Below are 288,358 nucleotides of genomic sequence, written 5' to 3' on the forward strand. Positions count from 1 at the left end.
AAGCAGCAGACCCGCGAAAATGCACATGTGGCACGTCTTTTAAGAATGCAGCATGTGCTTACATTGCAGAAAAAACACAAGGACAGCGCAGGTGACCTGCCAGTGACCTCAGGTGCAGATTTGTTCAGGATTTTACCTGCATAAATTCCTGACCAAATCCTGATGCAATCCTGAAGGTGGACACATACCCTTAGGCTTTCCCTCAGCATCGCATCCTTTGGTGCCGTTTTTCTCATGTATTCCTGGATACTCCTTGTTTCATCCGTGATGGTGGCTTGGATGCTTGGCAAGCCTCAACCACCCTTTCTGTTGGTATACAATCCTTGGGTGCTTGACTTAGGGTGGAGACTTCCATGAATTGTGAGCTTTCGTGTCTTCACATCTGCAGATTCCATCTCTTCTATTGGCCAGCACACTATGTCAGGAGGGTATCTGATAACTGGCAGGGCATATGTATTGATGGCGCAGATTTTATTTTTCCCGTTGAGCTGGCTTTTCAGAACCTGTGTTACCTTTTGATGGTATTTGATGGTATTTGGATGTTGCAGCTTTCCTTGCCTCCTCATCATGGTTACTGTATTCCTGGGGATGTGAAGGTACTAGTAGCTAGGGTTGAGCGACCTTTACTTTTATAGGATCGGGTCGGGTTTCACGAAACCCGACTTTTTCAAAAGTCGGGTCGAGTAAAATCGGCCGATCCTATAAAAAAGTCGGGGTCAGCCGAAACTCGAAACCCAATGCAGTGCATTGGGTTTCCAATGGTTCCCAGGGTCTGAAGGAGCGGAAACTCTCCTTCAGGCCCTGGGATCCATATTTAAGTGTAAAATAAAGAATTAAAATAAAAAATATCGCTATACTTACCCTCTGACGCGCCCTGGTACTAACCGGGAACCTTCCTTCCTTCGAATCAGCGCTTCCAGGACCTTGCGGTGACGTCGCGGCTTGTGATTGGTTGCGCGGCCGCCCAATCACATATACCTATTAGGTATATACTCACCCTCGGACACGCCCTGCTTCTTTCCGGCAGCCTTCCTTCCTAAGAATCAGCGCTTGCAGGACCTTGAGTGACGTCGCGGTGACGTCGTGGCTTGTGATTGGTCGCGCGAGCGGTCACATGGGCGGCCGCGCGACCAATCACAAGCCGCGACGTCACCGCAAGGTCCTGGAAGCGCTGATTCGAAGCAAGGAAGGTTCCCGGTTAGTACCAGGGCGCGTCAGAGGGTAAGTATAGCAATATCTTTTATTTTAATTCTTTATTTTACATTAAATATGGATTCCGATATTGATTTCCGATATTGCAAACATATCAGAAATCGGGATCGGAATTCCGATACCACATTCAGAAGATCGCCGACTTCATGGCCGACCCCACACAGGGGTCGGGTTGGGTTTCATGAAACCCGACTTTGCCAAAAGTCGGCGACTTCTGAAAGTGGCCGACCCGTTTCGCTCAACCCTACTAGTAGCATGTCTGTACATCTGCTATGTGCCCTGCTGGTAATTCCTCTCCATCAGTCTTGACTATCTGGATCTGGACTCTCTTTGTTACCAACCAGCTGCACTTTTCCAGTCCGACATTTTGATGTCTTCGTTGTAGATCCTTGTCAGATGCATTAGTGAATTCAGGTCTCATTTGTTTTTCACATACAGCTTGATATCATCCATGTAGGAGGCGGCTGATGGTGCTTCCACTCTTGAACTTGTATCCATAGCCAGACTCTGTAATTATCTGACTGAGGGGGTTCACGTCTATGCAGTACAGCAAAGAGGACAGTGCAACAACTTGGTATATGCCTCATTTGATAGTCACTTCTGCTAGTTTTCTTCAGTTGACTTCCAATGTTGTTCTCCATAGCCCCACTGAGTTTCTGAGTTGACATTGTAGAGAGCCAAGCATTCACAGATCCATGTGTGTGGCATTGAGTCATAGGCTTTCCTTTATATATGCACGGTGTGGGAACCTACTTTGGTACCAAATTCAAAAGTGCTTATGGTGTTTTCTGTATAGGCTTTAGTGTAGTCAATCCAGGCTGTGCTGAGATTGGTCTGTCTGGATCTTGAGTCTTGGGCAATTGCTCTATCTACTATGAGCTGGTGCTTAGAGCCTCTGGTATTGGTCCCAATGCTTTTCTGAGCTTAATTCATATACTGGTTCATATGGTTCTGTGGCTTGGTGGCTATGATACCTGACAGGAGTTTCCATGTTGTTGTAAGGCAGGTTATTGGGCGGTAGTTGGATGAAACTGTTCCTTTTGTGAGAATCCTTCATGATCAGCACTGTTCTTCCTTGTGTTAGCCAAGCTGGGTGGTGGCCTGCTTCTGGCAGTTGGTTCATCTGCTTTGCCATGCGTTCATGTACCGCTGTTAATTTCTTTAGCCACTAGGTGTGGATTATGTCTGGACAAGGTGCTGTCGAGCTCTTCATGTTCTTGACCCGATCTTGAATGTCTGCTTCTGTAATGGTGACTGGTTCTGCTCTAGGTGGTTGCTGTGTTTCCTTTTCAGATCTTGCAGCCACATTGCACTGGTGATGTGTTTTTTCCTTCTCCCTTATGTTCCTCCAGTATTGTTCAGTCTGCTATTGGAGTTGCTGCCTTTCTGCTGTTACTCTGTAGTTGGCAGTATACCTTGCATGGTTTTTTGGAGAACAAGGGGCATTTATTTTCTTGGCCTCAGCTTCTCTAGCTTATCTCCCTAGTCCTGCAGCGAGTGCTGTGAGTTTTTGTTTAGGAGTCTCAAGGGCTTCAGTTGGGGTCAGGCCTTTGTACTTGTCCAGCTTGGTCTTATTCTTGATCTTTACACCCTTCTGTATTTCTGTTATTTGGCTGACTTCCCTTTGTGTTGCCTTGATCTTTGTCTCCAGTCTTCTTTTCCAAAGAAGGCACAGACTTCTGTTGTTCTTGCTGGTTGTTTAGCCAAGCATACCCATGATTGCTGAGGCAGTAGCATAGACAGTTTATTAGCTTGAGGTATGGTGGTGGTAGGTATTAATGCAAGTGTTCTATTGGCATCTTCTAGTATACTGTCTGGTGGTGTTTCTTTGCCTTGGCAGTAGATCTCTGGTATTGATGGTATTTATCTAATATCATCTCTTTCATATCAGCTGCAGTGCTTTCTAGTTGCAGGATTGTATCAGGATTTTCAGGGGGTTTCACATGTTGTTCTTCCAGGCCTTCAATATTATTATACATTTTTATACCGCTTTACATGTGAAAAGGGGGCAAATATAGACAAATACATTAAACATGAGCAAAAAACAAGGCACACAGGTACATAGGGAGGGAGGACACTGCCCGCAAGGGCTCACAGTCTGCAGGGGATGGGTGAGGATACACTAGGAGAGGGTAGAGCTGGTTGTGCATCGGTTCAGTAGGTTGAGGATCGCTGCAGGCTGTAGGCTTGTCGGAAGAGGTGAGTCTTCAGGTTCTTTTTTAAAGTTTCTATGGTAGGCGAGAGTCTGATGTGCTGGAGTAGAGAGTTCCAGAGTATGCGGGAAGCACGTGAGAAGTCTTGGATGCGGTTACGGGAAGAAGAGATGAGAGGGGAGTAGAGATCTTTAGAGGATCGGAGGTTGCGTGTAGGTAAGTAGCGGGCGACCATGTCACAGATGTATGGAGGAGACAGGTTGTGGATGGCTTTGTATGTAATTGGAAGGGTTTTGAACTGGAGCCTCTGGGCGATAGGGAGTCAGTGAAGGGCTTGGCATAGGGGAGAGGCTGGGGAATAGCGGTGAGGCAGATAGATTAGTCGGGCAGCAGAGTGTAGGATGGATTGGAGTGGTACCAGAGTGCTAGAGGAGAGGCCGGAGAGTAGGAAATTGCAGTGGTCAAGGCAGGAGATAAGGGCATGCACTAGTGTTTTTGTGGTGTCGCGGTCAAGGAATGCGTGGATCTGGGAAATATTTTTGCGTTTGAGATGGCAGGAGGCAAGGGCTTGGATATGTGGCTTGAAAGAGAGGGTCACTCCGAGGCATCGGGCATGTGGGATTGGGGAAAGTGAGCAGCCACTGGTGGCTGGTGGAGGGGTAGAGTGAGATGGGGGAAAGACAGACAGTGTGGGATTCTTGGTAAGGAGGTGAGGTCAGGTCTGGATAGGTAGATCTGTGTATCATCGGCGTAGAGATGGTACTGCATACCGTGGGATTCTATAAGATGTCCCAGGCCGAAGGTGTAGATGGAGAAGAGTACGGGTCCTAAAACAGAGCCTTGAGGAACACCGACAGACAAGGGGCGAAGTGAGGGTAGTGTGTGTGTATATATATATATATATATATATATATATATATATATATATATAAGCTGAGTGTGCGTGTGTGTGTATGTGTGTATGTATGTATGTATGTATGTCCGGGATTGGCATCCGCACCGTCGCAGCTACAGCCACAAAATTTTGCACAGTCACACGTCTGGACCCCGAGAACGTCATAGGCTATGTTGTGAGGCGAAATTTTAACCCCGCGCGTTCCAATTCACCAAAAAATTTTGCCCCTATCTACATAATGGGGAAAAAAGTGAAGGGAAAAGTGTTGGAGGCGTCGCAGCTACAGCCACAAAATTTTGCACAGTCACACGTCTGGACCCTGAGAGCGTCATAGGCCATGTTATGAGGTGAAAGTTAAACCCCGCGCTTTCCAAGTCACCAAACAATTTTGCCCCTATCTACATAATGGGGAAAAAGTGAAAGGAAAAGTGTTGGAGGCGTCGCAGCTACAGCCACAAAATTTTGCACAGTCACACGTCTGGACCCTGAGAGCATCATAGGTTATGTTGTGAGGTGAAATTTTAACCCCGCGCTTTCCAATTCACCAAACAATTATGCCCCTATCTACATAATGGGGAAAAGTGAAAGGAAAAGTGTAGGAGGCAAATTGACAGCTGCCAGATGTAAACAAGGGGGACTTAAAGAATGAGAGCGGTGGCGCAAAAGAATATATACCGTACAGTTGCTAAGGTGGGGCCCCGACAAGGGATACTCACCACACATGGGGATATGAACACACACACTATCACGTGCTTGAACACATATTACCCTCAGCACACATTTCACCACACATAAACCAACCTCGCCACATAAAAGTCGAAACACAAAAGTCGCCGCTCAAAACTCGCCACGCGCAAAACTCGCCACATGCAAATACTAGGCTCACGCAAAACTCGCCACAAGTGCAAAACTCACCACACGCAAAACTTGCACACGCGGAAAAATTGCCACATGCACAAAAGTTGCAACACATGCAAAAGTTGCCTCACACAAAACTTGCACATACTCAAAAGGCACCACACATAAAACTCGCCACGCGCAAAACTCACCATGCGCAAAACTTGCTGCACACAACTTGCTACACTAACCTGTCACATGCAACTCGACACACAAAAAGTTGCTACACGCATGTTGCCACACAAAACTCATCTCACAAAAGTCGCTACATGCATGTCGCCACACTCAACTCAACACAGACAACTTGACAAACGAAACTCGCCCTAAAACGCACACAAGTCTGGTATTATCCTTCAAAAATAAAAATCTGATTAATAAGCAAACTACAAGAGCAACAAATGTACCATATAGGAAATACGGCAGCTGTCTATTATGTGTATGTGTGAGCTAATATATACTGCCAGGGGGAGTGCTTCCTGTTGGCTGGGGATTTATCAGGCTGCCAATTTAGCTTACAAATACTGAGGTAAAAATACTGAGCAAATAACACAAAAGGTTGATACATAAAATGAGAATAATGGGGATAGGGGAAAATATGTGCAAGTGGGTTGAGAGCTGGCTCAGGGATAGGAAACAAAGGGTGTTTATTAATGGAGCACACTCGGACTGGGTAGCGGTTAGCAGTGGGGTACCACAGGGGTCAGTATTGGGCCCTCTTCTTTTTAACATATTTATTAATGACCTTGTAGGGGGCATTCAGAGTAGAATTTCAATATTTGCAGATGACACTAAACTCTGCAGGGTAATCAATACAGAGGACAATTTTATACTACAGGATGATTTAGGTAAACTAGAAGCTTGGGCTGATAAATGGCAAATGAGCTTTAATGGGGATAAATGTAAGGTCATGCACTTGGGTAGAAGTAACAAGATGTATAATTATGTGCTTAATTCTAAAACTCTGGGCAAAACCGTCAATGAAAAAGACCTGGGTGTATGGGTGGATGACAAACTCATATTCAGTGGCCAGTGTCAGGCAGCTGCTACAAAGGCAAATAAAATAATGGGATGCATTAAAAGAGGCATAGAGGCATAGATGCTCATGAGGAGAACATAATTTTACCTCTATACAAGTCACTAGTTCGACCACACTTAGAATAGTGTGCACAGTTCTGGTCTCCGGTGTATAAGAAAGACATAGCTGAGAAGAGCGACCAAGGTTATTAGAGGACTGGGGAGTCTGCAATACCAAGATAGGTTATTACACTTGGGGCTATTTAGTTTGGAAAAATGAAGACTAAGGGGTGATCTTATGTTAATGTATAAATATATGAGGGGACAGTACAAAAACCTTTCTGATGATCTTTTTAATTATAGACCTGAAACCGGGACAAGGGGGCATCCTCTGCGTTTGGAGCAAAAAAGGTTTAAGCATAATAACAGACGCGGATTCTTTACTGTAAGATTAGTGAGACTATGGAACTCTCTGCCGTATGATGTTGTAATGAGTGATTCATTACTTAAATTTAAGAGGGACTGGATACCTTTCTGGAAAACTATAATGTTACAGGGTATATACACTAGATTCCTTGATAGGGCGTTGATCCAGGGAACTAGTCTGATTGCCGTATGTGGAGTCGGGAAGGAATTTTTTTCCCCAATGTGGAGCTTACTATTTGCCACATGGGTTTTTTTTGCCTTCCTCTGGATCAACATGTTAGGGCATGTTAGGTTAGGCTATGGGTTGAACTAGATGGACTTATAGTCTTCCTTCAACCTTAATAACTATGTAACTATATAACGTGTGAACGAGGTCTAATACAGGAGGAGATGACACACAGGTATATACTATATACAGGGGAGATGACACACAGATATATACTATATACAGGAGAGATGACACACAGGTATATACTATATAGAGGAGATGACATACAGGTACATACTATATAGAGGAGATGACATACAGGTACATACTATATACAGGAGGAGATGGCATACAGGTACATACTATATACAGGAGCAGATGACCTACAGGTATATACTATATACAGGAGGAGATGACATACAGGTATATGCTATATATAGAAGATGACATACAGGTATATACTATATACAGGAGATGACACACAGATATATACTATATACAGGGGAGATGACACACAGGTATATACTAATACAGGAGATGACATACAGGTATATACTATATATAGGAGATGACATACAGGTATATACTATATATAGGAGGAGATGACATACAGGTATATACTATATACAGGGGAGATGACACACAGCAGGTATATACTATATACAGGGGAGATGACATACAGGTATATACTATATACAGGAGATGACATACAGGTGTATACTATATATAAGGGAGATAAACATGTGTATATACTGAGGTGAAAATGAGAGGTGTGAGGTGAAAATGAAAAGGTGTGAGTGCAAAATGAGAGGAGTGAGGGAAAATAGTGGAGTGATCGGAAAATGACAGATGTGAGGTCGAAATGACAAGTGTTAGGGGGGAATGAGAGGAGTGAGGGAGAAAATGAGAGGTGCGAGGGAGAAAATGAGAGATGTGAGGGGGAAAATGAAAGATGTGATTGGGAAAATGAGAGGCGTGATGGGAAAATAAGAGAAGTGAGGTGCTATAACTAACCACAGATATTTACTATGCCCAGGCAACGCCGGGCTCTTCAGCTAGTATATATATATATAATGTTATACGCACACACTGCTTTTCAAAAGTTTAGGGTCACTTAGAAATGTCCTTATTTTTGAAAGAAAAGCACATTTTTTTTCCAATTAAGCTAACATTAAATGATTAAGAAATACACTCTATACATTGTTAATGTGGTAAGTGACTATTCTAGCTGCAAAAGTCTGGTTGGTAAATGCAATATCTTCATAGGTGTAGAGAGGCCCATTTCCAACAACCATCACTCCAGTGTTCTTATGGTACTTTGTGTTTGCTAACTGTGTAAGAAGGCTAATGGATGGTTAGAATACCCTTGTGCAAGTATGATAGCACAGCTGAAAACAGTTTGGCTGATTAGAGAACCTATAAACCTGACCTTCCTCTCAAAATGGCCAGAAAAAAAAAAACTTTCATGTGAAACTCGACAGTCTATTCTTGTTTTTAGAAATGAAGGCTATTCTATGCGAGAAATTGCCAAGAACCTGGAGATTTCCTACAATGGTGTGTACTACTCCCTTCAAAGAGTACAAACAGGCTTTAAGCAGAGTAGAAAGAGAAGTGGGAGGCCCTGCTGCACAACTGAACAACAAGACAAGTACATTAGAATCTGTAGTTTGAGAAATCGATGCCTCACAGGTCCTCAACTGGCAACTTCATTAAATAGTACACACAAAACGCCAGTGTCAACATCTACAGTGAATAGGCGACTCCGGGATGTTGGCCTTCAGGGCAGAGTGGCAAAGAAAAAGTCATATCTGAGACTGGCTAATAATAATAATCTTTATTTTTATATAGCGCTAACATATTCCGCAGCGCTTTACAGTTTTGCACACATTATCATAACTGTCCCCGATGGGGCTCACAATCTAAATTCCCTATCAGTATGTCTTTGGAAAGTGGGAGGAAACCGGAGTGCACGGAGGAAACCCACGCAAACACAGGGAGAACAGACAAACTCCTTGCAGATGGTGTCCAAGGTGGGATTAGAACCCAGGACTCCAGCGCTGCAAGGCTGCAGTGCTATCCACTGAGCCAACGTGCTGGCTAATAAAAGGAAAAGATTAATATGGGCAGAAGAACCCAGACATTGGACAGAGGAAGATTTGAAAAAAGTGTTATGGACAGAAAAATCCAAGTTTGAGGTGTTTGGATCACACAGAACATTTGTGAGATGCAGAACAACTGAAAGGATGCTGGAAGAGTGCCTGACGCCATATGTCAAGCATGTTGGAGGTAATGTGATGGTCTAGGGTTGAATTGGTGCTGGTAAAGTGGGAGATATGTACAAGGCATATTTCATCCTACAACAAGACAATGATCCAAAGCACACCAGCAAATTATGCAAGAACTATTTAGGGAAGAAGCAGGCAGCTGGTATTATATCTGTAATGGAGTGGCCAGCACAGTCACCAGATTTCAACCCCATTAAGCTGTTGTAGGAGTAGCTTGACCATATGGTAGGCAAAAAGTGCCCATCAACTTGTGGGAGGGGCTTCTAGAAGCATGGGGTGAAATTTCTCTAGATTACCTCAGCAAATTAAGTGTTAGAATGCCAAAGGTCTGCAATGCTGTAATTGCTGCAAAGGGAGCATTCTTTGACGAAAGCAAAGTTTGAAAGAGAAAATTATTATTTCAAATAAAAATCTTTCTTTCGAACCTTGTCAATGTCTGGACTAGATTTTCAATTCATTTGGCAACTCATTTGATTAATAAAAGTATGGGTTTTCATGAAAAACACAAAATTGCCTGGGTGACCCTAAACTTTTGAACGGTAGTGTATATCTCTAACAGCATGGAGTGGAGTGTTTTCCTCCTTTCTTTGGATAAACTAGGTTAAAATAACCATTCATACAAATAACTGTGACATACACACTATTATACACGTATAATAACCAAATAGTTTTGTTTACTATTTTCTTTATTTTCCTATAATTTTTGGGTTTACATCAACATAAATAGAATAAAATGCTCATATAATTACCAAGAAGGATTGTTTTATTTTAAAGATGGCTTCACTGTGCAGTAGGAAACTTTAAAGGGAACCTGTCAGCAGTTTTGGCTGATATAAAATGGTCCGACCAGAAAGATAAGAGAAATACGTTTTATGGGGGGCAGTCCGGTCCAATGCGTGTCTCAGGTCCGGCGCCTCCCATCTTATGATCGCCGCCCTCCTGTTGCTTCATCGCTTCCTGGCATCACACTCCTCCCTGCAAGTGTACTTATCTGCCCTGTTGAGGGTGGAGTAAAGTACTGCAGTGTGCAGGCGCTGGGAAAGGTCAGAGGCCCAGCGCCTGTGCACTACAGTACTTTACTCTGCCTTCAACAGGGCAGATAAGTACGCCTGCAAAGGAGCGTGATGCCGGGTAGCGATGTAGCAAAAGGAGGGCGGCAATCATAAGAAGATGGGAGGCGACGGACCCGGACCTGCGACACCCATCGGACTGGGCTGCCCCCCCCTCCGGGTGAGTATAATAAAACTTATTTTTCTTATCTTTCAGGTCGGACCAGGGGCTCAGGGGCTTATTTAGAGCATTATAGAATGCTGTAGATAAGCCCTGAAAGGCAATGGCTGTATCTTATATCGGCCAGAACTGCTGACAGGTTCGCTTTAAAGGGAATTTGTCAGTAGGATGAATGCTCCTAAGCTGTCTATATGGGCATAAGTTGAATAAGATGTTATCTTATATTTCTTAATCTGTAAATGAGCTGTTCTGAGCTATGTGCCAGACATGGATCTACATGAGAATCTGGATTCAGAGCTTACTTTAACCCTGCTGTTCTGTTGGTCAAAAATGACCGACTTTGAACTTCAATATTCTTTAAAATATTCAAGATGCGGCTCTGAAACCCGTGGCCGACCGACCCATCCTCATTTAAGTCAATCAACCACAAGTTTCAGAACCGCATCTTGAACACCCCAAAAAATACCAAAGTTCAAAATAGGTCTCCCCAGACCGAACAGAACAGCAGGGTTAAATGAAAGAAAACGTTACCATTGTGAGAAAAGTGAAGACTGACACTTTGCTCTCATAACCACACACAGCTTTGCAATGAGATCAGAACAGTACAGCAGAAGTGAACACTTCCTCATTATACACATTTGGAACAGCAATTGTCCTCTCGTAGTGCTGGTACCTCTGCTGAAGAGCTGTACCTGAATATAACCAAAACTTTAGAGTTGGATCTTGTTTCAAACACAGTTGTAGTGAGATCAGCTATGCTATACTGTGTCTCTCTTCTACAATGGGTGCCTGCCTGCATTGTATCATTACAAACACATCTGCTGTTGTCCTCCTCTTATAGTGCTTCAGCTTTCATCTCAAGGGTAGTCAGTGTGTGGTGGAAAGGCAGTATAGCAGAGCTGTCTGCACTGTGATAGGACAACTTGAAGTGTTTGTAATTAGACAGTTAACCTCTGCTGTAATGTGTTAGGCTCTGATCTAACTAAAGAGCTATGTAATTATGAGAAAAAAGGGTCAGTCATTATATGTCTCACACTAGTAATGCCCCCCTTACATTTGAAATAAGCTCTGGAGGCAGATTCTCTAGATCATTGTCTGGCCCATAAATCTCAGCAGCTCACTTTCATATTTAGAAAACAGATTTCTCAGGAATAAGACACCTTGATATCTGCTATTTTATTTCAACTTTCCATGACCTATATACAGCTTTCGAGAGTTGATCATACTGACAGATTCCTTTTACATAAGCAAAAAAACCCCAGAAACAAACCATTATTTCTTTACATCTATCTAGAACATGAACTCAGATTTTTGGTGCTGTAGTCATACCTAAAGACCCGATTACATACTTCATTTGAGTCTGGATTCCTGGATTTAGCCATATGTACACCTTACTTTGACCAACATTTTTGTACCAGTATGTCAACCAAAAGTAGGTCAAAAATACCAAAGACGTCCAAACCTTTAGATTTTCCCCATTTATAGTATCCCGACTTTGGATTCACATATAATATTGCAAATCCTGACCACATAGTAAATAAGTATGAAGACTAAGGTAACATTTGTAGACTCAAAATTCTTTGCTTTTCAGTAAAACTGCAGGTTAGAACATGAATGGCTTCAGGACAACTGTCAATTTCAAAACTTCAGTGCAATATTTTGGTAGTCTGTAAAAGTAGCATACGTATATTTATCAATCTAGACATTTTTGGGTTTAATGTCATTCCACCAGCTTACATATGTAATGGTACAACTGATGTGAAAATGCATCAGAAGAAAACTTTTCCATAACTCTTGCATGTCCAGACTTTCCCACTGTCATTCTAAGGGTAGGATCTTTAATAAACTTTTTCATTGCATCAGAAAAAGCTTCATGTGAAGGCGCACATAAAAACCCTGTGACATTATCGACAACAGACTCCAGGGGACCACCAGAGTTCACAGCTATTACTGGACAGTACATGTACATAGCTTCTACTGGGACAATCCCGAAATGTTCATTGCTCGGAGTATATAATATACATGTGCAATTTTGAAGAAGACAAAGCTTTTGTTTATGAGAAAAAGATCTTAAGAAAGAAACATGGTTGCTAATGTCATATTTAACTGCAAGTTGGCCAAGTTCTTGATAATGTTCAACATTCTCTGTCACTCTATCATCGTATCCTCCTGCCACGATGAGGTGAACCTTCTCCCAGTCCTGCAAGCTTACTTTATCACGAAGAGTACACAGAGATTCCAGTGCTAGGTTATGGTTTTTCTTTCTCTCATATCTGTTGATGGAAAGAAATACAATCTTTCTCTTTGCAGGTACAAATTCTGTAAGGCCATCAGAATCACAAGGCTGGAAGTTCTCAACATTCAATGATGGATACAAAACATTGGGCTCTAGATGAGATAATGATGTAAATGTTTCTTTAAAGACTTTAGCAGTGAACTGACTATTGACTAGAATGCAGTCTGCCATGCCAGTAGTCTTTTCTTCCAACCAGTCAATTGGAGTTCTATAGATCTTCTTAGCCACAGATATCCTCTGAGTAAGTAGCTGGTCTGGAAAATGGCAATAAAATAAGAGACGTTTCGGATTTCTGGCCAGTTTGAAAATTGGAATGCAGGCAGATACCTGGGGTAAAAAAAAAAGCAACATAAAAAAACCAGACATAGCTCTGTAACGTGTACCAAGCAACATATTCAGATGCATCTTTTGTCTTGTGGTAAATATTTGCTAATATATCGATAAACGGTATTAAGGAATGTTCACACGTGACATAAGGGCAGCAGATTTTTTTGCATATAAAACCAGAGTGTTGCGCATATTTCACCCAGCATTAATTATGCCATTTTGATGTATTTTTCCCACTCACTTGAAACAATCTACATACTGCAGCTTTGAAAAACACTCACATCCACAAGGAAAATTATGCAGCGTGTGCAAGACATTTCAGAAATCTCATTCAGTTTGCTGCTACTGAACGTGTGAACAAGCCATTCTAAGTGATACAATGTAACTCTCTAAGGACTGACATTCATTTTGGAGATTTGTTTTTCCCGCAATATTTGTATTTTTTGTTGCCATTTGTGGAAGGAGTTGTACCATAAAATGCTGTCACTGACAAATACATTTAAATTATAACATTTTATTATTTGTATGGGGGGAAAAAGAATAGTTACTTACCGATAACGGTATTTCTCAGAGCCCATGACAGCACCACAGAGAGAGGGGATCCGACTTCAGGGACAGGAAATCTATAGGATAAAAGGGCGGTACCTTTCCCCTGCATCAGTTTGGTTTACAGAGCATCGGAGGTCCTCCAGGTTAGTGACAATAAAAAACATACACTTGCTTAACAGGTGTACACCGTGTCTATATAAAAAAACACACTTCGTACAATATAAGTGCTCACCGCACACGTGATGGGGGGGGGGAATAAGCGGATGCTGTCATGGGCTCTGAGAAATACCATTATCGGTAAGTAACTATGCTTTTCTCAGTCCCCCATGACAGCACCACAGAGAGAATTGCAGAGATTGTTGCTTAGGGAGGGACCACAGCCTGCAGAACCCTTCTTCCGAAGGTTAAGTCAGATGAAGAGGCTAGGTCTAAACGGTAGTGTCTAAAAAAGGTTGAAGGTGATGACCAGGTGGCCGCCTTGCAGATTTGGTCTATTGATACCTCCGACCTTTCAGCCCAGGAGGTCGCCATAGCCCTTGTAGAGTGTGCTTTTAGTCCCTCGGGAACTACGTTTCCAGTAGACGAGTACACCCATCGCATCTGTTATCCAGCGTGCTATAGTGCCTCTGGAAGCTTTCAGTCCTTTCCTGGGTCCCTGGAAGCAGATAAAGAGAGACCCTTCCTTCCTATGCCGCTGGGTGGATTCTAGGTATTGAACTAGACACCTTCTCACATCTAATGTATGCAATCTTTCTTCTTTCTTATTTTTAGGGTCTAGGCAGAAGGAAGGAAGGATTATCTCCTGGGACCTGTGAAATTTGGACACTACTTTGGGTAGATAGGCAGGGTCAGTTTTTAGGATAACCCTATCATGAAGGATTTTTGTAAAGGGAGGGCTACCGACAGGGCCTGGAGATCACTTATTCTACGGGGCTGATGTTAGGGCTATCAGAAACGCCGTTTTAAGTGATAAGGTTTAAGAGGTATCGGCTCTATAAGCTCAAATGGGGAGTCTGTTAGAGCTGACAAGACTAGGTTCAAGTCCCAAGGTGGTAGTCGTTTTATGGTTATGGGTCTAGACCTAATAGCAGCTTTAATGAATCGTGTCACCCAAGGGTTAGAAGCTATATTTTCACTGTACAATGCACCTAGAGCCGCTATCTGTACTTTTAAGGTGCTTACTGAGAGGCTCAAATCTAGACCTTTCTGTAGAAATTCTAACACCTCAGCAATTGGGACCCTATCCTGTAATTTTACCCCGGAGGTGGACAGAAACTTTTTCCAGGTTTTGCCATAGATTTTAGTAGTCACGGTTTTTCTACTTTTCAATAGTGTGGAGACTAGTTTATCCAGAAAAACCCCTTCCCTTTAGTAGTGACCTTTCAAATTCCACGCTGTTAAGTGGAGATTCTCTGACTGAGGGTGGAACACCGGTCCCTGTGATAGGAGGTTTGGAAGATCCGGCAGAACCCAGGGATCGGTGACCGATAGCATCCTCAGCCAGGAGAACCAGGTCCTTTTGGGCCAGAAGGGGCTAGTAGGAGGAGTCTCGCCCTAACCTGTCTGACTTTCTGCAGAACTGCCAGGATGAGTATAGGTGGGGGAAAGGCATATGCGAGACCCTGAGTTTAGGGAATCATGAACACATCCAGCGCCCGAGGGCTCCCTCTGGGGTCTAGGGAACAAAATTATTTTACTTTTCTGCTGTCTATATTAGTGAAAAGGTCTATTACAGGGACCCCCCAAGGCTCTGTGATCTAATCGAAAATACATTGATTTAGTGTCCATTCCCCCTGTTTTAATTGGGTGCGGCTTAAGAGGTCTGCCTTCTGATTCTTTACCCCTTTTATATGCAGCGCGGAGAGGGATAGGAAGTTGTTCTCTACTAAGCAGATTTCGGAAGCGGCCTTCATTAGGGCTCAAGACCTGGTCACTCCCTGGTGGTTCAGGTAGGCTACCACTACCTGATTGTCTGAAAATACTTGGACATGATGCCCCCGTAGGCTGTGAAGGAAGGATAACAGAGCACGGCCCACTGCCCAGAGTTCTTTTTGGTTTGAGGAAGCCTTGTGTTCCTGACCTGTCCAAATCCCCTGAGTGACTCTTTTGTCTAGGTGAGCTCCCCACTCCATGGGACTTGCATCTGTGGTGACTAATCGAGACACTTCTATTACCGAAGGAATCCCTTTTGACAGGTTGTTGGGATCCAACCACCAAACTAGGGAATGAATAGTGGCTGAACTTAAGAGTCATATGACTTTCTAAACGCCCCCTTAGTGTAACCTGATTCCTCAGAATGTCCCACTGGAGGTCTCTCGTGTGGAGTTGTGCCCACTGGACTGCTGGAAGGCAAGCAGAAAGGGACCCTAGTAATGACATCGCCCTTCTTAAGGTCATGCAAGGGTTTGAGCAAGCTTTCAACACAAGATTTAATTATCTTTTGTTTTTTTTCTGGGCTGGAAGATGACATTCTTGTGTTGTGGAGTCCAAGGTTAGGCCCCAAAACTCCTGAACTCTGGTTGGTTCTAGTTTTGATTTTTGTAGATTTATAAGCCAGCCTAACTTTGTTAGAGTATTTACCATTTTGTCGCACTGCTGTCGGCACTGTTGGGCTGAATTGCTCACAATCAAAAAGTTGTCCAAGTATGGGACTATCAAAATGTCCTTTTCTCTTAGATGGGCCATCATTTTCGCTATCAGTTTGGTAAATTTGCGGGGTGCCACTGGTATTCCAAAGGGAAGGGCTCTGTATTGGTATTCCCTTATTTCCCTTTTCATGACCACTGCTAGTCTGAGGAATTTGAGAGTTTTTGTGGATGAGGACTTGATAATACGAGTCGCTGAGATTCAACACTATCATGAAACAGTTTGGAAACAGATTTTTTATCGCTGATTTTATTGATTCCATTTTGAATCTCTGGTTCTACACATAATTGTTTAGCTTCCGTAAGTTTATTATTGTCCAAAAGGATCTGTCCGGCTTTGGAACTAAGAATAATGGGGAATAGAACCCCTTCCCTCTTTCAAGTGGGGGGACTTCCTGGATGACGGCTTTGTCTATGAGCTTTATAATTTCTTGTTCTAAGGCATCTTGTTGTTGAGGGGAGGATCTCAGCAGAGCGACCACGTAGTTTTGGGGAGGAAGGGGAGTAAGGTCTATGCGAAGCCCCGATTTTATCAAGTTCAATATCCAGGGGCTGGTTGAGATTTTTTCCTAGGCCGGCAGTAACTGAGATAATCTCCCTCCCACCCTGGGGGAGCTGTCATTTGGGGGTTTGTTTTGTGAGGAATTACAGAAAAGGAACCTTCTATCTCTCCTTTTCCCGTCATCCCATCTGCTCTGCTCCCTTGGGGCCTTCTTCGAAAAAACTTCCTATTCCGAAATGGCCGCTTAACAAATGGTGAGTCCAGATTAGGGAACCCTTTTTTGTCTCCTGCTTTTTGCAAGATATCATACAGGGTTTCCCCGAACAAAAATTTACCTTCGCATGGGATTGAGCAAAGTTTCTGTTTCGTTTGTAGGTCACCCGGCCAACTCTTTAGCCATAATGTTCTACGGGCTGCGTTTGAAAGGGCTGCTGATTTAGATGCGAGTTTAATCGAGTAAGCAGATGAATCTGCCAAAAAGGCCACCGCCCCTCTTATCATGGGGATAGATTCTATCACCTTATTTCTGGATACGCCATCCCCCAGTTGTTTTTCTAAATTATCAACCCAAATCATTAGGGACCTAGAAGTGCATGCAGCTGCTATCGCTGGCCTCAAGCATCCTCCTGCCGATTTCCAGGCCCCTTTAAGGAAGGTATCCGCTCTTTTATCAAGAGGATCCTTTAGGGTTCCCATGTCTTCAAAGGGTAGCGCAAATTTTCTCTAGTCACCTAGACAGCGGTACCGGAGGATGTCTCCCACCCTAATGGGGGACAGGAACACAAAGAGGTTAAATACCCTCCCCTTCCTGCCACCTCCAGTGTTTTTTCTGTCCCCTATGAGGCATATGGTCTCCGAACATCAGAGCCTGCTCATCAAACTTCAGGAAACTAAAGGCAGTGGAGGAGGCCTTAAAGGCCGCTTCGACTCTTCTCCAGGGTCAGAATATACTCCGACAATGTGACTACGGTAGCTTACCTCCGTCATCAAGGGGGTACGAGGTTCAAGAAATTAAAAAATCTGGCTGCGAGAATTTTTTCCTGGTCAGAACGGCACCTCTTATCTATCACAGCAGTCCATCTAAAGGGGTCTGCCAACACCCAGGCAGACTTTCTCAGTAGAAGAGATATACATCCGGGAGAATGGTGCCTGGATCAGGAAGTCTTCCTCTCTTTAGTTTCCCGATGGGGGGTTCCCAGACCTAGACTTATTCGCCAACAGCCAGAATGCCAAACTACAAGCATATTTTCCCTAAACATGACAGACAAAGCACTGGGCATGGACGCTTTCTCACACCCCTGGGAGTTCGACCTTGCTTATGTTTTCCCGCCTATCCAGGTTCAGTCAAAAACTCTCCAGAAAATCCGATCCAAATGGGTCACTACAATTCTGATTGCCCCTATGTGGCCGGGAAGGGGTTGGTACAGGGCACTGTTGGAGATGGCCCACGAGGGTCCAATACAATTACCCCAGAAGAGCAATCTTCTTCATCAGGGTCCTTTATTACACCCGAACCTAAACAGATTGAACGTCGCAGCATGGCTACTGAAGCCAAAATTCTGAGAGCAAGAGGTCTTTCTTATGAAGTAATTCAGGCTCTTCAGAAAAGTAGGAAGCCGGTAACCAACGACATTTACGGCAAAGTCTGGACATTAAAAGTTCAGGTCTCTGCACTTAGTTCATTTTTATATCAGGATTTGGCCAACCATCGTTGGATAAAACGCTTCATGACTTCAGCCAGTAGACTCTGTCCCACAGTGCGTAATCATGTCCCCCCCTGGGACCTGAATTTGGTACTAAATAGTCTGACACAATCTCCATTTGAACCTTTATTAGAATCTTCTTCCTTAAAGGTTCTCACCCTCAAAACTGTCTTTCTAGTCGCCATTACCTCCACTAGACAGGTAGGAGAGATACAGGCTCTTTACATACAAGAACCTTATTTCAGGGTAACAACTGACAGTATAATCCTTCGTCTAGATCCATCATTTTTAGCTAAGGTAACGTTAGACTTTCATAGAGGTCACAACATAGTGCTGCCCTCATTCTGCCCAGACCCTTCCAACAGGAAGGAAGAGTCCTTCCACACCTTGGACATCCGAAGGATGGTTCTTTTCTACCTCCAACAGACAGAGCTGGAGGATTGATCGAAGTTTATTTAGCCTATACTCAGGAAGGAACAAGGGCAAAAAGGCGGCAAAGAACACAATTGCAAATAGGATTAAACAAGCCATAACCCTTGCATATTCATCTCAGAACTTATCCCCTCCTTTATCACTAAAGGCCCACTCTACACGGTCAGTGTCGACATCATGGGCAGAGAGAGGAGACCCATTTACAGAGCAGATCTGCAGAGCCGCCACCTGGTTGTCGGTTCACACGTTCACCAGGCACTACAGATTAGACCTTAACAGGGATTTAACATTCGGCAAACGAGTTCTGCAGGCTGTCGTCCCTCCCTAAGAAATTATTTGTTGGTAATACTCCGGTACTCCTGTCATGGAAGGTGACTAGAGAAAATAGAAATAGTCTTACCGGTAATTCGGTTTCTAGGAACCTTCCACAACAGCACTAATTTCCCTCCCTATTGATGATATTTATTGAGGGGTTACTACACCGAGTTGGTAATCATACATGCTACTGTGTCCAGAAAAAACACTGGAGGTGGCAGGAAGGGGAGGGTATTTAATCTCTTTGTGTTCCTGTCCCCCATTAGGGCGGAGAGACATCCTCCGGTACCGCTGTCGTGGAAGGTTCCTATAAACCAAATTACCAGTGAGACTAATTCTATTTTTTGAGGCCTTAGTTACCGCAACGTCAAGTTTAGGGGCTTTATCCCATGAAGTAGAAGCCTCCTCGTCAAAGGGATATTTCCTTTTAAGGGAGGGTACCGACAAGTTTTTTCTCTCTGGCTTTTCCCACTCCCTTTTAATTAAAGCTTGGATGCTTTCATTAAGAGGGAAGACATTGCGCTTTTTTTGGCCTAATCCCCCAAACATTATGTCCTGAACTGTTTTGTCAGGACGAGGATCCAGCACCCCCATAGTCGATCTTACTGCCTTCACAAGTGCATCGACTTCATCTAGGGGAAAGCAATGATGACCTCCACTCTCGTTATCCGAGGAAGAGAAGGAGGAGTTACGTATGTCTGAGTCCCCACTGACGGAACTAGATGAATCAGAGTGGGAATAGGCTATAGGTGTTTTTCCCTTAATTTTTTCCCCGTCTTTAAGGGATTTAAATACTGTTTCTGCCTCTGACTTTATTACAGATCGTAAATCAGAGGCAAAGTTTGGGGTTTCCTCACAGAGGACTCGTTCTATACAGGAGTCACATAGCTTCTTATCCCAGGATTGAGGTAGGGCCACAGGGGGCAGGTTTTGTTTTCCCCGTTTTTTTCCTTGCATAAGATAAATGGAGAAGAGGGGGACCCCAATTATACTAGTCAACTTTCACGAAGATCACTCACCAATCTGAGGCAGCCATAGGTACCGGTTCTGGAGGAGGGGTAGGATCCTGTATGAGATCCGTAGGTGGTGGTGTTGGCTAGTTTACCACACTGGAGCTCTTGCTATGCTGTGTGGAATGGCTGCTGGACCGAGTATTGCGGGTGTCAGATCTCTTCCTCTGCACATCAGGTTTGTCCGTTGATGATGGTGCTGCTGCGGTGGCTGTGGCGGCTGGAGCTGCTGGTCGCTGTCTTCCTTGGCTTCTCTTCCTTGGGATGGCATGCAGCAAGGAGCTCCATTGTTCACAGGTTTAAAAACTGGCGCCTATTACCAGCCCCCTCCCCAATGGCTGCATTGCTGGGGAAGCACTGGTTTCCATTTTTTCCCTTTCTTCAGCGCATGTGCGCGCTGCCAGGGACCCAGAAATGAACAGGACTGGATCCGGGGTGGCGGTGCACCTCATGTACAGTCTGCGCATGCGCTCGCCCCGAACCGAAAGTGATCGTCATTTCCAGAGCGGCATCCATCTTGGACGGACGCTTCTCGTGCGTGCCGGATCCCAGAAGCCCCTACCTCCTATCCGGAGTGGCGGCAATGCTTCCCCCACACACGCTTCTAACCCATCGGTCCCAGCAGTGGCGGCATTGGACACTGCACCAGCCATGGCAGGGGCCTCCCTGCTGCCAGAACCCGACTGGCCGGCCGGCTCCGGATTCTTGCATCGGATGTCTTCAGGTACCGACACCTATTAGGTTCCCTGTCAGGGACAGGAAACCAAACTGATGCAGGGGAGAGGTACTGCCCTTATATCCTATAGGTTTCCTGTCCCTGAAGGGCGGATCCCCTCTCTCTGTGGTGCTGTCATGGGGGACTGAGAAAATTGAACAACAATGCTTCTGCTTTTGGATGTTTCAAGTTTTACACTATTCACGTGCTATACAAATAAAGTGTTTACTTTATTCTATGTTCAACTTGATTATTGCAGTAATAAAATTATGAAGTTTTGCTCTGTATTACTTTTGTACAATGTACTGTATGAGAGAAATCATTTTACTTATTCAACTCTGCAAAAACTCTTACTGTTTCACTTATTCACTCTCGTCTGGACTATTGTAACTCTCTACTAATCGGCCTCACTCTTACCAAACTCTCCACGCTCCAATCTGTCCTGAATGCTGCTGCCAGGATCATATTCCTCACCAACCGTTACACCGATGCCTCTACCTTGTGCCAGTCATTACACTGGCTACCCATCCACTCCAGAATCCAGTACAAAACTATTACCCTCATTAACCCCTTCATGACCCAGCCTATTTTGACCTTAAAGACCTTGCCGTTTTTTGCAATTCTGACCAGTGTCCCTTTATGAGGTAATAACTCAGGAACGCTTCAACGGATCCTAGCGGTTCTGAGATTGTTTTTTCGTGACATATTGGGCTTCATGTTAGTGGTAAATTTAGGTCAATAAATTCTGCGTTTATTTGTGATAAAAACGGAAATTTGGCGAAAATTTTGAAAATTTCGCAATTTTCACATTTTGAATTTTTATTCTGTTAAACCAGAGAGATATGTGACACAAAATAGTTAATAAATAACATTTCCCACATGTTTACTTTACATCAGCACAATTTTGGAAACAAAATTTTATTTTGTTAGGAAGTTATAAGGGTTAAAATTTGACCAGCGATTTGTCATTTTTACAACGAAATTTACAAAACCATTTTTTTTAGGGACCACCTCACATTTGAAGTCAGTTTGAGGGGTCTATATGGCTGAAAATACCCAAAAGTGACACCATTCTAAAAACTGCACCCCTCAAGGTACTCAAAACCACATTCAAGAAGTTTATTAACCCTTCAGGTGCTTCACAGCAGCAGAAGCAACATGGAAGGAAAAAATGAACATTTAACTTTTTAGTCACAAAAATTATCTTTTAGCAACAATTTTTTTATTTTCCCAATGGTAAAAGGAGAAACTGAACCACGAAAGTTGTTGTCCAATTTGTCCTGAGTACGCTGATACCTCATATGTGGGGGTAAACCACTGTTTGGGCGCACGGCAGGGCTTGGAAGGGAAGGAGCGCCATTTGACTTTTTGAATCAAAAATTGGCTCCACTCTTTAGCGGACACCATGTCACGTTTGGAGAGCCCCCGTGTGCCTAAAAATTGGAGCTCCCCCACAAGTGACCCCATTTTGGAAACTAGACGCCCCAAGGAACTTATCTAGATGCATAGTGAGCACTTTGAACCCCCAGGTGCTTCACAAATTAATCCGTAAAAATGAAAAAGTACTTTTTTTTCACAAAAAAATTCTTTTAGCCTCAATTTTTTCATTTTCACATGGGCAACAGGATAAAATGGATCCTAAAATGTGTTGGGCAATTTCTCCTGAGTACACCAATACCTCACATGTGGGGGTAAACCACTGTTTGGGCACATGGTAAGGCTCGGAAGGGAAGGAGCGCCATTTGACTTTTTGAATGGAAAATTAGCTCCAATTGTTAGCGGACACCATGTCGCGTTTGGAGAGCCCCTGTGTGCCTAAACATTGGAGCTCCCCCACAAGTGACCCCATTTTGGAAACTAGACCCCCCAAGGAACTTATCTAGATGCATATTGAGCACTTTAAACCCCCAGGTGCTTCACAGAAGTTTATAACGCAGAGCCATGAAAATAAAAAATAATTTTTCTTTCCTCAAAAATGATTTTTTAGCCTGGAATTTCCTATTTTGCCAAGGATAATAGGAGAAATTGGACCCCAAATATTGTTGTCCTGTTTGTCCTGAGTACGCAGATACCCTATATGTGGGGGTAAACCACTGTTTGGGCGCACGGCAGGGCTCGGAAGGAATGGCACGCCATTTGGCTTTTTAAATGGAAAATTAGCTCCAATCATTAGCGGACACCATGTCACGTTTGGAGAGCCCCTGTGTGCCTAAACATTGGAGATCCCCCAGAAATGACACCATTTTGGAAACTAGACCCCCAAAGGAACTAATCTAGATGTGTGGTGAGGACTTTGAACCCCCAAGTGCTTCACAGAAGTTTATAACGCAGAGCCATGAAAAAAAAAAAAAATTATTTTCTCAAAAATGATCTTTTAGCCTGCAATTTTTTATTTTCCCAAGGGTAACAGGAGAAATTTGACCCCAAAAGTTGTTGTCCAGTTTCTCCTGAGTACGATGATACCCCATATGTGGGGGTAAATCACTGTTTGGGCACATGCCGGGGCTCGGAAGTGAAGTAGTGACGTTTTGAAATGCAGACTTTGATGGAATGCTCTGTGGGCGTCACGTTGCGTTTGCAGAGCCCCTGATGTGGCTTAACAGTAGAAACCCCCCACAAGTGACCCCATTTTGGAAACTAGACCCCCAAAAGGAACTTATCTAGATGTGTGGTGAGCACTTTGAACCCCCAAGTGCTTCATAGAAGTTTATAATGCAGAGCCGTGAAAATAATAAATACGTTTTCTTTCCTCAAAAATAATTATTTAGCCCAGAATTTTTTATTTTCCCAAGGGTTACAGGAGAAATTGGACCCCAAAAGTTGTTGTCCAGTTTCTCCTGAGTACGCTGATACCCCATGAGTGGGGGTAAACCACTGTTTGGGCACACGTCGGGGCTCAGAAGGGAAGTAGTGACTTTTGAAATGCAGACTTTGATGGAATGGTCTGTGGGTGTCACGTTGCGTTTGCAGAGCCCCTGGTGTGCCTAAACAGTAGAAACCCCCACAAGTGACCCCATTTTAGAAATTAGACCCCCCAAGGAACTTATCTAGATATGTGGTGAGCACTTTGAACCCCCAAGTGCTTCACAGACGTTTACAACGCAGAGCCGTGAAAAAAAAAAATCATTTTTCTTTCCTCAAAAATTATGTTTTAGCAAGCATTTTTTTTGATTCACAAGGGTAACAGGAGAAATTGGACCCCAGTAATTGTTGCGCAGTTTGTCCTGAGTATGCTGGTACCCCATATGTGGGGGTAAACCACTGTTTGGGCACACGTCAGGGCTCGGAAGTGAGGGAGCACCATTTGACTTTTTGAATACGAGATTGGCTGGAATCAATGGTGGCGCCATGTTGCGTTTGGAGACCCCTGATGTGCCTAAACAGTGGTAACCCCTCAATTCTACCTCCAACACTAACCCCAACACACCCCTAACCCTAATCCCAACTGTAGCCATAACCCTAAACACAACCCTAACCGCAACACACCCCTAACCACAACCCTAACCCCAACACACCCCTAACCATAACCACAACCCTAATTCCAACCCTAACCCTAAGGCTATGTGCCCACGTTGCGGATTCGTGTGAGATATTTTCGCACCATTTTTGAAAAATCCGCGGGTAAAAGGCACTGCGTTTTACCTGCGGATTTTCCGCGGATTTCCAGTGTTTTTTGTGCGGATTTCACCTGCGGATTCCTATTGAGGAACAGGTGTAATTCGCTGCGGAATCCGCACAAAGAATTGACATGCTGCGGAAAATACAACGCAGCGTTTCCGCGCGGTATTTTCCGCACCATGGGCACAGCGGATTTGGTTTTTCATATGTTTACATGGTACTGTAAACCTGATTGAACACTGCTGCGGATCCGCAGCCAAATCCGCACCGTGTGCACATAGCCTAATTCTAAAGGTATGTGCACACGCTGCGGAAAACGCTGCGGATCCGCAGCAGTTTCCCATGAGTTTACAGTTCAATGTAAACCTACGGGAAACAAAAATCGCTGTGCCCATGCTGCGGAAAAACTGCACGGAAACGCAGCGGTTTACATTCTGCAGCATGTCACTTCTTTGTGTGGATTCCGCAGCGGTTTTACAACTGCTCAAATAGAAAATCGCAGTTGTAAAACCGCAGTGAAATGCGCAGAAAAACCGCGGTAAATCCGCCATAAATCCGCAGCGGTTTAGCACTGCGGATTTATCAAATCCGCAGCGGAAAAATCCGCAGAGGACCAGAATACGTGTGCACATACCGAAACCCTAACCCTAGCCCTAACCCTACCCCTACCCCTAACCCTACCCCTAACCCTATTCTAACATTAGTGGAAAAAAAAAATTTCTTTATTTTTTTATTGTCCCTACCTATGGGGGTGACAAAGGGGGGGGGTCATTTATTATTTTTTTTATTTTGATCACTGAGATATAATCTATCTCAGTGATCAAAATGCACTTTGGAACGAATCTGCCGGCCGGAAGATGGCGGCGCCCAGGGAGAAGACGGACGGGACCCCAGCTGGATCGGTAAGTATGATGGGGTGGGGGGAGACCACGGGGGGGGGGATCGGAGCACGGGGGGGGAATCGGAGTGCGGGAGGTGTGGAACGGAGCACGGGGGGCGTGGAACGGAGCACGGGGGGGCTGGAATGGAGCACGGGGGGGTGGAACGGAGCACCGGGGGGGGTGGATCGGAGTGCAGGGGGGGTGATTGGAGCACGGGGGGGTGATTGGAGCACAGGGGGAGCGGACAAGAGCACGGGGGGGAGCGGAGCACTGGACGGAGGGGAGCCGGAGCAGTGTACCGGCCAGATCGGAGGGCTGGGGGGGCGATCGGTGGGGTGGGGGCACATTAGTATTTCCAGCCATGGCCGATGATATTTCAGCATCGGCCATGGCTGGATTGTAATATTTCACCCGTTATAATAGGTGAAATATTACAAATCGCTGATTGGCAGTTTCACTTTCAACAGCCAATCAGAGCGATCGTAGCCACGAGGGGGTGAAGCCACCCCCCCTGGGCTAAACTACCACTCCCCCTGTCCCTGCAGATCGGGTGAATTGGGAGTTAACCCTTTCACCCGATCTGCAGGGACGCGATCTTTCCATGACGCAACATAGGCGTCATGGGTCGGATTGGCACCGACTTTCATGACGCCTACGTGGCGTCATGGGTCGGGAAGGGGTTAACAAAGCTCTCCATGGCTCAGCACCACCCTAAATCTCCTCTCTGGTCTCAGTCTACCACTCTACCTGTGCCCTCCGCTCCGCTAATGACCTCAGGTTAGCATCCTCAATAATCAGAACCTCCCACTCCAATCTCCAAGACTTTACACGTTCTGCACCGATTCTTTGGAATGCACTACCCAGGTTAATACAATTAATCCATAATCCCCACAGTTTTAAGCCTTCCCTAAAAACTCATTTGTTCAGATTGGCCTACCGCCTCAACGCATTAACCTAACTATCTCTGTGTGGCCCATTCAGAAAAAAACAAAAAAAATTAAACCATAATCAGGTTCCTTGCATCATGTTCTCATACACTTTATGCAGTTAATAGCCCTTTGTGTCTGTACTGCTACATACTTAGGCAGTGAACTGGTTCATGCAGCTTTATATGAACACCCGAGCCTTACACTATGGCTGGTCCGAATAACCAAAGCAATTGTTACCATCCACCTCTCGTGTCTCCCCTTTTCCTCATAGTTTGTAAGCTTGCGAGCAGGGCCCTCATTCCTCTTGGTATCTATTTTGAACTGTGATTTCTGTTTTGCTGTAATGTCTATTGTCTGTACACTCTATAATTTGTAAAGCGCTGCGGATTATGTTGGCGCTATATAAATAAAATTATTATTATTACTGAGAGCCATAGGTCTTGCAATTTTCAGTGGAGATGTATGAGAGCTTATTTGCATGACAAGATATAGTTTTCAGTGAAACCATTTTCTAGTTCATACAAATTTTGATCACTTTTTTTTTTAAGGTAGAATGAACAAAAGAAAAAGCAATTCTGCAGGTCAATAAATAACGACAATACCCATTTTATGTGTTTTTGTTTTGTCCTTCACAAAAAAATTGGTACTGTATGTCTTTTTGATCACTTATTACATCTGTGATGTTGGGTGAGCAAACACAATCATTTCTAGTAAAGTTTTTCACATTTTAGGCTGTGTGCACACGTTCTGGATTTTTTGTTTCTTCGCTATAAAAACGGGATAAAACCACGAAAAAAACGTTCACATAAAGCATCCTATTAAAAGAATGCAATCCGCATTGCATGGACATGCTGCGCTTTTTTCCTGAGTGGAAAAGCATTCCGGAAAAAAAACGCAGCATGTTCATTAATTTGCGGAATCGCGGGGATTCCGCACAATAGGAATGCATTGATCCGCTTACTTCCCGCGGATCACGTGCGGATGGTACCCAGGGTGGAGGAGAGGAGACTCTCCTCCACAGACTGGGCACCATATCACTGTTAAAAAAAAATAATTAAAATTAAAAATAGTGATATACTTACCTTCTGATGGCCCCCGGAGTCCTCCCGCCTCTCAGCGGTGAACGCGGCGCCCTCCGTTCCCAGGAATGCTGTGCGAAGGACCTGGGACCAGGTTTGAAAAAAAACATTTTTCAAGAGCTGTTTTGGTTATTCCACGTAATCTTTATGTTTTTAAGTGCGCTGAATCGGAAAATGACCTCCGTTTTGTCATAGGACATCACGTTTTCTGACAATTTAAGTAACTATGTTAAATAAGACAATACCTCAAAATAAATGAAAATAATTTTTTATTACAAATGTTTCATGAAAATCATTTTTTAACTGCAGTGAGCTCACCAACACACACTAAGGCTACTTTCACACATCAGGTTTTTCGCCGCATGCCAATTACGGCGTTGCGCCGCAGCACCGGATCCGGCTTATTTTGTGAAAACCGGATGGGACGGATCCGGTTTTCAGCCGGATCAGATGTCCGGATCCGGCAAGAAACCGGATCCGTCCCATCCGGTTGGCATCCGTTTCGTCAGGTTTTTTATCCGGTTTTGACGGATCCGGTTTTTAATAACGCCCCTGGGAGGCTCCAAAATGTGATTGGCCCCCTCAAAACTATATATACAGACTTCCTACAGCCCACCAGTGACAGGTTGGAGAGGAGCAAGCAAGTGTTTGGAGAGAAGATGGATGTCATTATTGCGAAGATTCTGCAGAACAACGTGGATTTCATTGTGGAAGCAAATAGATTGAAAGCTACTGCTCTTGAGAAGGAGCAAGAGAGACAATGCATCATGCGTCTGCGCCGACGACGTTTGTGGATCCACTCCATCACGGCACAGAAAATGACATGGGGAGTCTTTTCTACTTTATACATGGAGCTACGTGGAGAACAGAGAAGTTTTTCAGCTATGTGCGGATGAAAGCGAAGAATTTTGATGTATTGGTGGATCGAATTGAACATCTAATAAGAAGGAGTGATGCATATTACAGATTCTCTATTACACCGGCTAAGCGTCTGATGGTCACTCTTCGGTATGCATTCTTTTTTGATGTACTGTTGTAGCGCACTGTCGTCGATTGATATTTTGAATTTGTAGTAATTTCTGCCTTGCTTTTGATCACAGATTCCTTGCTACTGGAGAATCCCTTTCGTCCCTACATTTCCAGTTCAGAATGGGAATTTCAACCATCTCTGGAATTGTTAAGCACACTTGCCGCGCACTGTGGGACTCTTTGCACGATGATTTTAGTCCACATCCCACAATGCAGACTTGGTTGGAAGTAGCAAACAAATTCCAGGAAGTATGTCAGTTTCCCAATTGCTTGGGCGCGGTGGATGGGAAACATATCCGTATCGTGAAACCGGCTGGTTCTGGATCCGAATATTTTAACTATAAAATGTATTTTTCCATCGTGCTGATGGCCATCGCCGATGCGGACTACAAATTTGTAGCGGTGGATATTGGGGCGTATGGCCGCTCAAATGATTCACAAGTTTTCAAACTGTCTGCAATGGGGCGGCATTTGTATGGAAAAACCTTTCAATTCCCCCCCTCCAAGACCACGGCCTCAAACCTCTGAGCCACCAATGCCTTTTGTTTGTGTTGGGGATGAAGCCTTCCAGCTTTCAGAACATCTTTGGAAACCCTACTCCAGTCGTGGATTAACCCAAACTAAAAGAATCTTTAACTACCGACTCACACGTGCACAGAGAATGGTGGAGTGTGCGTTTGGGATCTTAACCGCCAAATGGAGAGTTCTACTGACATCTATTAACTTGAAGACAGACACTGAGGATGAGGTAGTGAAAGCGTGTGTTGTCCTGCCCAATTATGTGACATCCAAGGAACAGGTTTCCATTGAGGACCACTCAGAAGAAACCACCTTAGCGGATTATAACAACATAACGTATAGAAGTTCCGCAACTTTTTCCCGAATTCGTGATCAATTCGCAGAATATTTTATTTCACCCGAAGGAAGAATAGACTGGCAGGATGAGAGAGTTTGAACAATGTGTCTTGAACCTAGTATCAAGTTTTTAACCTTTTAACCAAGTTGTGTACCTGTTTGATTTTACCTTTTACCCAAGTTGTGTACCTGTTTGATTTTACCTTTTACCCAAGTTTGATATTACCTTTTACCCAAGTTTGATATTGTGTACCTGTTTGGCTTGTACCCAAATTAACTTATCTCTAAACCAATAAACCTTGTTGTACCCAAGTCTTATCTATACCTTATAAAGAAAATACAAATTAGCTGTAAACAACACAATTTTATAAAAAAAAATTTTTAACACAACAAAAACACCCCCCAAAAACTAAAAGGTTGGAATAAGTCGGGGTGGAGATAGTGCTGGAGGGGCTGTCAGATAGGGACACTTTGACAGTGGGAGTGTGGAGAGAGGAATGTGTTGGTGGTGGGGAGGATCAAAAGGTAGTGGTGAAGGGGCGGAGAAGGCAATTGAGCGGGTGGACAGGAAAATGGGATTGGGGTTAGGAATTTGGTAGGATGGACAGGTGTAGGTGATGTTTTGGGAGGCAAAAGAATGATGGGTGGAGAAGAGGGTTGGGAAGAAGGTGAGAGAGGCTGTTGGTAGCGGGCAGGGAGAGGAGGCGCGGATGAGGTAGATGGGAAGTGGTATGGGTCGGAATCATCATATTGCTCAGAATGGTGGGATGGGGCACGTGCAGGACGCTGGTAGTCTGGCTGCTTGGACTGGCTGGTGGGACGGGGCACGGGAACGCTGGTAGTGTTGTGGCTGGTGGGACGGGGCACGGGCAAGATGTGGGTGATGGTGAGGTTGGTGGGATGGGGCACGGGCAGGTTGGTGGTACAGGTCAGGAGGATGGTAGTGGCTGTAGTGATGGACAGTGGAGGAAGGGGGGGCATGTGCAGCATGGGTGGCAAGAGTCTCGGCTTTTGAGGCGATGAGTGCTAGAGTTGACTGGCAGGATTCCATTACTTGCATCTGCTGAGAAGCAGATAGCGTCTCCATTTGCTCGAGTATCGACTGGAAAAAAGTGTTGTTTGGTGACTGTCTTGCCTCTGAACGCATCGATAACAGAAGTGTATGCAACTCGAGTATACTTTTATTAATTAAATTGAAACCTGCAGCCATTTGCACAGACAAAACTTTGAGACAGTTCTCAAAGGATGCGTTCAGGTGTAAGAACTCGGGCGCATAGCTCTGTACCTGACCCCTCTGCCGCAGTCGCCCTGAAGCTACAGGTGTACTAGAGGTGGCAGCAGCAGAGGGGTGGGGTACAGGAAACGCTATATCCTCACCAGCAGATACATGCAATGGAACCGGCCAGGATGCTCCAGTGCTCGCGGATGGGACAGAGGGATCCAATGTGTGGGAAAGCTGGGAAGATGCAGAGTGGGAAGGAAGGTGCAGAGTGGGAAGGTGCAGAGGGGCCGGGACTGTCGAACTGTCCCTCGGTGGCGGCCTCCTGAGGGATCGCCCCAGAAGGGTTCAACTCTGCTGCAGGCTCCCGACGATGCTGTGGAACAAAAGAGAAAAACAAACAATTAATATACTGATATTGCATGGCCCTGGCTGAAAAAGCAAAAGAGGTTTACACATGTTAAACATTGGTTATTACATATGGTGGGTAATATTTACCTTCGAGTCACCATCGTTGTCCTGAGGAACGACAGGGCTTCGGCATACTTGTATCTGCTCCTGTGTCCTCCAGAACCACTCGGGGCCCACATCTCTTTGTTGAACTCCTTCTTGAAGCGATTCCTGATCGACCGCCACGGTTTCACAATCCTCTCACCTGTTAAAAAAGGAGAAACACAAATTGGTTAGAAACAATACTTAGAATGCATCAAGAAAACTGAACTGAGTATACTTACATTCTTGATTCTGGGCCCGAACATCGAGGTCCTCCCACTTCTCTATAAGATGTTGGCAGACTTGCTCCCAGAGTCGACGGGTCACGATGATATCAGCATGGCGGCGGTCACCCATGTTCCACAGCGGCTCCCTGTCTCGGATCAGATCGATGAGGAGGTCAATATTGAGGCCGACCTCCTCACCGTCCGAATCAGGAGCATGCTGTGAAGCCTGTTATAAAAAAGGGCAAAAAAATAACATTAGATTCAAAACAAATAAAATACAAAAAAAATAAAATAAAAAATACACACACACATACTAACACACATACACACACATACATACACACACACGCATACATACGCACATACATACACACATACATACAAAGAGAGAGGGAGAGAGAGCGAGAGCAAAATTAAAAGCATATATATTTACCTCAGTGCACTGCCGACGGGAGGGCTCCCAGAAGAAGACATGGTTTGGCTCCGCTCTGGCAGGTTTGGCTCTGCTCTCTGGCAGGTTTGGCTCCGCTCTCTGGCAGGCTTGGCTCCGCTCTCTGGCAGGCTCTTTTGGCAGGGTCTTCTGGAAGATTCTTGGTAGGGTGTGTGCTCTCTGGCTGGCAGTATGGCTGGAAATGAGTGAGAGCCTCAATGGCATTGGTTATTGTCAGGCCAATAGGTTCTGAGCATGCTCAGTTTAAAAAGCCGGATCAGGCCGCCGGATCCACCTTTTTCCGGATCCGGCGCTATCCAGCGTTCATAGACATGCACTGTAGCGAAAAGCCGGAAGAGCCGGATCCGGCCCTTCCGGCTTTATCGCCGCAGACAAAAAACGTTACAGTAGATGTTTTTTCCAGACACCGGAACAGGAAACATTAGGAAGAAACGCAGGGCCATCCGGCGCAATTAGAAGTCAATGGAGAATAAGCGTTTTTTTTTGGTTTTTTTTTACCGGTTCCGGTTTTTCATTAAAGAGCCGCAAACAGCCGGAATTAAAAAACCTGATGTGTGAAAGTAGCCTAAAATCGATTCTTCTTCCCTGTGAGACTTCAATTGGTACATTTACGCTTGTGAGTAGCATCTGGAATGTCTCTCTGATGCGTCCAACAGTAGTCTGCCATCATTGTAATGCTCCATCTTCCCTGGTATCTTCTTTTCATCTCTTTAATGTCCTGGTGGAATCCTTCACCTTGCTCTTCACTCACAGCTACCAAATTTTCAGGAAAGCTGTCAAGGTGGGAATGGAGAAAATGCACTTTCAAACTCATCAGGCATCCTAAAGCTTGAAATGCTTTCAGCATTCGTCCGACAATTTTTTTGTAGTCAGGGTCTTTGTTATTGCCTAAAAATTTCTCTACGACCTCTTTAAATGCAAACCACCTTTCTTTTTGAGGATATTCACCACAAATGTAACAGAAACTGTCAGGCGAATTAACCCCTTCATGACCCAGCCTATTTTGACCTTAAAGACCTTGCCGTTTTTTGCAATTCTGACCAGTGTCCCTTTATGAGGTAATAACTCAGGAACGCTTCAACGGATCCTAGCGGTTCTGAGAAGTTTATAATGCAGAGCCATGAAAATAAAAAAAAAATTATATTCTCAAAAATGATTTTTTAGCCTGCAATTTTTTATTTTCCCAAGGGTAACAGGAGAAATTTGACACCAAAAGTTGTTGTCCAGTTTCTCCTGAGTACGCTGATACCCCATATGTGGGGGTAAACCACTGTTTGGGCACATGCCGGGGCTCGGAAGTGAAGTAGTGACGTTTTGAAATGCAGACTTTGATGGAATGCTCTGTGGGCGTCACGTTGCGTTTGCAGAGCCCCTGATGTGGCTAAACAGTAGAAACTCCCCACAAGTGACCCCATTTTGGAAACTAGACCCCGAAAGGAACTTATCTAGATGTGTGGTGAGCACTTTGAACCCCCAAGTGCTTCATAGAAGTTTATAATGCAGAGCCGTGAAAATAATAAATACGTTTTCTTTCCTCAAAAATAATTATTTAGCCCAGAATTTTTTAGTTTCCCAAGGGTTACAGGAGAAATTGGACCCCAAAAGTTGTTGTCCAGTTTCTCCTGAGTACGCTGATACCCCATGTGTGGGGGTAAACCACTGTTTGGGCACACGTCGGGGCTCAGAAGGGAAGTAGTGACTTTTGAAATGCAGACTTTGATGGAATGGTCTGCGGGCGTCACGTTGCGTTTGCAGAGCCCCTGGTGTGCCTAAACAGTAGAAACCCCCCACAAGTGACCCCATTTTAGAAACTAGACCCCCCAAGGAACTTATCTAGATATGTGGTGAGCACTTTGAACCCCCAAGTGCTTCACAGACGTTTACAACGCAGAGCCGTGAAAATAAAAAATCATTTCTCTTTCCTCAAAAATGATGTTTTAGCAAGCATTTTTTTTATTTTCACAAGGGTAACAGGAGAATTTGGACCCCAGTAATTGTTGCGCAGTTTATCTTGAGTATGCTGGTACCCCATATGTGGGGGTAAACCACTGTTTGGGCACATGTCGGGGCTCGAAAGTGAGGGAGCACCATTTGACTTTTTGAATACAAGATTGGCTGGAATCAATGGTGGCGCCATGTTGCGTTTGGAGACCCCTGATGTGCCTAAACAGTGGAAACCCCTCAATTCTACCTCCAACACTAACCCCCCCACACCTCTAACCCTAATCCCAACTGTAGCCATAACCCTAATCACAACCCTAACCCCAACACACCCCTCACCCTAATCCCAACTGTAGCCATAACCCTAATCACAACCCTAACCCCAACCCTAATTCCAACCCTAACCCTAAGGCTATGTGCCCACGTTGCGGATTCGTGTGAGATTTTTCAGCATCATTTTTGAAAAATCCGCGGGTAAAAGGCACTGCGTTTTACCTGCGGATTTTCCGCGGATTTCCAGTGTTTTTTGTGCGGATTTCACCTGCGGATTCCTATTGAGGAACAGGTGTAAAACGCTGCGGAATCCGCACAAAGAATTGACATGCTGCGGAAAATACAATATTTTCCGCACCATGGGCACAGCGGATTTGGTTTTCCATAGGTTTACATGGAACTGTAAAACCTGATGGAACACTGCTGCGAACCCGCAGCGGCCAATCCGCTGCGGATCCGCAGCCAAATCCGCACCGTGTGCACATAGACTAATTCTAAAGGTATGTGCACACGCTGCGGTAAACGCTGCGGATCCGCAGTAGTTTCCCATGAGTTTACAGTTCAATGTAAACCAATGGGAAACAAAAATTGCTGTACACATGCTGCAGAAAAACTGCACGGAAACGCAGCGGTTTACATTCCGCAGCATGTCACTTCTTTCTGCGGATTCCGCAGCGGTTTTACAACTGCTCCAATAGAAAATCGCAGTTGTAAACCGCAGTGAAATGCGCAGAAAAAACGCGGTAAATCCGCCATAAATCCGCAGCGGTTTAGCACAGCGGATTTATCAAATCCGCAGCGAAAAAATCCGCAGAGGACCAGAATACGTGTGCACATACCGAAACCCTAGCCCTAACCCTAACCCTAGCCCTAACCCTACCCCTAACCCTATTCTAACATTAGTGGGAAAACAAAATCTTTATTTTTTTCTTGTCCCTACCTATGGGGGTGACAAAGGGGGGGGGGGGTCATTTATTATTTTTTTTTATTTTGATCACTGTGATATAATCTATCTCAGTGATCAAAATGCACTTTGGAACGAATCTGCCGGCCGGCAGATTCGGCGGGCGCACTGCGCATGTGCCCGCCATTTTGGAAGATGGCAGCGCCCAGGGAGAAGACGGATGGACCCCGGCAGGATCGGTTAGTATAAGGTGGGGGGTGGGAGCACGGGGGGGGGGGGGGGGATCGGAGCATGGGGTGGTGGATCGGAGCACGGGGGGGGGGGGTGGAACGGAGCACGGGGGGGTGGAACGGAGCACGAGGGGGTTGAACGGGGCACGGGGGTGGAACGGAGCACGGGGGGTGGATCGGAGTGCAGGGGGGGTGATTGGAGCACGGTGGGGGGTGATTGGAGCACGGGGGAGCGGACAAGAGCACGGGGGGAGCGGAGCACAGGACAGAGGGGAGCCGGAGCAGTGTACCGGACAGATCGGAGGGCTGGGGGGGGGGGCGATCGGTGGGGTGGGGGCACATTAGTGTTTCCAGCCATGGCCGATGATATTGCAGCATCGGCCATGGCTGGATTGTAATATTTCATCAGTTTTAATAGGTGAAATATTACAAATCGCTCTGATTGGCAGTTTCACTTTCAACAGCCAATCAGAGCGATCGTAGCCACGGGGGGGTGAAGCCACCCCCCCTGGGCTAAACTACCACTCCCCCTGTCCCTGCAGAGCGGGTGAAATGGGAGTTAACCCTTTCACCCGATCTGCAGGGACGCAATCTTTCCATGACGCCACATAGGCGTCATGGGTTGGATTGGCACCGACTTTCATGACGCCTACGTGGCGTCATGGGTCGGGAAGGGGTTAATACACTTCCGCTGAGCCATAATGCTAATTTTGGGAAACACTGTTGAATATGACGAGCTTACACGAATGGAGATGAAAAAGTGTGAGCAGGCGAGAACCAAGATAAAACAATTGAATCAAGCCCGAGCATGTCAGAGCCTGCTCGTTCAGCTTGCAACATGTTGATGCTGGTTTCATTAGCACACTCTGAAAGTTCTTTTCTTTGAAAGTTATATTTTTGGCATTGTATATCTTCAATGCATTGATGTGAATTAATTGTAATTTTGACTTTCAAAACTCTAAGATAAAAAATAAATACCAAAAATTGAGAAAAATATACTAAATTTGAAGAGAATTTTGCATTTTGTGGCAAATCCTGACATCCAGGATTTATTTCAATATTTTTAGTTTTCAGCACACCAAAATACATGGAAATTAGATGAAAATAATCAAACAGCTTTTTAGTCGCAGACCTGTGTAAGGCTAGGTTCCCATTGCGTTAATAGGACCGCGCTAACGGACAGCGTTGCACGGCGAAATTAACGCCGTGCAACGCGTCCGTTAGCGCGCCCATTAACAGCAATGGGGACACGCATCACTAGCGCGTGCCAATTTCGGCACGCGCTAGCGATGTGCCGGTGTTTTGTGGCGCGCCGCAGACGCTGCTTGCAGCGTCCGAGGCGCGCCCGCGGTCCGTTCCCCGCTCTCGCAGATCAGAGATCTGCGAGAGCGGGGACGTTTAACGCGACCCCTTTAAAACACATTGCGTTAGCGCAATCCGCTAGAGCTAGGCGCTAAACGGATTGCACTAACGCAATCTGAACCTAGCCTAATGGTTTTATTTTACAGCATAGGTCAATATGTGTTGCTGCTTTTTAAAGGGTGTGCCCACTTTCAGGAAATGAGCCCAAGCTGTGTAAACCAGCTAAAATAAACTCTGCAGATACTCACAATCCCAGGGTCTAGAATAGCCCTTCACTATTGCTCCAGTTCTGGTGTATTAGCTGGAGGGGCGATGTATGTGAACTGCATGCATCACCACTCAGTGACTGGCTAGGGCTTTGATTTGCTCTGTTGATGTGAAACACCAGCAGCAGAAGGAAGCAGGTGCTGGACACAGGGAGGGCAAGAACCTTCTGAGTTTTTCATTTTAGTTATTTTACATCGTTCAGGAGCCCACTTTCATGAAAGTAGGCAACCTTGTAAAAAAAAACAAAAAAAAAAACAAAAAAAAATCTTTTTTTGCGTTGTAGTATGAGAGCCATAACTTTTTCTTTTTTAGTTATTTTCATTTACAGAGAGCTCAACGAGGGCTTCTTTTCTGTATAGCGTGCTGAAGTTATTTCATTTTATTATACTAGATGGCAGCCCGATTCTAAAGAATCGGGAGTCTAGAATCCATATATACTTTATTTATTCAAATGTAAGAATAATACAATTAATAAATAATAGTAAGAAAGAACAAAAAATGGCTGCACTCACCAGCTCTTGACAATTCTTGTTATTTAAGGTACAGTTACACAGGATCCATGAACATGCTTATGAGGGGAGGGATGAAAGACATCAGACGACAACTTTGCGCTTACGTGCGGCATCGGCGGCTTTTCGCTCTGCATCATTACCATACTTTATATCAGACCTGATCTTACGTGCGCCATCATAAGCTTTGGACTCTGTGTCATTAGTATACTTAACAGTGTCCATGCGCTTGCATCTATCCTCTGTACTCTTGTTAGCACGCTGTTTGCGCTTACGTGCGGCATCGGCGTCTTTTTGCTCTGCATTATTAGTATACTTTCTATCAGACCTAATCTTACGTGCGCCATCAGCAGCTTTGGGCTCTGTGTCATTAGTATCCTTACTATTAGAGCTCATGTTGGCTAAGCTAAACAGCTTTAAGCGTGGTGGTGGCAAACAACAGGTTAATAAGAGGCAGTGTCAGGTAGTAGGAAAATAGCCAGTTAATAATAGGCAATAGTTCTTTGCAGGAATGCAGATATTAATAAATAGGCAGTTTATATTGCAGAGAAATTGCTGGGCAATAATGGACAATGTCCTTATGTGGCAAATAATAGAGCAATATACCCAATGTGGCAAAGGAGAGGTTAATAAACGGCAGTCTCTCAGTATAACAGTCAGTGAATAATAGGCAGTATATGGAGAAAACACCAAACAAAAGTTCAAAATTGGTGTGAAAATGTCACTGAACCACTTCACAACTAAATATATATAGTTTTGGTAAATGGTATTATCATTTTTTTGACGAAATTCGGCAGGAGCTTGAAGAGCAATGTCACTGGGCCCGCCTCCACGCAGTAGAAACTTGCTGTGAGGTAAAAATTCAAAAATCACACCAAAATGGCGGGCGCAGTGTGTCACAGTACGGCACGTTTCTGATTGGTCGCTCGCAGCAGGCGGCAACCAATCAGACACTGGACACTGTTGACGTCACTTATCTCCGGACATTAGCTCCGGACATTATCTCCGGACATTAGCTCCGGACAGGAAGTTGGCACAAATTGCAGGAAGTAGTATTCTAGGCAATTATATATTAGATGGAAATATAAACAAAACAAGCACTTCTGGCATTCATAATTCCAATCTATTTTGTGGAGCACACTGAGTGAGATATATAGTGATATAGTACATATTGTTATCAGATGCAGCAATATCATATATGTGACGTTTATAAAGGGCATATTTTGCCTAGATTGAAAAATGTAGTATTGGGAAAACTGATTTTTCCTTATTAATCAATACAAAGTGTTTATCCTCTTACTATATTGCAGTCATCATATCAAATAACATTGTGTACTTACAATTGCTCATTTTGCCTTTTCACCCAGTTCATCCTTCTCTTTTCTCTGCTCTATATAGAAACAGGAAGTCTAATTCCACACATGGATCATTCTTCTCAACTCTTCACTGAGCTGCTCAGCCCCTCCCCTGTCAGGGACTTTTGCAGTGACTCATGACTTACCATATTTTTCAGACTATAAGACGCACCACACTATAATACGTTATTATGTAGGAAGCTACGGGTACAAGATGGTACTGCGGGACCAGTGTGGTGTTTGTTAAGTACTATATGAAGACAAATGGGAGCCACAGGGCTTATATTTAAAGCACCACTCCAGCACTGAAAAATAACACTGGAGTGCTGTTTTAAGATCCCATGTGAGAACTATAACTCCCAGCATGCCCTGCAGATGCTGTGGCATGCCCGGAGTTATAGTTCACCACAGGAGTGTAGGAGTGCTTTTTTTGTGTGTTGTAAAGACTAAAGGTACCTTCACACATAACGATTTTGTTAACGATATCATTGCAACGTCACGCTTTTTGTGACGTAGCAACGATATCGTTAACGATATCGTTATGTGTGACAGCGACCAACGATCAGGCCCCTGCTGGGAGATCGTTGGTCGTGGGGAATGATCAGGACCTTTTTTTGGTCGCTGATCATCCGCTGTCATCGCTGGATCGGCGTGTGTGACGCCGATCCAGCGATGTGTTCACTTGTAACCAGGGTAAATATCGTGTTACTAATTGCAGGGCCGCGCTTAGTAACCCGATATTTACCCTGGTTACCATTGTAAAAGTAAAAAAAAAAAAAAACACTACATACTTACATTCCGATGTCTGTCACGTCCCCCGCCGTCAGCTTCCCTGCACTGTCAGCGCCGGCCGTAAAGCACGCAGAGCACAGCGGTGGCGTCACCGCTGTGCTCTGCTTTACGGTCGGCGCTGAGACACAGTCAGTGCGGGAAGCTGACGGCGGGGGACGTGACAGACATCAGAATGTGAGTATGTAGTGTTTTTTTTTTTTTTAACTTTTACAATAGTAACCAGGGTAAATATCGCGTTACTAACCGCGGCCCGGGTTACTAAGCGCAGGGCCGCGCTTAGTAACCAGATATTTACCCTGGTTACCCGGGTGCTGCAGGGGGACTTCGGCATCGTTGAAGACAGTTTCAACGATGCCGAAGTCGTTCCCCTGATCGTTGGTCGTTGGAGAGCTGTCTGTGTGACAGCTCCCCAGCGACCACACAACGACTTACCAACGACCCCGGCCAGGTCGTATCGCTGGTCGTGATCGTTGGTAAGTCGTTTAGTGTAACGGTACCTTAACCTTTTAATTAATTCTTAGTTCATGCTGTGCAGGTCCCGCAGCCAGCCAGCCACATTATGGAGAGGTAAAGAGCTGGAGCTTCCAATGATCGCACAGAGCCATCCTTCTTGCTGCCTCTCCACAGGTCACAAGAGGAAGCTTGCAGATTCTAGTGCCATGTCTGAAGGACCTGTGATGACGACATAAAGGGAGGGCTCTATGCTGTCATGTGATGCTCCCGCCCTCTTCATGACCTCACACAGATCCTTATGCCGCAGCACTCAGCATCCAGCCCGGGCAGGGGTTGTGATATCAGGTATGCGGAGATTTCTCCTCTGGCATCCTGCTCCTGCCCCCTCCTCCACCAGACACACAGATCTCCCCAGCTGCTGCAGGAATCCGGAGCTTGGGAAACCATGTGGATCCGCTGTTTAAGTGAAGGAATATTCATTTGCTGCTCCCTGCACACTGCTCGGCGCTGACAGGTGGGCGGGGAAGCGGCTACTGAATATTCACCTCACTTTAAGTATCGGGACCACGTGCTTTCCCCAGCACCGGATTCCTGCAGAGGGCACATTTTCCTGCCTCCTACAAGTGGGATCCTTGTGCGATCCCACTCGCCGCTGCCCCCTCCCCACATATTACATCCATACGATAAGAAGCACCCCACAATTCCCCACAAATTTGGAGGGAAAAAAGTGCATCCTATGGTCCAAAAAATACAGTATACAGGGAAAAGAGACCTCCTGTTTCTACAAAGAGCTTAGAATGATTAATTATCGGCGATCGCAACCAGGGGGTCGGTAAACACCGACCCGAATCATGTTCTCTAGGGTTTCGGCTACCCACCGGCAGCCGAGACCCCGGAGAAAATCCGACTCTGGGGGTACACTTTTTCCACAGCGCCATTAATTAACGCCGCTGTGGTTTAAGTACCCTTAACTACCGCCGTTAAAAGTCGTATCGGCGGTCGTTAAGAGGTTAACCCCTTTACCCCCAAGGGTGGTTTGCACGTTGATGACCGGGCCAATTTTTACATTTCTGACCACTGTCCCTTTATGAGGTTATAACTCTGGAACGCTTCAACGGATCCCCGTGATTCTGACAATGTTTTCTCGTGACATACTGTACTTCATGTGGTAAAATTTCTTTGATATTACCTGCGCTTATTTGGGAAAAAAACAGAAATTTGGTGAAAATTTAGAACATTTTCCAAATTTGAATTTTTATGCCCTTAAATCACAGACATATGTCACACAAAATACTTAATAAGTAACATTTCCCACATGTCTACTTTACATTAGCACAATTTTGGAACCAACATTTTTTTTGTTAGGGAGTTGCCGTGGCATTGTCGGACTGAATCCTGATGGGACGACCCACCAGGAAGGGATGGAATTGTAGAAGAGCCAACCTGATTGCTTGTCTTTCTAGGATGTTGATGGGCAGGCGTGCTTCCTGAAGAGAACAGCGGCCCTGAGCAGCGTGATGGTGGAACACTGCTCCCCAGCCCAGAAAGACTGGCATCTGTTGTCACAACTAGCCAATGTGCTGGGAGAAAAGACTTCCTTTGATTCAGGGAGGACATCAAAGTCCACCACCTGAGAGACTGTCTGACTCGCTGGGGAAGGAGGAAACGACGATCGAGAGAGGACGGGTTCCTGTCCCACAAAGCCAGGAGAGCATGTTGTAAAGGGCGGAGGTGTAGTTGAGCGAATGGGATCGCCTCCATAGCTGCTACCATCCTGCTGAGGACTCTCATACTGAAACGTAGTGAGTGAGTATGAGGTTGGGAGAGCTTCTGAGCTTCCCACTGTAAGACTGAGATCTTTTCTGGGGGAAGAAGTACCAATCCCTGGGACGAGTCCAGTATCATTCCTAGAAATTTGCTGAGCCAGTACTGGGGAAGATTTTTGGAAGTTCCAACCCAGGCAAGAAAGAGTATCTATTGTGATGGTCACGGCCTCCTTGCAGGTGCGGAAAGAGGGGCCTTTGATGAGGATATCGTCTAGATACAGTAACACCACCACACCTCGGGTATGAAGGATGGCCATGGCGGCCGCCATGACCTTGGTGAATACCCTGGGAGTGGTGGCAAGGCCGTGAGAAGGTAAAATAGGAATGTGGAGGGACGTGTCCTGGATGTCTATGGACACCAGGAATTCGCCTTTCTCCATAGAGGCGATGACAGAACAAAGCGATTTCATCCGGAACCGTCGCACTCTGACGAACTTGTTCAGCAGTTTTAGGTCCAGTATGGGTCTTTGGAACAATGAACAGGTTTAAATAAAAACCTTGAAACCTTTTTGAGGAACCAGGATAATAACCCGGTCTTCTTTTAGAGAGCTTGTCAGGAATCCCTGACCGCTGCCACCAATTTGTCAAGAATCCCACCATGACCGTCACCCCTACGTCACAGATCCGGGTGACTTTAGGCCAACAGACGGCTATCACATGTGCAGGGGGCTTATCTTAGTTATCCCTCCACTCCACAATGTGATGAAACAACACCCACAAGGCTATTGACCCCTTAGTTTACAGCAGGGGCTTATTCTAGGTATCCCACTGCTCTGCAATATAGATGAGGTACTGCACCTGGGGTAATTAGTCGCCAGAAAGGCTGCCTGCTATGTACTGGCTATTGGGCACGCTGCAGCGACGCGATAAACTACTCCCACTCAGGCAGGAACAATAATTATCAACGCCGCAGTTGCTACAACATCACCCCAAAAGCCTGCACACTATCGCTGCCACCAGCTTCGATTAAACGGGTCCGAAGCTAACCCAAAAACAACAGTAGCGTAATTCCCTTCAGAAGACTTAGGGTACGTCTTTAGAGCATGGAGAAAGAACTGGCATGAAATAATATACCCCACAAAATTTAGGCAGTGCTTTATCAAAATATTTTACAAAGATGTTACAAATGAGACAATTGCAAATATGTACAAGGTAATTATAACATAAAGGGGATTAAAGGAGAAAAGGTAACACTCACATGTTCTCAGTTCATTGCATTGCAGGCAACCATACGTCCCAGTTCATTGGGCGTGCTCAGGGCTCTTCCAGGAGAAGACAAGAAATCAAAAAGACTTGAGCTGGAGATCTTGGCAGACAGTTATAGCTTCAGCCTACGACATCCCAGAAAGGGGTTGGATCACCTCGTCCCTCCTACCTCTTCAGTCTAACTAAACTTTAAACTATTTTCTCTAATTTCTATAACTTCGCTACAAAACATGTCATAGTCATAACAAACCCAGAATTCATCTCGGATTAACGTGGGCATTCTAATGAGATCAAATATGTCCTATCTGTGATATATATTTACAGAGAAATCCCTACTTCTTTACCAGATGGAGTTAGAAGCCTGTGTTTAGAGGGATGGGCAGATCCATCGAGGGAAAATAAGAATATATATTTTCGTGTTCTTAACGTAAACGGTTTGCATAATATCTTACAAAAACAGAACAAAGAACTTCCATGGATTTCTGGAAACTTCTAGACACTTCTAAACAGTTCTCTGCTAGAGGAAGATTTGAGCCGAGTCGTAAATACCTTTCGGCCATAAAACTCCCCCCAGTACATTGACACGGCAGCTCTTGGCTGAGTGAAAGGAAAGGGGGGCTTTTTAGCCCACAGCCTGCTAACAAGAGAAACTACTTATATGATATTTCATACCATATCGTGACAGAGCTTAAGGCCTGGAAGAATTCTGATGCCTTTGCCCTGGGAGGAGAAGACAGGAAAAAGCGATTTGGTGGAAGACAGGAAATTTCTATCTTGTATCCGGAGGACACTAGGTCGCGGACCCATTCGTTGTGAACGACCGAGAGCCACGCGTTGCTGAAGGAAAGCAGGCGGCTGCCTACTTTGAGGGTGTCCTCCGGATACCGCAGGGAGTCATTGTGTGGGAGACCTGCCCGGTCTGGACCCCCTGGACCCTGACTGCCTAGGCCTGCCTCTCCAAGAAGGAGAAGGTTTGTAAGAGGTTTGAGGACCTCTATCCCTACGTTGTTCCCGGCCAGGTCCGGAAGATGTGGAATCAGAGGACCAATTTGAGTTGAAGCGAAAAAATCGGGACCGAGCCTGCTGCTGGTTCCGAAAGGGTCTTTGTTGTGGAAGAAATTTACTCTTCCCTCCAGTGGCGTCGGAAATTAATTCGTCGAGCTTTTCGCCAAAAAGGCGACCGCTCTGATATGGAAGAGAAGTCAATGACTTTTTGGAAGCCGAATCCACACGCCAGTCCCTGAGCCATAAGGACCTCCGGATGGTGATGGCGTTTGCTGCTGCTTGCGAAGCACAGTTAGCAGCATCCAGGGATGCGGTAACTACAAAATATCCAGCTCTGGCTATCTGAGTAGCGAGGTCTGCTATCTCGGGGGAAGATCGGTATCCAGCACCGCTGCAGACAAAACCTCAGCCTAGTGGGTCATAGCCTTAGCCACCTACATAGAGGCAAAAGATGGGAAAAGTGCGGCTGCTGAGGCTTCAAAGGCTAAACGCGCCATATTGTCGATCTGACGATCGGTTGGGTTTTTAATAGAGGTGCCCTCCGAAGAGGATAAAATAGATTTAGTAGCCAGGCGTGATACCAGAGGATCTACCGGGGGAGATTGAGACCAATCTTTTCTTAGATCCTGGGCAAAGGGATATTTTGATTCCATGGGCTGCTGCCCTGTGAATTGTTTATCGGGACAGATCCTGTGAGATTCAACGATTTCCTTAAATTCGGGATGAGAAGCGAACAGATAAAGGTTCCTCTTGAAGTTTCAAAGCCTTATTCACTGACTCAGAGTCGAAGGTCTCCTGATCGTGATGAAATTTCTGATCTAGGGACGTGTCAGTATCGTCCTCTGAAACAAGTTCTCTACTAGTCCCAATGGAAGGGGAGCGAGAAATGGAGCTCTCAGAACCCGAAACCCGGTGATGGTCTGGGGATATGGCAGGAGTCCTTTTCCTGGAAGAGCGAGAGCTCCTTGGCAATGTACGACCCCTAGAGTACGAGGGGTTTTGAGGATCGGAAGCGTCATCCGTAAGAGTGCCCTGGTTAGAGGAGGGGTCTCGGAACGATTCTAACGCATTTGCCAGGGATGCCATAGACCGGGTAAGAGAGGTAGCCCACTCAGGGGGACTAGGTTCGGTATCAGTAACAGGTGGTTCCTGAACAGTCACCGGTTCACAAGCTGTGCACAACGCAGTATTGTGACCCCGAGGTAATGAGACCTTACAAGAGGTACATGCAGCGAAGAATACAGTGTGGGTTTTCCCAGACTTTTTGTGAGGCCTTGACTGAGACATAGTAGCCTTGGGGAGAGCGCTTACTAGCAGGGGAAGGGTTAAGCTATGTATCTGCAGCTTACCCAGGTCCTGTATCTTGAGTCCCCAGGGGAGGTCCGCAATGTATGGTCCTGAAGGCTGAGATTAGGAGAGCTATAGCAGTGCTGCAGGATCAGCACTGTTGGTGTCCCAAGATGGCCACCAAGATCTGTGAGAGCGCTTTTCAGGAAACGAGAAGCGCTAGAAAAGATGAGCGGCGGTAATTGCCGGTGGGCGTGGCCAAGAACTCCGGCCTGTATGAAGGGAAAAGCCGGGGACTAAATTTTAAAAGGTTGCGGTGTCGCGACCGCTGTTAGTGCCATCTTGAGCCGCGATCCTTCATAGAAAAGCCGCACTGCGGACCACCCACAGACCCGGGCTTTATGCCCTGCTAGAGGTGCAGACCTTCCATACCCCGGGGACCAGGACCCCCCCAGCGCCTCAGCCCCCGCAGTGTACTCACGGTAGATGCAGTGGGCCGGTGCTCAATCCACTGTCGCCATAGTCAGGGAGGGGTGGAGAGCTTCTGCCGCCTTGCATCATCTGCTATATCAGTGGTGATGCAGTGGGGGGCTGCACGGACGCCATACATAATATGTCCGTCTATGCACCTGGCTTCAGGAGAGGTAGATGGAGGGCTACTCCATGTGGTCGCCAGCTATGGAGGGGGGAGATCGGAACGTGAAGGAACCGTCGCCCTTAAGGTGAGCTCAGGGCTGGCAGCCAACGTTGCAGGAAAGGATGCGGGAGGAACGCTCCATGTACTTGCCCATTGATGATTCGGGGGAGATCGGAACCTAGAAAGGGTCAGTTGCCCCCATTCGCTCTGATAAGGGAAAAAATAGAATAAAAATGAAAATAAAAATGGTGGGGTCTGAAAGCAGACCCAAGTGCCTCCTACAGACACTAAGCAAAAACTGGTTCACTTAGAGCCAGCAGGAGGGTGCATACTGCAGGGGAGGAGCTATTCTTTACGTGTTAACTTAGTGTCCTCCTAGTGGCAGCAGGATAACACCCATGGTCCTGTGACCCCCAATGAGGCGTAGGAGAAAAATGTACTTCCGGTCCAATTTGTTTTATTTTACCAAGGGTAACAGGAGAAATTGGACCCCAAACGTTGTTGTGCAATTTGTCATGAGTACGCCGATACCCCATATGTGGGAGTAAACCACTGTTTGGGCGCATGGCAGAGCTCGGAAGGGAAGGAGCGCCATTTGACTTTTCAATGCAAAATTGTCTGGAATTGAGATGGGACACCATGTTGCGTTTGGAGAGCCCCTGATGTGCCTAAACAGTGGAAACCCCCAATTCTAACTGAAACCCTAACCCAAACACACCCCTAACCCTAATCCCAACCACACTCCTAACCCCAATCACACCCCTAACCCAACACACCCCTAACCCTAATCCCAACCCTAACCACACCCCTAACCCTAATCCCAACCCTAATCCCAACCATAACCCTAACCACACCCCTAACCCTGACACACCCCTAACCCTAATCCCAACCGCAAATGTAATCCAAACCCTAACCCTAGCCCCAACCCTAACCCTAGCCTGGGAAAATGGAAATAAATACATTTTTTTAGTTTTACCCTAACTAAGGGGGTGATGAAGGGGGGTTTGATTTACTTTTATAGCGGTTTTCTAGTGGATTTTTATGATTGGCAGCCGTCACCCACTAAAAGGTGCTTTTTATTGCAAAAAATATTTTTTGCGTTACCACATTTTGAGAGCTATAATTTTTCCATATTTTGGTCCACAGAGTCATGTGAGGTCTTGTTTTTTGCGGGACGAGTTGTGTTGTGAATTCTGTGGCAGAGCTCCCTCCTGTGGTCACAAGTGGTACTTCGGCTGATTCTGTCTGTGAGCTTCCGTTGGTGGAGGAGAGTGGTACTGCGGCTTCTGAGTTTCCTTCCTCAGGTGATGTGGTGAAGTCGTTAGGTGCTGCTCTATTTAACTCCACCTGGTGCTCTGATCCTGGCCTCCAGTCAATGTTCTAGTATTGAACTTGTTTCCTCCTGGATCGTTCCTGTGGCCTGCTGCTCTGCATAGCTAAGTTTCGCTTGTGTTATTTTTATTTGCTGTTTTTTCTGTCCAGCTTGCTTATTTGGTTTTTTCTTGCTTGCTGGAAGCTCTGGGACGCAGAGGGTGTACCTCCGTGCCGTTAGTCGGTACGGAGGGTCTTTTTGCCCCCTTTGCGTGGTTGTTTGTAGGGTTTTGTGTTGACCGCAAAGTTACCTTTCCTATCCTCGCTCTGTTCAGAAAGTCGGGCCTCACTTTGCTAAATCTATTTCATCTCTACGTTTGTCTTTTCATCTTAACTCACAGTCATTATATGTGGGGGGCTGCCTTTTCCTTTGGGGTATTTCTCTGAGGCAAGGTAGGCTTATTTTCTATCTTCAGGCTAACTAGTTTCTCAGGCTGTGCCGAGTTGCATAGGGAGCGTTAGGCGCAATCCACGGCTGCCTCTAGTGTGGTTGGAGAGGATTAGGGATTGCGGTCAGCAGAGTTCCCACGTCTCAGAGCTCGTTCTATGTTTTTGGGTTATTGTCAGATCACTGTATGTGCTCTGACTTCTATGTCCATTGTGGTACTGAATTACCTCATCATAACAGAGTTGACGTTTTTATTGGTAACATTTTCGGGCATGTGACATTTTTTGATCGCTTTTTATTCCGATTTTTATAAGGCAGAATGACCAAAAAACAGCTATTCATGAATTTCTTTTGGGGGGGGGGGGGTGTTTATACCGTTCCGCGTTTGGTAAAATGGAAAGCAATTTTATTCTTCGGGTCAGTACGATTACAGAGATACCTCATTTATATCATTTTTTCAATGTTTTGTACGATAAAAACTATTTTATAGAAAAAATAATTATTTTTGCATCGCTTTATTCTGAGGACTATAACTTTTTTTATTTTTTTCGCTGATGATGCTGTATGGCAGCTTGTTTTTTGCGGGACAAGATTACGTTTTTAGCGGTACCATGGCTATTTATATCTGTCTTTTTTATCACGTTTTATTCCACTTTTTGTTCGGCAGTATAATAAAGCGCTGTTTTTTGCCTTTTTTTCACGGTGTTCAATGAAGTGGTTAACTAGTGGGAAAGTTTTATAGGTCGGGTCGTTACGGATGCAGCGATACTAAATATGATACTAAATATGTATACTTTTATTGCTTTTTTTTATTTAGATAAAGAAATGTATTTATGGGAACAATATATATTTTTTTACATATCTGAATATATTTTTTTCTTTTACACTGTAACATTGCCCCGGGGGGGCATCATGTTATAGTGTAAGATTGCTAATCTGACACTTTGCAGAGCACTGTGTCAGATCAGCGATCTGACGTGCACTGCAGAGAGGCTTCCCAGAGTAAGCCACCTCCCTGCAGGATCCAGATGCAGCCCCGCGGCCATTTTGGATTCGAGGCCTGCAGGGAAGAGACGTTCGGTACAACGCGAGAATATCGCGTTGTACTGAGGGTCTCAGGGAATCCCGCAGGGAGCCCCCTCCCTGCGCGATGCTTCCCTATGCCCCCGGAACACTGCGATCATGTTTGATCGCAGTGTTTCAGGGGTTAATGTGCCAGTAGCGGTCCGTTACCGCTCCTGGCACATAGTGCCGGATGTCAGCTGCGATAGTCAGCTGACACCCGGCCGCGTTGCGCGCATGAGCTTGGTCGATCGCTATGACGTATTATCCCGTTGGTGGGCATACGGGCCCACCCCACCTCGACGGGATAGTACGTCGCATGTCAGAAAAGGGTTAAAGAAAAGAAAAAATGTAAAACAAACCCATTATGAATGGGTTAAATGATTGCTGATTGGCTTGTATGTAGCCACAGTGTAATAGGCGTGGTTGGGATGTGCAAATAAGCCTTAGTTCACAAAATATAAAATCTTACTGATAACTGTCCAATAGGCCTCTGCTTAAAATTGCCCATCTCAAAGTCCTCTACCCACAGCTACTTTTCCAGAAGCAAATTCAAAGCAATTAGGCATTCATAGACAGGAGCGGAGTTGCTAGGTGTGTAGTTTTTTTTTTCTCCGACTAGGTTTTCAATTGCCATGCATCATAAAGAGCTGTCCATATCTGAGTTGTTCATATTTAAACTCAGCAACCACGCAATTTAAATTCAACAACTATATTAACGCCTTAAATTCCAAGGTTTTCCTGTGTCTGCTGCTTTTCGCCTCCTTCAACCCCTTCTATTTCTTTAACCCCTTTCTGACATTTGACGTACTATCCCGTCAAGGTGGTATGGGCCCGTATGACCACCGAAGGGATAGTACGTCATCACCGATCAGCCGCGCTCACGGGGAGAGCCCGGCCGATCGGGGCCGGGTGTCAGATGACTATCGCAGCTGAAATCTGGAACTATGTGCCAGGAGCGGTCAAGGACCGCTCCCGGCACATTAACACCCGGCACACTGCGATCAAAATTGATCGCAGCATTCCGGCAGCATAGGGAAGTATCGCGCAGGGAGGGGGCTCCCTGCGGGCTTCCCTGAGACCCTCGGAGCAACTCGATGTGATCACGTTGCTCCGGGGGTCTCCTACCTCCTCCTCCTCCCCGCAGGCACGAATCCAAAATGGCCGCAGGGGGCCTTCCGGGTCCTGCAGGGAAGTGGCTTTCAAGAGCCTGCTCAGAGCAGGCACCGTGAAGCCTCCCTGCAGTACCTGTCAGATCGCTGATCTGACACAGTGCACTGCAGAGTGTCAGATCAGCGATTTGCCACTTTACTGTGATGCCCCCCAAACCCCCCCCCCCCAGGGGCAATGTGAAAATGTAAAAAAAAATGTTCATAAGTGAAGAAAAAAAAAAAAAATAATTATATATATATATATATATATATATATATATATTGTTCCAATAAATACATTTCTTTATCTAAATAAAAAAAACAATAAAAGTACACATATTTAGTATTGCCGGATCCATAACGACCCGACCTATAAAACTGTCCCACTAGTTAACCCCTTCATTGAACACCGTAATAATATTTAAAAAAAAGAGGCAAAAAACTACGCTTTATTATCATACCGCCAAACAAAAAGTGGAATAACACACGATCAAAAAGACGGATATAAATAACCATGGTACCGCTGAAAACGTCATCTTGTCCCGCAAAAAACGAGCCACTACACAGCGTCATCAATGAAAAAATAAAAAAAGTTATAGTCCCCAGAATAAAGCGATGCAAAAATTATTTTTTATATAAAATAGTTTTTATCGTATAAAAGCACCAAAACATAAAAAAGTAAGAGAATGCCAAGAGTGTGCAAGGCAGTCATCAAAGCAAAAGGTGGCTACTTTGAAGAACCTAGAATATAACACATATTTTCAGTTGTTTCACACTTTTCTGTTAAGTATATAATTCCACATGTGTTAATTCATAGTTTTGATGCCTTCAGTGTGAATGCACAATTTTCATAGTCATGAAAATACAGAAAAATCTTTAAATGAGGTGTGTCCAAACTTCTGGTCTGTACTGTATGTCTGTGATTTAAGGGCATAAAAATTCAAAGTTGGAAAATTGCGAAATCTTCAAAATTTTCGCCAAATTTCCGTTTTTTCCACAAATAAACACAGGTAATATCAAGAAATTTTACCACTATAAGGAAGTACAATATGTCATGAGAAAAAAAAGTCAGAATCATCAAGATCCGTTGAAGCGTTCCAGAGTCATAACCTCATAAAGGGACAGTGGTCAAAATTCTAAAAATTTGCCCGGTCATTAACATGCAAAACCTCCCTTGGGGGTAAAGGGGTTATGGGTGATCTACTAGATGTAAGCAAAAACTTACCTGGTCACAAAACACAACGTCAAATTCTTCTCCACTGAGGAAGAGTATGTAGAAGGCCAGAAATATCATTCGAATGTATGCACTAAGAGCCAAACATCTGCCAAAAAAGCTTCGGGGAAGCCAATCTCCGCAGCATCTAATTGGGATGCCAGACTCTATTGTCTCTGAGAAACAATGATTCAAGTCATAATGGGCTGTCCATATCTGAACTCGACAACCACGTGATTTAAGTGCAAGTGCCGCATCAATGACCAGTCTCTCTGCTCCTCCAATTCCAAGGTCTGGATGAATAAACAGCACAGACGGTTCCATAGTATCAGCTGTGTATTATCTGTGTGAAAATAAATAGGACATTACTTAGCTTTCCTGAATCACCAACCTTCCAAAAACAGAATATAGAGATAATGCAGAAGCTCACGGCAGAAGTGCAGTAAGTATACAGACACCGCTAGATAGGTAGCCTGAAGGTTCAGTCACTCAGTTTCTACTCCTCCAGACCACCTCCGGCTGCAGTGCTGCACTGCACATCACTCTGAACATTTCATCCAGCATAAAACCCATGAAAGATCCCTTAAGGTCGCCTACCCACAATGAGTATTTGGTGAGATTTTGCTATTCCAGATTTCTGCACTAACTAAATAAATTAGTTACATAGTTATTAAGGTTGAAGGAAGACTTTAAGTCCATCTAGTTCAACCCATAGCCTAACCTAAGATGCCCTAACATGTTGATCCAGAGGAAGGCAAAAAAAAACCCATGTGGCAAAGAGTAAGCTTTACATTGGGGAAAACAATTCCTTCCCGACTCCACATACGGCAATCAGACTAGTTCCCTGGATCAACGCCCTATCAAGGAATCTAGTATATATATCCTGTAACATTATACTTTTCCAGAAAGGTATCCAATCCCCTTTTAAATTTAAGTAACAAATCACTCCTTACAACATCATACGACTGAGAGTTCCATAGTCTCACTGCTCTTACAGTAAAGAATCCGCATCTGTTATTATGCTTAAACCTTTTTTCCTCCAAACGCAGAGGATGCCCCCTTGTCCCTGTTTCAGGTCTATGATTAAAAAGATCATCAGAAAGGTCTTTGTACTGTCCCCTCATATATTTATACATTAAAATAAGATCACCCCTTAGTCTTTGTTTTTCCAAACTAAATAGCCCCAAGTGTAATAACCTATCTTGGTATTGCAGACCCCCCAGTCCTCTAATAACCTTGGTCGCTCTTCTCTTCACCCGCTCTAGTTCAGCTATGTCTTTCTTATACACCGGAGACCAGAACTGTGCACAGTATTCTAAGTGTGGTCGAACTAGTGACTTGTATAGAGGTAAAATTATGTTCTCCTCATGTGCATCTATGCCTCTTTTAATGCATCCCATTATTTTATTTGCCTTTGTAGCAGCTGCCTGACACTGGCTACTGAATATGAGTTTGTCATCCATCCATACACCCAGGTCTTTTTCATTGACGGTTTTGTCCAGAGTTTTAGAATTAAGCACATAGTTATACATCTTGTTACTTCTACCCAAGTGCATGACCTTACATTTATCCCCATTAAAGCTCATTTGCCATTTATCAGCCCAAGCTTCTAGTTTACATAAATCATCCTGTAATATAAACTTGTCCTCCCCTGTATTGATTACCCTGCAGAGTTTAGTGTCATCTGCAAATATTGAAATTCTACTCTGAATGCCCCCTACAAGGTAATTAATAAATATGTTAAAAAGAAGAGTGCCCAATACTGACCCCTGTAGTACCCCACTGCTAACCGCTACCCAGTCCAAGTGTGCTCCATTAATAACCACCCTTTGTTTCCTATCCTTGAGCCAGCTCTCAACCCATGTACACATATTTTCCCCTATCCCCATTATTCTCATTTTATGTATCAACCTTTTGTGTGGCACCGTATCAAAAGCTTTTGAAAAGTCCATATGCACTACATCTACTGTGTTCCTTTGGTCCAGTCCGGAACTTACCTCTTCATAGAAACTGATCAAATTAGTCTGACATGAACGGTCCCTAGTAAACCCGTGCTGATACTGGGTCATGAGGTTATTCCTCTTCAGATACTCCAGCATAGCATCCCTTAGAATGTCCTCCAGGATTTTACCCACAGTAGAGGTTAAGCTTACTGGCCTATAATTACCGAGTTCAGTTTTTGTCCCCTTTTTGAATATTGGCACCACATTTGCTATACGCCAGTCCTGTGGCACAGACTCTGTTATTATGGACTCTTTGAAGATTAAAAATAATGGTCTATCAATGACTGTACTTAATTCCTGCAGTATTCGGGGGTGTATCCCATCCAGGCCCGGAGATTTGTCAATTTTAGTGATTTTTAGACGCCGCCGCACTTCCTGCTGGGTTAAGCAAGTGATATTTAATTGGGAATTTTTATCACTAGTCATTTTGTCTGCCATGGGATTTTCTTTTGTAAATACTGATAAAAAAAAGTCATTTAGCATATTGGCTTTTTCCTCATCCTCATACACCATTTCACCCAGACTATTTTTAATGGGGCAAACATCATTTTTCAGTTTCTTACTATTTACGTAGTTAAAGAATATTTTGGGATTATTTTTACTCTCTCTGGCAATGAGTCTCTCAGTCTCACACTTCGCTGCCTTGATTTGCGTTTTACAGACTTTATTTAATTTTCTGTATTTATTTAATGCCTCATCACTACCTTCTTCCTTTAATTCTCTAAATGCTTTCTTTTTGTCACATATAAATTAGGTTATAACTGTTTTGGTAGTTTTTGATGCTGAGGTTCTTCATCACTTGTTGGAATGTCATGTTTTAACACTTTAATGACTGCATGTACGTCTTTTAACTGACCTGAGATATAAGAGAATAGCCTCCCCATACAGGTGACAATCCAGCAGCAGTCTGCTGTACAATATAGCTGTCAATTTGCTGCATCAGCCACGATCAGTGTTTGCACCGTTCAAATCTGTGTAACCCTGATGCTGTCAATAGTGACTACATCATATATATGGTTAACAGAGTGTGGGGGCTTCCTCTTTATCCCAATTGGTGCCCTCAGATCATGGTTGTGTGGTCCTGATGTTTGCGATGGCAATTCACGGCAAAATAGCCCTAAAGGCACTTCAAACCTGGATAGGTCCCTACAAAAATACATTTTGTAAATTTCCTTGAAAAAATTACTGCTATATTTTCAGACCTCCTAAAATGCTAACAAAATAAAATAGCATTTTACAAATGGTAATGATGTAAAGCAGCAGACATAAGAGAAATGCTATTTATTAATGTTTTGTTGTGTTATGACTATTTGGATTAAAGGGATAATAATTCAAAGTTTGAAAATTGCTAATTTTTTAACATTTTTCTCAAATTTGTTATTTTTTTTTATAAATAAACCCAAAACATATCGACCTAAATTTACCATTATCAAAAAGTATAATGTGCCACGATAAAACAATCTCAAAATCACTGGGATTTGTTGAAGTGTTCCAGAGTTATTACCATATAAAGTGACACTGGTCAGATTTAAAAAAAAATTGGCTCTGTCACTAAGGGTTTAAATAAAGCGGTTTTGTTTTTGATACTTCTTGGTTTTAGCGTTGACAAAACTTTATTGATAAACTCTTGTAATCCACACGATTGTTAGTGTATTTTTGCATCTAATGTAATTCTATGGAGAAATTCCATTCAAGTACCGGAGTTAGCATATGCACAAGAGAAATCAAACCCGCCCCACAGGTCAGATTACTAAGCATTTAAGTATGATTTCTATGAATCCCTTCCACTTTGCTGAACCGTAAGAAACTGCTTTTTTATGCAGTTACAAAAACTCTTAGGAATTTAACCTAAAACATCAAAAAACCTTTCCTGCGATTTGTTCTTTAGATTTCGCTTTTGTTGATACAGATCTGTTGATGTGAGCACCAACAAATGTGTTCAGCTATCTTCATACCCGTACTTAAAAAAATGGCTGGGCAAATACACATTACATTCTGGGATCTTCAAAGTAGCCACCTTTTGCTTTGATGACTGCTTTGCACACTCTTGGCATTCTCTTGATGAGCTTCAAGTGGTAGTCACTGGTAATGGTCTTCTAACAATCTAACAAATGGTCTTATAGTCCATAGATGAGAAGAAATAAGGGCACTCACCAATCTTCACAGGATTCGATACTTTATTGACAAAATCTTCACATAAAAATCATGGCCGGAACCTACAGCGGTACAGCTAGTGTGAGCAGGGGAGCGTCTGGACGACGGCCGTTTCGCGCTGTGCCTGCGCTTCTACGGGTCCATCAGCGGTCAGGTGAGGCAGCGGAAATATAGCGCAGACAAAGCTGCACCTCCCCTCTTCAGCTGCCCGCCCCTCCCGCTCGTAAAAACAATACATTTAAAAGCACATTTAAAAAAACATAGATCAAATGCAAAATACATGAAAATATATGAAAGCGCCGAAATCGCAATATATTTGGCTTACAGTGAATGATGCAAGGTAACTTTTTTGCTAATTGTTGGGAGCTCTAATGCTGTTAAATATATAGTGAGATCTCATCAACTGATGAAACTTTTACTATAGGAAGATGGATAAATCCACTCTATCATTAAACCCCAACGGACCCGTGGCATTGCTACGCATGATCCATCTGGCCTCACATTGTAGAAGCAAACCATCCAGATCTCCCCCCTTGGTAGGTAAATTAACCTTTTCAATACCAGCAAAGGTCATTGTATCCGCCCTCCCTCCATGCTGTTCTTTCATATGGGTAATTAAACGCGGCACTCCTTTGCCTGTTACTAAAGACCTACAATGTTCCCGAAAACGAATATATAGCGGTCTAATCGTTTTCCCTATGTAGAAATATCTGCACGGGCAAAAGATCACATATACAACGTGATCTGTTCGACATGTGATGAAATCCTTCACCGTATGTTCTAGTGCTCCTATATGTAATACTCGATCTAACATATGTTGTTTACAAAACGAGCAATGACCGCACTTGAAATTTCCCTTCGGTATCATTGTATTTAACCAACTTTGGCCCCGTTTCTTGATGCGATTTTGGACCAACCTGTCCTTTAGCCTGACACTGCGTCTATTTGCTATCACCGGACCTCTTGCTACTACATCCATAAGGTCTTTATCTCGACCCAAAATGTGCCAATTCTTTTTGATAGCCAATCTGATCTGCTGGTCCATATTATTAAACGCAAAACAAAAGGTGAACCTCTTATCTGTCTGCTTTTTGCGACAAGACAACGACTGCTTTTTATCCATCTTTCTCTCATCAATGACCTCATTTTTAACTGTTTCCAGTAACTTACGTGGATATCCCCTTTGCTCAAATCTATGTAACATCTCTTCAGACTGTGATAGAAAACCCTCCTCAGTGTTAACTTTACTCACCCTCAAAAATTGGCTGCGAGGCAATGCTTTTTTCACATGTCCTGGGTGAAAACTATTAAAATGCATCATTGTGTTTGCCGCGACAGGTTTGCGAAACAAAGACGTACAAATTCCATCATGTTTGATCTCAACAAGAACGTCCAAAAATTCCAACCGGCGTCCACCAAACACCGAAGTGAACGCCATATTCATCTCATTTTTAACATTCAGATGGTTTACGAACTCATTAAACTTTTCTTCTGTGTTGTCCCAGATCACCACTATGTCATCGATGTATCTCTGATAGAGTTTAATATGACATAAAAAACCATTGCTATCCGAGTAAACATATTTCTCTTCGAATAAAGCCAAAAACAAATTAGCAAAAGTACACTCTACCGGAGTACCCATCGCAGTGCCCACCTGTTGAATATACCAATCATCCAAAAACATAAACGCATTATGTGTGAGAATAAATTCTAAACTCTCACAAACAAATTGTATAAATTCTTGACCTTTGTCTGTTGTGCACAAAATTTGTCTAATAGCCTCCACCCCCATTTTTTGGGGAATTTTAGTGTAAAGGCTTTCTACATCAATTGAGGCAAGAGAATAATGTTCCTGCCATTCAAAATTTTGAATACATTCTAAAAAGGACTTGGTATCCTTTAAATATGCTGGAACATCTTTCAGTAAAGGTCGAAGTAACCAATCGATGAACTGGGACAGGGGCTCAGTGAGCGACCCTATCCCAGCCACGATTGGTCGACCTGCGAGACATTTGTTCTTGGGAGGACACAGTTGTAAGAGCCGCTGACAAAGGGGGTAAAATAGTGTTGCTCTCCAGATCCTATTATGTCGCCGAGGCTGAAAGACAGTTGTTGAATAACGAAATTTATTTACCATTAGCTAGTAGTCCGTTGGTAAAGTTCAAGACAGAATTAAGATCGCTTCTGAGAAGACATGTGGAAGCAGGAGTAATTACCCGTAGAAAAGCGGAGAGGTTGCTACCGGAGTACCCATCCAAACCCCACTGGTACCACATCCCTAAGGTGCACAAATCTGTTATTCATCCACCAGGTCGACCAATCGTGGCTGGGATAGGGTCGCTCACTGAGCCCCTGTCCCAGTTCATCGATTGGTTACTTCGACCTTTACTGAAAGATGTTCCAGCATATTTAAAGGATACCAAGTCCTTTTTAGAATGTATTCAAAATTTTGACTGGCAGGAACATTATTCTCTTGCCTCAATTGATGTAGAAAGCCTTTACACTAAAATTCCCCAAAAAATGGGGGTGGAGGCTATTAGACAAATTTTGTGCACAACAGACAAAGGTCAAGAATTTATACAATTTGTTTGTGAGAGTTTAGAATTTATTCTCACACATAATGCGTTTATGTTTTTGGATGATTGGTATATTCAACAGGTGGGCACTGCGATGGGTACTCTGGTAGCGTGTACTTTTGCTAATTTGTTTTTGGCTTTATTCGAAGAGAAATATGTTTACTCGGATAGCAATGGTTTTTTATGTCATATTAAACTCTATCAGAGATACATCGATGACATAGTGGTGATCTGGGACAACACAGAAGAAAAGTTTAATGAGTTCGTAAACCATCTGAATGTTAAAAATGAGATGAATATGGCGTTCACTTCGGTGTTTGGTGGACGCCGGTTGGAATTTTTGGACGTTCTTGTTGAGATCAAACATGATGGAATTTGTACGTCTTTGTTTCGCAAACCTGTCGCGGCAAACACAATGATGCATTTTAATAGTTTTCACCCAGGACATGTGAAAAAAGCATTGCCTCGCAGCCAATTTTTGAGGGTGAGTAAAGTTAATAACACTGAGGAGGGTTTTCTATCACAGTCTGAAGAGATGTTACATAGATTTGAGCAAAGGGGATATCCACGTAAGTTACTGGAAACAGTTAAAAATGAGGTCATTGATGAGAGAAAGATGGATAAAAAGCAGTCGTTGTCTTGTCGCAAAAAGCAGACAGATAAGAGGTTCACCTTTTGTTTTGCGTTTAATAATATGGACCAGCAGATCAGATTGGCTATCAAAAAGAATTGGCACATTTTGGGTCGAGATAAAGACCTTATGGATGTAGTAGCAAGAGGTCCGGTGATAGCAAATAGACGCAGTGTCAGGCTAAAGGACAGGTTGGTCCAAAATCGCATCAAGAAACAGGGCCAAAGTTGGTTAAATACAATGATACCGAAGGGAAATTTCAAGTGCGGTCATTGCTCGTTTTGTAAACAACATATGTTAGATCGAGTATTACATATAGGAGCACTAGAACATACGGTGAAGGATTTCATCACGTCGAACAGATCACGTTGTATATGTGATCTTTTGCCCGTGCAGATATTTCTACATAGGGAAAACGATTAGACCGCTATATATTCGTTTTCGGGAACATTGTAGGTCTTTAGTAACAGGCAAAGGAATGCCGCGTTTAATTACCCATATGAAAGAACAGCATGGAGGGAGGGCGGATACAATGACCTTTGCTGGTATTGAAAAGGTTAATTTACCTACCAAGGGGGGAGATCTGGATGGTTTGCTTCTACAATGTGAGGCCAGATGGATCATGCGTAGCAATGCCACGGGTCCGTTGGGGTTTAATGATAGAGTGGATTTATCCATCTTCCTATAGTAAAAGTTTCATCAGTTGATGAGATCTCACTATATATTTAACAGCATTAGAGCTCCCAAAAATTAGCAAAAAAGTTACCTTGCATCATTCACTGTAAGCCAAATATATTGCGATTTCGGCGCTTTCATATATTTTCATGTATTTTGCATTTGATCTATGTTTTTTTAAATGTGCTTTTAAATGTATTGTTTTTACGAGCGGGAGGGGCGGGCAGCTGAAGAGGGGAGGTGCAGCTTTGTCTGCGCTATATTTCCGCTGCCTCACCTGACCGCTGATGGACCCGTAGAAGCGCAGGCACAGCGCGAAACGGCCGTCGTCCAGACGCTCCCCTGCTCACACTAGCTGTACCGCTGTAGGTTCCGGCCATGATTTTTATGTGAAGATTTTGTCAATAAAGTATCGAATCCTGTGAAGATTGGTGAGTGCCCTTATTTCTTCTCATCTATGGACTATATGGTTTTCTTGTAAAAGGAGCACCCGAGTCAGGAGGTCGATAGCTGTGGTTCTTTGTGTCTGATCAGCACGCTGTCTATATCGGTGGAGACTCTATGCTGTGGACAAGCTGTGCCACCCGTAATTTTTCTTTATTTGGACTTAACAAATGGTCTTGTTGGCCCTTTTGCCTTCACTCTGTGGTCCAGCTCACCCCAAACCATCTCGATTGGGTTCAGGTCTGGTGACTGTGGAGGCCACCCCATCACTCTCTTTCTTGGTCAAATAGCCCTTACACAGCCTGGAGGTGTGTTTGGGGTCATTGTCCTGTTGAAAAATAAATGATGGTCCAACTAAACGCAAACCGGATGGAATAGCATGCCGCTGCAAGATGCTGTGGAAGCCATGCTGGTTCAGTATGCCTTCAATTTTGAATAAATCCCCAACAGTGTCAGCAGCAAAGCACCATCACACGTCCTCCTCCATGCTTCACAATGGGAACCAGGCATGTAAAGTCCATCCGTTCACCTTTTCTGCATCGCACAAAGACACGGTGGTTGGAACCAAAGATCTCAAATTTGGACTCATCAGACCAAAGCACAGATTTCCACTGGTCTAATGTCCATTCCTTGTGTTCCTTAGCCCAAAGAAGTCTCTTCTGCTTGTTGCCTGTCCTTAGCAGTGGTTTCCTAGCAGCTATTTTACCATGAAGGCCTGCTGCACAAAGTCTCCTCTTAACAGTTGTTGTAGAGATGTGTCTGCTGCTAGAACTGTGTGGCATTGACCTGGTCTCTAATCTGAGCTGCTGTTAACCTGCGATTTCTGAGGCTGGTGACTTGGATAAATTTATCCTCAGAAGCAGAGGTGACTCTTGGTCTTCCTTTCCTGGGGCAGTCCTCATGTAAGCCAGTTTCTTTGTAGCGCTTGATGGTTTTTGAATGGCAAAAGTGTGCAAAGCAGTCATGGGGTCTAAGGGGTAACGTTTCTCCATATGGAGTGACATACCAGCTCTGGCTTGCCAAGGTAGGGAGGCTTATTCGCCGTGCAATGCTCCTCTGGGAATTTTAATATGCAAATTGCCTCTTCAGACAAAAAGAGGACTTAAACTCTATAGCGCCACCTGTAGGAAGTAGCGATCCTACAAGTCACAATCAACCCTTTAACAAGTCGTGCAATATGTCTTAGGATAAAAGCCAAATCAGTATCTCAATTTGCAGACACGGGGCTGGGATTCCTGGGCATGTGCATTGTGTGTCTAAGCCACTCACCCAGGTCGCAGTGCGCATGTCCAGGAATCCCAGCCCCGCAGTGCGAATAAATCATAAGACACTGAGGGGCTGGGATTCACAAGCAGGGCGGCCGAACAGGCGCAGTCAGCGAGACTGCATATGAGGACAGACGGGCATCGCTCACTGCGCCTGCCCCAGGCATGACAAAAGAGTGCAGGCGCCGGCAGATTTAAAAACAAACAGCGCTGAGGAGGCGGCGCCCGGCGCCAAGAAGACTTGAGTGACGGCTGTGAGGCGTCTGCAGCAGGGGGGAAAGACCTGACTCCAGGACTGAAGACAGGTATTTCGGACAAATTACAAAACGGATTATTTCTGCATTTACAGCACCAATAACTAAAAGAGCCACTTTGTCAGAATGCAGCATTACTGCTGCACAAGGTGGCTCTTTTAGTTTCAAACGCCTGGGGGGGTGACTTGTTCCCTTTAAGGGCATAAGAATTCAAAGTTTGAAAATTTCCTTTTTTTCATATCTACTATACAATCGTCTAATTCTGTCTGTCTGTAATGGAAATCCTGCGTCGCTGATTGGTCACCCCAGCCGCTCGCGACCAATCAGCGACAGGCACAGTCCTGAACGTTTACTGAACAAGTTCTGTCAGTCACAGTGTGATGTTGTTCAGTAACGTTTACTGGACAAGTTCTGTCACAGTGCCATGTAGTTCAGTCACGTTTACTGAACAAGTTCTGTCAGTCACAGTGTGACAGTTCACTCACGTTTACTGAACAAATTCTGTCAGTCACAGTGTGACGTAGTTCACTCACATTTACTAAACAAGTTCTGTCAGTCACAGTGTTTAACCCTAGAACGCATGACGTTAAAAATATACATATTAACGTATTGGGGGCCTTTTAGGCCCCCATGCACATAATGTAGAAAACACTTAAATAACTTTCACAAGTTTATTTCAAAATTGCTCAATAAAATATGAATAGTGGACAAAATTTTAATTATAATTTTTCACAGAAAACACCAAAAAATCTTTTTTTTCCCAAATTTCACACAAAGACATGAAAACACACAAAAACGCATAGAAATCTATAGCAAACTAGCTGCAGCTACATTTTTATTCTAACTTTATATTCTATTATATTAGTCTTCCAAACAATTCTGACATGTTATTTTTTCAGAAGTTTTGTGCAATTTTTGATAAATATGTTCCAGATATAACCGATAGGGGCTAATTTGTCTGTTTCAAACCTCGCTGCACGAGTTCGCTTATCATCAAAGCGAATAATTCTTCTAATTTCCTCATATCTGCCCACTGACATTGTCGCCTTATAGTGTGGATCAGAAAGTGGGTCCAGAAATAATTCTCGTATTGGGACATCATACGATTTTTGACTCCATGCCAGCAGTAAAAGTCCAATATATGCATAAAGTTCCTCTCTTGAGATATTTTTCCAGGACTTAATTTTTTGCAGAAGCGATACGTCTTCCTTCTAGGTTTGAACATAATAGGACCTCTTCTGCAATATTGTCAGAAAAATAAGTACAGAATACATCTTTAGGGGTAAAGTAACTGCGACTTCCCACAGCTCCTTGAGCCTGTCTCACAATATTGTGTGTTGGAGTACGTCCGACTAATGTAAGATTACTGTCCCAAAAAACATTCGTTTTGGATGTTCTGCTTATCACTTCTTGAGGATCCACTAGATTCACTTCTTCATCATCAGAAGAATCACTGGATGAGGATGTTTGATTAGCTGGTGGCAGATATTCTTCATCAGACAAAGATAGTTCACTTTCATCATCGCTTTGAAACATAATCGCTTCAATCTCTTGGTCAGTCAGACACTTGGAGGAAGAGTGTGCCATTGCTGACTAGATGTTAGCAAACTAAAAGAAAAAACAATGAACCGAATCAGGGTTGTCCTCTCTTTGCTTGTGTGTGACACACTGTAAGTGTAATGTCCCCCCTTCTTCCTCTCACCCTCAGCAGCTCTTACCTTTTATACTTTTAGGTGGTGTACAATTCTCTGGATTTTTGTGGCTCACAAGCTCTAGCCTTTGCAAGCTTCTTAGAAACAGTAACTGAAAATGAATCAGATTTCCTCTCAACAGCTTATCTTATCACAGGTTCTTCAGCAATTAGCTCACAGTGTATACTGTCCTCAGTACTCTATACACAGCTCATTACTGTGTTCCGAAGGACCTGAGGTGATGTCATGGCCTTATCCTTCCCTCCAAAAATCACGTGGCATCCTCACATGTTATTATCCACACCCTGGCCCCTCCACCAGCATTACTGAGTGCAAATAAAGTAACTTGAGACACAAACACTACTGAGAACATGATAAAAATAGCAGGGGCTTAAAAGCTCATGTGCTGCTCCCATCCTGCATCCCCATTCTGGAATGTGCTGCCCCATCCTGGTATTTGCTACTCTAATTCTGCACCCCCATCCTGTCATGCGGTGCTCTCATCCTGCATCCCCATCCTGTCATATGGTGCTCACATCCTGTCATGTGCTGCTCCCATCCTGCACCTCATCTTGTCATGTGCTACTCCCATCCTGTGCCCCCCATCCTGTCATGTGCTGCTCCCATCCTGCGCCCCCATTCTGTCATGTGCTGCACCCATCCTGCGCCCTCATCCTGTCATGTGCTGCACCCATCCTGCGCCTTCATCCTGTCATGTGCTACTCTCATCTTGCGCCCCCATTCTGGCATGTGATGCCTCCATCCTGGTATGTGCTACTCCAATTCTGTGCCATCATCCTGTCATGTGCTGCTCCCATCCTGCGCCCCCATTCTGTCATGTGCTGCTCCCATCCTGCGCCCCCATTCTGTCATGTGCTTCACCCATCATGCACCCCATCCTGTCATGTGCTGCACCCATCCTGCGCCCCCATCCTGTCATGTGCTGATCTTATCCTGTGCCCCCATCCTGTCATGAGCTGCTCCCATCCTGTGCCCCCATCCTGTCATGTGCTGCCTTTATCCTGTGCCCCATCCTGTCATGTGCTGCTCCCATCCTGCGCCCCCATTCTGTTATGTGCAGTAAAAAGTCACTGGATTGCTGCGCTGATGTATTTTTTTTATATATATATATATATATATATATATATATATATATATATTCAGTAGAAAGAGGCTGGATTGCTCCGCTGAAGTATTTTATATATAGATTCAGTATAAAAATGGCGCTGGAAAGCGCAGACGCCGATTCCGGCGTCACAACCCTCCTGGGCCACAATCCTCACCCCCGTATGCGTAACTTACAAAATGGCGCCTGAAGTGCGCTACACATGAGCCATTTCCGAAGGAGGATTGATGTCCTAGCCTCCGGCCCAAGAGACCCCGTGGTAATACCGGATAGGTAGCGTATTGTCATGATCCCAATGGCAGGGGATCACAAAAAGGACAAGCACAGATACAAACAAGCTCTAGGGCGATGGAACCTGAGCTGACCGCGACCCTGAACCTAACACACAAATAAAAGTAGCCGGGGAACGTGCCTACGATGATCCTAGACGTCTCGCTCCAGCCGAAGATCTAACTTCCCCTATCAGAAGAAACACAGACCTCTCTTGCCTCCAGAGAAATACCCCACAGCAAATAGCAGCCCCCCACATATAATGACGGTGAAATGAGAGGAAAGCACATACGTAGTATGAAAACAGTTTCAGCAAAATGAGGCCCGCTAAAGCTAGATAGCAGAGGATACAAAAGTGAACTGTGCGGTCAGCGAAAAACCCTTCAAAAAAAACCATCCTGAAATTACTTGAACTCATGTGCCAACTCATGGTACATGAAAAGCAATTTCAGCCCACTAGAGCAACCAGCAGCAGAGAATCACATATCTGCAGGCTGGACTAAAAACCAAATTAAGCAAAAGACAAAACAGGAAAATCCAAACTTAGCTTGTCCAGAAGGTTCTAGGAGCAGGGAGCAGAGGTAACAAGACACACTGGATACATTGATAACCGGCGAGGAAATGCCAGCAAAGCCAGGTTAAATAGGAAACTCCCATATGCTGATGGAACAGGTGGAACCCAGAAACCCAGGAAAGACAAGTCACCCAGTACCATCAGTAACCACCAGAGGGAGCCCAAAAACAGAACTCACAACAGTACCCCCCCCTTGAGGAGGGGTCACCGAACCCTCACGAGAACCACCAGGGCGACCAGGATGAGCCCTATGAAAAGCGCGAACCAAATCATCAGCATGAACATCCGAGGCAACCACCCAAGAATTATCCTCCTGACCATAACCCTTCCACTTCACCAAATACTGGAGTTTCCGTCTGGAAACACGAGAATCCAAGATCTTCTCCACAACATACTCCAATTCTCCCTCCACCAGCACTGGAGCAGGAGGCTCAAGAGAAGGAACAACAGGTACCTCATACTTCCGCAACAACGACCGATGAAACACATTATGAATAGCAAACGATGCCGGGAGATCCAAACGAAACGACACAGGGTTAAGAATTTCCAAGATCCTATAGGGACCGATGAACCGAGGCTTGAACTTAGGAGAAGAGACCTTCATAGGAACAAAACGAGAAGACAACCACACCAAGTCACCAACAAGAAGTCGAGGACCCACGCGGCGACGGCGATTAGCAAACTGCTGAGCCTTCTCCTGGGACAACTTCAAATTGTCCACCACATGACTCCAAATCCGATGCAACCTATCCACCACCATGTCCACTCCAGGACAATCAGAAGGTTCCACCTGACCAGAGGAAAAACGAGGATGAAACCCCGAATTACAAAAGAAAGGAGAAACCAAGGTAGCAGAACTAGCCCGATTATTAAGCGCAAACTCGGCCAGCGGCAAAAAGGTAACCCAGTCATCCTGATCAGCAGAAACAAAACACCTTAAATAAGTTTCCAAGGTCTGATTAGTTCGTTCAGTCTGGCCATTCGTCTGAGGATGGAATGCAGACGAAAAGGACAAATCAATGCCCATCTTAGCACAGAAAGTCCGCCAAAATCTAGACACAAACTGGGATCCCCTGTCAGAAACGATGTTCTCAGGAATCCCATGCAAACGAACCACATTCTGAAAAAACAGAGGGACCAACTCAGAGGAGGAAGGCAACTTAGGCAAGGGTACCAGATGAACCATTTTAGAAAAGCGATCACACACAACCCAGATGACGGACATTTTTTGAGAGACAGGGAGATCCGAAATAAAGTCCATGGAAATGTGCGTCCAAGGCCTCTTCGGGATAGGCAAAGGTGACAACAATCCACTGGCCCGAGAACAGCAAGGCTTAGCCCGAGCACAAACCTCACAAGACTGCACAAAAGAACGCACATCCCTCGACAAGGAAGGCCACCAAAAAGACCTGGCCACCAAGTCTCTAGTACCAAATATTCCAGGATGACCTGCCAACGCAGAAGAATGGACCTCGGAGATGACTCTACTGGTCCAATTATCCGGAACAAACAGTCTCTCAGGCGGACAACGATCAGGTTTAGCCACCTGAAACTCCTGCAAAGCACGTCGCAAGTCTGGGGAGACAGCAGACAAAATCACCCCATCCCTAAGGATACCAGAGGGCTCAGAATTTCCAAGGGAGTCAGGCACAAAACTCCTAGAAAGAGCATCCGCCTTCACATTCTTTGAACCTGGCAGGTATGAAACCACAAAATTGAAACGAGAGAAAAACAGTGACCAACGAGCCTGTCTAGGATTCAGACGCCTGGCAGACTCAAGGTAAATCAAATTTTTGTGATCAGTCAAGACCACCACACGATGTCTAGCACCCTCTAGCCAATGACGCCACTCCTCAAATGCCCACTTCATGGCCAAAAGTTCCCGATTACCAACATCATAATTCCGCTCAGCCGGCGAAAACTTTCTAGAAAAAAACGCGCATGGCTTCATCACTGAGCCATCGGAGCTTCTCTGTGACAAAACCGCCCCCGCTCCAATCTCGGAAGCATCAACCTCAACCTGAAAAGGGAGCGAAACATCTGGCTGACGCAACACAGGAGCAGAAGAAAACCGGCGCTTAAGTTCCTGAAAGGCCTCCACAGCCGCAGGAGACCAATTAGCAACATCAGCACCCTTCTTAGTCAAATCCGTCAAAGGCTTAACAACACTAGAAAAATTAGTTATAAAACGACGATAGAAATTAGCAAAGCCCAAGAACTTCTGTAGACTCTTAAGAGATGTAGGCTGCGTCCAGTCACAAATAGCCTGAACCTTGACGGGATCCATCTCAATAGTAGAAGGGGAAAAAATATACCCCAAGAAAGAAATCTTCTGGACTCCAAAGAGACACTTTGAGCCTTTTACAAACAAGGAATTGGCCCGCAGGACCTGAAACACCTTCCTGACCTGCTGAACATGAGACTCCCAGTCATCAGAAAAAACCAAAATATCATCCAAATACACAATCATAAATTTATCCAGATATTCACGGAAAATATCGTGCATAAAGGACTGGAAGACTGAAGGAGCATTAGAAAGTCCAAAAGGCATTACCAAATACTCAAAATGGCCCTCAGGCGTATTAAATGCGGTTTTCCACTCATCACCTTGCTTTATTCGTATAAGATTATACGCACCCCGAAGATCAATCTTAGTGAACCATTTAGCCCCCTTAATGCGAGCAAACAAATCAGTCAACAATGGCAAAGGATACTGATATTTTACGGTAATCTTATTCAAAAGACGATAATCTATACAAGGCCTCAAGGAACCATCTTTCTTGGCCACGAAAAAAAAACCTGCTCCCAAAGGGGACAAAGATGGACGGACATGTCCCTTTTCCAAGGACTCCTTAACATAATCCCGCATAGCAGTATGCTCTGGCACTGACAGATTGAACAAACGACCTTTAGGAAATTTACTGCCCGGAATTAAATTTATAGCACAATCGCAATCCCTGTGAGGAGGAAGCGAACTGAGCTTAGGCTCCTCAAAAACATCCCGATAGTCAGACAAAAACACAGGAATCTCAGAAGGAGTAGATGAAGCGATAGAAATCGGAGGTGCATCATCATGAACCCCCTGACAACCCCAGCTTAACACAGACACTGATTTCCAGTCAAGGACTGGATTATGAGTTTGTAACCATGGCAGACCAAGTACTAGAACATCATGCAAATTATACAGTACCAGGAAGCGAATCACCTCCTGATGAACGGGAGTCATACGCATGGTCACTTGTGTCCAGTACTGAGGTTTATTCATAGCCAAAGGTGTAGAGTCAATTCCCTTCAAAGGAATAGGGACTTCCAGAGGCTCCAGACTAAACCCACAGCGATTGGCAAATGACCAATCCATAAGACTCAGGGCAGCGCTTGAATCCACATAGGCATCGACGGAAATGGATGATAATGAACAAATCAGAGTCACAGACAGAATGAACTTAGACTGTAAAGTAATAATGGCAACAGACTTATCAACCTTTTTTGTGCGTTTAGAGCATGCTGATATAACATGAGCTGAATCACCACAATAAAAGCACAACCCTTTTTTCCGCCTATACTTTTGCCGTTCACTTCTGGACTGAATTCTATCACATTGCATTATCTCAGGTGACGGTTCAGACGACACTGCCAAATGATGCACAGGTTTGCGCTCCCGTAAACGCCGATCAATCTGAACAGCCATAATCATAGACTCATTCAGACCAGCAGGCGCAGGGAACCCCACCATAACATCTTTAATGGCCTCAGAAAGGCCATCTCTAAACTTTGCAGCCAGAGCGCACTCATTCCACTGAGTAAGTACCGACCACTTCCGAAATTTTTGACAATAAATTTCTGCTTCATCTTGCCCCTGAGAGAGGGCCAACAAAGCATTTTCAGCCTGAATCTCTTGGTTAGGTTCCTCATAGAGCAAACCCAATGCCAGAAAAAACGCATCTGCATTAAGCAACGCAGGGTCCCCTGGTGCCAATGCAAATGCCCAATCCTGAGGGTCACCCCGCAGGAAAGATATAATTATCTTGACTTGCTGAGCAGGGTCTCCAGAGGAGCAAGATTTCAAAGAAAGAAACAACTTGCAATTGTTCCTAAAATTCAGAAAACGAGATCTATCTCCAGAAAAAAACTCTGGGACAGGAATTCTAGGTTCAGACATAGGAGCATGTACAACAAAATCCTGTATATTTTGAACCTTAGTGGCAAGATTATTCAGGCTTGAAGCCAAACTCTGGACGTCCATGATAAACAGCTGAGATCAGAGCCATTCAAAGATTAAGAGGAGGAGGAAGTAGCCAGGCTGCAATAAGGCTAGGCAGCAAACTCTGAGGGGGAAAAAAAAAAAACTTCCTCAGACTACTTATCCTCCTACTTCAGCCAATACAATTAACACTTTGTTGGCCGGTTATACTGTCATGATCCCAATGGCAGGGGATCACAAAAAGGACAAGCACAGATACAAACAAGCTCTAGGGCGATGGAACCTGAGCTGACCGCGACCCTGAACCTAACACACAAATAAAAGTAGCCGGGGAACGTGCCTACGATGATCCTAGACGTCTCGCTCCAGCCGAAGATCTAACTTCCCCTATCAGAAGAAACACAGACCTCTCTTGCCTCCAGAGAAATACCCCACAGCAAATAGCAGCCCCCCACATATAATGACGGTGAAATGAGAGGAAAGCACATACGTAGTATGAAAACAGTTTCAGCAAAATGAGGCCCGCTAAAGCTAGATAGCAGAGGATACAAAAGTGAACTGCGCGGTCAGCGAAAAACCCTTCAAAAAAAACCATCCTGAAATTACTTGAACTCATGTGCCAACTCATGGTACATGAAAAGCAATTTCAGCCCACTAGAGCAACCAGCAGCAGAGAATCACATATCTGCAGGCTGGACTAAAAACCAAATTAAGCAAAACACAAAACAGGAAAATCCAAACTTAGCTTGTCCAGAAGGTTCTAGGAGCAGGGAGCAGAGGTAACAAGACACACTGGATACATTGATAACCGGCGAGGAAATGCCAGCAAAGCCAGGTTAAATAGGAAACTCCCATATGCTGATGGAACAGGTGGAACCCAGAAACCCAGGAAAGACAAGTCACCCAGTACCATCAGTAACCACCAGAGGGAGCCCAAAAACAGAACTCACAACAGCGTATATACTTGAGTATAAGCTGACCCGAGTAAAAGCCAAGACCTCTAATTTTGACACAAAAAACTGGGAACTCATGTATAAACCTAGCATATACACCATATGCTGCTCCATTAACCCCTTCATGACCCAGCCTATTTTGACCTTAAAGACCTGGCCGTTTTTTGCAATTCTGACCAGTGTCCCTTTATGAGGTAATAACTCAGGAACGCTTCAATGGATCCTAGCGGTTCTGAGATTGTTTTTTCGTGACATATTGGGCTTCATGTTAGTGGTAAATTTAGGTCAATAAATTCTGTGTTTATTTGTGATAAAAACGGAAATTTGGCGAAAATTTCGAAAATTTCGCAATTTTCACATTTTGAATTTTTATTCTGTTAAACCAGAGAGTTATGTGACACAAAATAGTTAATAAATAACATTCCCCACATGTATACTTTACATCAGCACAATTTTGGAAACAAAATTTTTTTTTGCTAGGAAGTTATAAGGGTTAAAATTTGACCAGCGATTTCTCATTTTTACAACAAAATTTACAAAACCATTTTTTTTAGGGACCACCTCACATTTGAAGTCAGATTGAGGGGTCTATATGGCTGAAAATACCCAAAAGTGACACCATTCTAAAAACTGCACCCCTCAAGGTGCACAAAACCACATTCAAGAAGTTTATTAACCCTTCAGGTGCTTTACAGCAGCAGAAGCAACATGGAAGGAAAAAATGAACATTTAACTTTTTAGTCACAAAAATGATCTTTCAGCAACAATTTTTTTATTTTCCCAATGGTAAAAGGAGAAACTGAACCACGAAAGTTGTTGTCCAATTTGTCCTGAGTACACCGATACCTCACATATGGGGGTAAACCACTGTTTGGGCACATGGTAAGGCTCGGAAGGGAAGGAGCACCATTTGACTTTTTGAATGAAAAATTATCTCCATCGTTAGCGGACACCATGTCGCGTTTGGAGAGACCCTGTGTGCCTAAACATTGGAGCTCCCCCACAAGTGACCCCATTTTGGAAACTGGACCCCCCAAGGAACTTATCTAGATGCCTAGTGAGCACTTTAAACACTCAGCTGCTTCACAAATTGATCCATAAAAATGAAAAAGTACTTTTTTTTCACAAAAAATTTCTTTTCGCCTCAATTTTTTCATTTTTACATGGGTAATAGGATAAAATGGATCCTAAAATTTGTTGGGCAATTTCTCCCGAGTACGCCGATACCTCATATGTGGGGGTAAACCACTGTTTGGGCACACGGCAGGGCTCGGAAGGGAAGACGCGCCTTTTGACTTTTTGAATGGAAAATTAGCTCCAATTGTTAGCGGACACCATATTGCGTTTGGAGAGCCCCTGTGTGCTTATGCATTGGAGCTCCCCCACAAGTGACCCCATTTTGCAAACTAGACCCCCCAAGGAACTTATCTAGATGCATACTGAGCACTTTAAACCCCCAGGTGCATCACAGAAGTTTATAACGCAGAGCCATGAAAATAAAAAATAATTTTTCTTTCCTCAAAAATGATTTTTTAGCCTGGAATTTCCTATTTTGCCAATGGTAATAGGAGAAATTGGACCATAAATGTTGTTGTCCAGTTTGTCTTGAGTACGCAGATACCCCATATGTGGGGGTAAACCACTGTTTGTGCGCACGGCAGGGCTCGGAAGGGAAGGCACGTCATTTGGCTTTTTAAATGAAAAATTATCTCCAATCATTAGCGGACACCATGTCGCGTTTGGAGAGCCCCTGTGTGCCTAAACATTGGAGATCCCCCACAAATGACCCCATTTTGGAAACTAGACCCCCAAAGGAACTAATCTAGATGTGTGGTGAGCACTTTGAACCCTCAAGTGCTTCACAGAAGTTTATAACGCAGAGCAGTGAAAATAATAAATACGTTTTCTTTCCTCAAAAATAATTGTTTTAGCCCAGAATTTTTTAATTTTCCCAAGGGTAACAGGAGAAATTTGACCCCAATATTTGTTGTCCAGTTTCTCCTGAATACGGTGATACCCCATATGTGGGGGTAAACTACTGTTTGGGCACACGTCGGGGCTCGGAAGTGAAGTAGTGAAGTTTTGAAATGCAGACTTTGATGGAATGGTCTGCGGGCGCCACGTATTGTTTGCAGAGCCCCTTTTGTGCCTAAACAGTAGAAACCCCCCACAAGTGACCCGATTTTGGAAACTAGACCCCCCAAGGAACTTATCTAGATATGTGGTGAGCACTTTGAACCCCCAAGTGCTTCACAGACGTTTACAACGCAGAGCCGTGAAAATAAAAAATCATTTTTCTTTCCTCAAAAATGATGTTTTAGCAAGCAATTTTTTATTTTCTCAAGGGTAACAGGAGAAATTGGACCCCAGTAATTGTTGCGCAGTTTGTCCTGACTATGCTGGTACCCCATATGTGGGGGTAAACCACTGTTTGGGCACACGTCGGGGCTCGGAAGGGAGGGAGCACCATTTGACTTTTTGAATAAAAGATTGGCTGGAATCAATGGTGGCGCCATGTTGCGTTTGGAGACCCCCTGATGTGCCTAAACAGTGGAAACCCCTCAATTCTAACGCCAACACACCCCTGACCCTTATCCCAACTGTAGCCGTAACCCTAACCACAACCCTAACCCCAACATACCCCTAACCACAACCCTAATTCCAACCCAACCCTAACCCTAAGGCTATGTGCCCACGTTGCGGATTTGTGTGAGATTTTTCCGCACCATTTTTGAAAAATCCGCGGGTAAAAGGCACTACGTTTTACCTGCGGATTTACCGCGGATTTCCAGTGTTTTTTGTGCGGATTTCACCTGCGGATTCCTATTGAGGATCAGGTGTAAAACCCTGCGGAATCCGCACAAAGAATTGACATGCTGTGGAAAATACAACGCAGCGTTTCCGCGTGGTATTTTCCGCACCATGGGCACAGCGGATTTGGTTTTCCATAGGTTTACATGGTACTGTAAACCTGATGGAACACTGCTGCGGATCCGCAGCGGCCAATCCGCTGCGGATACGCAGCCAAATCCGCACCTTGTGCACATAGCCTAATTCTAAAGGTATGTGCACACGCTGCGGAAAACGCTGCGGATCCGCAGCAGTTTCCCATGAGTTTACATTTCAATGTAAACCTATGGGAAACAAAAATCGCTGTACACATGCTGCGGAAAAACTGCAAGGAAACGCAGGGGTTTACATTCCGCAGCATGTCACTTCTTTCTGCGGATTCCGCAGCGGTTTTACAACTGCTCCAATAGAAAATCGCAGTTGTAAAACCGCAGTGAAATGCGCAGAAAAACCGTGGTAAATCCGCGATAAATCCACAGCGGTTTAGCACTGCGGATTTATCAAATCCGCTGCGGAAAAATCCGCAGAGGACCAGAATACGTGTGCACATACCGTACCCTAACCCTACCCCTAACTCTAACCCTAGTTCTAACTCCAACCTTAGTGGAAAAAAAAAAAAAATTTCTTTATTTTATTATTGTCCCTACCTATGGGGGACAAAGGAGGGGGGGTCATTTACTGTTTTTTTTTATTTTGATCACTGTGATAAAACCTATCACAGTGATCAAAATTCACATTGGAACGAATCTGCCGGCTGGCAGATTCGGCGGGCGCACTTTGCATGCGCCCGCCATTTTGGAACATGGCGGCGCCCAGGAAAGAAGACGGACGGACCCCGGGAGGCTAGGTAAGTATAAGGGGGGGGAGATCAGGGCACGGGGGGGGCGTCAGAGCACGGGGGGGGTGGATCGGAGCATGGGAGGGGTGGATCGGTGTGCGGGCGGGTGGATCGGTGTGCGGGCGGGTGGATCGGTGTGCGGGGGGGTGGATCAGTGTGCGGGGGGGTGGATCAGTGTGCGGGGGGGTGGATCGGTGTGCGGGGGGTGGATTGGAGCACGGGGGGTGGGATTGGAGCACGGGGGGAGCGGACAGGAGGACGGGAGAGCGGAGCACAGGACGGAGGGGAGCGGACCACAGATCGGAGGGCTGGGGGGCGATCGGTGGGGTGGGGGCACAAAAGTGTTTCCAGCCATGGCCGATGATATTGCAGCATCGGCCATGGCTGGATTGTAATATTTCACCAGTTTTTTAGGTGAAATATTACAAATCGCTCTGATTGGCTGTTGAAAGTGAAACTGCCAATCAGAGCGATCGTAGCCACGGGGGGGTGAAGCCACCCCCCCGGGCTAAACTACCACTCCCCCTGTCCCTGCAGATCGGGTGAAATGGGAGTTAACCCTTTCACCGGATCTACAGGGACGCGATCATTCTGTGACACAGCATATGCGTCACAGGTCGGATTGGCACCGACTTTCATGACGCATACGCTGTGTCACAGGTCGGGAAGGGGTTAAGGATGCTGGCCCTATAAGATGCTCCATAGCATAATATGCCCCATATGCTGCTCCATAAAGTTTGATGGCCCTATAAGATGCTCCATAGCATAATATGCCCCATATGCTGCTCCATAAAGGATAATGGCCCTATAAGATGCTAAATAGCATAATATGCCACATATGCTGCTCCATAAAGTTTGATGGCCCTATAAGATGCTCCATAGCATAATATGCCCCATATGCTGCTCCATAAAGGTTGATGGCCCCATAAGATGCTCCATAGCATAATATGCCCCATATGCTGTTCCATAAAGGTTGATGGCCCCATAAGATGCTCCATACCATAATATGCCCCACATGCTGCTCCATAAAGGTTGATGGCCCCATATGCTGCTCCAGAAAGGTTGTTGGCCCTAGAAGACGCTCCATAGCATAATATGCCCCATATGCTGCTCCATAAAGGTTGCTGGCCCCATAAGATGCTCCATAGCATAATATGCCCCACATGCTGCTCCACAAAGGTCGATGGCCCCATAAGATGCTCCATACCATAATATGCCCCACATGCTGCTCCATAAAGGTTGATGGCCCCATATGCTGCTCCAGAAAGGTTGTTGGCCCTAGAAGACGCTCCATAGCATAATATGCCCCATATGCTGCTCCATAAAGGTTGCTGGCCCCATAAGATGCTCCATAGCATAATATGCCCCACATGCTGCTCCACAAAGGTCGATGGCCACCATAAGATTTTCCATAGAATAATATGTCCCGTATGCTGCTGCGATAAAAAAAGACATACTCACCTCTCGTCGCTGGGCGCCGAGTGCCGGAGTCCTGAGCAGGCGGGGACAGCGGCGCACTATGGGGGTCAGGTGCCGGTGTCGCCACTGGCTCAGGCCACCGGCATTTGCGATATTCACCTGTCCCCGTTCCACTACAGCGCGCTGCTGTCTTCCGGGTCCTCTGGCTGTGACCGTTCAGGCAAAGAGCGTGCACTAAACATGTCATCGCACCCTCTGACCTGAACGTCGCAGCCAGAGGACGCGGGAGACACAGCGCGGCGGTGGAACGGGGACAGGGGAATATAGCATGGCTCACTCTCCCCCGTCATACTCACACCCTCCTGGCACGTGGCGGTGATCGCGGTATGCATTCAGTGCTTACGCATACCGCCATCTCCTGGCCCACAATCCTCATCCCCGCATGCAAAACTCTGTGGGGTCCAGACTGCGCAAGCGCATCACTCTTGCGCAGTCTATAAAGGCTTTGGATTCCCTAATACTGTGGAAGTAAAGACATAAGTAAAGTATACCTGCAGATGTCTGTTTATTCTACGATGCACCGGAGATATGCGGGACATGCGCATTGCCGCCTCTGCTTGTCAGATTATGCGAGCGCTTGGTGAGGACTTGGAGTCTGCGCAGTACCGCTCTTGATTTGGTCCTCTACGGATGCAGTTTCAGTCAGGCGCAGTGGATACTTTCCTCAGGACAACAAGGAGAGTGGACTGGACCTGCGCAGTAATACACCCTGTATGCTGGAACTCTTTGCAATCACATGATATGGAACTGTGAATATGATTGGACTACGGCCGTTATGGAGTCATCTTGGGGGTTGGCTGGTATCCTGGTTACGGGGAATGCTGCATGTCTATTGGTAGAACGCCGTTTGTTTACAATTTTAAGGTGGGGAGGCTTTTTGTGCTACTGTGGGCTGGATTTCTGGTATTAGAGCGATCGGGGCTAGTAGATCTCTGTTAGATTATACATGGTCATTGTTAATGTATTTGTAATGTGTTTTTTATATGTATTTATATGTATATGTCTTTTTTCAGTATGGTGTTGTATCCCTATTGGTGTTTCGCTAAATAGGGGGTGGTGCTATAGGTATATAATGGTGGTTGGAATATGTGTTACACTGTGCTTGATGAAGGTCATTGTACCGAAATGTCGCCGCAGGAGGCAGACTAAATACGTAAGGTCTTCATCACTGACCGTTGTGGCGCTGTCTTTCTTGTGTTTTGGGATATGGACTTGCAGCCGGGTTTGACCCCTTGGCACTGACTTGCGCCAATATGCGTATGGAAGCTGTATGGACATAGGGTGCGGTTTTACTCTTTTTGGATTTCTTCTCCTGAACCTGTCTTCTGCCTTTGACACTGTGGGCCATTCCCACAAACTCATTTGTTCAGACTGGCCTACCGCCTCAATGCATTAACCTAACGATCCCTGTGTGGCCTATTTATAAAAAAAAAAAAAAAAATCAGGTTCCTCGCATCATGTTCTCATTCACTTTATGCAGTTAATAACCCTCTGTGTCTGTACTGCTACATAATTAGGCAGTTAACTGGTTCATGCAGCTTTACATGAACACCCGAGCCTTACACTATGGCCGGTCCGAATAACTAAAGAAATTGTTACCATCCACCTCTCATGTCTCCCCTTTTCCTCATAGTTTGTAAGCTTGCGAGCAGGGCCCTCGTTCCTCATGGTAACTGTTTTGAACTGTATTTCTGTTATGCTGTAATGTCTATTGTCTGTACAAGTCCACTCTATAATTTGTAAAGCGCTGCGGAATATGTTGGCGCTATATAAATAAAAATTATTATTATTATTATAAATTAAATTATTATTATTCCCTCCTGCTACAGATTCTATCATCTCTTGGCATCACAGACTTGGCCCTATCCTGGATCTCGTCATTTCTAACAGACTGAACCTTCAGTGTCTCCCTCTCCCACACCACCTCCTCACCTCGCCCCTTGTCTTTCGGTGTCCCTCAAGGCTCAGTTATGGGACCCCTACTCTTCTCCATCTACACCTACCGGCCTGGGACAGCTCATAGAATCCCACGGTTTGCAGTATCATCTATACGCCATTTGTTGTGAATTCTGCTTTTGGGCTCCCTCCAGTAGTTGTAGGTGGTAATGCAGTTGTCCCTGGGTTGCAGTCCTGGACAGGTGTATCTGCTAATTGCAATTCTGACTGGGGTATTTAGGTTTGCAGGACTCATTAGTCCTTTCCAGTTGTCAATGCTTCTTGTGAAGTGTTGGATCTCTGTCTGGCTTCTCCTGCTTAGCTGCCAATTCAGCAAATATAAGTGTCTGTTTCTTTTTCTATGGCACACAAGCTGTGTGCTTGTTTTTTGATTGTATTCCTGCTCTGAGTGTAGGAGTCTCTGGAGTTGCAGATATACGTTCCACGTCTTTAGTTAGATGGAGGAATTTTTTGTATAATCTGCTGTGGATATTTTTGGAAGGGTTTTAATACTGACCGCACAGAACTCTGTCCTATCCTTTCCTATTTTAGCTAGAGTGGCCTCGTGTGCTAAATCCTGTTTATCTGCCTGTGTGTGTCTTTCCTCTCTTACAGCCAATATTTGTGGGGGGCTGCCTATCCTTTGGGGCTCTGCTCTGAGGCAAGATAGTATTCCTATTTCCATCTATAGGGGTATTTAGTCCTCCGGCTGTGACGAGGTGTCTAGGATTTGTTAGGTACACCCCACGGCTACTTCTAGTTGCGGTGTTAAGATCAGGATTTGCGGTCAGTATAGTTACCACCTACTCCAGTGAAAGTTTTCATGCTGCTCCAAGGTCACCGGATCATAACAGCCATTGAAACGCAGATCTACCTGGAAAGCCTAAAGCCTGCAATAACCAATCTGCCGCGTCACCAACCGCCAGAGCTGCCGCCTCACCAAACACCAGAGCTACCGCTCCCCCGACCTTCTGTCTCCTCCCCATTACCCTGTAGAATGTAAGTCCGCAAGGACAGGGTCCTCTCCCCTAAGCACCAGTCTGTAATTGTAAATTTGTTTACTGTAAACGTTATCTATAACCCTGTACGTTACCCCTTTTTCTCATGTAGAGCACCATGGAATTAATGGTGCTATATGAATAAATAATAATAATCATCTACTTATCTGGACCTGACCTCACCTCCTGTATTAATAAGGGTAAGCGGTGCACTCCTGCGCAAATCATGAAAATGGGGTGCAAAACCTAGCCAGTAGAATAGAGTACATAAGCAAGAAAGAAAAAGACTAGACCAATAATGGTATGCAAACCGATAGAATATACAAGATAACAAAAATGTTTTAATTACACCTCAAAAAGACAAGTACATAATAAAACCATTTAAAAAGGTCTGAAAACAGAACCATGAACCACCACCCCTGGATATATGTTACATGAAATAACCACACACATGAATAAAGTGCTTAATATTGAATATACAATGTCTCCTGTTTATACAAATGATATCTCAAACCACAGAATGGTATAAGGGCATAGTGTAACATGCACAAATACATAACAAAACTAAACATTAACATACGGCGACCAATGATCATTCACTGACCAGTAGTCAAATAGCTGCAGTTCCATGTACAAAACATGGAGATATGAACTGTTAAATAAGCATGTTCACTGCCCAATTCCATATACAAGACATGAAGATGTAAAGTGTTAAATGGGCATGCTCACTACCCAGGACAATGGTGGCGTCAATACCACTGTCATAGAATATGCTTAAGCTGTATGCCCAAAAAGGAGATCTATTGCAAATCAGGCACAATGTCCTCAAAAGATTGAAAAATGGAGCGAAGGAAAAAAGAGAAATGTGCCAAAAAATGTAGCACCGATGCCAAGTAATGGTATACCATGAAGCAGGTTGCCTGGAACAGGCTCAGGGGTGAGGCGAAGACCTCACCTCCTCACCAAAATCCCACAGTGTCTGCTATCTCGGCCTTCTATTCTGCTCGATTTCTAAAACTGAACATGGACAAAACAGAATTCATCATCTTTCCCCCACCTCACTCTACCCCTCCACAAGACCTATGCATCAAGGTCGATGGCTGCTCACTTTCCTCAATCCCGCATGCTAGGTGCTCGACTCTACCCTCTCTTTCAAGCCACATATCCAAGCCCTTACCTCCTCCTGCTGTCTCAAACTCAAAAGTATTTCCCGGATCCGCACATTCCTCGACAATGAAACCACAAAACACTAGTGCACGCCATTATCTCGAGCCTTGACTACTGCAACCTCCTACTCTCTGGCCTCCCCTCTAGCACTCTGGCACCACTCCAATCCATCCTACACTCTGCTGCCCGACTAATCTACCTGACTCCCCGCTATTCCCCAGCCTCTCCCCTATGCCAAGCCCTTCACTGGCTTCCTATCTTCCAGAGACTCCCAGTTCAAAACCCTTACTGACATACAAAGCCATCCACAACCAGTCTCCTCCATACATCCGTGACATGGTCTCCCGGTACTTACCTACACGCAACCTTTGATCCTCACAAGATCTCCTTCTCTACTCCCCTTATCTCTTCTTCCCACAACCACATCCAAGACTTCTCCCGTGCTTCCCCCATACTCTGGAACTCTCTACCCCAACATATCAGACTCTCGCCTACCATAGAAACCTTCAAAAAGAACCTGAAGACTCACCTCTTCCGACAAGCCTACAGCGATCCTCAATCTACTGAACAGCCACACAGCCAGCTCTACCCTCTCCTAGTGTATCCTCATCCATCCCCTGCAGACTGTGAGCCCTCGAGGGCAGGGTCCTCCATCCTTCTGTAACTGTTTCTGCCTTGTTTTTTGCTCATGTTTATTTTGTCTATACTTGCACCCCTTTTCACATGCAAAGCGCCATGGAATAAATGGCACAATAAAAATGTATAATAATAATTACCTCATAAAGCGACAGTGGTCAGAATTGTAAAAATTGGCCTGTCATTAAGTACCAAATTGCCACTGTCACTAAGGGCTTAATAACACAAACACCCTCAAAGGTACTGCAGTGCGCAGGCGCCGGGCCTCTCTGACCTTTCCCAGCACCTGCGCACTGCAGTACTTTGCTCTGCCCTCAACAGGGCAAACAAAGTACGCCTGCGCCGGAGCCGCAGCGTGAAGTAAAGAAGAGGATGTCATCCTATGAAGATGGGAGGCCCTGGACTGCGACGCCCACCGCAGCGGGACCCCCCTGGGTGAGTATAATCTACCCTCTTTTTCTCATCTTTCAGGATACATCGGGGCTTATCTACAGCATTACAGAATGCTGTAGATAAGCCCCTGATGCCGGTGGGCTTAGCTCACCTTCGATTTTGGGGGTAACAGGTTCCCTTTAATGAGAGGTAACTGCATCAAGTTTTTTCAGCACCTTCTAATGGTACCTGCAGAGACAACTTGCAAGCTGATGCCACAAAGCTCTATGGGTATAATGCACTAGTCCGTTGTGTGCCAGTAGTGTGGTGTCTGCCCCAGAAAAGGCAATGGGCAGATTAATGAAACGATCCAAATATTAAAAAAAAAACAGGATAAAGATGGGTTGTGGGCAAGAGGACGGCACGTTCCTTTAGTTTCAGAAACCTCCGCCATGTGTAGCCACGGACCCAGAGCTGAGGAGTGAGCGGTCTGCCGGTACTCACATGCCTCGGAACAAGGACGCTCACAAAATGGCCCGCATGAGGAGCCAAACTCCCCACAAACACACAAGCTCTCAAGCCACAAGCGCTGACGTGTCCTATGCCCAGAAGCCATAGCACACACTACCAGTATTCACAGTTGTCGCAAGTCTGTCAGCCATTATACCGAAGGTATTTCCCTTTGTCTGTAGTAACATTAGAGCTTCGACAAAATGGCTGCCGCTGCCAACCTGTGTTAGTGAGGTAGAGACAAATACAGCAGCGATGTCTCCTCTACTGTAAGAGCAGGGCGTGACATTGCGGACGCTCTGCGCGGTGATTGGCTGCCGGCTGGGTTTCCGGTAACGTGGCTCTATCAGTGGAGTGGGGACGTGACGCCTCTTTTCTTATTTTCGGAAGGTGTCACAGAACGTTAGCCGAGACAACGTCCAGTCAGCAAAATGGTGAGTGTCCCAACGCCAGTGATGGCAGCTAGCGTTACTTTCGGCCTTGCGTTATTACAAGCGTCCTCCTCCTATCGCTCCCGTGCATCTGGGGGCGAGGAGAGCCCGTGTTACTGGTTCTGGTTACTGGTTGGGTTGCCCCCAGTGGTTAGTGGACTCTAGTACATTCAGGATAAGTAAGTTCACTAAGGCTGGGTTCACACTTTGCGGTTTTTTACCGCGGAACCGCCGCGATTTTGATGCTGCGAGTCCGCAGCAGTTTCCATAGCGTTTCCATTTACATGTAAACCCTATGGAAACCGCTGTGCACATGCTACGGGAAAAACCGCGCAGAAACGCAGCGGTTTAAAACCCGCAGCATGTCACTTCTTTGTGCAGAATCGCAGCGATTCTGCACCCATTGGAATGCATTGAACCGCTTACTTCCCTCATGGGGCTGTGCCCACCATGCGGGAAGTAAGCGGCTAATGTGCGGTTCCTACCCGGGGTGGAGGAGAGGAGACTCTCCTCCAGGCCCTGGGAACTATATTTGGGGTAAAAAAAAAGAATAAAAATAAAAAATCATGTTATACTCACCTCTCAGCGGTGCACGCGGCCGTCCGGTCAGAGATGCTGTGCGACCAGGACCTGCGGTGACGTCGCGGTTACATGACCGTGACGTCACGAAGGGTCCTTCTCGCATAGCATCTTTGGAACCGGACCGCCGGGTGCAGCGTCGAGGAGATCCGGACGTCGGAGGGTGAGTATAACCAATTTTTATTATTTTTAACATTACTATTGATGCTGCATATGCAGCATCAATAGTATAGGCGGAAACCTGCAGCGGAAACCGCGGAACAAACCGCGATAAATCTGCAGGGAGAACCGCAGCGGTTTTGCCCTGCAGATTTATCAAATCCGCTGCGGGAGAACCCGCAGAGGGACGCCGCAAAGTGTGAACATGGCCTAAGGGCGTTACCAGAAAAGAAGCTGCGTCATTACGCAGGTGAGTTCACACAGGGCGTTTTTGCTGCTTTTTTTTCTGCAGCAAAACCTTATCATCTTGGCAGGAAAGAAGCTGCATCAAAAACGCAGGTTTAGGTGCGTTTTTCTCTTTGTCCATGCTAATGTCCTTGAATTTTCAGTTGCAAAAACGCAGCAAATGATACCTGCGTTTTTGTAGCGTTTCTTCAACACCCATTCAAGTCAATGGGTGAAAAAATGCAGCAAAAACGCTAAAAGAAGTGACATGCTGTATGTCCAAAAAACGCAGCAAAGCACAAAATACTGATCACACAAAAACCCAATGTGTGTGCATGAGATTTCTGAAATCTCATAGGCTTTGCTGGTACTGAAAAAAGCAGCTGAAAATTAGCATAAAAACGCAGCAAAAGCTCCCAGTGTGAACTTACCCTCAAAAGCATACAGCGTTTCTAGCCAAAATCTATTGGCCGTGTTTCCAAAGTCACAGAGCAGCGATCATTGACGTGACTGCTGGTGGCAGTGTGGTCTGCTGGGTGCCCAAGGCATGGTGTGTCCTAGTAATAAGACATGGCATCCTCCAATGTATAGACGTGACTGCTGGCGGCAGTGCGGTCTGCTGGGTGCCCAAGGCATGGTGTGTCCTAGTAATAAGACATGACCTCCTCCAATGTATAGACGTGACTGCTGGCGGCAGTGTGGTCTGCTGGGTGCCCAAGGCATGGTGTGTCCTAGTAATAAGACATGACCTCCTCCAATGTATAGACGTGACTGCTGGCGGCAGTGTGGTCTGCTGGGTGCCCAAGGCATGGTGTGTCCTAGTAATAAGACATGGCATCCTCCAATGTATAGACGTGACTGCTGGCGGCAGTGTGGTCTGCTGGGTGCCCAAGGCATGGTGTGTCCTAGTAATAAGACATGACCTCCTCCAATGTATAGACGTGACTGCTGGCGGCAGTGTGGTCTGCTGGGTGCCCAAGGCATGGTGTGTCCTAGTAATAAGACATGACCTCCTCCAATGTATAGACGTGACTGCTGGCGGCAGTGTGGTCTGCTGGGTGCCCAAGGCATGGTGTGTCCTAGTAATAAGACATGGCATCCTCCAATGTATAGACATGACTGCTGGCGGCAGTGTGGTCTGCTGGGTGCCCAAGGCATGGTGTGTCCTAGTAATAAGACATGACCTCCTCCAATGTATAGACGTGACTGCGCAGATAGGTTTAGGCACACAGAATGAGACAAGCTTGTCTGAGACAAGCGGGGATTCCGTGTCTGGACACAAGCACAGCAGCTATCAGCGTGAATAAGTCCAGTCTGTGTGCCTAAACCTATCTGCGCAAATACCAGACGCAGACCATGCAGTGCCTTATATGACACTACAGTCATTCACTTTTTTCATCATAGTACGTAACTGATGAAGGTCCAGATATAGGACCGAAATGTTTTTTGGCTACTACGATTAAAATCTCACAAGCATTAAGCTGAGTGCCAGGTTCTTTCTTCTAGTAATAAGACATGGCATCCTCCAATGTTTAGAAGTGACTGCTGGCGGCAGTGTGGTCTGCTGGGTGCCCAAGGCATGGTGTGTCCTAGTAATAAGACATGGCATCCTCCAATGTATATCTGTGACTGCTGGCAGCAGTGTTGTCTGCTGGGTGCCCAAGGCATGGTGTGTCCTAGTAATAAGACATGGCATCCTCCAAAGTTTCGGCTGCTCAACAGCTCTGGCTAAGGCTACTTTCACACATCAGGTTTTTTGTTTCAGGCACAATCTGACAATTCTTGAAGAAAAACAACATGAGAGGTTAAAAGGTCCCACTCCGCCCCCTTTCCATTAGTGTTTTTCCTGTCCCTGCATGGAGGGACACATGAGAGATCAGCTTACCGGACCTTAGGGCTCAGGGGGATCGTGCGGCTGGTCCAATATCCTTCCCCCTCGTCGATAGCCCAGGGCAGAAACTTCCCGGGTGGGAGTCCCTCTGCCCAGAGACCAGTCGAGCGGACGGGCTCCTGGGTGAGCCGCTTCATCCCGGGGGGGGGGGGCTCTCGGCTCAGGCGCCAGGCTGGACAAGAGGCGCCAGGAAGGAGAAGAGTCGCAAAGATCCGCATGCTCTCATACGAGCATGAAGGGGTCGGCAGAAACTCCTGGCATCAGCGTGCATTCCACTGTGTGGAACGCGGAAGTAAGTCAGGGTATAGTGTAGCGTCATTTCCGGTGACGTCGGCGGACGTCCTTTCCGGTAGATTCGGCGGCCTGGTATGCGTTCCACAGTATGGAACGCAGAGATACTCATAAACGAGCGACTGATGCGGTGACAGCATCCAACGTTCCACACAACGGGCGCCAGATTTGAATCAGGAAGCAGAGCCAGAGTCACGAGGTGGCACAGAAGCCGGAGCGGAGGTCTGCAATGCCAGAGATGAAGGGTGAGTGCAGCAGTGCTGCTATATCCTTCTAGCAGGGGATGTCTCATTTACACAGTCTGATTATTTTTTAACAGAGGATATGGAACTCAGGAGTGAGGAGGCAGGGGTAAGTGCGCATAGCGCAGATGTACCTTCTCACTTATTTCTAGTCACTAAGCAGTACCCATTCTTATGCTTAGGATAAGGAGGCTCAGCAGACATCCCTGCTAGCAACAAAAAAGTCAGGCAAGGCTTTGACAAAGTCCAGACGATGCTCCATATGTAATGCAAAGCTACTTGAAGCATATAAAAAGGAGTTTTACGGGTCCTGTATCTCTAAAGTTGTTAGAGCGGAACAACCATCATTTCTCTGTCTCCCATGACGGCACCACGGAGAGAGAGGGGATCCGCCCACCAAGGACAGGAAACCTACAGATAAAAAGGCGGTACCACTCTCCCGCATCAGTTGGTTTCCTGTCCTTGATGGGAGACCTACGGACTTACCAGGAAAAAGATCGACGTGGGATTCCGGGGCCAATCAGTCCGACTCAGGCAGCTGGGGTCCCTCTGCCTCGGCTGGGGTGGTCACCCGAAGCGCCACCGCTGGGGGCTAGTGGGCCTCTAGGGTGTGCGAGGGAGGTGACAGGGAGTTCGCGGTCACCTCCCTAGGTAAGATGCAGCAGTGGCAACATCCAGGGGGGTCCCTCTGTGGTTGCGGGAGGAGTGGCGCGGCCCTCCCAGAAAAAGCGCCAGCCTGCACACTGCATCGCCATCCGGTGTGCAGTGCCGCGCGTTAAAAGGCTGCATAGGACCGGGAGCCCCGGTGGGCAGCTCCATATGTGCATTTCCCGGGCGCCATCTTGGCCAAACGGCGCATGCCCGGGACTTGCTGAGCTCGCGATATCTGCGGGGCGCATCTGCGCAGGTGCCTGAGGTAGGCATCTGCGCAGGCGCCGGAGATGGGCTCATCTGCGCAGGCGCCGGCGGTGGACACATCTGCGCAGGCGCTAGCGTACGGCGCTTCATGCCGACGCTATGAGGTGCTTCTGCGCAGGCGCCAATTTAAAAAAGCGGCGGAAATCTCATAAGGCTACGTTCACACTAGCGTTATGCTAGTTTGCGTTGGGCGACGCAGCGGTGACGCATGCGTCATGCGCCCCTATATTTAACATGGGGGACGCATGCGTTTTTGTTTGTTGTGTTGTGCGACGCATGCGTCTTTTTTGCCGCAAGCGTCGGACCAAGAAAACGCAACAAGTTGCATTTTTCTTGCGTCCAAATTTCGGCAAAAAACGACGCATGCGTCGCAAAACGCAGCGTTTTTGCGTGCGTTTTGGTGCGTTTTTATTTGCGTTGTGCGTTGCGTCGCCGACGCAGCGGCGCACAACACAAATGTGAACGTAGCCTAAGAGGGAGTTGCTCCAGCTTCCCAAGGGGAACCGCAGCGTTATCCGCAGCAGGAGCCTCAAACCGCAGCAGCAGCCGCCGCAGCGCCAGAGTACCAGCCAACGCAGTAACAGAGCAACAGCAGCACCTACTGCCGCAGCACCAGCCGCAGTATGAGCGAACCGGCATCACCCTTGCCTGAATCACCACCACCACTAGTATCGCCGCCGCAGCAGCAGCAAAAACGGCGACAACAGAAAGGACACCAGGATACCACCGGTAAAGAACGCCAAAGGTCCCAGCACAGCAAGGAGTCCAGCGCGGCGTCGGGGGAAAAAGGCAGATGCAGAGCATCCCCAACCGGGGAGGAAAAGCTTAGGTAAAACTAAGCATAAAATCTGTGCCATTTGTAGAGAAGATCTTCCATCTGCCTGGGAAAAGAGACTATGTAATACATGCATACAGCAGACAGTATCTGAAAGTCTTCCCGGGTTTGCAGCCGATCTAAAAGCCCTGATCAAGGATCAAGTAGAAGACACTTTTAGATCCCTAAAAAGGGGGAAAAAAACGGAGAAAGACCAGACACAGGTCCCCGTCTCCCGCATCAAAAACAGACAGTGATAGTTCGAGTTCAGTTTCCTCTAAATAATAATAATAATAATCATCCATCATCATCACCCATCACCATTGTTTCCCCTTAGACACTGATGGCCTCATAAAAGCAGTGAGGAGCACTATGGGGCTAGTAGACTCCCACCCCAAAAAATCGGTTCAGGACATTATGTTCGGGGGTCTAGAACAAAAAAAGAAAAGGGCCTTTCCGCTTATGACGCGATATCGGCACTAATTAAAAAAAGAATGGGAAAAACCCATAAAAAAGACACTATTAACTCCAAAAAGAAAATACCCCTTCGAGGATGAGTCCTGCTCCTTCTGGGAGAAAGCTCCTAAATTAGATGTAGCCATAGCTAAGGCATCAAAGAAATTCGCCCTCCCTTTTGAAGACATGGGGGTCCTAAAGGACCCTATGGACAAAAAGGCAGACGCCTTCCTCAAAGGCTCCTTTGAAGCAGTGGGAGGAGGTCTAAAGCCGGCAGTGGCAGCCGCATGCACATCACGCTCCCTAATAATTTGGTTAAATCAACTATAGAGGGCCAGCTAAAAGGGAAATCATCCCGGGACTCAATACTGAACACCTTGCCTGTAATGAGGGGGGCAGCTGCATTTCTGGCTAATGCTTCTGCCGATTCCATCAGATTAGTCGCTAGATCAGCTGTGTTTTCCAACGCGGCTAGGTGCGCCCTCTGGCTTAAGTGCTGGCCAGGCGACTTACAGACAAAAATAAAATTGTGTACCATCCCCTGCGAAGGAGAATTTTTGTTCGGGTCCACCCTAGATGACATCCTGGAAAAAGCAGGGGACAACAAGAAGTCTTTTCCCTCCCTGAGTCTCCCCTCTTATAGGAAGCCCTTTCGGAGCAAGAGGTTTTTCCGTAAGAAACCGGGGAGAGGCCAGGGGAAATGGGAAGATAAGAGCAGCAAAAACAAGGGATTCATCTTTAATAAAAGCCCCAAAGATAACAAAAAATCTTCCCAATGAAGGTTGGCCCCAGGTGGGGGAAGGGGGGGGGGAGATTGTCTCTCTTTCTCCCGACCTGGGAAAAAATTACCTCCAGTCAATGGATTTTGAACATAAGAGTCAGGACTGAAATTGACATTTCAAAAATACCCTCGTCCCTCTTTTATGATGACATCTCCAAGGTCTTCAGCGGAGGAACAATTGGCATTAGAAAACGAAGTCATCGGGTTAGTAGAGAAGGGAGTACTTCTGGAAGTACCCCCACAAGAAGGAGGACAAGGGTACTATTCCCCTCTGTTCCTGAGAGAAAAAATGGACGGTTCCTACAGGACCATCATAAACTTGAAAAACCTAAACGATTACATAGTTACATAGTTATTAAGGTTGAAGGAAGACTATATGTCCATCTAGTTCAACCCATAGCCTAACCTAACATGCCCTAACATGTTGATCCAGAGGAAGGCAAAAAAAAACCATGTGGCAAAGAGTAAGCTCCACATTGGGGAAAAAAATTCCTTCCCGACTCCACATACGGCAATCAGACTAGTTCCCTGGATCAACGCCCTATCAAGGAATCTAGTGTATATACCCTGTAACATTATACTTTTCCAGAAAGGTATCCAGTCCCCTCTTAAATTTAAGTAATGAATCACTCATTACAACATCATACGGCAGAGAGTTCCATAGTCTCACTGCTCTTACTGTAAAGAATCCGCATCTGTTATTATGCTTAAACCTTTTTTCCTCCAAACGCAGAGGATGCCCCCTTGTCCCTGTTTCAGGTCTATGATTAAAAAGATCATCAGAAAGGTCTTTGCACTGTCCCCTCATATATTTATACATTAACATAAGATCACCCCTTAGTCTTCGTTTTTCCAAACTAAATAGCCCCAAGTGTAATAACCTATCTTGGTATTGCAGACCCCCCCAGTCCTCTAATAACCTTGGTCGCTCTTCTCTGCACCCGCTCCAGTTCAGCTATGTCTTTCTTATACACTGGAGACCAGAACTGTGCACAGTATTCTAAAGGTACCGTCACACATAACAATATCGTTAACGATATCGTTGCTTTTTGTGACGTAGCAACGATATCGTTAACGAAATCATTATGTGTGACAGCGACCAACGATCAGGACCCTGCTGGGAGATCGTTGGTCGCTGGGGAAAGTCCAGCACTTTATTTTGTCGCTGGATCTCCCGATGTTTACCCTGGTTACCGTTGTAAATGTAAAAAAAACAAACACTTCATACTTCCATTCCCGGTGTCTGGTCATGTCCCCCGCCGTCAGCTTCCCGCACTGACTGGTGAGCGCCAGCCAGCCGTAAAGCAGAGCACAGCGGTGACGTCACCGCTGTACTTTCCGGCCGGCGCTTAGTTAGTGCGGGAAGCTGAAGGCGAGGGACCTGACCAGACACCGGGAATGTAAGTATGTAGTGTTTGTTTTTTTTTTTACATTTACAACGGTAACCAAGGTAAACATCGGGTTGCTAAGCGCGGCCCTGCGCTTAGTAACCCAATGTTTACCCTGGTTACCCGGGGACTTCGGCATCGTTGGTCACTGGAGAGCTGTCTGTGTGACAGCTCTCCAGCGACCACACAGCGACGCTGCAGCAATCGACATCGTTGTCGGTATCGCTGCAGCGTCGCTTAGTGTGACGGTACCTTAAGTGTGGTCGAACTACTGACTTGTATAGAGGTAAAATTATATTCTCCTCATGAGCATCTATGCCTCTTATAATGCATCCCATTATTTTATTCGCCTTTGTAGCAGCTGCCTGACACTGGCCACTGAATATGAGTTTGGCATCCACCCATACACCCAGGTCTTTTTCATTGACGGTTTTGCCCAGAGTTTTAGAATTAAGCACATAATTATACATCTTATTACTTCTACCCAAGTGCATGACCTTACATTTATCCCCATTAAAGCTCATTTGCCATTTATCAGCTCAAGCTTCTAGTTTACATAAGTCATCCTGTAATATAAAATTGTCCTCCTCTGTATTGATTACCCTGCAGAGTTTAGTGTCATCTGCAAATATTGAAATTTTACTCTGAATGCCCCCTACAAGGTCATTAATAAATATGTTAAAAAGAAGAGGGCCCAATACTGACCCCTGTGGTACCCCACTGCTAACCGCTACCCAGTCCGAGTGTGCTCCATTAATAACCACCCTTTGTTTCCTATCCCTGAGCCAGCTCTCAACCCACTTGCACATATTTTCCCCTATCCCCATTCTCATTTTATGTATCAACCTTTTGTGTGGCACCGTATCAAAAGCTTTTGAAAAGTCCATATACACTACAATACTCCAGTATAGCATCCCTTAGAATGTCCTCCAGGATTTTACCCACAGTAGAGGTTAAGCTTACTGGCCTATAATTTCCGAGTTCAGTTTTTGTCCCCTTTTTGAATATTGGCACCTCATTTGCTATACGCCAGTCCTGTGGTACAGACCCTGTTATTATGGACTCTTTAAAGATTAAAAATAATGGTCTATCAATGACTGTACTTAATTCCTGCAGTACTCGAGGGTGTATCCCATCCGGGCCCGGAGATTTGTAAATTTTAGTGATTTTTAGACGCCGCCGCACTTCCTGCTGGGTTAAGCAGGTGACATTTAATTAGGAATTTTTATCACTAGTCATTTTGTCTGCCATGGGATTTTCTTGTGTAAATACTGATGAAAAAAATTCATTTAGCATATTGGCTTTTTTCTCATCCTCATCCACCATTTCACCCTGACTATTTTTAAGGGGGCCAACACTATCATTTTTTAGTTTCTTACTATTTATGTAGTTAAAGAATACTTTAGGATTATTTTTACTCTCTCTGGCAATGAGTCTCTGTCTCAATCTTTGCTGCCTTGATTTGCTTTTTACAGAATTTATTTAATGTTTTGTATTTATTTAATGCCTCCTCACTACCTACTTCCTTTAATTCTCTAAATGCTTTCTTTTTGTCACTTATTGCGCTCAGGATATCGTCTGTTATGATCCGGTGACCTTGGAGCCGCATGAAACTTTCTCTGGAGTAGGTGGTAACTGTACTGACCGCAAATCCTGAACTAACACCGCAACTAGAAGTAGCCGTGGGGTGTGCTTAACAAACCCTAGACACCTCGACACAGCCGCAGGACTAAATACCCATATAGATGGAAATAGGAATTCTACCTTGCCTCAGAGCAGAACCCCAAAGGATAGGCAGCCCCCCACAAATATTGACTGTGAGTAGGAGAGGAAAGACACACGCAGGCAGAAAACAGGATTTAGCAAAAGAGGCCACTCTAGCTAGATAGGAAAGGATAGGACAGAATACTAAGCGGTCAGTATTAAAACCCTTCCAAAAATATCCACAGCAGATAATACAAAAAAATTCCACCATCTAACTAAAGACGTGGAACGTATATCTGCAACTCCTGAGAATCCAACTAGACTGAGAAAATACTGACACGATCTAAGCTGGACAAGAAAAAACAAATGAATAGCACTGAATTATGAAGCACACAGCATGTGTGTCACAGAAACAAAACCAGACACTTATCTTTGCTGATTTGGCAGTAAGGCAGGAGGAACCAGACAGAGGTCCAACACCTCCAGCAACCATGGACAACTGGCAAGGACTAATCAATCCTGCACACCTAAATACCCCAGTCAGAACTGCAATCAGCAGATACACCTGACCAGGACTGCAACCCAGGGGGAACTGCATTACCACCTACAACCACCGGAGGGAGCCCAAAAGCAGAATTCACAACAATCGTCCCAATTAATTGCACCAAGAGCCTCTCTCATCCGTTGAAAATTTGCCCTCCTGAAGTTTAGTGTCCTTGACCCCCAACCCTTACATTTGCTATGCGGTCTGGCCTGTTGGTTAATATTAGGTCTAGCAGTGCCCCCCTTCTTGTTGGGTCCTGAACCAGTTGTGAAAGGTAATTGTCTCTCATAGTTGTCAAAAACCGATTACCTTTGCTGGAACTGCAGGTTTCTGTTCCCCAGTCCATTTCAAGGTAGTTGAAGTCCCCCATAATAATGACTTCTCCTTGAGTTGCAGCTTCATCTATTTGCTTTACAAGGATATTCTCCATTGCTTCCATTATTTTTGGAGATTTATAACAAACCCCTATCAGTAATTTATTATTTTTCCCCCTCCCCTTATCTCCACCTACAGGGATTCTACATTTTCACTAAATTCACCTATATTATCACGCAGGATGGGTTTTAAGGACGATTTTACATACAGACACACCCCTCCCCCTCGCTTATCTGTACGGTCATTTCTGAACAGGTTATAGCCCTGCAAGTTAACAACCCAGTCATGGCTCTCATCCAGCCACGTTTCAGATATCCCCACCATGTCATAATTATGCTCCAACAACATTGGTTCTAATTCGTCCATTTTGTTGGCGAGGCTTCTGGTATTAGTATACATGCACTTGATGTTCCTCTATTTCTTAAATTAACTGTTCTAACCCCATGCCACCGCCACCCCAACTTCCTTATTTGTGCCCAGGTCTCTATCTGCACTATCTTCCCCTCCTATAAAATGAATACCCTCCCCCCCCCCCCCCCCCCAATTCCCAGTTTAAACACTCCTCCAACCTTCTAACCATTTTCTCCCCCAGCACAGCTGCACCTTCCCCATTGAAATGCATAAAAAAAAAAGGCGTAGATCCTGTAGCCAACTGAGAAGTCGGCCCAGTTCTGCTGGAACCCAAGCCCCTCCTTTCAAGCATTCAAGATGGAAACAATAAAATGATCTATCAAAATGCTGTTTCCTCAATGCTTCATGATTGTCCTGGACCTGAAGGACCCATATTATCACGTCCCCATACACGCAGATCACCAGAGATTTCTCAGGGTGGCTGTTCACATCAGGGGGGTGTTAAGCCACTTCCAATTCTCAGCTCTACCATTTGGTCTAGCCATAGCCCCGAGAATTTTCACAAAACTGATTGCGGAGGTAATGGCTCATCTCAGGGAACAAAACACCCTGATTGTACCATATCTAGACGACTTTTTGGTGATAGGCTCCTCCCCGCAACATTGCGAGAATCAGCTGGCAACAGTAATACATTCTTTAAAAGAGTTGGGCTGGCTAATAAACTTAAAAAAAATCCAGGCTATTGCCTTCCCAGGTCCAGGAATACCTAGGTCTCACCCTAGACTCCATAAAAATGGAATGTCGGCTCCCGGGGGACAAAATATAAAAAGTAAAAAGTCTAGTATCAAGAATTAAATCTCTTCCCTCCATAACTCTCCAAGCCATGTCCCTCTTAGGCTCCATGACTTCATGCATCCCCGCAGTCCAGTGGGCTCAGCTCCATTCAAGAGACCGCCTATGGCAAATCTTGTCAGAACAGGTCTATCTAGGGGGGCATTTAGAAGGGCGGGTAACATAATCTCCTCGCACCAATCACTCTCTAATCTGGTGGACATCACAGGAAAATCTTTCCCGGGGAGTCCCATGGGTAGTCCCAGTTTCAAAGGTCCTGACTACGGACGTGATTCCCACAGGGTGGGGAGCTCATCTTGGCGATCTAGTAGCCCAGGGCTCTTGGTCTTCAGCGCTAGCAAACAAATCTTCCAATATGAAGTAACTTCTTGCGGTCAAGTTTGCCCTACAGGAATTATTGGGGGCCCTTTACTCTCACAATGTAAGGGTTATGTCAGACAACCGGGTGGTGGTATCATACCTAAATCACCAAGGGGGTAGTCGTTCCCAAAATCTAATGGAAGTGACCAAGTCAATCCTACAAATAGCCGAGAGCAACCTTCAATCACTGACAACCCTGCATATAAAGGGAGTAGACAATTACAAAGCAGACTTCCTCAGTCGTTCCAGTATAAAACAGGGAGAATGGGAACTAAATCAGGCAATATTTACCCAGATCACAGAAAAATGGGGTGTACCCAAGATAGATCTCTTTGCAAACCACTTAAACAAAAAAGTAGACTCCTTTTGCTCCCTAGCCCCCCTGGGGAACCCAGTAGTAGTGGATGCATTCCTGATTTCTTGGCGGCATCAGCTGGCTTATGCCTTCCCTCCTCTTGTTCTGATTCCGGCAGTGCTGAGGAAGATTCGGGAGGACGGGGCGCTTGTGATCTTGTTAGCCCCGTTCTGGCCGAAGAGACTTTGGTTCTCTTGGATTAGAAAAATGTCAATATCCGACCCATGGGTATTACCAGACCTCCAAAACCTATTATCGCAGGGCCCAGTTCATCAGCCACAAGTCAAGGGCTTACACTTGACAGCTTGGCTTTTGAGAGGAAGCTATTAGAAGGCAGAGGGTTCTCTCCGGGGCTAATTTCAACTTATTGCAAAGCAGAAAACCGGTTACAACAAAACAGTATGGAAAGATATGGTAAAAATTCCTTTCATCAGGTGCGAAGATAGGGGAAGAAATCCCCCTTAATTCCATATTAGAATTTTTGCAAAATGGGTTGGACATGGGTTTGGCCACAAGCTCCCTAAAAGTTCATGTGGCAGCATTGGGAGCCCTATTTAATTTTGATTTAGCTTCAAATAGGTGGGTCTCCAGGTTTATCAGAGCAGCTGGGAGATCAAGACCTCTTCCAGTAAGAGTTATTCCCCAATGGGATTTAAATTTGGTCCTTAAAGCCCTGAATAAACCGTCCTTTGAACCGTTAGATGAAACTTCAATAAAAAACCTAGCTCTCAAAACTTCCCTGTTGGTCGCCCTCACATCTGCCCGTAGGGTTAGCGACATACAGGCACTTTCAGCTAACCCCCCTTACACACAGTTCTTAGAGGATAGGGTCATTTTAAAGATAGACCCAGCATACCTCCCGAAGGTGGCTTCCAAGTTTCACAGATCTCAAGAGATATCACTCCCCTCCTTCTGTCCCAACCCAAAAATAGGGAGGAACAAATATTACATACATTAGACGTCAGAAGATGCCTCTTACAATACTTAGAAGCCACCAGAGAGAGTAGGGAGGATCCCTCTCTTTGTGTGTGTTTCCAGGGTCCCTAAAAGGGGAAAAAAGCCTCCAAAGCCACTATAGCAAGATGGATCACGGACGCCATCAGCCTGTCATACTCGGGAAGTGGAATGTCCGTTCCAGGGGAGGTCAAGGCTCACTCGACAAGGGCAGTGGCAACTTCTTGGGTGGAGAAGTCCGGAGCTTCTATTGACCAGATATGTAGAGCTGGTCCTCACCATCTACATTCTATAGGCACTATAGATTGGACCTTATCTCCTCTTCAGACCTTACCTTCGGTAAAAGGGTTCTGGAAGCGGTGGTCCCTCCCTGAATGTACTATCTATGCAAATCTCTCCGTGGTGCCGTGATGGGCGACAGAGAAAAATATAGTTCTTACCGATAACGGCATTTCTCTGAGCCCATGACGGCACCCGTACATTCCCTTCCTTCACTTGTTGGTGTACACATCAACATAGTGCCATAGTTTATTTGATATTAAGTCACGCTGTATCTGTTTATGCTAAGTAATGATAAAACTAACAAGCTTTTTAGTAGTCTCCCATCATTCTCTATATAAACAACTGATGCGGGAGAGTGGTACCGCCTTTTTATCTGTAGGTTTCCTGTCCTTGGTGGGCGGATCCCCTCTCTCTCCGTGGTGCCGTCATGGGCTCAGAGAAATACCGTTATCGGTAAGAACTATATTTTCCATTACGTCCCTCAGGCCAGCACCATGGAGGACGTCCTTCCTTGACCTATAGCGGGACAGGATCATAGAGAGGTTAAAAGGACCCTCCCACCTCCACCCTCCAGTGTATTTTCCTGTCCCTACAGGGACGGTTGTATGAGAGGTTGCTCCTAGAGCAAAGATAGCCTGTGGATTCTCTTCCCCCTGTCAAGTGGTCCGTGGCTGACACCTCACTGAGTAGAGGTCCCTCAGCTATCAGTGCTGTACCAGATGGACTCAGAGTTCGGGGGTCTCAGCCTTTCCTTTTCCTGGTCAGACGGACCATGGCTGACTCCTCTTTGAGAGGTTCCTCAGCAAACAGCCTGTGTAATGGGCTTAGGGGGATCGTGCGGCAGGTCCAATCCTTCCCCCTGTCAAGTAGCCCAGGGTGGAAACTCCTCGGGGAGTCCCTCAGCCCCAGAGACCAGTCGAGCGGACGGGCTCCTGGGTAGAGCCGCCTCCTCCCAGTGGGGTGCTCTCGGCTCGGACGCCGACCAGCAAAACACCGCTACTTCCGAAAGGCATGTGGTGGAGAAGGCCGTTGCTCTTCCAGTGACCGACGTCAGAGAGGGGCACCGGCACTTAGGATCGGCGTGCGTTCCACGATGGAACACGGAAGGGGGCACAGGCAGTAATGCAGCATTTCTGACGGGACGCCACTTCCTTCCACGGTAGGGTCTCGGCGTTACAAGCTCCCCCGTCTTCTACCAGGTATGGAGCCAGCACAGGTGAGTGCATGGTTTAATGTTGCATTGATGGCCTGGGCCTCTGGGCTGACTCTAGTCTCAGGCCTTGGTGCCAAAGCTGTACCTGGAACCCATTTGCAGCTAGGCCTTGGACCTCTAGGCTGTGATGAGGCCATATGTCCAGGCTACATCTCATGACTGGACTTCAGTTAGTTGCAGGTCTTGTCTGCACAGAGCCTTATGATTGGGCTTCAGAGTGACTTTTTGGAAGCATGCTTTCCATTTTCTGGTTCAATAAGCACCTTTCTTTGCAACTTAACTACTCCATCCATAGGAGGACACAAGGTGTTAATTTGGCACATTGTCTCCATGAAGACTGCCCTTCAGCTGCGGCTCATTAATTAGCTCCTTCGGGTGGAGTCAGTCTGACAAATGAGATGTACTGTTCAGAGTGGAGATTTATCTGGAACTCTGATAGATTGCTCTTTGCTTAAAAGTGTAAGTCTGGTCTCTTGTTTGGCACCTTCAGGCATGGCCTAGTCATAGTGCCTCTATGCATCATATTGAGTGCCTCCGTGCATAATACTGCATCATAGTGCCTCTGTGCATCATATTGAGCGCCTCCGTGCATAATTCTGCATCATATTGAGTGCCTCTGTGCATGATATTGCATTAGTGCACATCTATGCATTAGATTGAGTGCCTCTGTGACGTCATACGGCATACTGTTTCATAGTCACTTCATGTATCATATTATATCATTGTTCCTATATGCATCATAGCGCTTCATAGTTACGGTACTTCATGCATCATATTGCATCATATTGCTTCATGGTTCCTATATGCATCATGGTGCTTCATAGTTCCTATATGCATCATAGCGCTTCATAGTTACTTCGTGTATCATATTGCATCATATTGCTTCATGGTTCCTATATGCATCATGGTGCTTCATTGTTCCTATATGCATCATAGCGCTTCATAGTTACTTCGTGTATCATGTTGCATCATATTGCTTCATGGTTCCTATATGCATCATGGTGCTTTATTGTTCCTATATGCATCATAGTGCTTCATAATGCCTTTCTGCATCATATTGAATCATAGCGCTTCATAATGACTCTGTGCATCATATTGCATCACTGTTCCTATATGCATCATAGCGCTTCAGATTGCCTTTGTGCATTATATTCAGCATATTGCTTCATGGTTTCTATAAGCATCATAGCGCTTCATATTGCCTTTGTGCATTATATTCAGCATATTGCTTCATGGTTCCTATACGCATTATAGCGCTTCATATTGCCTTTGTGCATTATATTTCAGCATATTGCTTCATTGTTCCTATATGCTTCCTGGTTCCTATACGCATTATAGCGCTTCATATTGCCTTTGTACATTATATTTCAGCATATTGCTTCATGGTTCCTATATGCTTCATGGTTCCTATATGCATCATATTGCTTCTTTGTTCCTATATGCACCATAGTGCTTCATAGTTACTTCATGCATCATATTGCATCATACTGCTTCATGATTCCTATATGCATCATATTTCTTAATTGTTCCTATATGCATCATAGTGCTTCAAGTTGCCTTTGTGCGTCATATTTCTCCATAGTTGCTATATGCATCATAGCACTTCATAGTAACTTTGTGCATCATATTGCTTCATAGTTCCTTATATTGCTTCATATTTCCTATATGCATCATTTTGCATCATAGGGTTTCGGTGCCCTTTGCAAGGCAGGGGGTATCATTAGTGTGCCGGGCTTGGTGCCTTTTTTCGCCTCTGGCTGTGAGCCACTGGGTTAGACCTTCTGTCTGGTGCCTTGTTGTGTGGCCGCACATTGTATCATGGGCCTACATCTTCACATTTTTGTCTTGGGCCTCAACTCCGGATATGGAGTCCTTGTGTTTCTGGACCCAGATCCAGCTTCTGTTACTTCTTTCTTTACAACAGGGCTTAGTCAAGCAAACAGATATGCTTGAATTGGCTTAGTAAAATTTGCATTTCTTCTGTTTGGAACAGATCTCTCCGGTAGGTTCTACCTTGAGTACTAAAGGCAAGTCTATTACATAATTAGCTTTAAAAGATGACATACGTCATTTTGGTACATCCTATAAAAGGACATACTACTGTCCTGGGAACGGAAGATCCCACAAGTTGAAAGTAAGGATTCCTTCCGCCTCGGAATGCTTTGCCCTAAGATATTAGGACCATCTACAATTTGCATAGTTTTAAGCGCTCCTTTAAACACATTTGTTCAGAGTGGCCTGTCAGTTTCCCTAAGGGTACCGTCACACTGAAACGACGCTGCAGCGATACGACAACGATGTCGATCGCTGCAGCATCGCTGTGTGGTCGCTGGAGAGCTGTCACACAGACAGCTCTCCAGCGACCAACGATCCCGAAGTCCCCTGGTATCCAGGGTAAACATCGGGTTACTAAGCGCAGGGCCGCGCTTAGTAACCCGATGTTTACCCTGGTTACCATCGTTAAAGTAAAAAAAAAAAAAAACACTGCAAACAGTACATACTTACCTACCGCTGTCTGTCCTCCGGCGCTGTGCTTTCCTGCACTGACTGAGCACAGCGGCCGGAAAGCACAGCGGTGACGTCACCGCTCTGCTTTCCGGCTGGCTGGCGCTGACAGAGGATGCAGGAGGAGTGCAGAGAAGCAGAGCGTCGGGGACAGACAGCTGAAGGTAAGTATGTAGTGTTTGTTTTTTTTACGTTTACGCTGGTAACCAGGGTAAACATCGGCCCTGCGCTTAGTAACCCGATGTTTACCCTGGTTACCAGTGAAGACATTGCTGAATCGGCGTCACACACGCCGATTCAGCGATGTCAGCGGGAGATCCAGCGACGAAAGAAAGTTTCAAACGATCTGCTACGACGTACGATTCTCAGCAGGATCCCTGATCGCAGTAGCGTGTCAGACACAGCGAGATCGTAAGGATATCGCTGGAACGTCACGGATCATGCCGTCCTAGCGATCAAAGTGCCACTGTGTGACGGTACCCTAAGAAAAGTCATTTTATGTCTGTGTATGTGTAGCCCATTCACTATCTCCATCTATCCCCCACCTCCTGAAGATGGCTGGCCATCATTGTAAATAAAATATTGTTGATACACACCTGTACATTGTATCTTCCCCGCCTCATTGTAGATTGTCAGCTTTCACGAGCAGGGTCGTTTTTATTTTGCTTTAATTATTATATGGTTTTTACTTATGACTGTTGTGTTTGAAACTGTCAAACTGTAAAGCACTGCAAAATATGTTGGCGCTATATAAATAAAGTTTATTGTTGTTATTATTATTAATCCTTCCCAAACTCCACATTCGGCAATCAGACAGATTCTTGTCCCATAAGTCTGTTGCGTTTTGTTTACCAGGGACATCAGCACTGCCTTCTGTACCTTGTGGTGAAGCAGCAGCACTGTGTCGTGTGGCAGAGGATCCCATACTGTACCTTGTTGAAGCAGCACTGTGTCGTGTGGCAGAGGATCCCATACTGTACCTTGTGGTGAAGCAGCAGCACTGTGTCATGTGGCAGAGGACCCCATACTCGCGGCTCCTAAGATAAATGAAGCTGTATCCAGGGCTCTTACTGTTAAGACCCCATAGTCTCGCTGCCTCACAGTAGATAATCTCCCTCTGTGATGAGGAAGAAACCTACTTTTCTCTAGCCATGGAATATGGTTACTCCCACAATGGCAGTCTGAGTGTATAAAGATCCCTGAGAAGATTGCCTCTTGGGATATGTATGTGCGTATATGCAGATATGGACAAATAAGTTGACGTACTTATAATGTCTGGACCAATGACTCGTATAAATGCAGTTTCGAATAATTTCAAGTGTCGGAAGATTTTACTAGCATCACCACCGCCACCACCTTCATCGATTCAGAGTCCAGACTCCCTGTGTCTAACACCAAGTAAAACAAGAGTGATGATCCACGTTTCTCTTTCAGCGCTTCTAATGAGAAGCCCGATGTTGGTAATGGCAGGAGATATTACCTGCCGGATGGTGTATTCCTTAGTTTCAACAATATATAACCCTTACTTGGGGTTAGACATCTAAGGATTTGGAATAGACGTGATCTCCTGGATGAGTAATGTGCGTACATCCCAATGCTCTGCCATTATCCAGGTACTAACTGTTATTGGTTTGATCTTCCCGCAGTCCAGAGCCTCTGTCCTGCACGTCTCCTTGTAGTACGGGAAGCTGGTCTGTAACCAAGGCTTAACCTGAGCCCAGAACGTCCGATGAAGGAACAGTCCTGTTATAAGCACATGCAGCTTATTATTGATCGGTACAGTCCTCATGGTGTGGTGGCTGTGACTTTCACCATATTTTGCTGGGCAATAAGGTTTTCTAACCCTATTCTGGGGCTGTGATGTCTATAAAGTATCTATCACAATAAATAACTTGCTGTGGTTCATTATTGGTATTGGAGTACAATGGGTGTATTACACTCTCTGCTTCTGATGCTTATTTCGTTTACCACATTTCATACTGAAAATGGCCATTATAGATGTATATCAGACACTACGGTAATTCTCTTTGCGGATATCTTTTGATATCTATGGTTTTTCTGATCTTTCAGGTCATTTACCGTATATACTCGAGTATAAGCCGACCCGAGTATAAGCCGACCCCCCCTAATTTTGCCACAAAAAACTGGGAAAACTTATTGACTCGAGTATAAGCCTAGGGTAGAAAATGCAGCAGCTACCGGTGAATTTCAAAAATAAAAATAGATGCTCCATACCGTTCATTATTGCCCCATAGATGCTCCATATACAACTGTGCTATATAGAATGCTCTGCACCGTTGATTATGGCCCCATAAATGCTCCTTATAATGTTGTGCCATATATGCTCTGCACCTTTGATTATGGCCCCATAGATGCTCCTTATAATGTTGTGCCATATATGCTCTGCACCTTTGATTATGGCCCCATAGATGCTCCTTAGAATGCTGTGCCCCATATATGCTCTGCACCTTTATGGCCCCATAGGTGCTCCTTATAATGCTGTGCCCCATATATGCTCTGCACCTTTATGGCCCCATAGATGCCCCTTATAATGCTGTGACCCATATATGCTCTGCACCTTTATGGCCCCATAGATGCTCCTTATAATGCTGTGCCCCATATATGCTCTGCACCTTCATGGCCCCATAGATGCTCCTTATAATGCTGTGCCATATATGCTCTGCACCTTTATGGCCCCATAGGTGCTCCTTATAATGCTGTGCCATATATGCTCTGCACCGTTGATTATGGCCCCATAGATGCTCCTTATAATGCTGTGCCATATATGCTCTGCACCTTTATGGCCCCATAGGTGCTCCTTATAATGCTGTGCCATATATGCTCTGCACCTTTATGGCCCCATAGATGCTCCTTATAATGCTGTGCCATATATGCTCTGCACCTTTATGGCCCCATAGGTGCTCCTTATAATGCTGTGCCATATATGCTCTGCACCTTTATGGCCCCATAGATGCTCCTTATAATGCTGTGCCATATATGCTCTGCACCTTTATGGCCCCATAGATGCTCCTTATAATGCTGTGCCATATATGCTCTGCACCGTTGATTATGGCCCCATAGATGCTCCTTATAATGCTGTGCCATATATGCTCTGCACCTTTATGGCCCCATAGGTGCTCCTTATAATGCTGTGCCATATATGCTCTGCACCTTTATGGCCCCATAGATGCTCCTTATAATGCTGTGCCATATATGCTCTGCACCTTTATGGCCCCATAGGTGCTCCTTATAAAGCTGTGCCATATATGCTCTGCACCTTTATGGCCCCATAGGTGCTCCTTATAATGCTGTGCCATATATGCTCTGCACCTTTATGGCCCCATAGGTGCTCCTTGTAATGCTGTGCCATATATGCTCTGCACCTTTATGGCCCCATAGATGCTCCTTATAATGCTGTGCCATATATGCTCTGCACCGTTGATTATGGCCCCATAGATGCTCCTTATAATGCTGTGCCCCATATATGCTCTGCACCTTTATGGCCCCATAGATGCTCCTTATAATGCTGTGCCCCATATATGCTCTGCACCTTTATGGCCCCATAGATGCTCCTTATAATGCTGTGCCATATATGCTCTGCACCGTTGATTATGGCCCCATAGATGCTCCTTATAATGCTGTGCCATATATGCTCTGCACCTTTATGGCCCCATAGATGCTCCTTATAATGCTGTGCCATATATGCTCTGCACCTTTATGGCCCCATAGATGCTCCTTATAATGCTGTGCCATATATGCTCTGCACCTTTATGGCCCCATAGATGCTCCTTATAATGCTGTGCCATATATGCTCTGCACCGTTGATTATGGCCCCATAGATGCTCCTTATAATGCTGTGCCATATATGCTCTGCACCGTTGATTATGGCCCCATAGATGCTCCTTATAATGCTGTGCCATATATGCTCTGCACCTTTATGGCCCCATAGGTGCTCCTTATAATGCTGTGCCATATATGCTCTGCACCTTTATGGCCCCATAGATGCTCCTTATAATGCTGTGCCATATATGCTCTGCACCTTTATGGCCCCATAGGTGCTCCTTATAAAGCTGTGCCATATATGCTCTGCACCTTTATGGCCCCATAGGTGCTCCTTATAATGCTGTGCCATATATGCTCTGCACCTTTATGGCCCCATAGGTGCTCCTTGTAATGCTGTGCCATATATGCTCTGCACCTTTATGGCCCCATAGATGCTCCTTATAATGCTGTGCCATATATGCTCTGCACCGTTGATTATGGCCCCATAGATGCTCCTTATAATGCTGTGCCATATATGCTCTGCACCTTTATGGCCCCATAGATGCTCCTTATAATGCTGTGCCATATATGCTCTGCACCGTTGATTATGGCCCCATAGATGCTCCTTATAATGCTGTGCCCCATATATGCTCTGCACCTTTATGGCCCCATAGGTGCTCCTTATAATGCTGTGCCCCATATATGCTCTGCACCTTTATGGCCCCATAGGTGCTCCTTATAATGCTGTGCCCCATATATGCTCTGCACCTTTATGGCCCCATAGGTGCTCCTTATAATGCTGTGCCCCATATATGCTCTGCACCTTTATGGCCCCATAGATGCTCCTTATAATGCTGTGCCCCATATATGCTCTGCACCTTTATGGCCCCATAGATGCTCCTTATAATGCTGTGCCCCATATATGCTCTGCACCTTTATGGCCCCATAGATGCTCCTTATAATGCTGTGCCCCATATATGCTCTGCACCTTTATGGCCCCATAGATGCTCCTTATAATGCTGTGCCCCATATATGCTCTGCACCTTTATGGCCCCATAGGTGCTCCTTAGAATGCTGTGCCCCATATATGCTCTGCACCTTTATGGCCCCATAGGTGCTCCTTAGAATGCTGTGCCCCATATATGCTCTGCACCTTTATGGCCCCATAGGTGCTCCTTAGAATGCTGTGCCCCATATATGCTCTGCACCTTTATGGCCCCATAGGTGCTCCTTAGAATGCTGCTGGTGCTGCCATAAAAAAAAAATATCACATACTCACCTCTCTTCTCAGGACGCCGGCGCTTTCAATAATTACCTGCTCCTCGTGTGGCTCCGTCTCCAGCACTGACGCTCAGCAGAGGGCGCGCACTGACTACGTCACAGCGCCCTCTAACCTGAGCGTCACTGCTAGAGGACGCTGCAGACGGAGCCGGAGCGAGGAGCAGGTAATTATAGCGCTGCGCTCCCCTTACCTGCTCCCAGCGCGGTCCCTGCAGTCCCTGGCTTCTCCGCCGCTGCAGCTTCTTCCTGTAATTGAGCGGTCACATGGCACCGATCATTACAGAAATGAATATGCGGCTCCTCCCCTATGGGGGTGGAGCTGCCTATTCATTTCTGTAATGAGCGGTGCCATGTGACCGCTCAGTACAGGAAGAATCTGCAGCGCCGGAGAAGCCAGGGACTGCAGGGACCGCGCTGGGAGCAGGTAAGTATAACTACACAGCCCCCGCTCTCCCTCCCCTGCTGACACCCGGGTATATGACTCGAGTATAAGCCGAGAGGGGGACTTTCAGCCCAAAAAAATGGGCTGAAAATCTCGGCTTATACTCGAGTATATACGGTATATATCATCTTGTCTGGTTTTTGCCTTGGACTTTGATTCCTGGCTTCTGTACCCACCCTGGGAGAGTTGCTTTGGTATTCTCCATGGTGCTGGCCTGAGGGACATAATGGAAAAAGGGAATTACACTTACCGGTAATTTTGTTTCCAGGTAGTCCCTCAGGACAGCACCCATAGTTCCCTCCTGTATGTTTCTCTTTTTAGGCTTGCACGGGATTAAGCTACCGGCAGATCGTTCATCCTTTGGGTCACCATGGCACGAAATTAAGATGGAGCCCTTAAAGGGTTTATTACACACGTGTTTGTAAGGGCACGTTTAGACCATTTATTTCCATCCTTCGGTGGTACTTTGAAACAACAGTGGAGGTGGGAGGGTCCTTTTAACCTCTCTATGATCCTGTCCCGCTATAGGTCAAGGAAGGACGTCCTCCATGGTGCTGTCCTGAGGGACTACCTGGAAACCGAATTACCGGTAAGTGTAATTCCCTTTTTTTTTTTTTTTTATCTGAAATGAGAGCTTTAATTCGGGAGGAAGTACACAGTTCGTTGGCTACCATGACACAACGGTATCCCTCCAGCCCAAGTCTGAGTTGCAAAAGACCACGAATGGACCTGGATCAAGGTGATATAGATGTTTCGTCTAAAGAAGAATCGGACTTTAGGAGTTCGGATCAGGAAGAAGGTGAACTACCGCTAGGAGAACAGGATCAGGGGAGGAAGTTTCTCTTTCCCCTAGAAGACACAGAAGATTTGGTACAAGCAGTGAAGAATACGATGCAGATGAAGGAAGAGCCGCGTCCAAAGTCCAGACAAGATTTGATGTTTGGAGGGCTTACATCAGAGACAGACTGTGTTCCCAGTGAGCGATCATATCAGACAGATGATATTGCAAGAATGGAAGGATGCAAAACGTAGACTGGTAATGTCCCGGTAATTTAAGAGCCATCTACCATTTGATCCGGAGGATATCAAAACTTGGGAAGAAATACCGAAAGTCGACGTACCTGTAGCCAAAGTTACTAAAAAAAGGCTATTCCTTTTGAGGATTCATCTAGTCTCAGAGATGCTATGGACCGCAAGGCAGATATTCTGTTGCGTCGTGCTTGGGAAACATCGGCGGCTCTGATAAAGGCTAATATAGCTGCCACGTCAGTAGCCAGGTCCATGTATTTGTGAATGGGGCAGTTAGAGGAACATTTGGTTAATAAAACCCCCGTGGGCTGATATAATTTCTTCTTTACCCATCATAAAATCTGCCACAGCCTTTATGGCCGATACGTTGGCGGAATCAGTGGGATCTGCAGCCAGGAATAGTTCATTATCCAATGCAACCCGTAGGGCTATATGGCTTAAATCTTGGTCAGGAGATAATGCCTCTAAAAATATGTTTTGTGCCATTCCCTTTTCAGGATCCAAGGTATTTGGACAGGCATTAGATGAAATTTTAGAATCCGCATCAGATAATGAAAAAAGGTTTTCCCGAGGACAAACCAAAAAAATTTCAGCCATTTCAGAAAAGACCCCCACCTCGAAGTTCCTATAGAGGCAAACAGCTTGACTATAGAGAACAGTGGAGATCCAGCAGAGGTGCCTATAGAGGAGCCTATACTCAGAACAGAAGGGGAAGAAATTCCCTTTTTGGATCAAGCCCTAGATCTAGGAGACAATGACGCCATAGGTGTAGGGGGCAGGCTCAGCCTTTTTCTGAACAACTGGAGACAAATCACAAAAAACACATGTCCTCAGTATAATATCGGAAAGTTACAAAATAGAACTCATATCTCCAGCACCACAGAGGTGTATTCCACCAACAAGTGTGGCGAACAATTCACCAATGTTCACAGACCTTCAGAAGTTGTTCAGCTCTCAGGTTATAGTGCAGGTTCCCACAACCGAGATAGCCAGAGGTCACTACTCTTCCCTATTCTCAATCCCAAAACCATCAGGAGAAACACGCACAATAATAAACCTAAAGCCTTTAAACGTCTGTCAAATACAAGAGATTCAGAATGGAATCCATAACGTCAACTATCCACCTTATAGACAAAGATTCTGTAATGTGTACGCTCGATCTGGAAAGTGCGTATTATCAGGTTCCAATCCATTCAACATCTCTGGAGCTTCTGTGGTTTTCGGTAAAAATTCCGGACCAAACCTGCCACCTCCAATTTCAGTGCCTCCCGTTCGGCCTTGCCCAGCACCAAGAATATTTACAAAGCTGGTAGCGGAGGTAGTGGCATACTTAAGAAACGAAGGAATTACAATAATTCCTTATTTGGACGATTTTCTGCTAGTAGCCAGAACAAAAAACGCCTTACTCCTACACAGAGATCAAGCCATTTCAGTGTTGGAACACCTAGGTTGGGTCGTAAATCAGAAGAAGTCACACCTAAAGCCTGAATCTCGGAAGGTATTACTGGGAGTTCTTCTAGATGCTACCTCAAGACAATCCTTTCTACCAAGAGAAAAGCAGGAGTCAATGAGAAAGTTGATCATAGAATTCCTGAGACATCAGCCATGAAGATATTAGGAAAGATGACAGCCTGTATCACTTGTGTAAGATGGGCCCAAGCTCACTCAAGGTTATTACAAGATCAAGTTCTCTCGATATGGGATTGGAGTCAGTCGTCACTGAACAGAATAATTCACTTATCAAAGACAGTAAAAAGATCATTGCAGTGGTGGACACAATACAGCAACCTAAGAGTAGGTGTTCCTTGGACCTTGACCCCTTGTTTGGTGATCACTACAGACGCCAGTCAGTGGGGATGGGGAGCTCATCTAGAAGGATCGTTCATCCAAGGCAGGTGGCCCGAAGATATCAGCCAAAAATCCTCAAACTACAGAGAGCTTTACGTGGTTTGGGAGGCTCTAAGAAGAAATCGTTCTTGCTTAAAGAACAAACGTGAAGATCCTATCAGACAACATGACATCTGTATCCTTCATAAAGCATCAGGGAGGTCCCAGACACAGACCACTTCAAGAGTTGGCACAAAATATTTTTTTTGGCAGAGAACACAGTTCTGTCAATAACAGCAGTCCACTTAGAGGGATCTCAGAACGTTCTGCCGATTTATTCGATCAGAAAAGAAGTCTGTCCAACAGAATGGAAGCTAAATCAAGAGATCTTCCAGCTATTATGTCACCGTTGGGGGGACTCCCAAGATAGATCTATTTGCTACAAGAAAGAATTCGTAGGTGGCCAGATTCTATTCCCTCAACCCTACGGACATGCCAGAAGCAGTCGACGCCTTAAGTCAAACATGGGACGAACCACTCTCTTATGCATTTCCTCCACTAGCACTCATCCCGATGGTACTCAGAAAAATTCAAGAAGACCAAGCAACAGTTCTGATGATTGTACCATTCTGGCCAAAAAGAAGCTGGTTTCTGTTGCTGGGAGCCATGACAACAGAGAACCCAATCAGACTTCCTCTATGGAAGGACATCATTTATCAAGGACCTGTTTTACACCTAAACCCAGAACGATTACACCTTTCAGCGTGGATCCTGGGAGGGACATCTTGAAAGCTCGGGGGCTATCCGATGAAGTCATTTCAACCATTCAGGCTAGTCGGAAGCCAGTAACTTCAGCTATTTACTACAAAATTTGGAAAAAATTCTGTATGGAGGGTGGCAGGTCGGCCGTGATGCCGGAGACCCCGGATGTTCCCAGAGTTCTGGATTTTCTCCAATCCGGATTCAATATGGGGCTGAGACCTAGTACCCTTAAGGTACAGATTTCAGCTCTTAGCACTTTCTTGGATTATCCTTTGGCCTCTCACCCATGGATAATTAGATTCGTAAAAGCCATCCAAAGATTGCGTCCCACGTTTAGACAAATAACTCCCACTTGGGATTTAAATCTAGTGCTCAGAGCTCTATGTAAAGATTCTTATACCCTTGAGGGTGACATGCCTATTGCAGTGCGAACATGGAAAACAGCCTTTTTGGTAGCGATTACAACGGCCAAAAGAGTGGGAGAGATTCAAGCCCTGTCGATTAGGGACCCATACCTCCAGATTCATGAGGATCATATAATCTTAAAATTAGATCCATCATTTGTCCCTAAGGTAGCTTCAGTACAAAACAGAAACCAGGAAATAATTTTACCCTCCTTTTGTAATAATCCTTCTAATACAAAAGAGCAATCTTTACATTCTCTGGATGTCAGACAAGCAGTCTTAGATTATCTAGAAGCTACTAATACCTGGAGAAAAGATCCCAATCTATTTTTGGGGGTAAAAATAAGGGTAAAAAAGCATCCAAAGCTTCCATAGCTAGATGGATCACTACAGTAATTTCCAAAGCCTATGCATCAGAAGGGGTAGATTGTCTAGTAGGAATTAAAGCCCATTTTACTAGGGCCATTTCAGCATCATGGGCTGAACGGGCAGGGGCATCATTAGAACAAATCTGTAAAGCCGCAACCTGGGCCAGGTTTACATTCTGTAAACATTATAAACTAGACGTGTTGGCAACCCAGCAAATGTCATTTGGGAGAAAGGTTCTCCAGGCAGTTGTCCCACCCTAAAGGAGTTTTCTTTGGTATTCTCCAGAGTGCTGTCAGGGGGACGTCCTGGAAAATGGGTATTATACCTACCGATAATTCGGTTTCCAGGAGTGCATCCTGACAGCACCGTTACTTCCCCCCCTATGTATACTATTTCATATGCTGTAATATGTTTGGTTAATAAAGAAGTCAAAGTATATCTATCCATGGTGTGGTACTTGTCAAAACACTAAAGGAAAGGGGGCGGAGTGGGACTTTTTAACCTCTCGTGGTGTTTTTCCTGTCCCTGCAAGGAGGAGGACATCATCCAGAGTGCTGTCAGGATGGACTCCTGGAAATCAAATTATCGGTAGGTATAATACCCTTTTTTTTTTTTTTTTTTTTTTTTTTTTTTTTTTACGCCGGATCCGTTTTTTTCTCATATACAGTTATAGGCACCCCTATTAATCTTAAGCTTAATGTTTTATAAAAATTGTTTTTCTCAGTCGCCCATGACAGCCCTACCAGAGAGAGGGGATCCGCCCTTCAGGGACAGGAAACCTACAGGATAAAAGGGCGGTACCTCTTCCCTGCATCAGTTTGGTTTCCTGTCCCTGATGGGGAACCTTCTTGGACGGTACCTGTATGAAGACCGACCTGACGAGGAATCCGGAGCCGGCCAGTCCGGGTTCTGGCAGCGGGGAGGCCCCTGCCACGGCTGGTCCGGTATCCGAGGCCGCCACAGGTACGACCGATGGGTCGGGAAGCGTGAGCGAGGGGGAAGCGCAGCCGCCACTCCGGATAGGAGTTAGGGGCTCCAGCACTCTGCCGCGCACAGGACGCCTGGATCTCTAAGATGGCGCCGCACTGGAAGTGATGGGAGAGCTTCCGGTTCAGGGGCAGTGCGGTGACTGACTGCACCAAGATGGCGCTGCCCCGGAACCGGAGTTCTTCATTTCCGGGTCGCTGACTGCGCGCGCATGTGCATTGGGTGCAGAAGATCGAGAAGGAGAAAAAAAAAAAGACTCTTCCTCAGTGATGCAGCCACGGGGGGAGGGGATAAGCACCAATCTTTAAAAGAAGGTGCACATGGAAGCTGCATGCCGTCCCAAGGTAGTACCATGGAGGACAGTGATCAGCAGCTCCAGCCGCAGCAGCAGTGCCATCATCAGCGGCAGAAGTCGGACGCTCAGAAAAAGCGAACTTCTGCGGACAACCGGAGTTCTCGGTCTGATTGCCATTCCACGCAGCATAGTAAGAATTCCAGCGTGGTGAACCAGCTACCGCCTACGGATCTCACACATCAGGATCCTGCCCCTCCTCCAGAACCGGTACCTCTGGCTGCGTCAGATTGGTGAGTGATCTTCGTGAAAGCTCACTTTTTGTAATTGGGGTTCCCCTTCTCCATTTGTCTTAGGCAAGGAAGAGAACGGGGAAGACAAAACACAGAACCTGCCCCTTATGCGAGAAAGCCCTACAGCAGTCTTGGGATAAGAAGCTATGTGACTCCTGTATAGAACGAGTCCTCTGTGAGGAGACCCCAAACTTCGCCTCTGAGTTACGATCTGTAATTAAATCAGAGGTTGAGACTGTCTTTAACTCCCTTAAAAGTGAAAAGAGAGCTAGTAGGAAACAACCTATTCCTTATAGGAATTCTGACTCTTCCAGCTCCGAGAGTAAAAACTCAGATAAGCAGGATTCCTCCTTCTCTTCTTCGGATAATGAGAGTGGAGGTCGTCATTGTTTCCCCCTAGATGAGGTTGTTGGCCTTGTAAAGGCAGTAAGATCAACAATGGGGGTGTTGGACCCTCGTCCTGTGCAGGACATTATGTTTGGAGGGCTATCCCAAAAAAAAGCGTAAAGTGTTTCCCCTTAATGAAAACATACAAGCATTAATTAAAAAGGAGTGGGAGAAACCTGAAAGGAAAAATGCATCGGTTCCCTCAATTAAAAGAAAATACCCCTTTGAAGAAGAGGCTTCTGTCTCATGGGATAAAGCCCCCAAACTCAACGTTGTGGTAGCTAAGGCCTCGAAAAAGTTCGCATTACCATTCGAGGATATGGGAACCCTGAAAGATCCTCTTGATAAAAGAGCAGATACTTTTCTTAAAGGGGCCTGGGAGTCAGCAGGAGGATGCTTAAGGCCAACCATAGCGGCTGCCTGCACGTCACGATCCTTAATGATCTGGGTTGTTAACCTAGAGAAACCGCTTAGGGATGGGGTCCCCAGAAATAAAATTTTAGAGTCTATCCCTATGATTAGAGGAGCCGCAGCATTTTTGGCAGATTCATCGGCCGACTCAATTAAATTAGCGTCCAGATCTGCAGCTCTTTCAAATGCAGCGCGTAGAAGCTTATGGCTAAAGAGCTGGCCGGGGGACTTACAAACCAAGCAAAAACTTTGTTCAATCCCATGTGAGGGCAAGTTTCTTTTTGGAGAGACTCTGGATGATATCCTGCAAAAAGCAGGTGATAAAAAGAAAGGTTTTCCCATCCTGGCCCCAACATATAATAAGCGGCCCTTTCGGAATAGGAAATTTTTTAGGAGAAGACCGCCAAGGGAACAAAACAGATGGGATGATGGGAAAATAAAGGACAGGGGGTTCCTTTTTGGTAACTCCCCTCGGGATAGAAACACAAACCCCCCCACTCCCCCCCCTCCCCAAGTGACATCTCCCCCAGGGTGGGAGGGAGATTATCTCAATTCCTCCCGGCCTGGGAGAAAATCTCGACCAGCCCTTGGATATTAAAGTTAATAGGAGAAGGGCTTCGCATAGAATTTCTATCCCTACCCCCACAAAACTATGTGGTAACACCGCTGAGGTCGTCTCCTCAACAACAAGAAGCTCTAGAACTAGAAATCTTAAAACTGATAGACAAAGCTGTCATCCAAGAAGTCCCCCCTCTGGAGACAGGGAAGGGATTTTACTCCATTGTTCCTGGTTCCCAAACCGGACGGAACCTTACGGACTATAATAAACTTACGGAAGTTGAATACTTATGTAAAAAAACAGAGATTCAAAATGGAGACAATAAAGTCAACAATAAAAAATCTGTTTCCAAACTGTTTTATGATAGTTCTAGATCTCAGCAATGCGTATTATCACGTCCCCATCCACAAGACCTCTCAAATTCCTCATACTGGCAGTAGTCATAAAAGGACAGACAAGGGCTCTTCCCTTTGGCATATCAATTGCACCCCGCATTTTCACCAAGCTGATAACAGAGATGATGGCACATCTGAGAGAGGAAGACGTCTTGATTATTCCGTATCTAGACAACTTTCTGATTGTGAGCAACTCGGCCGGACTCTGCCGTCAGCAATGCGACAGAGTGATAGTCACTTTAAAAAAATTGGGCTGGCTGGTGAACCTCCAAAAGTCAAAACTGGAACCAACCGGGGTTCAAGAATTTTTGGGTCTCACTTTGGACTCAAGTTCCCAAGTGTGTCGCCTTCCAGACAAGAAAAAAACAAAAGATAATCCACCTAGTATCGGAAGCACGTGCAAACCCTACGATGACTCTAAGAAAGGCGATGTCATTGCTGGGGTCCCTCTATGCCTGTCTCCCAGCAGTTTTGTGGGCACAGCTCCACACAAGACCTCTCCAGTGGGACATTTTAAGAAACCAGAAACTACTAGGGGGGCGGTTAGAGGGTCGCATGACTCTAAATTTGCCTACTATTTATTCCCTAGCTTGGTGGTTTAAATCCCAGCAACTTATCAAAAGGGATTCCCTGGGTGATAGAAGCGTCTCAGATAGGTACCACAGACGCAAGTCCCACAGGGTGGGGGGGCTCACCTGGACAACAGAGTCGCTTAGGGGATATGGACAATTCAGGAGCTCAGGTCTTCCTCAAATCAAAAAGAACTGAGGGCCGTAAATCATGCATTACTGTACTTCCTAGACAAGCTACAAGGCCATCATGTCCGAGTATTCTCGGACAACAGAGTAGTAATAGCCTACTTAAACTACCAGGGGGGGACCAGGTCTCAAACACTAATGAAAACCACCTCCAAAATTTTCAGCTTGGTACAAAACAACTTCCTATCCCTATCGACCCTACATATAAAGGGTGTAGAAAACCAGAAAGCGGACTTCCTGAGTCGTACCCAACTAAAGCAGGGGGGAATGGTCTCTAAATCAGGGCCTCTTCAACAAAATTACAGATCTGTGGGGAATCCCTGTAATAGACCTCTTTGCCAATGTACACAACAGAAAAGTGGAAACTTTCTGCTCCCTAGATTCCGGGGGGAACCCTCAGGCTGTGGATGCGTTCACAATTCCCTGGACACAGACCCTTGCGTATGCATTTCCCCCTACTATTCTCATTTCAGCAGTCCTATGGAAGATCAGGCAGGACAGATCCAGACTCATCCTAATAGCCCCCTTCTGGCCCAAGAGAGCCTGGTTCTCATGGCTGAGGATGCTATCGATCACCGATCCCTGGGTTCTTCCGGATCTTCTGGACCTCCTGTCTCAGGGACCGGTGTTCCACCCTCAGTCAGAGAATCTCCATCTGACAGCGTGGAATTTGAGAGGTCACTATTGAGGGAAAGGTTTTCCCGACAAACTAGTATCTACTCTAATGAAAAGTAGAAAACCTGTGACCACAAAAAATATATGGTAAAACCTGGAAAAAACATTTCCTCCTCCGGGGTAAGGTTGCAAGACGGGGTTCCAGTTGCTGAAATATTAGAATTTCTACAAAAGGGGTTAGACCTAGGCCTTTCAGTAAGTACCTTTGAAAGGTACAGATAGCCGCTCTAGGAGCATTATACTGTGAAAACATAGCTGCCAACCCTTGGGTAATACGGCTTGTCAGAGCAGCCGCAAGGTCTAAACCTGTAACTATACGTAGATTACCAACCTGCGATTTGAACTTAGTATTGTCAGCTCTAACAGAATCCCCGTTTGAGCCTATAGAATTGGTACCCCTTAGGATTCTTTCACTTAAAACTGCCCTCCTGATAGCCCTGACATTGGCCCGTAGGATAAGTGACCTCCAAGCCCTGTCTGCAAACCCACCCTTTACACAAATCCTGGACGATAAGGTTATACTGAAAACAGACCCTGCCTACTTACCAAAAGTTGCGTCCACATTCCATAGATCTCAGGAAATAATCCTTCCTTCCTTCTGTCCAGACCCTAGAAATAAGAAGGAAGAGAAATTCCATACACTAGATGTGAAAAGGTGTCTAGTCCAATACATTAAAATCACCCAGCAGCATAGGAAGGAAGGGTCTCTTTTTATCTGCTTCCAGAGGCCCAGAAAAGGACTCAAAGCTTCTAAGGGCACTATAGCTCGATGGGTAACAGACGCAATAGCCTTGGCGTACTCATCCACTCTACAAGGGCTATGGCGACCTCCTGGACCAAAAGGTCAGAGGTACCATTAGATCAAATTTGTAAGGCGGCCACCTGGTCATCACCTTCAACCTTTTTCAGACACTACCGCTTAGACCTAGCCTCTTCGTCTGACCTAACCTTCGGAAGAAGGTTTCTGCAGGCTGTGGTCCCTCCCTAAGCAATAATCTCTACAATTCTCTCTGGTAGTGCTGTCATGGGCGACTGAGAAAAGCGTAGTTACTCAACCATAACTGTGTTTCTCAGAGCCCATGACAGCACCTGCTTATTCCCCCCCTCATCACGTGTGCGGTGAGCACATTATTTTGTATGAAATGTTTTCCATATAGACACGGTGTTCACTTGTTAAGCAATATGATTAAGTTGTATATTTTTTGTTGTGACTAATCTGGAGGACCTTCGATGCTCTGTAAACAAAACTGATGCAGGGGAGAGGTACCGCCCTTTTATCCTGTAGGTTTCCTGTCCCTGAAGGGCGGATCCCCTCTCTCTGGTAGTGCTGTCATGGGCTCTGAGAAACACCGTTATCGGTGAGTAACTATGCTTTTTTTGCAACAGCTATTTCAGTTTCATATATCTAATAACTGTTGGACACAGTAATGTTTCTGCCTTGAAATGAGGTTTATTGAACTAATAGAAAATGTGCAATCTGCATTCAAACAAAATTTGACAGGTGCATAAGTATGGGCACCCCACCAGAAAAGTGACATTAATATTTAGTAGATTCTCCTTTTGCAAAAATAACAGCCTCTAGTCGCATCCTGTAGCTTTTAATTAGTTCCTGGATGAAGGTATTTTTGACCTTTCCTCTTTACAAAACAATTTCAATTCAGTTAAGTTTGATGGCCGCCGAGCATGGACAGCCCTCTACAAATGATCCCACAGATGTTCAATGATATTCAGGTCTGGGGACTGGGATGGCCATTCCAGAAAAGTTGTTCCTCTGCATGAATGCCTGAGTAGATTTGGAGCGGTGTTTTGGATCATTGTCTTGCTGAAAGATCCATCCCCTGCGTAACTTCAACTTTCACTGATTTCATGAACATTATTGTCAAGAATCTGCAGATGCTAAGAGGAATCCATGCGTCCCTCAACTTTAACAAGATTCTCGGTGCCAGCATTGGCCACACAGCCCCAAAATGATGGAACCTCCACCAAAATTTACTGTGGGTAGCAAGTGTTTTTCTTGGAATGCTGTGTTTTTTGGCCGCCATGCATAACGCCTTTTTGTATGACCAAACAACTCAATCTTGGTTTCATTAGTCCACATGACCTTCTTCCAAAAAGAAATTGGCTTCTCCAAATGTGCTTTTGCATACCTCAGCCGACTCTGTTTGTGGCGTGCTTGCAGAAACGGCTTTTTTGGCATCACTCTTCCATACAGCTTCTCCTTGTGCAAGTGCGTTGTATAGTTGACCGATGCACAGTGACACCATCTGCAGCAAGTTGATGCTGCAGCTCTCTGGAGGTGGTCTGAGGATTGTCCTTGACTTATCTCACCATTCTTCTCTGCCTTTCTGATGTTTTTCTTGGCCTGCCACTTCTGGCCTTAGCAAGAACTGTACCTGTGTTCTTCCGTTTCCTTACTATGTTCCTCACAGTGGAAATTGACAGGTTAAATCTCTGAGACAGCTTTTTGTATCCTACCCCGGAACAACTATGTTGAATAATCTTTGTCTTCAGATCATTAGACAGTTGTTTTGAGGAGCCCATGATGCCACTCTTCAGAGGAGATTCAAACAGGAGAGCAACTTGCAAGTGGCCACTTTAAGTAGCTTTTCTCATGATTGCATGCACCTGGCTATGAAGTTCAAAACTCAATGAGGTTAGAAAGCCAAAAAAAGTGCTTTACTAAGTCAGTAAAAAGTAGGTAGGAGTATTTAAAACAAGAAAATGATAAGGGTGCCCCATACTTATGCACCTGTCAAATTTTGTTTGAATGCAGATTGCACATTTTCTGTTAGTACAATAAACCTCATTTCAAGGCAGAAATATTACTGTGTCCAACAGTTATTAGATATATGAAACTGAAATGGCTGTTGCAAAAAAAAAAAAAATTTTTTATAAAACATTACGTTAAGATTAATAGGGGTGCCCAAACGTTTTCATATAACTGTAGTTGTATTAGTGCCGGATTGCGCCTGATGGCCAGACGTTTCATCCGTTTTTTTTCTGGATCCGTCCAAATAGTCATTTCCGTCGGACGGAGGAAACGTCCAGAGCAACTTTTTTTTGTCCGGCGAAAAAAGCGCACAGTGACGGAACCGGCCAAAAACGCGTGAAACGGAGGTGTGAAACAATGAATCCGGCCTTCAGATCCGGTTTTTCAATGCATTTTCCATTCAAATCATGCAGATTTTACGTTTTCTCTCCATTGCATGAGTTTTTTCACTATTTGCAACGGATCAGTTTTTTAAAGCATTAGCCGGATTCTGCTTGAAACCAAAAACCTGATGTGTGAAAGTAGCCTAAGGATGCGTTCACACTGCTCCATGCACAGCCTGACCGGCAGCTTGGTTGGTCCTGTAATGACCTTACGCAGGTGGACCGAATAGTATGTGATGGCGCTTTCCATGGGCACAGGCTGCAGTTGTCAGCAGCATAGGGATGTGCTGCAGAGAGCGATGATCTGGGTGCAAACCAAATGATTTTTGCACCCCACAAATGAGTATTTGCTTATTCTTCGGCTGATTGTGCCGTGTGAATGCCTCTAAATTTGCCCCAGCATGTAGGTCCGCTAATGACCTCCTGTATAGAAGAGAATCTGTCCTCGCGATAAATCTTATTTCGGATTGTTAGGTCAGTTTTCAGTATTTTGCTCCACCTGTGTCCATTTCACAAGGACTGTAGAGGAGATAGTCAACACCCCTGACCCTAGGGTTTCCAAAAGGCTTTACTATTGATGAAAACTACATTGGTCAAACCTGGTGGATGTCAATTTCTATGGAGCTTTGGGTCTTTTTTTCTTTTTGCTAAATATGTGTTTTGGGCAGAGCATAGTTCTTACGTTTAGGTTTTGTCACAAATCTTGCACCATTTGTCTTCTACAGCAATCTTGGTTTTGCTTTCTGTAAGAAGTATGGAAACAGGCAAATGCAAATGGAGCAATATTGGTAATGAAAACCCATAGCACATATGTATCCAATACCGTATGTGCAATTTATGAAAAATAAGCCTAAGGGCATGCGCCCACGATCCGGAACTGGCAGCACATGATCGCTGCATCCAAAGGTCTGCCATCTATTGAACACAGGTGACTCCGCATGTGTTAATTGAACGGTGGGGATTCACCATGTCCAATACATTGTACGGGGGAAATTTCTCTTGTGGAGACTCGAGTCTCCACAAGAAAAATTGAAATGCTGTGGTCTGCGGTCTCCGCGAGGGTCAGTGCACCTATAATGGGCATCGAGTTTCTTGAAATCCCATCTGCTAGGCTGTAACATCTGGCCGCTGTACAAGTGCACAGTGTCCAACTTGCAAAGTTTACTGATTGTGGGCAACCTCTTGTGTTCTGATTTTTAGTGTGGACAATGACAATGCATTGCCACACTGAGTGTACACTAGTACTACTTGAAAGATGCAGGTTAGAACTGTGCTGTTTTACTGCAAGTCGAGATATGTGCCCTCGATCAGGAATACATAGGAATAAATAGCCTCACCAAAACCTTGTCAAATGCACTAGCAGGATGCAGCAGGCCCCCATGGATAAAGGCAGGGGCAGCACAGGTGCAAACTACTGATGGAAACAGCCACCCACTCACCTGGCAAATTATGGAGGGGGTGGCTGCCAAGTAGCAAAAATGCACACAAATAGGGCTTGCATAAAACGCCAGTCACACTGGTAAGTTTGCATGTTTTTTGTGCATTTTTGCTTACTCCATAATTTGCCAGGTGAGTGGGTGGTTGTTTTCTATCAGTAGTTTGCATCCTGCTAGTGCATTTGTCATTTGACAAGGATTTGATGAGGCTATTTTCCTATGGAATGTTTCTCAATCAGGAATAGCAGCGTTTTTGGACACAGCGTCATTTTGCTCCGTTTTAATTATGCAGTTGAATCTGCAAGTGTTAAGTGAACCATGCGGATTTACCTCGTCTAATGAATTGTCATGGGTGAAACTATGCAGCAGTGACTAGGGTCTCCTCTGCAGAACTAACATGCGGCAGAACTTAACCTGCACTGCCGGGGAGTTTATGCATGAAATAGAAGCACATTGGGCATGGGATTTCTATAAATCTCACAGGCGCGCTGCACCCAAAACGCTGCTGTTCCGGATCGTGGCTGTGAGTTTTAACTACACAATACATGTGAGTTTTCTTTTGGAGGAAAGTTGGGAAATCCTTCAGGCATATGACGCGCTGATGCACGGTGTAAGCAGAGCTAAGCTTTCATTTGTACTTCTCTGGACACTGTGCTTGTTTGTTCAGCTTTCCCTTTTTGTCATTTTGAAATACTTTTTCCATGTTGAGTTATGGAAGGCTCCAATAGTCCATGTGGTAGTGGAATAACCCTCCTTTCTGTACAGACAGTGGGTCCAATATGTCAGTGCTGTCTAATTGGACTAGACAATCTTAACCCCTGCCCTAAATCCACCATAGATATGGAGGGTGAGGAGTTCTGCAAAGCGCTGAAGATGTATGGTGTGCTGCCTTATCATGTCATGGTGGATACCCTGGTGAGAATGGGGCGCTGTCAAAACTGACTTCAGAAGAGTCCAAAAATATCAGTGGTGAATGCTTTTTAATTATTTTGGAGCATTTGAGACTGTCTAGTCTATTTTCACCATCTGTTAGATGGTTTATTTTGTGCTGCATGTTAAACTGTTTTTCTGGTAAATGTAGCTTGGTAATTATCTCACACTGACTTGTTTCATGTCCCTCAGCCTGGTCCTGCAGCAAGTTCTACCAATGTTGGCGCCTCTGGCCGCTCCCCAAGTAAAGCCGTTTCACCAAGAGCAGCAGGATCTACTGTGAGACAGAGGTAGGAAACAGATTGGTGCATGCTATTCTCACAATGGAAAGTGGTGTTTTTCCTTAACATATACTTTATTTACTAATCTCTATGGGCAAACTGCTGGAATACCTGATCATGTCGATACCTTAACCCCTTAGTGACAGAGCCAATTTGGTACTTAAAGGGAACCTGTCACCCCGTTTTTTGAGATTGAGCTATAAATACTGTTAAATAGGGCCTGTGCTGTGCGTTACTATAGTGTATGTAGTGTACCCTGATTCCCCATGTATGCCGAGAAATACATTACCAAAGTCGGCGTTTTCGCCTGTCAATCAGGCTGGTCTGGTCAGGTGGGCGTGTTCACAGCGTTCTTTTCTTCCCCAGGTTTCCGTTGGTGGCGTAGTGGTGTGCGCATGTCCAAGGTCCGGATTCCCTGTGCCCACGTGAAGACACAGCGCGCGATCTGCGCTGTCATTCCTTTCATCGGTGCGGGCGGCCATCTTCCTGGGGCCGCGCGTGCGCAGATGTAGTGCTCTGCTGCACGGGGCTTCAGGAAAATGGCCGCGGGATGCCGCGCGTGCGCAGAAGAGATCGCGGCGGCCATTTTCCCAAAGCCGAGTTTGCATCTCGGCTTTGGGAAAATGGCCGCCGCGATCTCTTCTGCGCACGCGCGGCATCCCGCGGCCATTTTCCTGAAGCCCCGTGCAGCAGAGCACTACATCTGCGCACGCGCGGCCCCAGGAAGGTGGCCGCCCGCACCGATGAAAGGAATGACAGCGCAGATCGCGCGCTGTGTCTTCACGTGGGCACAGGGAATCCGGACCTTGGACATGCGCACACCACTACGCCACCAACGGAAACCTGGGGAAGAAAAGAACGCTGTGAACACGCCCACCTGACCAGACCAGCCTGATTGACAGGCGAAAACGCCGACTTTGGTAATGTATTTCTCGGCATACATGGGGAATCAGGGTACACTACATACACTATAGTAACGCACAGCACAGGCCCTATTTAACAGTATTTATAGCTCAATCTCAAAAAACGGGGTGACAGGTTCCCTTTAATGACCGAACCAAATGTTACAATTTTTCTGACCACTGTCACTTTATGAGGTTACAACTCTGGAACGCTTCAACGGATCCCGCTGATTCTGAGATTGTTTTTTCGTGACATATTGTACTTCATGTTAGTGGTAACATTTCTTCGACATTATTTATGAACAAAACAGAAATATGGCGAAAATTTTGCAATTTTCAAACTTTGTATTTTTATGCCCTTAAATCAGAGAGATATGTCACGAAAAATAGTTAATAAATAACATTTCCCACATGTCTACTTTACATCAGCACAATTTTGGAACCAAAATTTTTGTTTTGTTAGGGAGTTATAAGGGTTAAAAGTTGACCAGCAATTTCTCATTTTTACAACACCATTTTTTTTAGGGACCACATCACATTTGAAGTCATTTTTAGGGGTCTATATGATAGAAAATACCCATTCTAAAAACTACACCCCTCAAGGTTCTCAAAACCACATTCAAGAAGTTTATTAACCCTTTACGTGCTTCACAGGAACTGAAACAATGTGGAAGGAAAAAATGAACATTTAACTTTTTTTTTCACGTGTAAAAACAGAAATGTAACCATAAATTTTGTTATGCAATTTCTCCTGAATACGCCAATACCCCATATGTGGGGGTAAACCACTTTATGGGCGCACCGCAGAACTTGGAAGTGACGGAGCGCCGTTTGACTTTTTCAATGCAGAATTGGCTGGAATTGAGATCGGACGCCATGTCACGTTTAGAGAGCCCCTGATGTGCCTAAACAGTGGAAACTCCCCACAAGTGACACCATTTTGGAAACTAGACCCCTTAAGGAACTTATCTAGATGTGTGGTGAGCACTTTGAACCCCCAAGTGCTTAACAGAAATTTATAACGTAGAGCCGTGAAAATAAAAAATCGCATTTGTTTACACAAAAATGATCTTTTCGCCCACAAATTCTTATTTTCACAAGGGTAACAGGAGAAATTAGACCACAAAAGTTGTTGTGCGATTTCTCCTGAATACGTCGATACCCCATATGTGAGGATAAACCACTGTTTGGGCGCACCGCAGAGCTTGGAAGAGAAGGAGTGCCGTTTTACTTTTTCAATGTAGAATTGGCTGGAATTGAGATTGGACGCCATGTCGCATTTGGAGTGCCCCTGATGTGCTTAAACAGTGGAAACCCCACACAAGTGACCCCATTTTGGAAACTAGACCCCCCATGGAACTTATCTAGATGTGTGGTGAGAACTTTGAATGTCCAAGTGCTTCACAGACGTTTATAATGCAGAGTCGTGAAAATAAAAAATAATTTTTTTTTCAACTAAAGATTTTTTTTAGCCCCCAAGTTTTTATTTTCGCAAGGGTAACAAGAGAAATTGGACCCCAAAAGTTGTTGTCCAATTTGTCCTGAGTATGCTGGTACCCCATATGTGGGGGTAAACCACTGTTTGGGCACACGGCAGAGCTCGGAAGGAAGGAGCGCCGTTTTGGAATGCAGTCTTTCATAGAATGGTCTGCGGGCGTTATGTTGCGTTGGCAGAGCCCCGATGTACCTAAACAGTAGAAACCCTCCACAAGTGACCCCATTTTGGAAACTAGACCCCCCAAGGAACTTATCTAGATGTGTGGTGAGAACTTTGAATGCCCAAGTGCTTCACAGAAGTTTAGAATGCAGAGTCGTGAAAATAAAAAATATTTTTTTTTCCACAAAAAAGATATTGTAGCCCCCAAGTTTTTATTTTCACAAGGGTAACAGGAGAAATTGGACCCCAAAAGTTGTTCAATTTATCCCGAGTACGCTGATGCCCCATATGTGGGGGTAAACCACTGTTTGGGCGCACGGCAGAGCTCAGAAGGAAGGGAGCACCATTTGACTTTTTGAGCGCAAAATTGGCTGTCGTGTTTGGAGACCCCCTGATGTACCTAAACAGTGGAAACCTCCCAATTCTAGCTCCGACCCTAACCCCAACACACCCCTAACCCTAATCCCAACCCGATCCATAATCCTAATCACTAACCCTAACGATAATCACAACCCTTACCCCAAAACAACCCTTAAGTCAACCCTAACCATAACCCTAATCAAAACCCAAAATCCAACACACCCCTAATCCTAATCTCAACCCTAACCTCAAACCTAACCCTAATCCCAATACACCCCTAATCACAACCCTAACATTAACCCTAATCCCAAACCTAACCCTAATGCCAACCCTAACCCTAATACCAACCCTAATCCTAACCCTAATCCCAACTCTAGCCCTAACTTTAGCCCAAAACTCTAGCCCTAACTCTAACCCTAAATTTAGCCCCAACCCTAGCCCTAAGGCTTTCACACTTGCGTCATTTGGCATCCGTCGCAATCCGTCGTTTTGGACAAAAAACGGATCCTGCAAATGTGCCCACAGGATGCGTTTTTTGCCCATAGACTTGTATTGCCGACGGATCGCGACGGATGGCCACACGTCGCGTCCTTTGTGCACTGGATCAGTTGTGTTTTGGCGGACTGTCGGCACAAAAAAAGTTCAATGTAACATTTTTTTGTACGTCGCGCCCGCCATTTCTGACCGCGCATGCGTGGCCGTAACTCCGCCCCATCCTCCCCAGGACATAGATTGGGCAGCGGATGCATTGAAAATTTACATCCGCTGCCCACGTTGTGCACAATTTTCACAAAGTGCGTCGGTATGTCGGGCCGACGCATTGCGACGGCCCCGTACCGACGTAAGTGTGAAAAAACCCTAACCCTAAATTTAGCCCCAACCCTAGCCCTAACCCTAATTTTAGCCCCAACTGCTCTTCTCCTGCCGGCCGACAGATGGCGGGCGCACTGCGCATGCGCCCGCCATTTTCTTTCCCCATGAAGACGCCGGCGGGCAGGAGAGGACGCAGGAGGACCTAGGGACACCGGTAAGTATGATAGGGTCCCCGAATCCCCCTATTTCTCTGTCCTCTGATGTGCGATCACATCAGAAAACAGAATTACACATTGATTTTTTATTATTTTTTTTTTGCGATCGCCGGTAAACAGTTAATTCCTGGCGATCGCAAAACAGGGGTCGGTAAAAAAAAATAGCCGAGACCCCAAAGAGCCTCCCGGTGCCGCCGGTGGGCGCACTGCGCATGCGCCCGCCATTTTTTTGCCGGAAAAAGATGTCGGCGCCCATCAGGAGACACGAGGAGCACCGGGGGAGACAGGTGAGTATCGGGGGGCTACCTGGGACCCCTTTTCTCTGTCCTCTGATGTGCGATCGCATCAGAGGACAGAGAAATTAAAAATGAAATCGCGTTCTTTTTTTTTTGTTTTTTTTGCGATCGCCGGTAAACGGTTAATTACCGGTGATCGCAAAAGTGGGGTCGGTAAAAAAAAACCCCGAATCATGTTCTCCTGGGTCTCGGCTACCCCCGGCAGCCGAGACCCCGGAGAAAATCGGAATCTGGGGGGCGCTATTTACTTTTTCCACAGCGCCTTTAATTAACGGCGCTGTGGTTTAAGTACCCTTAACTGCCGCCGTTAAGGGGTTAAAGGGACTCTGTCAGTATAGAGTGACTGTTGAAACAAAGTCTCTCTGCTCGGTGCAGCTTGGCGCTGCCCATCATTTATATACACCTTCCCACCTGCTTTGTTTCACTCTATTCTCCCACCCCCACACCCCCTTTCTTTGATTGACAGCTTCAGCTTCATGGAGCCAGCGAGGGGTGCAGATAGATGGAAACCATGCAGGTGGGAAGGTGTATTTAACTGATTGTCCCCGCCATGAAGCACTGCAGTGTAGGGAAACATTCTGATGGTGCCATAATGCGCTAGAGAGTACTCGGCTCACATACATCTTCTGCAGTTTTGGTCATGTGCAGTGCGTCTCAAGCTGGGAAGCGTACACCCAGCTTCATAGGTGCAATGACATGCCTGAAAAAATCCAAGTGCATGTGCAAGGTTTGCAGATAGCTGGCAAAGAATCATGTTGCCACTCCAGCAGGGGCGTGATAAAATGCAAAGAGGGCTGACTAGTCTGGGGAAAAGAATACACCATGGACTAGTCAAAGGATTAATTTGCATAAGCAACACAGCTTAAAGGGAACCTGTCACCCCGAAAATCGCGGGTGAGGTAAGCCCACCGGCATCAGGGGCTTATCTACAGCATTCTGTAATGCTGTAGATAAGCCCCCGATGTTACCTCTTTCAGGTAACATCGGGGGTTTATCTACAGCATTACAGAATGCTGTACATAAGCCCCTGATGCCGGTGGGCTTGCTTCACCCGCGGTTTTCGGGGTGACAGGTTCCCTTTAAAAATGCTTCTTTTTTTCAACAGGTGTTCAGGTGACTAACAGAATAATGGACTGTTTAGGCTGAGAATTTAAAAATAAATACACAAATGATGATGTATTGTAGGGCATAGGAGTTTTGACATGTTGCCTATAACCTGCCGGTTAACCCCATATCTATAGGTTAATAGCATTTTTAGGTGATGGGTTCCATTTAAAATATGTATTTTACATTTATTTTAATCCCTAATATTATAGGAAAACTACAAGTAGTGGAACAAGAAGCTCAGGGCGGACCACATCTGCTGGTACCGGGGGCATGTGGAGATTCTACACTGAAGACTCCCCAGGTCTTAAAGTGTAAGTTGTTTTTTTGTTTGCTGAAATGAGTTGCAAGTTGTCGACTGGTGTGCAAGCTTTACAAATGAAACAGTTATAGGGGTTGTCCCACAAACTCTTAAATCAATAGATCTTGTAATAAATATACAGTAAGTTCCACAATTGTATGATTAAAAAAATGTTCCTGTGACAAGATAATATTACGAATAAGGGTGCGTTAATAAATCTTATAAATCTGCCCTATTATGAACTGTTTAGAAATAACCTGGTTAGGGAAAGAAGGAAAAAAAGGAGACAAGTGCGGCGCTTCCTCTGAGCGTAATGCATTTTTAACAACAGTAAAATTCTTTTAGTTGTGGTTATGCTCACCTTTAATTGGTAAGAGATTCACGTTGAGATTCTCAAGGAATCAATTCTTTAGGCAACTCTTCGCCGTGTCTTGTATAATCCAATAAGGGGTGTAGCTCGCTTTGGAGATCTGTTTTGATCCTGCTTCGGATCCACATAGGTGGTGAATTCAAAGGGAAAGTAAACTCCAAGCAAAATGTGGCGCTAAGCACCTTAGGATTTTTTGAATGCATCCACTTCCAGTGACAAATGTTAATAAAAATTCATTTGTTTTCTCAAAACAAAAAAAGTAAATAAAATATATATATATATATATATATATATATATATATATATATATATATATATATATATATATATATATATATATATATATATATATATATATATATATATATATATACACACACTGTGTGTATATACACTGTGTGTGTATGTGTGTGTGTATGTATATATATATATATACACACACACACACACACACACACACACACACACACACACACACACACACACGCTTGAGAAAGGCTCATTCAGAGCTGAAACGTCACACGGAGATGTGGGTTAAAATATATATATATATATATATATATATATATATATATATAATGTGTGTATATACTGTATGTATCAAAACTATGAATTAACACATGTGGAATTATATACTCAACAAAAAAGCGTGAAACAACTGAAAATATGTCTTATATTCTAGGTTCTCCAAAGTAGCCACCTTTTGCTTTGATAACTGCTTTGTGTGCATTCTCTTGATGAGCTTCAAGAGTTAGTCAACGGGAATGGTTTTCACTTCACTTCACAGGTGTGCCCTGTCAGGTTTAAGTGGGATTCTTGCCTTATAAATGGTGTTGGGACCATGAGTTGTGTTGAGCAAAAGGCTGGTTGATACACAGCTGATAGTCCTACTGAATAGACTGTTAGAATTTGTATTATGGCTTGAAAAAAGCAGCTAAGTAAAGAAAAACGAGTGGCCATCATTACTGTAAGAAATGAAGGTCAGTCAGTCCGAAAAATTGGGAAAACTTTGAAAGTGTCCCCAAGTGCGGTGGCAAAAACCATCAAGCGCTACAAAGAAACTGGCTCACATGAGCACTGTCCCAGGAAAGGAAGATCAAGAGTCACCTCTGCTTCTGAGGATAAGTTTATCTGAGTCACCAGCCTCAGAAATCGCAGGTTAACAGCAGCTCAGATTAGAGACCAGGTCAATGCCACACAGAGTTCTAGCAGCAGACACATCTCTACAACAACTGTTAAGAGGAGACTTTGTGCAGCAGGCCTTCATGGTAAAATAGCTGCTAAGAAATCACTGCTAAGGACAGGCAACAAGCAGAAGAGACTTGTTTGGGCTAAAGAACACAAGGAATGGACATTAGATCAGTGGGAATCTGTGCTTTGGTCTGATGAGTCCAAATTTGAGATCTTTGGTTCCAACCACCTTGTCTTTGTGCGATGCAGAAAAGGTGAGCGGATGGACTTAACATGCCTGGTTCCCACCGTGAAGGATGGAGGAGGAGGTATGATGGTGTGGGGGTGCTTTGCTGGTGACACTGTTGGGGATTTATTCAAAATTGAAGGCATTCTGAACCAGCATGGCTACCACAGCATCTTGCAGCAGCATGCTATTCCATCCGATTTGCGTTTAGTTGGACCATCATTTATTTTTCTGCAGGACAATGACCCCAAACACACCTCCAGGCTATGTAAGGGATATTTGACCAAGAAGGAGAGTGATGGGATGCTACGCCAGATGACATGGAATACTGTGTCCAGTTTTGGGCACCGGCGCTCAGGAAGGATATAATGGAACTAGAGAGAGTACAAAGGAGGGCAACAAAATTAATAAAGGGGATGGGAGAACTACAATACCCAGATAGATTAGCGAAATTAGGATTATTTAGTCTAGAAAAAAGACGACTGAGGGGCGATCTAATAACCATGTATAAGGATATAAGGGGACAATACATATATCTCGCTGAGGATCTGTTTATACCAAGGAAGGTGACTGGCACAAGGGGGCATTCTTTGTGTCTGGAGGAGAGAAGGTTTTTCCACCAACATAGAAGAGGATTCTTTACTGTTAGGGCAGTGGAAATCTGGAATTGCTTGCCTGAGGAGGTGGTGATGGCAAACTCAGTCGAGGGGTTCAAGAGAGGCCTGGATGTCTTCCTGGAGCATAACAATATTGTAGGTGGCAGATGAGGTTTAACAATGATAAATGTAAGGTTATACACATGGGAAGAAAGAATCAATATCACCATTACACACTGAATGGGAAACCACTGGGTAAATCTGACAGGGAGAAGGACTTGGGGATCCTAGTTAATGATCAACTTACCTGGAGCAGCCAGTGCCAGGCAGCAGCTGCCAAGGCAAACAGGATCATGGGGTGCATTAAAAGAGGTCTGGATACACATGATGAGAGCATTATACTGCCTCTGTACAAATCCCTAGTTAGACCGCACATGGAGTACTGTGTTTTGTTACCCAGTTTTGGGCACCGGTGCTCAGGAAGGATATAAGGGGATGGGAGAACTACAATACCCAGATAGATTAGCGAAATTAGGATTATGTAGTCTAGAAAAAAGACGACTGAGGGGCGATCTAATAACCATGTATAAGTATATAAGGGGACAATACAAATATCTCGCTGAGGATTTTTTACTGTTAGGGCAGTGAGAATCTGGAATTGCTTGCCTGAGGAAGTGGTGATGGCGAACTCAGTCGAGGGGTTCAAGAGAGGCCTGGATGTCTTCCTGGAGCAGAACAATATTGTATCATACAATTATTAGGTTCCGTAGAAGGACGTAGATCTGGGGATTTATTATGATGGAATATAGGCTGAACTGGATGGACATATGTCTTTTTTCGGCCTAACTATGTTACTATGTTACCTGGCCTCCACAGTCACCAGACCTGAACCCAATCGAGATGGTTTGGGTGAGCTGGACCTCAGTGAAGGCAAAAGAGCCAACAAGTGCTAAGCATCTCTGGAAACTCCTTCAAGATTGTTGGAAGACCATTCCCGCTGACTACCTCTTGAAGCTCATCAAGAGAATGCCAAGAGTGTGCAAAGCAGTCATCAAAGCAAAAGGTGGCTACTTTGAAGAACCTAGAATATACGACATATTTTCAGTTGTTTCACACTTTTTTGTTAAGTATATAATTCCACATGTGTTAATTCATAGTTTTGATGCCTTCAGTGTGAATGTACAATTTTTTTCCCTTCACCGTGACAGCACCATACGTGAGAGATGGCATCCGACTCCAGGAACAGGAAACCTGCAGCAGAGATAAAAGAATGGGGCGGCACCTCTCTCCTCAGTTTAGGTTTCCTGTTCCTGCAGGTGGATGTGGATGCGGCAGAGCTCTTACCTCCGGAGGGATCTCCCTCTGATGATTACCAGTCCGGAGGCTGAGGTTCGCGGTGATCCCGATCGCTGCAGCGTCGCTGGAGAGCTGTCACACAGACAGCTCTCCAGCGACCAACGATCCCGAAGTCCCCGAAGGGCCACACTTAGTAACCCGATGTTTACCCTGGTTACCAGCGTAAACGTCAAGAAAAGAAAAAAAACACTGCATACTTACATTCCGTGTCTGTCCCCCGGCGCTGTGCTTCTATGCACTGACAGTGAGCGCCAGCCGGAAAGCACAGCGGTGACGTCACCGCTGTAATCTGCTTTACGGCTGGCCGGCGCTTACACAGTGCAGAGAAGCACAGCGCCGGGGGACAGATACGGAATGTAAGTATGTAGTGTTTGGTTTTTTTTACGTTTACGCTGGTAACCAGGGTAAACATCGGGTTACTAAGCGCGGCCCTGCGCTTAGTAACCCAATGTTTACCCTGGTTACCAGTGAAGACATCGCTGAATCGGCGTCACACACGCCGATTCAGCGATGTCTGCGGGAGTCCAGCGACAAAATAAAGTTCTGGACTTTCTGCGCCGACCAACGATGGCACAGCAGGATCCTGATCGCTGCTGCCTGTCAAACTCAATGATATCGCAAGCCAGGACGCTGCAACGTCACGGATCGCTAGCGATATCGTTCAGTGTGACGGTACCTTAAGGTTCAAGTTCTCCAGCCCCCCGCCAAATCGCATAATAACCACCCGGGTGGCCGAAAAAAAATCAGGCCACATTAGAGAGGTTCATCTCCTCATGCAAAAAGAGGTTCTAATAAGAGTACCCCACCAGGAGATAGGGAATGGGTTCTACAGCACCTTGTTCCTAACACCAAAACCAGACGGCTCGCTGAGGGCAATATTCAACTTGAAGGCACTAAACTATTATATTCAAGTGGAGAGTTTCAAAACGGAGACTCTAAGAACGGCAATAAAAGTACTCGACCCAAACTGTTACATGGCAGTAATATATCTAACAGATGCTTACTACCATGTGCCAATTGCTGGCCAACACCAACAATATCTGAGATTAGTGATAAACATCGCCAAAACTCCCCACCCACCTACAATACCAATGTCTTCCCTTTGGGGTAGCTATAGCTCCCCGTATATTTAGAAAAATTATTGCCAAAGTAGCGTCTTTCATCAGAAAAGAAGACCTAATGCTGGTACCCTATTTGGGCGATTTTCTGGTAATAGCAAACAGAGAAAATTGCGAAAAAACAGTTGCAAGAGTAGTGGAGATACTAACCAAATTGGGCTGGATTATAAATCTAAAGGAATCAAGACTAATCCCAACTCAAACTCAAGAATTCCTCGGGATCCTGTTGGATTCAGTCAAACAGGAGTGTGTCCTCCCACAGAGGAAAATTCAAGCTATTCAACAGAAAATACAACTGTTCCAGCTACGACGGGCCATTTCACTACGGGAAGCAATGTCGCTTTTTTTTTTTTTTTTAAATTCGTTTATTAACCATAACGTTAAAAGAACAACAACATAATACACAAATTTATACTCCTTAGTATTACATACAATATTAAGTACGTACAATGTATACATAACTGAGTATCATAGTGTGTGTCCAACATATCTGTTACTCCACTGAAACCGTACATATCTGACGTGGAGTCATGAAAAATTTACAGTTATTAAATCTTAACTATAACTGTATCTTACTAACTACTTTCTGCCGCCTAACAATAAACCTACGTCCCTTTCTGCATGATACCTAGAAAGAATTGACACTTTGCACTAGTATAAATAACCATGAGTTATAAAGTGAGGTGAGAGGAGTTCCAGCCGCTCCAAATCTTCTCAAATTTACCCGGGCATCCTCTATTTTGATACAGTGTGCGTTCGTATGGGATAATCGAATTTACTAATTCAACCCAGGCTCTGAGTGAGGGACACGAACCCCCCATCCACCGCATTGCCACCACCTTCCTTGCCATGAAAAGTGACTCTCGTAAGAAAATTGCAACGTGATGACCCCAAGTCTCCTCGTCCCACACCCCAAACAAACAATTTAGTGGCTCAAGAGGAACAGGGGCCAATACTATAGAGGAGAGTAATGAGGTCACCTCCTTCCAGTATTGAAGAATGACCGGGCAGCTCCACATCATGTGAACAAAGTCCGCATCTGACAGGTGACAGCGCAGACATTCCGCAGAGTGAAGTCGACCCATTTTAAAAAGCCGCACGGGAGTTAGATATGATTGGTATATTATGAATAATTGTGTCATTCTGTTATTAACCGATGGGGATACCTTCATCGGGGACTCTAAAATTTCCTCCCATTCTTCTTCCTGTGTGTCAGGGATGAGTCTCTCCCATTTCTCCTTGATGAGTCTTATAACTGATTCCGCACCTACTGATAGCATGTAAGTATACAAAGAGGAAATGAGGCCCTGGGGCCCCTGGGATTTGAGGATTCCTATTAGAGGTAGAGACGAGATTGTGCGGCCCGTAACCACCCCCCTCATATATGACTGGAAAGCTGATCTTAATTGTAAAAAACGAAAAAATTGGGATCTCGGAATATCATGTTTAGTCTGCAGCTGTTCAAAGGACACAAAGGTCCCCTGGTCATGTAGATCCCCCACCGAGGTAACACCATGCATCACCCAGAAGGCGGTGGACGGGTGATTCAACAGCGTTGGAAAATAGCTATTTCCCCAAAGGGGCATTTCAGCTATAATATCTGTATATCCAACAATTTTTTTAATTTGTCTCCAAATTAATCTTGCCAGTCGAAGCATGGGCAGCGGATGAGGGGTGATCATTCTCTCCGACTCTAGAAAACCCAATGGGCACTCCACTCGAGCAGAATGAAGCAAATGATGTTCAGAGTTAGGGAGATAACCACCAGGCATCCACGTGACCAATGCCTTAGCCTGCCCCGCCAGATAATATAGAAAGAAGTCCGGTAACGCCGCTCCACCCCCCTGCTTAGGCCTCTGTAAAACAGAAAGTTTAAGTTTGGGCCTAGATTTTCCCCATATAAAGGAAGTTATTAGGGAGTTTAAATTAGTAAAGAGGAACTTAGGTACTGGTACTGCGCTATGTTGCAAACAATAATTGAATTTAGGGAGCAGAACCATTTTGATTAGGTTGATACGGCCCGCAACAGACAGTGGGAGTTTGCTCCATGATGCAAATTTGGATTTGACTAGTTCTAGTAAAGGATAAATATTAAGTTGTAAATCGGAATTGCTACTTTGGGACATATAAATACCCAGGTACTTAAAATTTGATACGACCGGTAGTGAAGACAGAGTTTCAAGATTTAACATGGGAGTATGAGAGAGAGGTAGTAGAGCAGATTTATCCCAGTTTATATACAGGCCAGAGTATTTACTAAAGATGTCTATGATAGCAATTACTTTGGGCAGTGTTTCCTTTGCCTTATCCATGAATATTACCATATCATCGGCATATAGGCCGATGGTATCCACTCGACCCGCTATATCTATGCCTCTAATATCCGGGGAGGATCTCATACGTATTGCCAATGCCTCTATTGCGAGAGCAAAGAGAGCTGGTGAGAGGGGGCATCCTTGACGAGTTCCCCTAAACAATGAGAGGGGCTTAGAGATGGAGTTATTTATGATTATGCGCGCCTTAGGTTTCATATATAATGCCCTGATCCACCCTAGAAATTTGTCTCCAAAGCCATATCTCTGTAGGCATACTGATAGGAAGGGCCATTCAAGAGAATCGAAGGCCTTGGCCGCATCCAAGGATGCTATTGCCCAATTGTTATCTGACATCAAAGAACTATATTGGATTATGGATTGAACTCGCCTAATGTTAATAGAAGTATTTTTGCCAGGCATAAAGCCAGTTTGATCTGGATGGATAAGGTCCAATATGATGGAATTCAGTCTAATGGCCAAAATTTTAGTGAAAATTTTATAATCTACATTAACTAACGATATGGGTCGATAGGAGCCACAATCTAGAAGGTCCTTCCCCTCTTTTTTAAGTATAACAATATTTGCCTCATAAAAGGTATCAGGCATGCATCCTCCCTCCCATATGCCCCGAAACACCTTCAGTAGGAGTGGTGCTAGTATACCCCGGTATCTCTTATATAACTCAACAGGAAACCCGTCCGGCCCAGGAGCCTTCCCAGAGGACATGTCCATTATGGCATATTCTACCTCTTCCAAAGTGAATGCAGCATCCATAAATTCTCGCTGAGTGGGATTCAGTGTGGGGAATATTATATCTGATAAATAATCTAGACATTGTGAAACGCCGAGGTTACTTTTGGAACTATATAATGATTCATAGTAGTCATAAAAACATTGAAGTATTTCTTCGGTCGTGGACACTAATGAGCCGTCTGGCGCACGAATCTGTAGTACTGTATTAGATGTATTATGTTGACGTACCAGATAGGCTAGGAATTTACCGGTTTGATTTCCCAATTCAAAGTATGACTGACGCGTGAAGAACAGCTTACGTTTAGATTTGGTGTCCATGTGTTGAGTGTATAATCTCTGTGAGGTCAACCATTCAATTCTATTGCCATTAGTTTGGCTAGCTATATATGCGGCCTCCGCATCTTTCAGTCTCTGTTCCACCCCGTCGTCCTCCCTCAAGGTCACCCTTTTTATGTATGTAATTGTGGAGGACAGGCATCCCCTCAAGTATGCTTTGAGGGTGTCCCAGAATAAATTGGTGTTCTGGGGCTCTGGGTGAGACAATATGAAACAATTTAACTGATCCTCTGTTCTGTCGTTATTATCCATTAGTTTAAGCCAAAAGGGGTTCAGCTTCCAGACCATGCCACTCCTTGATTGTCCAAATTTGAGTTTAAGTATAATCGGACTATGGTCCGATATCCCCCTATTACCGTGTTCCACGTTATCCACCCATGTTACCAGCCCACTAGAACCAAATATGTAATCTATGCGGGATAGGGATTGTCTAGTAGATGAGTGACAGGTGTATCCCCGCACTCCAGGGTGACGTATCCGCCACAGGTCAAGCCATCCACTACTCTCTATAAATGATGCCAATTGGGTCGGGGCCGAAGAGGGGGGCTCCCCAGATCCCCCGTCATCTAGTCTCAATTTATCAAGGCTATTATCCATAACTAAGTTAAAGTCTCCCAAACAAATGACTTGTGCGTCCGGATAATTTAGAGCAAAGCTCATTGCCATCCGGAGAACTGACATACTAGCAGGGGGAGGGTTATAGACACATAAAATCACATATTCGCTAGAATTGATTAATGCATGCACAAATACAAATCGGCCATCAGGGTCTCTTCGAGCCTCCTTAGCTTCCCACCTAACATCTCTATGTATTAACAATGAAACTCCTCTCGAGTAGCTGGTGTGGAAAGCATGTATGTACCATTGTACCCACGGCTTCTGTATATATCGAGCCGTATCTCTGGTCAGATGAGTCTCCACAAGGGCTATTATGTGAGGGTGGTAGTGCCTGATTTGCGAGAAAACCTTAATTTTCTTTCGGGGGGATTTGATGCCTCGTATATTCCATGTCATGCACACTATTTCAGACCCCATGTCTATTCATCCAAATATGATACATGCTATTATTCAGGCAAAGATCAAAGGTGGTATATAGGAAGCAATAGCATTGTCGACGGCAGTTTCTACTTAAATAACAGAGAAAACCAGTAAAAAAAGAAAAATTGAACAAAAACCAAACAGTATAGGAGCAACGTCTTGTGCTCCCATTGTTAAAGAAATAAGGGGATACCCCTGCTGGATTCAGCGTCCGGTATAGTTGGTAGTCTGGACTTCTCCAGAGAGAGCTCCTTATTTAGTAATCCAAAGAGTTCTACTTGACTAAACATATTTAGGATTCCTTTACTCAAGACTCCCCATGAGATCGTAGCCATTCGGTCACCTCCGCCGGATCCGTGAAAAACACCGAAGAACCCTTGTAGACAACACGGAGCCGGGCCGGGAAGACCATTGAATAGATGATATTTTTGTCTCTGAGTTGCTTCTTGATCTCCATAAATCTGGCCCTTTGTTTTTGAAGTTCCACGGAGAAATCTGGGAAGATCGAGATTACAGCATTATCGAATTTAATAGGGCTTTTTTGCCGTGCCAACCGTAAAATAGTATCTCTATCCTTGCAATTGAGGATCCGTGCCAGAAAAGGTCTAGGAGGGGTCCCGGGAGGAAGAGATTTTGTGGGTACTCGATGGGCTCTTTCCACAGCAAATGTTGATGAGAATTCATCTCCCAGAGAAGATTTGAGCCACCCCTCCAGGAATGCCTCAGGTTGTTGACCCTCTGAACGCTCCGGCAGACCAATGATACGGATATTATTCCGGCGCAGTCTGTTCTCTAGGTCATCTGCCTTTTGTTTCCAGGCATTTATAGAGCCGGCTACTTTTGTCAACTTGGCCTCCATGGGTGTGATGGTATCTTCCACATGTGATACCCTCTCCTCTACTTCTGTAATGCGTCCCTTCATAGTCTGCATATCTTGACGGAGACGTCCCACCTCGGTGTGTACATCCTCTATCTTCTCAGTGAGAGATGTTCTGGTTAGGGAAATAGCTTGCATTAACTGGTCCGACGCTTGTTTAAGCGTCAGTTCCTCCTGTTCACTTCCCTCAGTACCATCAGAGGGACGATTTTTGCGTTGCATTTGAGAGGGGTTATTTCTCAGGTTACGTGTGTTGTCAGAGGGATCAATTCTGGCAAATTCCTTCAGTTTGTCAGCTGCCCCTGAGCCCTTAGTGCGCTGCATGATTAGCAAGGTCAGAGTCACAGTATATATATGTAAGCCCAGCAAAGTTATCACAGGATGATGATTGCAGCAAACTGAAGTTTAAGTTATAAGTGGGCAATCTCAAAGTTCCACTGGGATGCCACGCACCAGGGAAGGTTCACTGTGCCTGCAGTGTCAGCAGCCAAAAGAGGGATCCAAAGCCCTCAGGAGTAATGGCACCGAGAAGTGGAGTGTCTTATATATGAGGAGCGCAGGGCCCAATCTTCCAGGGCACACACCGCGCGTCCTCCCAATGTGTCCAGGATATGTGCTCGCACCCCCACTCCTACAGTGCTGCAGAGATATTAAGATGGCGCCGCGTCTTCAACTGCCGAAGCGCGCGCTCTGAGGGTGACAGCCGCCCCACACAGGCACCACCTCCGTCCCAGTCTCTCACTCACCCGGTGCACCGCTAGCTCTCAGCGCTCACCGCTGGTGCCGGTAATCGCCTGGTGATCAGAGCGCGGCCCGGTCCTGATTCAGAGCGGCACCGCGCTTCTCCTCACAAAGCACGCTCTGCCCAAGATGGCCGCTTCCCAGCCGCGGGTCCCGAGATCTTTAGTTCCCGCAGCTCCCCGGCCAAATCAATCTCTCGGCAGGGTCCCGGAGAGTCGCCTGGAGTCAAGGGGGTTCGGCGGTGGTGAATATATCACCGTATGCAGGGGTCTTGGTGCAGGATATTTAGAAGGATTGGGGAGCTCTCTCGCAGTGCGTCCTCTCTCCTTCACTACATAGCCACGCCCCCCCAGCAATGTCGCTTTTAGGGGTTCTAACGGCAACAATTCCAGCGACCCGGTGGGCACAAAGCCACACACGAGAATTACAATGGCAGATACTAACCGAACAAATGGAGAATCCATACAATCTGAATCGGAATATTCTTCTGTCTCCAAAAGTTCAAGACTCACTAGAATGGTGGCTGAAAACAGAAAACTTAAGCAAAGCAGTGCCTTGGTCAGTACAGAATCCAGTAGTCCTAACTACCGATGCGAGCCCATGGGGGTGGGGAGCACACTTGGAGGATCAAGTCCTACAGGGTCAATGGAGGGCCTCAATGAGAGCAGCGTCTTCCAACCTAAAAGAACTGTCAGCGGTGAGGCAAGCACTTCTTCATATAGGGGAGAGGATACGAGGAAGACGTGGTGGTGTTGTCTGACAACACAACGATAGCCTATATAAATTGACAAGGGGGCACAAGATCCACATCCCTTATGGCAGAGGCCAAAGAGCTGTTCATATGGGCCGAGAACAATCTTCTTTCCTTAACAGGAACATACTTAAAAGGGTCAGAGAATCAGGTAGCCGATTTCTTAAGCCGTCACATATTACATCAAGGGGAGTGGTCCCTGAACCAAGAAATATTTGGGAAAATCTGTGCCAGCTGGGGTGTCCCAGAAACAGACTTGTTTGCCACAAAAGAAAATCGGAAGGTGAGTAAGTTCTATTCTCTGAACCCAAGAGTACACCCAGAGGGAGTGGATGCGTTTCTGGTACCGATGGAACTTTCATCTAGCATACGCATTTCCCCTGATACCATTAATCCCGACAGTCCTCAAGAAAATTCGGGAGGACAAGGCACGTGTAATCCTTATAGCTCCCTTTTGGCCAAAAAGAGCATGGTTCACATGGCTCAGACGCATGTCTATCTCGGACCCGTGGATCCTTCCGTATACACCGGATCTCCTACACTAGGGACCAGTACAACACCCTCAAGTACACAGGCTACATCTCACTGCCTGGGACTTGAGAGGGGGCTCCTATTAGCCAAAGGATTCTCAAATCCTTTGGTGACCACGTTGCTCACCAGCAGGAAAAAGGTCACGTCGGAAAAATACCAGAAAATCTGGCAGAAATTCCTGGAATTCTCGGGGCGACAATTGTCCGAGACGAGCCAAGAGATACCGGTAAAAGAAATTCTTGAATTTCTTCAAAAAGGGTTAGAAAGGGGGCTATCTACTAGTACCTTAAAGGTGCAAGTCTCCGCCCTGGGAGCGCTGTTTGATCAAAAACTTGTTGACCACCCTTGGGTCTATAGGTTCATCCGAGCCTCTTTTACATCCAGACCCTCAAAATTATTACCTAAGGTGGCTCCCTGGGATCTAAATTTTAGTTTTAAATGCCCTAACTGTTTCCCCCTTTGAGCCTCTCGGTTCCATTTCAATAAAAGCTTTAACCCTGAAAACAGTCCTCCTGGTTGCCTTAACTTTAGCCCGACGTACCTGCGAGCTGCAAGCTATGTTGGTTAACCCCCCTTACACTACCTTTCAGGATGACAAAGTGATTATTAAAACTGACCCGGCCTTCCTTCCAAAGGTCAACTCTAAATTCCATAGAGACCAGGAAATAATTTTGCCCTCTTTTTGTCCTCAACCGAAATCCCAGGGAGAACAAACCTTCCATTGTCTCGATGTCAGACGTTGCCTGCTTCAATACATAGAAGCCACAAAATCTTGGTGTCAGTCATCAGCCCTTTTTGTCGCCTTCCAGGGGACAAACGGGGAGGGGGGGGGGGGGGAAAGGCCTCAAAAGCAACTATTGCACGGTGGTTGCGTACGGCTATCTCACTTTCATATTCCTCTTCTGGCCAAGTTCCCCCACAGGGTGTTACGGCTCACTCCACGCGTGCTATTGCCACATCCTGGGCAGAAAGGGCAAACGCTTCGGTGGAACAGATTTGTAGAGCTGCTGTGTGGTCTTCACCATCCACTTTCTTCCGACAGTATAGGCTAGACTTGTCTTTCGGGAGAAAGGTACTATCTGCTGTTGTCCCACCCTAGGAGTCTTTCTATTTCTTCCTCTCACGTACGGCGCTGTCATGGTGAAGGGAAAAAATGATAATTCCTTACTGGTAATTTGATTTTCCAGAACCGTGACAGCACCGTATTAATTCCCGCCCTATCTTGGTAATAGTTGTGTGATGCGCAAAAAAATAAATAAATAAATAAAAAAATTTGGGTATGTGTGTACAGGTCCTTCTCAAAAAATTAGCATATAGTGTTAAATTTCATTATTTACCATAATGTAATGATTACAATTAAACTTTCATATATTATAGATTCATTATCCACCAACTGAAATTTGTCAGGTCTTTTATTGTTTTAATACTGATGATTTTGGCATACAACTCCTGATAACCCAAAAAACCTGTCTCAATAAATTAGCATATCAAGAAAAGGTTCTCTAAACGACCTATTACCCTAATCTTCTGAATCAACTAATTAACTCTAAACACATGCAAAAGATACCTGAGGCTTTTATAAACTCCCTGCCTGGTTCATTACTCAAAACCCCCATCATGGGTAAGACTAGCGACCTGACAGATGTCAAGAAGGCCATCATTGACACCCTCAAGCAAGAGGGTAAGACCCAGAAAGAAATTTCTCAACAAATAGGCTGTTCCCAGAGTGCTGTATCAAGGCACCTCAATGGTAAGTCTGTTGGAAGGAAACAATGTGGCAGAAAACGCTGTACAACGAGAAGAGGAGACCGGACCCTGAGGAAGATTGTGGAGAAGGACCGATTCCAGACCTTGGGGAACCTGAGGAAGCAGTGGACTGAGTCTGGTGTGGAAACATCCAGAGCCACCGTGCACAGGCGTGTGCAGGAAATGGGCTACAGGTGCCGCATTCCCCAGGTAAAGCCACTTTTGAACCATAAACAGCGGCAGAGGCGCCTGACCTGGGCTACAGAGAAGCAGCACTGGACTGTTGCTAAGTGGTCCCAAGTACTTTTTTCTGATGAAAGCAAATTTTGCATGTCATTCGGAAATCAAGGTGCCAGAGTCTGGAGGAAGACTGGGGAGAAGGAAATGCCAAAATGCCTGAAGTCCAGTGTCAAGTACCCACAGTCAGTGATGGTGTGGGGTGCCATGTCAGCTGCTGGTGTTGGTCCACTGTGTTTCATCAAGGGCAGGGTCAATGCAGCTAGCTATCAGGAGATTTTGGAGCACTTCATGCTTCCATCGGCTGAAATGCTTTATGGAGATGAAGATTTCATTTTTCAGCACGACCTGGCACCTGCTCACAGTGCCAAAACCACTGGTAAATGGTTTACTGACCATGGTATTACTGTGCTCAATTGGCCTGCCAACTCTCCTGACCTGAACCCCATAGAGAATCTGTGTGATATTGTGAAGAGAAAGTTGAGAGACGCAAGACCCAACACTCTGGATGAGCTTAAGGCCGCTATTGAAGCATCCTGGGCCTCCATAACATCTCAGCAGTGTCACAGGCTGATTGCCTCCATGCCACGCCGCATTGAAGCAGTCATTTCTGCCAAAGGATTCCCGACCAAGTATTGAGTGCATAACTGAACATTATTATTTGTTGTTTTTTTTGTTTGTTATTAAAAAACACTTTTATTTGATTGGATGGGTGAAATATGCTAATTTATTGAGACAGGTTTTTTGGGTTATCAGGAGTTGTATGCCAAAATCATCAGTATTAAAACAATAAAAGACCTGACAAATTTCAATTGGTGGATAATGAATCTATAATATATGAAAGTTTAATTGTAATCATTACATTATGGTAAATAATGAAATTTAACACTATATGCTAATTTTTTGAGAAGGACCTGTATATATGAGATATACATAGATAGAAACTAATAAGAGGCTATACGAATGAATATTATATACGAGTGTGTGCTAACAAGGCGGTCATCTTCCATACTCTAAAACAAACTAAGGAGAGAGGTGCCGCCCCATTCTTTTATCTCTGCTTCAGGTTTCCTGTTACTGGGGGCGGATGCCATCTCTCACGTTCGGTGCTGTCATGATTCTGGAAAATCAAATTACCAGTAAGTAATTATCATTTTTCATAGTCATGAAAATACAGAAAAATCTTTAAATGAGAAGGTGTGTCCAAACTTTTGGTCTGCACTGTATGTGTATATATATATATATATATATATATATGTATGTGTGTATATATATATATATATATATATATATATATATATATATATATATATATATATATATATATATATTATTAATATATATTAATTTTATATATTACTTTTATATATATATAATTTTTTTTTTTTTTCCCTCTATCTACTATATAATTGTTTAAGGGATACTTCTGTCTGTCTCTTTCTGTCGGTCACAGATATCGATTGGTCGCGGCCTCTGTCTGTCATGGAAAATCCAAGCCGCTGATTGGTCGCAGCAAAACAGCCATGACCAATCAGCGACCGTCACAGTCCGTCAGAAAAATGGCCGCTCCTTCCTCCCCGCAGTCAGTGCCCGGTGCCCGCTCCATACTCCCCTCCAGTCAGCCTTCACACAGGGTTAATGTCAGCGTTAATGGAACACGGTGTAACGCACTCCATTAACGCAGCTAACCCTGTGTGACCAACTTTTTACTATTGATGCTGCGTATGCAGCATCAATAATGAAAAGATCGAATGTTACAAATAATAATAATAATAAAAAAAAACAAAAAAAAAAAACGTTATTCTCACTCTCTGACGTCGCATCCTCTCCTGGACAGTGCAAGCGGCAGGTTCCGGCGCCAAGGATGCTATGCGAGAAGGACCTGCCGTGACGTCACGGTCATGTGACCGCGACGCCATCACAGGTCCTGCGCTCATACCAGCCCTGGGACCGGAAGCTGCCGCGTGCACCGCACACAATTGCCAGAACTACAAGGGGCTCTTCAGAGGGTGAGTATATGTTTATTTTTTTTTGCGAGACCGCAAAGTCTTGTGGGTAACTTTGCAATGCATCTCTTGGAACGGAAGATGGCGGCAGCCGCATGTGGCTCGGCGGACTAGGCAGCATCAATAGTAAAAAGTTGGGGACACAGGGTTAATAGCAGCGGTAACGTAGTGTGTTACCCGTGGCATGATGTGGTCCGTTACCGCTGGCATGAACCCTGTGTGAGCGGTGACTGAATTTCGCGCCGGCTGGGCGCGACCAATCAACGAAGCGGGATTTAAATCTCGCGCCATTGTCGCTGATTGGTCGCGAGCAATCAGCGAAGCGGGATTTAAATCCTGTGCCAATGTCGCTGATTGGTCGCTCGGTACCTTGCGGTCTCGCGAGAGATGACGTAGTGGTCTCACGAGACCGCCACGTCATCATCTCGCGAGATCGCAATGCATGGAGCAGTTACAGAAACGTCGCGAGCAGCGGGGAAAGGCCTGTTGTGGATCCAAGGGGCCGATCGACGGTGAGTATATAATGATTTTTTATTTTTTTTATTATTTTTAACATTAGATCTTTTCCCTATTGATGCTGCATAGGCAGCATCAATAGTAAAAAGTTGGTCACACAGGGTTAATAGCAGCGTTAATGGAGTGCGTTACACTGCGGCATAACGCTGTGTGAGCGCTGACTGGAGGGCAATACGGAGCGGGCACTGACTACGGGGAGTAAGGAGTGGCCATTTTTCCGCCAGACTGTGCTGATTGGTCGTGGCTGTTTTGCCGCGACCAATCAGCGACTTGGATTTCCAAGACAGACAGAGGCCGCGACCAATGAATATCTGTGACACAGACAGAAAGGCAGACAGACGGAAGCGACCCTTAGACAATTATATAGTATGTGTGTATGTATATATATATATATATATATATATATATATATATATATATATATATATATATATATATATATATATATATATATATATATATATATATATATATATATATATATATATTTATTTACTGTGTGTGTGTATGTATATACACACACACACACACACACACACACACACACACACACACACACACACACACACACATATATACTCCCCCCCCCCCCCCCATATATACTCGAGTATAAGCCGACCCCCCTAATTTTGCCACAAAAAACTGGGAAAACTTATTGACTCGAGTATAAGCCTAGGGTGGAAATGCAGCATCATTTACCGGTGAATTTCAAAAATAAAAAGATCATTATTTCCCCATAGCTGTGCCATATAGTGCTCTGCACCGTTCATTATTGCCCCATATCTGTGCCATATAGTGCTCTGCACCATTCATATTGCCCCATATCTGTGCCATATAGTGCTCTGCACCATTCATATTGCCCCATATCTGTGCCCCATATAGTGCTCTGCACCGTTCATATTTCCCCATATCTGTGCCCCATATAGTGCTCTGCACCGTTCATATTGCCCCATATCTGTGCCCCATACAGTGCTCTGCACCGTTCATATTTCCCCATAGATGCTCCACATAAATCTGTGCCGCTGCTGCAATAAAAAAAAAAAAAGCCATACTCACCTCTCTTGATTGCAGCTCCCGGTGTCTCTCCGCTCTGACTGATCAGGCAGAGGGCGCCGCGCACACTATATGCGTCATCGCGCCCTCTGACCTGCACAGTCAGAGCGCAGAGACGCCGGGAAGATGGAGCGGCGCCCGGCGGCTGGAACGTGGACAGGTGAATATGACATACTTACCTAGTCCCAGCGATCCTGGCGCTCCCCGCCTGTCCCACGGTCTTCTGTGCTGCAGCCTCTTCCTCTATCAGCGGTCACCAGCACCGCTGATTAGAGAAATGAATAGGCGGCTCCACCCCTATGGGAGGTGGAGCCGCCTATTCATTTCTCTAATGAGCGGTCCCACGTGACCGCTGAAGAGGGGAAGAAGCTGCAGCACAGAAGACCGTGGGACGGCAGGGGGAGCGCCAGGATCGCTGGGACTAGGTAAGTATACCTCAGCGCCCTCACCCGCCGACCCCACCGCTACCGTGACTCGAGTATAAGCCGAGAGGGGTACTTTCAGCCCAAAAATTTGTGTATATCCCGGCTGGCGAGCAGTTATATTGGTATATGGTCTTCATCCCGTCATGTGCTGCTCCATCCTGAGTCTCCATCCTGAGTCCCCATCCTGCACCCCCATTCTGACATGTGCTGCTCCCATCTGGCGCCCCCATTCTGACATGTGCTGCACCCATCCTGCGCCTCCATTCTGACATGTGCTGCACCCATCCTGTGCCTCCGTTCTGACATGTGCTGCTCCCATCCTGCGCCACCGTTCTGTAATTTGCTGCTCCCATCCATATGCCCCGTATACTGCATAAAGGTTTATGGCCGTATAAAGGTTTATGGCCCCCATAAGATGCTCCATAGTATATGCCCCGTACACTGCTGTTACTTGCGCCACCTGATTCCTTTCCGCCGCCACTTTCTTGGTCCTTCTGCTGCCTGGATTGGTGCCTGCGCAGTCTGTGCTTTCCGGCGCCATTTTCTTGAAGACACACTGCAGTGTGTCTTCAAGAAAATAGCGCCGAAAAGCGCGGATTACGCAGGCGCAGTTTCCGGCAGCAGGACCAAGAAAATGGCGGCGGAAAGGAATCAGGTGGCGTAAGTTTTCCCAGTTTTTTGTGGCAAAATTAGGGGGGTCGGCTTATACTCGGGTCGGCTTATACTCGAGTATATACGGTATATATATATTTGTCTAAGGGTTTTTCTGTCTGTCCTGGAAATCCCGGCACCGGTGCTCGGCACCGTTCATTATTGCCCCATATCTGTGCCCCATATACAATGCTCGAAATAATAAGAAAAAAGCTGACGCACTCCAATATCAAATACTAATATGAAGAAGATGGGGGTGCGAACCAAAGTGGCTGGGATAATATCGAAACAAACAGAAAAAGAAGCCACTAGAACATATTCGCACACCACCAATAATGCATATCAAAAAGGAACAACTTTATTGGAAGTACAATTAAAAAGGAACAACTTTATTGGAAGTACAATTAAAAATTTAATTGTACTTCCAATAAAGTTGTTCCTTTTTGATATGCATTATTGGTGGTGTGCGAATATGTTCTAGTGGCTTCTTTTTCTGTTTGTTTCCATATACAATGCTCTGCACCGTTCATTTTGTCCCATAGCTTTGCCCCATACTGTGCTCTGCACCGTTCATTTTGTCCCATAGCTGTGCCCCATACTGTGCTCTGCACCGTTCATTTTGTCCCATAGCTGTGCCCCATATACAATGCTCTGCACCGTTCATTTTGTCCCATAGATGCTCCACATAAATCTGTGTCGCCGCTGCTGCAAAAAAAAAAAAAAAAAAAACACACATACTCACCTCTCTTGCTTGCAGCTCCCAGCGTCCGGTCCCGGCGTCTCGTCCCGGCGTCTCTGCACTGACTGATCAGGCAGAGGGCGCCGCGCACACTATATGCGTCATCGCGCCCTCTGACCTGAACAGTCAGAGCGCAGACGCCGGGAAGATGGAGCGGCGCCCAGCGGCTGGAACGCGGACAGGTGAATATTACATACTTACCTAGTCCCAGTGATTCTGACGCTCACTCTGCCTGTCACAGCTCGTCTTCGGTGCCGCAGCTTCTTTCTCTATCAGCGGTCACCGTTACCGCTGATTAGAGAAATGAATACGCGGCTCCACCCCTATGGGAGGTGGAGCCGCCTATTCATTTCTCTAATGAGCGGTCCCACGTGACCGCTGAAGAGGGGAAGAACTGCAGCACCGAAGACCGTGGAACGGCAGGGACGGCGCCAGGATCGCTGGGACTAGGTGAGTATGCCTCAGCGCCCTCTCCCCCTCCCCCGCCAACCCTGCCGCTCACCGTGACTCGAGTATAAGCCGAGAGGGGCACTTTCAGCCCAAATGTGTGTGTGTGTGTGTGTGTGTGTGTGTGTATATATATATATATATATATATATATATATACACGCACACATATATACGCACACATATATACGCACACGCACTCTCATGGCCAAAAGTATTGACACCCCTGCAGTTCTTTCAGACTCTTCCTGAAAATGATTGCAAACACAAATACTTTGGTATTATTATCTTCATTTAATTTGTCTTAAATCAAAAAACACAAAAGCGAATGAAGCAAAAAGCAAAACATTGATCATTTCACACAAAACTCCAAAAATGGGCCAGGCAAAAGTATTGGCACCCTCAGCCTAATACTTGGTTGCACAACCTTTAGCCAAAATAACTGCGACCAACCGCTTCCGGTAACCATCAATGAGTTTCTTACAATACTCTATTGGAATTTTAGACCATTCTTCTTTGGCAAACTGCTCCAGGTCCCTGATATTTGAAGGGTGCCTTCTCCAAACTGCCATTTTTAGATCTCTCCACAGGTGTTTTATAGGATTCAGATCTGGACTTATTGCTGGCCACCTTAGAAGTCTCCAGTGCTTTCTCTCAAACCATTTTCTAGTGCTTTATGAAGTGTGTTTTGGGTCATTGTCCTTCTGGAAGACCCATGACCTCTGAGGGAGACCCAGCTTTCTCACACTGGGCCTTACATTATGCTGCAAAATTTGTTGGTAGTCTTCAGACTTCATAATGCCATGCACACGGTCAAGCAGTCCAGTGCCAGAGGCAGCAAAGCAACCCCAAAACATCAGGGAACCTCCGCCATGTTTGACTGTAGGGACCGTGTTCTTTTCTTTGAATGCCTCTTTTCTCCTGTAAACTCCTATGTTAATGCCTTTGCCCAAAAAGCTCTACTTTTGTCTCATCTGACCAGAGAACATTCTTCCAAAACGTTTTAGGCTTTTTCAGGTAAGTTTTGGCAAACTCCAGCCTGGCTTTTTTATGTCTCGGGGTAAGAAGTGGGGTCTTCCTGGGTCTCCTACCATACAGTCCCTTTTCATTCAGATGCCGACGGATAGTACGGGTTGACACTGTTGTACCCTCGGACTGCAGGGCAGCTTGAACTTGTTTAGATGTTAGTCGAGGTTCTTTATCCAATATCCGCACAATCTTGCGTTGAAATCTCTTGTCAATTTTTCTTTTCCGTCCACATCTTGGGTGGTTAGTCACAGTGCCATGGGCTTTAAACTTCTTGATGACACTGCACACGGTAGACACAGGAACATTCAGGTTTTTGGAGATGGACTTGTAGCCTTGAGATTGCTCATGCTTCCTCACAATTTGGTTTCTCAAGTCTTCAGACAGTTCTTTGGTCTTCTTTCTTTTATCCATGCTTAATGTGGTACACACAAGGACACAGGACAGAGGTTGAGTCAACTTTAATCCATGTCAACTGGCTGCAAGTGTGATTTAGTTATTGCCAACACCTGTTAGGTGCCACAGGTAAGTTACAGGTGCTGTTAATTACACAAATTAGAGAAGCATCACATGATTTTTCGAACACTGTCAATACTTTTGTCCACCCCCTTTTTTATGTTTGGTGTGGAATTATGTCCAATTTGGCTTTAGGACAATTCTTTTTGTGTTTTTTTCATTTAAGACAAATTAAATGAAGATACCAAACAATTTGTGTAAGAAAATTCAGTAAGAAAATGAGTATTATCTGACAGAATTGCAGGGGTGTCAATACTTTTGGCCATGAGCCAACTTTTAGTTTTGAGAAAATAAATGAATTTTTATTAACATTATTCACTGGAAGTGGATGCATTCAAAAAATCCTAAGGTGCTTAGCGCCACATTTTAATTGGAGTTTATTTTCCCTATTATAAACTACTAGATGGTGGCCCGATTCTAACGTATCGGGTATTCTAGAATATGTAGGTACTATATAGCACAGGCTACGTACTATATTGCACAGTGACGTAGTATATAACATAGGTACGTAGTATATAACAGAGCTACGAAGTATGTAACACAGCGTACGTAGTATAGAGTAGAGCCACGTAGTATATAACATAGCCACGTAGTGTATTGCACAGGTATGTAGTATATTTGTCAGGCACGTAGTATATAGCAGAGCCACGTAGTATATAACATAGCCACGTAGTATATTGCACAGGCACGTAGTATATTGCACAGCCACGTAGTATATAACAGTCACGTAGTGTTTTGCACAGCTACGTAGTGTATTGCACAGCTATGTAGTATATTGGTCAGCGACGTAGTGTATAGCAGAGCCACGTAGTATTGCCCAGCTACATAGTATATAGCAAAGAGATGTAGTATATAAGAGCCCACGCAGTATGTAACACAGCCCACTTAATATATAGCAATGTGGGCACTATATGCATGTTTAAAAAAGACTTAAAATAAACACACTCACCTTCCGAAGGCCCTTTGAAGTCCTGGCGCCTGTGTGCGGTGCACGCGGCAGCTTCCAGTCCCAGGGTTGGTATGAGTGCAGGACCTGTGCTGACGGTCACATGACCGTGACGTCATGGCAGGTCCTTCTCGCATAGCATCCTTGGCACCGGAACCTGCCGCTTGCACTGCCGAGGACAGCGTCGGATGGTGAGAATAACCTTTTTTTTTTTATTATTATTATTTGTAACATTAGATACGCATACGCAGCATCAATAGTAAAAAGTTGGTCACACAGGGTTAATAGCTGCGTTAACGGAGTGCGTTACACCGCGGTCCGTTAACGCTGGCATTAACCCTGTGTGAGCGCTCAGCGCTGACTGCAGGGCAGTAAAGCAGCGGCCATTTCGCTGCCAGACTATGGCCGTCGCTGATTGGTCGTGGGCGTTTTACCACGAACAATCAGCGACTTGGATTTCCATGAGACAGAGGCCACGACCAATGAATATCCGTGACAGACAGAAAGACGGAAGTGACCCTTAGACAATTATATAGTGGATGTAATGCATGGGTCTCAAACACATGGCCCTATGGCTGTATGTAGCCCATGAGGCTATCATCTGCAGCCCACAGGTCACTGTAGCCCTAAAGACGTCCTCAGAACAGCAGAGAGCTGACTGAAGGAGGACCACGGCCATCTTTCAGGAAACCTCTACATACACAGCGCAAATATGGCAGCCGCTCACAAACACATCATGAGTAGATGCTGAGCATCACCATCAAGAGCAGATGTCAGCTGTATATCACAGTTGGCCCTCTGCTGCAATGGCCATAATTGGTATTAGCACAGATTGTGGCCATTAAACACTGTTGTCAGTAGTGACAGCGATATCTAGATAGTTATTTAAGGGAGGGGGCTCTCTTTAAGCATGTTAGCACCCAGCAATTGAACATTGCTTGTAGTTGCTATTGCAATTTGAGGCCAAGGCATGCAACTAAAAGTTGGTTACATATGTAAAAAGATAAAAATTAAGTGTGAAGATAACGAAAAAATATTTTATTCGGTCTCCCATGACAGCACCACGAGAGAGGGGATCCGCCCTTCAGGAACAGGAAACCTACAGATACAAAAGGGCGGCACCTCTCCCACGCGTCAGTTGGTTTTCTGTTCCTGATGGGACTTGGTTCCTACAGTTACCTGCAAGGAGCATCGGATCCCAGGCCCTTCCGGTCGGTTGTCAGCAGGGACCCCCTGCCTCGGCCAGTGCGGGGTTCCTGGAAACGCCACGGTGGTCATCGATGGATTGAATGTCTGTGAGCGAGCAGCAGGGAGCGGTGTCTGGAGGATTACAGTCTCTGGATGGGCCTGCGCCAGAGGTAAGTATTCTCCCTAGGGTCTCTGTGGCCTCTGGCGGTTGTGACATGCGTGGGACTCTGTGCTCCGGGTCCGGTGGCGTCTGAGCACTCCAGGGATGGGGCCGTGGGCATGCTGAGGGCTCGTCTGCTGACATTCCTGGGCAGCCCTTTGACGCGTTCAGCGTTTTCTGCTGAGGTTGCCGTGATGACGTCAAGGCCTCGGGCCGTCTCGTGGAGGATGGTGCATGCGGATTTCCTGGGATGGGCGTCTGGTTTTGCTCAGGAAAATTCTGAGCGTGTGCACTTAGCTTAAAGGTACTATGGGGTCAGGAGAGTCCCAAACACAGAAAATTGAAAATAACTTAGAAACAAAATTGAAAAACAAATTCAAAATATCATCAACATAAGCAGAAATATATTACTTGAAATATATAGAAGGTCAATGTCTGGGATTGACCAGTTTTAGAAATATTTCAATTTATTCTGCGCTGGGGTCTATATGACCCCATGTTTCCATAGCCGGGTTAAGGGGACTTGGGAAATGGCGTCCGGATCCCTGAGACCAGCAGTGGCATCCACTTGTGCAGCCAGGTCATTGATGATCTGGCTCGACCAACTTGAGTCTCAGTTAAAGGATGGAGCCTCTCATGAGTCTATTCTGGGAGCCCTACCAGTAATTCAGGGGGCTGCAGCATTCCTGTCCAATGCTTCAGTAGATTCGGTCAGGATGGCTGCTAGAGCAGCGGGTCTCTCCATTGCAGCTCGTAGGGCTTTGTGGTTAAAATGCTGGATGGGGGGATATCCAGGCTACATCTAGACTTTGTGATATTCCATGTGAGGGAGAATATCTCTTTGACCCAGTTTTGGACGAGCTTCTGGATAAGGCGGGAGACAACAAAAATAAATTTCCCAGCCTGTCATCCTCTTCCTAACGGCGTCCCTTCAGAAGGAAAAGGTTCGGTCCGGGGAGTCCTTCCAGGGACTGAGCCAAGTGGGATGACAAAAAGAAAAAAGGTACAGGGTTCATGTTTAGATGTTCTTCACGAGAACACAAAAAGCCGTCTCAATGACTAGCGGTTCCCGTAGGGGGTAGATTGTCGGTCTTCTACCCAGCCTGATCACAAATTACCAACAGTGACTGGGTGCGGGGCTTGATATCATCAGGACTAAAACTGGAATTTCATTTGGTTTCAGGGGATAAATTTATGATAACTCCTTTCTGGTCTTCACGCTTAGAGCAGACGGCCATGGAGGCAGAGGTGTTGAAACTGTACCTCAAAGAGGTCCTGATGGAGGTTCTGAAGTCGGAGAGGTAGAGGTTTTTACTCTCCCCTGTTTTTGGTTTGGAAACTGGATAATTCTTTCAGAACTATCATTAATCTTGGGTCCCTCATTAAGTTTTTGATCATTCGCCCCTTGAAGATGGAATGAATTGGCTCGGCAATAAAAAATACTATTTCAAAACCTGTTTTATGGCAGTGTTAGATCTAAAAGACTCTTATTATCATGTGCCTATACATGCAGATTATCAGCGTTTCATCAGGGTGGCAGCATCAATAGGGGGCATAGTCCGTCACTTCCAGTTTAGGGCTCTACCCTTTGGTCTTTCAGGCACTCTACAAGTTTTCACGAAGATATTTGCCTAACTCATGGCCCACCTTCAAGAATCGGACATCCTAATTGTTGCCTACTTGGACTGCTTTTTTATTATAGGCAGATCAGCAGATCGTTGCCTTTTGCTGGTAGAAAGATCTAGGTCCACTTTGGAACGCTTGAGAAGGCTGATAAACACAGAAAAGTCTCAGTTGCAACCCTTAAAAGTACAGCAGTTTTTGGGTCTCATTTTTGATTCGGAAAGACCGGAATGTCTTCTGTCATCTGACAAAATAATTCACCTTCGTCACCATGTTTTGAAGGTATTGGATAGGCCCACCATGACCCTTAGACAAGCCATATCCCTATTGGGTTCAATAACATCTTGCATCCTTGCTGTCAGTTGGGCTCAGTTCAACACAAGGACCCTTCAGAGGGATTTAATGATAGGGCTCTTGGGGGGTTTCCTGCAGGGGGAAAATGAAGTTGAGCCCGGCAGCCTTACATTCCCTAAGGTGGTGGTTAGACCGAAATAACCTGCCCTCGGGTGTTCCCTGGGAGAACCACAGACGCCTGCCCTTTGGGGCCCATATGGGAGATATTGTAGTCCAAGGTCTATGGGATCCTCGGGTAGAAAGTTCCACTAACCGAAAGGAACTGTCAGCAGTAGAGTTGTCAGTTAAAAAACTCCTTGAGTATAGGGACTATAGGGTCACCATGTAAGAATTCTCTCCGACAACCGGTTCGCGGTGGCCTACATCAACCATCAGGGTTGCACCCGATCCAGAGCCCTGATGGAAGAGGCAGAACGCCTTTTTCAGATGGCGGAAAAACCATTTTCTGTCTTTGACAGCTCTACACATAAAGGGAAAGGACAATACCAAAGCAGACTTTCCAAGTCACCACCTGACAGCACCATGGAGGACATCCTTCTTATCCATAGCGGGACAGGAAACGAGAGGACCCTCCCCCTTCCACCCTTCAGTGTTTTTCCTGTCCCACTGTGGATGGGAACGACGAGAGATTCGTCCGTCTATCCCGTGCAGAGAGTGAGGATCAGGGGGGCTCGGCCTCTCCCTTTAAGCTGGAAGATTCTGCTAAGCTGACACCCGAGTATAAGGTCCCTCAGCAATAACCTGTGTTGCGCTGCTCCTTTTTTAAGGTCGCTTCCCCCTGGGGGGGGGGGGGCTCTCGACCCTCGACGCAAGATCCCGATGTACCTGCAAATAGTGCCTCTGTTGGGTAAGAAACCTTAGCATGGGGGTCCGAGGGATGATGCCGCAGTACATCTCGGAGCTGAGGATCGGCGTGGCTGCAGTGCTTGGAGAGCGGCGCGTGTTCATTTCCGCATTGCGCGGGTCACTTCCGGTTGATGGGCTGTCGCGCGTCACTTCCGGGTCACGGCCGGCAGCAGGGGTCAGCGTCTCCTTCTACTCCATGAGCGTTGGGAGCAGGGATATGGCGGCAACAATATAAAAGGTATGTGTGGGCTGAGGGGTCTTATCCAGCAACATGGAGGATAATGCAAAGCCCGAGATGCAGGAGGCCCAGACGCATGTGAGTTCCAGGCAGAGGCCTGCTCCCTCAGAATCTTGGCATATAGCCCCATGGGATATTCATTTCTACATATATATTATGTATTTTAGGCGTCTGTGGCTAAGAAAACCGGGAAGTGCAGGAAGTGTCCCATTTGTGCCATAAAACTTAAAAGGGCCACTGTCACCCCCTCCAGCCGTTATAAACTAAAAGAGCCACCTTGTGCAGCAGTAATGCTGCATTCTAACAAGGTGGCTCTTCCCAAAATAAAGCGTTTTATAACTTCTCCAAAATACCTGTCTTTAGACAGGGAGGCAGGGTTTAACCCCCCTGCTTGAAACGCCACACTGCCGTCACTCAAATCTTCAGGGGCGCTGCCCCCTCCGCCCTGTTTTCCCATGAAAACCGGCGCCTGCGCTGTTTAGTACTGGCTGGTGCAGGCGCAGTGAGCTCTGGCCGTCTGATGTCACATCCAGTCTTGCAGACTGCGCCTGCACCAGCCAGTACTACACAGCACAGGCGCCAGATTTCATGGCAAAACAGCGCGGAGGGGGCGGCGCCCCTGAAGATTTGAGTGACGGCAGTGTCGCATTTCAAGCAGGGGGGTTAAGACCTGCCTCCCTGTCTAAAGACAGGTATTTTGGAGAAGTTATAAAACGCTTTATTTTGGGAATAAATGCACCAAAAACTAAAAGAGCCACCTTGTTAGAATGCAGCATTACTGCTGCACAAGGTGGCTATTTTAGTTTATAACGGCTGGAGGGGGTGACAAAGGCCCTTTAAGGACTCCTGGCAGAAGTCCCTATGTGAATCATGCGCCAGTCGTATTGTGGGAGAAGAACAGGCCTCTCTGACGTCAAATATGAGGGCCATTGTCAGAGAGGAGGTGCAGACGTCGATATCTGGCATCGTTTTTCCCCAGTCCATCCAATCTGACCCCCAGGATCCACAGAGATCCAGAAAAAGACAGAGAATCGGATCTGTCATCCGAGGACAGCTCTTTTGAATCCAGTCTAGAGGAAGAGGAGTTAAGCAGAGATCCTCCAGAGAGAGGGAAAAAATTTCTGTTTTCATCTAATGATATAGAGGAACTCTTGGGAGCAGTTAGACAAACTATGCAAATTGAAGAACCCGCGTCTACTCCGTCAGTTCAAGATGAAATGTTTGGGGGACTGCGTTCTCAGACCTCCAGTCTTTCGTGTTAATGCCCATATTCGTTCTATGATTTTAGAAGAATGGGAAGAAGCGGAAAGGTTATCAATCCCTAAAGACTTTAGGCTCCGCCTCCCTTTCAATCACGAAGAGGTCAAGGACAGGGAGGATATCCCAAAAATTGACATTCCTCTAGCGAAGGTCTCTAAGAGAACCGCCATTCCGTTCGAGGACTCCTCTAACTTAAAGGAGCCAATTGATCGTAAGGCGGATGGGCTCTTACAAAGGGCCTGGGAAAGCTCAGCGGCAGTAATCCGCACAAATATAGTGGCAACATCTGTGACGCGGGCTATGCATTTGTGGGTAGATGACTTGAAAGATCAGTTGTCAGCTAGAACCCCTAGAGAGACCATTATTAAAGCAATTCCTCTATTAATACTAGCAACCGGGTTTTTAGCAGATGCTACTGCAGAGTCAGTTAGGTTTACAGCTAGGGGCCAGTCTCTATCAAATGCAGCCAGAAGAGCCATATGGCTAAAAAACTGGTCTGGCGATGTCCATTCTAAAAATTATCTATGCTTCATCCCTTTTTTTAGGGGGTAGGGTCTTCGGACCCATCCTGGATGATATTCTGGAAAAAGCCTCTGATGAAAAGAAGGGGTTTCCAGAGGAAAAATGTAGGAAATACCAACCCTTTTGCAGGCCCTATTATGGTCTGAGACCAGACTATAGGGGTAAGTGAAAACAAGGGAGATGGAGCTATCAAAAAGGGGGAGAAAATAGGAACAAAAATAGGGAATCGGGTCCCTCAACTTCCAGATCAGACTACCGAAAGAAATGACGCCAACAGAATAAGAGGGCGGTTGTTAAACTTTCGGTTAGAGTGGCGAAAAATTACCAGAAGCCCTTGGGTTCTCCAGGTTATATCTTGGGGGTACCAAATAGAATTCAACTCCCTTCCCCCAGAAAAAAAATTTGTGTCCAACGTCCGTTTCTCTTCAGTCTCTCCTATGTGGTTGGACATCCAGGATCTTCTGCGAATGGCAGCAATATCCCCGGTTCCTCTTCGGGAGATAGGAAGAGGTCATTACTCGGGCCTCTTCTCTATAAAAAAGCCATCTGGCGAATCCAGAACTATAATAAACTTAAAACCCCTAAACAGATGGCTACAATACAAGAGGTTCAAAATGAGGTTCAAAATGGAATCCATTCGCTCGACAATTCTCCTCTTAGGAAGCAATGTGGTAATGTGCACCCTGGATTTAAAGAGTGCATATTATAACGTACCTATTTGTATAGATCACCAGAAGTACCTCAGATTTGTGGTGGAAAAAGAGGGAAGAGTCTACCATTACCAGTTTCGCTGCCTCAATTTCGGGTTGACATCAGCACCTAGAGTTTTTACAAAACTCATCGTAGAAATAGTGGCTTAATACCCTATCTAGACGATTTCCTAATAAAGGCAGACTCCATAGGGCAGCTCAAGATCGATCGTAAGTTGGTGATCTCCACTCTGCAGAAATTAGGTTGGGTGGTGAACTGGTCAAAGTCAGACCTCGCACCCAAACAAAGGATAAAATTTCTAGGAGTTATCCTAGACTCAAATGTCAGACATTTCTTTTCTTCCGGACGAGAAAAGGACCGATATAATAAGAAGAATTCTCCATTTTTCAAGAAGCCGAGTCTCCATCAGGGATGCAATGAAGATTCTCGGGTTGATGACGGCCTGCATTCCTTGTGTCAGCTGGAGTCAATTTCATTCCCGTCGGTTACAGAGAGCAATTCTCGCCTCCTGGGACAGAAGACAGACCTCTCTGGACAGGGCGTTTCATCTATCCCATCAGGTCAGATGATCCTGACACTCTGGTGGACTGTTCCCAGAAATCTCTAGATCGGCGTTCCGTGGATCCAGTCTCCAGCAGTTACGGTGACCACAGATGCAAGCCAGCAGGGTTGGGGTGGTCAGGTCCTCGGAAGATACTTTCAAGGTCAATGGAATTCAGAAGACAGCGACAATTCCTCAAATCACTGAGAACTACGCACCATCTGGAAGGTCCTCTCTTCAGCACAAGCTCTGCTAAGAAACAAACACCTGAAGATTTTTCGGACAACATGACACCGGTGGCCTTCCTTCGGCATCAGGGTGGTCCAAGACATCCGAGGTTAGAACAGCTGGGGTTAGAACAGCTGGCGGATCGAATCTTCAGTTGGGCGGAGAAATCGGTTCTCTCAATTTCAGCGGTACATCTGGAGGGTTCAAAGAACCAGGTGGCGGATTTTCTGAGCAGAAGGAAGCTGTCAGCTACAGAGTGGGAGTTGAACAGCGAGGTTTTCAACAACCTATGTCAACGTTGGGGAACACCAGAGGTAGACTTATTAGCTGTCAGACAAATCGCGAAAGTCAAGACGTTTTATTCACTGAACCTTTGGGAAAGACCGGCGGCAGTGAACGCACTCTCCCAGTCATGGAGCAGGGGTCTCTTATATGCTTTTCCCCCTCTTGCACTAATTCCCAGAATCCTCAGGAAGATATGCGAGGACAGAGCTCAAGTCATTCTGGTGGTTCCGTTCAGGCCAAAGAGGAGCTGGTTCCCTTTACTAAGAAAATTGGCTGTAGAAGAACCTCTTCTCCTTCAGAAAAGAAGGGACCTACTTCTACAGGGCCCGATTCTAAATCAAAATCCAGACAGCCTCCAATTGGCGGCTTGGATCCTGAACGGCAGATCCTGAAGGCAAAGGGTCTATCAGAAGAAGTCCTCTCCATAATCCAAGCAAGGAGGAAACCTGTAACTTCTGCAATTTATTTAAAAATTTGGAAGAGGTTCTGCAGTTTCTGTGGAGACAAAATGATTGATCTTAATCACCCTAACATTCCAAAGATCCTTGATTTTTTTTTTTTTTTTTTACATCAGCGTTTTAAAAAAGGTCTTAAACCAAGCACTCAGAGTTCGAGTGGCGGACCTTAGTGTATTTTATGATTATTCTCTGGCCTGCCACCCCTGGATAGCTAGATTTTCCACGGCAGTTCTGAGGCTAAGACCCTTGATCAGGAGAACCATCCCTCTTTGGGATCTTAACCTGGTCCTTGGTGAATTGTGTAAAAATCCTTTTGACCTAGCTGAGGATATAGACATTGCTAATCTTTCCCTCAAAACGGTTCCTAGTGGCCGTTACTTCAGCCAAGAGACTGGGAGAACTCCAGGCCCTGTCCATTCAAAATCCCTATTTACAGATATATGATTATAGGCTAGTCTTAACACTTGACCCAGGTTTTCTTCCTAAGGTGGTCTCAGATTCAAATATGAATCAGGAGGTAGTGCTTCCATCATTTTGTCAGTTTCCCAAAAACCAGAAAGAAAAATGTTATCATAACTTGGATGTTAGGGAGACCGTACTGAAGTACTTGGAGGCAGATAGATTGGTATCCCGTCTCCAGGACCTATTTGTTCTCTTTAGAGGCCCTAATAAGGGGAAGAAAGCTTCAAAATCTACCATTGCGAGATGGATTAGATCCACCTTTAGCCTAGCATATGAGGCACAGGGTAAGATTCCCCCAGACAGTCTAAAAGCTCATTCATCCAGGGCGGTAGCCGCTTCATTGGCAGAAAAAGGGGGTGCTTCGGCAGATCAGATCTGTAGGGCTGCATCCTTGTCTAATCTCAGTACCTTTTCTAAGCATTACAAACTAGATGTAGTGTCGTCTCAGCTAGCCTTCGATAGAAAGGTGCTTCGTGCAGTAGTCCCGCTCTAGGACCAAAAGTCTACTTTGGTACTTCTCCATGGTGCTGTCAGGTGGTGACCTGGAAAACGGTAATTAGACCTACCGGTGATTGTATTTCCAGGAATCCATCCTGACCGCACTGTGACTCCCTATTTCAAATATGCGGCATACTTATGTGAAGTAACATTTGTATAATGATTGTTATATTCAAATAAAATTATTTTTTGCATCCATCCAGAGGTGTTACTTTAACCCCTTCCCGACCTTTGACGCATACGCTGCGTCATGAAAGTCGGTGCCATTCCGACCCATGACGCAGCATATGCGTCATGGAAAGATCGCGTCCCTGCAGATCGGGTGAAAGGGTTAACTCCCATTTCACCCGATCTGCAGGGACAGGGGGAGTGGTACTTTAGCCCAGGGGGGGTGGCTTCACCCCCTCGTGGCTACGATCGCTCTGATTGGCTGTTGAAAGTGAAACTGCCAATCAGAGCGATTTGTAATATTTCACCTAAAAAAATGGTGAAATATTACAATCCAGCCATGGCCGATGCTGCAATATCATCGGCCATGGCTGGACACACTAATGTGCACCCACCCCACCCCTCCGATCGCCCCCCCAGCCCCCCGATCTGTGGTCCGCTCCCCTCGGTCCTGTGCTCCGCTCCCCCGTCCTCCTGCCCGCTCCCCCCGTGCTCCAATCACACCCCCCGCGCTCCAATCAAACCCCCCCGCACAGCGATCACCCCCCCCCGCACAGCGATCCCCACCCCCGCACAGCGATCCCCCACCCCGTGCTCCGATCCATCCGCCCGCACAGCGATCCCCCACTCCATGCTCCAATCCACCCCCCGTGTTCCGATCCACCCCCCCGTGCTCCGACGCCCCCCCCCCGTGCCCTGATTTCCCCCCCTTATACTTACCTGGCTTCCCGGGGACCGTCCGTCTTCTTTCCTGGGCGCCGCCATCTTCCAAAATGGCGGGCGCATGTGCAGTGCGCCCGCCGAATCTGCCGGCCGGCAGATTCGTTCCAGAGTGAATTTTGATCACTGAGATAGGTTATATCTCAGTGATCAAAATAAAAAAAAAAGTAAATGACCCCCCCCCCCCCCCCCCATTTGTCACTCCCATAGGTAGGGACAATAAAAAAAATAATTTATTTTTTTTTCCACTAAGGTTGGGGTAAGAACTAGGGTTAGGGGTAGGGTTAGGGGTAGGGTTAGGGCTAGGGTTAGGGGTAGGGTTAGGGTTAGGGTTTCGGTATGTGCACACATATTCTGGTCCTCTGCGGATTTTTCCGCTGCGGATTTGATAAATCCGCAGTGCTAAACCGCTGCGGATTTACCGCGTTTTTTCTGCGCATTTCAATGCGGTTTTACAACAGCGATTTTCTATTTGAGCAGTTGTAAAACCGCTGCGGAATCCGCAGAAAGAAGTGACATGCTGCGGAATGTAAACCGCTGTGTTTCTGTGCAGTTTTTCCGCAGCATGTGTACAGCGATTTTTGTTTCCCATAGGTTTGCATTGAACTGTAAACTCATGGGAAACTGCTGCGGATCTGCAGCGTTTTCCGCAGCAAGTGCACATACCTTTAGAATTAGGCTTTGTGCACACGGTGCGGATTGGCCACTGCGGATCCGCAGCAGTGTTCCATCAGGTTTACAGTACCATGTAAACATATGGAAAGCCAAATCCGCTGTGCCCATGGTGCGGAAAATACCGCGCGGGAACGCTGCGTTGTATTTTCCGCAGCATGTCAATTCTTTGTGCGGATTCCGCAGCGTTTTACACCTGTTCCTCAATAGGAATCCGCAGGTGAAATCCGGACAAAAAACACTGGAAATCCGCGGTAAATCCGCAGGTAAAACGCAGTGCCTTTTACCCGTGGATTTTTCAAAAATGGTGCGGAAAAATCTCACACGAATCCGCAACGTGGGCACATAGCCTTAGGGTTAGGGTTGGAATTAGGGTTGTGGTTAGGGGTGTGTTGTGGTTAAGGGTGTGATTAGGGTTATGGCTACAGTTGGGATTAGGATTAGGGTTAGGGGTGTGTTGGAGTTAGAATTGAGGGGTTTCCACTGTTTAGGCACATCAGGGGGTCTCCAAACGCAACATGGCGCCACCATTGATTCCAGCCAATCTTGTATTCAAAAAGTCAAATGGTGCTCCCTCACTTCCGAGCCCCGACGTGTGCCCAAACAGTGGTTTACCCCCACATATGGGGTACCAGCATACTCAGGACAAACTGCGCAACAATTACTGGGGTCCAATTTCTCCTGTTACCCTTGAGAAAATAAAAAATTGCTTGCTGAAACATCATTTTTGAGGAAAGAAAAATGATTTTTTATTTTCACGGCTCTGCGTTGTAAACGTCTGTGAAGCACTTGGAGGTTCAAAGTGCTCACCATATATCTAGATAAGTTCCTTGGGGGGTCTAGTTTCCAAAATGGGGTCACTTGTGGGGAGTTTCTACTGTTTAGGCACACCAGGGGCTCTGCAAACGCAACATGACGTCCGCAGACCATTCCATCAAAGTCTGCATTTCAAAAGTCACTACTTCCCTTCTGAGCCCCGACGTGTGCCCAAACAGTGGTTTACCCCCACACATGGGGTATCAGCGTACTCAGGAGAAACTGGACAACAACTTTTGGGGTCCAATTTCTCCTGTAACCCTTGGGAAAATAAAAAATTCTGGGCTAAAAAATTATTTTTGAGGAAAGAAAACGTATTTATTATTTTCACGGCTTTGTGTTATAAACTTCTGTAAAGCACTTGGGGGTTGAAAGTGCTCACCACATATCTAGATAAGTTCCTTTGGGGGCCTAGTTTCCAAAATGGGGTCACTTGTGTGGGGTTTCTACTGTTTAGGCACACCAGGGGCTCTGCAAACGCAACGTGACGCCCGCAGACCATTCCATCAAAGTCTGCATTTCAAAAGTCACTACTTCCCTTCTGAGCCCCCTCGTGTGCCCAAACAGTGGTTTACCCCCACACATGGGGTATCAGCGTACTCAGGAGAAACTGGACAACAACTTATGGGGTCCAATTTCTCCTGTAACCCTTGGGAAAATAAAAAATTCTGGGCTAAAAAATTATTTTTGAGGAAAGAAAACATATTTATTATTTTCACTGCTCTGTGTTATGAACTTCTGTGAAGCACTTGGGGGTTCAAAGTGCTCACCGCGCATCTAGATAAGTTCCTTTCGGGGTCTAGTTTCCAAAATGGGGTCACTTTTGGGGGGTTTCTACTGTTTAGCCACATCAGGGGCTCTGCAAACGCAACGTGACGCCCGCAGAGCATTCCATCAAAGTCTGCATTTCAAAACGTCACTACTTCACTTCCGAGCCCCAGCATGTGCCTAAACAGTGGTTTACCCCCACATATTGGGTATCAGCGTACTCAGGAGAAACAGGACAACAACTTTTAGGGTCAAATTTCTCCTGTTACCCTTGGGAAAATAAAAAATTGCGGGCTAAAAAATCAATTTTGAGAAAAGAATTTTTTTATTTTATTTTCATGGCTCTGCGTTATAAACTTCTGTGAAGCACTTGAGGGTTCAAAGTGCTCACCACACATCTAGGTTAGTTCCTTTGGGGGTCTAGTTTCCAAAATGGGGTCATTTGTGGGGGATCTCTAATGTTTAGGCACACAGGGGCTCTCCAAACGCGACATGGTGTCCGCTAATGATTGGAGCTAATTTTCCATTTAAAAAGCCAAATGGCGTGCCTTCCCTTCTGAGCCCTGCCGTGCGCCCAAACAGTGGTTTACCCCCACATATGGGGCATCTGCGTACTCAGGACAAACTGGACAACAACATTTGTGGTCCAATTTCTCCTATTACCGTTGGCAAAATAGGAAATTCCAGGCTAAAAAATCATTTTTGAGAAAAGAAAAATTATTTTTTATTTTCATGGCCCTGCATTATAAACTTCTGTGAAGCACCTGGGGGTTTAAAGTGCTCAGTATGCATCTAGATAAGTTCCTTGGGGGGTCTAGTTTCCAAAATGGGGTCACTTGTGGGGGAGCTCCATTGCATAGGCACACAGGGGCTCTCCAAATGCGACATGGTGTCCGCTAACAAATGGAGCTAATTTTCCATTCAAAAAGTCAAAAGGCGCGCCTTCCCTTCTGAGCCCTGCCGTGTGCCCAAACAGTGGTTTACCCCCACATATGAGGTATCGGCGTACTCGGGAGAAATTGCTCAACAAATTTTAGGATCCATTTTATCCTATTGCCCATGTGAAAATGAAAAAATTGAGGCGAAAAGAAATTTTTTGTGAAAAAAAAGTACTTTTTCATTTTTACGGATCAATTTGTGAAGCACCTGAGGGTTTAAAGTGCTCACTAGGCATCTACATAAGTTCCTTGGGGGGTCAAATTTCCAAAATGGGGTCACTTGTGGGGGAGCTCCAATGTTTAAGCACACAGGGTCTCTCCAAACGCGACATGGTGTCCGCTAACGAAGGAGATAATTTTTCATTCAAATAGTCAAATGGCGCTCCTTCCCTTCCGAGCCTTACCATGTGCCCAAACAGTGGTTTACCCCCACATGTGAGGTATCGGTGTGCTCAGGAGAAATTGCCAAACAAATTTTAGGATCCATTTTATCCTGTTGTCCATGTGAAAATGAAAAAATTGAGGCTAAAAGAATTTTTTTGTGAAAAAATAGTACTTTTTAATTTTTACGGATCAATTTGTGAAGCAGCTGGGGGTTTAAAGGGCTCACTATGCATCTAGATAAGTTCCTTGGGGCGTCTAGTTTCCAAAATGGGGTCACTTGTGGGGGAGCTCCAATTTTTAGGCACACGGGGGCTCTCCAAACTTGACATGGTGTCCGCTAAAGAGTGCAGCCAATTTTTCATTCAAAAAGTCAAATGGCGCTCCTTCCCTTCCAAGCCCTGCCGTGCGCCCAAACAGTGGTTTACCCCCACATATGAGGTATCAGCGTACTCAGGACAAATTGGACAACAACTTTCGTGGTTCAGTTTCTCCTTTTACCATTGGGAAAATACAAAAGTTGTTGCTGAAAAATCATTTTTGTGACTAAAAAGTAAAATGTTCATTTTTTCCTTCCATGTTGCTTCTGCTGCTGTGAAGCACCTGAAGGGTTAATAAACTTCTTGAATGTGGTTTTGAGTACCTTGAGGAGTGCAGTTTTTAGAATGGTGTCACTTTTGGGTATTTTCAGCCATATAGACCCCTCAAACTGACTTCAAATGTGAGGTGGTCCCTAAAAAAAAATGGTTTTGTAAATTTCGTTGTAAAAATGAGAAATCGCTGGTCAAATTTTAACCCTTATAACTTCCTAGCAAAAAAAAATTTTGTTTCCAAAATTGTGCTGATGTAAAGTAGACGTGTGGGAAATGTTATTTATTAACTATGTTGTGTCACATACCTCTCTGGTTTAACAGAATAAAAATTCAAAATGTGAAAATTGCGAAATTTTCAAAATTTTCGCCAAATTTCCGTTTTTATCACAAATAAACACAGAATTTATTGACCTAAATTTACCACTAACATGAAGCCCAATATGTCACGAAAAAACAATCTCAGAACCGCTAGGATCCATTGAAGCGTTCCTGAGTTATTACCTCATAAAGGGACACTGGTCAGAATTGCAAAAAACGGCAAGGTCTTTTAAGGTCAAAATAGGCTGGGTCATGAAGGGGTTAAAAAATCACTGAAGGGTGGAAGGGGGAGGGTCCTTTTAAACTCTCGTGGTTTCCTGTCCCACTATGGATTATAAGGATGTCCTCCATGGTGCTGTCAGGATGGATTCCTGGAAAAACAATTACCGGTAGGTCTAATTACCGTTTTCTAAGCCGCAACATTCTGAGACAGGGAGAATGGATGTTAAATGGTGCCATCTTCGACCAGATTGTGCACATGTGGGGTCGACTGGACATAGACCTCTTTGCCACCAGAGGGAACAGGAAAGTATGACAATTCTGTTCTCTGGATACCAGTGAAAATCCTCTTATGGTGGACACATTCCTGATGAAGTGGGACTTCAGCCTGATCTATGCATTTCCTCCATTATCCCTGTTGCCTCTAGTAGTGAGGAAGATCAAAGAGGACAGGGCAAGGATTATGTAAATTGCTCAATTTTGGAATAAAGCTGCCTTATCGATTTTACTACATGTGAAACGGCATAAAAAAAAACCCTCCTAAAACAATTCCTGAATTAATGGTTTTTGTTCATTCTGCTTCCCAAAGATAGGAATAGAAACAGATAACTTTTTTTATGTGCCTAAAAATGGTACCAATAAAAATGTCAACTCCTCCTGCAAAAAACAAGCCCTCACATGACTGTCAGCAGAAATATAGGAAAACAAGACATTTTATAAAATATTTATAAAAAAATATATCAAAAGATGTTGATGCAAAAACAAAAAATAAAGCAGCCAAACCTAGCAAAAACAAAACAATAACTCTCTAAATCTGATATTGCTGTAATCGCACCAACTCAAAGAATAGTCATCTAATCAGTTATGCCATGTGAGGAACAGCATAATATAAAATAAAACCAAATCTTCGCCTGCTATTGATTTGTTCTTTCTGCCTCCAAAAGATCGCCTCAGAATGAACTGAACCTCTCCCAGAAGATTCCCTGTAATGAGCCCGATGGACACACTGTAGACGCCGTCTGGCCTATGATCTCGCAGTGTCCGTCTTTTTAGGAGTACATAAAGGTTTGGTTGTCCAGTTTTGGGAACTTCCGAAAAAGAAAAGGTTGAACAGAGGCCAGATGGAGTTCAAAGTAACTCTTGTTCATTTATAGTGAATGTATCCCTCGGGTGGTGTTTGAGAAGAATCCCATCATTTGAAGATTTGGATGGAAACCCCTATGTAAGTGCTCAGCATAGAGCACCAGATAAATATGATCCAAAATGTTACCAATAATAGCTTCAACTCGGTCCTCAAGAAAAGCAAGTACCCCCTCAGGTCCATCATCTGTCAGTGGAAATATACAGTTAGATCCATATATATTTGGACAGAGACATTTTTCTAATTTTGGTTATAGACCTTACCACAATGAACTTTAAACAAAACCATTCAGATGCAGTTGAAGTTCAGACTTTCAGCTTTCATTTGAGGGTATCCACATTAAAATTGGATGAAGGTTTTAGGAGTTTCAGCTCCTTAACATGTGCCACCCTGTTTTTAAAGGGACCAAAAGTAATTGGACAGATTCAATACTTTTAAATAAAATGTTCATTTTTAGTACTTGGTTGAAAACCTTTTGTTGGCAATGACTGCCTGAAGTCTTGAACTCATGGACATCACCAGACGCTGTGTTTCCTCCTTTTTGATCCTCTGCCAGGCCTTCACTTTGGTGGTTTTCAGTTGCTGTTTGTCTGTGGGCCTTTCTGTCTGAAGTTTAGTCTTTAACAAGTGAAATGCATGCTCAGTTGGGCTGAGATCAGGTGACTAACTTAGCCATTCAAGAATATTCCACTTCTTCGCTTTAATAAACTCCTGGGTTGCTTTGGCTTTATGTTTTGGGTCATTGTCCATCTGCATCTGAATTGTTTTGTTTAAAGTTCATTGTGGTAATGTGTATAACCAAAGTTAGAAAAATGATGTATCTGTCCAAATTTACATGGACCTAACTGTAGATGACTTCCTCATTACTGGTAGTACAAATGTTCTGGTAAAGAGCTATGGTTCCTCATCCTCTCCCCCCGCCCCCCCCCCCCCCCAAAAAAAAAAATCCAAATGCCCCACAGTGTGCCTAAACCACATATAGCGTCCACATGTTTGGCAGTGGCATAATTTCCTAAATAGGGTCACTTTGAGGGGGTTATTTGTCCCTTTTAGCACTTAGGGGATCTCTATATGGACACATTTTGGTGCCAGTTTTACCCATTTCATTGTTTAATGCCTTCACCCCCCCCCCCCCCCCCCCCCCCTTAGCTTATACTCCTGTTGAGATGTCCAGAAGATGGAGGGGGATAGGCAGCGGTGGAGCAGTAGGTCACAGGAGGCAGGAGCCAGCTGCTGCCGCTAACTACTGTGCCCTCTGCTAAAGAGAAATGAATATTCACTGCACTGGTAATGACAATTCATTTCTCTGTAATAGTGCGCACAGTGACAGCCACAGCAGCCGACTACTGCAGCTACCGGTCAGTCATGTGTGCCCGCTACTTAAGAGAAATGAATATTCACCTCCCTCCACTCCCATGGGCGTGGAGAGAGGTAAATGACCGCCCGGCAGCTGACAGTGTGCTCGCTACTTAATACTCGCTGCCCTCCAAACACATCGTTCTGGCATGGGGAGCGGTGAGTATTCCGGCAGCTGTGCTCTGCTTGTGTGCAGCACCGGAAGTCCGTGCCTTGCGCCGCTTATAAGCATAAAGCAGCTGCTGGCACCGGAACAAGACGCTGTGAGGGAGCGCGGGAACGTAAGTATAATGGTTGAATTTTTTTGATGGGGGCCAATCATAGAATGGTGGGGTTGGAAGAGACCTCCTGGGTCATCTGGTCCAACCCCCTGCTCAAAGCAGGATTCACTAAATCATCCCAGACAGATGTCTGTGCAGCCTCTGTTTGAAGACTTACATTGAAGGAGAACTCACCACCTCTTGTGGCAGCCTGTTCCACTCATTGATCACCCTAACTGTCAAAAAGTTATTTTTTTCTAATATCTAATCTGTGTCTCTTCCCATTCAGTATCATCCCATTGCCACTAGTCTTTCCTTGTGCAAGGATAGGGATGGGGAGCCATGCATGCAGGGAGGGGAGCCATGCATGCAGGGAGGGGAGCCATGCATGCAGGAAGGGGATCCATGCATGCAAGGATGGGTAGCCATGCATGGATAGGGATGAGGGAGCCATGCATGCAAGGATAGGGATGAGTTATACATATCCTGGCCCGTGATCGTTGCCTCACCCCATACACTTGTATTGAGCAGAGGCCTCGCCCCGTCTAGTGATGCAGTCCGCCAGTGTGTAGGGCCAACTAGATGGTGCGGCCTTTTTCCATACAGGTGTATGGAGAGCAAGGCCGCTCCCACTGGCCAGGGGTATGTATAAGTCATGTACAACCTCTGTTACTGGGTCTGAAGCCTGTGAATCCCTGCATCACACAGTGCGTGTGCTGATGGGATTCATAAGTCTGCAGCCACACAGTGACTTGGTCCTTAAGGGCTTAATTGTGTAATATGCTCAAATCTAAACATATAGATATGCTTGTTTTTACAAGGCTACCTAATAATTGTATATGTCATGTGAGTCATATTACTATATAAATGATTATACTTACTATTTTTCTCATTATAGAGGACCTGTTCCAGTTCTGGTGATGAGCCTGCTCTTTATTGCATCAGTCTTCATGCTGCACATCTGGGGAAAATACACACGTTCATGAAGAGCTTACAGCTAATCTATTACTGGACCAAATCGCTTGGACTTCAGAAACATCAGTCTATTTAAGCGCAGACATAACTTTTGATATTTCACAGATGCTTATCTTTTACAACAGTTAAAGGATATAGATGGCTTTTCAGCATTTTTTTTTTTTCTTAAATGGATTTTATTTTTTTAACTAAATAATTTTTGGGATTTCATTCAAACTATTCCAGTAGTTTTATATTTTACAGGCTTTCTTTCCCCGCAGAATAAATTGACTGAGATTCTGTGAGTCAGCCCATTCTGATAAGTTATAAACTCATCTGTCTTTTTCTGATCTTCTATTGTATTATTTATCAACACATCAAAGTACTGCTCAACTATGATATGGTCATAAATCACTATGAGGGAATTCTGGGGAAAAAAACGGCTAAGAGTTCTTAGCCATGCTCCTATCCCAATATATAGTACGTGTAATAATAATATTAGCAAATGCCTCCAATTAGAAATGTACAGTTTTTTGTTTTTTTTCTGATTCGTCATGTCTCCTCATGTACAGGCATTGCAGGACCTTAGGTATCCATGGTTACAACCACTAGCAACTAGCTAACTGTCATTTCATCAGTGGTCGTCATAACCATGGATACCTAAGGTCCTGTAATGCCTGCACATGAGGAAAGAGACATAGCGAATCAGAAACTATACTACATTTCTAATTGGGGCATTTGATAGTAGTATTATTTTTACACCTACATATTGGGATAAGATTTTGGAGCAGGGAATACCCCTTTAACTTATTCTGCAGCCAGCAATGTGCATGGAAACAAAGTCTGTAAAATCCAATCTGTGCAATGTTTTCAATGAATTCCAATTGCCATTATTTTTTTGGGGGGGCTGGTATGAAAGCATTCTAGTAAAAAAAAAAATGTCCTTGAAGCTCTTCATGGCCTGTAAAACCAACAGTTTCATGTAATCAATGTCTGTAAATAAACTGTCCATTGCCAAATTACTAGAACAGCTTTTGTTTGTAGTCTGAAGAGGGAAAACAAATTCTATGGACCAGAGACATTTTTTTTAACCACATATAATTCTTACTCTTTAATTTACTTAATCTCCTTTTAGTTACATTGATACTTTAATCCCCTCTAAATTGCAGGAATTTGTCATGTAATCTCCTGTATGATAACCAGTCTAGTACTAATGTGTATACAGGAAACCAGTTTGACTTTTTGTGAACTATGAAATCCTTCCTGGCAGATGATTCCCTTCCACCTGCCCCCTTGTATATCACTCCCATGCAGATAAAGGTATGGCATATGTGGAGAAAGGAGTTTTTCCTCTAATTTGGAGTAATTGTCATCTGCCCCATGGGGCTTCTGCTTTTCTGTACGTCAGCATGTTAGGTTATAGGTACTTATGGCTACCCTCAAACATAAATAGTATTTTTTTTCATAGTTTTATAAGTATTCAACCATACAGTAAACTAGCTAAAAGAGAAAAATTGCCATAACAACCAATCTTCACATAGCTTCTTTTTTTTTTTTTTTTTGATCCTGCGCTTGAAAAATTAAAGCTGCCCTATGAGTGGTTGCTCTTTCTAGATCATTATTTCCAGTTTAAATAAGAGAGGTTGACATCTTAGGTGAGACTGCAGAACACAGGACAGAAGGTCATTTGATGGGAACAAGAGTATTCTAATTGTCATCATGGGAAATGTAGTCTTCATTGGAAACCTATTACAGGGGGATAAGGACTCAAGATGTCAAACAACTGGGCCATGGTACATCAACTAATGCAGGTGTACACAGCGCATGCACAAAACCCTCCACATTATTCTATAGTAGTAACTAGTGCTGCCTACATAGACAGCAAAAAATAAAATATGCTGAAGTGCTACTTTTATTGTTTTCTGTCTTTTTTTTTTCTGCACTTTTTTACACTCAGAAAGATGGTTACACACTGAACCTCATCTGCACCCACCTCTGTTCCCTATCTAAACTCTCCCCCTGTCTGACTGCAACCTACTTACATTCTCTTCCCAGATACACAATCCACAAACTTGAACACCTTGCAGAAATCTCAAAAACCTTTCACTCTGTGATGCTGAGTAATGTCTCACGGCTAAAGGTACCTTCACACATAGCGATATCGTTAACGATATCGTTGCTTTTTGTAACGTAGCAACGATATCGTTAAGGAAATCGTTATGTGTGACAGCGACCAACGATCAGGCCCCTGCTGGGAGATCGTTGGTCGCTGAACAAAGTCCAGAACTTTATTTCGTCGCTGGATCGGCGTGTGTGACACCGATCCAGCGATGTCTTCACTGGTAACCAGGGTAAACATTGGGTAACTAAGCGCAGGGCCGCGCTTAGTAACCCGATGTTTACCCTGGTCACCAGCGTAAAAGTAAAAAAAAAAAAAAACACTACATACTTACCTACCGCTGTCTGTCCCCGGCGCTGTGCTCTGCACTCCTCCTGTACTGGCTGTGAGCGTCGGTCAGCCGGAAAGCAGAGCGGTGACGTCACCGCTCTGCTTTCCGGCCGCTGTGCTCACAGCCAGTACAGGAGGAGTGCAGAGAAGCAGAGCGCCGGGGACAGACAGCGGTAGGTAAGTATGTAGTGTTTTTTTTTTTTTTTTTTACTTTTACGCTGGTAACCAGGGTAAACATCGGGTTACTAAGCGCGGCCCTGCGCTTAATAACCCGATGTTTACCCTGGTTACCCGGGGACTTCGGGATCGTTGGTCGCTGGAGAGCTGTCTGTGTGACAGCTCTCCAGCGACCAAACAGCGACGCTGCAGCGATCCGGATCGTTGTCGGTATCGCTGCAGCGTCGCTTAATGTGAAGGGGCCTTTAGCCGTGAGACGGGATAGTCATGGAATCTGAGGTCATAAACATGGCTGACATCTCTAGTCTTAAAAACGGGACTCACCGAATGTCTTCTCTCGGCCATCTGTTTTTGGAAAATCTGAGCAGTCCCAATATTCTTTTGAGCCTCCCTCCAGACCTCCCCACTTCTCTGTATTGCGAATTCCACCTCAGGACATTTTGAACTAATCCTAGAAAATTCCCCAAAATGGTAATGCAATCCATAATTACAGAAAAACTGAGGTTCCAGAAAACTGATATACTCGACTGTTAAAAGCAAACTCTGCAAGAGGTAAAAACGAAGAGCAGTCCTCCTGCCGAGCTGCCACAAAGCACCTAAAAATTTGTTCCAAAGATTGATTTGTCCTCTGTCTGACTTTAGGTTTCAGGGTGATAAGCAGATGAAAATGACAAGTCTATCCCGAGTATACTACAAAAATCTCTCTAGAATTTAGAGATAATGTTAACAAGGATACCATATAACCTTACAATATGAGAAATAAACAATGGAGAGTGTCTCTTCATTAGCTATTCCTGACAACGGAACAAAATAAGCTTGTTTCTGGAATCTGTCACCTACCGCCCAGATTGCAGTTTTCCCACCTGACAGGCAAATCAGTGATGAAATCCATGGACAAATGAGTCCATATTCTTTCTGAAGCCAATTGCAATGAAGCCAATTCCCCTGCCGGCCAGTTTTAGCACGTGGGCAGACTTCACAAGCAGATACAATATGATATTAATATCATTACGCAGGGATGGCCACAAAAAAGTCTAGCAATAGCTTTCTGTGTAGCAGTAACCCCAGGATGACCACTCAAGATGGAATCATAAAATTTCTGTAACGCAATATTAGGTACAAAGGCACAAATAATTTGGACCCTGGAGTAACTGAATGAGCCAGGGACTGGACTTCACGGATCTCCTCTTCCAATTCCGAGGTGACCATAGAAACCACAATACCCTGAGGAATAATAGAGGTTCTAGAGGAGAAACGGAAAGGAGACTACATGATAATGCATCAGTTTTCACAGTCTTAGATCCGTAATTGAATGTTATTGAAAAATGAAGCCTAGAAAAAAACCATAACCATCTGACCTGTCTAGAAGTTAACCATTTATTTGATTCAATGTAACCTAGATTATTATCATTAGTGACCACAGTAACTGGATGAATTGCACCTGCGAATTTTACAGCAAGTACCGTAAGTCATGATTTCCAACATAATTTCTTTCCACCGGTGAAATTTTTTTAGAAAAAAAAAATCACATGCACGCAGGTTAGTCAGAGTTTGGGGCCCGTGCAATAAAGCTGCCCCCACTGTGACCTCCAAAGCATCCACCTCCATAATGAATGGTTTGCAGAAAACACTGCAAAGCGTTAAGATAAGGTTGAACTCCATCAGCTATGGCCTGCACCTTCCCAGGGTCCATATTAAACCTTTCTGCTGATGAGATAAATCCGAAGAATGAAATTTTCTGAAGAGAAAAAACATTTCTCTAATTTAGTAAAAAGTTCTCCCTAAATCTCTGTAACACAACACAGACGTGTTCATGGTGAGAGTCCAAACCTGACGAGAAAATTAGGGAGGTGCGATGGGCAGTTATTAAAGATTTCCGCTGACCCACTATGTAATGCCTGCTGCAGCGCAGTAGCACACAACCTCCACCAGGGGTTGTGGGTGAAGGAAAACAGATACATTCACAGACAAATCACAAAGCAGCTGCCAGGTGGCCAAAGAGTAGTCAGAAAAAGCCAGGTCAGCAACAGAGGGGAAACGAAGTACCAGAGGTCACAGCAATACACGTCAGAAACAAGCCAAAAAGTCAGAGCCGCAAGACAGTCAAAGGATAGAGTGGTCAGAGGACAAGCCAAGTCAAATACCAAGGGGTCACAACACTGAGAGTGAGTACTACAAGGTAAACGGGCAGAGGACAAATCGGGGTATAACGGGTCAGCTGCTCAAGCCAGACACAGGAACTATAACTGACACTGCTTGTTCTGCCTTCCTCCACGTATGATGCTGTGTGGATTCCATCATACAGATAAACCTTCAACCACTTCCTCAGTAAACACTGTTTAGGTTCTTAAGTCTATATTTAATGAGATGGTGAACGATGAACAATCCACAATAGTGGATGATATTGTGAGATATGCAATATAATGGATGATCAGGTAAAAACTGCAAAGGACATAACCGTGGGTCAGTACTTGGCACATTACAGCATGAAAACACACCCACAGAAATAACATGGGTCACACACACGTGGTGTGCTGTTGGAAAAAGATGTTTGTCTATACCCATGTATATACCAGGACAATAACGTATACTCCGAATGATCATAAATCCAAAAGAAAAAAAGGAGTTCTATACGAAAGTGCATATAAAAGGTCAATATTTTATTTGAGAATATCTTAAAAAGTCTATCAAATACAAGACATGTGAAGAAAGGGGAGACCCTAGTACAAAAACATCCAAGTCACAAGCATAAGAATGTATATGTCACCATGGTATGTATAGCCATCCATAATCGCACGCAATAGTAAGGTGTATCACTAGCTGCTATATGGACAAGTGTCCTCCATGCATAAAATAAGCAGGGAAACCAGTGTATAGTGCATATCAGATGCCAGATTTCTTACCCATGGTGAGGTGAACAATGCTAGTGACTCCGGAAAGCCCCCTGACGCGCGTTTCGCGTTGCTTTTTCAAAGAGGGAGTAAGATAATTGCCCCAGATGCTGGCGTTTTATAGCGGTGTTCCCGGACAGAAAATGTCCAAAGTGCGCAGGCGCGCCACAGCCGATCAGGAAGTGACCCTCCATCCCCAGCATTCACCGGGAGCGCACGTCTAGGGGAAATCCCCTGGTGACGTCATGGACATGCGCTCTCGGATAACTGAAGCCGAGGACATGAGGATCAACCACCCGGCGTGGAGCGCACGCGCAGTAGCTACTCTCAACATGCAAAAAAGAAGATATGCCCCAAACAATGAAGCAAGGCGATGTCCGCCCCCACGGCTGCCATAGTAGCAATCCCAATATAAATGTGGATAGCCGGCATCACTATATGCGCCCAGGGGTAAGAGAAAAAAAAGGATCTAGCAAACAATAAACCTGAAAAAAGGCGGATTAATACCGCATAAATACAGTAATTGGTGCATAACATAAACATATAACCCATTATATTAATATGATAAGTATACAGCATATTCAGAACATATATAATATGCTTACAAAGTGCAATAGTGCCATATTGTGATAATATAGGTATCAACACTAAAACATTATACAAATACATGAAACATTTTTTTAAAACATAATAAACAAATTCGTTCCCAATAAGTGAACAATCTTCAAGTGACGATAAGTGACATGGTTCACTCATGCTTTTGTCCTTATTCATAATTCTTTGCATGTTTCTGACGTCATGCCCACAAAAACACCCAGATCACCAGGGCAATTAAATCTAGGGATGTAGAAGATAAAGGAAAATTAAACAAACAGAAAAAAATATAGGAAAAATAGACTAACACAATTAAAATGTAATGACAGATTAATTTAAATCTACAGCGCAAAGAGAGACATAGGGGAACAAGGCTCTCATAGAAAAGGGACAAAACTAATTGTCTCATTCAGTCCCACCGGAGACATGGAATTCAGGGTCACTATCCATTTGCACTCCACCTGTGCAAGTAAACGTTTCATGTTTCCTCCTCTACTGCCACCATGAACCTGATCGATCCCAATGATCCGTAGACCAGTGGGATCGCATCCATGAAACCTATAAAAGTGCTTTGGGATGGTTTTTAGGGCATCAACGTCCTCAGCTTTGCATGCATTTATAATGTCTCTTACGTGCTCTCTCACACGTACACGAAGCTGACGTGACGTGAGCCCAACATATATTTTGGAGCAAGGACATGTGGCCAGATATATAACAAAGGTACTACTGCAGCGTATATGGTGTCGAATTTGGAACTTCCTCTCCGCACCCGATGACGAAAAATGGGTGCCTCTAACAAGATTCTTGTCTCTGCAGGCCAAGCAATCGCCACAGGGATAACAACCCCATGTAGGGCCTCTATTGGTTGGATTGAGAGGATTTGTAACTTTTGCCACATAGTGGCTTTTTACCAATAGGTCTCTAATGCTTTTGCCTCGTTTTGCTGTAAAGCTGGGTCTTTGGGGAATACTAGACGCCAAAACAGAGTCAGTGAGAAGGACTGGCCAATGTTTATTGATTATCTCCTGCATGCGTTTCCAATAGCAGTTATATGTGGAGATAAATCTAACATTGTTTTCTGAACTGCCACTCTTCTCTTTTTTGTATAATAAATGCTGTCTCTCCGTTTTCTTGGCTCTAGTATACCCCTGTTTTATACAGCGATTGCTATAGCCACGAGCTTTGAATCTACTTTTGAGGTCTTCAGACTGAGCTTCAAATTTTTGTTCAGTGGAGCAGATCCGCCTCATCCTGAGGAATTGGCCAACTAGACAAACGAGATCCAGCCAGAAACAATTTGAACACGGGAAGGGTAAATCCTCCATTAAACGAAAAATATCTCCACTACATCAATCTGATGATAAGAAAAAGAAACCTGGAACGTTGGAGGTGATTAATTTATCCCACCATAGATTGTCAGATGCACAACAAGAAGTATTATCTCTTGGTCTCACATTTGTGCCTAATAATCCGTTTAATTATTTTTCAGCCATGAAGGATGTACACCTCTTTTCCCGTAAGCTAATTTTAAAAAAATTACATAATAAAAGGGAAAATGAGGATCATGGATTGACATCTGAAACTGACAAAGAGACTTTGGCCATCCTGGAGGATTTGTTAAAAGAACAAGAACCCGAATCCAAAGATACGTTCCCTAGATCTATCCTACCCAAATCGACCACGTTCCCTCCTTTGTCTTTATGCCCTCAGGTAGAGATCTTTACCAAGCTGGTATTAGAGGATTTTAAAAAAATCCCTGAATTTGTCACAAAAGACAATGTGACAAAGTCCCAGCGATGGGCATTGCAAGAACTTAGTAATTTGGATGACATAGTCATCAAGGCAGCGGACAAAGGAGGGAACGTCGTCATTTGGCCTACGGTCAAATATGAAAAGGAGGCTCTGAGACAGCTGAATTGTAGAGACACCTATACTCGACTGTCTCACAGCCCCATAGAGACATACAAGTTGGAATTGGATGGGATCTTACGGAACGCATTGGATCAGGGAACCATCAACAAAAAGGTGTTTGATGGTTTGGTGGTAGAATTTCCTAAGATTCCCACACTATACCTATTACCTAAGGTACATAAAGATATGACAAATCCTCCAGGGAGACCTATAGTCTCTGGGATTGGGGGCCTGTGTGACCCAATTTGTAGATATATTGACTTCTACCTGAAATCTATGGTGGAGACATTACCCTCATACATTAGGGACACCACAGACATGTTAACTAAGATAGAGGGGATGGTTTTGGAGCAGGACATGTGGCTGGTGACAGCCGATGTCGAGTCATTGTACACTTGCATTGCGCACGATGACGGAATGGAGGCGGTCCGCTTCTTCCTGAGGAATGGCAACTGGGATGGTCCGATTTGTGATCTTGTTGTGACCTTATTGCATTTTGTTTTGACCCACAATGTTTTCCTTTTTAAGGATAGATATTACCTTCAACGACGTGGGACTGCCATGGGGGCAGCTTGTGCCCCAGCCTATGCCAACCTGTTCCTTGGTCTATGGGAGAGATCCATATTCCACCAGGATGTGGTCTCTTCCGTGGAACGGGTGCAGTGTTCGCATAGGTATATTGATGACATCTTTTTATATGGCAGGGTAGTGAGAGTGGTATCAAGGAATTTGTGGGTCAACTCAACTGTAATCCTCACAACATCAGGCTGACGTATAAGGCGCATAAACAAAGAATTGATTTCTTGGACATTTTTCTTGAGGTGGATGAGATGGGGGCGTTGCATACGGATGTATTCAGGAAGACTACTTCAGTCAATTCCCTGCTGCATGCGTCCTCATCTCACACCTCACATACTATTAAGGCCATCCCAGTTGGCCAATTCCTCAAGATGAGGCGGATCTGCTCCACTGAACAAAAATTTGAAGCTCAGTCTGAAGAAGTAGATTCAAAGCTCGTGGCTATAGCAATCGCTGTATAAAACAGGGGTATACTAGAGCCAAGAAAACGGAGAGACAGCATTTATTATACAAAAAAGAGAAGAGTGGCAGTTCAGAAAACAATGTTAGATTTATCTCCACATATAACTGCTATTGGAAACGCATGCAGGAGATAATCAATAAACATTGGCCAGTCCTTCTCACTGACTCTGTTTTGGCGTCTAGTATTCCCCAAAGACCCAGCTTTACAGCAAAACGAGGCAAAAGCATTAGAGACCTATTGGTAAAAAGCCACTATGTGGCAAAAGTTACAAATCCTCTCAATCCAACCAATAGAGGCCCTACATGGGGTTGTTATCCCTGTGGCGATTGCTTGGCCTGCAGAGACAAGAATCTTGTTAGAGGCACCCATTTTTCGTCATCGGGTGCGGAGAGGAAGTTCCAAATTCGACACCATATACGCTGCAGTAGTACCTTTGTTATATATCTGGCCACATGTCCTTGCTCCAAAATATATGTTGGGCTCACGTCACGTCAGCTTCGTGTACGTGTGAGAGAGCACGTAAGAGACATTATAAATGCACGTAAAGCTGAGGACGTTGATGCCCTAAAAACCATCCCGAAGCACTTTTATAGGTTTCATGGATGCGATCCCACTGGTCTACGGATCATTGGGATCGATCAGGTTCATGGTGGCAGTAGAGGAGGAAACATGAAACGTTTACTTGCACAGGTGGAGTGCAAATGGATAGTGACCCTGAATTCCATGTCTCCGGTGGGACTGAATGAGACAATTAGTTTTGTCCCTTTTCTATGAGAGCCTTGTTCCCCTATGTCTCTCTTTGCGCTGTAGATTTAAATTAATCTGTCATTACATTTTAATTGTGTTAGTCTATTTTTCCTATATTTTTTTCTGTTTGTTTAATTTTCCTTTATCTTCTACATCCCTAGATTTAATTGCCCTGGTGATCTGGGTGTTTTTGTGGGCATGACGTCAGAAACATGCAAAGAATTATGAATAAGGACAAAAGCATGAGTGAACCATGTCACTTATCGTCACTTGAAGATTGTTCACTTATTGGGAATGAATTTGTTTATTATGTTTTATGTTTTAAAAAAAATTTTTCTTGTATTTGTATAATGTTTTAGTGTTGATCCCTATATTATCACAATATGGCACTATTGCACTTTGTAAGCATATTATATATGTTCTGAATATGCTGTATACTTATATTAATATAATGGGTTATATGTTTATGTTATGCACCAATTACTGTATTTATGCGGTATTAATCCGCCTTTTTTCGGGTTCATTGTTTGCTAGATCCTTTTTTTTCTCTTACCCCTGGGCGCATATAGTGATGCCCGCTATCCACATTTATATTGGGATTGCTACTATGGCAGCCGTGGGGGCGGACATCGCCTTGCTTCATTGTTCGGGGCATATCTTCTTTTTTGCATGTTGAGAGTAGCTACTGCGCGTGCGCTCCACGCCGGGTGGTTGATCCTCATGTCCTCGGCTTCAGTTATCCGAGAGCGCATGTCCATGACGTCACCAGGGGATTTCCCCTAGACGTGCGCTCCCGGTGAATGCTGGGGATGGAGGGTCACTTCCTGATCAGCTGTGGCACGCCTGCGCACTTTGGACATTTTCTGTCCGGGAACACCGCTATAAAACGCCAGCATCTGGGGCAATTATCTTACTCCCTCTTTGAAAAAGCAACGCGAAACGCGCGTCAGGGGGCTTTCCGGAGTCACTAGCATTGTTCACCTCACCATGGGTAAGAAATCTGGCATCTGATATGCACTATACACTGGTTTCCCTGCTTATTTTATGCATGGAGGACACTTGTCCATATAGGAGCTAGTGATACACCTTACTATTGCGTACGATTATGGATGGCTATACATACCATGGTGACATATACATTCTTATGCTTGTGACTTGGATGTTTTTGTACTAGGGTCTCCCCTTTCTTCACATGTCTTGTATTTGATAGACTTTTTAAGATATTCTCAAATAAAATATTGCACATTACAGCATGTTGCAGGATGCAATAACATGAATAACAGAGATTACAGAGCTAACACTGAACACAGCATAAGACATACACAGTTATCATGGCTATCTTAGGGCAAGTTCTGGCTGTCAGCATTGTACTACTTTATACAGGCAAGCATCTATCTGCATACAGAAAAACAGCAATATGAAACAAAGCACAACATGCCTAACTACACACTGTACTATCCAGTGGCTGCATAACTGTTCTAACACAAACATGAAGGTACATTTGTGCCTCACCGGAATCAACTTATGAAGAGCAATGATCTGCAGGAAGAGAGAGCCAGGAACATGTGTGTAAGATTCACAGGTCCAGTTGAAAATGGCTACAACCTTCTTGCCCAGGAAACCAGGGGGGTGGGTCAGAACACGGAGCTTAAAGCGAAATGCTCCTGAATACAGGAACAGGATAAATGTGTACCTAATGACCTCTAATGGTGACAACTGGTACTACATTGTGAATTAACTTGCTGTGCATTAATGGGCAGAACACTCCCCGCTTGGCATCAACGGGTGCCACTACTTGGTTCTTTTGGGGAAAATAACAATACAAGTTCAGTAACTGGCGTGAGGAACAGTTTGTTCTCCCCAAGCTTGCACACTCTGACCTCTACTTTGCACACCTTCCCGTCCTTGCTGGGAAAGTGCTTGGTGACTAGGCCGAGAGGCCACTCGTTTCGATGCGACTGTCTTTGACAAGAACAACATCGCCAGGTTGAATGTTTGGGCGGTCTTTCTGCCACTTTGTCCCGATTTGCAGAATGGAGAGACGCTGCCTTCTCAATCTGTTCCAAAAGACATTGAAAACGCTTTGCACTTGCTTCCATTGTCGCCTGTAGAGGTCTTTGTCATTGAATTCTCTGAGTGGAGCTCAGAGGACACAGGTTTTCTGCGTGAGTAGTAAAATGCCGCCACTTCGTGAACACACAATACCCAGATTGGAACTCTGTGCTGCTGTCCTCGCAGTGGAGTTAGACGAGCTTATTTGAGATGGGATGAATCTGGAGATCAAAGATACCGAGTTCTACACCGATAGCAAGGTGTTACTGTGAAACATCTGCACCAAAACGCGATGCTTCTATGTCTAGGTCAGGTACTGAGGATAAGAAGATCACGCAGATCCACCTCTAAAGACATCATTACCTTGTCGTCTTCCTTAGTCCTGTTGCAGACTGTACATCCTATGTGGTCTTGTTCACCTTCACAGGCGTGGTCTTCGTTGGTAAGAACTGAGAAAGGATAAGGTTAGGGACGTGCTGTTTGGTAATTCCTTTACCAGTAGACTATTGTGACATGGCTGGAAGAGAGACAGATGTCCATTTTCTAGTGTGCAGGTAAGCATACTGTTGACTGAGGCCGGCTTGTGTGCTCCTCATAGACAGACGTCTCCTATAATGACCCATCCAAAGTCGAGCCTCTGTGTGTATTGAGCGTTCCGGGAGCCGTTGATATATTCTCTAGTCTTGTGGGCTCGTAGTATATCTCTTCCCAGGAGTAAAGCTATTGGGGTTTCTGGTCCAACTCGTGTATCAGGTGGGCTATACGCTTCAGGTGGGGGTGATGTGTTGCCACCTCCGTTGAAGGTATCTCAGATCTGTTGTCGGGAATCTGGTTGCACTCCAGGTTGGTCAGTAGTGATAGGCATGTCTGGCCATCTATGGACTCCACCTTGTATCCAGTTGCTTTCCTCCCCGCCGTCTCAACGGTACCTGAACACGTCCTCAAGGAGTAGGGAGAACTGGGGCCTACAATACAGAAGTTGTCAAAGAAGATGGACTTGGCTAGAGACCTGTTACTTTGGTCATCCAGGATTGCATATATCTTGACCACTTTGTCTCTGTGGCCTGCTGGGTAGACTCAGACAAGGCAGATTTTTGAACACGATCTTTCTCCTGTGAGTCCCTTACAGATCTCCGTACATTGAGAGGTGACCACAGGAGTGTCTTCATCAGTGTTCTTTTGCTTCCCATCATGCTCCTCTGCTTGCGACAATGCTCTTGGAGGTGGTCCAGGGTGCAAGGCTGTGTTGTGATCTGTGCTGCTGCATTCTGCACATTTCACGCTAGCTTCACAGTTCCTGGCAAGATGAGAGGTTGTGGCACAGCACTTGAAGCAGATGTTGTTTCCTTGAGGAAACCTTTGCGATCCTCCAGAGACTTCTCCCTGAAGGCTCTGCATTTCAGTAGAGGATGTGGTTTCTGGTGTAGAGGACATTCCTTACTGACATCTTGAGGTTTGTTCTCTTCTGGAGGGGGCTTACTTGTGTTGTGAGGAGGACCTGTGGAAACTATATTAGTTTCATGGACTACCACAGGTGTCTTACTGGGTTTGACACCGGGGTCAGTGGAACATGACAGAGTGAAGTCAAAACTAGGGTCATTTCTGATCCCACATTTTACTCATAGAAAAAAGGAGTTTGAGTCCAAAATAATATAAAAATATAATCAATTTTATTTGTACAATATATCAATCCATAACTTGATCTATCAAATATACTAAACTTTATAACATGCTCAGCAAGGGAACACAACCGGTACCAGACATGTGTGACCAACCACATACTGCTAAACGTATATAATAAAGTGCTATGTGCTTAAATACAGATACCATGGGAAACAGAACCCCCTAGGACCTAGTAGTCACAGTATCTCATCTCACTTGTCCTTGATTAAGGGTATCTCATTCGCAAAAAATGTCCATCAAATAATAAGCCCAAGGTTTTGTTCCTTACCCATGTAGCAGATGTGGAGAGATCACACAGTACAGACCCAACGCGCGTTTCGGGTCGGCTTCGTCAGGGGGCGGTACTTTGATGTGTGTGCAGGGAGATCTTATAGGGTCCTTAATTACCCTTAAGGAGCCATAGGCTGTAGCGCATGTGCGCCGCTGACCGCGCCAGGAGCTGCATCGCATCAGGCTTCCACCATGACGAAGCGCTCACAGGGACGTCGCGGTGGCTTCACTGGAGCGCATACGTAATTTCCGGGCGCCGTCCACAATGCCCCGGAACGCAAGCCACAGCAGACATGCGCACTGTGGTACCATGGAGTAAATCTTTCCTATGTTGTGGGGAAGCACGGTATTGCAGCGTAAGTGATTGCTATCTAACTACTTACAGGCACTAAATAAGAGTGCCAAATGGAAAAAAGTGCTAAGTGCCGTGAAAGTGCAGATGATAATAAGACATATATATATATACATGTGTATACATATAATACTAATTATGAGCCCAATACTTAGAGCAATTATTACATAATTCAATAACAATATGAACAATTAGTGACATACCACATAATATTAAACACTGAAGACAGGTTAATACCATGCAAATAACATAAATAATGAAAATAAAAATAGAATACATTCATTAAAGTGCCCCTGCTTATGGGCTTCAACACATGTTCTTTATGAAAGTATATCCTGGATTCATCATTCTGGGCCATATAGCGGAGAGCCTTCCCTAAATATCCCACCACTGTGTGGTTTCAAAAAAGCTTGTTTGGCGTCATCACATGTACTATATAAACGTTACTAAATTAAAAACAAGAAAACATAATTAAAAACACACACACGACAAATTGGAGACATTTCTTTACAAAAAGGAACTGAAACTGACTTGTTCATATAGGCCTGCTAGAGTAATAGTATTCAATATAGTGATCCAGCAGCATTCTCTCTGTGCCAATTTCAGTTTTAAATCCCCCCCTCTAATCCCTGCACGAATTCTATCAATACCCCAGATCCTTAAATCTTTTGGGTTGCAGTTATGATATGCCCTGAAATGTTTCAGAATGGGTTTAAGACTCGCCACATCTTCCACATCACGTGATGCAATTATATCCCTAATGTGTTCCCGTGTACGAATACGCAATTCACGGGATGTTAGACCAACATATATCAAATTGCATGGACAAACTGCATAATACACCACGAAAGTGCAACTGATATATTCTCTTATTTGAAATTCATTTTTTCCCGTCTCCCATGACAGCACACCTGAGAGAGGGGATCCGCCCAGTCAGGACAGGAAACCTACTGAAATAAAAGGGCGGTACCTCTCCTTCGCTTCAGTTGGGTTTCCTGTCCTGATAGGAGCCCTAGTTCTGGAATCACGGCGGTTCTGAAGACTCACCCACTCCTGTCCCGGCACTGGAAGAACAGGCAGAGAGCCTTTATGCCGGCCTTCAGGCTGTGGAAGCGCCGTTCGCAGGTCCTGGGGCCTTTGCGCACGTGCGGGCGTCGGGTCAGCGCAGTCCGGAGTCCTGTGGCTCTTCTGCGGCTGCCACGCCGCTCTCTGCCCCCTCTGCTGCTGCCTTCGGCCCTGGGCCTAGCTTCCGGGTGCACGGCAGGCGTTGCGCACAGGGCACGCTGGGAATGGGCGTGCCCACGTGACATCACTGCTGCGTGCCGGATCCAAGATGGCGGCGCCCATAGACTAACGCTGGCCGGGTCACAGGGATCTTCTGGCGGTCTCCTGGTGGGCGCAGAGGTGGAGGAGGAGCAATTTCTGAACCGGATGAGGCAGTGAGCAGAGTGGATCACCCTTCAAAAGGGGGTGAGTCCACAGTGGAAATGCTCACATCTACAGAACTCCGCTATGGAGGATTGTATGGAGCAGCACCCACAACAGCCATTGCTACAGCAGCAGCAGCAAGAGATCTCACCAGGGGCTATGTCTGCTCACCAGCTTACTAAGAGGAGAAGCTGCAGTCGTCCGGATCGAAAGTCGCAGGACTCCTCAGCTTCTAGGAGGGACATTATCCGTACTCCAGATCGGCCTCAAAATCCGGTACCCTTAAGTGTAAGCTGGTGGTGAGTGATCTTCGTGAATGTCACATTGGTGGTAATGGGCTACGTTTCTCTGCTTACTTGTCAGGCGCCGAGGAAGGCTAGTGCCATGTCAAAGAACAAAGAATGTGCCCTCTGTAAAGCCCCGCTAGCAGTCCAATGGCAGAAAAGCCTCTGTGCGGACTGTATCCAAGACTATTCAGGCTGAATCCCCTGACTTTACCTCTAGCCTCAGGGCCATGATTAGGGCAGAGGTTAAAGGGTCTTTAAAATCACTCCTTAAAAAGAAAAGTAGCAAAACCCTAGGGACTGTTTCGGATTCTGGTGCCTCTCAGTCTGATGAGGATTATCAAGAGGGACCTCTGTCTCCCTGTTCATCCTCTTCTGTGTTCTCTGGCTCCTCTTCAGATAGCGATGTTGGGGGTCAACCAAACTTTCTAACTGAGAATACAGATAAACTGGTGAAATCAGTTAGGGCTACAATGGGCCTTAAGGATGAGAAAGCGTCTTGATCGGTAGAGGACGTTATGTTTGGTGGCTTGGAGGAGAAGAGGAAGCGTACCTTCCCAGTGAATACTAAAGTAAAAGCCCTTATAGAAAAAAAGTGGAAGAAGCCTGAGAAGTCTGGTAGTCTTCCCTCAGCTTCTAAGAGACGATATCCTTTTGAGGAAAAGGATTCAGAAGTATGGGATAAGGCCCCTAACATTGATGGTGCGGTGGCTAGGTCATCTAAAAGGTCATCCCTACCCTTAGAGGATTCAGGCGTCCTAAGAGATCCTTTAGACAAAAAAGCAGATGATTTTTTAAAACATACCTGTGAGGCAGCCGCAGGAGGTCTAAAACCGGCAATAGCTGGCACATGTGTTGCCCGCTCCCTTATTGTCTGGCTGCAACAAATAGTGGATCAGTTGAAATCTAAGGTGCCGAGAGAAGAGGTCCTAGCCAATATGGCAATGTCACAAGGAGCGGCAGCTTTCATAGCAGACTCCTCAGCAGACTCTGTAAGACAGCTAGGGCAGCGGGATTGTCTAACGCGGCAAGACGTGCCTTGTGGTTAAAAGGGTAAAACACACACAAAATTTCAGCTCACCCTTTTTGAGTAATCTCCATGGGATTTATTAAGTCCGAGCACGGAAAGAGCTTCTGCCAAGGCTCTCTGGAAACGATGAGAATGAAAGAGGAATCCAGCTCAGGAAAGTATATAAAATCAAAAGTTTTTATTCCAAATTATTTTAAAATAATGTGGACTAAGAACACCTAGTGTTCGAAACGCGTTCAGCTGTATCATGGTCGTCCTTCCGTTCATTGGATATTGCTGATTTTTGACATGCAGTGTTTCCTCTTTTTTAAAATAATTTGGGTTAAAAGGGTGCCCAGGGGACTTACCCTCAAAAAATAGACTTTGTTCTATTCCATGCGATGGCAAATTCCTCTTTGGTCAGAAGCTGGAGGACATTTTAGAAAAAGCAGGCGACAAGAAAAAAGGTTTTCCTCTCTTTCCGGTGGATATCAGAAGGCTTTATTTTCGGAGAGGAAAATTTAATAGAGGTCGCCCTCCGGGAGATAGAAGGAACTTGGACTATAGAGATAGAAAAGGATCTGGGTACATGTTTAACCCCTTAGCGACCGCCGATACGCCTTTTAACGGCGGCCGCTAAGGGTACTTAAACCACAGCGCCGTTAATTAACGGCGCTGTGGAAAAAGTAAATAGCGCCCCCCAGAGTTGGATTTTCTCCGGGGTCTCGGTTGCCGGGGGTAGCCGAGACCCCAGAGAACATGATTCGGGGTTTTTTTTGCCGACCCCGCATTTGCGATCGCCGGTAATTAACCGTTTACCGGCGATCGCAAAAAAAAAGCGATTTCTTTTTAATTTCTCTGTCCTCTGATGTGATCGCACATCAGAGGACAGAGAAATGGGGTCCCAGGTAGCCCCCCGATACTCACCTATCTCCCCAGGTGCTCCTCTTGGGAGAATCTTTGGGGTCTCGGCTGCCGGGGGTAGCCGAGACCCCAAAGAACATGATCGGGGTCGGTTTTACCGACCCCTGTTTTGCGATCGCCGGTAATTAACTGTTTACCGGTGATCGTAAAAAAAAAAATCAAAGTGTAATTCTCTGTCCTCTGATGTGATCGCACATCAGAGGACAGAGAAATAGGGGGATTCGGGGACCCTATCATACTTACCTGTGTCCCTGGGACCTCCTGCTGCTCCTCCTGGCCGCCGGCAAAAGAAAATGGCGGGCGCATGCGCAATGCGCCCGCCATCTGTTGCCATCTGCCGGCCGGCAGGAGAAGAGCAGTTGGGGCTAAAATTAGGGCTAGGGTTAGGGCTAGGGTTAGGGCTAAGGTTAGGGTTGGGGCTGAATTTAGGGTTAGGGTTGGGGCTAAATTCAGGGTTAGGGTTCTTTCACACTTATGTCGGTACGGGGCCGTCGCAATGCGTCGGCCCGACATACCGACGCACATTGTGAAAATTGTGCACAACGTGGGCAGCAAATGTAGTTTTTCAACGCATCCGCTGCCCAATCTATGTCCTGGGGAGGAGGGGGCGGAGTTACGGCCACGCATGTGCGGTCAGAAATGGCGGACACGACGTACAAAAAAACGTTACATTGAACAATTTTTGTGCCGACGGTCCGCCAAAACACAACTGATCCAGTGCACGATGGTCGCAACGTGTGGCCATCCGTCACGATCCGTCGGCAATACAAGTCTATGGGCAAAAAAACGCATCCTGCGGGCACATTTGGAGGATCCGTTTTTTGTCCAAAACTACGGATTGCGATGGATGCCAAACGACGCAAGTGTGAAAGTAGCCTTAGGGCTAGGGTTAGGGTTGGGGCTAAAGTTAGGGCTAGGGTTGGGGCTAAAGTTAGGGTTAGATTTGGCTTTAGGGTTACGCTTGGGATTAGGGTTAGGTTTGGGATTAGGGTTAAGGTTATGGTTGTGATTAGGGGTGTATTGGGATTAGGGTTAGGTTTGAGGTTAGGGTTGAGATTAGGATTAGTGGTGTGTTGGATTTAGGGTTTTGATTAGGGTTATGGTTAGGGTTGACATTAGGGTTGTTTTGGGGTAAGGGTTGTGATTATCGTTAGGGTTAGTGATTAGGATTATGGATCGGGTTGGAGTTAGGGGTGTGTTGGGGTTAGGGTTGGAGCTAGAATTGGGGGGTTTCCACTGTTTAGTTACGTCAGGGGGTCTCCAAACACGACAGCCAATTTTGCACTCAAAAAGTCAAATGGTGCTCCCTCCCTTCTGAGCTCTGCCGTGCGCCCAAACAGTGGGTTACCCCCACATATGGGGCATCAGCATACTCGAGTTAAATTGGACAACAACTTTTGGGGTCCAATTTCTCCTGTTACCCTTGTGAAAATAAAAACTTGGGGGCTAAAAAATCTTTTTTGTGGAAAAAAAAATATTTTTTTATTTTCACGACTCTGCATTCTAAACTTCTGTGAAGCACTTGGGCATTCAAAGTTCTCACCACACATCTACAAAAGTTCCTTGGGGGGTCTAGTTTCCAAAATGGGGTCACTTGTGGAGGGTTTCTACTGTTTAGGTACATCAGGGGCTCTGCAAACGCAACATAACGCCCGCAGACCATTCTATCAAAGTCTGCATTCCAAAACGGCGCTCCTTCCTTCCGAGCTCTGCCGTGCGCCCAAACAGTGGTTTACCCCCACATATGGGGTACCAGCCTACTCAGGACAAATTGAACAACAACTTTTGGGGTCCGATTTCTCTTGTTACCCTTGTGAAAATAAAAACTTGGGGGCTAAAAAATATTTTTTGTGGAAAAAAAAATATTTTTTAGTTTCACGACTCTGCATTCTAAACTTCTGTGAAGCACTTGGGCATTCAAAGTTCTCACCACACATCTAGATAAGTTCCTTAAGGGGTCTAGTTTCCAAAATGGGGTCACTTGTGGGGGGTTTCCACTGTTTAGGCACATCAGGGGCTCTCCAAACGCGACATGGCGTCCGATCTCAATTCCAGACAATTCTACATTGAAAAAGTAAAACGGCGCTCCTTCACTTCCAAGTTCTGAAGTGCGCCCAAACAGTGGTTTACCCCCACATATGGGGTATTGGCATATTCAGGAGAAATTGCATAACAAAATTTATGGTTACATTTCTGTTTTTACACTTGTCAAAATAAAAAAAATGGTTCTGAATTAAAATGTTTGCAAAAAAAAGTTAAATGTTCATTTTTTCCTTCCACATTGTTTCAGTTCCTGTGAAGCACGTAAAGTGTTAATAAACTTCTTGAATGTGGTTTTGAGAACCTTGAGGGGTGTAGTTTTTAGAATGGTGTCACACTTCGTTATTTTCTATCATATAGACCCCTCAAAATGACTTCAAATGTGATGTGGTCCCTAAAAAAAAAAAGGTGTTGTAAAAATGAGAAATTGCTGGTCAACTTTTAATCCTTATAACTCCCTAACAAAAAAAAAATTTGTTTCCAAAATTGTGCTGATGTAAAGTAGACATGTAGGAAATGTTATTTATTAACTATTTTTTGTGACATATCTCTCTGATTTAAGGGCATAAAAATACAAATTTTCAAAATTGCAAAATTTTAAAAATTTCTCTATCTCCATGATGGCACCACGGAGGGGTCCGCCCTCAGGGACAGGAAACCTACAGGTGAAAAAGGGCGTACCTCTCTCCCACATCAGTTGGTTTCCTGTCCCTGACGGGGAACCTACAGCACGTACCTGAAGGATTCGTCGTGGAATTCCAGGGAGCTGGTCCGGTCGGTTCCTGACAGGGGGCGCCCTGTCACAGCTGGATCCAGCAGGTTTTCTCCCCCCTTTTTCTCCGACCCTGAAGCACCACCGCTGGGGTCGGCAGGCCCTATGGGTGATTGTGGTGGGGGGAGGCAGTGAAGAGGAGCGAGCCTGCCTTCCCCAAGGAAAAAAAAAAAAAGGGGAGGAAGGAGGCAGGTGACGGCGGTCACCGATATAGCCTCCGTACCGCTAAACGGTACATGGAGGTAGCGGCGGCTACGCTACCATGAGGGGACGCAGGAGCGCACTAAAGTGCACATGGCACCGCTAGACGCTGGCCGCCTAAACCGGAAGTACGGGGCGGCAGGACGGGCGGAACGCTAGAGCGCGCGCGCGCGGGCGTCCTCGATTATATCTTCCCAATGGGGCGTCCGTGCTCTGGACCGGAAATAGCGCGCGTGCATGTGCAGATCGCCGCTTCCGACGGCGGCAAATTTAAAAAGGAGCATTTCCAAGGGGGATATGTGGATTAAAACTCCTCTTTGCTAAAACGCAGCGTGGAGGCCACTATGAGTGACAAAGAGCAGAAAGATGCATAGGAGTGTGTACATTTGTCTCCTGAGCAAGTGCAGGTACAGCGGCACCAGTGCTCACAGCATCAGCGCAAGGGAAACGCTTCCTCTCAGCAGCGCAGCAGCAGTGGACGCTCAGGGTCACAACGCAGCCGGGTCTCTGAAAAAACTACGCGACCGGTGACGAATCCAGTGGATATAGTCCCCAGGCCAGAGACGGTATCTCTTATTCACAAGGGGTGAGTGATCTACGTGAAAGTTCTAATGTAATACGTGGTTACTCTTTCTCCTAGGGAAGAAAATGTACAGGCAAATCAAAGCACAAAGTGTGTGCTATATGTCTAGAAGAGCTACCTTCCTCCTGGGAGAAAAAGCTATGCGGTTCTTGCATAGAGAAAACCATTCAGGAGGATCTCCGACGTTCGCCTCAGACCTAAAATCATTAATAAAAAGTCAGGTGGAAAGTGCCCTCAAAGGCATTAAAACTTCAAAGAAAAAACGCAGATCAAGCCACAAGTCTCCCGAATCTAGTATAGATGAGTCAGAGAGTGAAACATCTGATTCTAGTGACCCTTCAGCATCCGAGACCTCTTCGCTATCCTCAGAGGGGGGACGCAGTTGTTTCCCTATCGAAGAGACAGACGCACTGATAAAGGCCATCAGAACGACCATGGGCCTGATAGATGAACGTCCTAAGAGAACGGCACAGGATATAATGTTCAGTGGATTGGAACAAAAGAAAAGAAGAGTATTCCCGATAAATGAAAAAATTCACTCTTTGATCAAAAAAGAATGGAAAAAAACGGACAAAAAGCTCTCTCGACTCCCAAGAGAAAATACCCGTTTGATGACCCAGCTTGCTCATCCTGGAGCAAAGCACCAAAATTGGATGTGGCCATAGCAAAGGCCTCTAAAAAATTTGCCCTTCCCTTCGAGGACATGGGTACCTTAAAGGACCCGATGGACAAAAAAGCTGACACTTTCTTAAAAAACTCCTGGGAAGCAGCAGGAGGTGGTCTAAAACCAGCCATCGCAGCCACTTGTACGGCCCGTGCCTTAATGGTATGGCTCGAGCACTTGGATTCCCAATTAAAGGAAAAAGTCTCAAGAGAGACAATCCAAAAGTCAGTGTCCATGATGAAAGGGGCGGCAGCCTTCTTGGCAGACGCATCGGTGGATTCGGCGAGATTAGCAGCCAGGTCGGCCTCCTTCTCAAACACCGCAAGACGTGCCCTGTGGCTAAAGTGCTGGCTAGGGGACTTGCAAACAAAGACCAAATTATGCTCAATACCTTGCGAAGGTGAATCTCTGTTTGGGTCAACATTGGACGACATCCTTGACAAAGCGGGGGATAAGAAGAAATCTTTCCCCGGGTTTCCCAACCAGTCTTATAGGCGTTCCTTTCGGAGCAGAAAATTAATGCGGAGAAGACCCCCAAAAGGGAATAAAGACGGATGGGAAGACAGAAGGAACAAAAACAGAGGTTTCTTGTTCAACAAACCCCCCCCTCCGGATAATAAAAAATCACAATGAAGGTACTCCCCGGGTCGGAGGGAGACTAGCCAAGTTTCGTCCAGCCTGGGAAAAAATTTCAAACAGTCCCTGGATTTTAGGTATAATACGAGAAGGTCTCAGACTCAAATTTCGTATCCCTCCCGGCAACTCCTTCATGATAACGCCTCAGAAACAGTCACACGAACAGTCAGCTCTCCAGGAGGAAATTCTGAACTTAATCCAGAAAGGAGTATTGCAAGAAGTCCCATACCGGGAAAGAGGCACGGGCTTCTATTCTCCCCTCTTCCTCCGCAGGAAACCGGACGGATCGTACAGAGCGATCATAAATCTCAAAAGATTAAACAGTTTGTAACAACTCTGCTGGCATCACAGCATGGCCTCACATCTCTCACACAATCTTACCCACTGCTCCAGGCCATGATGTGCTTTCTCTTTAATGCCAGCTCCATGTTCTGTGTCTCTGCTCTCTGCATGCCTCATGGCTATGTGTATAGGGGGCCGGCCTGAACTCTCTGGTTCTTATAGGAATCAGGTGCACCTGTCCAATCAGTTCCTGACCAATTACCAAGAGGCCTCCTGTATATAGTGCAGCTCCACCCTGTGGTCTGGGCCTGTGCAATGTGTTAGCTCAGTTAATGTTTAGCTGCTGAGTTTGCCTGGCCTTGCTCTGGGTTACTCCCTATCTGGAGGCTTTTCTCTGTGCTATCGCCTTGATCTTGTAGTCCGCCCTCCAGGAGGCAGTATATCCTGGTCCCTGTGTCTTTGTCCCTGTGTCTTGTTCTATTGCCTTGTCTGTACTTTGTCTTTTCTCGGTCTCCTTGTCTGTGGCTTCCTTCCCTGCTTTCTTTCCTTGTGTTTTCTGTCTGCTTGCAATCCGCACTCTTGCAGCTCTGCACTCAGACCTTGCTTCACACTCTCTGGCTTTGCTCTGTGGCTCCGCTCTTTGCGGTTCTATCTGGCTCCTCTCTTTGCGGTACTATCTGGCTCCGCCTCCTGTGTTTCTGCACTTGGCTCCGTCTCTGCTCTTGGCTCCGCCTCCAGCGTCTCCGCTCTTGGCGTTACCTCCAGCGTCTCCGCTCTTGGCTCCGCCTCCAGCATCTCCGCTCTTGGTTCCGCCTCCAGCGTCTCCGCTCTTGGCTCCGACTCCAGCGTCTCTGCTCTTGGATCCGCCTCCAGCGTCTCTGCTCTTGGCTCCGCCTCCAGCGTCTCCGCTCTTGGCTCCGACCCAGCGTCTCCGCTCTTGGCTCCACCTCCAGCATCTCCGCTCTTGGCTCCGCCTCCAGCATCTCTGCTCTTGGCTCCGCCTCCAGCATCTCCGCCCTTGGTCCGCCTCTTGCGGCTCCGCCCTTGGCTCTGCCTTCTCCTTCTCTTCTCTTAGTTCCACCTTCTACTTGTTACTTGGTCCTCCTGTGTGTACAGGTCCCTACCTGTTTCTTCATACCTCATTCCTTTCTGCTTGTTTCCTTTCCTGCACCTCCTGTGTGAACAGGTCCCTACCTGTTCCTTCATTCTCCTTTCCTTCTGGCTTGTTTCCGTACCTGCATCTTCTGTGTGTACAGGTCCCTACCTGTTCCTTCATCACACTTACAATAGGACTGCACTCGGGTGTCATCTGAGTGCAGCCTGATTCATACACCACATCAACCAGTCCTGTGTATCCTGTGTTCCTGCCAGTCCTGCCGTTCCTGCCCTGCCTTCCAGTCCTGTGTTCTCTGCAGTGCCTCCCAATCCTGTGTTCCTGCCAGTCCTGCCGTTCCTGCCCTGCCTTCCAGTCCTGTGTTCCTGCTGTCCCAGCCAGTCCTATTTCCTGCCGTGTCTCTGCCAGCCCTGAGTTCTCTGCCGTATCTCTGCCAGCCATGTCTCAGCCGTGCCAGCCTACTCGTCTGTGTACCAGCCGTGCTCTTCTGCCAGTCCTGCCTAATGCCCACACCAATCCAGGTGTTCCTGTCTCCCAAGTGGGATCAGCAGCCACAGCCAGACACCACCCTGGAGTAGCACCTGGCAGCTGCCTGCTGCACAAGCCTGTCCTCACCATCAGAGGCTCCAGTGAAAACCCAGGCAGCTGTCATAGTCACGCCCCTTCCAGGGTAGTCTGGTTTGTGGCACAGTGGGGCCACAAACCCCCCGAGCTCACGCCCACCCGTCAGGGCGTGAGCGTGACACAGTTTCCTAGAGATTCAACACTTCAAAATGGAGACAATAAAATCTTGCGTGAAAATACTCTTTCCCTTGTGTTTCATGACTGTTCTAGACTTACGAGACACATATTACCATGTGCCCATCCACAGAGATCATCAAAAATATCTCAGGCTGGCAGTGAATATCCAGGGGGAAGTAAAACACTACCAATTCCGAGCTCTCCCCTTCGGGATAGCCGTCGCTCCTCGGGTATTCACGAAAATAATGTCAGAAGTGATGGCCCACATATGGGAACAGAATGTTCTAATAGTTCCCAATCTGGACGACCTCCTCGTGGTAGGGACCTCATTCCAACATTGCAAACAACAGTTGGATCTGGTCATGGCTTCACTGTCGAGTCTAGGGTGGCTGCTAAACATACCCAAATCCAAAATAGTGCCATCCCAGGTACAGGAGTACTTAGGGATAGTCCTAGACTCGATCACGCAGAAGTGTTACCTTCCTCAGGGGAAGATTCAAAAAATGACACAGGCAGTGTTACAGTTGACGGTATCCCCAGTCACTACTCTGAGGAAAGCAATGTCCCTGCTGGGCTCTATGACTGCCTGTATCCGGCCGTGCAGTGGGCACAATGTCATTCCCGGGACCTACAATGGGAGACTTTAGATTCAGGCATATCTCTGCACAGAAATTTAGACGGGCAATTAAGTATCTCATCAAACACGATACACTCCCTAGTATGGTGGGCAGATCCAGGGAATTTAACCAAGGGGGTCCCTTGGGCACTACCGACGGAGAAAATCCTAACGACGGATGCAAGCCCCTGGGGGTGGGGAGCACATATAGGCGATCAAGTGGCACAGGGGAATTGGAGCAAAAGTCAAGAGCTAGCTTCTTCAAACATGAAAGAACTGTTAGCGACAAAACTGGCCCTAACGCACCTTCTATATCTCCTTCACTCCCATCACGTAAAAATCTTTTCGGACAACCAAGTAGTGGTTGCATATCTAAACCACCAAGGGGGCACCAGGTGTCGAGCATTGATGGAGGTAACCCAATCCATCTTCCACATAGTGGAACACAGTCTAAAGTCCTTGACAGCTCTCCACTCAAAGGGCTCAGAAAACCAAACTGCAGACTTCCTGAGCAGAACATGCTTAAAGCAGGGGGAGTGGGAACTAAACCAGTCAGTCTTCAACCAAATCGTGAATCTCTGGGGTCTGCCAGAAATAGACCTATTCGCGAACAGCCAAAACCACAAAGTAAAAACATTCTGCTCAATCGATCCCCGGGGGAGCCCAGTAGCTCTAGACGCCCTAACAATTCCTTGGAACTATCACCTCGCCTACACGTTCCCTCCGATATCGCTCATCCCCTTAGTGTTGAGGAAAATTCGGGAGGAGGAAGCAACAGTGATAGTAATAGCGCCATTCTGGCCCCGCAGAATATGGTTTTCTTGGCTAAGAAAAATGTCCATATCAAGTCCATGGGTTCTACCAGACACTCCGAAACTTCTATCCCAGGGTCTGGTATTTCACCCCAATGTAAAGAATCTACACATGATAGCCTGGCTTTTGAAAGGAGGCTTCTAAGGGATAAAGGGTTCTCACCCAATTTAGTGTCCACTCTATTACAGAGTAGAAAACTCGTAACCACTAAAATATATGGGAAAGTGTGGAAAAAATTCATGTCGGTATCGGGCGCAGACCCGTCCAGGGAGATCCCAATAGAGAAAATCCTTGAGTTCCTACAGAAAGGTTTGGAAAGAGGTTTGGCTACAAGTACTCTAAAGGTTCAGGTAGCAGCCTTGGGAGCACTGTATAATTATGATTTGGCCAGAAATCGGTGGGTCATGCGATTTGTTAAAGTCTCAAGTAGGTCCAGGCCTATTCCCCTCCACAATTCTCCCCCGTGGGATCTAAACCTTGTATTAAATGCTCTAACCAAACCTCCCTTTGAGCCCCTGGCAGAAGTTCCCTTAAAGATCTTATCTCTAAAAACCACACTCCTAGTGGCCCTAACCTCGGCTCGTCGTGTCAGCGATATACAAGCGTTATCTGCATGCCCACCCTTTACTCAGATACTCGAGGACAGAGTCATTCTTAAAACTGACCCGGCTTACCTCCCTAAAATAGCGTCACAATTTCACTGAACGCAAGAGATTTCTTTGCCCTCCTTTTGTCCCAACCCTAAAAATGAGGGGGAAAAAACAATGCATACCCTAGACGTAAAAAGATGTCTGGTCCAATATCTATCAGCCACTAGGGAGTGCAGGAAGGATAGGGCTCTGTTTGTCTGCTTCCAGGGTCCTCGGAAGGGACAAAAAGCATCGAAAGCCACGTTAGCGAGATGGATAAGAGACACCATCGCCCTATCCTACTCATCCTGCGGGACAGCCATCCCGGAGAATATAAAGGCTCATTCGACCAGAGCAGTGGCATCATCCTGGGTGGAGAGAGCTGGCGCTTCAATACAACAGATATGTAGAGCGGCCACTTGGTCTTCCCAGTCTACATTTTTCAAACATTACCGTTTAGACTTGACCTCCTCTGATCCTACCTTTGGGCGAAGGGTTCTAGAGGCAGTGGTCCCTCCCTAAGAATTCTATCTATGCAAATCTCTCCGTGGTGCCATCATGGGGATAGAGAAAATGGTAGTTACTTACCGATAACGGTATTTCTCTGATCCCATGATGGCACCCGTATATTCCCTCCCTTTTTCACACACAGGTGTGCACTTTGTAATGTACTAGTAATTAATTTTAGTCATGGTGCCTCTGTTAAGTTAAATAGGTTAAGTTTAATTTGTGCAAATATTGAGTTGCAGCTGAAGTTCTGTATAAGGCTCTGTAATCCAACTGATGTGGGAGAGAGGTACGCCCTTTTTCACCTGTAGGTTTCCTGTCCCTGAGGGCGGACCCCTCCGTGGTGCCATCATGGGATCAGAGAAATACCGTTATCGGTAAGTAACTACCATTTTTCGCCATATTTCCATTTTTTTCATAAATAATCGCAAGTGATATCGAAGAAATGTTACCACTAACATGAAATACAATATGTCACGAAAAAAACAATCTCAGAATCAGCGGGATCCGTTGAAGCGTTCCAGAGTTATAACCTCATAAAGTGACAGTGGTCAGAATTGTAAAAATTGGCTCGGTCATTAAGTACCAAATTGGCTCTGTCACTAAGGGGTTAAGGGCCCCTCCACATCAACAAAAAAGCCCTCCCAATGACGCCAAGCCAGAAGTAGGGGGAAGGCTCTCTTTTTTTCTTCACGCCTGGTTAAGTATTTCCCCCAGCCATTGGGCGTTAAGTGTTGTCAGCGACGGACTAAAAATAGAATTTATTCATCCACCTCGACAGACTTTTGTGTTGACACCACACAGAAAACTTCCGGAGGAACAGCTAGCTCTAGAAATAGGTATTCGGGCTAGTTCTAAAACGGGTCCTAGTAGGAGTTCAAAGGGAAGAGGAGGGAGAAGGTTTTTATTCCCCTCTCTTTTTGATACGAAAACCAGATGGCTCGCTAAGGACTATTATCAACTTAAGGAAACTCGATCGATCAGTAATAAATTACTCCTTCAAGATGGAGTCGGTAAACTCAGCAATAAAGATGCTGTTCCCGGACTGCTTCATGGCAGCTATAGACTTAAAAGACACTTATGTCCCAATTCATTGGGACTATCAAAAATTCCTGAGGGTAGCAGTGTTTGTCCAAGGGCAACTCAAACACTACCAGTGTGCTGCCCTTCCATTTGGTCTATCGATAGCGCCGAGAATATTTACAAAATTAATGTCAGAGGTCATGTCCTTCCTCCGTTCCTGGGACATAGTCATTGTTCCGTATCTAGCAGCACTGCCCCCTGACGAAGCTAACGCATCTAGCAGCACCGCCCCCTGACGAAGCTAACGCGAAACGCGCGTTGGGGCTACAGCGTGCTGTTCTCCTGTGTGCCATCTCTGTGGGGTAAGGATTCAGGGTCTCTATGTGAATGTCCAGTATACTGTTAGTGGTTAGAGCTTGTGTACATGGCTCTGCGACCCACACGGACTTAATTTATTTCTTTAGATCAGATACACCCTGCCTCCTCTCCCCCTTAGTGAAACTGTAGCACTATGCACTTTATGAAAATACCAACTGGCATCAGTTTTTCTCCACGTTGTTTTTTATCTGTGCTACCATAGCCATTTCTTTTGTCTATAATACCTTTTTGTGTACAAGTATTTATTGTGTTGTTTGATATTTGATTATTTATCTATGTATTTTCAATAAACTTGATTTTTTATGGACATCTACTCCATTTCGTCCTATATAATATTGTTCCGTACCTAGACAAATTCCTTGTAATAGGCAGATCAGTGGATCACTGTCTTGCACAAATAGAAGAGGTGACTACGACCCTAGCAGGGTTAGGTTGGGAAATAAACGTCGTCAAGTCGAGATTAACACCAGAGAAAGTTCATTCCTTCCTGGGGTTGGTTCTGGACTCCACGCGCCAACTCTTTCTCCTGACAGAGAGCAAGGTATCCAAAATACAGTCTTGTGGAATTGGCGATACATCAGCCTGTAATGACACTGAGGAAGGCGATGTCCCTGCTAGGGTCACTAACATCCTGTATTCCCGCTGTAAAATGGGCACAATTTCACCTGAGGCAATTACAGTGGTAGGTCCTTATAACACAAAGATTGTTAGAAGGGTGTTTGGAGGGAAAAATTCACCTTTCAGTAGGTGTCAGAGATTCCCTAGTCTGGTGGTCAGTAAGGGATCACTTGAGCTCAGGGGTTCAGTGGCTAACTCCGATAGAAAATGTGATCACAACGGACGCGAGTGGTACAGGATGGGGTGCACATCTAGGGACCCTTTCGATACAGGGATCCTGGTCCCATACAGAAACACATCAGACATCCAATATAAAAGAGTTATGGGCTGTAGAAAGGGCAGTAAGACATTTCCTTCTTATCCTTCAGGGTCGTCATACCAGAGTTATGTCCGACAATTACGCAGTAGTAGCCTATTTCAATCATTAGGGGGGAATGAGGTCCCTTTCACTTATGGAGGCAACATCTGTGCTTCTTCAATTAGCAGAATCTCACCTACTGTCCCTCACAGCTCTGCACATAAAGGGGGTCGAAAACACGAAAGCAGACTACTTAAGTTGCAAAAAGCTAAGACAGGGAGAATGGTCGCTGAATCCCAGGGTATTCCAACAAATCGTGCAGGCCTGGGGCAAACCGGTAATAGACTTATTTGCCACGCTTCACAATAGGAAGGTGAAGAGGTTCTGCTCGTTAGACCCGAGGGGGAACCCAGTTGCAGTAGATGCCCTTCACATACCATGGAAGTTCAGCCTTGCTTACGTGTTTCCACTGATAGCATTAATTCCGGTAGTAGTAAGGAAGATCAGAATGGAGCAGGCAAGAGTGATTCTGATTGCTCCATTTTGGCCGAAAAGACCATGGTTTTCTCTCCTAAGACAAATGTCGGTAACCGATCCATGGATCTTACCAGAGGTTCCGGACCTTATTACCCAGGGGCCAGTATGCCACTCAAGTGAATGGCTTCCATCTGGCAGCCTGGAATTTGAGAGGGCATTACTAAGCCGACATGGATTCTCGTCAGGGCTAGTCTCCACCCTGTTGAGAAGTAGGAAGCCGATTGCATCGAGAATTTATGGTAGGACATGGAAGAGGTTTGTAGAGTTTTTAGGACAACCTTTGTCGGATGAGGCTCCTGTGGGTGCTATTTTAGTGTTTCTACAAGCAGGCTTACAACTAGGGTTGGCAACCAATACGCTTAAGGTTCAAGTGTCAGCGTTAGGAGCTTTATATCATTGGAATTTAGCCTCCAATAAGTGGGTAGCCCGTTTCATTAAATCATGTAGTAAGTCTAGACCTGTAGTAATTCAGAAAATTCCTCCCTGGGATTTAAATCTGGTTTTAGATGCTCTAACTAAAAGTCCTTTTGAGCCTTTGCAAGAGTTATCGGTAAAATTTCTCACTCTAAAAACAGTGCTATTGGTAGCTTTAACATCCGCACGTAGGGTGAGTGACTTGCAAGCACTGTCTGTTTGTCCTCCATACACTCAGATATATGACGACAGGGTGGTTCTAAGACCAGATCCGGCTTATCTACCTAAGGTAGTTCTTAAATTTCATAGGAGTCAGGAGATTGTATTACCCTCATTTTGTGTTAATCCTAGAAATCCAGGTGAGGAAAGGTTTCATACTCTTGATGTAAGGAGGTCTATGTTACAGTACATATCCTTAACCAGTCAGTGGAGGAAAGATCAGTCTCTATTTTTAGCTTTCCAGGGTAGCAGGAAAGGTCATGGGGTGTCCAAAGGTACTATTGCCAGATGGATTAGGGAGGCCATTAGCTTATCCTATGCTGCATGTGGCGTTCCGATCCCTGAAGGCATCAAGGCTCACTCCACCAGGGCCGTGGCTACTTCCTGGGCTGAAAAAGCAGAGGTATCGATTGATCAGATATGTAAGGCCGCTACCTAGTCCTCACCGTCTACCTTCTTTAAACACTACCGACTGAATTTATCTTCCTCTACTAACCTTACCTTTGGTAGAAGGGTGCTGCAAGCGGTGGTCCCTCCCTAAGGTGTTCCTTTCTCAAAAAATCTCTCAGGTGTGCTGTCATGGGAGACGGGAAAACACCAAGGTTACTTACTGGTAGCCATTTTTTCCAGAGCCCATGACAGCACCTGTATATTCCCTCCCTTCTTTTTCACCCTTTGGTGCGCACTTTTAATTGGGTGTTTTTTTATTATTATTATAATGTGGTGGTAGATTGCCATGTGAACTAACCAAGGAGGCCTCTCATACTCTGAAAACCAACTGAAGCGAGGGAGAGGTACCGCCCTTTTATTTCAGTATTTTCCTGTCCTGACTGGGCGGATCCCCTCTCTCGGGTGTACTGTCATGGGCTCCGGAAAAAACGGCTACCAGTAAGTAACCTTGGTGTTTCCATCAGATGACGTGAAAGATGTGGCCCTAACCAGTCACCAAATGGATAACATCCATTTTTCTGCTTTCCGGCATTAAATCGATCTGGGACTTTGGCCACATAATGACTATGTACCAGCATATCACGGATGTTGCTACTTCTTTGTGCTGTCAACAAGGGCCTATCAGTAAGGCACTTCTGTAGGATAGAGTCTGTTTTTAAAATCAGCCAATGCTTCTTTAAAATATCCCTCATCACTTCCCATCTATGATTGAAGATGGAGATAATCTTATTTGGTTATCCCTCATTTTATTCCTCTTCCTATTAGACCTCAACAGCTCATTCCTATCTGTCTTTTTGGCCCTTGCATATCCTCTTTTGATAGACCGTCTGCTGTAGCCACGTTGGCCAAAGCATTCACTCAAATCCCTGGCTTGCTCCTCAAACATTTGATCAGAGGTACATATTCTTCATGCTCGAAGGAACTGTCTGGTAGGAATGGCTCGTATCGTTGATTGTGGATGGGAAGAGGAGGCATGCAACAAGGCATTGACAGAGGTCTCCTTACGGTACATGTCTGTGTAGATGTACCCATTCTCCTGTACCTTCAATGTAATATCCAAGAAGGAGACCTCTTTTTGATGATACAGTTATGTTAATCTGATATTGGAGTCATTATGATTGAGTCCTACTGTGCTGTAGATCAGAGACAGAGCCCTGCCAAATAAATAGGACGTCATCGATATACCTGTACCATCCTAAAATTTGGGGGGAGGCCTGTGCATCATCGGGCAAGATGCTCCTTTCCCAAAACCCTAAAAATAAATTTTCATACGAGGGCGCACAGGTCGCCCCCATCGCGGTACCCTGTCTCTGAAGAAAAAATGGTCTTTGAAAACAAAAAAATTGTGCGTAAGGATAAAATCCAATAATTCCAATACCAGTTAACTTGTATCAGCCTCCAAATTACTAGATTCTAGAAAAAACCTTGTTGCTCTCAACCCATCCGTATGGCATTTACTAGTATACAACGATTCCACGTCCGCCATTACTAAGATCATCTCATCCTCCATGACAAGGCCATCAACTCTCCTCAGGACCTCAGTAGTGTCCCTGACATAGGAGGGCAACGTCTAAACCTGTGGTCATAAGTAATGTTCAATGAGTTTGCATGTTGCATCACATAGCTCTCCCATGCCAGAGACAATAGGATGCCACGGAGGAGAGGTTGGATCCTTGTGGATCTTAGGGATCAAATAGAAAGTGGGGATTACTGGATGTTGAACCAATAATCCCTGGCATTTCTTCTTTTGAAATGTGACGTACTGTGAGTCCTTTATGTGTTTTGATTAATTGGGTCTGCCATTTTTTAACGAGTTTATTAAAAGTTAATTTTTAATCTAGAATCACACCCTGCTTTTTATACTATACCGAAACAATAATCCCCCCCAAATTTTTTTAGAAATTCTGCCTCTTTCAGATGCCATCTCTAGGATATCGTGTAGTTGTTTCTGAAATTTTGAAAGTGGGTTTTTCGGCAGCTGAGTATAGGTATCTCTATTTCGTAACTGTCTAAAGGCTTCTTTTTCGTACCTCTCCACAGGCCACATGACAACGTTTCCCCCCTTGTCAGCTGGTTTTATAACTACATCATCCCACTTTTTTATCTCCTCCAATGCTTGTCTTTGGAGAATACTGAAATTATCTCTTTTCTTATAATTGTTGATGTTTTTAAAGACCTCCTTCACCAATCGAGTGAAGATTTGAACCTGTGGACTATGGCTCCTTAAGGGTAGTTAAGGACCCTATAAGATCTCCCTGCACACACATCACAGTACCGCCCCCTGACGAAGCCGACGCGAAACGCGTGTTGGGGCTGTACTGTGTGATCTCTGTTGTGAATTCTGTGGCAGAGCTCCCTCCTGTGGTCACAAGTGGTACTTCGGCTGGTTCTCTCTGTGAGCTTCCGTTGGTGGAGGAAAGTGGTACTGCGGCTTCTGAGTTTCCTTCCTCAGGTGATGTGGTGAAGTCGTTAGGTGCTTCTCTATTTAACTCCACCTAGTGCTTTGATCCTGGCTTCCAGTCAATGTTCTAGTATTGGACCTGTTTCCTCCTGGATCGTTCCTGTGGCCTGCTGCTCTGCATAGCTAAGTTCCTCTTTGCTATTTGTTTGCTGTTTTTTTCTGTCCAGCTTGTCATTTTGTTTTTTTCTGCTTGCTGGAAGCTCTGGGACGCAGAGGGTGTACCTCCGTGCCGTTAGTTCGGTACGGAGGGTCTTTTTGCCCCCTTTGCGTGGTTTTTGTAGGGTTTTGTGTTGACCGCAAAGTAACCTTTCCTATCCTCGCTCTGTTCAGAAAGTTGGGCCTCACTTTGCTAAATCTATTTCATCTCTACGTTTGTCTTTTCATCTTAACTCACAGTCATTATATGTGGGGGCTGCCTTTTCCATTGGGGTATTTCTCTGAGGCAAGGTAGGCTTATTTTCTATCTTCAGGCTAGCTAGTTTCTCAGGCCGTGCCGAGTTGCATAGGCAGTGTTAGGCGCAATCCACGGCTGCCTTTAGTGTGGTTGGAGAGGATTAGGGATTGCGGTCAACAGAGTTCCCACGTCTCAGAGCTCGTTCTTGTTTTTTGGGTTATTGCCAGGTCACTGTATGTGCGCTGACCTCTATGTCCATTGTGGTACTGAATTACCTTTCATAACAGTACTGGAAGCCAAAGTACTAATGATTCTCAATAGAGGTTAAAAAGAAGTTCTGAGACCATTTTTTTTTTCTTTGCACTGTGTTTTGCCTTTTTTTTCCCCTAGACATTTGGGTGGTTCAGGACACAGGTGTAGCAATGGACATTAAAGGTCTGTCTTCATGTGTGGATCAGCTCACAGCAAGAGTACAAAGTATTCAAGACTTTGTGGTTCAGAATTCTATGTTAGAACCGAGAATTCCTATTCCTGATTTGTTTTTTGGAGATAGAACTAAATTTCTGAGTTTCAAAAATAATTGTAAACTATTTCTGGCTTTGAAACCTCGCTCCTCTGGTGATCCAGTTCAATAAGTTAGGATCGTTATTTCTTTTTTGCGTGGCGACCCTCAGGACTGGGCATTTTCTGTTGCGTCAGGAGATCCTGCATTAAGTAATATCGATGCGTTTTTCCTGGCGCTCGGATTGCTGTACGATGAGCCTAATTCTGTGGATCAGGCAGAGAAGAATTTGCTGGCTCTGTGTCAGGGTCAGGATGAAATAGAGGTATATTGTCAGAAATTTAGAAAGTGGTCCGTACTCACTCAGTGGAATGAAGGTGCGCTCGCAGCTATTTTCAGAAAAGGTCTCTCTGAAGCCCTTAAAGATGTCATGGTGGGATTTCCTATGCCTGCTGGTCTGAATGAGTCTGTCTTTGGCCATTCAGATCGGTCGACGCTTGCGTGAGCGTAAATCTGTGCACCATTTGGCGGTATTACCTGAGCTTAAACCTGAGCCTATGCAGTGTGATAAGACTTTGACCAGAGTTGAACGGCAAGAACACAGACGTCTGAATGGGCTGTGTTTCTACTGTGGTGATTCCACTCATGCTATCTCTGATTGTCCTAAGCGCACTAAGCGGTTCGCTACGTCTGCCACCATTGGTACGGTACAGTCAAAATTTCTTCTGTCCGTTACCTTGATCTGCTCTTTGTCATCGTATTCTGTCATGGCATTTGTGGACTCAGGCGCTGCTCTGAATTTGATGGACTTGGAGTATGCTAGGCGTTGTGGGTTTTTCTTGGAGTCTTTGCAGTGTCCTATTCCATTGAGAGGAATTGATGCTACGCCTTTGGCCAAGAATAAGCCTCAGTACTGGACCCAGCTGACCATGCGCATGGCTCCTGCACATCAGGAGGTTATTCGCTTTCTGGTGTTGCATAATCTGCATGATGTGGTCGTGTTGGGGTTGCCATGGCTACAAGTCCATAATCCAGTTTTAGATTGGAAATCCATGTCTGTGTCCAGCTGGGGTTGTCAGGGGGTACATGGTGATGTCCCATTTCTGTCTATTTCGTCATCCACCCCTTCTGAGGTTCCTGAGTTCTTGTCTGATTACCGGGATTTATTTGATGAGCCCAAGTCCGATACCCTACCTCCGCATAGGGATTGTGATTGTGCTATCGATTTGATTCCTGGTAGTAAATTCCCAAAACGTCGACTGTTTAATTTATCTGTGCCTGAGCACGCCGCTATGCGGAGTTATGTGAAGGAGTCTTTGGAGAAGGGGCATATTCGCCCGTCATCGTCGCCATTGGGAGCAGGGTTCTTTTTTGTAGCCAAGAAGGATGGTTCACTGAGACCTTGTATAGATTACCGCCTTCTAAATAAGATCATGGTTAAATTTCAGTACCCCTTGCCATTGTTATCTGATTTGTTTGCTCGGATTAAGGGGGCTAGTTGGTTCACCAAGATAGATCTTCGTGGTGCGTATAATCTTGTGCGTATTAAGCGAGGCGATGAGTGGAAAACTGCATTTAATACGCCCGAGGGCCATTTTGAGTATCTAGTAATGCCAATGCTCCATCAGTGTTTCAGTCCTTTATGCATGACATCTTCCGAGAGTACCTTCCGAGAAGGTTTACACAGTAAAATATCGATATTTGCAGATGATACAAAACTATGTAAAGCAGTTAATACAAGAGAAGATAGTATTCTGCTACAGATGGATCTGGATAAGTTGGAAACTTGGGCTGAAAGGTGGCAGATGAGGTTTAACAATGATAAATGTAAGGTTATACACATGGGAAGAAGGAATCAATATCACCATTACACACTGAATGGGAAACCACTGGGTAAATCTGACAGGGAGAAGGACTTGGGGATCCTAGTTAATGATAAACTTACCTGGAGCAGCCAGTGCCAGGCAGCAGCTGCCAAGGCAAACAGGATCATGGGGTGCATTAAAAGAGGTCTGGATACACATGATGAGAGCATTATACTGCCTCTGTACAAATCCCTAGTTAGACCGCACATGGAGTACTGTGTCCAGTTTTGGGCACCGGTGCTCATGAAGGATATAATGGAACTAGAGAGAGTACAAAGGAGGGCAACAAAATTAATAAAGGGGATGGGAGAACTACAATACCCAGATAGATTAGCGAAATTAGGATTATTTAGTCTAGAAAAAAGACGACTGAGGGGCGATCTAATAACCATGTATAAGTATATAAGGGGACAATACAAATATCTCGCTGAGGATCTGTTTATACCAAGGAAGGTGACGGGCACAAGGGGGCATTCTTTGCGTCTGGAGGAGAGAAGGTTTTTCCACCAACATAGAAGAGGATTCTTTACTGTTAGGGCAGTGAGAATCTGGAATTGCTTGCCTGAGGAGGTGGTGATGGCGAACTCAGTCGAGGGGTTCAAGAGAGGCCTGGATGTCTTCCTGGAGCAGAACAATATTGTATCATACAATTATTAGGTTCTGTAGAAGGACGTAGATCTGGGGATTTATTATGATGGAATATAGGCTGAACTGGATGGACAAATGTCTTTTTTCGGCCTTACTAACTATGTTACTATGTTACTATGTTACTATGTTACCTGGATAAATTCCTGATTGTGTACTTAGATGACATTTTGATCTTCTCGGATGATTGAGAGTCTCATGTGAAGCAGGTCAGAACGGTGTTTGAGGTCCTGCGTGCTAATTCTTTGTTTGTGAAGGGATCAAAGTGTCTCTTTGGTGTTCAGAAGGTTTCATTTTTGGGGTTCATCTTTTCCCCTTCTAATATCGAGATGGATCCTGTTAAGGTCCAAGCCATCCATAATTGGACTCAGCCGACATCTCTGAAAAGTCTGCAAAAGTTCCTGGGCTTTGCTAATTTTTATCGTCGCTTCATCTGCAATTTTTCTAGTGTTGCTAAACCATTGACCGATTTGACCAAGAAAGGTGCTGATTTGGTCAATTGGTCTTCTGCTGCGGTGGAAGCTTTTCAAGAGTTGAAGCGTCGTTTTTCTTCTGCCCCTGTGTTGTGTCAACCAGATGTTTCGCTTCCGTTCCAGGTCGAGGTTGATTCTTCTGAGATTGGAGCAGGGGCTGTTTTGTCGCAGAGAAGTTCTGATTGCTCGGTGATGCGCCTTCTTTTCCAGGAAGTTTTCGCCTGCTGAGCGAAATTATGATGTTGGCAATCGAGAGTTGCTGGCCGTGAAGTGGGCATTCGAGGAGTGACGTCATTGGCTTGAAGGAGCTAAGCATCGCGTGGTGGTCTTGACTGATCATAAGAACTTGATTTATCTCGAGTCCGCCAAGCGGTTGAATCCTAGACAAGCTCGTTGGTCGTTGTTTTTTGCCCGTTTTGACTTTGTGATTTCATACCTTCCGGGCTCTAAAAATGTGAAGGCGGATGCTCTGTCTAGGAGTTTTGTGCCCGACTCTCCGGGTGTATCTGAGCCGGCGGGTATCCTCAAAGAGGGAGTAATTGTGTCTGCCATCTCCCCTGATTTGCGGCGGGTGCTGCAAAAATTTCAGGCTAATAAACCTGATCGTTGCCCAGCGGAGAAACTGTTTGTCCCTGATAGGTGGACGAATAAAGTTATCTCTGAGGTTCATTGTTCGGTGTTGGCTGGTCATCCTGGAATCTTTGGTACCAGAGAGTTGGTGGCTAGATCCTTTTGGTGGCCATCTCTGTCGCGGGATGTGCGTACTTTTGTGCAGTCCTGTGGGATTTGTGCTCGGGCTAAGCCCTGCTGTTCTCGTGCCAGTGGGTTGCTTTTTCCCTTGCCGGTCCCGAAGAGGCCTTGGACACATATCTCTATGGATTTTATTTCAGATCTTCCCGTCTCTCAAAAGATGTCAGTCATTTGGGTGGTCTGTGATCGCTTCTCTAAGATGGTCCATTTGATACCCTTGTCTAAATTGCCTTCCTCCTCTGATTTGGTGCCATTGTTTTTCCAGCATGTGGTTCGTTTGCATGGCATTCCGGAGAATATCGTTTCTGACAGAGGTTCCCAGTTTGTTTCGAGGTTTTGGCGAGCCTTTTGTGGTAGGATGGGCATTGACTTGTCTTTTTCCTCGGCTTTCCATCCTCAGACTAATGGCCAGACCGAACGAACCAATCAGACCTTGGAAACATATCTGAGATGCTTTGTTTCTGCTGATCAGGATGACTGGGTGTCCTTTTTGCCTTTGGCTGAGTTCGCCCTTAATAATCGGGCCAGCTCGGCTACCTTGGTTTCACCGTTTTTCTGCAACTCTGGGTTCCATCCTCGTTTCTCTTCAGGGCAGGTTGAGTCTTCGGACTGTCCTGGTGTGGATACTGTGGTGGACAGGTTGCAGCAGATTTGGACTCATGTGGTGGACAATTTGACTTTGTCCCAGGAGAAGGCTCAACGTTTCGCTAATCGCAGACGCTGTGTGGGTCCCCGACTTCGGGTTGGGGACTTGGTTTGGTTATCTTCTCGTCATATTCCTATGAAGGTTTCCTCTCCTAAGTTTAAACCTCGTTTTATTGGTCCGTATAGGATTTCTGAGGTTCTTAATCTTGTGTCTTTTCGTCTGACCCTTCCAGATTCATTTTCCATACATAACGTATTCCATAGGTCATTGTTGCGGAGATACGTGGCACCTATGGTTCCATCTGTTGATCCTCCTGCCCCGGTTTTGGTGGAGGGGGAGTTGGAGTATATTGTGGAGAAGATTTTGGATTCTCGTGTTTCAAGGCGGAAACTCCAGTATCTGGTTAAATGGAAGGGTTATGCTCAGGAAGATAATTCCTGGGTCTTTGCCTCTGATGTCCATGCTCCCGATCTTGTTCGTGCCTTTCATATGGCTCATCCTGGTCGTCCTGGGAGCTCTGGTGAGGGTTCGGTGACCCCTCCTCAAGGGGGGGTACTGTTGTTAATTCTGTGGCAGAGCTCCCTCCTGTGGTCACAAGTGGTACTTCGGCTGGCTCTCTCTGTGAGCTTCCGTTGGTGGAGGAAAGTGGTACTGCGGCTTCTGAGTTTCCTTCCTCAGGTGATGTGGTGAAGTCGTTAGGTGCTTCTCTATTTAACTCCACCTAGTGCTTTGATCCTGGCTTCCAGTCAATGTTCTAGTATTGGACCTGTTTCCTCCTGGATCGTTCCTGTGGCCTGCTGCTCTGCATAGCTAAGTTCCTCTTTGCTATTTGTTTGCTGTTTTTTTCTGTCCAGCTTGTCATTTTGTTTATTTCTGCTTGCTGGAAGCTCTGGGACGCAGAGGGTGTACCTCCGTGCCGTTAGTTCGGTACGGAGGGTCTTTTTGCCCCCTTTGCGTGGTTTTTGTAGGGTTTTGTGTTGACCGCAAAGTAACCTTTCCTATCCTCGCTCTGTTCAGAAAGTTGGGCCTCACTTTGCTAAATCTATTTCATCTCTACGTTTGTCTTTTCATCTTAACTCACAGTCATTATATGTGGGGGCTGCCTTTTCCTTTGGGGTATTTCTCTGAGGCAAGGTAGGCTTATTTTCTATCTTCAGGCTAGCTAGTTTCTCAGGCCGTGCCGAGTTGCATAGGCAGCGTTAGGCGCAATCCACGGCTGCCTTTAGTGTGGTTGGAGAGGATTAGGGATTGCGGTCAACAGAGTTCCCACGTCTCATAGCTCATTCTTGTTTTTTGGGTTATTGCCCGGTCACTGTATGTGCGCTGACCTCTATGTCCATTGTGGTACTGAATTACCTTTCATAACAGATCTCTCCACATCTGCTACATGGGTAAGGAACAAAACCTTGGGCTTATTATTTGATGGACATTTTTTGCGAATGAGATACTCTTAATCAAGGACAAGTGATATGAGATACTCTGACTACTAGGTCCTAGAGGTTTCTGTTCCCATGGTATCTGTATTTAAGCATATAGCACTTTATTATATACGTTTAGCAGTATGTGGTAAGTCACACATGTCTGGTACAGGTTGTGTTCCCTTGCTGAGCATGTTATAAAGTTTAGTATATTTGATAGATCAAGTTATGGATTGATATATTGTACAAATAAAATTGATTATATTTTTACTCAAACACCTTTTTTCTATGAGTAAAATGTATTGTCAATGGAGTGTCCTAAATTGCTGGTGTGACTCCTCTATCAATAGTTCCTCCACATGGAGATGAACTCATATGAGGATTATTGGTTTCATTATGAGATATAATTATCATTTCTGATCCTAGCTTGTTGGGTGACAAATTCCACAAAAAGAGTGAAAGGAAAGAATGGTACGTTATGATTTTGCTTATACCGTGAAAAATGTGTAACCCATTTTTCTTGTAAGTAGTAATGGAGTTTCTGTACTATCGGATGGACACCCCTAGCAGTGTCTAAGAATGCCAACCCGAGCAAGTGACCTTCCTTCTGGGCAACCTGTAACTCTATCAATAAATCATTTAATTCTCTAAGCTTCTGATAACCTTTGGGCCCTATCCTATGGAAATCAACCATTCTTTTGTATAAAGCATTTTCTATGACTTCTATGGACCCATAGCATTCATCAAGTCTTTCCCACACTTTACATAGACCTGTGTGTGGATACTTTATATTAATGTCTCTTAGTCTTTCGGCTTGCTCGACTGACTCTCTTCCGAGCCATAGTCTGCGTAGTACCTTTCCGGTCAAGGTGTCTCTCTAAGGCGGGACGGTAGCTGTACCTTCTGCTCAGTGCAACGGTAGCTGTGGTCGACATCTCTATTCTGGGAGCCCTGTTGTCTATAGTAGCGAAGTTCAGAGTTGGATCGCTGGTAATCAGCATATGCTGGTCGTTGTAGTGCATCAGGGCTGTCATCCATGCCAGAATGTTGATGGACGTACTCTGCGACGTGCTGTGCTGGATCTTGCTGCTCTAGATGTGTTCCGAGAATATTGCTGCGCCTTTCATCATCAGGATCCTCCATAGCTTGCAAGTACTCTGCCTTAGTTATTGCAGCTGCTGTCTTTGTCTGCCTCAAGTCTTTCTAGAGACGCTCGCAGCCGTGCACTCTCTTCTTCTTTCTCTGCCTGCAAACGTGCAGTTTCGGCTTGCAGGTGTGCAGTTGCTGCTTCATGTTCTGCTTGTCTCATCTTTAGATGCATCTCTTGTTCGGCGAAAGAGGACCTCGCTTTGGTCGCTTCGGCTTCAGCATGAGCAACAGCAGCAAGACCTTTTATTGAAGTCTTGTTAGAGCCTGCTCGTGACCTTGTGCGCTTAGCTGCGTACTGCTGAGTATTTTGGCGGGAAACTGAGTCTTTGTGCGGGCGAGCTTCCGCTTGGCGGGAATGGCGTAACACTTGGCGGGCTGTAGTATCGTTCTGCAGCTGTATGGGTGCTGCTGTGATACTCGTATGCGGAGCAGTGTGGGAGTTAACGGTCCCGTACAGTCTGATCAACTACAGCCTGTGACCAGCTATCAGTTTCACTGAAGGCAGCTAATCAGTTCTTACTGGGGGCCTGGACTCTTGTTCATTGCGGCTGTGTGGCAGCTGCTTTAATACCCGTATGCGGTGCAGTCTGGGTAGTAGCTTTCCCGTACAGTCTGTGTAATCACCGTGTATGACCGGCGGTCCGTTAGTACGTTTCTGCCTTCCTCCATGTATGATGCTGTGTGGATTCCAACATACAGATAAACCTTCAACCACTTCCTCAGTAAACAGACTGTATAGGTTCTTAAGTCTATATTTATTGAGATGGTGAACGATGAACAACTATAGTGGATGATATTGTGAGATATTCGATATAATGGATGATCGGGTAAAAACTACAAAGGAAATAACAGTGCATCAGTTCTTGGCACATTACAGCGTGTTACAGGATGCAATAACATGAATAACAGAGAGATTACAGCGCTAACACTGAACACAGCATAAGACAGATACACAGTTATCATGGCTATCTTAGGGCAAGTTCAGGCTGTCAGCATTGTACTAATTTATACAAGCAAGCATCTACCTGCATACAGAAAAACAGCAATATGAAACACAGCACAACATGCCTAACTCACACCTCCCAACCTTCCCGGATTCAGTGGGAAAGTCCTAATTTTGACAGTCTGCCCCGTGGTCATGGGCGGGACATTAGTTTTTCCACACTGCAATGCCAGCCTCATCCCTCCACCCCCAGAGCAGCACACCGCATATATGGCTGCTCTGTGCACACAGGACCTGTGATGGTCACAGGAAGGGAGGAGTCACGGGTCACATGATTGGGGCCTCCGTGTATGTATGCAGGACTCTGCTGGTTGTCATGGTGCTGGAGGAGGGTAAGTTTGTGTGAGGTCAGGAGGTGTTTACAGTGTGGATGTAGCAGAGCCGTGTGTGTACGAGATGTACGGAGCGGAACTGCGTGTGTACGAGGTGTACGGAGTGGATCTGCATGTATACGAGGTGTACAGAGCAGAGTCGCATGAGCAAAGTGTATGGAGTGGAGTGGAGCCGCGTGTGTACGAGGTGTAGGGACCGCAGCCGCGTGTGTACGAGGTGTACGGACTGCAGCCTTATGTGTACGAGGTGTACGGAGCGGACGCTAGCTGTGTCAGATCGGAGCAGATATTGCTCCTCGCTCTGACACTGACTGGCACAGGAGACATGGAGAGGTCTTTATCAGTGGCGTACCGGAGCTGTAGCGACATGAGCAGTCAGCGACGCGGCTGGATGACGTCATTCAGCACCTCGTGAGTGGAAGCTACCGGCTGCTGCGAGGGAGTGGATTGAAAGCTGTGTGTGTGTGTGTGTGTGTGTGTGTAGGTGTTTGTGTGTAATGATGGAGAAGGCAATGATGGGGTAAGGGCATTGATGGCGTGGAGTAACCATATGTGGCCATTATACTGTATGCAGTATCATGTGGGGCGGTTATACAGTATGGAGCAGTATGTGGCCATTATACAGTATGGAGCACTGTGTGGCCGTTATACAGTATGGAGCACTATATGTGGCCATTTTACAGTATGGAGCACTGTGTTGCCATTATACAGTATGGAGCACTATGTGTGGCCATATACAGTATGGAGCATCATGTGTGGCCATTATACAGTATTGAGCATCATGTGTGGCCATAATACAGTATTGAGCATAATGTGTGGCCATTATACAGTATGGAGCACTGTGTGGCCATTATACAGTATGGAGCATCATGTGTGGCCATTATACAGTGTGGAGTAGGGTTGAGCGAAACGGATCGGACAATTTCAAAAATCACCAACTTTTGGCAAAACCCGACCCGATCCTAGTGTGAGATCGGCCATGAGGTCGGCGATCTTCACGCCAAAGTCGCGTTTCGTATGACGCTTTCAGTGCCATTTCTCATCCAATGAAGGAGGACGCAGAGTGTGGGCAGTGTGATTACATAGGTCTCGGTCCTCACCATCTTAGAGAAGGGCATTACAGTGATTGGCTTGCTTTCTGCGGCATCACAGGAGCTATAAAGGGGCGTGCACGCCGACTGCCATCTTACTTCTGCCGATCTTAGCATAGGGAGAGGTTGCTGCAGCTTCATCAGAAGAAGGGATATAGTTAGGGAGGGAAGATTAACCCCGAAACTGCTTGTGCTGTAGCGATTTCCACTGTCCAACACCACCTTTTCTTTGCAGGGACAGTGGAGACTTTTTTTTGTGCATCAGCGCTGTAGCTTATTAGGCTGCCTTATAAGGCTCCCTGATAGCTGCATTGCTGTTTCTACGCCGCTGTGCAAACCAACTGCTTTTTAAAAAGCAAAAATCCTGTTGCTCCTTTCTGCACAGTTCTCTTGTTTCTTTGTCCACACTTTTGTGTGCAGCAGTCCTTTTCATTGCTGCCATACTTGTCCTTAATCATTGTAGGGAGATTGAAATTGTACTACAGCCCTTGTATTTTTTGATATATCTGCCAGCCACGTTCTGCCACTTACATTGTGTAGTGTAATACACAGGGCCTGTTTTTTGCTGCAGTCTCCCCCCAAAAAAAGGGAGATTTAAATTGACAACAAGTTTCTATACATCAGTTCTGTTTGTCGTATATCTGCCTGCCATGTTCTGCCACTTACATTGTGTAGTGTAATGTTTAACAGTACCATATAATGGTTGTTATTTTGGTTAGATTTTCCCCAAAAATGAGAAAGTCTGGTGGAAGAGGCCGTGGGCGGTCGTTGCCAGCTGGTACTGATGGTGGTGGTGGAGCATCTGATGGTAGTGGGAAAAGCACAATAGCACCTAAGGCTGGAGGTGTTGAGCCAGCGTCATCATCTGGCTACACAAGGCCTCGAAGGCTCCCTTATCTGGGAGTAGGAAAATGGCTTTTAAAGCCGGAGCAGTAGGAAAAAGTTTTGGCCTTCCTTGCTGACTCAGCCTCTAGCTCTTTCGCCTCCTCTTCAGAAAGTTCAAAATATAAAAGCAGCGAGACGTCAGTGGATGCTCCCGGTCAGGAACAAGTCGCTTCCTTGTGTCCTTCACCCAAACCAAAAGTGAAGGATGCGGCAGGCGAAACTACAGTTTACTCCATGGAGCTCTTTACACATACCATGCCTGGGTTAGAGAGGGAAATTGTTAAAAGCCCATTACAAGATGAATCGGACATGGAGTGCACAGATGCACAGCCACAGCTAGATTATTATGGTGTTCCATTGACTCAGATCACTACATTGCCCTCTCAGTGTACTGAGCCAGAATCTGACCCTGATGAGACTATGGTGCCCCGTCCCGAACGCTATAGCACCTTACATGGTGACACAGAGGAAAGTGCACATGACATTGAAGAGGAGGTGATAGATGACCCAGTTGTTGACCCAGATTGGCAGCCATTGGGGGAACAGGGTGCCGCTGGCAGTAGCTATGAAGCGGAGGAGGATGATCCGTAGCAGGCATCTACATCGCAACAGCTTTCATCTGGCAGGCCCGTATCTGGCCAAAAACATTTGACAAAACCAAAAACACTTTTAGGACAGAGTGGCCATCCGGTGAAAGGAGAACAGCGTACAATGCCTGAAAAGGTATTTGATATTAGGAAGAGTGCAGTGTGGGAATTTTTTAACCAAGATCCGAATGATCAGCGTAAAGTTATCTGTAAGAAATGCTCAAAGACCTTTAGCAGAGGGAAGAATGTCCAAAATTTAAATACAACGTGCATGCGTAGACATTTAACCAGCATGCACTTGCAAGCCTGGACTAACTACCAAACGTCCCGTACCGTTGGTGCACCCGCTCAGAATGAAGGTAGTCAGCAACGCTACATTGCTTCCCTGACTGTAAGCCCACTAGTTATGACACCACCAACAGCAAATGTGGAGGTGTCGTCGCAAGGCCAAAGCAGTCAGGGAATCACAAGGTTCTTGGTAGGAAACACTGTATGTAGGCCAACATCAAGAACGCCATCACTAACCCTCTCTCAATCTGCCATGTCCACCACCACCCCCACTAGTTCTACCATATGCAGCTCTCCAGTCCAGCTCACCCTAAAAGAGACTCTCTTTAGGAAAAGGAAGTACTCATCCTCTCATCCGCATACACAGGGTTTGAACGCCCACATTGCTAGACTAATGTCGTTAGAGATGATGCCCTACCGGTTGGTTGACAGCGAAGCTTTCAAAGCCCTGATGGCCTATGCAGTACCACGCTATGACCTACCCAGTCACTTCTTTGTGAGAAAAGCCATCCCAGCCCTCCACCAGCATGTCAAAGACCGCATTGTCCATGCACTGAGGCAATCAGTCAGTAGAAAGGTGCACCTCACAACAGATGCATGGACCAGTAGGCATGGCCAGGGACGTTACGTGTCTATCACGGCGCACTGGGTTAATGTGGTGGATGCAGGGTCCACAGGGGACAGCCATAGTGGGACAGTTCTGCCTAGCCCACGGTCTAGGAAACAGTTGGCTGTAGGCGTTCGACACCCCTCCTCCTCCTCCTCCAGAAGCTTAAGCTCGTCCACAGAGCGCAGTCGCCCGACCACTCCATCCGCAGCTGCCAGTGTTGCACACGAGGTGTCACATTATGGAACAGCTAGTGGTAAGCGTCAGCAGGCTGTGTTGGAAATGAAGTGTTTGGGCGACAACAGACACACGGCGGACGTACTGGCCAAGTACTTGCGGCAAGAAACTCAGTCATGGCTGGGCAGTGTACATCTTGAGGCAGGCAAGGTAGTCATATAATAAGTAAATAACTTGGCACTCAACTTAGTGAATAGTGATAATAAAGAAAATAATTTTATTACTTGAATAGCAGCCCAGCATAAACGTTTCGGTCAAACATTTAGACCTTCTTCAGTAAACTGCATCATAAATGTATAACAGAACATAACAATTACAATGTCGAAAAAACATCAAAATTAAAATAAAACAATAAGGTAAATCTCACAATTTGGTATGTGATGGATGGGAAGGAAGGAAAGAGGTGGGGACAAGGTAACATTTTTACATACCCGACTGCTGGTGTAATGGTGAATATGCACACCTCCTGCCTACCATATACCGGTGAGTTACACAGAAGTCTCCATTTTTTGTCCATTGGTTGTACATTAGTCGGCATAGATTACTCCTAACATCCTGCCATTGTATAGGAGCAGACCTGTAACGCACCTCCTCTATGGAATCTTCTCTATGAAGCCTCCCTTTAAAGCCCTGTGCATTAGGTGAGCCTAATTTCTCTCTCTGTCTTAGTAGCCAACTTTCTTAGCACAGAACTCACCTAGTACATTATATTCATATTGTATCTCCATGTCTAGATTATTTACCGCTTCTCCGGTTCCATATATTTCTTCTTTGGCCAGGATCATATTATTCCAGGGTGAGAATAATAGAATTTCTTTAGAGCTATCAATTTTCATGGCCATATTATAGCATTATTTTTATTTTTATTATTTTGTCCCTTTTTATAGCTATTCATTTGGACACTACTCTATATCTTGTGTTTTGGCATTATTCCAGTACCTCTTATAGGTAAAGTTATTTATACTAGGTGAGAATCCATTTTCTTTTCTTTTTTCTGTTTTTTCTATTGTTGAGCCCTACTATTTTATACTGAGGATTTCATTGTACTCATTTATTATTTTTCAGTTAGTTATTCTACAAGCCCATTTTGGACGAAAATATACACACATGTCTCATTTACTTGGTTAGTACACTTAGGTCCCTCTTGTACTTGTGATATACATGGCACACCCCTTCACATACCTTTTTCGCTATCTTAGGATATTTGCCTTCATCATAGAGGTCCAGCAAAAAACTCCACCATAGGACCCTTTCTACATATATCAGTGCCCCATATTCACCATTACACCAGCAGTCGGGTATGTAAAAATGTTACCTTGTCCCCACCTCTCTTTCCTTCCTTCCCATCCATCACATACCAATTTGTGAGATTTACCTTATTGTTTTATTTTAATTTTGATGTTTTTTCGACATTGTAATTGTTATGTTCTGTTATACATTTATGATGCAGTTTACTGAAGAAGGTCTAAATGTTTGACCGAAACGTTTATGCTGGGCTGCTATTCAAGTAATAAAATTATTTTCTTTATTATCACTATTCACTAAGTTGAGTGCCAAGTTATTTACTTATTATATGATAACTGGTGTGGGAAACCTTTCTTGAGCACCGACACAGTTGTGCCACGATATACTTCGCTAGGCAAGGTAGTCAGTGATAACGGAAGGAATTTGATGGCTGCCATAGCCATTTCAGAACTGAAACACATACCTTGCCTGGCCTTGAACCTGGTGGTGCAGTGCTTCCTGAAAAATGATCCGGGGTTACCAGCCCTGTTCCCGAAGGTGCGAAGACATTGCTCGCACATCCGCCAGTTGCCCGTACACTCCAGCCGTATGCTGAACCATCAGCGATCGCTGAAGCTTCCCCAGCACCGCCTAATAATCAACGTTGCAACAAGGTGGAACTCCACACTGCACATGCTTCAGAGGCTGTTAGAACAGAGGCGTGCTGTAATGCATTTGTGGGAGGATACACATACACGGGCAGGCAGTTGGATGGCAGACATGGAGTTGTCTGGTGTGCAGTGGTCGAAGCTCCAAGACCTCTGTCAAGTCCTTCAGTGTTTTGAGGAATGCACATGGCTGGTAAGTGCAGACGACGCCATCATAAGCATGAGCATCCCACTAATGCGTCTGCAGATGCAAAGTTTGATGCACATTAAGGAGCAGGCGTCTGCGGCCAAGGAGGAGGGAAGCCTTGATGACAGTCAGCCATTGTCTGCTCAGGGAACTCTCCTGGACGAGGTGGCAGACGAAGAGGAGAAGGAGGAATATTTATGGGAGGAGGATGCTTCTCAGGGGGCAATAGAAACTGGTGGCGTTGCAAGGTCAGGTACAGGGTTTTCGCGGGAGACAATTGATGTTGATTTGCAAGAAAGTGCTCCTCAACCCAGCACAAGCAGTGAATTCACACCTGGAAAATTGGACCACATGGCTGATTATGCCTTGCGTATCCTAAAAGGGGACCCCCGCATTATAAAAATGATGACAGATGACGATTACTGGTTGGCCTGCCTCCTGGATCCACGATATAAAGGGAAATTACAAAATATGCCACATGAGAACCTTGAGCAAATATTGGCCACCAAACAAGCAACTCATAGACCGTTTGTTTCAGGCATTCCCAGGACACAGCGGCGGTGATGGTTCTCACACGAGCTGTAGGGGGCAACATGGCAGACGTGTTAGAGGTGCACAAATCAGAAGTGGCATTGGACAGAGGGGTTTTATGACCAGGTTGTGGAGTGATTTTGCAATGACCGCAGACATGACTGGTACTGCAGCATCAATTCAAAGTGACAGGAGACAACATTTGTCCAGTATGGTTACTAACTATTTTTCCTCCCTTATCGATGTTCTCCCTCACAAGTCATTCCCATTTAATTACTGGGCATCCAAAATAGACACCTAGCCTGAATTGGCAGAATATGCATTACAGGAGCTCACTTGCCCAGCTGCTAGTGAGATATCAGAAAGAGTCTTCAGTGCTGCTGGTTCAATACTGACCGAAAAAATGACTCGTCTGGCTACCCGAAATGTTGATGATCTAACCTTCATTAAAATGAACCAATCATGGATTTCAAATTATTTTGCCCCACCTTCCCCTGCTGACACGTAGCTTGCCTGAAAAATGTCTTGCTTTTGGCCTCCTCTTACTGACTGCTCCAATTACTCAATTTGCAGCTGCTGAATGTCCACCATAGGCCATTTTTATACCTCCCTAAATGGTCTGACTCCCCCCCACAGGGCCGTGGTCACCACTTGGCGCAAGCACCCGTGCGAGTGCCATTTGCCTGGACAGGTGGGTGTGCCCACTTTTGGGCAACAGCACTGGCACAGGATCCCTCATGGTACAATGAAGTGTCTCTGACGGTGGTGGTGCACACCCAACGTCAGACACACCGTCGTAATATGAGGGGCCCTGTGCCAGTACCGCCGCCCACGAGAGAGTGTTCCCCCCCAGCTCGAACAGTGCTCTACCAGTTGCAATACTTACCTCTCCCTGCTCCGCCACTGTGTAGTCTGTGCTGTTAAATCCTTCAATGGCACTGCCAATACAAATTTGTTGAAATGATAGATGATAGTTAAAATATACAGGAGCCCTGGCCTCCATTTAGACCAGTTAATACTTTGCGCCTACTACCACTGTCTGCTACTCAGCAGAGGAGCCCACACCAGTACCTAGCTATGCCACCTGGTTAGTCCTGTTACCAATTTTGAACTGCATTTAGCCTACTTTATTATTTGGGCCTACTAACTGCTTCTTCGCCACTCATTACAGTTGTCATCCACTGAACAAAGCTATGCCGCCTGTTTACTCCTGTTACCAATTTTGAACTGCTTTTAACCTACTTTTTTATTTTAGGGCTACTAAGTCTGTCTGCGCCACTCATTACAGCTGTCCTCCATTGAATAAAGCTAAGCCGCCTGTTTACTCCTGTTACCAATTTTGAACTGCTTTTAGCCTACTTTTTTATTTTAGGCCTACTAAGTCTGTCTGCGCCACTGTACAAAGCTGAGCCTCAATTTTCATCCTGTTTCGGATATTAAACTGCATTTGACCTACTTGTTTGGTTGGGCCTACTAACGGTGTCTGCCGCTCCTTGCTTTTCTCCTCCACTGTTGTGAATTCAGCTTTTGGGCTCCCTCCGGTGGTTGTAGAGGGTAATGCAGTTGTGACTGGACTGCAGGATTGGACAGGTGTATCTACTAATTGCAAAACTGACTGGGGTATATAGCCTTGCTGGACTCTTTAGTCCCTGCCAGTTGTCCATTGTTTTTGAAGGATTCACTTCCCTGCTGGTCTCTCCAGTTTGCTGTGCTTTTCTACAAAGATAAGTCCTGGCTTTGTTTTTGCTGTCCACCTGCTGTGGACCTTAAAGTTTTGTGCATATTCATGTTTTTGTCTTGTTCAGCTTTGTCTGTGAAGGATTTTTTGCAGCTAAGCTGTGTCTCTGGAGATGCAGATATACCCCCCATGTCTTTAGTCAGATGTGGTGATTCGTATTTTCTGTGGTGGATATTTTCTAGTGTTTCTTACTGACCGCATAGTACTCTGTTCTATTCTTTCTTTTTAGCTAGTATGGCCTCCTATGCTAAAATCTGATTTCATTTCTGCGTATGTTATTTCCCTCTCCTCTCACCGTCAATATTTGTGGGGGGCTATCTATCCTTTGGGGATTTTCTCTGAGGCAAGATAGGTTTCCTGTTTCTGTCTTTAGGGGAAGTTAGATCTTAGGCTGTGCCGAGGGGTCTAGGGAGTGTCAGGTACCCCCCACGGCTACTTTTAGTTGCGCTGCTAGGTTCAGGGTTTGCGGTCAGTACAGGGACCACCTTCTCCAGAGTCCGTCTCATGCTGCTCCGAGGCCACCAGATCATAACAGTACAACTGGCCAACAATGAGTTAATTGCATCTCAGAAGAAGGGAGAGAAGCTTTTGAGCCATTTTTTTTCCTTAGCCTGTTCCTCCCTCTTTACCTCTGGGTGGCTGCGGAACCTAGTAATAACATGAGTGTTCAGGAGTTAGTTTCTCGTGTGGATCAGCTTGCTGCTAGGGTACAGGGTATTTCAGAATATATTGTTCAGACTCCTGCCTTAGAACCTATGATTCCTACTCCTGATTTATTCTTTGGTGACAGATCCAAATTTTTGAGTTTCAAAAATAACTGTAAACTGTTTTTTTGCATTAAGACCCCGGTCTTCTGGTGATCCTATTCAGCAGGTTAAAATCATCATATCTCTGCTGCGTGGTGACCCACAGGATTGGGCATTTTCCCTGGAAACTGGCAATCCTGCTTTGCTTAATGTTGATTCGTTCTTTCAGGCATTGGGGTTGTTGTATGATGAGCCTAATTCTGTGGATCAGGCTGAGAAAATCTTGTTGGCCCTGTGTCAGGGTCAAGAAGCGGCAGAATCGTATTGCCAGAAATTTAGAAAATGGTCTGTACTGACTAAATGGAATGAGGATGCCTTGGCGGCAATTTTCAGAAAGGGTCTTTCTGAATCCGTTAAAGATGTTATGGTGGGGTTCCCCACGCCTACTGGTCTGGGTGATTCTATGTCTCTGGCCATTCAGATTGATCGGCGCTTGCGCGAGCGCAGGGTTGTGCACTCTATGGCTTTGTTCTCTGAGCGGAGCCCTGAGCCTATGCAGTGTGATAGGACTTTGTCTAGAGCTGCACGTCAAACATTCAGGTGTCAGAATAGGTTGTGTTTTTACTGCGGCAATTCTGCTCATGTTATTTCTGATTGCCCTAAGCGTATAAAGAGAATCGCTAGTTCTGTTACCATCAGTACTATACAACCTAAATTTCTGTTATCTGTGACCTTGATCTGCTCATTGTCATCATTTTCTGTCATGGCATTTGTGGATTCAGGCGCCGCTCTGAACTTAATGGACTTAGAATTTGCCAGACGTTGTGGTTTTCCCTTGCAGCCTTTGCAGAACCCTATTCCTTTGAGGGGCATTGATGCTACACCGTTGGCTAAAAATAAGCCCCAGTTTTGGACACAGCTGACCATGCGCATGGCGCCAGCCCATCAGGAAGATTGTCGTTTTCTGGTGTTGCATAATTTGCATGATGATATTGTGCTGGGTTTTCCATGGTTGCAGCTACATAATCCGGTGTTAGATTGGAAATCCATGTCTGTGACTAGTTGGGGTTGTCAGGGGGTTCATAATGATGTTCCTTTGATGTCAATCTCCTCTTCTTCACCTTCTGAGATTCCAGAGTTTTTGTCTGATTTTCAGGATGTATTCGATGAGCCCAAGTCCAGTTCCCTTCCACCGCATAGGGACTGTGATTGTGCTATTGACTTGATTCCAGGTTGTAAATTCCCTAAGGGCCGACTTTTCAACCTGTCTGTGCCTGAACATGCCGCCATGCGGAGCTATATTAAGGAGTCTTTGGAGAAAGGGCATATTCGGCCATATTCTTCACCGTTGGGAGCGGGGTTCTTTTTTGTTGCCAAGAAGGATGGCTCCTTGAGACCCTGTATTGATTATCGCCTCTTGAATAAGATCACGGTCAAATTTCAATATCCTTTGCCTTTGCTTACTGATTTGTTTGCTAGGATTAACTGGGCTAGCTGGTTTACTAAGATTGACCTTCAAGGGGCATATAATCTTATTCGTATTAAGCAGGGTGACGAATGGAAAACTGCATTTAATACGCCCGAAGGCCATTTTGAATATCTTGTGATGCCATTCGGACTCTCAAATGCCCCATCTGTGTTCCAATCCTTCATGCATGATATCTTTCGGAGTTATCTTGATAAATTCATGGTTGTATATTTGGATGATATTTTGATTTTTTCCAATGATTGGGAGTCTCATGTGAAACAGGTCAGGATGGTATTTCAGATCCTCCGTAATAATGCTTTATTTGTGAAGGGGTCAAATTGCCTCTTTGGAGTGCAGAAGGTTTCTTTTTTGGGTTTCATTTTTTCTCCCTCATCTATAGAAATGGATCTGGTTAAGGTTCAGGCCATTCATGATTGGATTCAGCCCACATCTGTGAAGAGTCTTCAGAAATTCTTGGGCTTTGCTAATTTTTATCGTCGTTTCATTGCCAACTTCTCCAGTGTGGTTAAACCTCTGACCGATTTGACCAAGAAAGGCGCTGATGTGACGAATTGGTCCTCCGCGGCTGTCTCTGCCTTTCAGGAGCTTAAATGCTGATTTACTTCTGCCCCTGTGTTGCGTCAGCCAGATATTTCTCTTGCATTTCAGGTTGAGGTTGACGCGTCTGAGATTGGGGCAGGGGCCGTTTTGTCTCAGAGGAATTCTGATGGTTCCTTGATGAAACCATGTGCCTTCTTTTCCTTGTAAGTTTTTGCCTGCGGAACGCAATTATGATGTCGGCAATTGGGAGTTGTTGGCTATGAAGTGGGCATTTGAGGAGTGGCGACATTGGCTTGTGGGGGCCAAGCACCGTATTGTGGTCCTGACCGATCATAAGAATCTGATTTACCTCGAGTCTGCCAAACGGCTGAATCCTAGACAGGCTCGATGGTCCCTGTTTTTCTCCCGTTTTGATTTTGTGGTCTCGTACATTCCTGGTACTAAGAATGTTAAGGCGGATGCCCTCTCTAGGAGTTTTTTTCCTGATTCCCCTGGGGTTCTTGAGCCGGTCGGCATTTTGAAGGAAGGGTTGATTCTTTCTGCCATCTCCCCTGATTTACGACGGGTTCTTCAGGAATTTCAGGCTAATAAACCTGACCGCTGTCCTGTGGGGAAACTGTTTGTTCCTGATAGATGGACTAGTAAAGTGATTTCTGAGGTTCATTGTTCTGTGTTGGCCGGTCATCCTGGGATTTTTGGTACCAGAGATTTGGTTGGTAGGTCCTTTTGGTGGCCTTCTTTGTAGCGGGATGTGCGTTCTTTTGTGCAGTCCTGTGGGATTTGTGCGCGGGCCAAGCCTTGCTGTTCCCGCGCTAGTGGGTTGCTTTTGCCATTACCGGTCCCCGAGAGGCCCTGGACACATATTTCTATGGATTTTATTTCGGATCTTCCGGTTTCCCAAAGAATGTCGGTTATCTGGGTTGTCTGTGACCGATTTTCTAAGATGGTTCATTTGGTGCTTTTGCCTAAATTGCCTTCTTCTTCTGATTTGGTTCCGTTGTTTTTTCAGCATGTGGTACGTTTGCATGGTATTCCGGAGAATATTGTGTCCGACAGAGGTTCCCAGTTTGTCTCTAGGTTTTGGCGGGCCTTTTGTGCCAAGCTGGGCATTGATTTGTCTTTTTCTTCTGCATTTCATCCTCAGACAAATGGCCAGACTGAGCGAACTAATCAGACCTTGGAGACCTATTTGAGATGCTTTGTGTCTGCTGATCAAGATGTTTGTGTGGCTTTTTTGCCATTGGCCGAGTTTGCCCTTAATAATCAGGCTAGTTCGGCTACTTTGGTTTCGCCTTTTTTTTGTAATTTTGGTTTTCATCCTCGTTTTTCTTCTGGGCAGGTTGAGCCTTCTGACCTTCCTGGTGTGGATTCTGTGGTCGACAGGTTGCAGCAGATTTGGGCTCATGTGGTGGACAATTTGGTGTTGTCTCAGGAGGTGGCTCAACGTTTTGCTAACCGTCGTCAGTGTGTTGGTTCCCGCCTTCGGGTTGGGGATCTGGTTTGGTTATCTTCCCATCATGTTCCTATGAAGGTTTCTTCCCCTAAGTTTAAGCCTCGATTTATTGGTCCTTATAGGATTTCTGAGATTATTAATCCGGTGTCCTTTCGCCTGGCGCTTCCGACCTCTTTTGCTATTCATAATGTCTTCCATAGATCTTTGTTGCGGAAATATGTGGAGCCCGTTGTTCCCTCTGTTGATCCTCCGGCCCCTGTGTTGGTCGATGGGGAGTTGGAATATGTGGTTGAGAAGATTTTGGATTCTCGTTTTTCGAGGCGGAAGCTTCAGTACCTTTTCAAATGGAAGGGTTATGGCCAGGAGGATAATTCTTGGGTTTCTGCCTCTGATGTCCATGCCGCTGATTTGGTTCGTACCTTTCATCGTGCTCATCCTGATCGGCCTGGGGGCTCTGGTGAGGGTTCGGTGACCCCTCCTCAAGGGGGGGTACTGTTGTGAATTCAGCTTTTGGGCTCCCTCTGGTGGTTGTAGAGGGTATTGCAGTTGTGACTGGACTGCAGGATTGGACAGGTGTATCTACTAATTGCAAAACTGACTGGGGTATATAGCCTTGCTGGACTCTTCAGTCCCTGCCAGTTGTCCATTGTTTTTGAAGGATTCACTTCCCTGCTGATCTCTCCAGTTTGCTGTGCTTTTCTACAAAGATAAGTCCTGGCTTTGTTTTTGCTGTCCACCTGCTGTGGACCTTAAAGTTTTGTGCATATTCATGTTTTTGTCTTGTTCAGCTTTGTCTGTGAAGGATTTTTTGCAGCTAAGCTGTGTCTCTGGAGATGCAGATATACCCCCCATGTCTTTAGTCAGATGTGGTGATTCGTATTTTCTGTGGTGGATATTTTCTAGTGTTTTTTACTGACCGCATAGTACTCTGTTCTATTCTTTCTTTTTAGCTAGTATGGCCTCCTATGCTAAAATCTGATTTCATTTCTGCGTATGTTATTTCCCTCTCCTCTCACCGTCAATAATTGTGGGGGGCTATCTATCCTTTGGGGATTTTCTCTGAGGCAAGATAGGTTTCCTGTTTCTGTCTTTAGGGGAAGTTAGATCTTAGGCTGTGCCGAGGGGTCTAGGGAGTGTCAGGTACCCCCCACGGCTACTTTTAGTTGCGCTGCTAGGTTCAGGGTTTGCGGTCAGTACAGGGACCACCTTCTCCAGAGTCTGTCTCATGCTGCTCTGAGGCCACCAGATCATAACATCCACTGAACAAAGCTGAGCCTCAATTTTCATCCTGTTTCGGATATTAAACTGCATTTGGCCTACTTGTTTGGTTGGGCCCACTAAAGGTGTCTGCCGCTGCTTGTTGTTCTCCTCCCCTGTACAAAGCTGAGCCTCAATTTTCATCCTGTTTCGGATATTAAACTGCATTTGGCCTACTTGTTTGGTTGGGCCTACTAACGGTGTCTGCCGCTGCTTATTGTTCTCCTCCACTGTACAAAGCTGAGCCTCAATTTTCTTCCTGTTTTGGATATTAAACTGCATTTGGCCTACTTGTTTGCTTGGGCCTACTAACGGTGTCTGCTGCTGCTTGTTGTTCTCCTCCACTGTACAAAGCTGAGCCTCAATTTTCATCCTGTTTCAGATATTAAACTGCATTTGGCCTACTTGTTTGGTTGGGCCTACTAACGGTGTCTGCCGCTCCTTGCTTTTCTCCTCCACTGAACAAAGCTGAGCCTCAATTTTCATCCTGTTTTGGATATTAAACTGCATTTGGCCTACTTGTTTGGTTGGGCCTACTAACGGTGTCTGCCGCTCCTTGCTTTTCTCCTCCACTGAACAAAGCTGAGCCTCGATTTTCATCCTGTTTCAGATATTAAACTGCATTTGGCCTACTTGTTTGGTTGGGCCTACTAATGGTGTCTGCCGCTCCTTGCTTTTCTCTTCCACTGAATAAAGCTGAGCCGCCTGTTTACTCCTGTTACCAATTTTGAACTGCATTTGGCCCACTTTATTACTTGGGCCTACTAACTGTGTCTGCCACTCATTACAGTTGTCCTCCACTGAACAAAGCAATGCTGCCTGTTTAGTCCTGTTACCACTTTTGAACTGCATTTAGCCTACTTTATTATTTGGTCCTATATCTGTGTTTCCTCCTCATCCTGCCCATTGGCCAGCCACTGCTGGATGAGTCTGCTGTCAGATTGACTCAGACCACTACATTCCCCTTGCACTCTACACAGCCAGAATCTGACCCTGCTGAAAGTCAGATTCCCCTTCCTACATACTATACCACCTTACATGGGGACATAGAGGAAGGTGCAGATCATCATCAGGTGGGGAGGCATACTCGTTGGCCCTGGCAGAGGGCCCCTCATAGTACGCAAAAGTGTCTCTGGCAGTGGGAGGCGCCGCCCGCCGTCAAACATACCGCCGTACTATGAGTGGCCCTGTGCCAGGTCCAACTAGTGGGCCCCCCCTGCTTGCTCAGGATCGCAGCACTTGCAAACTTGAAATACTTACCTCTCCCTGCTCCACCGCCATGATGTATTCAGCGTTTCCCAGGCCCACGAAAATCTTGAGCCAGCCCTACCCCCCACAACTTTAGCCAAATGAGCCCGTTTTCAATGCCTAACTATTATTATAAAGTAAATTAAGATTGACAAGCTTCAGCAATACGAATTGATGTTTTTGGCATTAAAATGGACACTGTAGGTGTTTTACTGTCCTCCACTCACTGCCGACTTTGATTCCCCATTGACTTGCATTGGGTTTCGTGTTTCGGCCGACCCTCGACTTTTCGCAATAATTGGCCGATTTCACCCGACCCGACTTTTGAGAAAGTCGGATTTCGCAAAACCCAAAATGATCCTAAAAAAGTAAAAGTCGCTCAACTCTAGTGTGGAGCACTATGTGTAGCCATTATACAATATGGAGCACTGTGTGGCCTTTGTACAGTATGGAGCACTGTGTGGCCATATTTTTTGTTTATAATTATTGTTTATGAAACAGTGTGATCAGCAGTGCTAAATGGGTGTGGTTGGGGCGTGGATATGGGTGTGACTAGTTGTGAAATGGGTGTGGTCAGAGGCGTGGCCTAAAGTTTACTGCTGCACGCAACGCAAACTTTGTACCTCTTTCTCTTCTTCAAAAGTTGGGAGGCATGCTAAGTACACACTCTGCTATACAGTGGCTGCATAACTGTTCTAACTCTCACATGAAGGTACATTTGTGCCTCACCGGAATCTGCTTATCAAGAGCAATGATCTGCAGGAAGAGAGAGCCAGAAACACATGTGTAAGACTCAAAGGTCCGGAGGAAAATGGCTACAACCTTCTTGCCCGGTAAACTAGGGTGGCGGTTCTAGTCAGAACACATGGCTTAATTGAAATGCTCCTCTAATGTTGACAACTGGTACTACATTGTGAATTAACTTGCTGCATATAATGGGCAGAACACTGCTTACAGGTAACAGGACTGAAATAGCCAGACAGATCCCAAATGAGGCAAGGAAAATTAACACATTCATGCCCATCCCGAAGGGAGAGAATAATCAGAAACAAACCCTGGACTGGATCATGACAGTATCCCCCTCTCAATGGGGGGGCCACCGGACCCCCAGGTTTCCCCGGATAGAGAGCATGAAAGGTCTGGATCAACCGATCCATATGGACTGAGCGAGCCAGTACCCAAGACCGGCCCTCCAGACCGTAACCTGTCCAATAGACCAGATACTGAAGTGAATGGCAGAGCATCCGAGAATCCACAATCCGTTCCACCTCATACTCTGTCTGATCATCCACCAAAACAGGAGTTGGACGAGACGGAGAGTCCCCTGAGAAGGATATCATGGTTTCAAAAGCCTTATGGAATACATTGGAGATCAGCAGTGATGGGGACAAGCAGGCAAAAGGCAACAGGATTAACTACCACCAAAATTTTGTAAGGTCCAATAAACTTGGGACCCAACTTAGCAGAAGGAATCCTCAACCTTATATTCTTAGTAGATATCCATACATTATCACCCACCAGGAATTCCGGCCCCACAGACCGTCGTTTATCAGCAAAAAATTTATACTTGCCCTGAGCCTCCACAATGTTCCTTTGGACCTCCTCCCAGACCTCCCCAACTGATGAATTGCAACATCAGCACCAGGACACCCCGAATCCAGCCGAAAAAATACACCAAAATGGGGTGGAAACCATAGTTGCAAAAAAATGGGGAAGTACCAGTGTACTAATTAATATGATTATTAAATGCAAATTCTGCAAATGGTAATGTAGAGCACCAATCATCCTGACGAGAAGTGGCAAGGCACCGTAAAATCTGCTCCAAAAATTGATTGGTCCTCTCAGTCTGACCATTGGTCTCCAGATGATAGGCTGAAGAAAAGGTTAAACTGATACCCAGCCTTTTACAAAAAGCGATATCAGAAGCCAATGAAGACAACCAAAATAGACTAGCGATGGCTTTGCGTGTTGCTGAGATTCCTGGATGCCCACTAAGAGGTGAATCGTGGAATTCCCGGAGCACCCTTAACTGATACTGGACAAGCACAAAAAACTTATTATCTTGCGTGGACGAGGAGCAAAAGACTGGGCCTCCCGAATCTCCCGCTCTAATGCAGAGGAAACTCCAGCCACAACCACCGGGCTAAAGAAGATTCAGGAAGAGATATTGAATCCAAGCTTCGGGATAAGGCATCCGCCTTCACATTCTTGGATGCATACCTAAAAGTATTGGAAAACTGGAATCGAGAAAAAAAAAAGTGACCACCTCGCCTGCCTCGGCGTTAAACGTTTGAACAACTCAATATAAGATAGTTTCTTGTGTTCCGTGATGACCGTGTTTTGATAGACAGCCCCATCCGAAAAATGCCTCCAATCTTTAAAAGACAATTTAATGGCTAGTAACTCCCGGTTACCTACATCGTAATTCCTTTCCGCAGAGGAAAACTTTTTAGAAAAGAAAGCACAGAATCTTAAATTGGTTAACGTGGTGGACCCTTGAGACAACACAGGCCCCACTCCCACCTCTGAGGTGTGCACCTCCACGATAAATGGCTTAGACAGATTAGGTTGAATCAGTACAGGGGCAGACATGAAATATTCTTTTAAAGAAGAAAATAGCGCCAAAGCTGGAGCTGACCAATTTTTGATATCCCAATGCGAATTAAATCAGTGAGGGGTTTAACCACCTGTGAAAACCCCTTGATGAATTTTACATAGTAATTAGCAAAACCCAAAAATCTCTGAAGACCATTGAGACCTTTGGATTGCACCCAATCAACAATAGCCTGTACCTTTTCAGGGTCCATGCGAAACCCCTCAGCAGACAAAATGAACCCCACAAAGGACAATTCTTGCACAAAAAATGAACACATCTCCTGTTTAGCAAAGAGAGAGTTCTCGCTGAGACTCTGGAGGACAGCACGGAGATGCCCCATGTGTTTTATCAAAAGAATATAGGGCTCTAAAAATGAACCTGGAAATTATAGGCCAGTACATCTAACCTCTATTGTTGGTAAAATATTTGAAGGCTTTCTGAGACATGTTTTTCTGGATTATCTCAATGAGAATAACTGTTTAACTCCATATCAGCATAGGTTTATGAGGAATCGCTCCTGTCAAACTAATCTAATAAGTTTTTATGAAGAGGTAAGCTATAGACTGGATCAAGGTGAGTCATTGGACGTGGTATATCTTGATTTTTCTAAAGCATTTGATACCGTGCCACGCAAGAGTTAGGTACACAAAATGAGAATGTTGGGTTTGGGGGAAAATGCGTGTAAATGGGTAAGTAACTGGCTTAGTGATAGTAAGCAGAGGGTGGTTATAAATGGTATATTCTCTAACTGGGTCACTGTGATCAGTGGGGCACCGCAGAGGTCCGTGTTGGGACCTGTTCTCTTCAACATATTTATTAACAATCTGGTAGAAGGTTTACACAGTAAAATATCGATATTTGCAGATGATATAAAACTATGTAAAGCCGTCAATACAAAAGAAGATAGTATTCTGCTACACATAGATCTGGATAAGTTGGAAACAATATCACCATTACACATTGAACGGGAAACCACTGGGTAAATCTGACATGGAGAAGGACTTGGGGGATCCTAGTTAATGATAAACTTACTTAGAGCAGCCAGTGCCAGGCAGCGGCTGCCAAGGCAAACAGGATCATGGGGTGCATTAAAAGAGGTCTGGATACACATGATGAGAACACTATACTGCTTGTATAAATCCCTGGTTAGACCGCCCATGGAGTACTGTGTACAGTTTTGGGCACCAGTGCTCAGGAAGGATATAGTAGAACTAGAGCGAGTACAAAGGATTGCAACAAAATTAATCAAGTGGATGGGGGAAATACAATGCCCAGAGAGGATAGCAAAATTAGGATTATTTAGTGTAGAAAAGGACGACTGAGGGGCGATCTAATAACCATGTATAAGCATATAAAGGGACAATACAAATATCTCTCCGAGGATGTGTTTCTTTGCCTGAGGAGGTGGTGATGACGAACTCAGTCGAGAGGTTCAAGAGAGGCCTGGATGTCTTCCTGGAGCATAGCAATATGGTATCTTATAGTTATTAGGTTCTTTAGAAGGACATAGATCTCGGGATTTATTCTGATGGAATATAGGCTGAACTGGATGGACAAATGTCTTTTTTTTACCTTGCTAACTATGTTACTATGTTACTATATAAGGATATCATCCAGATGATACCACCATGAAGCGCCCAATGAAATCTGGAAAAACATGATTAATTAAATTTTGAAATACCGCTGGCGCGTTAGTCAGACCAAAGGGCGGTGAGGAAAGGAAAGCCGTTTTCCACTCATCCCCCTCCCTCATGCTGATGAGATTATATGCTCCCCTGAAGACTAGCTTAGAGAACCACCTGGCCCCTGACAATTGATTGTACAAATCAGGAATAAGTGGGAGGGGGTAAGTATTCCTCACGGTGATCTTATTTAAAAATCAAAAATCGAGGCATGGGCGTAAACCACCTTCTTTTTTCTTCACAAAAAAGAATCTCACAGGAGACACAGAAGAGCGAATGTGCCCTTTACAAAGACTATCAGAGATTTACTCCTTCATAGCTGCCCGCTCAGGGCCGGAGAGATTGTATAAAAGGGCCTTGGGCAGTTTGGCACCAGGGACGAGATTAACAGCACAATCGAATGGGCAGGTTGACTAAATTCAGGGCTAACGGTGTCTTGTCAAAGGCGAAGATTTTAATGGGTCTTTCTAAACTAACTGTCTCTAACCCTAACTTCAGAACCAGACCTGAGTCAATTAAGTTAGCAGCAGACCCACAGTCATTGCACAGCAATGTTGATAACACCGTATTTATAAGTACTTTATCAGAGGAAGGAAAAGGTACCTGAAAGTCTGGGTTACCTCTTCAGCCATTACCCAGACTCAGTCTTTCTCCTGATGGTTTGCTAGCATGAGAACAAGTTGGCCAATTCTTGAGAAAATGTCCAGAAAGACCTCAGAACAGACAGAGTCCAAGATTTGTCTACGTCTTTTCTCCACAACACGAAGACTGGCAACTCTAGCCTTCAATGGCTCTACCTCTGTTAAATAGACCTGCTCTGGGGAAGTATAACAGGCAGCCTGCTGTTCACCACATCTTCCATGGATTCTGCAGTCCACTTGTATGGGTCATGGCCTCCACCAGGGAACCGGAGGCATCATGAAGAACCATAGCATTCTTAAGGATTTCAGAAAGGCCTTTGCAGAACAAGCACCTGAGAGCTGTATCATTCCACAGAACTTCAGTGGATCACTGCTGGAACTCGATACCTTAGTCCTCAGTTGAGCAACCCCATGTGCCAGGTTCATGATCTTAACCTCAGCAACCTGGATGCTGTAGGATTTGTCATAGATTAGACCTCAACTGTCAAAAAAGACGGGTCTTGTGGGAACAAAGAAAATGCCCAGTTCTGAGGACCCCCTTGCAGCATGGGCATGATTATTCCTACCCTTTAACTGTTCCCTTGATGAACTGGAGCACACAGTAAAAAATAATCTACAGCTCTCCCTGAATACCCCAAACTGGTCTTTCTCTTCTGAAAATTTACCACGGAGGGCCATTGTTAGGTCGCTGCTGCTGCTGCCCCCCGCGCCCTGCCATACTCACCTGTCCTCGGCATCCCGGCGCGTCTCGGCTGCAGTGTCTTCCCCTCAGTATTCACTCCCGGCTTCTACCGCTCATCAGGTGCGCACGCACGCTAGGTTCAGTACTGTGCGCGCGCACTTCTGAACTCTGTTTTAGCGCTCCTTTCCTGTCCTCTCTATCATCTTGGAGGACCTCCACCCGGAAGCACTGCGCAGCGCGGCCTTATCACCCAGCCCCTTCCTTTCTCCTGTGCCTGAAGCTCATTTGTAATTTCAAGTGATCTTGGCCGTACGCCTTCTCGGCATATCCAGAGTTCTGTCTTTGGCTCTTTCCTTTTCCTCCTCAGATCCAGTCCTGTGTCTCTGCCGTACCTGCCAGTTCTGTGCCTCTACCATGCCCGTCCAGTCCTGTGTCTGTGTCGTACCTGCCAGTCCCGTGCCTCTACTGTGCCTGTGCAGTCCTGTGTCTGTGCCATACCTGCCAGTCCCGTGCCTCTACCGAGCCTGCTCAGTCCTATGTCTGTGCCGTACCTGCCAGTCCCATGCCTCTACCGAGCCCGCTAAGTCCTGTGTCTCTGCCATACCTGCCAGTTCCATTACTCTGTCTACCTTGCCCGTGCTCTATTCTTCCGTCTGACTGCCTACTCCCTCTGTCCTGTCTGTGTCCCCATTACTCTCTCTCTTGCACCCTGGTCCTCCAGCTGCCGAGGCGATTGTCCCCCATGGGCCTGCCCCTAACTCTCCCTGTATAGGGGGTGGTCCATCTGGTCAGCTCACCCGGGGGTGGGTCGTTGTCACGGTCCAGTGGGTCCACTCTTTGTATTCTCAGTAGAATCGTTACAGCCATTATAGGTTTGGGAGAGAACAAATTGTATATCAAATGATGCTGACATCATAGTCACTGCTGGCAGTGAAGTGCTATAGGTGGTCTTCATCAAATTAATTATCTGAACCTGCAACTGATATTGTGATGACTCCAAACTCTGGCATTGCTTAGCCAGATCCTGAGCCATATGTGTGAAATTCGCCACCTCGTCACAGAGCATGTAAACAGGCTCCATACTGGAAAAAAAGAAAAACGTACTAGCCAAACGTTATGTGATGCTGATTAACTTCTCTAAGCCAAGCCGTGAGATGGGATAGTCAAGGAGTCCGAGGTCAGAAGCCAGAAGGGTATGTCATAAACAGAAGGAAAAGACAAAAAGGCATAGTCAGGTAATGTTCCAAGGTTAGAATATCAGGAAGATAGCAGATCAGAGCAGAAGAGGTTAAGCAGATGGATGGTCAGAATGAAATCCGAAGTCAGGCAAAAAAAGATCTACAAACAGAACGCAAGGCACAGAGAGAAAAACCGCACAGTAGCTGAATGTACGTCTGGTAGAGATCTGGGAGAAATTGGCCAGTTTATATAGTAGAATGGCAATCATTTGGAACAACACCTGCAGACAGCCAGCACCTCCCAGCCTCAGCCTCAGATTGGAAAGCTGAGCTGTCAGTAACTGCATCCCAGACACACTGAGGGGTTGAACCCTGACAGTACCTCTTCTAGGGGTGTCACCAGACCCCCAGTCTCCCCAGGAAATTTTAGATGGAAGGCCCTGACTAATAGATTGGACTTCCTGGGTCCCAGGATCTGTCCTCTGGTCCGTATCCCTTCCAGTAGATGAGGTATTAGAGGGAATTTCGGACTCTATGAGAATCCACAACTCTCTGAACTACATACTCCAAGCCATCTACCAAAATCTCAGGAGGCGGGGATCAGGTAGAGAATGCCAAAGGGACAAACTCCACATTAAATGGCTGAGCTGTCAAACACTGAATCCCAGACACACTGAGGGGTGCAACCATGACTTTGAGTCCCTGCTCTCTCTTGCAAACATAAGTTCCTTAAATGATGCAGATGCTGCCACCAGTTTATTTATCACCACAATAGCTGTAGCTCTCAAAATCGGTCACCTCCCTTGCACATTCCAAAGCTTCCACAATCAAAGGTCAAACTTGGCACACCAGTCTGACTAAAGAGCTGAGGTGGGCTTCCAGGGTTACTGAGTGGAGATGGAAAAGATCCCATTTTAACGAGCAGTTCATCACAATTAAACAGTCTCTCACCACATTCAAGTCCACACTGGCTGCAGAGAAACAAACTAATTTCTCATCTCTCACATCCTCCCTGTCACACTACCCTAAACAGCTATTCAACACTTTCAATTCTGGGGGCAGCACGGTGGCGCAGTGGATAGCACAGCAGCCTTGCAGCGCTGGAGTCCTGGGTTCAAACCCCACCAAGGACAACATCTGCAAAGAGTTTGTATGTTCTCTCCGTGTTTGCGTGGGTTTCCTCCGGGTACTCCGGTTTCCTCCCACATTCCAAAGACATACTGATAGGGAATTTAGATTGTGAGCCCCATCAGGGACAGTGATGATAATGTGTGCAAAACTGTAAAGCGCTGCGTAATATGTTAGCGCTATATAAAAATAAAGATTATTAAAGATTATTATTCTCCTCTGTCCCCCAGCACCTCCTCCATCACCTCTCAGCTGAGGACTTTGCCTCATTCTTCAAGCAGAAGATTGATAACATCAGATAAAGCTTTGACCTACAGTCCCCACAGCCCCTCCCCTCCTCCCCAACCAGCCTCTCCACCATTACAGAAGACCAACTTTCCTCTCTAGCCTCCAGATCACATCTCACCACCTGTTCACTGACAACTGTTGTCTTTTCCTCATGCTTTAAACATGCCTTGATCACACCCATCTCGAAAAAGCCCTACCTTGACCCATCCTTTGTGTCTAGCTATTGCCACATATCACTTCTCCACTATGCCTTAAAACTGCTGGAACAATCATCCATCTTGAACTGTCATCCCACTTCTCCTGTTCCCTCTTTGACCACTTTTAATCTGGCTTCTGACTGCATCGTTCCACTGAAACTGCCCTGACTAAAGTCACCAATGTTGTCGCAGGTCTCGACCTACTCTCTGATGAGTCCACCGTAGAGATGACGTCACGGCAGCGGAGAGATAAGACACAATGCACCAGGGCTGTATCTGAAGTATATCTCTAGTTTTAATAAGCTTACACACACTTTTTATGCATTCTTGTGTCGGAGGCGGATCCTCCATATTATGGGCTAAGCGTCGGAGTGTATTACTCCCTTGCCTCCCTATTGTTTCGCAAACATATTTTTACACAGTACATTATTCGTTATTTTACCAAGGACATTCCCTGCTACAATCTGCAATAACAGCTAAAATGAAGAATAGTGAATAACAATGTGTTTATCTGACCTATAATAACACTTACACAAAATGGAGGCAAGCAGGATAAAATGGATCCTGCTATAACAAATTCCCCCATTTTATTCACTATTCTTAATAAACTGTACTGGCCGTAGGATTTGTTAGTATATATCATCATCAGCTGTGTGAGTGCAGAATTTCCCAGTACATACAGAGATACACTTAAAAACTATTTTGAACACTATATATGCAATAAGGACAATCGCAGCAATATGCAATAGGCTTTGTAAAATCCCAACTACCCAGCCCCTGATCCCCTTAAACCAATTGGCTGGGTTGAGGAAAGAGAAAGTATCTGACCACCAGCTGTCCTTAGTGCGATCATTATCTTTGTCATATTGGTCTCTGAGTCTTTGAACATCTTCTAACTTTAGCTTCATCTTTATAGTACTATTTGGATCTATATAATGACAACAAGCGGGTCCAATAACCTGACACATACCACCTTGTGCTGCTGTTAGATAGTCTAATACTATAGTATGCTGGTTGGTTACTATAATGAGTTGATTTTGGACAGCAATGGTGGTATTCAGTATATCCAATATTTCCCAAATTTGGTCATCTAGATAGTCTGTGGCCCTAACCAATTTATCCCACATTTGTGTAATCATAGGGTAAATAAACAGAGAACTGACAATTTTATTGGCTATACCCATTTGCACTATGTGTGGTCTCCCTGAAGGGCGGAGTGAGTTATCTGCAGCTCTTTTATATAACGTATGTTTAGGTATTGCCTGTGTATCTAATTGCTTGTTTGGAATTACAAAGGCGGCCGGAGTCAAGTGACCCAGAGTGCAGGTGCCCGTTACCCCTACTGGTAGCCATTTATATGCATTGTTTCCACATACCCAGAACATACCATCAGGCAAATCCCATAGGGCTGAATGTTGCAGTACCAATTTATGAACTAAGTCTATAAATGCAGACACATTCTGAAACATGCACCAATGTGGAGACTGTCCTAGAGGACTACAATAACCTACATCAGGATTCCCACAAGTGGGGGTTCCTGGCACATATCCAGAGGACTCATTACAAGGTATATTACCTGGAACACTAGCGCAGATATCTTTAGAACCTTGTAAAAACAGACTAGAAAATTTCCATGACGTATTATGTATCATTCTTTCTAACAGTATTGGTTTGAAAGCATCAGTAGAGTATGAAGTCACATCAAAACTAATTTGCAAACCATATGTTGGAACTTGCCCTAAATCAGTTAGTCCAGTCTTATTCCTAGGTACCCAGGCCCTTATAGGCCAAATATTGTAGATGTGTACTACTTCCTGAGAGATTACCTTGCCACCAAGGGTATCCCACCCATCCTACAATCGGTATACCGATGGTAGTGTTCCATAACTTAACATTGTTCGTGGCATTGTTGGCAAGTGTGTCAGAACAAACAGTCCAGGCAAACAGTTCCTCAGGTGACACAGGGATGGCTAGGAAGGGAATACTTGTGGCTGATGTCGGTGAATGCGTACAGATCCAACAGTCTAATAAGGGCTGGGAATTTCTCAACAAGTCATCTATCAGTTTTCTGTGATGTTGCACAAACTTATTGTTCAAGGATGTTGGAGAATTCAGACTGCCCCATGCGATTACGCCTAATATCATGGAAATCAAAACCAGCCAAAACATTGTTTCTTTTATCGGCTATCGGGTTCTTTAACTCGCTTGCAGTGTGATGTGTGGATCCAACTAGGTGTTCCTTCGAGCTTGACAGCTGTGGCTGTGGTCAGAAGCACTTGGTATGGTCCGTCAAATCTTGGTTCCAGGCTCTTCCGGACGTGCCGCTTTATCACTACCCAGTCTCCTGGCTCCAAGGGATGGTATCCAGGAACCTTGTCTGGGTCTGGAAGAGAACTGAAGACAGTTAAATGCACTTTAGCAAGGTGTCCATGTAAAGCCTGCACATAGCTAGTCAAGTCCTGGTACTTGAGCTGCAACTGTTGTGGAAAGAAACATCCAAGATTGGGGTCCCTGCCAAACAGAATCTCATACGGTGACAGTCCTGTCTTCCTGTTTGGGGTATATCTTACTGAAAACAAAGCCAGTGGAAGGCATTCTGTCCATGGTTTACCAGTCTCTGCCATTGCCTTCTGGATTTTAAGCTTAAGAGTTCCATTTAGTCTCTCCACTTTTCCACTGCTCTGTGGATGGTATGGAGTATGCAATGCTTGACTTACCCCCAGTGCTGCCATTACCTCTGACATGATCTCTCCAGTAAAATGGGAACCCCGATCGCTTTCAATGACTTCAGGAACTCCATACCTGCATATGATCTCAGCCATCAGTTTCTTCGCCGTTGTCTTAGCCGTAGCTTTGGCAACTGGGTAGGCTTCTGGCCAACCTGAAAATAAATCAATGCAGACCAACACATACTCATACGTCCCTACCCTAGGCAACTGAATATAATCAATCTGCAGTCTCTGGAATGGGTAAAGGGGCCGGGGAGTGTGTTTGGATGGAGTTTTCACTGTCCTACCCTGGTTATGTGTGGCACATATCATGCAGCTCTGTACCTGCCTTTCTGCGCAGGTGGAAAACCAGGGGGCAATCCATTGTTTCTGTAGGGTGTCACACATGGCCGTCTTCGAGTGGTGCACATTCCCGTGCAGAACCTGTGCCATCATTGGGTACAGTGCCTGTGGTAGGCAGACCTTTTCACCCCTCCCCCATAGTCCAGTGACTGTATCAGAGCAGGCTCCTATCTTTTGCCCCCTATCTTTCTCCTCCTTACTTGCCTGTTCTTGTAACCGGGCTAAGATGTCTTTTGACACAAGTGGAGATGGTGGGGTGTCCAGGTGACGTACTTTAGAGGCTACAGGACTGCTTGCTGCTTTCTTAGCAGCCTGGTCTGCCAGTGCATTACCCTTCGTCTGTCCATCAGTGCCTGTGGTATGTGCCCTTACCTTTATGATGCCTGCTTGGGTGGGAAGCTGTAGTGCATTCATAAGTTGCTGGACTGCCTCAGCATGTTTAATGGGGTGGCCATTTGCTGTCAGGAAAGCTCTGGCTCTCCAGATAGGCCCATAGTCGTGTGCAATGCCAAAGGCATACCTGGAATCAGTGTAGATATTTACAGTCTTACCTTCTGCTAGTTTGCACGCTTCTGTAAGCGCCTTGAGCTCTGCTTCTTGCGCAGACATATGAGCTGGCATTGACTCTGCCTTGATTACCTCATGTTCTGAGACCACAGCATATCCGGTACAGAAGCGTCCTTGGTCATCTTGGTGACGGGATCCATCTACAAAAAGCTCAAAATCAGCATTAGGTATGGGCACACTAGAGACAGTAGGGAGACCAGCTGTTTCCTGAGACATCAATTCTAGACAATCATGTGGTTTAGAAACCTGATCTTGTTCCTCTGGATCCATTCTAGAAAGAAAAAGAGTGTCCTTTTCCATGTCACCTCCCCCTCCCCCATTTGGATCCATAGGAACTGGGAGAAGAGTAGCGGGGTTTAGGACAGTGCACCTTTTCAAAGTCACATTAGTAGGTATGAGAATAGCTCACTGAAGTCGCAGCTGTCTAGCCATGGACAGGTGGCTAGGTTGTACTTGGTTAAGGATACTATGTACATCATGTGGGGTATGGACCGTCAGTGGGTGATCCAAAACAATCTCTGAAGACTTGTGTAGCAACAGCTGGACAGACAACACAGCCCGAACACAGGAAGGACTTCCTCTTGCCACTGTATCCAAGCGGCCGCTGTAATAAGCAACAGGTCTCTGTTTGTCTCCATGAAGCTGAGTCAGCACACCCGTAGCATGTCCTGCATTTTCATGAAGAAAGAGGTTAAAGGGAAGGGCATAATTGGGGATGCCCAAAGCTGGAGAGGAAACAATGCATAATTTCAGAGAGTAAAAACAGTCAAGTGCCTCTGGTGTAAGGCAGAAGGGGACAGGTTGCATACAGTCATATAGAGGTTGCATTAAGATGGAGGCAGAACGAATCCATGGACGACAGTAGGAAGTTAGTCCTAGAAACACACGGAGGCCCTGCACATTCCGTGGGGGCTGCATGTCCATGATAGCCTGTTTTCGCTCAGGGGTGAGGTGCTTTTTCCCTGGAGAGAGACAATGTCCTAAAAACACAACAGTACTTAAGCAAAACTGTAATTTTTGTTTGGATACTTTGCACCCCTGTTCATAAAGAAAAAAGAGTAAAGAGATCGTGGCCATTTTACAAAGAGAACGAGAAGGAGCACACAGCAATAGGTCATCAACATACTGAATGAGAACTACTCCTTTAACATGCCAGCCTTGTAGGACTTGTGCCATGCACTGTGAGAAGATAGTAGGAGAATTCTGGGCTCCCTGTGTTAGGACAGTCCAAGTATACTGCTTATTGCGGAAGGTTAAAGCAAAAAGATACTGACAATCTGGGTGCAATGGAACACTGAAAAAGGCATTTGCTAAGTCAATCACTGAAAAACAAATACTGTTAACAGGTATGTGTGCCAACAAGGTGTGTGGGTTAGGAACCAAGGGAGCAAGCAGTTCTGTTGCGGCATTGACTGCTCTGAGATCATGGACCATTCTATAATTCACCGGCTCCCCAGGCCTAACCTTCTTCTTTACTGGATACAGGGGAGTGTTGCAAACGGACTGTGTAGGCACAACAGCCCCTGATTCCAGCAATTTTTGTAACTGTGCGTCTATTGCAGCCTCCTGAGCAGCACTCAGAGGGTACTGACGCAATAGGGGCGGTGCTGCCCCTGGTTTCAATTTGACTATTATGGGAGGAACTTTGAGTTTTCCCACATCAGTTTTGTCTTTTGCCCACAGATCAGTGGGGAGTTGATCCAGGGCAGATGCAGTGGGCGGATCACTTTCTGCAGTACTTGCAGCTGCATCCAGGGCCATGATCTTGCAGAGGGTACTGGGTTTAAGTTGAGGGGTCATAGTCACTGTTCCGTCATCATGGTAAGTAATAACCTCCTGTAGTTTCCGTAAAACATCAGCACCTAGCAAATTACATTGTCCCCTGGGGGCTACCATTAACTGAGTCAGAATGGTCTTCCCACAAATGGAGAGGGGAATGGGTTCTGTCAGTCCCAAGGTCTGGGTCGGCGCATTGAAAGGTGTGGCCATGACAAAGTCAGTGGTGTCACGGAAGGGTAATGGACAGTCTGAAAGCGTGATAACTGAGTTGTCAGCTCCCGTGTCAACCTGAAAGTCTGCTGTAGTTCCTCCTGGCAGGCTCACCTGTACTGTACAGTCGGGGGTGGGAGGTAGAGTGACTAGAGGACACAGTTGCAGGCTGCCAATTACCTATTCGTCGGTCTGGGGGGGTAGCAGGGGTGGGAACCTTATCTGGGTATGGGTTTGTGCGACAATCTTTCCTAAAATGTCCTGGTTTCTTACATCCGTAACACAATCTAGGACCCGTAGTGGGTCCTCCACGTCCTCCACTTCTCTGTGAGGGTCCACTCCTCTGAAAGTGAACCTTAGTCTTTTGCTTCTGCGAGTCCAAACTGACTCCATGTGCAATCTTAGCAAGATCGCCTGGGGGGCAGGATCTCCAATCTGGTCTACTTGCCATCACCTTCTCTCTCACATACTTATCAATCCCTTGCATATATGCATGACTTAACAAACGTGTCGCAGTTCTATCATCTTCACCATAGCCCATATCAGACCATCGTTGTTGCAACCTGTAGAAATAATCAATGGGGAGCTCCTTCGGGTCCTGTACACAGTCTTCCAAATGCACCGATACTTCCTCCTGTCTAATCTTACAGGCTTTTTCTAGTGCCTCAACAAAGTCAGACCCTGACCTGGCATTGTTAGGTTCTCCGCCTTGGGGACCATTTCCCCCTGGGTACATTTTAAATGTCTCAGCTGTCAGTCGGGTAGAAGGTGCTTCCCCCAGGGCTGAATGCACTAAAGGTACCTTCACACATAACGATATCGTTAACGATATCGTTGCTTTTTGTGACGTAGCAACGATATCGTTAAGGAAATAGTTATGTGTGACAGCGACCAACGATCAGGCCCCTGCTGGGAGATCGTTGGTCGCTGAACAAAGTCCAGAACTTTATTTCGTCACTGGATCTCCCGTGGACATCGCTGGATCGGCGTGTGTGACACCGATCCAGCGATGTCTTCACTGGTAACCAGGGTAAACATCGGGTAACTAAGCGCAGGGCCGCGCTTAGTAACCCGATGTTTACCCTGGTTACCAGCGTAAAAGTAAAAAAAAAAAAACACTACATACTTACCTACCGCTGTCTGTCCCCGGCGCTGTGCTCTGCACTCCTCCTGTACTGGCTGTGAGCGTCGGTCAGCCGGAAAGCAGAGCGGTGACGTCACCGCTCTGCTTTCCGGCCGCTGTGCTCACAGCCAGTACAGGAGGAGTGCAGAGAAGCAGAGCGCCGGGGACAGACAGCGGTAGGTAAGTATGTAGTGTTTTTTTTTTTTTACTTTTACGCTGGTAACCAGGGTAAACATCGGGTTACTAAGCACGGCCCTGCGCTTAGTAACCCGATGTTTACCCTGGTTACCCGGGGACTTCGACATCGTTGGTCGCTGGAGAGCTGTCTGTGTGACAGCTCTCCAGCGACCAAACAGCGACGCTGCAGCGATCCGGATCGTTGTCGGTATCGCTGCAACGTCGCCTAATGTGAAGGGGCCTTAACTGTTGCATATCCTGTCTGGTTGCCTGGTAAGTGTGCTGTATCACCCCACACTGTCTGGCAAAAGTCATAGGTCGTTGGTTAATGTCTGGCAGCTGTGCAGTCAAAGACATCTGTTCTGTGGGAGACCATGGCTGATACCTACTAGCAACATGGTAAGTCGGAGGTCCACTATCAGCTGCACCGTCCTCTACTTTGGATCGTGTACCACTTGAGACTGGTTTTCATGAAGTCATGTCATTTACCTGAATCTAATTCCCCTGAGGGGTGGAAGCCTCCTGCCTTCAAGAGCACACTAACCTGTTTCTGGGATTACTTTCCCTGGACTAATTCTCTGGGATTACTTTCCCTGGACTAATTCTCTAGCACTATGGAACCCTGTACTTGGTTCCCAATTCTATTGCTAGTATACGTGCTATCAGACGGACCTTTCCTCCTCACCTAGAGTAGGCTATGTCCTCCTGCCTTAGTCCTAAACTATATGTTTACTGTGCTCACAGGTTACTGTATTAGCTTGCTTCCAAGATTGATAACACAGGTATATGATCAGACAAACAACAAACACTCCATAAGCACACCACACAAAGATCATGGGGTCAATAATTTTAGTCTAACAGTGGAGTCATCAGTAACCACACAATGAGGGTCAATATCTGGGTTCAAGGGTACCTGAGCCGGGGAGGCCAGTGATTTTACCTGATCCTGGTCGACTAGAAGAAGGGGAAAACCCGTCCACAAGTGGAATGACGTAGGCAGAATATAATCAGTATTCTCACCCCAGCGCTGTGTGATGCCACTAGTCCCGGGAAGTCCCCTGGTCCATTACTGGAGTCGGCCGGGTCTCAGATGAAGCACTCAGGTCCCTGTTCGGGCACCAGAATTGTTGTCGCAGGTCTCGACCTACTCTCTGATGAGTCCACCGTAGAGATGACGTCACGGCACCGGAGAGATAAGACACAATGCACCAGGGCTGTATCTGAAGTATATCTCTAGTTTTATTAAGCTTACACACACTTTTTATGCATTCTTGTGTCGGAGGCGGATCCTCCATATTATGGGCTAAGCGTCGGAGTGTATTACTCCCTTGCCTCCCTATTGTTTCGCAAACATATTTTTACACAGTACATTATTCGTTATTTTACCAAGGACATTCCCTGCTACAATCTGCAATAACAGCTAAAATGAAGAATAGTGAATAACAACGTGTTTATCTGACCTATAATAACACTTACACAAAATGGAGGCAAGCAGGATAAAATGGATCCTGCTATAACACCAATGACCTACTAACTGCCAAATACAAGCAGGGGCGGATTATAATTGGGTCAATCTGGGCAGTAGCCCAGGGCCCAGTGGTGTGGGGGGGCCCTGGGCTACCGCTCAGATTGCTTGCCGCCATCAGGGCATTACTGCCCTGACTGGCGTATGGGCCCGGGGGGAAGAGGGGGCCCGCATCAGGCCCCGTCTCATCTGCTCACCGGGCCTCCCCTATAGGTGCTGCAGCGGTTAAACGCTATTGATGTGCAGGCGCGCACCTGCACATCAATAGTTAACAGCCACCAACCAATCAGAGGCTGGCAGCTGACGTCAACCGCAGCGCGCACGTCGCCGGCATCTGACGTCATTGTCAGTCGCTGGCGAGTGCGCGCTACTGGAGGGAGCTGCTTCGCCGAAGGAGCCCGGACAGTTTAGAACTCTTTTTTTTTTCTATTGCGAATGGCAATCCGGGGGGCCCGGGCCAGTATACTGGACACTGGGGGCAGAGATGCTGGACACACTGGGGGCAATATGCTGGACACACAGGGGCAGAATGCTGGACACACTGGGGGCAATATGCTGGACACACTGGGGGCAAAATGCTGGACACACTGGGGGCAGAATGCTGGACACACTGGGGGCAATATGCTGGAGACTGGGGCAGATTGCTGGACACACTTGGGACAATATGCTGGACACATTGGGGCGGAATGCTGAATACGCTGGGGGCAATATGCTGGAGACACAGGGGCAATATGCTGGAGACACTGGGGCAATATGCTGGGGACACTGGGGGCAATATGCTGGACACACTGGGGGCAATATGCTGAACACACTGGGGGCAATATGCTGGACACTCTGGGGGCAATATGCTGGACACACTGGGGGCAATATGCTGGACACTCTGGGGGCAATATGCTGGACACACTGGAGGCAATATGCTGAACACACTGGGGGCAGAATGCTGGACACACTGGGGGCAGAATGCTGGACACACTGGGGGCAATATGCTGGAGACTGGGGCAGATTGCTGGACACACTTGGGACAATATGCTGGACACATTGGGGCGGAATGCTGGACAAACTGGGGGCAGAATGCTGAACACACAGGGGGCAATATGCTGGAGACACGGGGCAATATGCTGGAGACACTGGGGCAATATGCTGGAGACACTGGGGGCAATATGCTGGACACTCTGGGGGCAATATGCTGGACACACTGGGGGCAATATGCTGGACACTCTGGGGGCAATATGCTGGACACACTGGGGGCAATATGCTGAACACACTGGGGGCAGAATGCTGGACACACTGGTGCAGATTGCTGGACACACTGGGGACAATATGCTGGAGACACTGGGGCAGATTGCTGGACACACTGGGGACAATATGCTGGACATACTAGGGGCAGAATGCTGGACAAACTGGGGGCAGAATGCTGGACACACTAGGGACAATATGCTGGAGACACTGGGGGCAGAATGCTGGACACACTGGGGGCAATATGCTGGACACACTGGGGCAATATGCTGGAGACACTGGGGCAGGTGGCTGGACACACTGGGGCAGAATGCTGGACACATTGGGGGCAGAGATGCTGGACATTGGGGCAGAGATGCTGGACAACGGGGGTAGAGATGCTGGACACTGGGGGCATAGATGCTGGACTCGGAGCAGAGATGCTGGACACTGGGGGCAGAGATGCTGGACACACTCGGGGCAGGACTGGAGACAGATGGGGTATGATTGGAGACATGGGCAGAATGTGGATACGGGGCATGATTGGAGACACGGGGCAGAATGAAAGACATGGGGCAGGATTGGAGACAGATCATGCAGGATCATGGGGCAGGATGTGGAGATCATATGGGGCAGGATGGATACTCATGAGGGCAGGATGGGAGAACATATGGCTGACGCCAGGAATGAGATACACGGGGCCAGGATGGGGGATATTATTATTACCATAGGGGCTAATTAAGGGATATTATTACTGCAGTGATGTATTTTATTTTTTGAGGACACTGTTTTAAATGGGGGGCGGTCCTGTTACTGTGTAAAGTGACACTATGCCACCTCTTTATCTTCATGTGGTGTAATGTAGAAGTTGGAAAAAATTAAGTAATGTATTCTGCAAGCGGAGCTCAAGATAACTGTGTTATTTCCTGCAGAGACGAGTCCTGGCTGGATGAAGCGATGGCGGTCTGTGCTGGATGAAAGATGAAGAACTTCACCTAGGGACGTCACTGGTAGGGTTGAGTGAAAGGGGTCGGTCATTTTCAGAAGTCGCCGACTTTTGGCAAAGTCGGGTTTCATGAAACCCGACCCGATCCCTGTGTGGGGTCGGCCATGCGGTACGCGTCTTTCGCGCCAAATTCGTGTTTCAATTATGCAAAAACCGCCATTTCTCAGCCAATGGAGGTGGACGCAGAGTGTGGGCAGCGTGATGACATAGGTCTCAGTCCCCGCCATCTTACTGCTGCTGATCTGAGCATAAGGAGAGGTTGCTGCCGCTTCGTCAGAAGCAGGGATAGCGTTAGGCAGGGTACATTAACCCCCAAACCGCTTGTGCTGTAGCGATTTCCACTGTCCAACACCACCTTTTCTTAGCAGGGACAGTGGAGGCTACATTTTTTTTCCTCAACGCTGTAGCTCATTGGGCTGCCCTAGAAGGCTCCCAGATAGCTGCATTGCTGTTTGTACACCGCTGTGCAAATTACCGTATATACTCGAGTATAAGCCGAGATTTTCAGCCCAAATTTTTGGGCTGAAAGTGCCCCCCTCGGCTTATACTCGAGTCACGGTAGCGGTGGGGTCGGCAGGTGAGGGGCTGAGGGCGCTGGGGTATACTTACCTAGTCCCAGCGATCCTCGCGCTGTCCCTGCCGTCCCACGGGCTTCGGCGCTGCAGTTTCTTCCTCTCTTCAGCGGTCACGTGGGACCGCTCATTACAGAAATGAATAAGCGGCTCCACCTCCCATAGGGGCGGAGCCGCTTATTCATTTCTCTAATCAGCGGTGCCGGTGACCGCTGATAGAGAAAGAAGCTGCGGCACCGAAGACAGGAGGGGACAGCGCGAGGATCGCCAGGACTAGGTGAGTATAGCATATTCACCTGTCCTCGTTCCAGCCGCCGGGCGCCGATCCATCTTCCCGGCCGGCGCCTCCATCTTCCCGGCGTCTCTGCTCTCTGACTGTTCAGGCAGAGGGCGCGATGACGCATATAGTGTGCGCGGCGCCCTCTGCCTGATCAGTCAGAGCAGAGACGCCGGGAAGATGGAGGCGCCGGAACGAGACGCCGGGAGCTGCAATCAAGGGAGGTGAGTATGTGTTTTTTTTTCTTTATTGCGGCAGCGGCGGCACAAATTTATGTGGAACATCTATGGGGCACAGTGAACGGTGCAGAGCACCGTATATGGCACAGCACAGCTATGGGGCACAGTGAACGGTGCAGAGCACCGTATATGGCACAGCACAGCTATGGGGTACAGTGAACGGTGCAGAGCACCGTATATGGCACAGCACAGCTATGGGGCACAGTGAACGGTGCAGAGCACCGTATATGGCACAGCACGGCTATGGGGCACAGTGAACGGTGCAGAGCACCGTATATGGCACAGCACAGCTATGGGGCACAGTGAACGGTGCAGAGCACCGTATATGGCACAGCACAGCTATGGGGCACAGTGAACGGTGCAGAGCACCGTATATGGCACAGCACAGCTATGGGGCACAGTGAACGGTGCAGAGCACCGTATATGGCACAGCACAGCTATGGGGCACAGTGAACGGTGCAGAGCACCGTATATGGCACAGCACAGCTATGGGGCACAGTGAACGGTGCAGAGCACCGTATATGGCACAGCACAGCTATGTATGGGGCACAGTGAACGGTGCAGAGCACCGTATATGGCACAGCACAGCTATGGGGCACAGTGAACGGTGCAGAGCACCGTATATGGCACAGCTATGGGGCACAGTGAACGGTGCAGAGCACCGTATATGGCACAGCACAGCTATGGGGCACAGTGAACGGTGCAGAGCACCGTATATGGCACAGCTATGGGGCACAGTGAACGGTGCAGAGCACCGTATATGGCACAGCACAGCTATGGGGCACAGTGAACGGTGCAGAGCACCGTATATGGCACAGCTATGGGGCACAGTGAACGGTGCAGAGCACCGTATATGGCACATCTATGGGGCACAATGAACGGTGCAGAGCACCGTATATGGCACAGCTAGGGGGCACAATGAACGGTGCAGAGCACTATATGGTTCACACCTATGGGGAAATATGAACGGTGCAGAGCACTATATGGCACAGCTATGGGGAAATAATGATCTATTTTTATTTTTGAAATTCACCGGTAAATGCTGCATTTCCACCCTAGGCTTATACTCGAGTCAATAAGTTTTCCCAGTTTTTTGTGGCAAAATTAGGGGGGTCGGCTTATACTCGGGTCGGCTTATACTCGAGTATATACGGTAACTGTTTTTTTCAAAGCACAAATCCTGTTGCTCCTTCCATTCTGCACAGCTTTCTTGTTTGTTTGTCGACACTTTTGACTTTTTTTGTGCAGCAGTCCACTCCTTGTTATTGCTGCCTGCCATACATTGCTGAGATTACTGCAGGGAGATAGTAATTGTAGGACAGTCCCTTTTTATTTTTTTGTTTCGTTATATCTCTTCAAGCCACTTTCTCCCACAGAAAATATACTCTAATACAGTGGCCCAGATTTATTCACTAGTCTCCCTGAAGAAAAGGGTGCAGATTAAAATTGGCTAATCTGTATCAGTGGCAGTCCTGTGTGTGGCATCTGTGTCTCATTTTCTGGCACAGAAAACATACAGTCTAACAGTGGGCCTGATTTCTTGCCAATTCTCCCATAAATAAAAATAAAAATAGTGGGAGATTAAGATTGGCATTTCTGCTTCAGTGCCACTCCTGTGTGTGCCACCTGTCTCAAATTGTGTGCCACATTAAACCTAGTGTGTAATACTGGGCCAGATTTCTTTTAAATTCTCCCTGGAAAAAAAAAAGTAGTGGGAGATTAAGATTGGCATTTCTGCTTCAGTGCCACTCCTGTGTGTGCCACCTGTCTCAAATTTTGTGCCACATTAAACCTAGTGTGTAATACTGGGCCAGATTTCTTTTAAATTCTCCCTGAAAAAAAAAAGTAGTGGGAGATTAAGATTGGCATTTCTGCTTCAGTGCCACTCCTGTGTGTGCCACCTGGCTCAAATTGTGTGCCACATTAAACCTAGTGTGTAATACTAGGCCAGATTTCTTTTAAATTCTCCCTGAAAAAAAAAATAGTGGGAGGTTAAGATTGGCATTTCTGCTTCAGTGCCACTCCTGTGTGTGCCACCTGTCTCAAATTGTGTGCCACATTAAACCTAGTGTGTAATACTGGGCCAGATTTCTTTCAAATTCTCTCTGGAAAAAAAAATAGTGGGAGATTAAGATTGGCATTTCTGCTTCAGTGCCACTCCTGTGTGTGCCACCTGTCTCAAATTGTGTGCTGTTGTGAATTCCGCTCTTGGGCTCCCTCCGGTGGTTGTAAGTGGCACTTTTGTGAGTTCTGCTCTTGGGCTCCCTCTTGTGGTTTCTAGTGGTATGGCTGCTCCTTGGATTTAGCTGTCTTCAGCTGCTTCCACTGATCATCTTTTCTGCTCGGCTATTTATGCCTGGCTCTTTCCTTCAGCCAGTGCCACTTGTAAATGGTTTCTGGTTGGATTCACATCTCTTTGGATTTCCCTGTTATCCTGACCAGTTCTGCAAAGCTAAGTTTTTGCTTGCTCTTTTCTGTCCATAGATTGTGGACTTATCCGTTCTGTGCTTTCTATGTTTGTCCAGCTTATCAGGATGAATTAAGTCTGTCTTGCTGGAAGCTCTGGGAAGCAGATTTACCCTCCACACCTTTAGTCAGGTGTGGAGATTTTTTGTAAACTCTACGTGGATTTTTTGTAGTGTTTTATACTGACCGCACAGTATTCCATCCTGTCCTATCTATTTAGCTAGACTGGCCTCCTGTGCTCATCCTGGTTTCATTCCGTGTATGTCTTTTCCCTCTCCACTCACAGTCATTACTTGTTGGGGAATAATCTATCCTTTGGGGATTTTCTCTGAGGCAAGATAGTTTTCCTGCTTCTATCTTTAGGGGTAGTTAGCTCTTAGGCTGTGACGAGGTGCCTAGGGAGAGTTAGGAGCATCCCACGGCTACTTCTAGTGTTGTGTTGAGCTTAGGGACTGCGGTCAGTACAGTTACCACTTCCTTCAGAGCTCATTCCATGTTGCTCCTAGACCACCGTATCATAACAGTACAAGTGGCAAAAAATGAATTAAATGCATCTCAAAAGAAGGAAAAGAAAGTTCTGAACCATTTTTTTTTCTGTGCTCTGGTTTGTCTCTTTTTTCCTCTTGATATCTGGGTGGTTCAGGATATATGCTTTGGCATGGATGTTCAGGGTTTGTTTTCTCGTGTGGATCAACTTGCTGCAAGAGTACAGAGTATCCAGGACTATGTTGTCCAGACTCCGGCTTTAGAGCCTAGAATTCCTACTCCTGATTTGTTTTTTGGGGACAGATCCAAGTTTTTGAACTTTAAAAATAACTGCAAATTGTTTTTTGCTTTGAAACCCCGTTCTTCTGGTGATCCCATTCAGCAAGTAAAAATCATCATATCCTTGCTGCGTGGTGACCCTCAAGACTGGGCTTTTTCTCTTGAATCAGGGGATCTGGCATTATTGAATGTAGACGCATTTTTTCAAGCGCTCGGATTATTGTGTGACGAACCTAATTCTGTGGATCATGCAGAAAAAACCCTGTTGGCCTTGTGTCAAGGTCAGGAAGCGGCAGAATTATACTGCCAGAAATTTAGAAAATGGTCTGTGCTCACTAATTGGAATGAGGAGGCTCTGGCTGCTATTTTCAGAAAAGGTCTTTCTTAAGCCCTTAAAGATGTTATGGTGGGCTTTCCTACGCCTGCCGGTTTGAGCGAATGTATGTCTCTAGCCATTCAGATTGATCGGCGTCTGCGCGAGCGCAAAGATGTGCACCATATGGCAGTGTCCTCTGAGCAAAGTCCTGAACCTATGCAATGTGATAGGATTTTGACTAGAACAGAACGGCAGGAATTCAGACTTCAGAATAGGCTGTGTTTTTACTGTGGTGATTCTGCTCATGTTATCTTTGATTGCCCTAAGCGTACTAAGAGAGTCGCTAGGTCTGTTACCATTAGTACTATACAGCCTAAATTTCTCTTATCTGTGACCCTGATTTGTTCATTGTCGTCCTTTTCTGTCATGGCATTTGTGGATTCAGGCGCTGCCCTGAACTTAATGGGCTTAGAATTCGCCAGGCGCTGTGGTTTTTCCTTGCAGCCTTTGCAGAGCCCTATTCCTTTGAGGGGTATTGATGCTACACCCTTGGCCAAGGATAAACCTCAGTACTGGACGCAGATGACTATGTACATGGCTCCAGCACATCAGGAAGATTGCCGTTTTCTGGTGTTGCATAACCTGCATGATGTTGTTGTACTGGGTTTTCCATGGTTGCAGGAACATAATCCTGTGCTGGATTGGAAATCTATGTCGGTGACTAGTTAGGGTTGTCAAGGGGTACATAGTGACGTTCCTTTGATGTCAATTTCCTCTTCTGAGGTCCCTGAGTTTTTGTCGGATTTCCAGGATGTATTTGATGAGCCCAAGTCCAGTTCCCTTCCACCACACAGGGACTGTGATTGTGCTATTAACTTGATTCCTGGTTGCAAGTTCCCTAAGGGTCGACTTTTTAATCTGTCTGTGCCAGAGCATGCCGCCATGCGGAGTAATGTTAAGGAGTCTTTGGAGAAGGGGCATATTCGGCCCTCTTCGTCACCATTGGGAGCGGGTTTCTTTTTTGTTGCTAAGAAGGATGGCTCCTTGAGACCCTGTATTGATTATCGTCTTCTTAATAAGATCACGGTCAAATTCCAATACCCCTTGCCTTTGCTTACTGATTTGTTTGCTCAGATTAAGGGGGCTAGTTGGTTTACTAAGATTGACCTCCGAGGGGCATATAATCTTGTTCGTATTAAACAGGGTGACGAATGGAAAACTGCATTTAATACGCCCGAAGGCCATTTTGAATACCTTGTGATGCCATTTGGGCTCTCTAATGCTCCATCTGTGTTCCAGTCTTTCATGCATGATATTTTCCGCAATTATCTTGATAAATTCATGGTCGTATATTTGGATGATATTTTGATTTTTTCCGATGATTGGGAGTCTCATATGAAGCAGGTCAGGATGGTGTTCCAGATCCTTCGTGATAATGCTTTGTTTGTGAAGGGGTCTAAGTGCCTATTCGGAGTTCAGAAGGTCTCTTTTTTGGGTTTTATTTTTTCTCCCTCGTCTATAGAAATGGATCCTGTTAAGGTCCAAGCTATTCATGACTGGATCCAACCCACATCTGTGAAGGGCCTTCAAAAATTTTTGGGCTTTGCTAATTTCTATCGCCGTTTCATTGCCAACTTTTCCAGTGTGGTTAAGCCCCTTACTGATTTGACGAAGAAAGGCGCTGACGTGACGAATTGGTCCTCTGAGGCTGTTGAGGCCTTTCAGGAGCTTAAACGCCGATTTACTTCTGCCCCTGTGTTGCGTCAGCCGGATGTTTCTCTTCCTTTTCAGGTTGAGGTCGACGCTTCTGAGATTGGGGCAGGGGCCGTTTTGTCTCAGAGGGAGTCTGATGGTTCTTTGATGAAACCGTGTGCTTTTTTTTCCAGAAAGTTTTCGCCTGTGGAACGCAATTATGATGTTGGCAATCGGGAGTTGTTTGCTATGAAGTGGGCGTTTCAGGAGTGGCGACATTGGCTTGAGGGAGCTAAGCACCGCGTTGTGGTCCTTACCGATCATAAGAATCTGATTTACCTCGAGTCGGCCAAGCGGCTGAATCCTAGACAGGCTCGATGGTCCCTGTTTTTCTCCCGTTTTGATTTTGTGGTCTCGTATCTTCCGGGATCTAAGAATCTTAAGGCTGATGCCCTCTCTAGGAGTTTTTCGCCTGATTATCCTGGAGTCCTTGAGCCGGTTGGCATTCTTAAGGAAGGGGTGATTCTTTCTGCCATCTTCCCTGATCTGCGGCGGGTGCTTCAGGAATTTCAGGCTGATAGGCCTGACCGCTGTCCTGTGGGGAAGCTGTTTGTTCCTGATGGATGGACAAGTAAGGTGATTTCTGAGGTTCATTGTTCAGTGTTGGCTGGTCATCCTGGGATTTTTGGTACCAGAGATTTGGTTGCTAGGTCCTTTTGGTGGCCTTCCTTGTTGCGCGATGTCCGTGCTTTTGTGCAGTCCTGTGGGACTTGCGCCCGAGCCAAGCCTTGCTGTTCCCGCACTAGTGGGTTGCTTTTGCCTTTGCCAGTCCCTGAGAGGCCCTGGACGCATATTTCTATGGATTTTATTTCGGATCTTCCTGTTTCCCAGAAGATGTCTGTTATCTGGGTTGTTTGTGACCGGTTCTCTAAAATGGTCCATCTGGTACCTTTGCCTAAGTTGCCTTCCTCCTCAGATCTGGTTCCATTATTTTTTCAGCATGTGGTTCGTTTGCATGGCATTCCGGAGAATATTGTGTCTGACAGAGGTTCTCAGTTTGTCTCTAGATTTTGGTGGGCCTTTTGTGCTAGGATGGGCATTGATTTGTCTTTTTCTTCGGCGTTTCATCCTCAGACTAATGGCCAAACTGAGCGAACTAATCAGACCTTGGAGACCTATTTGAGATGCTTTGTGTCTGCTGATCATGATGATTGGGTGTCTTTCTTGCCGTTGGCCGAGTTTGCCCTTAATAATCGGGCTAGTTCGGCTACTTTGGTTTCACCTTTCTTTTGTAATTTTGGACTCATGTGGTGGACAATTTGACGTTGTCTCAGGAAAGGGCTCAACGTTTTGCTAACCGCCGTCGGTGTGTTGGCCCCCGGCTTCGTGTGGGGGATTTGGTTTGGTTGTCTTCTCATCATGTTCCTATGAAGGTTTCTTCCCCTAAGTTTAAGCCTCGGTTTATTGGTCCTTATAAAATTTCTGAAATAATTATTCCGGTGTCTTTTCGTTTGGCTCTTCCAGCCTCTTTTGCCATTCATAATGTTTTCCATAGATCTTTGTTGCGGAGATATGTGGTGCCCGTTGTTCCCTCGGTTGACCCTCCTGCCCCGGTATTGGTTGAGGGAGAGTTGGAATATGAGGTTGAGAAGATTTTGGATTCTCGTTTTTCGAGGCGGAGGCTTCAGTATCTTGTCAAGTGGAAGGGTTATGGCCAGGAGGATAATTCTTGGGTTGTTGCCTCTGATGTCCATGCCACCGATTTGGTTCGTGCTTTTCACTTGGCTCGTCCTGATCGGCCTGGGGGCTCTGGTGAGGGTTCGGTGACCCCTCCTCAAGGGGGGGTACTGTTGTGAATTCCGCTCTTGGGCTCCCTCCGGTGGTTGTAAGTGGCACTTTTGTGAGTTCTGCTCTTGGGCTCCCTCTTGTGGTTTCTAGTGGTATGGCTGCTCCTTGGATTTAGCTGTCTTCAGCTGCTTCCACTGATCGTCTTTTCTGCTCGGCTATTTATGCCTGGCTCTTTCCTTCAGCCAGTGCCACTTGTAAATGGTTTCTGGTTGGATTCACATCTCTTTGGATTTCCCTGTTATCCTGACCAGTTCTGCAAAGCTAAGTTTTTGCTTGCTCTTTTCTGTCCATAGATTGTGGACTTATCCGTTCTGTGCTTTCTATGTTTGTCCAGCTTATCAGGATGAATTAAGTCTGTCTTGCTGGAAGCTCTGGGAAGCAGATTTACCCTTCACACCTTTAGTCAGCTGTGGAGATTTTTTGTAAACTCTGCGTGGATTTTTGTAGTGTTTTATACTGACCGCACAGTATTCCATCCTGTCCTATCTATTTAGCTAGACTGGCCTCCTGTGCTCATCCTGGTTTCATTCTGTGTATGTCTTTTCCCTCTCCACTCACAGTCATTACTTGTGGGGGGCTAATCTATCCTATGGGGATTTTCTCTGAGGCAAGATAGTTTTCCTGCTTCTATCTTTAGGGGTAGTTAGCTCTTAGGCTGTGACAAGGTGCCTAGGGAGAGTTAAGAGCATCCCACGGCTACTTCTAGTGTTGTGTTGAGCTTAGGGACTGCGGTCAGTACAGTTACCACTTCCTTCAGAGCTCGTTCCATGCTGCTCCTAGACCATGGTATCATAACAGTGTGCCACATTAAACCTAGTGTGTAATACTAGGCCAGATTTCTTTTAAATTCTCCCTGAAAAAAAAAATTGTGGTAGATCAAGATTGGCATTTCTGCTTCAGTGTCACTCATGTGTGTGCCACCTGTCTCAAATTGTGTGCCACATTAAACCTAGTGTGTAATACTGGGCCAGATTTCTTTTAAATTCTCCCTGGAAAAAAAAAAGTAGTGGGAGATTAAGATTGGTATTTCTTCTTCAGTGCCCCTCCTGTGTGTGCCACCTGTCTCAAATTGTGTGCCACATTAAACCTAGTGTGTAATACTGGGCCAGATTTCCTTTAAATTCTCCCTGAAAAAAAAATTGTGGGAGATTAAGATTGGCATTTCTGCTTTACTGTCACTCCTGTGTGTGCCACCTGTCTCAAATTTTGTGCCACAGAACATATACTGTATGAGAGTGGGCCACATTTCTTCAATATTCTCCCAGAAAAAATAAAAAGGAGGAGATTTGAATTGTTAGTGTCTACATCAGTGTCAGTCCTGTTAGTGGCATATCTGTCTGCCGCTGAAGCTGTGTACTGTTATACATTGAGCCTGATTTTCCCTGCAGTCTCACCCACCTATAAAGGGATATATAAATCCAACAGAAGTTTGAGTTCACCTTGTAACTGGTTTTACAGTAACAAATACCGTTAGTTTGGTTACGTTTTTCAAACAATGAGGAAGTCTGGTGGAAGAGGTCGTGGCCGTGGTCGGTCATTGCCAGCTGGTAATGATGGTAGTGGTGGTGGAGCATCAGGTGGTCGTGGGAAAAGCAATATAGCACCTAAGTCTCGAGTTGTGGAGCCAGGTTCGTCGTCTGGCTACACAAGGCCTCGAACGCTCCCTTTTCTGGGAGTAGGAAAACCGCTTTTAAAGCCGGAGCAGCAAGAAAAAATTTTGGCTTTCCTTGCTGACTCAGCCTCTAGCTCTTTCACCTCCTCTTCTGAAACTGCTAAATGTAAAAGCAGCGTGTCGTTAGTGGATGTTCACGGTCAGGGACAAGTTGCTTCCTTGTCTTCCTCACCAAGAACAACAGAGAAGGATGCGTCAGGCGACACAACGGGTTACTCCATGGAGCTCTTTACACATACCGTTCCTGGGTTAGAAAGTGAAACAGTTAACAGGCCATGCCCATTACAAGTTGAATCAGACATGGAGTGCACAGATGCACAGCCACAGCCAGATTACTATGCTGTTCCTTTGACTCAGACCAGAACATTGCCCTCGCAGTGTACTGATCCAGAATCAGACCCTGATGAGACTATGGTGCCCCGTCACGAACGCTATACCACCGGCTTACACGGTGACACAGACAAAGTTGCACACGAGATAGAAGAGGAGGTCATAGATGACTCAGTCGTTGACCCTGATTGGCAGCCATTGGGGGAACAGGGTGCAGGCGGCAGTAGCTCTGAAGCGGAGGAGGAGGAGCCGCAGAAGGCATGAACATCGCAACAGGTTCCATCTGCCAGGCCCGTATCTGGCCAAAAACGCGTGGCAAAACCAAATCCAGTTGTAGGACAGCGTGGACATCCGGTTAAAGAAGCTCAGTCTGCAATGCCTGAAAAGGTATCCGATAGTAGAAAGAGTGCAGTCTGGCATTTTTTTAAACAACATCCAAATGATCAGCGCAAAGTCAGCTGTCAAAAATGTTCAACTACCTTAAGCAGAGGTCAGAATCTGAAAAGTCTAAATACAAGTTGCATGCATAGACATTTAACCACCATGCATTTGCAGGCCTGGAATCACTACCAAACGACCCTTAAGGTTGTAGCACCCTCGGCCAATGAAGCTGGTCAGCTACATCCCTTCCCTCACTGTAAGCCCACCATTTCCCGCACCACCTGCAGTAAATGTGCAGATTTCGTCGCCAGGCCAAAGCAGTCAGGGAATCACCAGTTTCGGCACCAGCAAGAATACCATCTCCAACCCTCTCTCAGTCTGCCATGTCCACCGGCACCCCCGCTAGTTGCACGATCTGTAGCTCTCCAGTCCAGCTCACCCTACATGAGACTCTCGTTAGGAAAAGGAAGTACTCATCCTCACATCCGCGTACACAGGGTTTGAATGCCCACATTGCTAGACTAATCTCATTAGAGATGATGCCCTACTGGTTAGTTGAAAGCAAAGCTTTCAAAGCCCTGATGGACTACGCTGAACCACGCTACGAGCTACCCAGTTGACACTTCTTTTCGAGAAAAGCCATCCCAGCCCTCCACCAGCATGTAAAAGACCGCATCGTCCATGCACTCAGGCAATCTGTGAGTACAAAGGTGCAACTGACAACAGATGCATGGACCAGTAGGCATGGCCAGGGATGTTACGTGTCCATAACGGCTCACTGGGTTAATGTGGTGGATGCAGGGTCCACAGGGGACAGCAATATTGGGACAGTTCTGCCTAGCCCACTGTCTAGTAAACAGTTGGCTGTAGGCGTTCGCCCCCCCTCCTCCTCCTCGTCCTCCTGCAGAAGAGAGAGCTCGTCCACAGACCGCAGTCACACAAGCACTCCATCCGCAGCTGCCACTGTTGCACACGAGGTGTCCCATTATGGGACAGCTAGTGGCAAGCGTCAGCAGGCTGTATTGGCAATGAAGTGTTTGGGCGACAACAGACACACCGCGGAAGTTCTGTCTGAGTTCTTGCAGAAAGAAACTCAGTCATGGCTGGGCACTGTACATCTTGAGGCAGGCAAGGTAGTGAGTGATAACGGAAGGAATTTTATGGCTGCCATAGCCCTTTCACAACTGAAACACATTCATTGCCTGGCTCACACCTTAAACCTGGTGGTGCAGTGCTTCCTGAAAAGTTATCCAGGGTTACCCGACCTGCTCCTCCAAGTGCGCAGACTTTGCTCGCATATCCGCCGTTCGCCCGTGCACTCCAGCCGTATGCAGAACCATCAGCAGTCTTTGAACCTTCCCCAGCATCGCCTAATCATCGACGTTGCAACAAGGTGGAACTCCACACTGCACATGCTTCAGAGACTGTGCGAACAGAGGCGTGCTGTTATGTATTTGTGGGAGGATGCACATACATGGGCAGGCAGTTGGATGGCAGACATGAAGTTGTCAGGCGTGCAGTGGTCGAAGGTACAAGACCTGTGTCAAGTCCTTCATTGTTTTGAGGAATGCACACGGCTGGTTAGTGCAGACAACGCCATAATAAGCATGAGCATCCCCCTAATGCGTCTGCTGATGCAAAGTTTGACGCACATGAAGGAGCAGGCGAATGCAGCCGAGGAAGAGGGAAGCCTTGATGACAGTCAGCCATTGTCTGGTCAGGGCAGTCTACAGGACAAGGTAGCGGGCGAAGAGGAGGAGGACGAGAGGGATGATGGGGATGAGTATTTTTTGAATGAGGAAGCTTCTCCGGGGCCAATAGCAACTGGTGGCGTTGCAAAGTCGGGTTCAGGTTTTTTTAGGCAGACAAGTGACGTAGATTTGCCTGAAACTGCCCCTCAACCCAGCACAACCGCAGATTTGACAACTGGAACTTTGGCCCACATGGCGGATTATGCCTTACGTATCCTCAAAAGGGACCCATGCATTATTAAAATGATGACCGATGACGATTACTGGTTGGCCTGCCTCCTTGATCCTCGCTATAAAGGCAAATTGCAAAATATCATGCCACATGAGAACCTCGAACAAATATTAGCAACCAAACAAGCAACTCTTGTAGAACGTTTGATTCAGGCATTCCCAGCACACAGCGCCGGTGATGGTTCTCACACGAGCTGCAGGGGGCAACAGGGCAGAGGTGTTAAAGGTGTACAAATCAGGAGTGGCGTTGGAAAGAGGGGCTTTCTGACCAGGTTGTGGAGTGATTTCGCAATGACTGCAGACAGGACAGGTACTGCAGCATCAATTCAAAGTGACAGGAGACAACATTTGTCCAGTATGGTTACTAACTATTTTTGATCCCTTATCGATGTTCTCCCTCAACCGTCATTCCCATTTGATTACTGGGCATCCAAAATAGACACCTGGCCTGAATTGGCAGAATATGCATTGCAAGAGCTTTCTTGCCCAGCAGCTAGTGTGCTATCCGAAAGAGTATTCAGTGCTGCTGTTTCAATATTGACCGAAAAAAGGACTCATCTGCTGGCTACCCAAAATGTTGATGATCTAACCTTCATTAAAATTAACCACTCATGGATTTCTAATTAGTTTGCCCCACCTTTCCCGGCTGACACCTAGCTTTCCTATAAAAAGGTCTTGCTTGTGGACTGGTCTTACTGACTGTTCCAATCTCTTAATTAGCAGCAGCTGTTTGTCCAGCATACGACATGTTTACACCTCCCTAAATGGGCTAACTCCCCCCACGGGGCCGTGGTCTCGCCACTTGGCGCAAGCACCCGTGAGAGTGCCGTTTGTCTGAAGAGGTGGGTGTGCCCGCTTTTGGTCGACGGCACTGCCACTGGGTCCCTCATAGTACAATAAAGTGTCTCTGGTGGTGGTGGCGCGCAACCAACGTCAGACACACCGTTGTAACATGAGGAGCCCTGGGCCTGTACCGCCGGCCACAAGAGAGTTTCCCCCCCCAGCTTAAATACTGTTCTACCACTTGCAAAATTATCTCTCACAGCTCCACCAATGTTTAGTCTATGTGCTGACATCCTTCAATGCCTGGCACTGACAATACAAATTTGTTGACATGTATGATGCTAGTTAAAATAGTCAGGGTCAGTGTCCTATATTGACACCAGTAAATACTTAGCGCCAAATTACTATGTTTGAAACTCAGCAGAGGAGCCCACCCCTGTACCTAAGTATGCCACCCTTTTGTTTTTTGGTTTTGTTGTTTTGCGAGTCATTAACATCTATTTATTTTTTGGGAGTACTAACTGTGTCAGACACTCCTTCCAATCGTCCTCTGCTGACCACACCAATGCTGCCTGTGTACCTCTGCAAGATAATTGAAACTGCTTTGAGCCTAATTTTTTTTATTTTAGGCCTACTAAGTCTATCTGCGGTCCCTCCTTCCAATTGTCCTCCGCTGAACACACCAATGCTGCCTGTGTACCCCTGCAACATAATTGAAACTGCGTTGAGCCTAATTTTTTTTATTTTAGGCCTACTAAGTCTGTCTGCAGTCCCTCCTTCCATTTGTCCTCCGCTGAGCACACCAATTGCGACCGTGTACCCATGTAACTTTTTTTCATCCTGCAGTGAGCCTACTTTGTGGTGTAAGGCCTACTAGCAGTGTCTGTCTGCGCCACTTAATACAGCTGTCCTCCTCTAAAAAATAAAAAAAGGCGGATTTTCAGCTTGTCAGAATTATAAAACTGCATTGGGGCCACAAGTTTCGTTGTGGTCAACAAACTGAGTCTTCCGCTCAAAGGTGTTCTCTCTGTTGCCTCTCCCTCACTTCTATCTTGAAGTTCTTGTTAAGTAGTCGCTGAAACAACGCTGCATTAGTTGGGTCTGCGTTGTAGAGACGGTGTCTGCCGCTCCAAGGTGTTCTCCTGGTTGCCTTTCCTGAGCTTCAATCTTCAGGCTCTTGTTAAATAGTTTTTTAATCGAACAACTGCAGTGGGGCTACTAGTTTGGTTGGGGCCTACTAACAGTGTCTGCCGCTCCAAGGTGTTCTCCTGGTTGCCTTTCCTGAGCTTCAATCTTCAGGCTCTTGTTAAATAGTTTTTTAATCGAACAACTGCAGTGGGGCTACTAGTTTGGTTGGGGCCTACTAACAGTGTCTGCCGCTCCAAGGTGTTCTCCTGGTTGTTTTTCCTGAGCTTCAATCTTCAGGCTCTTGTTAAATAGTTTTTTAATCGAACAACTGCAGTGGGGCTACTAGTTTGGTTGGGGCCTACTAACAGTGTCTGCCGCTCCAAGGTGTTCTCCTGGTTGCCTTTCCTGAGCTTCAATCTTCAGGCTCTTGTTAAATAGTTTTTTAATCGAACAACTGCAGTGGGGCTACTAGTTTGGTTGGGGCCTACTAACAGTGTCTGCCGCTCCAAGGTGTTCTCCTGGGTGCCTTTCCTGAGCTTCAATCTTCAGGCTCTTGTTAAATAGTTTTTTAATCGAACAACTGCAGTGGGGCTACTAGTTTGGTTGGGGCCTACTAACAGTGTCTGCCGCTCCAAGGTGTTCTCCTGGTTGCCTTTCCTGAGCTTCAATCTTCAGGCTCTTGTTAAATAGTTTTTTAATCGAACAACTGCAGTGGGGCTACTAGTTTGGTTGGGGCCTACTTACAGTGTCTGCCACTCCAAGGTGTTCTCCTGGTTGTCTTTCCTGAGCTTCAATCTTCAGGCTCTTGTTAAATAGTTTTTTAATCGAACAACTGCAGTGGGGCTACTAGTTTGGTTGGGGCCTACTAACAGTGTCTGCCGCTCCAAGGTGTTCTCCTGGTTGCCTTTCCTGAGCTTCAATCTTCAGGCTCTTGTTAAATAGTTTTTTAATCGAACAACTGCAGTGGGGCTACTAGTTTGGTTGGGGCCTACTAACAGTGTCTGCCGCTCCAAGGTGTTCTCCTGGTTGTCTTTCCTGAGCTTCAATCTTCAGGCTCTTGTTAAATAGTTTTTTAATCGAACAACTGCAGTGGGGCTACTAGTTTGGTTGGGGCCTACTAACAGTGTCTGCCACTCCAAGGTGTTCTCCTGGTTGTCTTTCCTGAGCTTCAATCTTCAGGCTCTTGTTAAATAGTTTTTTAATCGAACAACTGCAGTGGGGCTACTAGTTTGGTTGGGGCCTACTAACAGTGTCTGCCGCTCCAAGGTGTTCTCCTGGTTGCCTTTCCTGAGCTTCAATCTTCAGGCTCTTGTTAAATAGTTTTTTAATCGAACAACTGCAGTGGGGCTACTAGTTTGGTTGGGGCCTACTAACAGTGTCTGCCGCTCCAAGGTGTTCTCCTGGTTGTCTTTCCTGAGCTTCAATCTTCAGGCTCTTGTTAAATAGTTTTTTAATCGAACAACTGCAGTGGGGCTACTAGTTTGGTTGGGGCCTACTAACAGTGTCTGCCGCTCCAAGGTGTTCTCCTGGTTGCCTTTCCTGAACTTCAATCTTCAGGCTCTTGTTAAATAGTTTTTTAATCGAACAACTGCAGTGGGGCTACTAGTTTGGTTGGGGCCTACTAACAGTGTCTGCCGCTCCAAGGTGTTCTCCTGGGTGCCTTTCCTGAGCTTCAATCTTCAGGCTCTTGTTAAATAGTATTTTAATGGAACAACTGCAGTGGGGCTACTAGTTTGGTTGGGGCCTACTAACAGTGTCTGCCGCTCCAAGGTGTTCTCCTGGTTGCCTTTCCTAACCTTCAATCTTCAGGCTCTTGTTAAATAGTTTTTTAATCGAACAACTGCAGTGGGGCTACTAGTTTGGTTGGGGCCTACTTACAGTGTCTGCCGCTCCAAGGTGTTCTCCTGGTTGCCTTTCCTGAGCTTCAATCTTCAGGCTCTTGTTAAATAGTTTTTTAATCGAACAATTGCAGTGGGGCTACTAGTTTGGTTGGGGCCTACTAACAGTGTCTGCCGCTCCAAGGTGTTCTCCTGGTTGCCTTTCCTGAGCTTCAATCTTCAGGCTCTTGTTAAATAGTTTTTTAATCGAACAACTGCAGTGGGGCTACTAGTTTGGTTGGGGCCTACTAACAGTGTCTGCCGCTCCAAGGTGTTCTCCTGGTTGCCTTTCCTGAGCTTCAATCTTCAGGCTCTTGTTAAATAATTTTTTAATCGCACAACTGCAGTGGGGCTACTAGTTTGATTGGGGCCTACTAACAGTGTCTGCCGCTCCAAGGTGTTCTCCTGGTTGCCTTTCCTGAGCTTCAATCTTCAGGCTCTTGTTAAATAGTGTTTTAATCGAACAACTGCAGTGGGGCTATGAGGCTACTAGTTTGGTTGAGGCCTACTAACAGTGTCTGCCGCACCAAGGTGTTCTCCTGGTTGCCTTTCCTGAGCTTCAATCTTCAGGCTCTTGTTAAATAGTTTTTTAATCGAACAACTGCAGTGGGGCTACTAGTTTGGTTGGGGCCTACTAACAGTGTCTGCCGCTCCAAGGTGTTCTCCTGGGTGCCTTTCCTGAGCTTCAATCTTCAGGCTCTTGTTAAATAGTTTTTTAATCGAACAACTGCAGTGGGGCTACTAGTTTGGTTGGGGCCTACTAACAGTGTCTGCCGCTCCAAGGTGTTCTCCTGGTTGCCTTTCCTGAGCTTCAATCTTCAGGCTCTTGTTAAATAGTTTTTTAATCGAACAACTGCAGTGGGGCTACTAGTTTGGTTGGGGCCTACTAACAGTGTCTGCCGCTCCAAGGTGTTCTCCTGGTTGTTTTTCCTGAGCTTCAATCTTCAGGCTCTTGTTAAATAGTTTTTTAATCGAACAACTGCAGTGGGGCTACTAGTTTGGTTGGGGCCTACTAACAGTGTCTGCCGCTCCAAGGTGTTCTCCTGGTTGCCTTTCCTGAGCTTCAATCTTCAGGCTCTTGTTAAATAGTTTTTTAATCGAACAACTGCAGTGGGGCTACTAGTTTGGTTGGGGCCTACTAACAGTGTCTGCCGCTCCAAGGTGTTCTCCTGGGTGCCTTTCCTGAGCTTCAATCTTCAGGCTCTTGTTAAATAGTTTTTTAATCGAACAACTGCAGTGGGGCTACTAGTTTGGTTGGGGCCTACTAACAGTGTCTGCCGCTCCAAGGTGTTCTCCTGGTTGCCTTTCCTGAGCTTCAATCTTCAGGCTCTTGTTACATAGTTTTTTTTATCAGATAGATTTTTATTATCCGCAAAGAATAAACAATCAGAATATTTCTCATGGCAATGTTTCATTAAACATTTACAGATAACTTTTTCCCCCCGACTCAGAGCCCCCCCACCCCGCCCAACCCCAGAGACCTCAGCTAGAGCCACCCCACTTCCCATCATCATACAAACATTTGAATAAACATCTGTTATATTTCCATTGAATACTAGGTTCCCTAAATTCTCATTTATCATCCTAATTCAAGTCCATCCACGGTTGCCACAGCTTGTGGAAGATGTCCAGCTTATTCCTTTTGGTGTAGATACTTTTCTCCAAAGTAAGTATATGCTCCGCTTGCTTAAGAAAGTCTTTTCTTGTTGGAGGTTCCTCTCTAATCCAAAATTTGGCGATCAATTTCCTAGCAATGAATAACAATCGTGCAATAGCTATTTTAAACATGTTGTCCGTAACAATTTCCTCCACATATCCCAATATGCAAGTCAGTGGAACCCTAGGGACAGAACATCCATACACCAGTTCAATACGATTTAAAACAACTATCCAGAAGGAGGACAGTCTAGGGCACTGCCACATCATATGCAATATCCCCGCCTGGGATTGTGAGCACCGAGGGCATTCCGAGTTCTGCCTAAGCCCAGCCTTGAACAACCTGTCAGGGGTTCTATAGGCCCTATGGATTACGAATAACTGTGATAGCCTGCCTGGTTCACTCATTGATATCTTGGGCACATATTCTAGGACCGACTCCCATCTATCATTGTCAATTATTCCCAATTCAGCTTCCCATTTCCCTTTGGCTCGGATGGGATATTTTTCCAGGAAAGAAAAAAGTAGAAACCCATATATTTCTGAAATCGCCCCCTTCGTGCAGCTATTCTTAAGGATATAGTCGAGCATGAGATCAATCTGTACCACTATGGCTCCCCTTTTATTCTGTGCCTGATAAGCATGAGAGATACGATTATACTGGAACAATTCAGACCATGGCAACTGAAATTCTTCCTGCAACTCCTCAAATGTTTTAAGTCTGCCCTGACTTATCAGCTGCCCCAGCCGTTTAATACCTGCTGCAGACCAAAAGTGAAAACCCTCCCTCTGCCTAAATTCCGGTAGATAAATGTTGTCCCAAATAGGCGAGAATCTGGTGAACCCACTCACTTCCCTAATGAGTTTGACTTTTTCCCATACTCTGTGAATTAATTTGATAGTGCACCCCTGTGAACCCATTTGTTTGAATTGTCCTCCCTCCAAACTGTCACTCAAAACGTCTGCCTGTAGTAAGAACCTCAAGCTATTAGGTATTTGCACACTCCCTGCCTCCTCCCCCCATCCTTTGAGATGTTGACACTGTGCTGCTAAGAAGTATAGCCATAGATTAGGAAGTGCAAGACCCCCCTCTGTTTTGGCCCTCTGAAGTATCTCCTGTTTAAACCTAGGACTCTTTCCTCCCCATATTAATTCCCCAAACAAAGCCCTAATCTTACGGAATCTGCATTGTGTAATCCAAATGGGAGAGTTATGTAGCACGTACAACAACTGTGGCATTACAATCATCTTTAAGAGGTTCACCCTACCAACCACCGATAAATGTAATTTGTTCCATGCCGCAATCTTGGTACGAATTTTCTGCATTAATGGACTTAAATTCAGTTCCTCAAAGGTAGTTAGAGGAAGAGCAATCTGAATACCCAAATATTTGAATTTTTGAACAATCTTTAATTTTGTGGTTATCGCCCTCTCTCCACTGCCAATACTGTCCCCCTCAATCAACAACATACAAGACTTATCCCAGTTTATTGTGAGACCCGAAAACCGACCAAACTCCTCAATCAAAGCAACCGCATTGCACAGGGACCTTTCAGAATCCTCCAGGAACAACAAAATATCGTCAGCATATAATGCAATTTTGTCTTCCCTCCTACCATAGATGAAACCTCTAACCTCCTGAGCACCTCTTATTTTAGCCGCTAACGGCTCTACGGCCAGAGCGAAGAGCAACGGGGACAGCGGACACCCCTGTCTGGTACCCCTAAACAGCGGGAAACTCTCTGACAAATTATTATTAACTCTAATTTTTGCCGTTGGGAACGAGTACAGCAACTTAACCCAGGAGATGAATTTTGGACCAAACCCCAGGCGATCCAGTACCGACCACAAGTAACTCCACTCCACACAATCAAAGGCCTTGTGGGCATCTAAAGACACCACAACTCTTTTTCCGGCATTGTCTGCAGGAATTTGCATATTTAAAAATAGCCTTCTCAAGTTAATTGCCGTGGATTTATTGGGCATAAAGCCAGACTGGTCTGGGTGAATCAATTTATCGATCACTTGGGACAGCCTGTTCGCCAGGGCCTTCGCCAAAATCTTTATGTCAGCCGTTAGAAGTGAAATTGGTCTATACGACTCCGGCTGTTGAGGATCTTTATCAGCTTTAGGAATAACCACCACGATGGCCTCTCTCATTGATGGAGGCAGCACTCCCCTCTCCAACGACTCAGAGAACACTCGCTCCAATTTGGACATTAACTCTGCATTAAGAATTTTATAAACCTCTACTGGGATACCGTCCGTCCCCGGAGCCTTGCCCCCCGCCATATCCGCCAAAGCCGCCTTCAATTCTTCCTCCCCAAGCGGTCTATCCATCCACTCCCTTTCCTCTCTACCTAGTCTGGGTAAGTCAACCTCTTTCAGATATCTATTCATTTCCTCAGGACTTTTATCCACCCTAGAAGAATATAATTTACTATAAAATCTCCGAAAAACGTCTAAAATTTCCTCCCCTTGAGTAACCGTTTTACCTTCCTCTGTTCTTATGGAGTATACATGTGAAGAATCCCGCTGCGCAGAAACCACCACCGAGAGCAAATGTCCCACCTTCTCTCCCTCAGAATAAAATGTTTCCTTTTGAAAGGCTCTCAACCTATTTGCCCTACGCATATGGAGTTCATCGACCGCTACCTGAGCCGCCCTCATACGAAGTTGCGCTTCTCTTGAATTCTGAGAGGCCAGTGTCTCTTCCGCCACCCTCAGTTCCTCCATCACTGCATTGTCTTGAATTTTAGACTTAGTTTTATGTCTCGAGATGTCCCGGAATAAAATTCCTCTCAGGTATGCCTTCATGGTGTCCCACACTACAAGATTCCCCGCACTCCCTTCATTAATCCTGAAAAACTCCCCGAGTTCAGTTCCCACCTGTTCCATATCCAAATACTGTAGCCAGGAGGGGTGAAATTTCCATCCCAACCCCGTCAGACCACTCTTCCCAGTCATTTGTACCGAGACCAGTACTGGGCTATGGTCCGATATTACTCTAGGCCTATACTCCACCTCGTGTATTAGATTATTCACCCCCCCATTTCCCAAAGCCACATCAATGCGAGATAAAGATCCGTATGTAGCTGAATAACATGAGTAGGCATATGTCCTAGGATTACGCACCCGCCACAAATCTATCCATCCTATTTCTCTTAGATAATTTCCAAAAGGAGTAGAGTTCCCTTCACTTCTCAACTCCGCATGTCTACCCTTGTCCCAGTGATCATTAGATATATTGTTCACATCCCCCACTATAAGGAGGGGCACCCCATCCCACCTACCCGTAATTTCCAGAATCTCCTGTATCTTTTTCTTGGAATATGGTGGTGGAATATAAATTGACACAATACAAATTAACCTGTTAAATATCTTGCATACTAAAAACACAAATTGGCCGTCTTTATCGGTGGTTACCTCAATCTCTTCAAACGGAACACTAACGTGTATCAAAATTGACACACCTCTGGCATAATTTGAGAACAGTGAGTGATACGCCTTTCTCACCCATCTCTTCTGTAGAATAGCAACCTTTTCCTTCACTAGGTGAGTTTCCTGCAGACATATCACTGAAGGCCTCTGTTTCAGTACATATTGGAAAATAGCTGTTCTTTTAGTAGCATTTGCAAGGCCCCTAACATTCCAACTTAGGATTTTAACCTCCCCACCCATTGTAGCTTATAGAAACAATGAATGAGTTCAAGCTCCCTAAGGTCTCAACCCCAACTCCCACCCCCTCCCTCCTCCCCCCCATCCCCAATTCCCAACTGAAATAACTCTCCATCTCTCCCCTCTCTTAAGCCCACCCAACTCCTCTCTACTCTTAGAATATCAAAATAAACTCTCCCTCTCAATTTGAGATCTGGGAACGCTGTTTCACAGCCTAACGATAAAAACTCTGCGTTCCTTCAGCTCCCCCGCCCACCATAGCCAAAATGCAAATTCCGTTGCGCCGCCGAACACAACCTGATGATATCAATATACCATAAAGTCACAGTATAAGTACCAGTTAACTATCAAACCAAACATAACAGTGAAGGGTTAACAATTGCCTCAGTAGCACTTAAATCAGTTTCAGCGGGTCTGCCCCGCTCTGACATGCTTAGTATTGAGATCCAGCCATTGTAACGCCTCCTCTGGATTTTGGAAAAAATGCACCCGATCCAGAGCCACCACCCTTAATTTTGCTGGGTAAATCATTGAATAACGGACATCTAAGTCTCGCAACCTCCTCTTGACCTCTCCAAACTTCATCCGAAGCTTTTGGACCGCCGCAGAGTAATCCGGATAAAGGGAGACCCGATTACCATCAATGGTCAGCTCATCACAATTCCTGGCTTTCCTCAACAAAATGTCTCGGTCCTGATAGTTCAGAATTTTAGCCAAGATAACTCTTGGGGCCGAGCCGGGGGGGAGGGGTCTGGTGGGCACACGGTGCGCTCTTTCAACGGCAAACATCTTAGTAAGGCCATCTCCACCCACAGCGTTTTTTAGCCATGCCTCAATATAAGCCGTGGGGTTGCTCCCTTCCGCCTTTTCTGGGACCCCCACAATCCTTAGGTTGTTCCTGCGGGATCGGTTTTCAAGGTCATCAGTCTTAAACTCCAGATCAGCAATACGTTGAATATACTTTTTTTCCCTGTTTAACAATTCACCAATCCGATCTTCTGCACTCCCAACCCTTTCTTCCACCTCTTCCACTCTCTTTTCAACTTTACGCATAGCAGAGTTTAAAGCGACCATCTCTCCCTTTAATTCATCCGCTCGTAGGTTTAGAGCCCCCAGGGCAGACTTACAGTACATCACCACTGAAAATATGTCCTTCAGAGTCGGCTCCTCCATTTCTGGCATGTCAGACTGTGCAGGCAGAACAGCTCCTGCGGCCCTTGTAGGAGATCCCTGGTCTGACCCACCGCACTGTAGCTGAGCCCCTCCTTCCTGCTGTTCTCCGGGGGCACCAGCTGCTCCAGACTTCACACCTCCAGCCTCTGACTGCAGATTTACAGCCTCCTCTGACCTGGCAAATCGCTCCAACTTAGCAATCACATCCATCTTCCTCTGATAAGCAGCGCTTGCCCTCGCCGCCTCCTCTGCAGTCTCGGCGCCATCTTGGGCCTGTGAGCTTCCCGCAGCTGTCAGCTCCTTCTGTCTCCTGCGTGTCATCCTCAGATAAGATTCCGTTCCTTCGGGTCACACCTCGCTCCCCGAGACTATGTGCACTCCTGAGAGTATGATTTGCGTTCGGCGGCGCCTCTAAGGGGTTAATACAGAGATAATGAAGCGGGAGAGCTCTGTTGCACGTCTGTTCACATCGCCTGCCAGGCCACGCCCCGTTACATAGTTTTTTAATCGAACAACTGCAGTGGGGCTACTAGTTTGGTTGGGGCCTACTTACAGTGTCTGCCGCTCCAAGGTGTTCTCCTGGGTGCCTTTCCTGAGCTTCAATCTTCAGGCTCTTGTTAAATAGTTTTTTAATCGAACAACTGCAGTGGGGCTACTAGTTTGGTTGGGGCCTACTAACAGTGTCTGCCGCTCCAAGGTGTTCTCCTGGTTGCCTTTCCTGAGCTTCAATCTTCAGGCTCTTGTTAAATAGTTTTTTAATCGAACAACTGCAGTGGGGCTACTAATTTGTTTGGGGCCTACTAACAGTGTCTGCCGCTCCAAGGTTACATAGTTACATAGTTACATAGTTATTAAGGTTGAAGGAAGACTATATGTCCATCTAGTTCAACCCATAGCCTAACCTAACATGCCCTAACATGTTGATCCAGAGGAAGGCAAAAAAAACCCATGTGGCAAAGAGTAAGCTCCACATTGGGGAAAAAAATTCCTTCCCGACTCCACATACGGCAATCAGACTAGTTCCCTGGATCAACGCCCTATCAAGGAATCTAGTGTATATACCCTGTAACATTATACTTTTCCAGAAAGGTATCCAGTCCCCTCTTAAATTTAAGTAATGAATCACTCATTACAACATCATACGGCAGAGAGTTCCATAGTCTCACTGCTCTTACAGTAAAGAATCCGCGTCTGTTATTATGCTTAAACCTTTTTTCCTCCAACCGCAGAGGATGCCCCCTTGTCCCTGTTTCAGGTCTATGATTAAAAAGATCATCAGAAAGGTCTTTGTACTGTCCTCTCATATATTTATACATTAAAATAAGATCACCCCTTAGTCTTCGTTTTTCCAAACTAAATAGCCCCAAGTGTAATAACCTATCTTGGTATTGCAGACCCCCCAGTCCTCTAATTACCTTGGTCGCTCTTCTCTGCACCCGCTCCAGTTCAGCTATGTCTTTCTTAAACACCGGAGACCAGAACTGTGCACAGTATTCTAAGTGTGGTCGAACTAGTGACTTGTATAGAGGTAAAATTATATTCTCCTCATGAGCATCTATGCCTCTTTTAATGCATCCCATTATTTTATTTGCCTTTGTAGCCGCTGCCTGACACTGGCCACTGAATTTAAGTTTGTCATCCACCCATACACCCAGGTCTTGTTCATTGACGGTTTTGCCCAGAGTTTTAGAATTAAGCACATACCGTATTTTTCGCTTTGTAAGACGCTCTGGATTATAAGACGCACCCCAAATTTTGAGGAGAAAAAAAAGGAAAAAACTTTTTTTAATAAATTGGTGGGGCGTCTTATAATCCATGCGTCTTATTACTTACCAGGGGTTGTGGCTGTGCTGGATCAGAGTCCCAGGGTCGTTGCTGGAGGCAGGAGTGGAGCATTGCTGCAGGCTGGGATGAGGGGGTCTGTAGGGGGCTCCTGTGCTGCAGGGGGGCTCCTGTGCTGCAGGCTGGGATGAGGGGTCTGCAGGGGGGCTCCTGTGTTGCAATGTGGGATAAGGGGTCTGCAGGGGGCTCCTGTGCTGCAGGGCTGTCTCCGGTGCTGCAGGGATGTCTCCGGTGCTGCGGGGGGCTCTGGCGACATTTTGTGAAAAGCCAGAACCCCCAGCAGGTCGTCCATGCGTTCCTGTATGACTGACTCCGGGAAAATTGCCGCCGGAATCTCGAGAGATGAGATCTCAGCGCTGAAATCTTATCTCCCGAGATTCCGGCGGCCATTTTCCCGGAATTAGTCATACTGGAACGCAAGGACGAACTGCCGGGGGGCTCGGGTCTTTCACAAAATGTCGCCAGAGCCCCCCGCAGCACCGGAGCCTCAAGCATTACCTGGGGCAGCAGCGGACAACCCTGGCAGCGGACGACAGCGGCGGCGGACACCCCCTCATCCCAGCCTGTAATGGTAAGCGGTATATCCGCTTTGTTAGACGCACCCACATTTCCCCCCCAAATTTGGGGGAAATAAAGTGCGTCTTACAAAGCGGAAAATACGGTAAATATACATCTTATTACTTCTACCCAAGTGCATGACCTTACATTTATCCCCATTAAAGCTCATTTGCCATTTGTCAGCCCAAGCTTCTAGTTTACATAAATCATCCTGTAATGTAAAATTGTCCTCCTCTGTATTGATTACCCTGCAGAGTTTAGTGTCATCTGCAAATATTGAAATTCTACTCTGAATGCCCCCTACAAGGTCATTAACAAATATGTTAAAAAGAAGAGGGCCCAATACTGACCCCTGTGGTACCCCACTGCTAACCGCTACCCAGTCTGAGTGTGCTCCATTAATAACCACCCTTTGTTTCCTATCCCTGAGCCAGCTCTCAACCCACTTGCACATATTTTCCCCTATCCCCATTATTCTCATTTTATGTATCAACCTTTTGTGTGGCACCATATCAAAAGCTTTTGAAAAGTCCATATACACTACATCCACTGGGTTCCCTTGGTCCAATCCAGAACTTACCTCTTCATAGAAACTGATCAAATTAGTCTGACATGAACGGTCCCTAGTAAACCCGTGCTGATACTGGGTCATGAGGTTATTCCTCTTCAGATACTCCAGTATAGCGTCCTTTAGAATGCCCTCCAGGATTTTAGCCACAGTAGAGGTTAAGCTTACTGGCCTATAATTTCCGAGTTCAGTTTTTGTTCCCTTTTTGAATATTGGCACCACATTTGCTATACGCCAGTCCTGTGGCACAGACCCTGTTATTATGGAGTCTTTAAAGATTAAAAATAATGGTCTATCAATGACTGTACTTAATTCCTGCAGTACTCGAGGGTGTATCCCATCCAGGCCCGGAGATTTGTCAATTTTAGTGATTTTTAGACGCCGCCGCACTTCCTGCTGGGTTAAGCAGGTGACATTTAATTGGGAATTTTTATCACTAGACATTTTGTCTGCCATGGGATTTTCTTGTGTAAATACTGATGAAAAAAAGTCATTTAGCATATTGGCTTTTTCCTCATCCACCATCTCACCCAAACTATTTTTAAGGGGGCCAACACTATCATTTTTTAGTTTCTTACTATTTATGTAGTTAAAGAATATTTTAGGATTATTTTTACTCTCTCTGGCAATGAGTCTCTCTGTCTCAATCTTTGCTGCCTTGATTTGCTTTTTACAGAATTTATTTAATTTTCTGTATTTATTTAATGCCTCCTCACTACCTACTTCCTTTAATTCTCTAAATGCTTTCTTTTTGTCACTTATTGCGCCCCTTACAGCTCTATTTAGCCATATTGGTTTCCTCCTATTTCTAGTATGTTTATTCCCATACGGTATATACTGTGCACAGGTCCTATCCAGGATGCTAATAAACGTCTCCCATTTTCTTTGTGTATTTTTGTGTCTCAGGATATCGTCCCAGTTAATTGCACCAAGATCCTCTCTCATCCGTTGGAAATTTGCCCTCCTGAAGTTTAGTGTCCTTGTAACCCCTCTACTACACATCTTTTTAAAGGATACATGAAAACTTATTATTTTGTGATCGCTATTTCCCAAGTGACCCCCAACCCTTATATTTGATATGCGGTCTGGCCTGTTGGTTAATATTAGGTCTAGTAGTGCCCCCCTTCTTGTTGGGTCCTGAACCAGTTGTGAAAGGTAATTGTCTCTCATAATTGTCAAAAACCGATTACCTTTGCTGGAACTGCAGGTTTCTGTTCCCCAATCTATTTCAGGGTAGTTGAAGTCCCCCATAATAATGACTTCTCCTTGAGTCGCAGCTTCATCTATTTGCTTTACGAGGATATTCTCCATTGCTTCCATTATTTTTGGAGATTTATAACAAACCCCTATCAGTAATTTATTATTTTTTCCCCCTCCCCTTATCTCCACCCACAGGGATTCTACATTTTCATTAAATTCACCTATATTATCGCGCAGGATGGGTTTTAAGGATGATTTTACATATAGACACACCCCTCCTCCTCGCTTATCTGTATGGTCATTTCTGAACAGGCTATAGCCCTGCAAGTTAACAGCCCAGTCATGGCTCTCATCCAGCCACATTTCAGATATCCCCACCATGTCATAATTATGCTCCAACAACATTAGTTCTAATTCATCCATTTTGTTGGCGAGGCTTCTGGCATTAGTATACATGCACTTTATGTTCCTCTCTGTACCTCTATTTCTTAAATTATTAACTGTTCTGACCCCACCCCCCATGCCACCGCCACCCCCAACTTCCTTATTTGTGCCCAGGTCTCTGTCTGCGCTATCTTCCCCTCCTATAAAATGAATACCCTCCCCCCCAATTCCTAGTTTAAACACTCCTCCAACCTTCTAGCCATTCTCTCCCCCAGCACAGCTGCACCCTCCCCATTGAGGTGCAGCCCGTCCCTAGCGTAGAGCCTGTAGCCAACTGAGAAGTCGGCCCAGTTCTGCAGGAACCCAAACCCCTCTTTCCTACACCAAATCTTGAGCCACTTATTAACCTCCCTAATCTCCCATTGCCTCTCTGGCGTGGCACGTGGTACCGGCAGTATTTCGGAAAATACCACATTGGAGGTCCTTGCTTTCAGCTTGCAGCCTAATTCCCTGAAATCATCTTTAAGGACCTTCCACCTACCTCTAACTTTGTCATTAGTGCCAATGTGCACCATGACCGCCGGGTCCTCACCAGCCCCTCCCAATAATCTGTCCACCCGATCAGCGATGTGTCGGACTCGAGCGCCAGGTAGGCAGCACACCATTCGACGATCCCTGTCTTTGTGACAGATTGCCCTATCTGTTCCCCTAATAATTGAGTCGCCCACTACCAGCACCTGTCTGGCCTGCCCTGCTCTCCTATTTCCCTCCTTACTGGAGCAGTCACTCCTCCGGCTTTCAGAGGACATGCCTGGCTGCAGCAGTGCTACCCCTGTACTGGCACCCCCCTCATCTGCCAACTTAGCAAACTTATTGGGGTGTCCCAGATCAGGACTAGCCTCCCTGGCACTCTTCCCTCTACCCCGCTTCCTAACTGTCACCCAGCTTGCTACTTCATTGTCCTGCAGCTCAATCCCACCATCCCCCCCCTCATCTGTCCCATTGAGCGTCTGCTCCGTGAGCAGAAGACTCCTCTCCATATTGTCTATGGATCTCAGTGTTGCCAGCTGCACATTTAGAGTCAGAATCTGGGTTTCCAAATGCACAACGTGCTCACATCTCGCACAGCAGTATGCACCCTCGATCGGCTGCTCAAGGACTGCAAACATGTGGCAAGATGTGCACTGGATGGCATTAACAATCGTGGAGCACATTTCCTAATGGGGATTGCACCAGACAGAACAGTTCAATAAAAAAAATAAAAATAAATACAAAGCATTAATAAAAATCAGACAGCAATTCAGTAATTCCTCCCTTGGAAACTCCCTGACTCCAAAGTCACTGAATCACAAGTCACACTTACCGCCATCCACACTTACACTCAGGCCACACTCAGCTCGCTCACACTCGCTCAGCTGAAGATTTATAGATTTTTTATTTTTTTTTCTAGTTCTTCTCAACAGCAATCAACCTTGCTGTTCAAATGCACTTCCAAAAAGGACTTGAGCCCCAAACAGCTGCCCCTTATAAACCCTTAACTATGAGCCCCCACCTTAAGTTAACCCTTATGAATATAGCTACCCCCAATTCAGCAACTCACACCAATTCACACAGGTATTTGTTAAAGGCTTTCCAAATACCTCTTCACTGAATCACAAGTCACACTTACCGCCGTCCACACTTACGCTCAGGCCACACTCAGCTCGCTCACACTCGCTCTGCTGAAGATTTATAGATTTTTTTTTTCTAGTTCCCCTCAACAGCAATCAACCTTGCTGTTCAAATGCACTTCCAAAAAGGACTTGAGCCCCAAACAGCTGCCCCTTATAAACCCTTAACTATGAGCCCCCACCCTAAGTTAACCTTTATGAATATAGCTACCCCCAATTCAGCAACTCACACCAATTCACACAGGTGTTCTCCTGGTTGCCTTTCCTGAGCTTCAGTCTTCAGGCTCTTGTTAAATAGTTTTTTAATCGAACAACTGCAGTGGGGCTACTAGTTTGGTTGGGGCCTACTAACAGTGTCTGCTGCTCCAAGGTGTTCTCCTGGTTGCCTTTCCTGAGCTTCAATCTTCAGGCTCTTGTTAAATAGTTTTTTAATCGAACAACTGCAGTGGGGCTACTAGTTTGGTTGGGGCCTACTAACAGTGTCTGCCGCTCCAAGGTGTTCTCCTGGTTGCCTTTCCTGAGCTTCAATCTTCAGGCTCTTGTTAAATAGTTTTTTAATTGAACAACTGCAGTGGGGCTACTAGTTTGGGTGGGGCCTACTAACAGTGTCTGCCGCACCAAGGTGTTCTCCTGGTTGCCTTTCCTGAGCTTCAATCTTCAGGCTCTTGTTAAATAGTTTTTTAATCGAACAACTGCAGTGGGGCTACTAGTTTGGTTGGGGCCTACTAACAGTGTCTGCCGCTCCAAGGTGTTCTCCTGGTTGCCTTTCCTGAGCTTCAATCTTCAGGCTCTTGTTAAATAATTTTTTAATCGAACAACTGCAGTGGGGCCACTAGTTTGGTTGGGGCCTACTAACAGTGTCTGCCGCACCAAGGTGTTCTCCTGGTTGCCTTTCCTGAGCTTCAATCTTCAGGCTCTTGTTAAATAGTTTTTTAATCGAACAACTGCAGTGGGGCTACTAGTTTGGGTGGGGCCTACTAACAGTGTCTGCCGCACCAAGGTGTTCTCCTGGTTGCCTTTCCTGAGCTTCAATCTTCAGGCTCTTGTTAAATAGTTTTTTAATCGAACAACTGCAGTGGGGCTACTAGTTTGGTTGGGGCCTACTAACAGTGTCTGCCGCTCCAAGGTGTTCTCCTGGTTGCCTTTCCTGAGCTTCAATCTTCAGGCTCTTGTTAAATAGTTTTTTAATCGAACAACTGCAGTGGGGCCACTAGTTTGGTTGGGGCCTACTAACAGTGTCTGCCGCACCAAGGTGTTCTCCTGGTTGCCTTTCCTGAGCTTCAATCTTCAGGCTCTTGTTAAATAGTTTTTTAATCGAACAACTGCAGTGGGGCTACTAGTTTGGTTGGGGCCTACTAACAGTGTCTGACGCTCCAAGGTGTTCTCCTGGTTGCCTTTCCTGAGCTTCAATCTTCAGGCTCTTGGTAAATAGTTTTTTAATGGAACAACTGCAGTGGGGCTACTAGTTTGATTGGGGCCTACTAACAGTGTCTGACGCTCCAAGGTGTTCTCCTGGTTGCCTTTCCTGAGCTTCAATCTTCAGGCTCTTGGTAAATAGTTTTTTAATCGAACAACTGCAGTGGGGCTACTAGTTTGGTTGGGGCCTACTAACAGTGTCTGCCGCACCAAGGTGTTCTCCTGGTTGCCTTTCCTGAGCTTCAATCTTCAGGCTCTTGTTAAATAGTTTTTTAATCGAACAACTGCAGTGGGACTACTAGTTTGGGTTGGGCCTACTAACAGTGTCTGCCGCACCAAGGTGTTCTCCTGGTTACCTTTCCTGAGCTTCAATCTTCAGGCTCTTGTTAAATAGTTTTTTAATCGAACAACTGCAGTGGGGCTACTAGTTGGTTGGGGCCTACTAATAGTGTCTGCCGCTCCAAGGTGTTCTCCTGGTTGCCTTTCCTGGGCTTCAATCTTCAGGCTCTTGTTAAATAGTTTTTTAATCGAACAACTGCAGTGGGGCTACTAGTTTGGTTGGGGCCTACTAACAGTGTCTGCCGCTCCAAGGTGTTCTCCTGGTTGCCTTTCCTGAGCTTCAATCTTCAGGCTCTTGTTAAATAGTTTTTTAATGGAACAACTGCAGTGGGGCTACTAGTTTGGTTGGGGCCTACTAACAGTGTCTGACGCTCCAAGGTGTTCTCCTGGTTGCCTTTCCTGAGCTTCAATCTTCAGGCTCTTGGTAAATAGTTTTTTAATCGAACAACTGCAGTGGGGCTACTAGTTTGGTTGGGGCCTACTAACAGTGTCTGCCGCTCCAAGGTGTTCTCCTGGTTGCCTTTCCTGAGCTTCAATCTTCAGGTTCTTGTTAAATAGTTTTTTAATCGAACAACTGCAGTGGGGCTACTAGTTTGGTTGGGGCGTACTAACAGTGTCTGACGCTCCAAGGTGTTCTCCTGGTTGCCTTTCCTGAGCTTCAATCTTCAGGCTCTTGTTAAATAGTTTTTTAATCGAACAACTGCAGTGGGGCTACTAGTTTGTTTGGGACCTACTAACAGTGTCTGACGCTCCAAGGTGTTCTCCTGGTTGCCTTTCCTGAGCTTCAATCTTCAGGCTCTTGTTAAATAGTTTTTTAATCGAACAACTGCAGTAGGGCTACTAGTTTGGTTGGGGCCTACTAACAGTGTATGCCGCTCCGTGCTCTTCTCCAGGTTTCCTGTCCTGAAATTCCATTTTCAGGCTCTCGTAAAGTAGATGTTGAAACAACACTGCATTTGGCCTACAAGTTGGGTCTGGGTTGTAGAGACGGTGTCTCCCGCTCCAAGGTGTTCTCCAGGTTTCCTCTCCCTAGCTTCTATCTTCATGCTCTTGTTAAGTAGTTGTTGAAACAACTCTGCATTAGGCCTACAAGTTGGGTCTGGGTTGTAGAGACGGTGTCTCCCGCTCCAAGGTGTTTTCCAGGGTGCCTCTCCATAGCTTCTATCTTCATGCTCTTGTTAAGTAGTTGTTGAAACAACACTGCATTAGGCCTACAAGTTGGGTCTGGGTTGTAGAGACGGTGTCTCCCGCTCCAAGGTGTTCTCCAGGTTACCTCTCCCTAGCTTCTATCTTCATGCTCTTGTTAAGTAGTTGTTGAAACAACACTGCATTAGGCCTACAAGTTGGGTCTGGGTTGTAGAGACGGTGTCTCCCGCTCCAAGGTGTTCTCCAGGGTGCCTCTCTATAGCTTCTATATTCATGCTCTTGTTAAGTAGTTGTTGAAACAACACTGCATTAGGCCTACAAGTTGTGTCTGGGTTGTAGAGACGGTGTCTCCCGCTCCAAGGTGTTCTCCAGGTTGCCTCTCCCTAGCTTCTATCTTCATGCTCTTGTTAAGTAGTTGTTGAAACAACACTGCATTAGGCCTACAAGTTGGGTCTGGGTTGTAGAGACGGTGTTTGCCGCTCCAAGGTGTTCTCCAGGGTGCCTCTCCATAGCTTCTATCTTCATGCTCTTGTTAAGTAGTTGTTGAAACAACACTGCATTAGGCCTACAAGTTGGGTCTGGGTTCTACAAACGGTGTCTTCCGCTCCAAGGTGTTCTCCAGGGTGCCTCTCCATAGCTTCTATCTTCATGCTCTTGTTAAGTAGTTGTTGAAACAACACTGCATTAGGCCTACAAGTTGGGTCTGGGTTGTAGAGACGGTGTCTGCTGTTGTGAATTCTGCTCTTGGGGCTCCCTCCGGTGGTTATGAGTGGTAGTGCTGCGGTAGTTGGATCGCAGCATTTATCAGGTGTATCCATTTTTTGCAATCTGGGCTGGGCTATTTAAGTCCTGCTTTATCCTTTAGTCAGTGCCAGTTGGCCATTGTTTTTGGAGGATTCAAATCCATACCTGGTCTCTCCTGGTCTGCTGTTCATTTCTTCAAAGATAAGTTCTGGCCTTGTTTTTGCTGTCCACCTGCTGTGGACCATATAGTTCTGTGCATTTTCATGTTTTGTTTTGTCCAGCTTTGTCTGTAAAGGATTTTTTGCAGCCAAGCTGTGTCTCTGGAGATGCAGATATACCCTCCATGTCTTTAGTCAGATGTGGTGATTTGTATTTTCTGTGGTGGATATTTTCTAGCATTTTTATACTGACCGCATAGTACTCTGTTCTATTCTTTCTTTTTAGCTAGTATGGCCTCCTGTGCTAAATTCTGATTTCATGTCTGGGTATGTTATTTCCCTCTCCTCTCACAGTCAATATTTGTGGGGGGCTATCTATTCTTTGGGGATTTTCTCTGAGGCAAGATAGGTTTCCTGTTTCTGTCTTTAGGGGAAGTTAGTTCTTAGGCTGTGTCGAGGGGTCTAGGGAGTGTTAGGTACCCCCCACGGCTACTTCTAGTTGCGCTGCTAGGTTCAGGGTTTGCGGTCAGTACAGGGACCACCTTCTCCAGAGTCTGTCTCATGCTGCTCCTAGGCCACCAGATCATAACAGTCTGCCGCTCCAAGGTGTTCTCCAGGGTGCCTCTCCATAGCTTCTATCTTCATGCTCTTGTTAAGTAGTTGTTGAAACAACACTGCATTAGGCCTACAAGTTGGGTCTGGGTTGTAGAGACGGTGTCTGCCGCTCCAAGGTGTTCTCCAGGGTGCCTCTCCATAGCTTCTATCTTCATGCTCTTGTTAAGTAGTTGTTGAAACAACACTGCATTAGGCCTACAAGTTGGGTCTGGGTTGTAGAGACGGTGTGTGCCGCTCCAAGGTGTTCTCCAGTGTGCCTCTCCATAGCTTCTATCTTCATGCTCTTGTTAAGTAGTTGTTGAAACAACACTGCATTAGAATGTAGGGCATAGTTGTCACCTGGGAACCGGTGTCCAGCAAAGCGTTCATGGGGATACTGTCGATCACGATGGGGAGAACAGGACGCCCCCCGACGTACTTGGCTCTCCAATTTTGCGGGCCTGGGCGTTCTACTCCTGGGGGTTGGCCCTTGGCCCCAGGGGTTGCTCGTTTAACTGACAGTACCTTGCAAGATGGCCCACCTGATGGCAGCGCCGGCAGATAGGTCGTCCATCCTGATGAAAACGATTGTCGTCTCTGCCTCTGGTCGATGGAACCCTCCTTGGTCGTTGCCAGGGGACATCCTCCGGTCTGGAAGCCAGCTGGATCTTCTCCTTGGGGGCCTCCTGTAGGGACTGGACGGTCCGGGCTAGGGCAGCAACGCTCCTGGTCAGTTCCTGTACCTGGAGGCGCAGTCCTGCAGGGGAGTCGTCGTCCAGGATCTGGGCATCGGCCTCGGTGGAGACAGGTGCGTCCGGCACCACCTCCTGGTGGTATGTGAGGGCTTGCCGCCTGGGAAGTGTGGCACGGCTGGGCTGCCGCTCCGGTAGCGCTTGGATAGCTTTATCTTTGAATTGCGCAAAAGTCAGGTCTGGATTCTGCATGGCCAGGAAGTGTAGCTGGGCCCTTTGGTTACTGCACAGGAGCCCTTCGATGAACCGCTCTTTCAGGAGTTTATCTTCATCTTGCATGCTGCCTGAGTCACTTTGCTTGATGGCCCGCAGCGCCTCCTGCAGGTTAAGGGCATAGTCCCGTAAGCTATCCTGCGGCCGCTGCTTGCACCCATAGAACGTCAATTTAATTTCCGTAGCGGTGCGGGTGTCAAAGGTGGCTTTAAGTTTGGCAAATAATTGTTGTGCAGTTTTCTTGTCCGCAGCGGGCCAGGACTTTACTTCCCTCAATGCCGCTCCAAAGAGTTGGCCGGTTATCATATGAACCTTCTGAGGCTCCGTCAAGGGATAAAACTCGAGCAGGCTACAAATCTCTTCTTTAAAGTCAGTTAACGTATGAGCTTCTCCAAAGTATCGCGGGAGCCAGGCGGCCCCTGGTAGGTACGGCATAGAGAAGGGCATTATGGCTGCTGTAGCTGCTGCACTATCCAGCTGGTTGGTGGGAGCGGTAAGCCCCGCGGCCTCTAGCGGTGGTACCGGGTTTGTGGCTGCGCTTACCGCGGAATCCGGAAGTGCTCCCGAGTCGGCAGCTGTGGCCACCGCCTCCGCTCCTCTGGGGTCCGACATGGCCGTTCCTCCCCCTTGCTAATCTGTTGGGGTTGGGGTTCTCCTTCCGGGGTCGGCGCCTCACCGCGTCTTCCGCTCCGCGCGCTTTTCCAGCCGGCTCCACCCACGAAGCTATGGCTCCTCCCTTCGCGCTCCACACGGCGCAGCAATGGCGGATTTTTGGAGGCAAATAGCGGTACACAGTCTTTGCAATAAGTCACAGTTCAATCACAGTTCCAAGGCACACATGACCTGATTCTTCAGGCTTAAGTACAATCCTGTTCGTGACGCCAAGTTGGATCGCCCCCAGACACAGGGCCACAGGTTACTTGGTACTGGTCCATTCTGTCTCGGTTCTGGGGTTGTCACGGTGGCTGGACCCGGTCCGTGACCTTGCTAAGGGGCGTCCAATAAAGGGTGATGGTGCGGAGTGCGAGGAATAACGAGGACACAGGGTTCAGTTTCTTTACCTTTTACTGAAGGTTTCAGGATCCTCAATCCAGGGCACTTTCAACAGGGCTGCCTGAGACCGGCCGGTCCGAAGGCACATCCAGAGTTCCCTTTGCAGGTGGAAATCAGTGTCTACCCACTAGCGCCTGTGTGTTGTAGTGCTTCCCTGCTGAGCATTCAGAATAGTCCTCACAACTTCTGTTCTCGTTCATTCTAGATCTTTCTCTTCTCCGTCCCCCAGGTATGTTATGGCTAGGATGCACCTTTAGGACAGGTAGGCCTGGAGGTATTCTGGAACCCTAGTGTCGCCCCTCTCCCACGATTGCCTCCTATGTCCTTCTTAGGTGTTGTAAGGTAGACAGCCAACCTGTAATTAACTGTTCTGCCACTGTTTGAAGTAATGCGTGGAGACTGTTACTTCTTCGGTGCTCCGGCCACCGGCTATGCGCCTCAGTAAGATGTTGCCGTTCTCTCTTGGCACGACTCCTACTGGATCTCCTTTGTGCTGATCTAATTTCTCACTGTTCCACAATATCCTTCCTTTCTTGTCTCTTTCTTAGGATACCGCCGCAAGGTAGTGCAGGCGCGGTTCCGTAACAATCTGTCCTTTCTCTAGGTACCTGCCAGATTTCCCAGTTCTGACAGGTCCTCCCTGGAGCTCTCCCAGGCTTCGTTCTGCCTAACTTCCTGTCCGACCCTAGTTTTACCAATGTGAGAAGTGGCCCAATAAATAAGCCTTTTGCTCCCCCTAGTGGCCGGAGTGTGAAGTGTAGTGTGTGCTTGGTGATACCTGGTCAGTAGAACTCCTTTAGTGCCATCAGACGTACCATCACTCCCCTTAGTGGCAGAGCGATGTTACTGCAACGACCAGATCTCTGGGGCGCTGCACTTCTGTTACCAATTTTGAACTGCATTTAGCCTACTTACTGATTTGGGCCTACTCACTGTGTCAGCCTCTCATTACAGTTGTCCTCCACTGAACAAAGCAATGCCCCCTGGTTAGTCCTGTTACCAAATTTGAACTGCATTTAGACCACTTTATTCTTTGGGCCTATATCTGTGTTTCCTCCTCATCCTGCCCATTGCCCAGCCAGTGATAGATGAGTCTGTTAGTACATTGACCCATAACGCAACATTCCCCGTGCATGCTACACAGCAAGATTGTGACCCTGCTGAAAGTCAGGTTCCCCTTCCCGCATACCATACCACCTTACACGGGGACAAAGAGGAAGGTGCATATGAAAGTGCAGGTTCCTTCATCAGGTGGGGGGAGGAATACTCGTTGGCGACGTCACTGTCACAGGGACCCTCATAGTACGCAAAAGTGTCGCTGCCGGTGGGAGGCGCCCACACCTTGCAAACACACCGCCATACTTTGAGGGGCCCTGTGCCAGTGCCAATGCCAACGAGTGGGCCCCCCCTGCTTGCTCAGGATCACAGCACTTGCAAAGTTGAAATACTTACCTCTCCCTGCTCCACTGCCGTGACGTGGTCCAGATTTCCTGGGCCCACTAAATACTTGAACCAGCCCTACCCCCCACAACTTTAGCCAAATGACCCCCAATTTCCAACGCCTTACTATTATTATAAGGTAAATTAAGATTGACAAGCTTCAGTAACAAGAATGTATGTTTTTGCCATTAAAATGTGCACTGTACATGTTTTCCTGGCCTTCACTCACTGCCGACTATGCTCCCCCATTGACTTGCATTGGGTTTCGTGTTTCGGCCGATCCCCGACTTTTCGCGATAATCGGCCGATTTCACTCGACTCGACTTTTGAGATAGTCGGGTTTCGCGAAACCCGACTCGACCCTAAAAAACTAAAAGTCGCTCAACCCTAGTCACTGGTGAGTAAGTGTGCTACCTGTACGCTGACACTATACACTGTATACTATATACAGAGCTCCTTTGTATAATGTCACCGGTGATCACTGTATTAACTGTACACAGACACTGCATACTAAGTACAGATCTCCTGTGAATACTGGCACTTATGGTGATAGTATTGTTTTTTTTTTGTTTGTTTTTTCTTCTGAAGGGTAAATTGACTAGATCAATGGATGTTTGACAGGTTATAGTTTCACACAGCAACTATTTTTCTGGAATAATTTGCTTCAGGTATATGATGACCCCTTCGTACGACCCTGTCACATGACCCCGTCACATGACCAGGGGGCCCACAGTGTCATGCAAGCAATACTAATCTGTCCTCCTCCTCCTAGACCTGTCATCTGCCTTTGACGCAGTGGACCATTCCGTCTTACTACAAATTTTCTCATCTCTTGACATCACAGACTTGGCCCTATCTTTGATGTCTTTATACCTAACAGACTAGACATTCAGTGTCTCCCATTCACACACCACCACCTCCTCATCTCGTCACCTATCTATCGATGTCCCCTAAGGTTCAGTTTAGGACCCCTGCTCTTCTCAATCTACAACTTCAGCCTGAGACAGCTCATAGAGTTCCATGGCTTCCAGTATCATCTCTATGTTGATGACACACTGATCTACCTCTCTGGACCTGACACCACCTCATTGCTAAGCAGATTCCCACAATTTCTGTCTGTTATTTCATCCTTCTCAGCTCAATTTCTAAAGCATAACATGGAGAAAACAGAATTCATAATCTTTCTCTCCCCCCTCCCCCCCCAACAGACCTATCCATCAAAGTCAATGGCTGCTTAATCTCCCCAGTCTCACAACTTGCTGCCTTAGGGTACCGTCACACAGTGCAATTTTGTACCGCCCAATCAGCACACGGGAGGTGGAGAATTTAGCGCTCCTACGTAGCCAGTTCCTCCGCCCTTTACATTGTATACAATATCGTGCACACCTTTGTTACACCATGCGATCATGCCGCCACAGCGGGACACTAGATGACGAAAGAAAGTTTCAAACGATGTGCTACGACGTACGATTCACAGCGGGGTCCCTGATCGCAGGAGCGTGTCACACACTGCGATATCGTACCTATATCGCTCGAACGTCACAAATCGTGCCGTCGTAGTGATCAAAATTGCACTGTGTGACGGTACCCTAAGGGAAACCTTTGTCTTTGATCTCACCATGAAACCACATATCCAAGGCCTTTCCACTGTCTGCTCACTCCAACTCAAAAATATTTCCCAGATCTGTGCATTCCTTAAACAATAACCTGGAAAAACACTAGTGTACAACCTTATCTCCTGCCTCGATAACTGCAACCTCTTGTTCTGTGACCTCCCTTCTGACACTTTTGCACCCCTTCTGTCTATCCTAAATTCTGCTGCCTCACTAATCCACCTGTCCCCCGCTAATCCATCACTTCACTAGCTTCCCATTGCCCAGAAATGCCAGTTCAAAACCCTAACCATGGCTTACAAAGCCACCCACAACCTGTCTCCTCCATATATCTGTAACCTAGTCTCTGGGATTTACCTACAGGTAACGTCCGATCCTCACAAGATCTCCTCTACTACGCTGTTATCTCATCTTCCCACAATCACATACCAGATTTTTCCCATGCATCCCCCCTGTACTCTTGAACTCTTTACCCCAACATATCAGACTCTTGCCTACTGTGAAACCTTCAGAAGGAACCTGAAGACCTACCTCTTCTTACAAGCCTATAAACCGCATTAACCCTCAACCCTCCCTTGTAGACTGTGAGCCGTCACGGACAGAGTTCTCTCTCCTCCTGTACCATTCTATGACTTTTATTCAAGATTATTGTACGTAATTTTTATTATGTATACCTCATTAACGTGTAAAGTGCCATAGAATAAATGGCACTATAATAATAATAATCACCTGAAGAGTTAAGCAGTCTTGTTGTCTTGGAAGTTTGAGAGATTTACAAAAGGCGCTGTAAGTGTCATGTGTCACTGATCTCAGCTAGAGATGAGCAGGCACTAAAATGCTCGGATGCTCATTACTCAAACTCCTAATTCCTAATGCTCATTTCGAGTAATGAGTATGATGGAAGTCAATGGGTAATCAGAACAGTTTTTTCGCAGACCCTACAAAGAGGTCTAGGGGCAGTGAAAATGTTGAAACGGATGGAAAAAGTGCTGAATGGAAGAAGAACAGGATGAGGAAGACCCCTGGAAGCATCTCTGATTCCCAGATCTTTGCTGAGAACAATGGTGTCACACTTTTTCTCCACTTTAACCCCTTAAGCCCCGAGAGTGGTTAGCACGTTAATGACCGGGCCAATTTTTACAATTCTGACCACTGTCCCTTTATGAGGTTATAACCCTGGAACACTTCAACGGATCTTGGCGATTCTGACATTGTTTTCTCGTGAGATATTGTACTTCATGTTAGTGGTAAAATTTATTCGATATAACTTGCGTTTATTTGAGAAAAAAACGGAAATTTGGCGAAAATTTTGAAAATTTCGCAATTTTCCAAATTTGAATTTTTATGCCCTTAAATCACAGAGATATGTCATGCAAAAAAACTTAATAATTAACCCCTTCATGACCCAGCCTATTTTGACCTTAAAGACCTTGCTGTTTTTTGCAATTCTGACCAGTGTCCCTTTATGAGGTAATAACTCAGGAACGCTTCAACGGATCCTAGCGGTTCTGAGATTGTTTTTTCGTGACATATTGGGCTTCATGTTAGTGGTAAATTTAGGTCAATAAATTCTGCGTTTATTTGTGATAAAAACGGAAATTTGGCGAAAATTTTGAAAATTTCGCAATTTTCACATTTTGAATTTTTATTCTGTTAAACCAGAGAGATATGTGACACAAAATAGTTAATAAATAACATTTCCCACATGTTTACTTTACATCAGCACAATTTTGGAAACAAAATTTTTTTTTGTTAGGAAGTTATAAGGGTTAAAATTTGACCAGCGATTTGTCATTTTTACAACGAAATTTACAAAACCATTTTTTTTAGGGACCACCTCACATTTGAAGTCAGTTTGAGGGGTCTATATGGCTGAAAATACCCAAAAGTGACACCATTCTAAAAACTGCACCCCTCAAGGTACTCAAAACCACATTCAAGAAGTTTATTAACCCTTCAGGTGCTTCACAGCAGCAGAAGCAACATGGAAGGAAAAAATGAACATTTAACTTTTTAGTCACAAAAATTATCTTTTAGCAACAATTTTTTTATTTTCCCAATGGTAAAAGGAGAAACTGAACCACGAAAGTTGTTGTCCAATTTGTCCTGAGTACGCTGATACCTCATATGTGGGGGTAAACCACTGTTTGGGCGCACGGCAGGGCTTGGAAGGGAAGGAGCGCCATTTGACTTTTTGAATCAAAAATTGGCTCCACTCTTTAGCGGACACCATGTCACGTTTGGAGAGCCCCCGTGTGCCTAAAAATTGGAGCTCCCCCACAAGTGACCCCATTTTGGAAACTAGACGCCCCAAGGAACTTATCTAGATGCATAGTGAGCACTTTGAACCCCCAGGTGCTTCACAAATTAATCCGTAAAAATGAAAAAGTACTTTTTTTTCACAAAAAAATTCTTTTAGCCTCAATTTTTTCATTTTCACATGGGCAACAGGATAAAATGGATCCTAAAATGTGTTGGGCAATTTCTCCTGAGTACACCAATACCTCACATGTGGGGGTAAACCACTGTTTGGGCACATGGTAAGGCTCGGAAGGGAAGGAGCGCCATTTGACTTTTTGAATGAAAAATTATTTCCATCGTTAGCGGACACCATGTCGCGTTTGGAGAGCTCCTGTGTGCCTAAACATTGGCGCTCCCCCACAAGTGACCCCATTTTGGAAACTAGACCCCCCAAGGAACTTATTTAGATGCCTAGTGAGCACTTTAAACCCTCAGGTGCTTCACAAATTGATCTGTAAAAATGAAAAAGTACTGTTTTTTCACAAAAAAATTCTTTTCGCCTCAATTTTTTCATTTTCACATGGGCAGTAGGGTAAAATGGATCATAAAATTTGTTGGGCAATTTCTCCCGAGTACGTCGATACCTCATATGTGGGGGTAAACCACTGTTTGGGCACTCGGCAGGGCTCGGAAGGGAAGGCGCGCCATTTGACTTTTTGAATGGAAAATTAGCTCCAATTGTTAGCGGACACCATGTCGCGTTTGGAGAGCCCCTGTGTGCCTAAACATTGGAGCTCCCCCACAAGTGACCCCATTTTGGAAACTAGACCCCCCAAGGAACTTATCTAGATGCATATTGAGCACTTTAAACCCCCAGGTGCTTCACAGAAGTTTATAACGCAGAGCCATGAAAATAAAAAATAATTTTTCTTTCCTCAAAAATGATTTTTTAGCCTGGAATTTCCTATTTTGGCAAGGATAATAGGAGAAATTGGACCCCAAATATTGTTGTCCTGTTTGTCCTGAGTACGCAGATACCCAATATGTGGGGGTAAACCACTGTTTGGGCGCACGGCAGGGCTCGGAAGGGATGGCACGCCATTTGGCTTTTTAAATGGAAAATTAGCTCCAATCATTAGCGGACACCATGTCACGTTTGGAGAGCCCCTGTGTGCCTAAACATTGGAGATCCCCCAGAAATTACACCATTTTGGAAACTAGACCCCCAAAGGAACTAATCTAGATGTGTGGTGAGGACTTTGAACCCCCAAGTGCTTCACAGAAGTTTATAACGCAGAGCCATGAAAAAAAAAAACAATTATTTTCTCAAAAATGATCTTTTAGCCTGCAATTTTTTATTTTCCCAAGGGTAACAGGAGAAATTTGACCCCAAAAGTTGTTGTCCAGTTTCTCCTGAGTACGCTGATACCCCATATGTGGGGGTAAATCACTGTTTGGGCACATGCCGGGGCTCGGAAGTGAAGTAGTGACGTTTTGAAATGCAGACTTTGATGGAATGCTCTGTGGGCGTCACGTTGCGTTTGCAGAGCCCCTGATGTGGCTTAACAGTAGAAACCCCCCACAAGTGACCCCATTTTGGAAACTAGACCCCGGAAGGAACTTATCTAGATGTGTGGTGAGCACTTTGAACCCCCAAGTGCTTCATAGAAGTTTATAATGCAGAGCCGTGAAAATAATAAATACGTTTTCTTTCCTCAAAAATAATTATTTAGCCCAGAATTTTTTATTTTCCCAAGGGTTACAGAAGAAACTGGACCCCAAAAGTTGTTGTCCAGTTTCTCCTGAGTACGCTGATACCCCATATGTGGGGGTAAACCACTGTTTGGGCACATGCCGAGGCTCGGAAGTGAAGTAGTGACGTTTTGAAATGCAGACTTTGATGGAATGCTCTGTGGGCGTCACGTTGCGTTTGCAGAGCCCCTGATGTGGCTTACCAGTAGAAACCCCCCACAAGTGACCGCATTTTGGAAACTAGACCCCGAAAGGAACTTATCTAGATGTGTGGTGAGCACTTTGAACCCCCAAGCGCTTCATAGAAGTTTATAATGCAGAGCCGTGAAAATAATAAATACGTTTTCTTTCCTCAAAAATAATTATTTAGCCCAGAATTTTTTAATTTTCCCAAGGGTAACAGGAGAAATTTGACCCCAATATTTGTTGTCCAGTTTCTCCTGAGTATGGTGATACCCCATATGTGGGGGTAAACTACTGTTTGGGCACATGCCGGGGCTTGGAATTGAAGTAGTGACGTTTTGAAATGCAGACTTTGATGGAATGCTCTGCGGGCGTCACGTTGCGTTTGCAGAGCCCCTGATGTGCCTAAACAGTAGAAACCCCCCACAAGTGACCCCATTTTGGAAACTAGACCCCAAAAGGAACTTATCTAGATGTGTGGTGAGCACTTTGAACCCCCAAATGCTTCATAGAAGTTTATAATGCAGAGCCGTGAAAATAATAAATACGTTTTCTTTCCTCAAAAATAATTATTTATCCCAGAATTTTTTATTTTCCCAAGGGTTACAGGAGAAATTGGACCCCAAAAGTTGTTGTCCAGTTTCTCCTGAGTACGCTGATACCCCATGAGTGGGGGTAAACCACTGTTTGGGCACACGTCGGGGCTCAGAAGGGAAGTAGTGACTTTTGAAATGCAGACTTTGATGGAATGGTCTGCGGGTGTCACGTTGCGTTTGCAGAGCCCCTGGTGTGCCTAAACAGTAGAAACCCCCACAAGTGACCCCATTTTAGAAATTAGACCCCCAAGGAACTTATCTAGATATGTGGTGAGCACTTTGAACCCCCAAGTGCTTCACAGACGTTTACAACGCAGAGCCGTGAAAATAAAAAATCATTTTTCTTTCCTCAAAAATTATGTTTTAGCAAGCATTTTTTTTGATTCACAAGGGTAACAGGAGAAATTGGACCCCAGAAATTGTTGCGCAGTTTGTCCTGAGTATGCTGGTACCCCATATGTGGGGGTAAACCACTGTTTGGGCACACGTCAGGGCTCGGAAGTGAGGGAGCACCATTTGACTTTTTGAATACGAAATTGGCTGGAATCAATGGTGGCGCCATGTTGCGTTTGGAGACCCCTGATGTGCCTAAACAGTGGTAACCCCTCAATTCTACCTCCAACACTAACCCCAACACACCCCTAACCCTAATCCCAACTGTAGCCATAACCCTAAACACAACCCTAACCGCAACACACCCCTAACCACAACCCTAACCCCAACACACCCCTAACCATAACCACAACCCTAATTCCAACCCTAACCCTAAGGCTATGTGCCCACGTTGCGGATTCGTGTGAGATATTTTCGCACTATTTTTGAAAAATCCGCGGGTAAAAGGCACTGCGTTTTACCTGCGGATTTTCCGCGGATTTCCAGTGTTTTTTGTGCGGATTTCACTTGCGGATTCCTATTGAGGAACAGGTGTAAAACGCTGCGGAATCCGCACAAAGAATTGACATGCTGCGGAAAATACAACGCAGCGTTTCCGCGTGGTATTTTCTGCACCATGGGCACAGCGGATTTGGTTTCCATATGTTTACATGGTACTGTAAACCTGATGGAACACTGCTGCGAATCCGCAGCCAAATCCGCACCGTGTGCACATAGCCTAATTCTAAAGGTATGTGCACACGCTGCGGAAAACGCTGCGGATCCGCAGCAGTTTCCCATGAGTTTACAGTTCAATGTAAACCTACGGGAAACAAAAATCGCTGTGCCCATGCTGCGGAAAAACTGCACGGAAACGCAGCGGTTTACATTCCGCAGCATGTCACTTCTTTGTGCGGATTCCGCAGCGGTTTTACAACTGCTCAAATAGAAAATCGCAGTTGTAAAACCGCAGTGAAATGCGCAGAAAAACCGCGGTAAATCCGCCATAAATCCGCAGCGGTTTAGCACTGCGGATTTATCAAATCCGCAGCGGAAAAATCCGCAGAGGACCAGAATACGTGTGCACATACCGAAACCCTAACCCTAGCCCTAACCCTAACCCTACCCCTAACCCTAACCCTACCCCTAGCCCTAACCCTAACCCTAGCCCTAACCCTACCCCTAACCCTAACCCTACCCCTACCCCTAACCCTACCCCTAACCCTATTCTAACATTAGTGGAAAAAAAAAAATTTCTTTATTTTTTTATTGTCCCTACCTATGGGGGTGACAAAGGGGGGGGGGTCATTTATTATTTTTATTATTTTGATCACTGAGATAGATTATATCTCAGTGATCAAAATGCACTTTGGAACGAATCTGCCGGCCAGCAGATTCGGCGGGCGCACTGCGCATGCGCCCGCCATTTTGGAAGATGGCGGCGCCCAGGGAGAAGACGGACGGGACCCCGGCTGGATCGGTAATTATGATGGGGTGGGGGGAGACCACGAGGGGGGGGGATCGGAGCACGGGGGGGGGGAATCGGAGTGCGGGAGGGGTGGAACGGAGCACCGGGGGGGGTGGATCGGAGTGCAGGGGGGGTGATTGGAGCACGGGGGGGTGATTGGAGCACGGGGGGAGCGGACAAGAGCACGGGGGGGAGCGGAGCACTGGACGGAGGGGAGCCGGAGCAGTGTACCGGCCAGATCGGAGGGCTGGGGGGGCGATCGGTGGGGTGGGGTGGGGACACATTAGTATTTCCAGCCATGGCCGATGATATTTCAGCATCGGCCATGGCTGGATTGTAATATTTCACCCGTTATAATGGGTGAAATATTACAAATCGCTCTGATTGGCAGTTTCACTTTCAACAGCCAATCAGAGCGATCGTAGCCACGAGGGGGTGAAGCCACCCCCCCTGGGCTAAACTACCACTCCCCCTGTCCCTGCAGATCAGGTGAAATGGGAGTTAACCCTTTCACCCGATCTGCAGGGACGCGATCTTTCCATGACGCCACATAGGCGTCATGGGTCGGAATGGCACCGACTTTCATGACGCCTACGTGGCGTCAAAGGTCGGGAAGGGGTTAACATTTCCCACGTGTCTACTTTTCATCAGCACAATTTTGGAACCCAAATTTTTTTTTGTTAGGGAGTTATAAGGGTTAAAAGTTGACCAGCAATTTCTCATTTTTACAACACCATTTTTTTTAGGGACCACATCTCATTTAAAGTCATTTTGAGGGGGTCTATATGATAGAAAATACCCAAGTGTGACACCATTCTAAAAACTGCACCCCTCAAGGTACTCAAAACCACATTCAAGAAGTTTATTAACCCTTCAGGTGTTTTACAGGAATTTTTGGAATGTTTAAATAAAAATGAACATTTAGCTTTTTTTCACACAAAATTTATTTCAGCTCCAATTTGTTTTATTTTACCAAGGGTAACAGGAGAAAATGGACCAACAATGTTGTTGTACAATTTGTCCTGAGTAC

General features: G+C 45.7%; 1 protein-coding gene and 1 long non-coding RNA gene across 5 annotated transcripts; one reads left to right on the top strand and one right to left on the bottom strand.

The window, feature by feature from the left end:
* Positions 1-8,624: 8,624 nt before the first annotated feature.
* ALG2 (ALG2 alpha-1,3/1,6-mannosyltransferase) lies at positions 8,625-80,517 on the bottom strand. 4 transcript variants are annotated; one of them, XM_069730444.1, is made up of 3 exons: positions 80,423-80,517; positions 50,839-51,169; positions 8,625-12,943 (listed from the first exon to the last, which is right to left on the bottom strand). In XM_069730444.1, exons 2-3 carry the CDS (start codon positions 51,148-51,150, stop codon positions 12,041-12,043), a joined length of 1,215 nt encoding a protein of 404 aa, XP_069586545.1. In that variant the 5' UTR covers positions 51,151-51,169; positions 80,423-80,517; the 3' UTR covers positions 8,625-12,040. The 4 variants fall into 4 exon arrangements, with proteins under 4 accessions (XP_069586545.1, XP_069586546.1, XP_069586547.1 ...); XM_069730445.1 differs by having other exon boundaries at positions 80,168-80,507; XM_069730446.1 differs by having other exon boundaries at positions 80,155-80,507.
* A 303-nt stretch (positions 80,518-80,820) lies between these two features.
* On the top strand, positions 80,821-165,445 carry LOC138642342 (uncharacterized). The gene is made up of 3 exons (XR_011314026.1): positions 80,821-80,862; positions 118,443-118,540; positions 165,309-165,445. It is a non-coding gene; the product is annotated as an uncharacterized lncRNA (long non-coding RNA).
* Positions 165,446-288,358: the final 122,913 nt, after the last annotated feature.

The sequence above is a fragment of the Ranitomeya imitator genome, chromosome 6 (genome assembly GCF_032444005.1).
Source record: "Ranitomeya imitator isolate aRanImi1 chromosome 6, aRanImi1.pri, whole genome shotgun sequence".
NCBI lineage: Eukaryota > Metazoa > Chordata > Amphibia > Anura > Dendrobatidae > Ranitomeya > Ranitomeya imitator.

Bases quoted from the DNA above. Each gene is read 5' to 3' on its own strand.
- ALG2 (XM_069730444.1), bottom strand. From the start codon at position 51,150: ATGGAACCGTCTGTGCTGTTTATTCATCCAGACCTTGGAATTGGAGGA. The intron at 12,944-50,838 runs GTAAGTTTTTGC...TTTTTACCCCAG, and splicing joins ACGTTGTGTTTTGTGACCAG to GTATCTGCCTGCATTCCAAT.